This window comes from Telopea speciosissima, chromosome 1, assembly GCF_018873765.1.
Source record: "Telopea speciosissima isolate NSW1024214 ecotype Mountain lineage chromosome 1, Tspe_v1, whole genome shotgun sequence".
Lineage (NCBI taxonomy): Eukaryota > Viridiplantae > Streptophyta > Magnoliopsida > Proteales > Proteaceae > Telopea > Telopea speciosissima.
This window is the reverse complement of record NC_057916.1, coordinates 5,413,400-5,660,485: the sequence shown is the minus strand read 5'-3', so window position 1 is coordinate 5,660,485 and position 247,086 is coordinate 5,413,400. Positions and strand designations below refer to the sequence as shown.

The 247,086-nt window shown below is 37.9% G+C and overlaps 14 protein-coding genes, 3 long non-coding RNA genes, 1 other non-coding gene and 2 pseudogenes across 24 annotated transcripts; 10 read left to right on the top strand and 10 right to left on the bottom strand.

Moving 5' to 3' along the window:
• The first annotated feature begins 586 nt into the window (after nucleotides 1-586).
• LOC122657792 (tubulin-folding cofactor C-like) lies at nucleotides 587-1,861 on the top strand. The gene has a single exon (XM_043852590.1). It carries the CDS (start codon nucleotides 650-652, stop codon nucleotides 1,730-1,732), a length of 1,083 nt encoding a protein of 360 aa, XP_043708525.1. The 5' UTR covers nucleotides 587-649; the 3' UTR covers nucleotides 1,733-1,861.
• Nucleotides 1,862-20,251: 18,390 nt separating this feature from the next.
• Nucleotides 20,252-21,461, top strand: LOC122643887 (transcription factor MYB93). The gene is made up of 3 exons (XM_043837461.1): nucleotides 20,252-20,414; nucleotides 20,496-20,625; nucleotides 20,725-21,461. Exons 1-3 carry the CDS (start codon nucleotides 20,282-20,284, stop codon nucleotides 21,443-21,445), a joined length of 984 nt encoding a protein of 327 aa, XP_043693396.1. The 5' UTR covers nucleotides 20,252-20,281; the 3' UTR covers nucleotides 21,446-21,461.
• Nucleotides 21,462-28,656: 7,195 nt separating this feature from the next.
• Nucleotides 28,657-32,838, bottom strand: LOC122644408 (probable folate-biopterin transporter 7). The gene is made up of 2 exons (XM_043837924.1): nucleotides 32,518-32,838; nucleotides 28,657-29,789 (listed from the first exon to the last, which is right to left on the bottom strand). The coding sequence occupies exons 1-2, from the start codon at nucleotides 32,765-32,767 to the stop codon at nucleotides 28,726-28,728; spliced, it is 1,314 nt and encodes a 437-aa protein (XP_043693859.1). The 5' UTR covers nucleotides 32,768-32,838; the 3' UTR covers nucleotides 28,657-28,725.
• Nucleotides 32,839-43,383: 10,545 nt separating this feature from the next.
• On the top strand, nucleotides 43,384-50,139 carry LOC122660691 (cryptochrome-1-like). Of its 3 annotated transcripts, none has more exons than XM_043855990.1 (5): nucleotides 43,384-43,912; nucleotides 44,475-44,693; nucleotides 46,606-47,312; nucleotides 48,743-49,542; nucleotides 49,821-50,139. In XM_043855990.1, exons 1-4 carry the CDS (start codon nucleotides 43,588-43,590, stop codon nucleotides 49,526-49,528), a joined length of 2,037 nt encoding a protein of 678 aa, XP_043711925.1. In that variant the 5' UTR covers nucleotides 43,384-43,587; the 3' UTR covers nucleotides 49,529-49,542; nucleotides 49,821-50,139. The 3 variants fall into 3 exon arrangements, with proteins under 3 accessions (XP_043711925.1, XP_043711926.1, XP_043711924.1); XM_043855991.1 differs by having other exon boundaries at nucleotides 49,816-50,139; XM_043855989.1 differs by having other exon boundaries at nucleotides 49,791-50,139.
• A 6,566-nt stretch (nucleotides 50,140-56,705) lies between these two features.
• LOC122647995 (F-box protein At3g56470-like) lies at nucleotides 56,706-57,802 on the bottom strand. Its single transcript, XM_043841278.1, has 2 exons — nucleotides 56,945-57,802; nucleotides 56,706-56,771 (listed from the first exon to the last, which is right to left on the bottom strand). Exons 1-2 carry the CDS (start codon nucleotides 57,800-57,802, stop codon nucleotides 56,706-56,708), a joined length of 924 nt encoding a protein of 307 aa, XP_043697213.1.
• Nucleotides 57,803-62,287: 4,485 nt separating this feature from the next.
• On the bottom strand, nucleotides 62,288-72,996 carry LOC122643231 (tobamovirus multiplication protein 1-like). Its single transcript, XM_043836877.1, has 11 exons — nucleotides 72,647-72,996; nucleotides 69,684-69,774; nucleotides 69,536-69,588; nucleotides 66,066-66,158; nucleotides 65,903-65,974; nucleotides 65,245-65,317; nucleotides 64,885-64,930; nucleotides 64,690-64,753; nucleotides 63,127-63,180; nucleotides 62,972-63,049; nucleotides 62,288-62,515 (listed from the first exon to the last, which is right to left on the bottom strand). Exons 1-11 carry the CDS (start codon nucleotides 72,830-72,832, stop codon nucleotides 62,423-62,425), a joined length of 903 nt encoding a protein of 300 aa, XP_043692812.1. The 5' UTR covers nucleotides 72,833-72,996; the 3' UTR covers nucleotides 62,288-62,422.
• Nucleotides 72,997-78,376: 5,380 nt separating this feature from the next.
• On the top strand, nucleotides 78,377-99,439 carry LOC122648526 (probable protein phosphatase 2C 9). 2 transcript variants are annotated; one of them, XM_043841736.1, is made up of 6 exons: nucleotides 78,377-78,758; nucleotides 78,942-79,092; nucleotides 79,851-80,090; nucleotides 80,193-80,469; nucleotides 98,645-98,799; nucleotides 98,896-99,439. In XM_043841736.1, exons 2-6 carry the CDS (start codon nucleotides 79,054-79,056, stop codon nucleotides 99,034-99,036), a joined length of 852 nt encoding a protein of 283 aa, XP_043697671.1. In that variant the 5' UTR covers nucleotides 78,377-78,758; nucleotides 78,942-79,053; the 3' UTR covers nucleotides 99,037-99,439. The 2 variants fall into 2 exon arrangements, with proteins under 2 accessions (XP_043697671.1, XP_043697673.1); XM_043841738.1 differs by having other exon boundaries at nucleotides 78,687-78,737.
• Nucleotides 99,440-100,784: 1,345 nt separating this feature from the next.
• Nucleotides 100,785-100,857, bottom strand: TRNAA-UGC. The gene has a single exon. It is a non-coding gene; the product is annotated as a tRNA-Ala (tRNA).
• Nucleotides 100,858-107,816: 6,959 nt separating this feature from the next.
• On the top strand, nucleotides 107,817-161,342 carry LOC122665082 (annotated as a pseudogene).
• Nucleotides 129,389-146,343, top strand: LOC122665104. The gene is made up of 3 exons (XR_006333433.1): nucleotides 129,389-129,399; nucleotides 144,203-144,206; nucleotides 146,190-146,343. It is a non-coding gene; the product is annotated as an uncharacterized LOC122665104 (long non-coding RNA).
• LOC122665100 lies at nucleotides 140,697-146,128 on the bottom strand. Its single transcript, XR_006333432.1, has 3 exons — nucleotides 146,118-146,128; nucleotides 144,170-144,171; nucleotides 140,697-140,919 (listed from the first exon to the last, which is right to left on the bottom strand). It is a non-coding gene; the product is annotated as an uncharacterized LOC122665100 (long non-coding RNA).
• Nucleotides 156,114-157,814, top strand: LOC122665092. Its single transcript, XR_006333431.1, has 3 exons — nucleotides 156,114-156,200; nucleotides 156,971-157,393; nucleotides 157,707-157,814. It is a non-coding gene; the product is annotated as an uncharacterized LOC122665092 (long non-coding RNA).
• A 1,226-nt stretch (nucleotides 161,343-162,568) lies between the features above and the next one.
• On the bottom strand, nucleotides 162,569-167,687 carry LOC122647925 (receptor-like protein 15). Its single transcript, XM_043841220.1, has 7 exons — nucleotides 167,581-167,687; nucleotides 167,238-167,382; nucleotides 167,170-167,186; nucleotides 166,808-166,891; nucleotides 166,098-166,253; nucleotides 165,729-165,812; nucleotides 162,569-164,832 (listed from the first exon to the last, which is right to left on the bottom strand). Exons 5-7 carry the CDS (start codon nucleotides 166,102-166,104, stop codon nucleotides 162,569-162,571), a joined length of 2,355 nt encoding a protein of 784 aa, XP_043697155.1. The 5' UTR covers nucleotides 166,105-166,253; nucleotides 166,808-166,891; nucleotides 167,170-167,186; nucleotides 167,238-167,382; nucleotides 167,581-167,687.
• A 21,383-nt stretch (nucleotides 167,688-189,070) lies between these two features.
• On the bottom strand, nucleotides 189,071-200,718 carry LOC122656628 (probable LRR receptor-like serine/threonine-protein kinase At5g10290). 2 transcript variants are annotated; one of them, XM_043851238.1, is made up of 11 exons: nucleotides 200,482-200,717; nucleotides 199,340-199,475; nucleotides 199,082-199,153; nucleotides 196,944-197,087; nucleotides 196,758-196,829; nucleotides 196,494-196,559; nucleotides 196,274-196,344; nucleotides 195,968-196,111; nucleotides 194,795-195,136; nucleotides 189,753-190,144; nucleotides 189,071-189,453 (listed from the first exon to the last, which is right to left on the bottom strand). In XM_043851238.1, the coding sequence occupies exons 1-11, from the start codon at nucleotides 200,546-200,548 to the stop codon at nucleotides 189,139-189,141; spliced, it is 1,821 nt and encodes a 606-aa protein (XP_043707173.1). In that variant the 5' UTR covers nucleotides 200,549-200,717; the 3' UTR covers nucleotides 189,071-189,138. The 2 variants fall into 2 exon arrangements, with proteins under 2 accessions (XP_043707173.1, XP_043707181.1); XM_043851246.1 differs by lacking the exon at nucleotides 195,968-196,111 and having other exon boundaries at nucleotides 200,482-200,718.
• A 4,958-nt stretch (nucleotides 200,719-205,676) lies between these two features.
• On the top strand, nucleotides 205,677-207,365 carry LOC122656655 (annotated as a pseudogene).
• A 1,441-nt stretch (nucleotides 207,366-208,806) lies between these two features.
• Nucleotides 208,807-211,271, top strand: LOC122656644. Its single transcript, XM_043851258.1, has 2 exons — nucleotides 208,807-209,676; nucleotides 210,814-211,271. The coding sequence occupies exons 1-2, from the start codon at nucleotides 208,845-208,847 to the stop codon at nucleotides 211,164-211,166; spliced, it is 1,185 nt and encodes a 394-aa protein (XP_043707193.1). The 5' UTR covers nucleotides 208,807-208,844; the 3' UTR covers nucleotides 211,167-211,271.
• Nucleotides 211,272-211,781: 510 nt separating this feature from the next.
• LOC122656663 (14-3-3 protein 7) lies at nucleotides 211,782-218,939 on the bottom strand. 2 transcript variants are annotated; one of them, XM_043851285.1, is made up of 7 exons: nucleotides 218,779-218,939; nucleotides 216,697-217,003; nucleotides 215,335-215,422; nucleotides 215,072-215,181; nucleotides 214,683-214,831; nucleotides 212,905-212,939; nucleotides 211,782-212,075 (listed from the first exon to the last, which is right to left on the bottom strand). In XM_043851285.1, the coding sequence occupies exons 1-7, from the start codon at nucleotides 218,849-218,851 to the stop codon at nucleotides 212,070-212,072; spliced, it is 768 nt and encodes a 255-aa protein (XP_043707220.1). In that variant the 5' UTR covers nucleotides 218,852-218,939; the 3' UTR covers nucleotides 211,782-212,069. The 2 variants fall into 2 exon arrangements, with proteins under 2 accessions (XP_043707220.1, XP_043707214.1); XM_043851279.1 differs by having other exon boundaries at nucleotides 218,737-218,931.
• A 7,104-nt stretch (nucleotides 218,940-226,043) lies between these two features.
• On the bottom strand, nucleotides 226,044-227,215 carry LOC122647673. Its single transcript, XM_043841028.1, has 2 exons — nucleotides 226,309-227,215; nucleotides 226,044-226,168 (listed from the first exon to the last, which is right to left on the bottom strand). The coding sequence occupies exons 1-2, from the start codon at nucleotides 227,213-227,215 to the stop codon at nucleotides 226,044-226,046; spliced, it is 1,032 nt and encodes a 343-aa protein (XP_043696963.1).
• Nucleotides 227,216-229,265: 2,050 nt separating this feature from the next.
• Nucleotides 229,266-238,874, top strand: LOC122654973 (non-structural maintenance of chromosomes element 3 homolog). The gene is made up of 8 exons (XM_043849231.1): nucleotides 229,266-229,308; nucleotides 235,478-235,526; nucleotides 235,614-235,857; nucleotides 236,285-236,437; nucleotides 236,834-236,939; nucleotides 237,071-237,185; nucleotides 238,634-238,693; nucleotides 238,781-238,874. The coding sequence occupies exons 2-7, from the start codon at nucleotides 235,479-235,481 to the stop codon at nucleotides 238,670-238,672; spliced, it is 705 nt and encodes a 234-aa protein (XP_043705166.1). The 5' UTR covers nucleotides 229,266-229,308; nucleotide 235,478; the 3' UTR covers nucleotides 238,673-238,693; nucleotides 238,781-238,874.
• Nucleotides 238,875-240,371: 1,497 nt separating this feature from the next.
• On the bottom strand, nucleotides 240,372-246,367 carry LOC122654956 (5'-adenylylsulfate reductase-like 4). 2 transcript variants are annotated; one of them, XM_043849220.1, is made up of 5 exons: nucleotides 245,785-246,367; nucleotides 242,226-242,413; nucleotides 242,013-242,137; nucleotides 240,666-241,120; nucleotides 240,372-240,628 (listed from the first exon to the last, which is right to left on the bottom strand). In XM_043849220.1, the coding sequence occupies exons 1-4, from the start codon at nucleotides 246,001-246,003 to the stop codon at nucleotides 240,675-240,677; spliced, it is 978 nt and encodes a 325-aa protein (XP_043705155.1). In that variant the 5' UTR covers nucleotides 246,004-246,367; the 3' UTR covers nucleotides 240,372-240,628; nucleotides 240,666-240,674. The 2 variants fall into 2 exon arrangements, with proteins under 2 accessions (XP_043705155.1, XP_043705148.1); XM_043849213.1 differs by having other exon boundaries at nucleotides 240,372-240,634; nucleotides 240,672-241,120.
• Nucleotides 246,368-247,086: the final 719 nt, after the last annotated feature.

Below are 247,086 nucleotides of genomic sequence, written 5' to 3'. Positions count from 1 at the left end.
GTCTCTCTCTTCCTCCCTTTGAGGTGGTAAGGGAGTCATTTCGAAGGGGGGAGTAGAGAGAGACACATAAGAGCTTACGGTATACCACTAGTATATTGTAAACCCATCTCTCTTTCTTTATTTATTTATTTGTTTATTTTTGCTCCAAAATCAGGTAGAATTGCCAAATTTATGCAGTTCCAGCCACCCTGATTTGTGGCAGGTCAATGGGACCCAATCTGAAGTATTAGAACAAGATGAGGATGTTCTCAAATTTGGGGCCCTGTTTTAATTGCATAGCTATGCTAAAACATTTGATTTTGTTCTTTTTGTGTGGTCAACACTTCTCCAAAAATCTATTTGTGGTAGCATCAGACTGGACTAAAATTTTTTTTGTTGTTAGAGATTGGACTCAAATTTGACAAATAGGAGAGAGGCCTTCCCTAGAATTTAAATGGTAAATTTCTAATTCCATTTTTTGCATTTTATGTTGAAATAAACAAATAAAGTCTTGGCGAAGCGAGAATGGGTGAAGAGGCAACCCGACCCAGCAGCGATCTCTTATCGTTGAACATTTTAGATTTACACTGTGAGACTCTTTTCACTCTTTTTACGGCTCTGCTTTGGTTCCGAATCAGACTATCAGAGTAACCGTTCAGACGCAACGGAAATGGAAATGGAAGAAGATCAATCAATATCAAAGCCTAAAGAGATCTCCGATGAATCTCTGAATCCAATCTCTCAGAAACACGCAGCAATGCTCGAGCGTCTCTCCAATCTCCATCAATCTCGCCTCCAGGAGTCCATTTCTCGCAAGACCGATAACTCTTCTCCTCTTGAATCCACTAAATCCTTCTTAGATCGCTTCTCAGAAGCCAAACGATCAATCCAGAACGATCTGGATCGTTGTCGTCTCGTTTCCGACCCAGAGTCCAAGTCTCGCCTGAAATCGGATCTGGAGAAGGTGTCCATGTCCATTGCCGAGATTGAGAAACTTGTCTCTGAGAACTCCTATTTCTTGCCTTCTTATGAGATTCGTTCGTCTCTTAAAACCATTTCTGAGCTGAAAGAAAGTCTAGAAAATGCGAATTCTAAGTTGTTGCCTAAAAAGAAGTTTGCTTTCAAGAATAAGGCGGCAAAGAGAGATCAGAACAGCGCGACTTCCACAGCTGAAGATAGGGCTTCTGAGACGATTTTACCAGAAAAACTGAATATTCAAATTCGGGATTCTCCTGGTTTTAAGAACAGGGAAAATGCGGTTTTAGTCAAGCACTTTAGGAGTTCGGAAGAAGGAGACTTCACTCTTTCTGATCTTAATTGCTGTGAAGTTCGTCTCACGGGCAGCTCGAGAGCGTTCTTCATTCATCGACTGAGGAGTTGTCGCATTTTTGTTGGACCTGTTCTGGGTTCGATTCTCATTGAGGAAGTTGAGGGTTGCTTATTTATGCTGGCTTCTCATCAGATAAGGATCCACCATGCCAGGGATACGGACTTTTATCTTCGTGTTCGTAGTAGGCCGATAATCGAGGATAGTAGCAGTGTGAGATTTGCGCCATACCATCTGTCTTATGAAGGGCTTGATAAGAACCTTCAAGATTCTGGTCTTGATGGAGAATCCGGTAATTGGGCGAATGTGGATGACTTCAGATGGTTGCGAGCTGTGCAGTCCCCAAATTGGTCCATTTTACCGGATGATGAGCGAGTTAGCATTGTAAATATATCGAATGCAGAGACCTGTAGTGAAGATAGTTAGGATATTATTCGTTTGGTTTTATCCAACAAATGCTGAACTGCATGGTGTAATGACAAGGTGGAGAAGAACAAGTACTCAACTACAGTGTAATGACAAAGTGGAGAAGCCCAGACTGGGTTTTAGGTAATTGTCTGCCTTTTATTGGAACATTTAATGAACCAAACAGAAAACCATGTTACAGTCTTCAGGGTTTGATATTTTGGTTTAACTGCCTATTATTATGGTCCCTGAGTTTTTGATCATTACATCTTTCTTTCATATGTAATTATTTATTAGATTTTTAAGAATAGTTCATGGACCTGTAATGTGCACGGTGAAGCCGGGTTTTTCGTCCAGCTGTATTGAAAAAGGGGAACCTTCAGTTTTGAAGCTTGAAGTTCTTAAGTATTTATAGTTGCGTAGGAGCTGTCTCTCTCTCTCTCTCTCTCTCTCTACACACACACACACACATACACACACGTAACTCTCTCCCAGAGAGAGAGAGAGAGAGAGAGCTTACCTCGGTCATTGGTGTGAATTTCAATGATCTCAATGTGCATGTACCAGAGCTTATCAACCCTAAGCAGGCGGGTCATAAGAACATATTTAATTGAGTTTATCCATTACTTATCTTTTATGGAATTAATTCTTAAAAAGTGACGCTTTGGTGGTACTGTTGTTGCATTAGGATAGACCTGGATTTATTAAACCTCTGATATATGCTTCTTTAACCACAAGAATTTAATGCAACAACTCTTAATGTTTTCTCCTCTCTGCTAAGAGTTCTAGGATTAAAAACGTTGCTACTAATCTCATGTTTGATAAGATATATGAATATAGTGAGGTGATCATTTTTTGTCAAGTTTCAAGCAGCTGCCTACCAAACAACAGGAGGAGCTTCATTAACCACCAATGGTTGTCCATGACCATGATTCTTCATCACTGCAAAACAAGGCTGAAGGTTCCATATATATATATATATATATATATGACCTCTGATCTATAAGGTAACAGAGTTGAGGTAAGATGCAAGATCTTATTGTTACATCCCCTCCCCCCCCGGTTTGGGTGTTTCTGGGTTTGATTTTTAACTTAGGATGCCTTCTCATTGCTGGTTTATCAGTTTTTGTTGCTTGTTTACAATTTAGGCTCTGTTTAGTTGATGGTTTCTGGTGGACGTAAACATATATTAGTAGCTTGTTTGTGACATATATAGGTTGGCATATAGGATTTTGTTGTTCCAATTCCTCTAGAATTCTGGTCTATAATTCTTCATGCTTTAATAATCTGTGATTTACAGATATAGTTTTGGGGTTTCAGGAAGCAGGCTAAATTTCAAACTAATCTGGCATTACATTGCCCAACCAGACAACTTGACCTCTCCGATTGAACATGAGCTCAGGTAGGATTAGAGAATGTGACCATTGGGTTGGGCAAGGCGGATGAATGTCTACACTTGGGTGTGAGGTTAACTAGGCTAATTAGACAAGGACTAGAGAACCAGTTAGAAAACCAGAACCGCAGTGAACCATAACTGAGAAAATAAGGCAGAATATGGTTAGTATGATATCTCACAATCCACTTAACCAATGGGGCTGAAACTAGGGTTGAAACTTGAAAGAAGGTCCTAATAGATGGATAATATGTCTAGAATATCAAGGCAAACTAATGGTTAGATTGGGAGAAACAAGTGTGGAAAGAAAATAGAAACTTAAGAAACTAGAAAGCAGTAACTCAAAGAAGAAACAATAGATGATTAAGTACAAAAATGTTTAGAAATCACCCATTGATGGCCACGGTAGAATTAGTAGTGCTTGCTGGAATCATTAGAACAGTGAAGTGAAAAGAAGAAGATGAGAAGGAAACAGATATGACTTTCTATTACCACCAAGCCTATGGGCATCTTCACCACCAACCAACCCAGGTTTCACCACCTAGGATCTGCAACTGAGTCACCACAACAGCTCATTCTCACAAGAGTAATGGTTTAATCATAAAAAATCGTGGGCTGTAGTCAGGGTTTTAAGTATCGGTGTGTATCATATCGTATCGGCCGATATGTATTGGTATTGGTGGATATTGGTACGATACTTATTTTTCAAAAAAAAAAATGTATTGACCAATACAGTCCAATATGGATTGATACAGGCAAGATACACTTGATACGCCACTTTTAAACCTGCAAAACAGAAATTGAGAGCAACCAAAGGCCTTGGAAACTTGTTTTTCTCTTTGATCTGAATTGTGGGAAATCATGTAACATAAAAAATGACCCAATTCTTCACCAACAAGTTTTAGAGATTTACAATGCTCAAACCACGGATTGAAACAGTTTTGGGCAAAAAAGAGGTAAAGCTGCAGATCTCTTTTTTGTGTGCTCAAGTCTCTCTTCTTTTTTTTTGGTTATGTATCCCTAGATTAGGTAAAAATGATTCAAATCCTTGCATCAAGTTGATATATATTTAAATATTGCATAAGAAGGTGTTTCATGTTTCAAAACTATATTTTATAGGTATCATAAGCACATCCATGTATTTCTCGACCCTACCCATGCATATCTCTAGCGTATCTTGCATCTCTCTGATATGTTACAATATGTCTCTTAAAATCACCCTTCTGATACGATACTTTGTACCGATACTTAAATCCTTGGCTGTAGTAGCCCTCCTCTTGTATCTATAAAATAAGAAATATGTGTTACAAAATAGAAATTTATCATTACTAAGTGGCTTTCAACTTAAAATAGGAACTTCCTATAAGATTTTAGTTGCCAAAACATCGAAACTTCTATATTGCTAATGGCTTAGAAACTAAAACTAGCACAAAGAAATACAAACTAAGTCAGAATGGTAACTAAGTATCCTTCATGTGTGGCAGCAACATGGGCCCACACAATCTGCCACAATATCTCCTCCAAGGCTGCTAGTCGGTGGCTATACATGGGGCAGAATAGGGACCTAATTATGGGCTTAAGTATAACCAACAGATGGGCAAAGTATGGGCCTGACTCCAACTTAAGTTGATGGCGTAATGTAGGCTGGTTATAAGTTATAACTTAAATCATTGGGCCTAATTAGGGGCCAGATTGGTCTTTCTTACTTCGTGTGTACACCCTTAGCTCTGCATCAGTTTGGGTTAGGCAGGTTGGGAGACCAGCCCCAGCTCAACCATACTGGTGTAGAAGGGCCAAGCTGAACTTGCCCCAATCTGACATTGGGATTGTGCTTATCAAACCTCAACTCCATTTCTCAAACCAATGCTTGCTTTGTGGTTGGGTCAGGTCTAAGTTAACTTCCGCATGTTGAAGCGGTGAACCACAACTCTTTCGTGTAAGGCCAATTAAAGAGAAGCAGAGAACGCCATTCACTAATATTATACTAATACAGGGAATTCCTTCTTCTTTACGATATGAAGTTATACCTGTACTAATTCATGCATAGGAATTACATTTCAAGATGTGCAGGGGGGGGGGGGGGGTATCCTAGGCCTGAGCACAAACTCATGACTGATCTGAGCAGTCTTGTGCTCACATTAGATTGTCTATTAGACCGTCGTATAGGTGAGGCAGAATGTACAGTGAGTTGTAACAGAAGATGAGGAGGTTGCAGGGGTGGTGGGAGCTTAGGTAATTCAGACTGAGGAGATAACTGGTTGTGAGAATATGGGGTTGTATTGTGCACCAGGGTATGAGGATCCTCCTTTTACACATTATGATTGAGAGCCAAGTTCCAGGAAAGAGGAAAGAAAAGAAAAGAAGTGATGATTCGAGTTCAAAATGTGAAAATGTAATTGATCAAACGATAGTAGAACTTCTGCCTTTTATTCTGGAGTAGGCTATTATTTTAAAGTATTAGTGATATGCAGAGGACATAGACAACCCGAGGCAAGTTGCTGAGTTAAGTAATGAGCACTCAAAGAAGAAACATAATGAGAATTTGCTCAAGAGAAGTCCACTCTAAGTGTCAAACTGATCTAATGCTGATTCCTTGTCATTGCATCATTCTGGATTGGGCTTTAAGACAAATTTATTGAAACAACCCAGGGCAAGTGACTGAATGAAGTAATGGGCACTCATAGAAGAAAGTAAGAAACAGACTGAGCATTTGCCCTCTACAATGTATGGGTCCAAAATGTTACACAAAGAGTTTACATGTTACCTGAAGCTTACAGAAAAGAATATCTAGTTACTTCCAGTTCTTGAACTTTGTGTTCTATAAGTTCTTTGCAAAGAAACTTCCGTAGATTCATCTTTTGCCCTTCTAGCCACTGGAAATATGGCCATGCTAGCTCATGCCAATTTTCAAAGGTTCTTCCACTTTTTTCTAGCTTTATACTCCAAATAGTAGCTAGGAATAAAGGTTCCATAATTTCCTACCCATTCCATTTAAGCTTGGATCCTACAACACCACATGAGTGCTGAGTGAGAGGAGGGCATGGTGAAGTTCGTGCCCACCTCCAGTAATAGGTAAAATTAAACCTCGAAAATGAGTGGGGGACTTGATCAAAAGATGAGGTACAATTTCAGCATATCAAAGGAAGAAAAGACAGCACTGGAATAGAGAAATATCTTGAAATTAAGCAGTTGATAGTTAATGCTCTCTCTGGCAGCGATCAACTTATGGAACTCCTTTCAAATGGGGACTTAGGCCTCAAGCAGAGATTTGACAGTGAAGGAGCTTGTTTTTCCCTGACCCAGATTTTCTTGTCCTCTTGAGAATGTTCGGTTCTGTGGTTAGATAGCTGGTGCAATAGTTACTGAAGTTGATCTGTCTGTCAATAATTGACATTTCCATAAATAATGGGGACACATTCTGTATTCAGGCCTTGAGGTAGAGCATAGTCAGGAGGGATATCTATACACAATTTTTTCAGAATTTAGTATTTCAGCCGTTTCTCACTTCTATTCTGAGATTCTCGTTAATGGTTTCATTTACTGCCACAATACCTTTCCAAAAAGACATACCATAAGTACCTCGCATTGGGGCTCTTCCCATTTATTTACTTGGCCATATTTTGCAGCAATACTCCTTCTCCATTGACCACAGTTTCCTCTCCTAAGCCATTTGGTAAGTAAGGTTGATTCTTTCACTTAGCAAAAAATATGTTAGGTGGGTTGATCAGATTTCAGTTTCACCACCATTTCAAAGAAATGAAGGGAGGCTGTTATGCAGATGGTGCCGTTTGCTATTATTTGGTGCAGAATTTGATGGAACCTGAGGGTTTTTGATGATAGAAGAAAATCCACTCTAGAGATTTCTGTAGACATGTTAGTCCCCTCATCTATGATTTGGTCATGGCTCAGGAAGAGTTCAAAAATGTGCATTTGAACTATACTTGTGCAGTCTTGGTGTGTGCTTTATGGAGAGGTCATATGCTCTCACAACTGTATGGTCATAATCAGGTTGTACAGGTTTTCATTATCATATTAATATAAACAAAGAAAAAGAAAATATAAACATTTGAAAGAAATTGAATTCTTCATAGATTTCAGTGCTCATGAAATTCTTAAACTGCTTTGGAATGGAGTAAATTGGTTTAACTTGATAAATCCACACAAAGCTGGGAAATTTGTTCAATTTAGGGATTTTTTCTTAAAATAAAGATCCCCCTTGTAGAGCTATTCAATGAGCTATGAGGATGATTCTATTGATTGTAAAGTAATATATGATGCACCTTTCTCTTTATTCTCTTCTTTGAGCTTATGATCTGCCTCCTGCTAATGAAAACCTTTCAGCTTGAAGATCTATCTCAAGGAGAAATTTGGGGGGAAAAATCTAGAAAGTGAGATTATTGTCTTTCTGACAAAATCATAATACAAGGTTTCGACGGAATTTCACAAAATCGACTGAAATGTTTCGGTTTCATAGGCTGTTGAAAAATTGTTAAAACTAGAAAACAAGTTGAATTTCTTATTAAATTTTTTACTTTACATTTTAAATACTTTATTAGCAGAAAATCCTGCGAATGCTTTTAGTGGCATAACTAAACTTTGGGTAATTTCTTAATGAAATGTGGGTTTACCAAACTTGATTCTATCCGAGATCTGTTTACTTTTGTCCACTCCCATAAGAGAACCCTAATAAACAAAACAAATGAACAAAATCAATGCACATAGCAATTTTATATAGGATAACTCAATTTTATAATTGTATGTTCAGTTCCTTAAGAATCCAAACTGAGATGAAATATCTGCTGTACATTACATTAGGTGTTATAATCCATCTGATAGTGCCAAATACTCATGCTAAAACTCTTCTTAACTCATTAAGTAATTTGATGTGTCCTAAACTGGCAGGAATTTGAACTCCCACTGTCCAAGCTCACACTAACTAAGGAAAGGGGAAATAATTTTAGAAGAGACAACATTCAATTAGAAAATAATGTAGAAGCAGCCATGTACTGCAGTAGAAGCAAAAGAAAAAAACTTAACAACTGCTTTGACTGAAAGAACCACACTGCTCCATGACGAGAGGTGCTCCAAGATTATTGATTCTTGAATAGAACCCCAGTGGTGGAAAATAAATTAGCAATAGATTTGGTTTTAAAATTGATACCAATATTTGCTAAGTTCTAAAATGAACTTTTTTTTCAGAAGAACAAGAAGGTTGGTTATGTGGCAGAACTGTTGTTTATAATTGGTTTTGCACCCTGCAATTGCATTTGCCAACTGAATAGTTTCCAATTTTGATCTTTCCCACTTTTCTCTTAACACTATGTTCTGGTTCATTTCTGTTCTTCTCAAAATGACAGCTATAAATAGTTATATCTTGGTATACAATGATGTTTCTAACTAATTCACACTAAAGCAAAATAATTTGAGAATTCCAAAAGTTGAACATAAAATTTCGACTAGGTAGAAGGCCAGTGCACTGCTTGATGGAAAGAAAAAGTTACAACTAATTAATTCTTGATTTAAGTTTAAAATATTATAATGGATGTTAAAATTAAGACCATAACTCACATCATTGGTGAAAGTTCCTCACAAAGATGATGCAGTAGTATGGACCTCTCCATCCACGACGAAGATAGAATCACTTCATCTACTCCATTTGACCCTCTTGTTAGACTGGAGGAGGGTATTTCAGACCATAAACAATGGGGTATAGAATTATTAATGAAATCAGAGTCCAATCATTGCGGCACATCGCCATTGGTGAAGGAAACTTAATCCTCGTAGTATATTTGATGTACAAACGAAGTCATGAACACATCAGAGAAGTTGAACTGAACTTAACTAGGTCCTAAAATTTTAAGGTGGTTGATGTTTCTAACTGATTCACACAAAAGCAAAATAGTCGAAACATCTATAGTTGAACATAACTTAAATTCCAAGTGGGAAATAGCAATTGCACTGGATTTTATAAAAAAAGGTTATAACTACTGAATTCTTTGATTTAAGTTAAAATATTTTGCAGGATGTGAAAATTAAAACTACAACTCTTTTTGGTAAAATTAAAACTACAAGTTACATCCCACAATGTTGTAACTTCCTCACAAAGCGGATGCAATAGTATGTTAGATGTACAAAACAATTCACAAACATAGCAGAGAAGTACTTGATTAGGTCAAAAAACTTTAAGGTGGTTGAAGTTTAGATGCAAAGCAAGAAATTCTGTATTGAGATTTACCTGACCCTTATTTGTAGGGTCGTCAGGGCAAAAGTTTAGTGATCTTTTATCAGTGAGGGGTTGGAAAATGGTATTGTCCATATGGGATTCATATGCGATTTACATAGTTAAAACAGGAAAGAGAAAGTATTAACGTGGACCCCACTGTTTATCATGTGAGAAGGATATAAAAGAATCTATACAAAGATAGCATAACAATCTTTTCCTAAAAGGTTTATACCGTTTCAAGTAGGTGGGTAAGTAGTTTATTCCGATCTTCCTTACCCGCTTATATGCTTAAAACAAACAATAAATAAATAGATATTACATATAAAGAAGCAAGATTTGTGGGTTGACACACCTATACATTACATTTAAGGGAAAATCTTGTAAAATTATTTTGTAGAACAGAAAAAGAATGGTGGCTTTGACCAACTAGTGAAGGGTATTTAGATATAGATATTATAGGATGGAATATTCCTCAAATGATCAATCAGAAACAGTTTTATATCCATTGAAGGGTAGTGTTCTTCCAATGAAAATCAGAAGTTGGTAACATGTTTGGTGGTCTACAATCTTCTTGTTAGACTGTAGAACTGACTTAAGTGTGGATAGTGACTAAAGAAATAAATTTGGTATAATTTTAATTTAATTTAATTTGTCTTCTGCATTCGTCTAGTTTGTGGTAATTAAACCATCATTCTCCCTAGCTGTCGCTTTTGAAAGCCTCTTTGTTTGTGATATCATTGACAATGGAAATGATCAAATGAGCCACCAAATTAGACGAAGTGGTTGATGGCTGAAACAATGAGTTAGTAACATGCAAAATTAGAATCATTCCCTTTATTAATAAGTGCATCAGAAATATTGGCTCCACAAATTAGTACTATAAGATGCATATTAGAAAAATGTTATTAAGTCAGGGTCAGTTTAGAGATTTTTTTTTCTTCGGGCACCAACATTTGTCACGTGGCTAAGATTTTATGGACAAGTACACCTCAAAGGCCTTGGTCCACGTGTCACATTTTAATCAAAACAGAGTTGGCTAAGTGGAGAAAAGAACAATCGAAAATCCATGGGAATATGTGTATACTTAGAAGGGTGTATAATTAAATTTGAATTTAAAATCTGGCATGCATGTGACACGAGGCTCCCGCCACTGCAACGTCTCGAGAGGGTCGATCATAATGTACACCAGTTTTACCCTCGTTTTGTAGAGAGGCTATTTTTTGACTTGAATCCACGGTCACTAAGTCGTAATGGAACAACCTTATCATTGTGCGTGCCGAAACATCTATGAAACCTCTAGTCTTGCCAGTTAGAAATATTTTTTTTTCTTGCATAGTAATCATATTAAACAAAACATGTAGTGATCCAATGATATTGGGCATCATGGCCTGGAAAATCCAGCACTTGGGTAAGTCTTGTATTTGCAAAAATTATTGAGAAGATGTAGACGTACTAGTATCTCATATTTCTTAATTGAATGGATTAGGGCGTTTAACTGTCAGGATTTCATTGCTTTCTTTTTCTGTTTTAGCTGAAAAGTGTAAAATCTACTTTAATGACTGCATTAAAAAATCATTTACATTGTTTTGAATTCATTTTATTAGTAGATGAGATCAATCATTATAGATATTTAGGCAAAAATGGATCTTCACAGCAATTAATCCCGTGGGGGCTTGCGATACTTTTCTTGAGTTGGTGAAATTAGCATAGATTTTCATGTTACATCAATTTTAATAAATACAATTCGAGTTCCAGTTAGTATATTTGTTTAATGCTTTAATTAATCCCTTAATAATACAGATATGGGGAAATTAGCATAGATTTTTAAATGAGCTTCGAAAGCGAGACTTAAGAGAATATTGGTCTTTGTTAAGGACAATGTTCTAAACTTTTTTATTTTTTAGATAGTTTTTATTTGTATAAAACAATCCTATCATTTCACATGCCCCCTTTAAAAATATGCTACTTTAAATAATGAATTAATGACAAGTCATTTTCATTTTTTATTTATACATTAAAATAAGGTAAGAGGCAATCAAAAGAAGATCACAATTTCTCATTTCACCATTTTGATGACAACAAGATCTTTGTTCAAACTACACTCTAGTTACCTTGGATTAGAGATCTCTTTAACATATCCAGGTACCCCAAGGAATGCCCCAAAAAAAAAAAAAAAAAAAGATTCCCTGTGCTAAGTTTTGTAACCATTAAACTATAATCCAATTAAATGGCATTGAGTCCCTTACATTGGCGGATCAATGGTATTAATTTTGGGGCAAAAAAACACTGTCCAATTCCCTTGTGCGGGCACACAGGAGCAGGAGAGTGAAATGACCACCCTAACACTCCTATTGGTTTCCCCTACATGTTTCCTCACTAGTCCCCGCTGGTGCAGGGGCCATACAACTAGGCAGCAAATTCTTCCCCATTAATTTTTGAAAGTTTCACTACATTATAGTTATTACATATATCATTTTGTGATATAATGAAATATATGTAATAGTATATGACTACTTAATACATATAATATTAACAAAGCTTATTTATTTTTTTATTTTGGTAATAATTGACAAAGCTTATTAACACAACATGGCAACGTACTCTTCTACTTTTAAAATACACTTCCTAACTTTTTAATTTTTTGGTAGAGTCCTAACTACTACAATGATTATTTTAATCGCTCAAACAATATATTATTATTTTAAGCTTACATTCATTCCTTCAACACTCAATGTTTCTAAGATTTCTTATTTTTGCATACTCCAATAATTTTGGAGACAAATCCACGATATGCTCTAATCCACAATCACTTTAATAGGGTTTGGATCATGTCATTAAATATAAATTTGGGTCAATCTACGTTGGATATTTGCAACGAATGCTACTAAATCAGCTGAATTATTATTATCATTATTATTATTATTATTATTTTGGAAAAAAGAACATTGTCCGATTGCGTTTCCCTATATCGAGATATAAAGGGAGAAATGATCGCCCCGTCTCTCCTGTTGGATGCCCCTTCATGCTTCCTCATTTGCCTCCACGCTGGTGCAAGGACCACGTGACCAGGTAGCAGACCACCCCCCCTGGAAAATTATCTTCTCCAGTTCCCCAGTTCCTCTAATACGAAGGTAGTAAACCCCACCCGGGCAGAGTGTTCGGATAGGGGTAGGGTGATTATTCCAACCCCCTTGTTAGAGGAATTGGGCCGGGCAAAAAACTGGAGGAGATAAAGATCCTTCCCCTCCCCCTCCCCCTCCCCCTCCCCCTCCTCTTTTGGGAGGGGTAACAACTATCTAAGAATTGTTTTCTCCTTTGTACTGCATCAAAAACAAAATCGGAATATTCGAACAAAAAACAGGCATTATATTGAATCAAATTAGTTAAAAATCATGAGTCCATAAATTCGTCTTATGCCCTTATAAAAAAGATTAGGTTCTTTTGAATTTTTAACTGTTTGCATCACAAAGTTCAATTATTTGAACTGTCGACCACAAGGTCCAAATTGTCCTACCTCCGGACCCTTTATGGCTTTATAAAAGTGTTGACATGTAGTACAATAGTGTCCTTGCAACCAATAATCGTAGTAGAAAGATATTACAATAGTTTGCTGTCAGGCTATGTGGCTCCTGCACTACGTTCACAAGAGATCTAACAAGAGGGGTGAGGTGGTCATTTCACCCCCTTATGTGTGGGTATGGGAGAACATAGTGTCCAACCCAAAAGGCAAAAACTCAAACTTTTGGGTAAAAAGGGTATTCCCAGAGTTATAAACCTAGCAATCGCACACTGCACAATCGATGTGGGATTAAAACCCATCATTCATTTTTTACCATAAAGTTGCACTTAATGTTTTAATTCCCGCAGCTAGCTTTGGGCCATGAGTCCTTACATGATAAGTAGATATATTATTAAAATAATTTAATCATAAAGGGACATTACTGTGAAAGATAAGGGCTAGGTCTGGTATGGAGTGGGCTGCACTACAGGTTGGCCATTGTAGAGATTTACTTGTCCTTGTCTCCTCCTCCAAGCATGGTTCTAAGTATCGGTATCGTATCACCTTGTACCAGTTTTACTAGTCACCAATACCGTATCGGTAGGATGGTACGGATAGGGGGTAAAATGGTCAGCAAACTTGTTTTTTTAAGGAAATTAAGGAGTAATTTTGTCCAATACAGCCGATTTAGACTAATACTGTATCAATATCATATCGTTTTTGTGTGTTGCCGTTACCCGTTTCGATACCGTGCACTAAAACCATGCCTCCAAGTGACTTAGAAGAGGGCGTTTGTCATTAGACCCCTTCCTATTTGTTATACGCTACGAGATAAGAGGGTGTTAGAAGCGAGTACTTTATAACAGATACTTTATGAGGAACATTTGCGTTGGAATTCCTAGTTTCAAAGATATATCTTTCCTTCCATCAGCCCATCACCCCAAATGCCATTGTCCAACTGGAGTCATTGAACTTGCATTGGAGGATAGGTTTTTCCATCCTCCCATTTTCGAATTTATGATAAGTTCACTTTACGGTTAGATTTGTAATTTTACTTTTTGCAAAGTTATTTCATACACTATTTAATGCATCATTTAATATAGTTTTTAGCTTTCTATGTGAAATGACAAATTTATCTCATTAAAAAATTACATTAACTAAATATTTTTGAGCATAAAACAACGGGCAATTAAATAGAAATGTCAAATTCTAAATATACCTAGAGGTTTCGTATTAAAAATAACATCTTAATTCTTCCCTACAAATATTTTCTCCTTATTTTGGGAAAAAAAAGATCTAATAAAAAATGCCCATTTACACAAGGCATTGCAACATTCATATGTGTATGTTAAAAGCTTATATAAGTTGAGAACTATAGATTTAAACAAGGAGAAGATGATCATACAAGCGAGGCATATATTAATTAAGACTTAAAAGTCTACTGTTTAGATGCATTGGGTGGAACCCTCTTGATCGAGCAAGGAAATTAGTTGTTTAGCTGACTTTAAATCAATGATTAAATATAATCTATAGTGTATTATTTTCATCTCAAGTGACATCAGACAGCCCTGCATTTATATCATTTACTTCTTCTCTTTGATGCTGGCTAGTAGATGGTCCAGCAGACAAGGAACCTTGGTTGAAGAAGCAATCTTATATTATCATAAATTAACTTTCGTGAAAGGGGAAAAGTAGAGAGTTGGGTTTGCCAAAATCTTAAAAATCTTTTGGTTTGTGTTTGTAGGAAAACTTGTGTAAACAGCAAATGAGGCAACAAAAGGGAGAAAAAGAAGGGAAGAAGGTGAAGAAATTGTTTCTCACCTCTCGTCCTTGTTACTGTGACCCTATGTGGCTCCTGATGTGACACTTCCATTGGAAGATTTAGGTTTGAAACTTGAAGCATCAGAGCTAACAAACAAGAAAGAATATTACACCTATTCTTGGACCAAAATGACCCTCATTCTTATGTCAAATTACAAAATTGCTAGGCAACCCTATAGAGATGAAATTGAAACTTAAGAGAATAGGGTTACAACCATTTGTCCTCACGCGTTTTTTCAGATTATAAAGAATAAATCATTTGCTACAAATTTCTAGCAAAACCTATAAAAATACAAAGGCGTTGTTCTCTGTGCCACAACACATTCTACGCCCAGGCACATGAGGGTGGGCGCAATGATCACCCTGCCCCCTCACAGACTGTCCATGTGTCTGGGCGTAGGCTGCGCTACGGCACGGAGAACATTCTCCCAAACACAAATTACAGAAATAGACATTGTACCCCCAATAAAGGTTTGTAACCTTTCTAATAAGCTGTGAAGCTTTGAAGCTATCGACAATGGTCGGACCCATAGGAGCATTGGAATTGGTGGTTCAGAAGGTATCAAATGAATAGGTAATCAGTTTAAACTTGAAGTAAAGGATAATATAATGCCTTTAGTAGTTGAATGAGTAACAAGACTTTTTTTCTCTTAATTGATATCTAATAATTAAAGGAAATCTGTAACTAGACAAGAACGAGAGGACACAAGGCACAAACAAATACCATTGACGCATTCACTGAGTGAAAAGGGAAGAAAGAAATGCCTACTTGGGTTGGGTTTTAAAGAAGGTAGAGATTTAGGGCGTCGGCTACACCAACTTCCCCTCTAACCATCCTCCATGGTCAAATGAGTCACATCCCTTCAGGTCTCTTTCCAATTGGTTTGAAAGATTTTCTTTCTTCTTAGAGTTCCTAGATTATTTTATCTATTATTTATGGACTCACTTAAGAGCATGACTTAACCCCATGTCCCCATCCTACTTAAACGACTTTCTAAAGGGATTGAGTCACAAACACACGGTTAAGCCCACCGGTTCGATCGCAAATAAGCCCAAATCGGTCGTTTGCCTCGGATCACTAGTTGAATCAGGAATGGTTCGACCATCCAATGACTCTGCATTTTACACATACAAGAACATCCACGGTCCAACGATAAATCAGAGCTTCTGCTATTCTATTGAAGAAAATTACAAAACCCTCACACACCTCTCCTCGCGATATAACTCCCTATTTATAACATCTTGTGCATTACAATATAGAAAAACCTTAATTCTCGAAAGTACAAAACTACCCCCAACGAACAAGTTTTTCCTTGATCAGAGAAAAATCAAGCTTCACCAACAAGAAGTTTTAGGGAGAGAGTTCTCTGAGTAAGCATCATATGGATCACGGATCACATCAATAAGTAAATATAAAACGGTTTTATATATAGAGAGAGAGGCAAAGACGACATTTCATATGAGAAAGAGAGAGATAGAAATAGTGTCAATGTACCCTCTATGGCTGGTTTAGAGAACCTTTTTTCATAATTTTATTACAAAATCTGTGTAGGGATAGGGTGTTCACCTGTCCATTATTAAAGACTATCAATGAAAACTTCTCCCCAGCCAATGAAGGCAGTAGTTGGTTTGAGATGCGCAACCCCGTTATTCATGCTTGGAAAGAGACTTTCCTTTTTAAAACCCAACAGAGATTCTTATTTACTATTTTGCGATTTTCTTTATTGGAATTGATAGAATACACTTAGGCCTTACATTGTGGTTAATTATATATATACATACCGAGAAAGATCGGGGAAAGAATATACCATTTTTTATGCCGAGTGTGGTCTCCATCCTATATTCCTATTAGTTTCCATCAATTGAGATTCTAAAGTAGTGGCTTTTGATAAGGGTTTAAGGTCTTACTTAGCTTGCGTACAATGGGCCTACTCTATCACTGCCTCCATGTTACCGGACCCGGATCCTCTATGGCGTGGCAGGGCGTCCAGTGCACATCTGATGGTTGAGAGCACCTGGGTGTTAAGAAAATAACGCCCAGAATGGCGATTTGCAGAAGAAAACAAGAAACAGAGAAAGCACACAACACACAACATCAGAGATTTACGTGGTTCACCCCAAGATGGGAAACTACGTCCACGGACAAGCTATAAAATAGATTTTACTATCTTTTCGAAATGTTACAAAATCTCTCATCCAGCCCTCTCAGAGATAAAAACATTATGGGAAAAAATTCTCTGTCTGGGAGTGTGGCCTACGCCAGCACTCCCATGTGTCTATCTCTCTCCTCCTTAAAACAAGGGGGCAGAGGTGTCTTTTCCAAATGGGGAAGAGAGAGATAGACTCATGGGAGTGTTGGCATAGGCCACACTCCCAGACAGAAAACTTTCTCCCAAACATTATATAGAGAAGCCCTAACCCAAGGAAATAAAAAAATTCCCCTCAACCCAGAAATTGCCAAATCAAATAGGATTGGATCAAAACATAACGTATATTTCAAAATATATCGTTTCGAAGATCTCGACGAACCCAACACAACTCTCAACCTATGATAGGAATGCACGTCATTTTTCAGTAATCCAAACGTGTTTCGAGGCCAAAATGGCCCTCCAAAGATCCCAACTGCACATCTGAATCGAAAAGTGAGGCTTCACCAATAACACTGGGCACACAGCCCAGCACACGAAAACTTAGCCCAAGATCCTCTCAGCCGTCGGATGTGTCTTGGACGCCCTGCCGCCACACAGGAGCCATATCCCCATGTTTCCAGCGAACTTTCTATGGTCCAACGTTTCACACTTCCCAATAATAGCATCTGCAGTCACTGTTGTTGAGGAAAGGTACCAACTTCTCTTCAAAATCATATATTGTGTACGTCATATGATTAAAAGATCGTTGGAAGGGGCTACCATGCACAACTGCCCTTCAAAATCACTATATCGTTATTTAATTACCATGCACAACAATTGCCTTTCAAAATCACTATATCACTATTAAATAAACAAAATTGAGAGAGAGAGAGAGAGAGATCCCTAATATTTTGAGATAAAGGAAGGTTTGAATCTTTGTGAGGTTAGGAATAGAAAGTCATAACATACGTCATCATCGATAGTGAAATATTTTCCCTCTCGTTAAATTTTATGTAGAGAGAGGTTCCCACCATCAACTGCCTTTTCTTACTTATTTACAATGATGTCACATGCTATACCATATATATATAGAGAGAGAGAGGATTAAAAATTTATTTAATATAAAGATAAAAAGATAAAATTATTTGAAAGTAATTTATCATTATGTTATTATATTATATTTAAAAAAAGGAGATAAAATTTTGAATTTTTTTTTCCCATCCTTGATTACAACAAGATTTTTCCTTTCATATATGTATGTACTTTTGTATTTTGTTATTTTGGTTATGTGAGATGAGATGGTTGTCTGGCTATGTAGGAGCCTGCACGAGACCAATGAGAGTGTTTGCAAAGACATCAACATAGATGTGATTTTTTATTTCATGAAAATATGACAGTATTTTTGCATATATATAGACATAGGAACCACGCAACCAAGTATTATCCCTTTGATTATTTAGAAGGGGTCAGCTTTTTTTTTTCTATTTTATCAATAGTGATTGAAGATTCAATCAAAACAATTCCATGCAATACCACCACCCAGATTAAAATGAAACATGTAGTGGAGTCCACACTTACTCAAGTCTGACTCCAATAAGGTTTTGCATCACATAAAACGGATCTCATGGAATGAATGAGGTCTTAAAGCAATTGGAGGAAAAGTTATTGGTCAGATTGAAACGCATATTTGATTGGGTGCTCAAATTTTAGGAAAATGTTTATTTATTTTTAGTTATGTGTCAATTTTTAATTCAATTCAACATTATAAAATTTCAGGATAATATTTATATAGAGTTAGTTAAATTGGGTCATATGATTGAGATAGATGACTAATTTTAACATGTATCTTTGGCAAAGGATTTACCATAATTCATACAACCATAAGAATGACTAAACTATCCGTCCGTATAGCAATTAAGCCAATGGTGTACAAATGGACTATGGTTAAAAGTACTCTTTTTCCTACTTTATCGAGTTAAAATAAAGCGTAAATATCCATATAACTAAGAGCGGTGGCAATAAATAGTCATCATCCTATGTGGCACACAAGAGACAAAATTCATTCCCAAATAAAACAAAATTTATTAATAAGGGTAATTTTCGTTACTCAAAATACTCCCTATAATATGAGGTTTCGAGCTAACAACTTCCAACAGTGGTTACACCAAGCAAGACCCTAAAATTAAAAGGGGAAAATAATTGTGATAGTAGTTGCCCTTGTTGAGTGTTAGAGGGTTACAACTTACAATTAAATTGAAGTTATGGAAATAGTGAAGTTTTAATTTGTAGTTTTGTAGGTAATTTTCCTTCACCCACGGGCAAGGAGGTATTCTTTTACCATGGGCATTAATAGAAAGTGAGATGAGGATCATAATTTTCCACGGTGGTGGAAAACTTTCTCATGTAATTTTTAAGACCCAATTGTCATGTATGGATGTATACATACACGATTAACCGTTGGACGGGGGTTAGGCAGAAATTTAATAAAACTCCCTCCCCTTCTCCCCATCCAACGATTATGGCCGTGCATAAAACCTTTTGCCTAATTTTTATATGAAACTTAGTTTATATTAAGGGTGTCAAAATTAAACTGAAACCATTTATCGAAACCGAACCAAACAGTATAAACCATAATCGGCAGACCGTTTAGTTAAATGATCCGATTTTTTTATAAACAAAAAGTCAAAACCTAACAAGTAACAATTACTAAGCAGTCATGTTTCTTCATTAATGATTTCCTTTTTTCAAAAAAAAAAAAAAAAACACTAATAACTTAGTAAATAATAAGTAATAACTAGTATTAATAAATAGAGTAGAAAATGCGTACAGAACCGTCTAATCAAAACGTGTAAAACTGTATAGAACCATTTAATCGAAACCGTTTAAAAATCGTTTAACTGAAACCATTTACCAAACGGTCTAGGTTTTGATTATGAGACTACTTACTTAAACGGTCTGATTACAATTTTTACCCTCAAGTAGTCAAAACCGAATTAAACCAGACCGTTTAACACCCTTAGTTTATATAAAACGTAGACCAAAAGAGAGTAGTACGTAACTTTGGCTCCCATGCGATCACTGACGAAATTCTGTCCCCATATTGCGTGCATGCATGGGAAAGATTCCACTGACCATGTGTCACCTTCCGCGTGTTGTTAATTAATACTGAACTTGTCAAAAAAAAAAAACTTAGATAGAGTACTTAAGTTCCTCCTCTGATTTTCAAAAGAACTGAAAATTAATTAAGTATTAAGAAGGGAAAGAAAAAAAAAATGGGTTGCGGACTATTACATGTGGGAGTGGGAGTGAATGGTCATTTGAAGAAACAAAGGGCGACGGCAGTAGTGTTTGAAAATGGGAGGACACAGAACAATCGTTTTCGATTGAATTAAAATAAGAAGCAAAACTGTATATATATAGATAGATAGAGAGAGTAAGGTAATGATCCTTTGTTCTGGTAAGCATCAGAGGGAGGCAAACCCAAACCCAAACCCCAAAAGATATAATGGGTAGGTCACCTTGTTGCGACGAGAATGGCCTCAAGAAAGGCCCTTGGACACCAGAAGAAGATCAGATGCTTGTTGATTACATTCAAAGACATGGCCATGGAAGCTGGAGAGCTCTACCCAAACTTGCTGGTATTCATAATCTCTCTCTCTCTCTCTCTCTTTATATGAATTATTTGAAGATAAGTTCTCAAATTTCTTTGTTTTTTGCAGGTCTTAACAGATGTGGGAAGAGCTGTAGATTAAGATGGACAAATTACTTAAGGCCTGACATTAAGAGGGGAAAATTTTCCCAAGAAGAAGAGCAGACAATTCTGAATCTCCATTCCATACTTGGGAACAAGTAATCTTAATTTCTGATAATATTTGCTTAAAAGTTCCATTATTGTATATACGTGTAAATAATTAAACTAATTATTTTATGTTATTTTGTTTCTTAAAGGTGGTCAGCCATAGCAACTCATCTCCCTGGCCGGACTGATAATGAAATCAAGAATTTCTGGAATACCCACTTGAAGAAGAAGCTGATTCAGATGGGTTTTGATCCAATGACCCATCGGCCTCGAACCGATCTTTTCTCGAGTTTACCCCAATTGATAGCTTTGGCTAATCTTCGAGAGCTTATTGAACATCATCCATGGGAAGAACAAGCTGTGAGATTACAAGCAGAAGCAGCTCAATTGGCTAAGCTTCAATATTTACAATACTTCCTTCAAACAACCTCTCCTTCCATTTCCAACAATAACTCACCAAACATCCTAAACAGTACTGTTACAGACATGGAATCTCTCAATCTACTGAACTCAATTTCTTCAATCCATGATCCATCTTCTCTTGGAATTGCTAACACTACTCAAACAGTCCAAGATTACCTAAAACTGCCTTGTAATTTTCAAACATCTTTGAATAGTGAGATGGGTCAAAGTTGTAGCTTTACAATGGCTAGTCAAGGAGAAGATACACCTCAATCTCCATGGCTTCCTTCATCATCTCCATCTCCGCCGCCTCCTCTTCCTCCTGTGGCTCCGCCTGTAACGGTAATTACTGAGACATCAATCAGTAATCCAGGGGATGCATGTAGTACTTCAAGCTATGGAGGAGCTTCTGCTTCATTTTGGCCTGAATTACTTCTTGAAGAGCCTTTTTTCCATGAGATTGCTTAGTTTTTAGAGATGTGTGAGAATCATATATGCTTGTTATATGTATGTTTACACAATGCATCATATATATATATATACACATCCACACACCTTACACATGTATATACCAATACTTATACATTCTAGAATTGGTTTTGAAATTTTGCTCTATTTATATATATATATGCTGTGTTGGCTTTCTCTAATTTTACATCTCCTTCTCTGAGAGAGAGTGAGAGAGAGAGAGAGAGATTCAACCACTCTCATGGTGTGGTGGGAATGGATATGAAGGGAAGAAGAAAGGGGAAAATGAAAGATAGGAACAGATCATCTTGATTGCTGAGAAGAGATTAATAAAGGGCTTAAATCCATCCTTCTGTTCCGCACTTCGCTTACTTTAGCTATAGAATGGTAGTTTTTATTATAATTGGACCTTTTTTTTCGTGGTTAGGGTAAGATTGAAATCCTAGTATGGTCTCAGCTTTTCAACCTGTACCACTAAAGAACTGAATACTTTAAAGGTTCCATTCTTATAATAATAATGCTTTACTTTTGAACAAAGTGGAAAGTAGAAACTCAATGATTTAGATCCTCAAAGTCGCATGAGAGAGAGAGAAAAAAAGTTGCCCCTATTATTATATCAAATATATTTTCTCAACGATGCAGGACGTGGCTCTCTTCCAGTCCTAGCGGGAGCTGGTGGATCCAGCCCAGCAAAACAAGGGGTGTTTGGATCATTTTTCATGTGGATCCCAGGTTGGTCGGATCCACCAGCTCCCACCACGGCTGGAGGAGAGCCGAATTGCGATGCAACACCACTTTCTACTTGGGGCAGGAGCTGGAGGATTCAGTCCCACAAAATCAGGGATGTTTGGGTCATTTTGCAGGCGGCCCCCTATGAAATGAGCAACCCCCCTCTAATTTTGCTGGATTAGATCTTCCAACTCTCATCACGGTTGGAAGAGAGCCAGGTCCGAAAAAACATTTTTTTTCTTTCCTTTCTTCTTTAGCTGAATCCAGCATTGTTTCGAACTGACTTAAGAGGACCCACTAGACTACGAAATGACTTTGGAGTTAGGACAGGAGAAACAAAGGAAGATCACCACTGTCTTATACGATGACATGAGTTCATTAATTAGGCCATGCAAACAACAAAATTAAACTTGAAAATTTTCCACATTGGTGGATGATTGAATCCGAATATGATAATTTCTGCTTTGACCATCTGTTCTCATTCCCCAGAGAAAAGACGATCCCGCATGCAACCAAGGGAGGGAGTTAGTATTTGAATCTTTTACATTGTTGTTCCTTGGGAATGCGGCCTGGGTTGAGGAATTGGCCACCTCAGAGAGCCCAAAAGTCAATTCATAAGCGTGCAAAACTGACTCTGGTAACCATTCTTGAGTCTATAAATTAAAAACATCTTTGGCGTATGAGTTTGGTTCCAACCTCCCCAAAATCCCTCTCCCTCTCCATTTAGGTCTGTATTGAGTGGGGCCATGGGGATTTGGGGTTGGGTTGTTGGCTCCTTCCTCCCTGCGGGCCTTGGTTTAACCTAACCCAGCCTTGAGTCTATAATTAAAAACTTTTTTGAATTTGGAGAATAATAGTAAGGGGGAAAGAACGTTAACTGGGTGGGTGCATTCCTCGAGACGTTTTGAAAAATAACAGACCTATAATAGTTTTGGGATCAAATTTCACAAATGTTTGATGAAAAGCTCACCACTTGCCACGTGGTGAATGAGAGTTTTTAGTTCAATGGAGGTTGAGAGATAATTTTGTGTAGTTCGGTGTTTAGGCACAGGAACCATACGATGACCTGGTAGCATTCTTTTTCCCTTACAAATATTATTTTAAAATTTAAATTTAATTCCTTCATGTGACAACTTTGTATTTTTCTATAAACTTATTGAACTTTAAATCACTTTCAATATATTTAGATAAATTTTATCAATGAAATGGGTAAGACCTCAGCGATGACGAGATAGCGAGTGGTGAAACCTTGAACTTCACCAATGCTGGTGAAATGTAGGACCAAGGGCTCTCTACACACCCCTAGAGATACTTTCCCATAATAATAATATCATGGAGTATTTAAGCTCAATTTAGATTGTAAGGCAAATAATTCCGAATCCAGATCCTCTACTGTCGAGCTACCTGGTAGGATCATGATGCCCAGACACGGTGCTGCGCGCAAAGACCGCCTTACCCCCATTCGGACAAGGTGTTTGGGCAGGGATAAGACGAACATTGCGCGCAACACCATGTCTGGGAAGCATGGTCCTACCGAGCTGCGGGCAGCTCGGCAGTAGAGAATCCAAATTGAATAATTTCACAGCTTAATGAAAATCAAGTACAAAAGTCAATGATACAGTTCCGTATTTGCTCAAATATTTCCACTTGATCTAATTAATGCATATAAAGACAAATCCTTTTTATTTAACTCTCATAAACCATACCAAGCCTCTCAACATAAGCAATTCTGAGAATTATAGATAGCCTATCCAAAGTCCAAACCTAACCAAGTTTCATAATCGGATCAGTTGGGTGTGTAGCATGGTTTGAGGAATCAATATCGCGTATTGGCAGATTGGTGGAGACCTATATCGATTCCTGATCGATCTATTATCGATGAATCGGTATAGACAGGGGTAAAAATGTAAAAAAACTTCAATTAAAAAAAATAGGTGTAAACTTGTTTGATACGGATCGATCCGGATTGGTATCATATCAGTATCTGCAGAGATTGATTACTAAAACCTTGGTGTGTAGGGCAAAAATCCGGACGGAAATCATCTTACCGATTGTTAAAACCTTGGTGTGTAAGGCGGATATCTAGACGGGGATCGTCTTACCGGTAGGGTCGATCATTCAAAAATTTTATCCATAGTCTTCCTTTCACTCACTGATGTGGGACTCTATCTTAGTCGCCCCTGAGGCTAGTATTTTTATCCCACAAACCTTGCCAATGAAGAAAGAGCTTAGGGAATATGTTTCATGATATTGTTTGCTTTGAGCTATCCGTCAAAGCTAGTTTAATATCACTCTTATGGTTTTAAAAAGTCACATGAGGGAGTGAGGACTTCAATCCTTTATATGGACCATAATCTTCCCTTTACTCACTGATGTAATTGTTTTTTAGGCTAGTTTTTATCCATAATAGACCAGATTATTCAAATGTTCATAAGCACAAATCCTTCACGTGATCTTAACCCTTCTGCAATCAATTCTTTCCATTACTGTAGTTTTTCATTAATGTTAAGGGATGAAGACTAGTTACCCTCGGGCTAGGCTGGAGTTGAACCCAGCCCAGCCTGCCTTGTCATCATGGGTTTCACTTTGCTCTTGGCGTCGTCTATAGTCAAAGGGTCGAAGCAAGGCATGGCAGATATATTGGCAGTTAGGACTTAAGAGTGTTGACGCACCAATCATGCCTAAAGCCTACATATGCTCGGCCTTTTTGGTTCAGATATAACGTCAAACAGGTGACGTACGTACGACGAATCAAAATGAATTAGGCCCAATCAGGTAAGAAAACAAGAAGGCCCCTTATTTCTTTCTAAGCTTCCATGATTAAATTTCACTATCTTTTACCAAAAAAAATTTCACTATCTGAAATTAAAAAAATAATATTAATGTTGAAAACCTTAACACCAACACTGTCATTCTAGATAAACAGAAATAGAATGATTCTTGTCCTCTCTAAATAGAATAAATTAACACAATTAGTCAGTAAATTTTACTTAACCATATATGAAGGAAGTTAAAGAACCTGGTCCTCTCATTTCCTGCTTGATTAGGTGGACTTAAGTGTTTCTTTTCTAACAAGGAATTGACTGTAACACTCTTCCTCTCTTCTAATTATCAAACCCATTAACCTCAATAAACTAAGTCTTCATTCTAAACTAACTTTGGGATGCGTGTCAACGACCCGGGCTCAAAATTTGTTAAATTTTTGTTTCATTTTTTTGATAAATCTTTCAATTAATTGGTTAATTAATTAGGTGTTTGAGTGTAAGAAAATTATGGAATTATAACTTGATTAAAAAGTCAAATTGGTCATGCTTGTCAAATAAATGTTGAAAACATGATATGGGCAGGTAATAGGTATCCTCTCTTCTCCTCTAACCCAAATGGAGAATAGAGGGGAAGTATATAAAGAAAATTTCACTACCTAATCCTGCCCCATTTGATGGATACTACACAAGGTTTCCTATGTCATGGCATTTTTGTTAATTATATAATAATAATAATAATAACTTATACTTGTATGAGATCATGTAGTGACTGATAGAGTTTCTCAATACGGTGATCATAACAAAATATAAATATGGGAGAGTGTTCTCTGTGTCGCAGCGGGCAGCCTGTGCAAGGGGCAGGGTGATTATTGCACCCACCCCCATGTGCCTAGGCGCAAGCTGCGCTGCGGCACAGAGAACAGCGCCCCTATAAAAATTTATGTAGTTGGTGGGAACATGGTGTAAGCGATGGCCTACAAGTGACAACATCATGACAGGGATGTTCTGCCGAATTGACTACTCTAAATTCTGATTAGTTAGAACATCAAAACATAGAGTGATACTTGTTGCATGGATCATTGATGCTCCCCAATTAGATTGGATGTCTATATTTTAATTCATAATATGCATAATTATAAGAAGGGAGAGGGTTTCCCACCATGCCACTATACATAATAGACACTAGATTTTGTCACCTTGCGAAGTGTGGCAACAGTGATGGAATAGGTCTCATGAAATCTCATCAGAAAAAAATCTCATCAAAAATGTCAATGTCAGATAATTAAAATTTTCATTTAGAAAATGACCAAAATGCCCCTAGGGTGGGGGCTCGATCAATGATTCTCCCACCCAAGACACTTCAATCCTGCAAACGTAGGCTTTCAAGCAACAAACGGAGGTGGAGTGATCGTAGACCACCCTCCGTCTCCGTTTGCTGGTGCAGAATTTATCAAACCAGGCACGAGGAGCCTGTTTGAGACCATAGAGAGCCTTCTGAAGCTGGCAGGGTACAACTTTCAAATCTCTTTAAAATTGACCAAAATTAGTAGGGCAGATTTGTTTTACCATATTTATCCTAAATATAAAATTTGGTGCGAAGGCGATGCCGTTTGGCCATTATTTCATGTAAATCACTATTTTGCGGTCACAAAACCGTGCATTTGCATTAAAAAAAAAGCGTGCATTGAAATCTTGTGAGTGCCATTTGACGAATTTTTATCACCTGCGGTTCCCCTACCTGGTATAGTTCCCTAGTGCCTCTAAAAAAAGGGGATGAGAGGAACCGCACAACTGTACTAGTCAGTGAACCTCAGGGGACCCTCAAATCTTCTTCGAATAATCTAAAACTTAGCACACTATTGCCCTATACTGAATCTTGAACTTCAAGCCATCTTTTTAAACCCGATTCTTGTATGATTGGATAGTTCGTCTTGATAGCTTCAAACAAAGTTTCACAAAATCTGTGATGAAAGAGAAGCACAATGGATTTCTATTATAAACACCTATTTGAGTCTTGTAATATGGTACAAAGCAGATCACAAAATGTGCACAGAGATCGAGTCTAAACGAAGACCATCTAGTGGCCTTTTAGCCCAGCCCAAATAATTTTAGTGGATCCAAGTTTGGCCAATATGGGCCTCTGCTTAGATGCAGTTCAGGCCCATTACTACGACCATTGATCCCCTGGCTACATGGAAACAACGGTCCCATAATATATCATTGTCGGATGAATGTCCACGTAAGGGGGTCCCATCAACATCCACATAAAGCCACGTGTACTTTGATGTCACATAACATCACAATATAGACCCCACATTGAAGAAGTTCTCAAACATTCCATCTTTGTACCTATATGATGGAATTAAAAGGTGCACTGTAATGTATTGGATACAGTGGTGGTGACAATTTTTCAACCTGGAAATTTTCTTGTTTGGGTTACAAGAGGTATCCGGCTGATTAAATTCCCCAGGGCTCGTGTATGACTCCACAACACACATGAATTGGAAGATACTAGGGCCCCATGTTCACCAGGGAGTTTCCTCTCAGGTGGGTGGCCCCAAGGGGGAGGCAGAGTCGAACTCAAGACCTTCAACTTACTTAGATCTCGTCCCTTGCCAACTATGTTGCTCCTTGGGATTAACCTGGAATATTCTCTAGAGCCTTAGTCATGCCTTTTAGTAATTCTTTCAGTTGCAGTGGAATGGAGGTTTTGCGTTATATATGGTCCACAATATAATTTTTTTTTTTTTTTTGGGTAGTGCAAGACCAGACTACATTCAGAACTAAGGATGTTGATTGGCTGCTTCGGCCGCTCCAAAATCCAAATGTATTCCAGTCGATTTCGATTTCGATTCCGATTCCGATTCCGATTCTGATTCGATCTGATACGAATCGGAATCGGAATCGGAATCGGCAGTAACCGATTGTTTCCCCGATTCTGCTTTTTAAAACGCTGCTCCCATCCGATCCTGTTTCTGCGTTTTAAAACCCTGTACCTATTCTACTCCTTCAGATCTTCTTCCGTCTTCACCTTCTGGTCACTTAACTCTGCTCCTAGGAACTGTTTGCGCATTTGGCACTCTTGCTCACCTCATCCTTGCTTCCCGTAGATTCGTGAGTGCTCACTCTTCCATTTTCTTTCTCTTCTGATCCTTTACCACATTCGAACCCTAACCTAGGGTTTCTGTGTTCCTTGCTTCGAGTTTCCGCCATGACTTCCTGCAATAAGGGGAATCGTGTCGCATCCATTGGAGATAAGAACACTCCGAGGTACCACCCAATATGGGAGCCCCCAGAGCCAGCAGAGCAACCCATGGCATCCCGGTAATCTCCTACGCAACACAACCACACGTAATTGCAATCAAGCATGGAACGGAGAGGTAAGACACTATTCCTTCGCTCTTTGCTCTCGTTTTTGCTTACCCATAGAATGTTAACCGTTATGCACCTTATTTGCTCGATATTATGCTTGAATGTGTATGTGTTTGGCTACATGTTTTTTGTGCATTTTGTGTTAGATATGCCATGTGTATATTCTCTCAATTCTGTAAGGCTAAATTCCAGGTTAGGGTTCGAATGGGGCAACAAGGTAGCTCACATGCCTCATTCAGTACACGGTCCTCTTGCAGGAAATCTGTATGCTTTATTTATTTACTTTATTTTAGAATACAAAAAATAAAAATAAAAATAAAAAAAGGAAAAAGAAATTCCCTTTCGAAGCCAAAAAAATATCCACTTTAATCTATGCATACCTTGTAGCTCAATTACACACCCTATTAGTACTGCTTAATTATCCTTTTTGTGTTTCTTCTTTTGGGGCTTAACATCACTTGGGATCCATGAAGACCAAAAGAGTGGCATCAATGTGCATGCAGCTTGTATAAGAATACAATATGGTAGCCCTTCGAAGTTATCCCCAGATACACCAACATATGATGCAAGTACAACACCAAGGTAACCACTCACAATGGTGGATAAGGCAATAGCAGACATGAGAAAAGCCATTAGAGACCCCTCACAACCTGGTGGGCAGAGTTGTGCCATGAGAACACTAAATGGCAGCACTTTAAATTGGAACAAAACTTCTAACAAACCTGAGAAGACCACAACATATACTGAATCTGGAACACCCAAGTTCCGATAAATTTCCTTCACAAACAAGACATCTGACAACATAAACACAGCCATTGTTGCTTGGACAGCTGAAATCAATTTCCTTGGTGGGATGAGCTTCAAGCGCTTGTTATATATAATGCTCCAGAGAAGCATTGCTGCCTGTCCAAATACCTTGGACAGTCCCAACACCGATGAATCAAGTCCCAAATGCTCTGTTTGGTAGAAGAACATTGTGCCTGTCAATACTGGGATTATAGCATAAGATGATGCAAACCATACCAATGAGTAAGCAATCTTAGGATTCCGTAATGCGAGTGAGAGCTCTTTGAACTGTTTGCGGATACCAGAATTTGAAGAATTCGTAGGGAGGTTGAGTGAGTTCTCATGGACTGATACAGTTGTGAAGAATTGGATGATTAGTAGTAGACCAAATGCAAGGAACATTGCTTGAGCAGAGAAGCGTTCAACAGCAATTCCCCCTAGGAGGTTACCAAGGACACCACCTATAGAAGCAGCCATCCAAACGAAAGACTGAAGCTCACCCATTGAAGATGATTGTGAATTCTTGGAAGAGGATCCTTGTTTTCCTGTCTCAGCAACTAGAGCATCATTTGCAACCTCAACAATTGAAGCACCAAAGTTGCCAAGGAGGAGAAAGATACTAATGGTGATGATCGAAACATTTGGTAAGGGAAGAAGGGCTATTGCTAACCATGACACTGCCTGCAAAAAAACTGCATCGGATGGCTGGTGTTAAAATTGGGGATTCAGATCCTCAATTTACAAATAAGGTCATTAGATTCCTTTTTTGGGTGTTAAAATTGGGAATTCAGATCCTCTCCAGCAGGCATCAGATGGCTGATGTTGTCGAATGGGCTGTAACGCATCCCAAGAACAACACCAGCCGTCTGATGCACGTTGGAGAGGGTTCGGTTCCTAAAATTGAAGGTTGGATCAGCCTTCTGTACTTACATGAATGGTTTCATGATAACTCATGTCTTTTTTTTTTCTTTCACAAATATCGATTTTAATATTTTGATGACAGTCCAAAGGAACATTTATGAAAACAAAAGTACACATGTCATCACGAAATCACGAAACCATATATCAATACATGACCTAAAATTTACCTAAATTTATTTGTGATGAAAGAGAAGCACAATGGATTTCTATCATAAGTACCTATTTGGGTCTTGTAATACGTTACATAGCAGATCAAATCAATGTGCACAGAGATCGAGTCTAAACGAAGCCATCTTGTGAACTTTTAGCCCAGCCCAAATAATTTTAGTGGATCCAAGTTTGGCCAATGTGAACCTCTGCGTAGATGCAGTTAAGGCTCATTACTACGACCATTGATCGCCTGGCCACATGGAAACAACGGTCCCACAATATTAAATCATTGTCGGATGAATGTCCACGTAAGGGGGTCGCATCAACATCCATATAAATCCACGTGTGGCATAGCATCACAAAATGGACCTCACATTGAAGAAATTCTCTAAATAAATGTAACACCAAACTTACTTCCACGAGTAATCCCAGCGACTTAATAAAAGACGAAGAATAAAAAATAAAGGGGAAATGTTTTGTACACGTTCGTGTAAACCATCTACTGGAGAGAATCTCTCACAAAGTTGGAAAAGACATAAATACCCACGCAGTAATTAATGCCTTGAAACTCCCACACTCTTATTGCCCAAGAGCACCATCCCCCATTGCACGTCCAGTGCGCTTAAAATCTGGACATGTGGACAATTTTTAATCCAACAGTCATTTTTTTTATTCGAGAGATTTACCCCCAAGCCCTGACCCGATCGGGTATCCATCTCCTCTCAAGCTTCCCCTTTCTGGCTTCCCACGACTCTCTCAGTATTCCAGGCGACAACTGGCGCACCGTCACCTGTCCTCTCCTCTCTCACTAGACCTTCCCAAATCGATTCATAGCAACTCCTCTCTCTTTGTCAAACTATTTCTCTCATCCCTACTGTTCTTCCAATTTCTCTTGAAGGCAAGACTCACCAACGATAGGGCAAAGATGAGAGAACGAGAGAAAAAGGAACAATCGAAGCGAGACCGAGAGATTCTCTCTCTGTTTGATTTTTTTATTTGCTCACTCGCTCGCGCATTGTATCGAGCTTTTCTCCTTTAATTTAATGGAGATTTTAGCTTGATTCAGGAGTGGAAGAACTTGGGTAGATGTGATTTGTGTTTCAAAGGTAGATGTGACGTTTCTTTGATTTATATTTGTATTTTTATGTTTTCTTTCTTTCAATCACTCCCAGTCTTCCACCTTTAAGGTTGATTCAAAAGCCTGTCACGGACATGAAGATTCATCATCTTCATCGCCAAAGTGGACTGCCTCTGGTTTCCTGATTCTTATTTCTATACTCAGATTTTGAAGATCTTAGCTGATACCCTAACTTTTTCTTCAGAGTACTAGTAGAGCTCATCACTGCAAGTTAAACTCTCTCATTTGGAACTATTAATTTGAATCGTTAATCACGGATTCACGATTTGAGTTTTTTATAAATCTCAGGTTTTGAGCCCAATCAATCAAGGATTTAATATGTGAATATATTTTTTCTTGCATTTTCCCTCCAAAATGGGGAAAGCTGGGAGAGATTGGACACAGATCTACGCGATCTATGGATTGGATGAATGGCAGACCGTAATTTTCCTGCTAATCCTTGCTCTCCTATTTTCGTTCCTCGCCGTTCTTTTCCTCCTTTACTTCAATCCCGTCTGTTCAGTAGTCTAATCTCTCTTCCCTGCCCTTCCTGACGAGTAGTCGGCCTCGATTGCCAAAAACCTATGGTGGCGACGCTGCGGACGGCGGGGATGGAAGGCGTTGAAAGAGGATACCGTGCCGGTCGTCGCCTGGAATAATGAGCTAGTAGTGTTCGGAGTGAAAGAGGGAAAAGCCAGAGAAGGGAATCAGAGGAGGCTTGAGAGAGGATGGATACCCGATCGGGTTAGGGCTTGGGGGTAAATCTCTCAAATAAAAAAAAGTGACCGTTGTATTAAAAGTTGTCCACATGTCAAGATTTTAAGGCGCACTAGACGTGCAATGGGGGATGGTGCACTGGGGCGATAAAAATCCCTCACATATACAGTTTACACGACCATGTATGAAGCCTTTTTCAAATAAAAAAAAGAGAAAAGAAATGCTAATGCAGGAAAAGCTTAACTAACGCGTCCCTGTAGCTTCCGAGCCAAGTACTTAAAATATTCACCCGCCACCGGGCCAGGGAAATTTCCGTCAATAAATTAACAAAACACCTACTTACCTTACCCCTCCCCAAAGAAACAATACATGAACAAGCGGAAGGGCATTTGGTCATTTCCCATCAGCCAAGCGCATATTCAAGAATATACCCTGACCGGAGAGTAGTGACTAGTAATTAGTGAAGAATAAAATGACCGGAAAGCTGAAATACGGTTTTGGTGTAGTAAGCTTACCTCCTGTGGCGATGTATGGAATCCTATGCTGGCCTCTGAAGTAAATCACATCAGAAACAATTCCGTAAAACGGTTTTCCGACCATCGGAAGATTTGCCGAGCTTTGCAGAAGCTGAAGCGTGGGAGAATCGACGTTGAGACCATCTTTGAGGAAGAAATTTACACCCATCCATGGAAATCCTCGGAAACCTTGGATGAAGGACCCGAACCCTAGCAGTGGCCGGAGCGGATTTCCGGCGGAAGACACCATTTTACCGGTGACCTTGAAAACCAGTCCAGGATCTGCGAACGGTAAAGTCGTAAACCTCTTCTTCTCTTGGTTCTGTTCGGTGTTTTGTTCGTATTAAATTGAAGTCTATTTTTCTGGGATCCGTTGCTTTTAAAGAAGATGTGGTGGTCGGTGGACTCGAGTCCGGACGGGGAGAGGAAAGGAATTACACTCCAGTTATCCTACTTGACCGCCACGCGTCCCACCCTGGACGGAGAACTTCCTCGGTTTACTACTTTCTAATCCTATCTCCCTCTATTAATTCAATCCTTCTGTCACCGGACCCAAAGTTATAAAATCGGGATTAGATTGGGTCGGAATCAGCCAGAGTCGATCCCAAAATATCTTTTAGAGCCGACACTCAGATATTATATCTCAATGATTCAACAGTCCTGGTCCATGAATCGCTCATATCGTCAAGAATTGAGATTATTGATCGTGGATTCCGATCCGAATTGGGTGATTCATTATTTTGATTTTTTATTCTTAAAACCTTGATCTGTCCAAGCCATGGTTTAGAATATCAGTATCGGTACTAGTATTGGTCTCAGCCGATATTGATACAATATCTATAAAGTTTGATCTGAATAGACCGGAATTAGACGGTTTTATATTCACTTTTGGTAAAATAAATTGACAGATTTACCCTTCAATCAGATCTTTACATTGATACGGAATCATGCATGTACGGCTGATACCGAATCTTAAAAATGGTCCAAGCTGTTCATCCGAAGAAAGAATCTAACCGCTATTTTCCTACCTCGAAGGAAGGTAGATTCTAGACTTCCAGCGGAAGAAGCTCTGTTTGGATCGTGATCCTCTACTGCCGCTGCCCGTGCAGCCTCACACCGCCTGCACGGGCAGCGGCGGCAGAGGATCCAAATTGCGTTTACATCCTCTTTTTGCCGTAAATAATAGCCAAATGGTTAAAGCTGCGAAGGAAGAAAAGTTATGGTGGGGGCAAGGGCAAAAACATAAGTACAAATGGTGGAGGTCCGTTTAAGCCCCCAAAAAAAATTTTTGGTAGAGGTCCCGAGGTTATTTATTTATACTATAGGGCCAAGGTGTTGGGCATAGCCGGATGTTTTAAATTTTGGGTGTAGGTCTCTTGTAATTCTCTATTCGCTTTTAATAAAATTTCATTGCTTGAAAAATAGTCTTTTTAAATTATGGGTTAGGGTGCTCGAGAAGTGGGTGGAGTGGTCATTTCTCTCTTGCTTGTGTGAGGTCGCACTATAGACGTTTGACTGCCCATAGAGGATCACGATCCCGCTCTATCTCACTTTTCTCATTCAACTCATCACAAGTTCACAACCCGTGAACGACCCACATGAGTTTTTAAAATTTTTTTTTATTTTTTATCTTGCTCCCTCACAGCCCGATACCATAACCAATATCGATCAGTATTGGCCAATTGAAGAAAAAAAAATCGGTATCAGGTTGTTATCATCCCTAGTCGAATCGCCATATTGTCATGATGGTATAGCGTTAAATCGTTATATTGTCAAATCGTCATATCGTCGAATCTCCACCATGGCATCATATTGCTGAAGCACCATCATGACGCCATATTGTCGAATCACTGCCATGGCATTATGACAATCACCATATCGCTATGGTGTCGTAATGATATTGGTATCATGTCAATGTCTCGTATTGGATTGGTATTGGTATTGGTATCAGTATCATGTTGATGTTTTATATTAGACTGGTATTGATATCGATGTTGACCGAGAGTGATACCGTATCCCTATTGCATCGGTATCGACCAAGAGAGAGTGTTTGGATTGGTATTGGTATTGGTATCAGTATCATGTTGATGTTCTATATTAGACTAGTATTGATATCGATGTTGGCCGAGAGTGATACCGTATCCCTATCGCATCGGTATCGACCAAGAGAGAGTGTTGAATAAAAAAAATCCGAGAAGTAGAAGGGAAGAATAAAAAATAAGAGGGAGGGAGTGAGAGAAAAAAAAAAAAAGAGGGATATGAACGAGGAAGCGGTTACAGATCATTGGGTTTCCACGCGTCGAATTCAAAGCGTGAAAGGAGTGAGATTTCACACGTAGTCGGATTCTTTTTCCGACATCTGGACCAATTATAATGGAGGAAGGGAAAATAAAATTTTCCATCACCACTCCATCAATGGTCGAACATACCACTTATGTAGCCATCTTCTAACCATGAACACCAATCAAAAGCCTCGGTCAATAGATGCCCATTGACCGTGCGTGGCTGAAGGAAAACTTTCAAAAGGATTCTGTCCAGTACCTTGCTCGGGTTGCATGTGCAGTGTCAGACATAAGGACATGCGAAAAGATCGCTTCACCCCTACTCAGGCAAGGCGCTCAGACAGGGATGAGGCGATCTTTTCACACCTCACTATGTCCAGCGTTGCACATGCAGCCCGGGCAGGCTGGTGGACAGAAGCCGAGTCTAGAAAACTTGGCCCTTCCCATGTATATGCTACAAAATCTGCATAACTTCCCTTCAATTTGCGAAATGAGAGCACAACAGCTTAATAATCCTTGCTAGGTTGACAAAGATGTTTAGGTATATTTCTAAGATTCCTATCGTTGTTGATTTTATGTGATGAAACTTAAGATGTACACCTAAACAATCAAAGGACATTCAATGGCACCAGAAATGGTATGAAAGAATGTTTGCGGGCCATCCCAACGCCCAAACTGAGGCACAATGATACTCTACTCAGCCCCGAACCCAAGCCCAAACTGAAGCCTCTATGTTGCTCTACTAAGCCCAGAACCCAAGGCCTAGAGCCCAAAAACACTAGCAAACTGGGGTAGGGCCTACCTCTTTCTGGCCCATAGAATCAGGTATTGGATTAGATTGATCGGCCATATATGCTGAGTTGTATCAAAATCACCCAGTTCCAATTACAGCTGGCTCGGGTGATCCCACCCCAGGAATCAATTTTCAGTGTTGGATATGACCTAATTGTTCCAAGTTTGGGCCAATTCATTCCTGGAGTCCAAGCCCTAAATCCTTACATCCCAATCCAAGTAGCCAGGGTGAATTTCACTTCTTCCTAATTGAAAATGACTTCTACCAAAAAAAAAAATTTTAATTAAATTAAAAATTACTTGCATTCGACAGCGAGGGAGCATTTTACTAAAAGGACAAAATAGTATATAAAAATATAGGGAAAGGTTTTGTACACGGTCGTGTAAATCGTGTACGAAACTTCCCCCCCTCTTTCCTCTCCGTTTCCTTCTACCATTCTTCTCCGTCACCGGCTCCCATCCCTCTCCTCCTCCGGCTCCAGCTCCCTCTTCCCTTCCCTCCCTCTCTCTCTCTTCCACATACGGCTGCTACCCTCCCGCCCCCTCATCTTCCACACCCCTCCATGCCAGCTTCCCCCATCACCTCCTGCCCTCCTGCTCCCTCTTTTCCCCTGCAACTTGAGTTTTGAATTTTAACATAAGAATTACACAAAACACATAAATTCAATCATCCATACAGCAAACAGACCCAAAACCTCTTCAATTACAATACAGCAACTAAAAGAGATGATAAGAATAAAGATGAAAACTAAGAGATGGGAGAATGATAATTTAACTGACTAACCTACGTAGTCGCCCATGAAGAGGCAACGGGCCACTTCACTGGTTGTACGTTCCATTCCTCGACGAGAATCGCTCGAGCCTGCTCGCACAAATTTCACCTCTGCCTCAGGCAAAGGCTTACATTCCATCAAATGCTCGATCTGCCGGTCAAGATCCGAGTGCGACGGTATCCTTTCTTTCCCCTCACGATCTGCAACGTACATTGATCAGAAAAACCATGACACCCAAATCCAACCGGAAACGCGACCGTAGATCGAAATCTACCTATCGAGAGACTGCGGATCAATTCCATAGCATCGGCAACAGCGATCGGCGATAGATTGATGTTAGGGTTAGGGTTGGGGATTGAGAGAACGAAGGACGAGAAAACCAGAGAAGAGAAAATTTTGGCTTCGATCCTCCTTCGTTCATTCCTCGCAACCAAGCATGATCTTCGATTTTTGGTTTTTGAGGTTCGCCTTTCGTCTAAAGAGAAAAAGAAGACCCTCTCTCTCTCTCTCTCTCTCTCTCTCTCTCTCTCTCTCTCGAGTAATTTTGAGTTTTGACATTCGGGAGGGTAAGACGATTGACAAGGAGGAGGAGGAGAAGCTTTAAAATTTCAAAACTGTAAGTTGCAGGGGAAAAGAGGGAGCAGGAGGGCAGGAGGTGATGGGGAATGCTAGCATGGAGGGTTGTGGAAGATGAGGGGGCGGGAGGGTAGGAGCCATATGTGGAAGAGAGAGAGAGAGAGAGAGGGAGGGAAGGGAAGAGGGAGCTGGAACCGTAGGAGGAGGGTGATGGGGGCCGGTGACGGAGAAGAATGGTAGAAGGAAACGGAGAGGAAAAAGGAGGGGGGTTTTCATAAAAAAAAATAAAGGGGGGGAGTTTCGTACACGGTTTACACGATCGTGTACAAAACCTTCCCCCATAAATTATTTAACATCTTAAGGGTGTCATTGTGTCAATGAGAAAATTCTTTTAAATAAAAAGCATCAAATCAAATATTAAATTTATTTTAAATAACAAACAACAAATCAAATATTAAATATCCACATTCATTCTCTCTCTCTCTCTCTCTCTCTCTCTCTTAACATGGCCTCTTCATTCTCCTCTTTATTTCCTACATATTCTAGTTAATGCATCTATTTCCTCCAATTTTCTTTTTCTTGTTAATGGTTATTGTGTCGTGGCAAAATCTCGTATAGCTTATTGGGTTTCCTACTTTTGGTTTCGTGATTTGAAAAAAAATGATGATAAGTTGCATATGTCATGTAATTGAAATTAGTGTTTTATTATAATATCATAAAATATATGTAGTATGTATTACAATTTTTTCTTTTAATTTTGGACTGCAGAGGAATCAGGACCGATCCACCCATTAATTAATGGTCCTGAATCCTAAGTTTGGAATCGATTAACTTATTGGTCCGATTCTGATCCAGACTCCTTAGGGCCACAATCATTAAAGAACCGGATCAATAACCGAAAACCAGATCAATTGACAACCTTAGCCTGCACCACTGAATTAACTATCATCTCCTCCTCCGTCTTCAATCCTCATAAATTTTCTATTCCTACCTATGTTCCAGCTTTATGTGTTCGCTTTGGACCAGGATTCTCTAAAGTTTCGGTGGGACGACGGTGCACATCCGACGACACAGTAGAGGCCAGGTGGCACACATGACACACACAGCCTCAGCTATGCTGCCAGTTATGCACCGCCACCCCGTCGGTTCTACAGAGGATTTTAATACGTCCGCTTTCCGTGTTTGGATAGGATCTTTTTTTTTTCAGATAGGATTTGAGTTTTTTCAAAAACCAAGAGATGATCTGAGTTTCGTTTGAAAACCAGAAATTGACGTGTAATTTACCCAATAGCTTGTATTTATTTGATACCTTGAAATTCTCCATTGATTTTCCACTCAGATGGGGACAAAAAAAATCCCATCAAATTGTGTCATATACGAATTGATCTCTCTCCCCACATTGTGTTGGGGCACGGCAGACAAGCAGGTCGGACACCCCTTCAAGCAAGGAAAGGTCTCTCTCTCATGTTGTACTGCTGGGGCGCCGCGGCGGACAAACGGATCGATTACCCTTTCAAGCAAAGCGGGGGCCTCAATTAAGAGCGCCCTTCGGAGCGCTCTCCCTGTCGTCTATTAAGCAGTCCTCATATGTTGCCCGCTACCTTGGACATATGTGGCTGGAGAACACAAATCATACATGCAACCTACATTAAATTATTACTTGGTTATTCATGCCTGTTGCATGGATGTCGACATAATTGGTTCCGATGATACTTAATTTAGTAAATAATATATTTTTCATATCATAATCTAATCATGTATTAAAATTTACAATAACATGTTTTTTAAAATTTACTATAAAAAAATATTTTAAAAATCATTTAAAATAACAAATTGTTCAACGAATGAGGACCCGAAGAATAAAGCTCTACATACATGGACTTCTTTATGTGTCACAAGTGAGAATATTGGATTCTCAACTTATCCAACAATCCACTTTTTCTCATGAATTTTGAGAGGGATAGCGCACCCTAAGGTGAAAGAGCAGAGTACCTTAAGAACTCGGTGGTCCATCAAATCATCACCCAAGCATATGGGGGTGCAATTGAAATTTCATCCGATCAGGTCCAGGGTGTCAAGTATTAGTTTCGGATTGGCTGTTATCTATAAGCTAAAAAGATGATCGTTTTTGAATATTTGGTTGACTCTGGCCAATACATATCAGTATTGTATCAATATCGATCATGACTAATACTGGATCCAATACCATGAATTAAGACCCTGATCAGGCCGCGAGATGAACCACTCGAAACTTTATCATCAACTTCCCAAAACCTAGCCTCAAGTTGCACCACTAGCAGTCAGGTATGATACCGGCCCTTGCTGGTAGCTTTATGGACCCTTGACCTTCATTTGCAAGTATGGCATTTAGATCTTTTGATTACGTAGCTGCTGATGTTAACACTAAATTGTCCAAAATAACAAAAATAGTGAGTCTCATCGAACATTCATATCAAAATCCAATTTGTTAGTAATCTCAAATATGGATTGATTACTATCGTAAATGTCAACAAGAGAATCCATGGAAAGCCAAGGTCATTGCAAATCAATTGACTTGTGGCCCAAGAAAGTCTTGAGCAAAAAATCCCAATAAAATTGGTGATCCACAAACCTTAGCTCAAAATCATGAGGTTCTATGTGTTATTTAAGGAAAACGCACCTAAAAATACCTTTCGTGGCCACATATCTCTCCTTAATTAGGAAAATAATCCTCTTCAATTCCCTAAAAGTGTGCAGTGCGGCGGTGCTAGGTGGAGATGTTGACACCTGGCAGTTCGAACATCCAACGGTCCAACCTCATTGAATTCTGTTGAGCTCGGATCGTTGGATGTCCGAGCTGCCAGGTATCAAAATGTCCACCTAGCACTGCTGCACTGTACACTTCCCCCCCCCCCCCCCCACCCCACCCCACCCCACCCCACCCCACCCCAAATTAAGTATCAATTTGGCCCTACTATTTTTGCATACCACAACTTACTTTAATGCAAACCTTCACACATATGAGTAGGGCTAGATATGACTTACAAGTTTGTTAGTTTGCTTGGCTTCTTCAACTTCTAATGGGGTGGATTTTTCATTTATAAAATATTTTTCATAGGTTAAACAAACCATTGAGTGGCTTCTTGTGTAAATAAATGTAATCTAGATTTGAACTTGTTATTTAAATTCTAAATTGAGAGTTAATAAGAAATTAAGCATGCATGGTTGCTACCCATGTAGTTTTAGGTTACTTTACGATAGATACAAAACCATAAAAGTAAATTGTTACACTCTTGAGTCTCACATCGGTTGCCTTGGTGACTTGATGTGTGCTTATAAGACTTTGGGTTCTCCCTCCTCTCAAGCTATCTTTTGGGCCAGGCCCTCTTGAAGTCTGGTAATATTGGTGCTTTCATTGACCCCATCTTCTAAGGTTGACTACTCAGGAGGGCGACCTAGTGGGGAGTAAAAGGGCTACTTGACAAGAAAGTCAAAGTAGAGCCGCCTTTCTGCTTAGGTGGATTGACGAAGACATCGTCATCTAAGCGTGTGTACTTGTAAGACTTTGAGCTCTCCCTCCTCTCAAGCTAGCTTTTGGGTTGGGTTCTCCTAAAGTCTTGTAATATAAATCCCCCATGGAGAAGCAAGGGAAATGTATCCTTAAATTTCCATTGAAGATACATTTGTCACAGTGAAAAGTATAGCCTCAAAGTCAATCATTCACCATCTCATGTACATCAATGCATCTCTCGATCGTCCAAGTATTCGGGTACATCAAAAATATATATAATTTTTAGTTTGTGATGTAGTTAAACCATTTTATGCTGAAACTTGATATATGAGCAGAAGACTTGAAGTTCTATAAATATCCACAAATTTCAGTAACATCAATCCTACCACATCGTAGAAAATAAATACTCATCTGTAGGTACACATCAAGAGAAATTCAACTAATTTCCTCTTTACAATTACAATCAACAAATTAAAGTGCTATAACATGCACGTTCTATTGTCAAGATGCATGCCGTGTAGGGTACCCTATAGGCATGCAGGGTCCATCTTAAAGAGAAATCCAAACTATTTAGAGCCAAGACTGTAGATGGAGAGAGAGTGTGTGTGTGTGTATTGGGGTCACATGACAGAATAGGTATATCAACCACCATTTTGTTGGTGGGTTAGCCACCACAAAAACTCTTACCCAATAATGATTTTGTTTTGGTAAACTTAGGGGTGTAAATGAATAGTTGAAATTCGTTTCCGTATTCATGTTCGTATCCGTTTAGCACTATCTGTATCCGTTCGAAAGCTAAACGGATGCGAATACGAATAGATTATAGCTATCCGAAAAACTATATTTACATGTAAACGGATAAAATATCCAATCCGTATCCGTTTAGCATTATCCAAATCCGTCCGATACCTAATCGGATGCGGATGCGGATATAACACTATCCGAGTCTAATCCGATCCGTTTACAACCCTAGGTAAACTTACCCAATAATGATTGAGATTCAAAATATGAACTTTCACCAAAAGACTAAAAAAAGCTTTATTGAGTTAATTAGTTGTATCCAGTGGCTGTTTGCTGCATCTAGTACCGGAACTGTGGCAAGAGCATTCAATTATTTAGTTGTTTTCATTCAATCATCAATGGTAGTCTTGCAAAATTGCACGTGTACGTCATACCATATATCTTAGAGATGTCAACAAGACTGTCACTTGTACTGTCTTACTTGTACTGTATTTAAATTGTTTTTTAAGTGAAAATTAAAAAGATGGAAAGTGAATTTTTTTTCAAATTTTAAATAAATGAAATTTTTGTAATCATTATCAAACATGGTATAACTTCAAATCATGTTATATTTTGGCTCTTAAATACCATTTTACTTTGCATTCAAATTTCCGTGCATCTTTACCTTGGATTAGAAAAGTAAAATAAAGATGGATTACATAAATAAATAAATAAAAAATTTGAAGTAATTTATACAATCATATTTACTAAAGAATACAAAATTTTCATTTTTTTAGGTTAAATATTTTTCACGTACCTTCCCTTTAATTTCTCTTGCAACCAAACATAACCGAGAAGAAAACTTTGTTAATCATTATCCAGCATGACTTTATAAATTAATTAAAGTTATTATCATATTTAGTAATGTTGTTTTTTGAAATGTAATTTTTATTTTATAGATGGAAAGTAAAATTGAATTTTTATAACTAAATATAGAATGATTTAAAATTAATAATATAATTAATTAATCATGTGGGGTGATGATTACAACTGTTTCATTTTAGGTTTGAAAATTTCATTTTCCTTCACTTTAATTAGTAATATAAACGGGGATAGTCAAAAATCTAAGTTCGATATGCATTTGTTTAGAGGTATCCGTATCTAGTCAAAGGGTATCCACATCTGGAAAAAAAATCTATTCGATTCAAACAAATATCAAAAAATATTAAAAAAATTAATAACTAATGATTTTAAGGGTTCTGGAAGATTTGACAAGTTCTAGAGAACGTAGAAAACAGCTAAGACAAGTAGAAGACATGGATTAAGAACAAATCATATCCATGAGAGGGGAGAGGGGAGAGGGGAGAGAGAGAAGGTCTAGATTACACAAATTAGGGATGTATATGGATAGTCAAAAGTTTAAATTTGATTCACATCCGTTTGTAGATAATATCAGGTCAAAGAATATCTAGATCTGATCACATCCAATCTGTATTTGATCCAAGTACATCTTTACTTTAACTTCCCTTACAAACGCTGAACTGATGTGAACTTAATAACCCGTAATAAACACCTCTTCAACTTTTTCTAATAATATATAGGAAGATTTTTGAAGAGTTGTCAAGAGATTGTAGTACCAGGGAGAAAACAGTAGTTTTCAGAGAGAGTATAATTACCAATATACTCTTACATTTAAACAAGGATAAATGATATACAGTGGTGGAACTGCGTGTCACAACAAGTAGTGACACAAAGATAAACCTATTTTCAACCTCAATTCAAGTTGCCCAACAAGGGTGTCTTTTCTTGAACTTGGGAACCAGATTGGCATCACTTAAGACTCATACAACACCTAGAATTATCATTGATTGTCTTCTCTCTCTCTCTCTCTCTCCTTCCGTCTGACATGGAATTGGAGTAGTAGCTGTCCAGTAGGATAAGAAAAGAAAAACACCAAATGAAAGTTGTGGCTGCAAGTTGCCCAATAACTTTGTATGGCTCTCCTTCTTGCCCAATTGACCATTACATTTCATCTCTTTCAAGACAACGAGAAAGGGACTTTTCGCTTGCTTATACAGTTATACCCGCCTATTTTCATGAGAGTCGATGAGAATTTTAGAGAAAAATATTGAAAAATTAAAGGGTAAATGTAAGTTTTGGGTTAGAAAGGGAAAATTATCCTAATTGCCATGGACTCACTGGATAGTTGAAATGGGGAAGAGAACATGGAGAGAGAAGAATAAAAGTAGAGGATAAGGCCGTAAGAGAAATACCAATCTTCAAGGATACCCACTTAGCCTTTCTCTAAGTATATGATTTCAATGATGTGATGTAATTTGTCTTCATTTTTCATTAAAAATTTTTTTTTGGGGAGAGAGAATCTGTATTTCATATAGAGATAGTGTTGTGTTTAGGCTTGGGTTGGGTTGTTGGAGGGATGTCAGGAGGTGGAGGTGGTGGTGGTTGCAGCATAGTTTGGTTCAGGAGGGATCTAAGGATTGAAGACAACCCTGCACTTGCTGCTGGTGTGAGGGCAGGAGCTGTGATAGCAATCTTCATATGGGCACCGGAAGAAGAGGGGCCTTACTACCCTGGCCGGGTCTCAAGATGGTGGCTGAAGCAGAGCTTGGTTCACCTTGACGCCTCTCTGAGGAGTCTGGGTACTTCTCTCATCACCAAAAGGTCAAATGATAGTGTCTTATCTCTTGTCGAGGTTGTCAAATCTACCGGTGCCACTCATCTCTTCTTCAACCACTTGTATGGTCAGTTGCTTCCTTCTTTTCTGTTTATTTATCTTTGGGGTCTTTACATATTTCATTCCTTTTGGTTTATGGTTTATTTTCGATTTTCTGTTAAGATTTGATGCTGAGATTTGTGTTTCTTAGATGTTTGTAGATTTTCTTTTCCCCAATCCATGTGAACAGTAGTTAGAAAGTGTTATTTTGCTTACTAAAAATAGTTATCTGATGAGGTCCCATATTATTTTAAAGACTCTATAGAGAGTTCACTGACTGGTTTCCAAAAGTAAAGAAGTTCTCAACGACTGTTTCAAGTTATGAAATTGGATATCTGGAATTTGATCTTCTAAGTTTTCAATTTCAAGATTTCCTATTTCCTCTGTTCTTGTTTTGACTACAATTGCTTCCCCACCCCCCTGTCACTACATATTATGTAGATGCCTAAAGTCTCACTGCAAAGGTTGATGTTCAATCATGTAGTTCCCAAAAAAAATGAAGGAAAAAAAAACTGATACTTGAGGGAATGAGTGAATTAACTTAGCATATTATTTGTTTGGCTGTTCTGATTTCTGAATAACTTATGCAGATCCCATATCACTTGTGAGGGATCACAGGGCAAAGGAGCTTCTTACTGCTCAAGGCATAGTTGTGCATTCTTTTAATGCTGATTTGCTCTATGAACCATGGGAAATTAATGATGCACATGGTCGCCCCTTCACAACCTTCTCAGCCTTCTGGAACAGGTGCCTCAGCATGCCTTATGATCCAGCAGCTCCACTACTTCCACCAAAGAGGATAACCTCAGGTCTAACTTTTGCCAAGTCTTTCTTTCTTTGTATTCCTTTTGTTTTATATACTCTTTTTTTTTTTTTTTTGGTTGGGGGTGTGGGTTGGTGGGAAGATTTAGTTTTGTAGCTCCTTAAGAATTGCTCCATTGTGACCAAGTGGTCACGGGTTCGAGTCTGGAAACAGCCTCTCTGTGAAAGCAGGGGTAAGGCTGCGTACATATGACCCTCCCCAGACCCCGCAGTGGCGGGAGCCTCGTGCACTGGGTACGTCCTTTTTAGCTCCTTAAGAATCCCTAGGTTAGGTTTATGCAGTGGCAATATAATTAATTTTAGATATATACTACCTGTATTCTGGGAAGTGAAAATCATTAACCTGTGCCAAATAGTTTCATATATTAGGCAATGGGTGAGATGGATCAAATTCTAAAATGAACAATCAGCAGGAAATATCAAAGATTACTTATAATCATGGAGAACATAACAGTGTATTGTAATAATATGTATAAAACCTGCGCTGAGAGGATTCTTGGTTGTAAACTTTATCTCTGCTTTGATACCACCAATGCATAAAGTAATGAGCATAATGGCCTTATTGCTCTAATGGAGAGAACCTATGATTATCTTTTCGGGAAATTTTCAAGCAAACAATTTCAACCAAATCTTTCAGTTTCTTATTTTCTATGTTCAACTCTATGTATTCTTCTGTCCGTGGAGTGCACTGAATGTACAGAAATGGCTATAAAAGAATTTCTGTTATTTGTATCAATAGCTATCCTAGGAGGAATGTTTTTATGTGGTGCTAACAATTTAATAACTATGTTTATAGCTAGTGGTCAGGTGCCTCATGCACCGAGTACGCCCTTTTAATAATTTAATAACTGTTTTTATAGCTCTAGAATGTTTCAGTTTATGCTCCTACCTATCATCTAGATAAGGTCTAATGAGGCTAATCCATCATGCATTCTGTCATTTTCATCCATATTCTTGCATACAGTGATAATCGAATTAGATATGTTCTCTTTTGATGAGAATCTTCTGCTTCTTCTTGAAATTAATGTTTAGCTTACTCATTGTAAGAACTTTCAAACCAGCATTTATAGCTTTCGTGAACCTGTATTAACATTAGCTCTGAAGTAGGCAAAATACATTGCTTTTTGCTACCAACAAGAAAAAACAGAAATTTCAAGAGGAATTACATGGTGGTTACTCAATGGTTGTATGGTCTTCTTAGACCCACGGTAAAAAAAAAAAGAGCAAAGGGCAGGCAATATGGACTTCTGGTCCCAAAGAATGAAAGATCGTACAGATACAAGATTACTCTTCCAAAGACCCTTTGAGAATTGAGGTTCAAAATCCATGATCAGTCAGATTAATTAACAAGAAGCTCTCTCTGCAGAAGCCTTTACACTTCTCCAAAAAGTACCACCATGTTCTTTCTGACCCAAAAAAAAAATGAACTGGTGTTGCTACCTGTCTTGAAGTCAAATGTGCAGTAAATTATGTGCTAATTTGCATAGACCTTGTTGATGACACTTAATTCCTGCTTGCTTCCTCTTCCCATTTAGCAAGGGCTATGTCTGGTGTTTCCAATATCATAATTTGGTGTGTTTTTTTTCATTAAGATTTTTCTCTAACTAGAACTAACATCCACTTAATCTACCTTTTGGTCTTCTCAGTGGAATAAAAAGACCTTAAACTCCATGGATTATAAATGGTTTTTCCTATTAAGATTTATTTGGTACAGAATGGCTTTCACAATTAACAGTGTTTAATGTACTTCCTATGTTTTATCAAGTTGTACACAATCAAGGCCAAGATTACTGTTGCGATGTAATTTTTCTAAGTTATTTTATTTTTGCCACAATTTCTTCTAGCAACCACTGTTTTATGGATGCAGTTTACATTCAATAGTTGTTTCTGCTCTTTCAGGTGATGTATTAAGGTGTCCTTCTGATTCATTGATATTTGAAGATGAATCAGAGAAGGGAAGCAATGCACTTCTTGCACGTGCATGGTCACCAGGCTGGAGTAGTGCTGGTAAGGCTCTAACAGCCTTCATTAATGGACCTTTGATTGAGTACTCTGTGAACCGTAAAAAGGCCGATAGCGCTACAACCTCACTTCTGTCACCCCATTTGCATTTTGGGGAGGTAAGTGTGCGCAAAGTCTTCCATCTAGTCCGAATCAAGCAGGTTCTGTGGGCAAACGAGGGAAACACAGAAGGTGAAGAAAGTGTGAACTTGTTCCTCAAGTCCATTGGTCTTAGAGAGTATTCAAGATATATGAGCTTTAACCACCCTTACAGTCATGAAAGACCTCTCCTTGGGCACCTAAAGTTCTTTCCCTGGATTGTTAATGAGGGTTATTTCAAGGCATGGAGGCAAGGTCGAACTGGTTATCCTTTGGTTGATGCTGGGATGAGAGAGCTCTGGGCCACTGGTTGGCTACATGACCGGATACGAGTTGTGGTGTCCAGTTTCTTTGTGAAGGTTCTGCAGCTGCCATGGAGATGGGGAATGAAGTATTTCTGGGATACCCTATTGGATGCAGATTTGGAAAGTGATGCTCTGGGTTGGCAATATATATCTGGGACTCTCCCTGATGGTCGTGAACTTGACCGCATAGATAATCCACAGGTATCACTGATTCTCAAATATGGGTGCAAGAGCATACACACATATCTGTAACTTGTGAACTCCATAAAATGTATGTTTTCTGTTACTGTTGAGATGTTGGGAGTTATAGAGTACCACATCAGTTAACTGGGACCTTGGATGTGTCTTAATATACTCTTCGGCCATCTCCACTTAATACCTTAAGGTTTTAGGTTGGACCCCCAAGTGGTATTGCATGGGTTATCTTACTTTATTTAACATGGTATCAGAGCCAGGTCGGTTTGTTATCCTCCATAAAATCTATATCCACGTGTATGCCAAATTTACACTTGAGGGGACCTTGGATGCATCTTAGAATACCCTTGGACCATCTCTACCTAATGCCTTAAGGTTTTGGGACCCCCCTCCTCAGTGGTATTTAGTGGGCTACCCCAGTTTCTTTAACAGCTACTCATCTTTGTGACAAGTATATGTCACCTGAATAAAAGAAATAGAATGAGAAATGAATATCATAAACAAAATCCTCCCCCCCCCCCCAAAAGAAAGAAAGAGAGAGAGAACTGTAGCTAGATATGAGGCCTTGTTGGAGACTGACACCTGAATATCTTTTCTTTTTTCATGTAAAATGATTTTTATTGGTAAAATATGTGCTCGATCTGGGACTTAGGTGCCATTCTGCCCAGTGGATCTAACTTGTTTGCTGTAGACATGACTCACCTACTGATTGAACCCAACTCTTCAATTATCGGTCTCCCACGTGATTGGGTTACTGCTCAAACCGTCTGTGTTAAAGTTTCTCCTTTTATCTGTTCCCTATTGTAATTTTGCCTAGCTATCAGATTTTTAGTTCTCTGCATGTCCGTTATCCTTGATCCTGTATTTTTTTTTATTGGGCTCTGCTCCTTTCTATTGGTAGATTGTTGACTGAAACATTCATCATTGATGCTCCTGAACAGAATGTTGATGATAGCCATCTGTATATTTCCCTTCTGTGTGTAGTATCATTGGCATGCATGATGCATCCAGCTACATGCTTTTGCTATTATGTTGCTAGAGGAAAGTACCCTTACACGAAGAAAGGAAATTATCCTCAATAGCCACACTGTACACATGAATTAACTCACAATATGGTCGACTACAGAAAGCTTGGATGCTTATAAAACAATAAATTGAAAAACTCTTTTCTGGGCCATTACTTGTTATTCCTCACAATTCCCAAGGAATGCAATTTGATTGGTTTCTTCAAGTAGAATAAGATATTAACTCGTTGTTAGAATCATGAGCTCTTCATTCACCCAAAAAAAAAAAAAAACAATCATGAGCTCTTCCTCCAATGTGGCATTCTTAGCCTGTTTGTTTTTTGGAAGATATCCCATATTTAAGGTGTCCTAATTTTGCTAGTTTCTGAAATTATATTTCTTAATCTTTGTTTTAATTTTTGGTCATGACAGATTGAAGGTTACAAATTTGACCCAAATGGAGAATATGTACGGCGGTGGCTGCCCGAACTTGCTAGGCTACCTACTGAATGGATTCACCACCCATGGGATGCACCAGAGTCAGTGCTCCAAGCTGCTGGGGTTGAATTGGGATCAAACTATACTCTTCCCATCGTAGGAATTGATGCAGCAAAAGTCAGGTTGCAGGAAGCTCTTTCAGAGATGTGGCAGCAAGAAGCAGCTTCAAGAGCTGAATTTGAGAATGGAACAGAGGAAGGGCTTGGGGACTCCTCTGAATCAGCCCCATTTGCTTTCCCTGAAGACATACAAATGGAGGTAGAGCATGAACCAGTCAGGAACAACCCAGCTCCTGCAGTCCGGCCATATGAGGATCAGATGGTGCCTAGCATTACTTCTTCGCTGCAAAGGGTTGAAGAGGAAGAACCTTCTGTCGATCTCAGACGTTCAACTGATAATAACAGACCAGAAGTACCAACAAGCATAAATGTGAGTCCAGAACTTCAGAGAGAAGCACCAAACCAGGGAGGCTTGCAAACAATTAGAAACAATAATAATCTGCCACAGTTGAACATTTTACAGTTGCAAAATGCAGAAGAGTCTACAGCAGAATCTTCGAGTAGTGGTAGAAGAGAGAGAGATGGGGGTATTGTGCCAGTTTGGTCTCCCTCATCTTCTAGCTACTCAGACCAGTTTGTGGGTGAACAAAATGGTCTAGGAAGCAGTTCATCTTATTTGCAGAGACATCCCCAGTCTCACCAACTGATAAATTGGACGTAGCTTTCAAAAGCTGGGTAAGAAGACTAACTCTTAGACACACAGCAGGCGTAGATTTTAAATTATATTTCGTATCTCTCGAATTATTTGATTAATTATTCCAAAAATTCTTTTCAATTGGCATCTTGTCCATATCTGATATCTTCAGAGAAAAAGAATTTCTTACAGAATATTTTGCCAGTTTTATTAGAAAAAAATGGCATGTTATACCTATTTCCAGTTATTTATCAATTTATATTGTGAAATGAGTATTATCTTTTGCTAGGCTAAAGGATAAATGTTCTCTACATGACAGGACAAGAATCTGGGAAGTGGACAATTACAATGCCATGCCATTTAATGTGGCTGGCTAGTGTGATGATGGCGCAGCCCCTATTTATATTGTTCTCCATCCCTCTTTTCACCCTCTGGCCTGATTGGCAGCCTCGCTTCAAAGCTTCTGAAAGCAGAATTGGAGTAGGCAATCTTAAGTCATCTTCCACCCTTGTTCTTAATTTTCCTTTTGTACCATATGTAGCCTTGTTGTATAGTAGTTAATATCTTCATAAGGAGGGGAAGAGTGTTATGAAATAGATGTGTTCTATAATAAATGCAGGAAGTTGTTTTACTCCTTTTACTGAGAATGTATATATTCTATCCATCTGTCCATGCAAATGGGTTTCCTATTTGGATCGTTAATGGCCCTAGATACTCCCAAGACTCCAAACCAAAGCTCAAACTATTCTTGGGGCGTGTAATATCATTTATGCCCCCTAGTGGACGAAGTGCCGAAGCATCAAACATGAACATATACATGATCCTTGTGCGATAATTGTCTCCATAAGTTTATAAGAAATAAGTATAGATAATAGTAGGAGAATAATATAGACACATTAATCTTTGTACATGTTCTAAATTTGAAAGCAAAATAGAGTCCCACATAATTTTTTAGAAAAAAATGTCCTTAATGGGCACATCTAGTTTTTCCATATGTGGAGTGATGTGGCAAATCTGACCATTGGAATTCTAAGGAATTGTTTAAATAAGGCTACTGTTGGCATATTGTATTCTTTCATATGTTTTGGTGATTATCTAAACATGGTTGTAATGGTCTTTTTGGAAATAATTACTTTGTTTATTAAATGTGCTTTAAATGTTTACTATTCCCCCATACTCAAATTAGACTAGTTTGGATTCAAGCAATCATCTATCAAGAGTAGGATTGAACCCTTGATCTACTCTATGAAGCTTCACCAAATCATGAGCAAGTCAGAGTTGAAGATACAAGTCTTGAAAGAAGCATGAGGTTCATGAAGATCGAGACAAACTTAAAGCCATAGGAATTAGTTTCATTCTTATAAAATTATTTGAAAATCTTATTTAATGGTTCCAATAGCCGAGGAGCCCTTTAAAAATGTTAAATTAAGTCACCCAAACAGCTAAGGGAGTCGAACCAATCTCAATAGTGAGAACTCAAACTTGAGTTCAAAAGTAGATGATTTAAACTCTTATTTGGAAATGCTTAAAAAGGAAAACAAATACTTGACTTCCTAAGTAGATGACTTAAACCCTCCTCTTGAAAATTTTCCCTAGGAATCAAGAACCTGGATTTGTTAAATGGCCAAGGCAATGTCATGTCTATAAGAGTTGGAATTTGCCATATAGATAGACCAAACGTTTCCTTGATACATGAGGATAATAAGCATAAATCAATTTCACCCCCGCGTTGCATGGGCATGGCCCCTGCGTCGCACGCAGAGAACTTTTCTCCATACAATTATGATACCTAAATATACCGAAGGCCTAACAACATAAAGGTGTAGAAAAGATACAGTACCAAGTCAATGCTTCCAAGTTACAACCAACAAAATTTAGAACTGATGATGGAGTCATCTTTAAAAGCAGCGGTGTCAAGCAGACCATTTCAGTTGCGTCTGAGGCCCAAAGTCGACGTAGCCAAGACCGTTTAACAATCAATCAGACCATTATCGGTCTTTAATCTTCTTTGGCTAATCAATCCTTAATTTGTTGGTTAAACCCTTTTTTGAAAAAGGCATAATGATAGGTTAATCAATCCTTACTAGTGATTCTTAAAAAGCATTAAACGGTAAACTTTCAAGCAGATTTGAACACCCAGCCCTAAACAATCGGTCTATTGGGTTAATAGGGTTGGACCAGACCGACCCATTAATAAAAAAACTACATATCCTAAAAATTAAACCAGAAATTTTAATAAACAATCTATTCTGTTTCAGTTTTACTTTGGGCAGTCTGAGTCAGGTGCAGGCCTGAATATGACACCCTCATTTAAAAGTGGTGAGCCTTTTAAACCATCACCTGTTTTTATCGCCCAAGAATGCAAAATCCACTTGGAATGCATTCCAAGATGCATACCAAACACTGATTTAATCTTGTAACAAATGTAGAAGCAAAGAGTCTCAAGGTAATTAAAAACCACCATTGCTACTTACTTATATACACCAGGTGTCCGTACAGCCAGTGGTGGCATATCCAACCATTGAGTGATACATTGTAGATCATTAGAGAACTATTATATACATGTTTACCAAAAGGATGAAACATCAAAAGATTTCCTACATCAGAGTCTACAGTTCCCAAAACAAACCTCCTACGGCCATCTTAAGTGAGTAAAAACCTTCTCAAGGAACCACAGTGACTTTGTAAAAAAACTAGATGAAGGCCTTTGGCATTGCATTCCAGCTGCCTATGTATCATTTCTGCATTCCACCTTCACGACCTGTGATTATTGGAACAACATAGTAGCATTTGTAACAGTGGAAAAGGAGATGTTTTTTCCATTACTAAAAACATGAATAAATGATCATATAGTACATCAGCTAGAACATGAATCCAACTTTTCAACTCCCTCTCTGCAATTTGCTCAATCTGTACATTAAGTATGATTAAGAATGCCAGCATTGCACCCAATCTCTTCTCATTACTATGGATAAGTTAAACAAGATCACTTGTGCATACTCAAAGTATTTAAGCTGTTATTCGATGGAATCCACTTGTCAGTTTTTATTAAACCATAGATTCTCTCACTAAACTTCTCTAAAACAAGAATAGAAGAGTTGGTATCTGAATGATTCTATCAGATAAAAATGCACCCCGCAATGGGGGGAAATTTAATTTTCCCAAAAAGGGATTCAGTTCTACTAGAAAGTGCTGTAAAAAATATCTTACAAGGCATATTTGTATTCATTGAACAAAAATCAGAGGCAGATTTAATAGTTACAGATGTAGAATAAAATTGCATTCCTATTTAAGTGTTTCAATAGGTTCCCTAATATTTAATTGAAAAATTAAAAAAAACCAAACACCTGTTTCATCCCCTAGCATCGTTTTGTATTGTTTGCTAGGGTAGTAAACCATCAAAGCCTAGCCTCTTATGTGGGCAAATCTAGTAAAAGATTTGTTATACAATCTTTTGGTGGAATTCAAAGAAGGTGAGATTTATCCTCAGAAATTGATAGGATCTCTACCAGTTCAAAGCTTGAATTCAGCTCATGCTACTTGATAAGATCCTGCCATATTGATTTATTCCACAATTTCATCTCTTTCCCTTGACCATTCATTAACAACTATTTGTTAACCACTCAATAGTGTTTTTCTTTCTATAGTTCACACTGACTTGACGGAAAATTCGGAACTTTTCACCTCCCTTCAACCATGTTTCCCTAGATTTCCCACACCATAATTCAAAATATTACCAACATAAAAAATTGAAAAGACTCCTTAGTAACTCGAAAACATCCAATGAAGCCACGCATAAATAGCTATCCAATCACCTTGTCCTAGAATGAGACAGCTAGTGAAAGGGTGGTTGCAAGTTGTAATAGTACTAGGTTTGGTTCTTATTCAAAAGTTTTACACTACTAATTATTAAAAAGAATTGACACAGAATATTACCGAAAGCTTATCATGAATTGAAAGTTTGAAAATAACTTTTTTAGATTCCATAATTGTAAATTCTTCAATGCCATGTCAGATTCTTACATGCATAAAGCATGAATTATTTTCTCATCAACAGATGAAGGGAGGGTGCCAATAAATCTCACCTTTATTGAATCCCTAAAATTCCTTGCTCAAACCAATTCCAGGAATCAAGTTCACATTATCAGCCAATTTGCATAAAAAATTGGTAGATTTATCAATTTCCAGATTCAAAAGCAACCCTGATTCCGTTGCCAACACATTGCCCTAATCCTCAGCCAAAGAAAATAATGGATAGTAAGACCACAAGGAACAGGCATATTGTTGTTTCATGGGGTTTAGATACCAATATTTTGAGAACCCGTTAGCTGGCTCTCTTCCCCCCCCCTCTCTCCCCTTTGTATATTCCCCCTCCCTCTTTCCTTTTCTTCTCGTTGGTAATATAATTTTTATTCACCCAAAAAAATAAAATAATGGATAGTAAGACCACAAATGAGCATAAAAACACATTAACTACATTAACAAAGTAATCTGGCACATGCAACACTAGTTAGAATCATGGTTCAAAATCTAGCGATATTTCGCCGAAATATCGCTTAATTTCGTATATCTCGAGCTTACCGAGATGCGAAATCAGGTCGAAATGAAAAAATACCATATTTCGTCGATATCGACGAAATATGGTATTTTGGCTTAAAGTGTCACGTGAAGGGGGGCTTTAATACAATATTTCGCAGATTTCGGTCCATATTTCGACCGAGAGCTGCATTTGCTAAGGAATTTCAGTCTTTTGCCTATTCTTCCACTCTTCCAAGCTCTCATCCAACACTCTAGCCATTGTTCAAGCACATTGTTGTCGGATTTTCGCCGGTAAACTCATCGGAGGGTCATCTAAGCTCATCATCCAAGCATTTTTCCACTATTTAAGGTAAATTCTATTCCTCTAAAACTATTTTTTTGAAAAGACTATGTACAAATTTTGTTGGATGGTTATGATATTAATATATGTTAGACACCGGAGGCCGATCTATAGCCTCACGGTGTCGAAATTTTTTTTCCATATGTATTTTTTTTTTTTTTTTTCTGGTTTTTTTCCATATGTATTTCTGAAACTGCAACACATATGCATGAGACATGAGGGACAGAGGGGCACCATTGATCTAGCTGACATCTTTCAAGTTGACTCAGACGATGAGGACCCTATTGTGGATTGGGTGAGGGATAGAGGTGAGCCAGTGTTGGATGAGGAGGGAAGTAGGCCCGACCCCATGATAGCTTCTGAGATTGGTGCTGATGTGGACGAGTATATGGCTGACGAGGGTCAGATACATGCAAGGGAAGCCTCACCCATACCATTCCAGCCCACTGGTGGCAATGTTGCTGATGATGAAGACTGGTCTAAGTCCTCAAATGATGATGATGATGATGGTGATGATGATGGTGATGATGGTGATGATGGTGGTGGTGATGGTGATGCTGGTGGTGGTAATGCTAGTGGTGGTGATGTTGGTGGTGGTGATGCTGGTGAAGAATTTGACGGCATGCGAGAGCGTTATGTGGTAGGCCAGGAGGCCCAGGATACGGCACCTGTAGAACCACTCCGATTCACTGGAGAGACACAGTTTGATCATGTCACACAAGATACGGACCACGGAGCACGTGCCCCCGCACCCCCACCCTCGAGAGGCCCCCTACATACATACAACAGGAATCGTAGGGGTCGACAAACACAGTTGCAACCTGATCACATGGACATTGATAACCTATCTAGCTCTGTTGGTGGTTTGAGTATGGGTGATAGGGAGGGAGGACCGACTGGACATTGGCGTGCCCCATCTTTTGACGCACATACCACTCCATGGGCATCGGATTATGGTGCATTACAACCTTACGGTGGATATGGATATGGATCATCATCATATGGGCAGTTTAGTGGGGTAGGGAACTATGACTACCAGTCCCAATCCCAAGGACATACTGGATCATCTTTTGTAGATAACATCTTTGCATACCCTAGCGGACCTAGCTACCAACCTCACCACCATACATGCGGCCAATGCCATCGCCTCTTGCGCGGCGCCAACATCATATCACAATGGATCATCTTCTTCACGGATGGATCGATTGGTAACCCTAGTTTATATCCTAGGATAGGTTACCTACAATATGTTGATGATTCCATTTACGTGACACTTGTGGATGACTACACTCGTTTCTTCTCCGATTCTATACCGTGGTCCACATATGTCCTTCAAACAGAGAAGCAATGGACGTCGACTCCGCGAGGCATGAGTGGGATTGATCCAGGGAGGCACAGCAACTACTATTAGCAGTTTAGCACTTGTAATTTGTAACTTAAGTTGTGATTTCATTGATCTATGAACTTGTGAGTTGTGACTTGCGAGTTGCGAGTCTTGTGACTTACTAACTTTGACACTTAGTGTATTGCCTTTAAGGCTTTAAGCGAGTTATTGAATATTATGGAGTTTATGAGAATTATGGTACTCATCAATGTGTATTGGCTTTAACTTGATATGTGATGAAGTTAAATACTATTATTAAATATTAACTGCCTAATCTATGTGTATTTAACTATTTATACATTAGGGTCGGCGACCGTATGTCAATCAAGGGTGCAAGCCCAAAACACCAATTTGAATTCACATTTTTACAATTTTATGGTTTAAATGTGTTTATTAAGCTTAAATAAGGCTGTCCATGAAGTTTCAGGCCTAGATATGGCCAAATACCCCCCAAGATGGACCCCCGAAATATTGCAGAAAAAATGCAATATTTCGGTCATATTTCGCGATATTTCGGGTATCTCGGATATCTCGGTAGGCCCGAGATACCGAGATATCGCGAAATATTAAACCTTGGTTAGAATAAAGTGGAAGAGGAAAAGTAAAAAGCATAAATATTAAAGAAGGAATAGAAAATTACCTTTCATATCGAGGGTATGATCCAGAAAGGCAAAACATTGAACTGAGAGGAATCAAATGGAAGTAAGGGCTCAATTTGTCCATCATCAAGATGGTAGATTCCCATGTCCCTTTGCTGAGGTGGATTGAGCACTAGCTTACCATCATCTGTGAAATAAATGGTGTTTCCTTTCAAACCCGAGCAATCAACAGTGGAGAGAGATTGGCAGAAACTTCTCCCCAAGAACAGAACTTGATCATCACCCAATCTTGTTTGTTTGACCCAATTGTATCTATAATTAGAATCACCACTCGATTCTGGATTATACTCCACCAGCTTGTATACAAGAAATCTGATAGTTTGAAGACGTCTTCCAGGAAATACCTTTCTACCACATCCACAGCGTGTAAAAAAGTAAGAATCACCAAGTCTCCCTGTGGCATGGCTATAGATCCTAGAAACCAGCAATAAATTCCCTTGGGATTGCACAAGGTAATTGTGATAAAAAGAGGCATCCTCAAAAAGAGGTTCCTGATCAACTATTTCCATAAATGGACATACATTGATGACTTCTTTTCTTGGATATAGAGCAGAAACTTCATCTTGACTTCCATATAAATCAAAATCTCCATCGCCTGAAAGAACTGGATCTTCCATTTCCAATATCATAAGCTGATGACCAGTCTCTGAAAGCGCATAAACTTGCCCATTGTAAAACACAACATCCTCTCCAAAGTCCTCCTCTTCAATATCCTTCAATAACACCCATTTGTTATCTCCAAGTTTACAGTATGCTAACCCACATGAATCCATAATGGCTAAAACAAGGCAGCCAGGATCAGTAGGACAGGAAGACAAAATCACCTTGCGAAAGAAATTCTGACTGTGCCAACAATAAATAGGTTTTCCAGTCCAAATCTTCAAATAAGGAAGCTCAACGATTGGGGCTTCTCTTGAGAACGGATTGAAGAGAAAACAATGCTTCGGATTGGGGTTAGAAGCCAAAACCCAACGCTGGCAAGAACCAAGACATTGTCTCGCTTCGATCCAAGGTATGTTGACATGATAAACCCTACTCTCTGAGAAACTGAAAAAACTAAGAATTTTAGTTTGGCGAGTGTAGGAGAACATCACCCAGGGATATTTGCGCATTTGGTTTCTTTCCATAGTAACCCTTTTCCATGGCACACAAACTGCTGCGAATCGCATATTAACAGCAAACGCTAGTCGTTCCAAAATCATCCCTATCATCTCTTTTGGAAGTTCCCAAGACCACTTATCAGTTTCCTTCCTTTCAAACTCTGTTTTATTCTCCTCCCTTTCTTTCTTTAATTCAAGGTCAGACAAATCAAGAACTATAGCTGCTGATGCCGATGAACCACTACTGCATTCCTCAGAGAGTCTTCTTCCTTTCTCCATTTCGTTATTGATCATATATTCTATATCTCTATACCAAGAAAAGAAAAAAATAGAAAAAAAGTTAACTAGAAACCTTAGCTGCATTCGTCAGCTTAATCCAGCCCTGTGTTAACTAAAAGATTGAATGGAGGTCAAGTTTTACTCTCAAACAAAACTTATGAACAATAAAAGTTGCAGAAGCAAAGGATAAAGGAAAACTAGAATCAAGGAAAACTAAAGCATATATACACGACAAGAAAGAGAGAGAAGCGCGAACCTTTATATCGTCTTCGCAGCGTCCCCACCCCACACTGCCCTTACTCCTCTTCCTTTTAAATGCGGCCTCTCAATGCCGAAAGATAATACGTCGAGACGTGGATGGAGTGATGGACACAAGAACAACACAGGGTTTTAGGGTTTTAGTAATCAGAATCGTGGGAATCGAGCCGATCCGTCTCGATCAGGAAAAATAATTAAAAAATAAAAGAAAATCTAAAATATGTGGAATCATATACCCACATTCAATATAATGTCGGGTCACCTACGTCAGCACTCCAATATATAATCCAGTAATATGTGTCTATCACGGATCCAGATCCTCTACGTCACACTTTCTGTAGCAGCCTGAGCAGCATAGACTGAGCCACACGCATAAAATTGCCTTATCCCTGCTCAAACGTCTTGTCCAAACGGGGGTAAGGTGGTCATTGCACGTGTGGCCCAGCCTACTCCACACAAGCCGCTATGGATAGTTGCGCCATAGACGATTTGAATTGCATCTTCACTCCTCAAAATCAGATGGCAGAGGTTTCTTTTAATATAGAGAGCAGAAAGATAGACTCATGAGAGTGCTGGAGTAGATCACACTCCTCTCCAATTCCCTAAAAGTGCAATTTAGTGCTTAAAGCTTGACACGTAGAAGATGTTAAACTCAACAGTGCCGAACTTCATTGACCCAATTTTTTTTTCTTTCTTCTCAAGCTAGACACAGTTGGATTTAATATTTTCCAGGCTTCAAACTCTTAACCCCGCACTACACTTTTTTTGGAATTGGACAGGATTTTTTCCCATTTTATTTAACATGTAATCATTAGCAAAAACTAAGAATTACAACTTTAATCATCCTTGGAGGGTAATAAAGTCATTATATATATTTGGTAGAAAAAATCATTAGATTAGAAACTGTTAGGATTAGGGTTTAAGCACAAGGTTGCTTAAAGCATTACACCCTGAGTATCTAGTTTGGAATACCCAGACTGCTGCCTCCAGCTAGTATATATAAGGAAACTAGGGTTTAGGTCATATGGACTAATTACTAGATTGCCCCTCACAGCCTGGGCATTAATACAAGTAGGATTATATTAGAACATATGAAGGGATATGACATAAATACCTTTACAGAAACATGGTATTTTCAGAGGTCATTGCAGATGGTCTAGCAAAGCTTCCTAGAGATCCTGAACCTGCAACTCTCTCCCCTTCTCAAAGCATTCACGGCATCATGGTTTGAGGTTTCGATATCATATCGCCCATATTGGGCAATATATATCGATTTTGCTAGTCACCGTTACCAATACCGTGCCGATACCATATTGATAGCACAGTACAGACACCATTGTCCTTGTAAGTTTCTCAAGGTAATTAAAAACCACCATTGCTACTACTTACATACACCAGGTGTCCTTACAGCAGGTACTGGGATATCCAACCATCGAGTGATACATTGCAGATCATTAGAGTACTATTATATACATGTTTACCAAAAGGATCGATGAAATATCAAAAGATTTGTAAAACCCTTCTCAAGGAACCACAGTGACTTTCTAAAAAAAACTAGATGAAAAATCCTTTGACATTGCATTCCAGCTGCCTTTGTATCATTTCTGCATTCCACCTCCTTCACAGCCTGTGATTATTGGAACAAGAAGAGAAAAGGCCAAATGTTTTCTATGCTAGGGGTGTAAGCTGTGCCCGTAAATATAAGACAGGCAAAATGACCATCCTACCCCTCTAATGGTAGGCCCATGTGTTTGGGTGTAGGCTACGCTACTGGCACAGAAAACATAAGCCCCCAAAAAACATAATTAAAAAATAAAAAATTATAAAAAATATACTCTACAATATGTGTAACCAACATTGGAAAAACTCTTAAAAATTATGTGGTTATTAAAAGATAAACAAATGGAAGTTCATTCTGTTCATCCTAAAAAAGCAAATGGAAGTTCAGTCATTCATTAACTTATTAGAATATTAAAAATTAAAGAGAAAATTACACCCTCCTCTCCTGTGTTTTCAAAAATCACATGAACCTCCCTTACTGATTAAAATGTATTACAAATAGCCTCAGTCCGCAAGGCAAGTGTGTCTATGTTAAGTAGTGACGCCACCCTCATACAAGCTACCATTGGCGCTTTGAGTAAAGAATTTGCCATTCGTGATTTAGAAAACTTGCACTACTTTCTTGGTGTTGAGGTGATTCCTCATGCCAATGGCACGTTAGTATCCCAACAAAAATATATCATGGATCATTTAAGACAAACCGGCATGGATGGGGTCAAACCGGTTCAAACACCAATGGCAACCTCAACTCAATTTTCTCAATCCATCGGCAAACTGCTACAGGATGCTATTCTCTACAGAAGTACTGTTGGCGCATTACAATATGCTACACTAACCCGGCCGGACATCTCCTTTTCAGTTAATAAAATCTACCAATTTCTTAAAGCTCCAACAGATGACCATTGGCAAGTGTTAAGCGAATTCTAAGGTATCTCAAGGCCACTCTGTCACATGGTTTGCTATTCTCTCGTAATTCCTTACAATGCCTTCTAACCTATAGTGATGCTGATTGGACCAGATGTATTGATGATCGAAAATCAACAGTCACTAAGTACGACCGCTCAATGCCAAAGCCCAAAGGTAATACAATAAGGTGGATGTACACAAGCACAACAAGGTTTTAGTAGTCGGAATCGGTGGGAATCAGCCGATCCGACACAATCAGAAAAAAATAATTAAAAAATATATGTAAATATATATGCTCTACAATATGTGTTCATGTGTGTATCCAACATTTGAAAAACTCTTAAAAATTATGTGTTTAGTAGGATAAAGAAATGGAAGTTCATTCATTCATTCATTAACTTATTAGAATATTAAAAATTAAATATGCATTTTAAGGTTAATTAACATTATCTATTCACATTCAATTGATAGGGGAGTGTTCTTTATGGGAGAGTGTAGGGGGGCTATGCACAAGTGGCAGCCAATGAGAGCATGTGTTGTGGCATCTCAAGGGAGTGGGATTTCTACCTTTCATGGGGCAGGTCGGTCATTTCATTCCTCACGATGTCTGGGTGTGACCATGTGTCCCTCACTGAGAACTTTTCTCTACTTAAAAATAGCCTAAAATTATTAAAAAAATTCCTATGAGGAGGAATGCAATCATGTACCTTCCCATTGTTCTCTTAATTCCTAATTTTTGTTGCTTGCCTGCACCTGAATTTATATTTTATTGTCATTTAAATTGAAGTCGACTCCATCCTATCATATGCCATTTATTCCACAATTCCATCCCTTGACCATTTATTAACATCTATTTCCTACTCCACAATTCAACAACATATTACCCACGTTGCAAATTGCGACTTCTTAGTTAATTGAAAACGCCCACTTAAGCCGCACATAAATAGCTATCCAATCACCTCGTCCTAGAATGACAAAGCTAGTGAAAGGGAGATGCAAGTTGTTTTCAGATTGATAAAAAACCTGATTCTTATTTAAAATTTGGGAAGTAGTTTTTCTGTCCAAGAGTGTGGCTTACAGCAACACTCCCATGTATCTCTCTCTCTTCAACTGTTTCTAATTTGAAGTCTCATTAAGTTGCATATTCACAATCATTTTCAACCTTTAGGCTCCGTTTAATTGTAAGGGAAATGCAAATATTTACCAAGGAAGTGAAATATATTTTATAGAAAAAGACATTTTTGGTGTTTGGTTGCAAGGAAAATGCAAAATTCATTAGAATTGAAAATATATTCTATGAAAAATGTAAATATTTCCATTCACTTCCCTTTCTTGCCTATGTTTGTGACTATGCTCAAAAGGGGGAACAAAATTTTAAGAGGCATTGAGTTTGCATTTACTAATAAAATCAGTCCAAGACCACTTCTGTGAAACTACTAGTCAATATCAAAGCCAAAACCATCTGATCCAGATATCACTAAATTTTTATTAGAAAACAAACCTCGAAACTGTCTTTTGTAAGATAGGATTTAATAGACAAAGCAACAAAGGTCAAAATTAAACTTGTTAAAAGACTTCTGTGGGTACAAAATTGCATTTCATGCCTTGAACAGATGATGGAACAGATTAGCCCTTGAATAGCAAGAACTAGTATTAAAATGTCACAATGCTCTGCTGCTTTAAAGATTGGGGAAAAAAAATTAATCCAACAGAATTGAATGTAAAATATATACACAATCGGATCATATGAGTATAGGGGCAAAAGAAGAGAAGAAAGCCCGGGAGAATTTAATACAATGTCCAGTAACCACATCAAACACTAAAAAACAGCTCAAGAAGCTAATAGAAGTTCCAAGACATCAACCTGTCTGACCAGCTATAGATAAGGATACTTCTTCACTTGATAGGATGATAGTGATTAGAGACACGCTTAGGGGGCAGCTTCCGAAGAATGAATAGTACCAGAGATGATGGAATAATCTCTGCTATCTGATAATAGAAATGTATAGAAGTAGGGAATCATGAAAACAGTATTAAAGAGAAGAAAATCACTGAAAACAATGTGAAATGCTAGTGGCATGAAGACAGAAGAAACCCAGGCTCCTTCTTGTACTACAAATATTGCACGTAAAAGAGAAGGGACCCCCTTTTGACAGATCCCACCATGGAGTTATTGGTTAGACACCTACATGCTTTGTTGGTTATGAATTATGAAAATCACATGTATAGGACTTAACAAGTTTACATTTCCTTGGAGTGGGGTCAAATCAATTATTTCTTGGCAAACGAGATTAAGTGGGACCATATCAAAGAGGATGTCCAAACGCCTTCAATGTGCAACAAATATCTACATAACAGATGAGGAACATTTGTTTCTCCCACCCTCCCATTCTTATGCAAATATTACTTCTGAATAACACCAAACCAGAAGAGAATACAGATTACCATGTAATAAATAAAACTCAGAATAGGATGGTTTAGAACATCAAGGTCAGCACCGTCGTTGATGGCAGATATAGTAACCTGCAGTAGAAGCATAAAGATGTTTGGTCCAGAGATACAGAAGTTAGTACGTGGGCAGAGAAAGAACACCAACTTACCGCAAAGCACCTTATCAAGAAACCTGCGCAGCATATCCCAGTGACATACCCAACCTAGCAAAAGACAGGTCTGAGTATCACAATTGGGCATTACCAAGAGGAATAAAATACTCCATAAGTATAGTTCCTGCTCATCCAACAATATATATCAATTTATTGATGAAACCAGATGCACAAAAAGAGAAACTGGCCCACGCATGACATCAAAATATGGACTACCCTCCTCAGGAGCTTGTACTTTCTACACATTGACAAGAAAAATGTAACAGGTAGAAGAAGTAAAGAGGACAATAGGACATCATCAATGGTCAAATTCATAGTTGTCAAGGCGTTGCCTAGGCACTGCCTAAGGGTCCGGGTGGGTTTCCAAGGGCTGGGCGGTCGCCTGCCTTATTCTAACTTTTGGTACACCTAGGCGTCACCTAGGGCGCCTTGGGATGCTAAGGTCCCTGGGTGGTCTTTTTTTTTTTCTAATAATAAAAACATCTAAATAATGTTGTTTCTTAACATTTTTATTAGCTATAAATTAAAAAGAAATCGAACTTCACTAAATTAAGAAAGAAACTTGGGACATTTCAAAGGATCTTACAGTGCATCTCAGCCCTAGTTAAGTGTCCTTAGCTAGGATATGTAAAAGAGTTCAGGAAGGAAAGTTGATTGTTAGAAAGCACCCTCCTTAGATTCCATGAGATTTGTGCATGGACATTTAACGTAACTAGGCTGCTTACTGGGAGAAGAGCATATTTCCAGTCCCAAATTGTAGGATCTCTATATTGATATAATCTTCCACTAAATTTCATGCTTTGCAAATACAATTGAATGATAGATAGCAGATGCACAAAACTGCTAAAAGTTTGTAATACAACAAAGCTAAAACTCTAATTGAGAGAAAATCATGTGAAAAGAATTAAAAAAAAAATCTTGGTAAATAAATAAATACCCTCAAATAAAAAGAGCTGTAACTACATATCTTACTTTGATGCAGTTATTACCAGCTCTTTCACAAACAACTGGACCAGTAATTAACACCAGGCCGAATGGTCATACTAACCCCCACCCACCCCCCCCCCCCCCCCCAAAAAAAAAAAAAAATCTGTCCATATTATCATTTCTTAAAAGTTAATTGAGTTGATCATTGAAGCATCCAATTGGATTGTTGGATTGTTCAGACCATCAAACCAGACAGCCCAACTTCCAGAACATGGACTGTAATTAACTAATTACTAACTTCAAAATTTTATTTACATAAGTTCAAGTAGCATGTGAGACTTGAACCCAAGACATTTATAAGAACCTACAAGGGTATCTACCACCATGCTATACATCTGTCTAAAATATCACTTTATATGCTACATTCTACTTTGGCATTAGGACAGTCCAGATTATTCAGACTGCTAATTGCTAGACCATGGTAGTTATGTGACTCTTCCATTTTTATAGATAATAGCTACCACATTCACAAAAATCAGCATATGAGTAAAAGAGATATTTGGAATCTTTTCATTATCTGTATTTTTCATAGAAAAAGCTATGCAGTTTAAAATAAATATCATGGGTCCAGACCTCATTCAGCTTTTTCTGGCGTCCCCTTGATTCAATTGGGAAGCGTCTCAACAGGATGAACAACCTAAAAAGGTACACAAACTGAATTAGGGAATCTAAAAAAGGAGGAATAAGAAAGGTACAAGACAGTAAGACACCTTGTGATGTGGAAAATGAGCATTGCAAAAATTTTTTTGGTTAAGAATCAACTATTACCTCCCGCCATATATCATGAATCCAATAGCAGCAATCAATGAAATTACTGCAAAAATGAGAAACCCAATTACCAATGAAAACTCCACACATTCCATATATTCCTTGTAAATAGTTTGAATGCATGAGTTTATTGTCCATTCTTGTTTGAAAAGTGAAACAATATAAATAATCATATAAATCAAGCTAAAGATGGTGGTGGCCAAAAAACATGATTACCAATCTGCTACAAGGAAAAAAGTGTGATCATATTCATCATGTCTAAACCCATCTAAACCACTCTTATCAGAGACCAAAAAAGTATTAATAATAGTCAACTGAAAAAAAAAATATATATATATATATATATAAAAGAAATATAACCTGAGAAGTAGAATTTGGCAACTTCCACTGCAACAAGATTTTCACTTAATCTTATAGATATCCAGATGCATACCTGTCAATGTAACATGATGTCAGTGTAAATATCCAACCCGAAGGCTCGAACTATTGGGTGGGGGGACTCATAGGTATATGAGGGAACAGGAGGTCTTAGGGGTAAGGATGTGTGACTATTATCCCAAAACTTCCCCTCACGTGTAGGTAGGATGGAACTATGTATGCGTGCACTGATAAATATAGGCAGGTCTGGAGACATTTGTAATTGGACTGGAAAAAATCCACTCTGATACCATGTAACTCCATCTCAAAAGACCCATCTAATGACAGGAGGGTGCTCACAGGTGTATTAGGTAAGGGATTAACACTCCTCATCGCATGTAGGTGGGTCGGAACCACTGTACATGTGGACGTAAACAGGAAGAGGAGGATAGAGCCAAACGGAAGGGAGGCAGGATGTAACCTGTTCTGATACCATGTAAATATCCACAACCCAAAAGCTTGAACCATTGGGTGGAGGGACTCACAAGTAGATGAGGGGATGGGAGGTCTTACGGGTAACTAATATTGGACTATTCTCACAGTAGTTAGAAGTATCCAAGAGAAGTAACAGATTAAAGGTTAATACTGTTAGTCCCATCACCTGTATAAAGTACACAGATCCATTGATAATCAAATATGTTGGCCGAAGCTTATTAAAGGGAAGGCTTCTTGCCTGAAACCAATAGCACAAATCAAACAAACCAAGATCATCTTTGGCACAGTTGTATTCTCAAGCAGAGATTATGGCAAGAAAAGACAGGTACCTGATGATATATCTCTGCCCAGAATAACACAAGTAATGTGTATGTTGAGAAAAAGAGAAGGCCAGGAAGATCCAAAATAACTATTTCAAGAACCTGTACCACATGAAATCCTCATATAGTGCACTCACAACAAAAGAAAGATAATATGTAATATCTCCTTGTAAGGTATCCAGTTCATGATGGAAAGCCCTAGCATAGGAGAAAAAGAAACCTTCTTCATAATGATGCACAACAAAGAAGGTGATATAGATGATGATGTTTCACAAAGAATTAAAGTGGGATGGATGATGTGGAGAGGTGTGACCGACACATTTATTTAAAGCTTAAGGAAAGTTTTACAGGACTGTGGTCCGACCTGCTATGATGTATGGGGCAGAATGTTGGGCAGTTAAGAAGCGCCATATAGCGAAGCTATGTGTTGCGGAGATGAGGATGTTAAGATGGATGTGCGGCAAAACTAGGAAGGATTATTAGAGCTGACGTAGGAGTTGCCCCGATCAGCGACAAGCTCCGAGAATAACGTCTGAGGTGGTTTGGCCATGTGCAACGGAGGCTTGGGGACACCCCAGTAAGGAGGAGTGATCTGATTCAGATTGAGAGAGCTACAAGAGCTAGGGGCAGGTCTAAAATGACCATAGGTGAGGTTGTGAATAATGACATGCATAGTTTGGGTCTTGTACCAAGTATGACCTCAAATAGAGCCTATTGGAGGGCAAGGAGGATCCACGTTGTCGACACCAGGTAGTTGAGATTTTCCTGATTTCCTAGGCTTGCCTCTTTCCTCTTACTCTCAATTTTTCATTTTCCATTTATCACTTTTCTTATCTAATTTCTTCATTCCTCTTACTTTACTTTCACTTTGTGAGGACCTCAGTTTTCCCTACTTTGTTTTTGAAAGGATCCATTAAGCCGACCCATTTAGTTGGGATAAGGTTGAGTTGTTGTATGTTTACTACCAGTAAAGGAAAAACTGGATCAGCAGAATACAGCTTGTTGTGCACTTCTGCAGTCATGAAGAAGTTGATTGCCAGTAGACCTCCTAAGCATATTGCCGTTTGCTGATTTCCCTCCCTTCTTTTTTCTTCTTTGTCATAGAAAGAAAATGAAGGGAAGACAGAGAGAGGGATTACTAGGAGTGGAAATGGGTCATTTCAAAACTGCCTCAAGCCAAACATGATCAATTCACTAATTGTGTCAGAGTATCCTATCCTAACAGTACATGTTAAAAGATGGTTCATGTTCTGGTAAACATACAGCGTATTGCAGCCTGCAGGCTTTGATTGACCCACCTAGTATCTCATAACAAAAGTACAGATTATTTAGTTGAAAATGATTGTAAAGAAAAGAGAAAACCGTACAATTATACTGAGAGGTGAGAGCCATAAACAATAACTGTTTCTGAGCTGTTATCAAAGCTTAGAATATCTACATATATCCTCTAATAAATATCTGTTTTCAGCCTACCAATGATACCAACGGTGATGGTTCTTTTGCTATTAAATGGCATCGGAAGTATCAGTCATCCCAGTATCAACATGTTATGGTATGAAAGACACCATTTGATAAAATAAAAAAATAAAAAAGTACAGTACAGTACATAATAATCAGATGTTTTTCCACAAAATACTTTTCAAATAAGGGATAGTTGTCCTACATGGTCCATTGAGGAAGCTTTTCCTAAACGGCCCTAAAATCTACCACATGGGAAATCAGATGCGGCCCAGACTTTGTGGACAGGTAGACCTCTAGGTCCCCTGCTCACATGCCAAGTTTCAGCCCAAATGGAATTTTCCAATGGAAAAATAGAGCTGTTAGAAATTCCGGCCTATAGGAGATTGTAATGTTATGGTCAGAGTCCTGTAGGCATGCATGGCTACAGAGGGATGCATGGACATACATTGGAAGTTGATTGAATTTGAGCATGAACTTCAACACATGGTTAATCCATATCATATCCTCTCTATCCAGTGGTCAGAATTACCACATCATCTGTCCATATGGGTCAAAATGGTGGACTGCTTAGGAAGGCGTTCCTAACAGGGCTGTGCAAAACAGTTTTCCTCATTCCGGATATAGAAATTTTATTTATAGGCTTTGGATCCATGCAATCATACATATGTTAAAAATAATATTCCACAAGATTTTATAAAATTTGTATTGGTTTGAAATCAGATTTACACAAATATCGTTAATAATCCAGCATTCCCAAGTCTTTTGCATGCATATCCAAAATACATCCCTGAAAATTGACTTACTGATACTCCAACTTTAGATAGATGTCAACAGGAAAGTGATAAAAGTAACAGCAAGTGATTAATTTGGTAGTTCCTTATCTAAAATTGTCAACTTTGAATACTGCAAATTTATACCTCGCTTGTTACTATACCAAAATTGCAATCTAAGGAGATCATATGATGGCCCTGTACCATACAAAAACAGCGAATTTAAGGGCTTTGGTATCCTTTAGAATGGAGAACTAACAGAAAGCCGATATCAAGTTCTATCCATTTCCTTCCTGAGTATATACTCACAATATATGTCATCCAAAAACCAAGAGTTTCTTGTTTCCCAAAGGACCATCACACTGTAAAGATAGTCAAGTAATTACTACCGTACTAAAAGGTGTCGCAGAGAAATCAATAGTTTTAGACATAGGAACCTAATCTGATAAATCTAATTCAACTGTAATCAAAATCTATATGATATTCATTTTCATTCTTATGATATAAAATAGTATTTAATACAGTGTATAACATTTATATTATCGTACTATAAAGTTCCTCTGATAAGGATTATGCCTTTCTATCATTTCTAATGTGATGCCATTAAACAGAGCTATTAAGATAGCGAACCAGGTTAGTTCTTCCTCTTTAAGAGATGAACATTTCATAAATCCAAATACCACTTGGGTAAGTGAAAAAAGAAACACAAGAAACATAAAACCCATATACTTAAATTCTATCTTCAATTTCAAGCCTTTGTTTAAGGGAGGTGATAATGTGAACTAATTACAATTCCCAACTAATGTGACACCAACATGGGGTTCAAAAAGATTAAATTGCTACATTGGATTACCTAAAGTACTAAGGATCCTAAATTTGGGAAAATAGCACACTTCCGCATCAAACATCTCTACTATATTGCTTATTGGGATCATCTTATTATCTCTCAACTCACCTACTCTGGATACGCTTTATTTGTTGCCCATCAGATTGAAAATCTAAATGTAGCATCTCCTAGAGGCCTCTGATATTGTTGTAACTCCACCATAATTACTTCTCTAGCCAATTATATACAAACATGTGTACGTAAAGTTATAACTCTACATGGCAGGTTGTTCTTAAGAAATTTATATTTCAGAAAATTCAAAAGCTGCAAAATAGTATAAGCCAGTACCATTCTTTCGAATGAAGAATGCAAAGAAGAAAGTTGAAGTCCAGCTATCCCAGATAAGAAAGGAGGGAACTTACTTTTGGGTTGAGGATAAATAGATTTCTGTACAGTCCAAAGACAATAGCACGCACTGCCAACATGCAATTAAGACTCAGACAGCAAGGAAGCAAGTAAGGAAAAAAAAAATCCTGCAGTAATTGCAATTGAGAAAAGAATAGCCCTTACATCCATTAACAACAAAATTCATCAAATGGAAAACCTTCTGTGTTGTCCAACCATATTCTGGCACTCTCAGTTGAATCCGGACGAGTTGCACCTGGATCATAAAAACTTATAATAGACCATTCAGAAGTCATCTCATATCAATTAGGCAGGGCAAAATGGGAAAAATTAATTAAAAAGATTATCACTGGCTATAGAAATACATGGATGAACATTTTTGGCCATATTATAATCCTACCAACACCCAAGAAGAAATCACTTCAAACAAACAACTCAAATCAAAAGGAGCAGTAAGACTCAAACTATGGCCATCCACTGTTTACAGTAGTCTACAAACAAATGCTCACAATTACCACATATGATACTAATAGAATCAATGTTGAGGATATTGGCAAACTAAATACCATAATTGACATTTAGCCAAGGAAAAAAATATGAGATGAAGACTGGAATAGTTTAAGAACTAGCTCCCCTCCCCTTCCCCCCCCAAAAAAAAAATAAATAAAGGTTCAGAACCATATTCAGAGTATTAGCAACAACTGAGGTTGAATAAAGGAGTAATGATGACTGTTGCAAGGAGAAAGTCCCAAACAAAAAGGGGAGTAAAAGGATAGTACAGATGTTTGGGTTCTTCCAAACATCTTTCACTTTGCCAGCCTTTTCATACTATTAGCCTAGACCAAGAGATAATTATGTGCACCAAATATCAAAATCTTTAATGTTCTGATATTTAAAAATCATCATCATAGTAAAAAGGAAAGAAAAGATGCATGAAAGATTTAAACCTGTATTTTTCCCTTAGTTGCCAACCGACAAGAAACACTAAAACACAGTAGCTTTCCTATATCAGGATCAGAGATCGGGAAACAAGAAGAAAGGTAAATGTAAGGAGAACATTTAGCATTTGACATGTAAAATCACCGAGAAGTGTGCTAGAACAGAAATACTTTCTTGGAACTTCTGTTTTATCCAAGAAATGTTTTTGCAATTGGAAGTGTTGACCACAACCAGTGGAGCTTTTTCTTAAAACTTGATTTATTCTTATGCTACAAATGGGTAGTTAAGTAACCCACTATTAATGTGACTCAGGACATTCTGAAGAAGACAAAATCAGGCAAGACTAGGGAAGAGGCCAATACCAGTTATGTGCTACCCATAGAAAAATTAATTTTTTCCCTTCACCCCTCCCCCTTTTAACTATACATTTTAAGAGAGGCCTCATTTGGTCCTTTACCGGATAAGCCAATACAAGACTCTAGACTTAAATGTGTAATTATCCAGTATAATTTCAGTAATCCTAATCTCCTTCTGCGGGATATTAATTTGAATTATTAGGTTAGAAATCAGGTCTTTCAATAACCACATAATAAAATCCATCATAAGATTATCAGGGATATGCTGATGGAGGAGGATATGCAAATTAAGCCACTTAATGCAATGAAGATCAAGAAGGAATAGGAAATCTTAACCATCAAGCCTTTACTTTATCGGAAAATTTCAATTCCCATTTTATCTCAAGAGAGTTCTCTGGATTTTTAGGTACCAATTTCTAGTATAAGCCTAATTTTCTAGAAACTACTATAACGCAATCTAAAAACTCTAATTTTTTTTTGGATAGAATGAAAACACATATTAGATTCTGCCCCTTATTGGTTTTCCTTGATACCATGCCTCAACAACTTACTACATCATTCCCCAACAAATGGAAGAAAACCAGCTCCTAGTAGAATGAAACCTATCGTCATTCCCCTAAATATCACTTCCTCCTATGCCTTCCCAACTGCCGGAAAGTTCTAAAACAACTCTGGGTCACCAAGTGAGGCCAAACCACTGTTGGACATAAAATGGACCAAATGAGTCACCATGGGAACTCAATCACAGATATAAATTTGCAAACCCCTCCAGTGCTCTCAACAAATCAGACAGCCATACTAACAACCTTACATGAGGAACTACTCAGAAATATGGTTTACATCCTCTTCAAAAGTAATTCAGGCACAGCAGGCCTCTTCAAATTCCCCCCTTTTTCATCCCAATCTTTGGTTTCTACACTGCTCAATAGACTGCCAAAGAATATAGAACACATTAAACATGACCACCTGCAAAGTCATTCCAAATTCAGTCATGCAACTTACAACACCTTGGCTATGATGTACCATTATCTTTACGAAAATGACCCAAAATAAGTAGAGTTTGCTGTAAAAAAGAATTCAGTTAGATCTAAAAAGCACATACAAGTGATGATACCCTATTAAAAAAAAAAGCGTACCCAGTGCATGAGGCTCCCACCACTGTGGGGTTTGGGGAGGATCATAATGTATGCAGCTTTACCCCCGTTTTACGGAGTGGCTGTTTCTCGACTCAAAACCACGACCTCTAGGTCGCAATGGAGCAACCTTACTGTTGCACCGAGGTCCGCCCTCTAAATGATGATACTCTATTCCATCAACAATAATCAACAGGTCAGCTTCTTCCCCTTATTTTATTTATACAAACCACCCAGTCGGCCACGAGTGCCTGTTCCTGAATGGAAAGTAAGCATAGTCACTCTGTTCTACATTTCTTGATTCAAGATATCTATGCCATTGTCACATGTCAAATCTAATGCAAGTTCTAACTCCCCATACAGAACGTTCTCAAGATATAGAGAGTATGTGCAAGGATTGGTACTTGTACCTCCAACTTAAACAGAACTAGAGAGAAAACAATCCCACCCTAACAAACCTTTTTTATACAGATAAATTCAAGGAGGACCTTGATGGCTGATCTGAAGTAAACTGGAAACTAAGTGTCCACCTTATTCATGTCTTCTCAACCAATAGCAGTTAATGTAAAACCCAAAAACATTTAAGAACACGCAACAAATCAAGCAACATTGGAGAAATCAACGAAAAGAATCGTGAACCATTAAGCAACGAAAAGAAGATATTAAATAATGTGGGAGAAAGGAGAGAAGGATTATTTACAAGGGCGGTGAGGGAGATGAGTGAGTAAATGGCGCAGAGAGTATAGAAGATGCCTTCCTGCCATTCTTCGGAGTTGTTGATCTCATCCCACGAGTTGCTCAATGCGCCTCCTTCGCCTTGTCCAAGGCTGTAATTCCTCAATTCTTCATGGAAAACAATTCTCTGCATCCGAATCAGCGACGCCATTATGGAGAAACGAAAATGAGAAAATGAAAACAAACAAACGTAGAAAGCTTTTCCAGCTCTGTAACAGAGGAAAGGAACACATGAAACAGAGTTCGTTAGGGTGGGAACGGCGAGGCGGAGGAGGAGGAGAAGTTGGAGATGTACGTGGCGGCACCGGATACGGACAGGTCGGCGGAGAAAACTGCTAAGTGACGTACTGTAACGGTCGCGAGTCGCCTCGACCTCGTGGCAATATTCGCTGATTGCTCCATTGCATTGGTTCAGCCCTTTCCTTCTTGCGGAGATTTTTTTAACTTTGACTAGAGAGTTTTTTTTTGTTTGTTTTTCTATTTGTTTTGCAAGGAAGCTGCTTGATTGTGTAGCTCTTGCTCTTGCACCAGCACGAAGCCCACGGAACTTATGGAAGCAAGGATCAATGGAAAATTATCTCCTTCAGTTCCCTACTAGCCCAGATCCTCAGTTTCTCTAATAGGGGGTGGTGAACCCCAACCAGCAGAGTGTGAGGGCAGGGGTAGAGTGGTCATTTTTAGACCCCTTGTTAGAGGAATTGGGGAACTGGGCCGGATAGGGAACTGGAGGAGATAAAGATCCCGGGATCTATATGGATAGGTTCAAGGCACTAGATACCATATGCACATGTTCGTTTGCCGAACTGGTACTCAATTTGAACTCATGCATAGGTTCAAGGCACCAAAGACATACCATGCGTCACACACTTGAAAGTTTAGATGGTATATGTTAACACCGACACCAAGAAACACAAAAGAAAACAAAATAAAGTAAGGAGAACACAACAAAGATTTAACGTGGCTCATACAACAACGTGATGTACTACATCTACATGAGAATTTGAAGATGATTCATTATGTATCAAAAGAAAATACAACTTAGATCTCTCGTGAACACCAAAAGGAAAGGCACAGCAAAAACTTTCTTCTCAAAACCCTAACACGAAAACCCCTAAAATCTCCCCGCTTTCTCTTGTTTACACAACAAGACACGAAAACAAGGTATTAATCCTCCAAGTCAAGTCGATCCATCGGGTCGGTTGAACCGTATAACCTATTTTCATTTTATTTTTAAATGAAGTTAATATGCATGATTATTGACGGGCTAAGAATGTCCTTAGGTATTCACCAAAATTTGCACTCAACTAGAGATAAGACTAGACATCTTTTTCATATGGTCTTCACACTATGTTCTTTGGAAAGACGATTCCAAGACAGAAGTGTGACTACACATACAATATGTGCATGGTACAGGATCATACGAGAGTCTCTCATGTGTCATTATGACCAGTTGATGAGAAACAAGATTCTTGTTAGTAGAATTCAATCCGCACCTTAATTTAAGTCGTCCTTGTCATTTATGTTACATATCATAGATTTTGACGCAGTAATGGTTGATGTCTCCTTGACTATATATGAGTGCACTGGATTCATGGTGCTTATAAAGCATTATGATAGAATGTAGAGAGACACATGGAGAGGGAGGTACGCAAGGAATTTCGTTATTCATATAAGACACCACTCAACAATCTACAAATCCTATCAAGCAACATGCTTCCTAGGTGTACACGGGGGAACAATTATCGCCTCCAATTCGCGGGCACCTCCAATTCCTCCAATTCTTCTAATAGGGGGGAGTGGATCCCACCTTGGGGCAGTGTTTTCAGGCAGGGGGTAGGGTGGTTATTTCCACCTCCATGTGAGGAATTGGAGGAATTGGAGGGGATAACGATTCGTACACGGGGACATTCAAAAATTTATATGGAAGGATCTATGGTGATTGGTGGATCTTAACTCATCATGCACTGGTTATACAATCAGGGCTGTCCCTGATTTGCACTTGGACCAGCCCAGGATCAGACCCTGCTTGGTCCACCATGTGATCACTCACTGCCTATACCCATCGCAGATCAATGATGGGCCCTAAATTTATGGCAATTCTTAATTTTGCAATGTTAGATTAGAAGCCTAATGCTCTTTCCTGCATTTCCAGCCAACATCTTTTCCTGTCTTATGTTGGGCTAGTCTGTTTAATGGGATATTGGGCTTTAGAAAACTAAGTCCCATCGCCATGTTAACTTGTCCAGAAAACTTCTGGTCCAGGCCCAAGTCCAATCAGCCTTCGAAGCTAGGCCAACCAAGGACCGAAAGAGCAGCTGTCCAGCCCACTTAAAATGGATGTTCTCGACTAGACATCTTTTTCATATGGTCTTCACACTTCTATTGGGTTAGAAGTGGGAGTAAAAGGAAGGGAACAGTAAGGGTGTCAAATTGGAACCGGAATGAAAAACCGAAACCGGATCCAAACTTAATAATCAGAACCGAATTGAACCGATTATAATTTGATTACAATCCAGAACTGGGAACAGAGCCAAGGTGGAATTTGGTTACCTTCCGGATCCAGCATAGGAATCGATAGTTAGAATCGAATTTGTACTTTTTTTTTTTGGTGAGAACCAAATTTGAGTTCCAATATATTATAGTTTATTAGTATAATATATTACTAATATATTATAGTATATAGTGTTAGATTTTATAATGATATTATATCCTAATATAATATATTATACTATATATATAGTATAAATAGAGTATGGGAACCAGAACCGAACTGTACAGGAATCGAATTTCGGAACTGGACAGGTTCGGTACGAGTACCAATTTTAAAAACCGAGACAAGACTTGGTCTAGATCTGGATCACACCAACACTCCCTAAACTTAACCAAAACTGAACTGAATACCTAGTTCCAGACTGATATACACCCTTTGGAAAAGGTAGTGATGTTGAATTAAATTTCCATGGTGAAGTGAAATGCAAAGACTCCATTTGATTGCAAGGGAGGGGAAGAGAAAGAAAGTGGAGAGAAATATTTACTTTATTGAATACATATATTCACTTTTTAGAGAAATACGTGCATTTCTTTTCAACCAACATTAAAGTGACTTTTCCTATAAAATGTATGTCACTTTTCAAATAAATATTGTAATTCCCTTGCAATCAAACGGAGTCAAAAAGGAGGAAAAGAATTTTCCAGCCAGATTTTTGGTTGTAAATAAAGTAACAATTAATAAAAAATAAAAAAAAAATCACTTTGCTTCTAACCAAACACACACTTAACCTTTTAAGTGCATACACGTGCCTTATGATAGCATTTGTGGTCCATTAGGTTGTAAACTGTCACTAATCTTCAATGCCAATAGATAATGTAACTTTCAAAATGAAATATTAAAAAATTAATCTGTTATTCCAATGCGTGTTAATTAAATGACCCGTATCATTACATTAATTAATCAAAAAATTTAAGAAAAGGCAAAAGAAGAAAGGCCAGTATCACTAGGTTATGGACCACTATGGCCAAATAGGATCTGTGATTGTTGGGGGATCATGATCAATAATTCTATACACAAGGAACCTATATTTTAGTTCTTAACGTGCGTTTAGGCTTAGCTTAGGAACCATTAATTAGTTTAAAAACGAGCATAAATTGCAGAAGATATGGTTTTGTATCTCAATAAACACATTCTAGCTTAGCAATGCTAATTCTTCAACTTGAAATGCTAATTGGTTTACTTAAAAGCTAACTTTGAATGATTTCTTAAACAATGATATTAAATTTGTGGTGTACACACAGCTGTACCAGGTCAATTAAATTGACTGGGATGATTAAGACAACTAAGTACTCTTTGATGACAATATACAAAAAAGAATAGGTAATTTGGGAAGCCTCTCTATGTGGAATTGCATTTCAAGTTAGAGAAAACTCAAATGCACTTAACAATTTGCCTGCCCATGGCTCAATTCGAGGCTCTGTTTTGTAGCAAGGACAATGGAAATTTTTTTTATGTAAAATAAATTTCAGTTGTGTTAATATTTCCACTTTTATTTTGCCAATGTTGAGTTTGAAATTCTAAACAGATTGTCAATGATAAGCCAGAAGAAAGTGAGGATAACGTCAAGTCATCATGCCCTAGGCGACACACATTCTACCAACCTTGGGATTGTAGTTCATTCGGTTAAAACATCGACCTGTCAAGGCGGAAGTTGTAGGTTGAATCCTGTCACTTAATATCCGATGAATCCATCAATTTCTCTTTGTATTTTCTATAAAAAAAAAGATGGGAGAAAACATACCGTAGAGTTATGTAGTGTTCATAACAATGAAAATTGGGGAAATTGGATACATGTTGAGTGTTTGTGAAGAAAACATACAGCAATGCTGCTAACAGTTTGTTTAGTAAAACAAGGGTGAAAGATCTCTGCTTGGTGGCACCCCTTACACTCTCTCACAAGACATTATAAAATGATGCCCCTATCCCTGAGTGGATATCCAGGCACACTCTACCATTGGCCCAAATGATGGTGTAGAGTCCATGCGACTAATTAGCGATCTCATGTCTGTAAACAATTATGAAGATGACTAGACATTGTGATTACTTGGTGTAGGATGCTTATTAAAGGTCTACTAAGAGAACAGTCAATGACATTAATTCCAACTTTCGAGCTGTACTATGACCATGAATAAGCAAAAGTTGGAAAAGTGTCGTAGTCTAAGCCTTCTCACATAAATTTTGTTTTTTTTTGTGAAAAATCTTCTTTGTTTGGGAGCATGGCTCCTACACCTACGTGTGACCCAATCAACACCCCCCCTTTGGTTCAATTTACGCAGAGGTAAGGAAGTTATTTTATAGAGGGGAGAGAAACAGACACGAGGGAGCCATGCTGCTGGACATGAAGTTTTCTTCTAGTTTTTATAGAAAAAAAGTTCCCTGAACCATGAGAAGAGGATATACAAATGTTCTCTCTATCTTTCTTCTTCTCACATAAAATGACTTTGCTGCCCTCTTATGTGTGAAACCATTTTGCTGTAATGAACACCTCATTATTGTACTCTTTATACTGTTTGCTAAGACAGCCTTTTTCTTTTTCTATTAATTTTAAGGGAGAAAGGACACTAACCATTGCTGCAGCGCAGCATATGCCTATGCCTACGCACAGCCACATGAGAAATGTCTGGTACAACCCTTCGAAACACGGAAAGGATCAGGGTTATATCGATCATTTCATGTGAGGTACACGCCACACTGCAGCACCGGTGCGTTCCTTTTCCCTAATTTGAAAAATTAAATTAAAAATAAATTCTGTGAAGAGCCGTACCCTACTTGCTATAAGATAACCCTCTCCCATTTAAATCAAATGGAGAATCAAGACAAACAGAACAGGTGACAATTAAGTAATTAACATATTAAAGTAACCACAATGATGAGGCATGAAAAAGTATGGGTCAATGAGTCAACAAAAAGTCAACTCCGTGGAAGGTTTTTTTTTTAAAATTAAAAAATTAAAGTAGCAGGAGAACAATGAAATGGGCAAATTGGGTATATTAGGATTTACAGGGTCAACCTCAAAATTATGGCAGAAATCAGGGGCTTTTGGGTATTTTCTTCTTTTAAGGAAAGAGAAATGCAAATCCCCTTTGCTCTTTGCTTGCCAGTTGAATGGAAACACAAGAGAAAGAGTTAAGAAGTACGAAATAATCGACAAACACTGACAACAAAGTCAACAGGAAACAAGTCTTCAATTGTAGGCTTTGTAACAGCTTTTTTGCATTTGCGAATACCCTCAAAACGGTTACAGAGTTGGGGAAAACACAACAATTGCCGATTCCTCTCATTACCATTTCTTTATTACATCTATTATTTTGTCAGAGTGGAAAGGTGTTTGTACATGTTCTCACCTTCTCAATTTTCCTTGTTTCTATATTTCCATTTCTCATAATAATACTTGTGCGAACGAAGAAAAAGAAGAAAAAGAAGAAAAAGAAGAAAAGAAGAACTTCTTCAGCAGCTTCAACAACCCAGCTTGTCTCTGGCTTTTCTTTTGCCTTTGTATTCTAAAGTAAAGGAGATTGGTGGATCGGTAAGAGAATTTCTAAAATACCTAGCCTAATTTTTTCTGTTCTTTTTCATCTTCTTCTCTCTCCACCCACTCATCTTTCCTCTCTGGGGAAGGAATGGGGAGTTTATTATTTTGGGGTTTTGGACTTGCTTTTGATGGTGGGTTGTTGTTTTTAAGATCGGATTGCTGGTTTTTGTGATGCAGTTTGTGAAATTCGGGGAGAAACAGTGGTTTGGAGCAAATTTCGATTTGAGGTTTTGCAGAATTGGTAGATGTTGAGAATTTAGTGGAAGAGGTAGAGGTGGTGGAGGTTTTTATGGATAAATTATGTTGCTTTAATGCTGCCTATTCTCAGGTGAGCAAATTTACCCTGTTCTGGTTCTTACATAGTGATTCTTTGTCTTATATATATATAATTCGTAGTAAATTATATGCCATGGAAGTTAGGTTAGACTCTAAAAGAGCATAGGACTAAGTTGAGTGGTTTTATTTTTTGGCCGTTTCGATATTATTTTGGAGGTGGAATCTATTCTCGCTCCACTTTTTTTCCGCCAGGTTCTCTGTACTTCATTTAGGGTTGAAACTGAATTCTGGGGGTTTTAACGAGAGTTGATTTTATTGAGGGGAAATTTTTATAGAGGTTGCTTTCCATTTAAATGGGCTGGTTCTGTCCCTATACGCAAAGCTTTCTGCTTGGCTGATTCTATAATAGTGTAATATTGTATGTCAGGATGATGGTATTAACTGTGTAAAAATTTCCCTTTTTTTTTTTTTTTTGGTGCAATGTAAAAATTTTCCTACTTGTTTGAAGTTCAATTTCCACTTTTGGAGTAGAATACTGTTTTTGCCTCGGGAATTTTTTTTTTCCTGGTTTCAGCACTGAGCCCAATTTTGAGATAAGTAATGCCACAACTTGAAAACAATTCTCTCCCTCTCGTGGCTTCTTTTCAATGGGATTGCTTTGTTGGTTTGTTTGTTATAGTTAAGATTTTTAGCTCTATTTAGTGTATACCTGTACCTTTCTACAAAAATTTGGAAATCACCCCTCTTCGGAGCTTTTCCTTTCATGTTTAACTCATTCTCTCGAAGTTAAATTAAGAATTCTGTCTTTAGTTAATAGGAGGACGCTCGACAAGTGGCTCTGGTAAGGGGAGAAGCAATCAGGGACCAATCAAGTATGGATTTAGCCTCGTGAAAGGAAAAGCAAATCATCCCATGGAAGATTTTCATGTTGCTAAGTTTGTTCAGAACAAAGGACATGAACTTGGGCTGTTTGCTATTTATGATGGTCATTTGGGGGATAGTGTACCGGCGTACTTACAAAAGCATTTGTTTTCCAATATCCTAAAGGAGGTAGGTTGTTTGTTTGAACTCTAAGGTTTGAGTATATATGTTTGGGCTACTTATATCAATTTCAGAGGTTCTAATTGTATATTATGTGTTTTATCAATGTAGGAAGAGTTTTGGACTGATCCCAATAGATCGATTTCAAAAGCATATGAGAGGACTGACCAATCAATTCTTTCCCATAGTCCTGACCTTGGACGTGGTGGATCTACTGCTGTTACTGCAATTGTCATAAATGGTCGAAAGTTATGGATAGCTAATGTTGGAGACTCACGGGCAGTTCTTTCAAGAGGGGGACAGGCAATACAGATGTCTACAGACCATGAGCCCAACACTGAAAGAGGCAGCATTGAGAACAGAGGTGGCTTTGTGTCAAACATGCCAGGTTCCTCAAAACAACTATTCTAACTTTAAGTCTATTACTTGTTCTTGTGATTGAGAAGAATATATGTTTATGCATGAATTAATTATTTGGAAAAAGATAGACAGGGTTTTTGCTTTTCTAAACCACTAAGTGGGATATTATTCTATGCATCTCTCTTTCTCTCTCCCTATCCTTGCCTTCTCTTTTGCTACTCTTTTATCTTTTACTGCTATAAGTATTTGACGAACTAAATGCAATTTTTGGAATTCCTTTTCCTCATTTCAATTTGCTTGACGTGCATATGTTTTGGTCTTTTTCAACTTGTACATAACTATACACCAAAATGACATTTGGTATCTGTCATGAGCTATGTTTTATGCAAGAAAGGTTCATTAGTAGAATTATAGCATTGACCAAAATGACCTATTATTTTATTAAATTTTCAATCATGGCTTGCTAGGTGAAAAAGACACTGATATCGGTTGCAGCATGGATACAAGGTGTCTCACACTGTCCCTGCTGTGAAATATTTTGGCTTATATGAAAAACTGAATTAGTTGTATGGAAGCTGAAATGCTATAAATTTATGCATGCTAACATGAGGGCAGTCATCCCTTTGCATGAGGTTACTGAAGTTACAAGATGGTGTCAAAAATATGTATTAATCTTCCAATAGGGTGGACTACCAATTTGTGTCAAACTTATCAGTTGATACCATTGAACTCCTCCAATGCAGAAGCCAGTCAAGCGAGGAGAGAGTGCTCATAGATCAGCTTGACCGCTTTATGGTTGTAAATCAGGAGTGGTTTTAGACCAGCTTACTCTTCATTGGGCTTATCCCTTGCTGCTCGTTCTGGCGCGCGCCTTACTAATAATTAGGCAAAAGCGAGCTTTTGGCTTGCCTTGTTCTGGCAAGCGCTTTTATTGATGGGTAAGGCTTTTCTTCGCTTGGTTGACCTTGTCAGAAGATTATGACACCACCAAGAATCCTTGCACCACTCTAGCTCTGTCCTAAAAAATCCTCCTAAATTCCACAACATAGCAAATGATGTTACCCCTCAGGCCAGGCCAGTTAATCTTTGTTTTAACCTAAATGAAGACCATGAAGTAAGACACAATATAAAATACTCAATCGTAAGACTGAATTTCTTGTGAGAGGTGTGGGCCAGTATGCATTCTTGTGGTATTTACTGTAGAACCATTTCCAACTTACTTTGTTCGTAAAGAAAGTTACCTAAATAAGGAGATTTAAGTATCTTTTCCTTATAAAATGTATATTGACCTCTCCTGCCCTTCCAGAAATAAAGAAATAATTTAACAACATACATCTGCAAGCACCAAAACTTGGATATCTCTCAATTCCACCCTTGACTGCAATATATCTCAATACTAAACCCCTCAAAATGGGACTCGTGTTCTATTTGTTTCATGGATCCTTGGGTGTATGCTGAATTGATGATGGTTTGACCTTGGAATCTGCATATAAGAGTTTATGCAACTTGTTCGTTGGATGTTAGCGTTACCTGACCTCTGTAAGCTTCTTTCTGATTCCATAATTTATATGTGAGGTTGACACTCATTTCATTTGTATTTGGAGTTATTATTAAGTGACATGTTTTTGAAGATCTTTATAACAATTTGAACACCAAGGAAGGGGGGAAAGCTATCTATAAAATATCTAAAATGAGGGAAAGGAAGAGTAGAGATCTCGACAATGTTAGATGTATTAAAAGTGAAGATGGTAAAGTACTAGTAAGGGATGAGGACATTAAGAAGAGATGGGAAGGTTATTTCTGCAGCCTACTAAATGAACACACTTCGAGTAATAGTATTTCGGAAGATTGCAATATCCATGAAGACACTACATGTCGTAGATATAGATGAAGAATTAGGATGTTTGAAGCAAAAGAAGCTTTAAGGAGGATGAAAGTTGGCAAGGCACAAGGCCCAAATGAGATCCCAATAGAAGTGTGGAAGAGCTTAGGAATATGTGATTTATCTTGGCTAACCAAGCTGTTTAATAAGATTATGAGCTCAAGGAAATTACCAGATGAATGCAGGAAAAGCATCGTGGTTCCGATTTACAAAAATAAAGGTGATATTCAGAGTTGCAATAACTATCAAGGTTTAATATTTCGCGATATATCGGTATCTCGGGCCTACCGAGATATCCAAAATATCACGAAATATTCCCGAAATATTGCATTTTTTCTGCAATATTTCAGGAGTCCATCTCGGGGGGTATTTGGCCATATTTAGGACTGAAACTTCATGGGCACCCTTATTTAAGCTAAATAAACACATTTAAACCATAAAATTGCAAAAACATGAATTCAAATTGGTGTTTTGGGTTTGCACCCTTGATTGACATACGATCGCCGACCCTAATGTATAAATAGTTAAATACACATTGATTAGGCAGTTAAAGACATAAAAGAAATGTAAACAAACTAATTAAAACTCATAAGACATAATTCATAATCATATTCTCATAAACTCCATAATAGATTAATAGTCAATAACTCAAAAGTCAAAACTCAATAGCTCAAATGCTTAAAGCCTTAAAGGCAATACACAAAGTATCAAAGTCACAACTCACAAGTTCACAAATCAGTGAAATCACAAATTCACAACTTACAATTTATAACTTACAAGTGCTAATAATAGTTGTTGTGCCTCCCTGGATCAATCCCACTCATGCCCCGCTAGAGTCGACATCCATTGTTCTCTGTTTGAAGGACATATGTGGACCACGGTATAGAATCGGAGAAGAAACGAATGTAGTCATCCACAAGTGTCATGTAAATGGAGTCATCAACATACTGTAGGTATCCAATCCTAGGATATATGCTAGGGTAACCAATCGATCCAGTCTGTGAAGAAGATGATCCAATGTGATATGATGTCGGCGACGGCGCAAGAGGCGTTGGCATTGGCTGCATGTATGGCTGGTGAGGTTGGTAGCTAGGCCCGCTAGGGTATGCAAAGATGTCATCTTCAAAAGATGATTCAATATGTCCCTGGGACTGGGATTGGTAGTCATAGTCCCCTACCCCACTAAACTGCCCATATGATGATGATCCATATCCATATCCACCGTAAGGTTGTGATGCACCATAATCCAATGCCAATGGAGTGGTATGTGCGTCAAAAGATGGGGCACGCCAATGTCCAGTCGGTCCTCCCTCCCTATCACCCATACTCAAACCACCAACAGAGCTAGATAGGTCATCAATGTCCATGTGATCAGGTTGCAATTGTGTTTGTCAACCCATACGCTTCCTACTGTATGGTTGTAGGGGGCGTCCTGAGGGTGGGGGTGCGGGGGCACGTGCTCCGTGGTCCGTATCTTGTGTGGCATGATCATACTGTGTCTCTCCAGTGAATCGGAGTGGCTCTACAGGCGCCATATCCTGGCCTACCACATAACGCTTTCGCATGCCGTCAAAATCTTCACCACCATCACCTCCACCACCACCATCACCACCACCCCCACCACCATCACCACCACCCCCACCACCATCACCATCACCATCACCACCACCAGCATCACCATCACCACCATCATCATCATCTGAGGACTTAGACTAGTCTTCATCATCAGCAACATTGCCACCAGTGGGCTGGAATGGTATGGGTGAGGCTTCCCGTGCATGTATCTGACCCTCGTCAGCCATATAATCATCCACATCAGCACCAATCTCGGAAGCTATCACGGGGTCGGGCCTACCTCCCTCCTGATCCAACACTGGCTCACCTCTATCTCTCACCCAATCCACAATAGGGTCCTCATCGTCTGAGTCAACTTGAAAGATGTCAGCGAGATCAATAGTGCCCCTCTGTCCCTCATGTCCCATGCGTATGTGTTGCAGTTTCAGCCTCAAGTTGTAATGCACATACACCATGTCAGATAAACGTTGAGACCCCAATCTGTTGCGCCTCTTGGAGTGGATGAGTGCAAAGGTATTCCAGTTCCTCTCACAGCCAGATGCGGAACATGTTTGGGCAAGGACTTTGATTACTATTCTTCTTAAGTTCTCAGCCGATTCCCCATACAACACCCACCATTCAGCTGCATTACAAGTTTACAAATTACAACAAAAAGGACATGTGTCAAATGTTGTTTCACCTTTCAACTTTCAAATTTCAATACATATGTAATTTAAAACTTAAAAGAATTACCAGCATCACCGCGTGCTCTGCCTTGTATCGTAGCATCAGTTCCAAAACTTCCCAATGCATCCCTAAATATCTTGATCTACACCCATGTGGAAAATTAGTAAGTACTTCTTCACTGCTTGTTTGAAAGCATCAATAAGTTGAGTTTCCAAATGAATTGTAAGATTCACCTCATTGTTGCAAATTGCTTGTAGTACACCATCTGGCTTCAACTTCTTCACTATTTGTTTCACAGCATCAATAAGTTGTGTTTCCAACCCAAACCTATTGTTATATTGATAGTTAGGGTTCAAGTAGTATGTTGAAATTTGACATATAGAATAGAGATATTGTTAAATGCATAGGTAATTAGTAAATAATAATACTATAAATTAGTTAAATAAAACAAATTTACTCACCAGCCTTATGCAGTGGATGCATAAGTTGATTCTTCCAACGAGTGTTGATGATATCCAAGAAGTGTTTGCTATTGCGAAGAGCCACACTGTAGATACTATCTTTCATTAAGTCCATTGCAGCATATAGGACTGGCATGGTTGGGCCCTTGAGAGCGGAGTTAGCAATATGTAGAACTTTAACTACTGGCTCCAACACTTTCACCACTTTGCTTAGTTTTGACCAGAAGTCCTCAGATGACATGGTTGCTTGTGCTTCTCTCCCAGTTGCAGTCTTAGAACCCTTCCACCCAAACCACTCCTCAGAAGCAAACATACTTCTCAGCCTCGCCTTCTTTGTCTCAATGCTTTTTAGGGCAATGTAGTTGGTGGTAAATCTTGTGATGCCAGGCCTAATCAAGTTACCCCCACATTTTTCCCTCAGTAGATTGAGTGCATAGGAGTGGTTGTATATAAAGTTGGTGACTTGTCTTGCACTTTCAACCACAGTCTTCACCAACTTTAACTTTCCCATATCCTTTAGCATTAAGTCAATGCAATGGACTGCACAAGGAGTCCAGAAGAGTCGGTACTTATTGTTGTTTATCATCTTCTCACCGGCCAGCTTGAAGTTGCTTCCATTGTCCGTTACAATCTGGACAACATTCTCAATGCCCACATCTTTTTCCACTACTTTCTTTAACAATCTATAAATGTATTTCGCATCCTTGATATCTTTGGATGCATCCACAGATTTGAGGAACACTGTCCTCCCATCACTATAAACTATGAAATTGATGATGGACTTTCTTGTAGGCCTAGTTCATCCATCTGCCATTATAGTCACCCCATATGTCTCCCACATACTCCTCATCTCGCTAATGTACTCATCAATCTCAGACTTTTGTTGAGGTAGATAAACATTCATTACCTCATATGGGGTGGGGCCCTTGAATCCTGGGCCAGCCTCTGTAATGGTATCTATCATGGTATCATAATGGGGGTCTTGTGCAGTGTTTGCTGGGATGGTATGGTATAGCATCCACTTAGCTATTGATTCTTTAACCAATCCCTTCATCCCCTTCCATGCTCCTTTGATTCTTGGTTGACTGCTTCCTTTCTTCTTATGCCATTTAGGATCTAATACTGATGGTGGTACTGGTATTGGTAGAGGTGTTGGGGCTGCCCTCACACTTTGTGATCTTCTAAAAGGATTGAAAAATCTAGAACCTCTAGAACTGCCAGCTCCTCCACTACCCCCTACTCTCTGTCTCTGCTGATCATCTTGAAAACTTACTCTACTCCTTGAAACAGTTCGCCTAAAATCCCTAGCCTCCTCTGCTGTTTGTATGTCATCATCATCATCATCGGCTTCCTCCTCCCATTGAACTCCTCAATGTATCCTCAAGTTGTTCTCTTATCCTTTGCTTGTCAGCCTTCCTCTCCTTCTTTCCCCCCAAACTGTCACCAATTTCTCTAGCTACTTGAGTAGGCAACATCTTTAGATCCTCCAGTCAGATGTTGTTTAAGTCTACTGGACCCACCTCCCAAAAACTGCATGTGACAATAGTTACATTGGGATTTTCTCTTATCCCCATCAATGGGAGTGCCATGCAACCATGCAATGTCACCCCTATGCTGGCTGGCTGGTCTCTTTTGTTCCCTCTGTTCTCTTTGCTCCCTCTGCCCCCTCTGTTGACTACTTTCCCCCACTTTTTGCTTGCCCTTCGCACGTTGTCTATCATGATCCGCCATAATAATACTTTTTTACTGCAATGTAAGTAACACAAATAATTAAAAAACTTAATGTAGATGCACTTCAATTGACACTTTTAGATTACTAATACACTTGTATAGTTATTTAATATTTTTCCCCTAACCCTTATATTTTTCATATAGTTAAAAACAATTTTTTATATATAATGTTAATATAAATATTGACCTAACACAACAAAACCGAAATTAGTAAACATAATATATATGTAATGCATTTCAAAACATGTAGAAATTACTTTCATATTTTTTCATTAATTTTCAAACTTAAAACTTATATTTTTCCTTATTTATTTCTTTTTTAAAAATTTTTTTTAATATATTTTTCTTAATTTTTGAAAATTAAAATAATTATTTATGGGTAGAAAAATAAATTCGACATCGTGAAGCCGTAGATCAGCCATTGGTGTCTAACATATATTTAATTTATTACCATCTAAGTCATATTACCCCTAATTATTTCCTATTTTAGTTGTAGGAAAATGAATTTTTAAAACTAGTAAATTTAAAAAAAAAATACATATGGAAAAAAAATTTCGACACCGTGAGGCTGTAGATCGGCCTCCGGTGTCTAACATATATTAATATCATCACTATACAACATGTATTGAACATACTATTTTCAAAAAAATTTGTTTTAGAGATATAGGATTTACCTTAAATAGTGAAAAAAGGCTTGGAGGATGAGCTTAGATGAGCCTCCGACGTGTTCCCGGCGACAAGGAGCTTGAACAATGCTTGGATGATGCTTGGAAGGAAGGAAGAAGAGCAAAAAATGAGGAAGAAAGGCTTAAAATGGCCTCTGGAATGAGTTTCTGCAAGTCTCGGTCGATATATCGACTGAGACTTTCGAATTTTGGAATATATGCATGGGCTCACGTGACTTTTTTTTTTTTTTTTTTATTATCTAAAACAGTGTATTTCGTCGATATTTCGTGACTCACGAAATATCGTCGATATCTCACGAGATTTCGACCGAAATCTTGTATTTTTTCATTTTGGAATGGTATCGCGTCTCGGACAGCTCGAAATCCACGAAATATCACGATATATCGCCAATATTTCGCGAGATTTTGAACCATGATAACTATAGAGTCATAAAACTAATGTCATGCTATGAAATTATGGGAAAGGGTTATTGAAACCCACTTGAAACAAGAAAATATTATTATGGAGAAACAATTTGGTTTTAGGCCAGAAAGATCCACGACGGAAGCTATTTACCTAATTAGGAGACTTATGGAAATGTTTAGAGATTGCAAGAAGGATCTCCATATGATCTTTAGAAAAATCCTATGACAGAGTCCCTAGAGAGTTAATCTGGCAAGTACTAGAGAAGAGATGTTTCAAGTAAATACTAAATATGTGGACATAATTAAAGACATGTATGATGGTGCGGTGACAAGTGTAAGAACGGTGGGGGGGCCAAAGTAGTGAATTCTCAATTACAATTGGGTTACATTAAGGATCACCTTTAAGCTCTTATTTGTTTGCGCTTATTATGGTGAGGTTCCTTGGTGTATGTTTTTTGCTGATGTTTTTGTAGATGAGACAAAAGCAGGGATTAATGCCAAGTTAGAGTTATGGAATGTGACTTTGGTTACACTAAGACGGATAATGAGGTGGTGAAACTTGACGAGAGGGAGATTCCGCAAAGTGATTATTTTAGGTATCTTAGGAGTTGCCCCAAAATGACAAACTCCGAAAGAGTCGCTTTAGGTGGTATGGTCACATTCAAAGGAGACCTAGGGACGCCCCAATAAGGAGGAGTGATATGATTCCGATTGAAGGAGCTAAAAGAGCTAGGGGAAGACCTAAAATGACTATAGGAGTAGTGGTGAGGAAGGACATGCGTAGTCTAGGTCTGGTCCCAAGTATGACCTCGGACAGAGCCTATTAGAGGGCAAGGATCCATGTCGCAGACCCCATTTAGCTGAGATTATTTTGACGTGTTGGGCTGTGCCTTTTGCCTCTTACTATCTTTCATCTTTCTATTTATTTCCAATCTTCTATTTGTCATTTTCCTTTTCTTTTCTCGGCTCTTGCCCCATCCCTCCTCTCCAATCTTTTCTTCCCTTTTTTGAGTATATATATGTCTTCTCTACTCTGTTTGTTTGGATCCATGTAGCCGACCCCATTAAGTTGGGATAAGGCTGTGTTGTTGTTTACCTCAATCATAAATATCGAAGTTGATATAGATGTTTCACAGAGAATTAAAATAGGATGGATGAAGTGGAGAGGTGAGTCCAGAGTTTTGTGTGATCAACATATTCCTTTAAAACTTATAGGAAATTTCATAGGACAGTCATTCGACCGGCTATGATGTATGGTGTGGAATGTTGGGCAGCTAAGAAGCATCATATAAATAAACTCTGTGTAGCGGAGATGAGGATGTTGAGATGGATGAGTGGCAAAACTAGGAAGGATAAAGTAAGGAATGATCATATTAGAGCAGGTTTAGGAGTAGCTCTGATACATGATAAGCTACAAGAAAGTCGTTTGAGGTGGCCATAAAAGTGGTGAGAAAAGAGATGCATAACTTAGGCCTTGAATCATGTATGACCTCGAATAGAACTGATTGGAGGGCAAGGATCCATGTCTCCGACCCCATTTAGTTGGGATAAGCTGAGGTTTTGTTGTTGTTGTATTAAGTGACATGTTTTGATGGAAAACTGTTCAACTTCTTTTCAATCCTGTCAATCAATCAATTCCTTATGTAGAGCTACGGAGGTTGAGGATGGACTCTCCCCTCAATCCGGGTTAAATGGTATCACTGATTCTTGCAGGTGTTATTTTGAATGAGAAAACATCAGAGGAAGGCTTGATTAGAATTTTTATCCTTATATGAGATATTATTCTGCTCTATACTCACTCAACTCAACCCAATGAAGCCTTATCCCAACTACTTGGGATCAGTTGCAAAAATATTATTCTGCTCTATCTAGGGCCGTATCTCCCAGAACTCATTTTTTTACTTCTCTCTGCTTCAGCACGAGTTATTTTGACTTTAACTTTCTCTGTTTCTTTTATTTGTGGCCATCAGTCTACACGAAGCTTTTTAGCTGCGACATTTTTTTAGGGGAGAGGGGAGGGAGTCAAATTAATGAACAAAAGTGACATAAGTAGGATCTCATGTCACCTCATGTACAGGATATTGGTATACAGGTCAAAGAATGTATGAATAGTATAAACATACCAAGATAGCAACCAAGATTTGTCTTGAGTAAGAGACAATCTACCAGCCAAATATTCATCGCATTTGATCCCTTGGCAAAGGTTGCCAATGGAGCTGATGACAGTCAATATTGTTTATGAGGCTTTTTGCACTAAAGTTTGGGAATTATTTGGAGCACCTAAAGAGTCTTGTATTCCTACATATTCCAACTGATCCATACTGAATATAGCTTCCTTACTTCGTTTCCTCTTCAGTTTAGCCAGATGCAGGATAGAGAGTAACTCTGATTATGTTCGTTATGGGGCCTATAAAGAAAATCCAAAAGTAGCTAGGGTTGCTTGGGAATCAAGAGGATGTGAAACACTAAGATAAATGGTAAAGTGGTTCAAGTATGATGTATAGTGCTGAGAGAATAATGGAGGACTGGTAAATGTTATAAATTAGGGTAGAACCAGTGCATGCCCGCTACTGCAGGGTCTGGGAGGGGCAAATGTACGCAGCCTTACCCCGTGCTTCGCAGGAGAGGCTGTTTCCAAATTTTGAAGCCACAATCAACAGGTTGCAATAGCACACCTTAACCATTGCGCCAAGGCTTGCCCACTTATAAATTAGGATAGAAGAGGGAGTAAATAATGAGGGATATTTAAGTCAATCCCGTAGTGGGCGAGCCTTGGCACAACGGTTAAGTTATGAAATTACAACCATCAGGTTGCCGGTTACGGGTTCAAAACTTGGAAATAGCCTCTCTGCAAAGCGGGCTAAGGCTGCGTACATTTGCCCATCCCAGACCCTGCAGTAGCGGGAGCCTTGTGCACTGGGACACACTTTTTTATTCAAATCAACCCCAAATTGGGCCAAACTTAGAACATAAGAAAATTGGATAATCAATTCTCCATGTCATGAGTTATAGTCGTGGAGTTGAGTTTGAATCTACTTCAGTCATAGAGTCTGAATAGGTTTAGTTTCTGTTTACAAGTCTTAAAATATGCATGTAATCCATCAATTATGATTTAGATTGAAATTTGAGTTGAGTAGAGAGAAGGGAACCTTGTAAATACGTGAACATAATTAAAGATATGTATGATGGCATGGTGGATAGCGTAATATCTATGGGGGGTCAGGGTAGTGAGTTCCCAATTATGCTTGGGCTTCATCAAGGATCAACCTTAAGCCCTTATTGGTTTGTACTTATCATGGATGATTTAACTAGAGACATACAAGATGAGATTCCTTGGTGTATGCTTTTCGCTGGTGATATTGTGTTGGTGGATGAAACAAAAGCAGGGATTAAAGCCAAGTTGGAGTTATGGAGATCTATCTTGGAATAAAAGGTCTTAAGATAAATAGAACAAAGATGGAGTACATGGTGTGTAATTAAGGTTTAAAGTATCGGTAAAGGGTATCGTATTGGTCGGGTGATTTTAAGAGATGTATCATATCATATCAAAGATATGTATCAAATGCTATAGATACACATGGAAATACACTTTTGGAACAAAAAACAATATAAATAAGCAGCATATAACATGTATTGAAATTGTTATAAAGATGAGCTTTCTTACATGTTGTTATAGTCTATAGCCATGAAGAGTGTCGAGGTGTTTTAAACTCATATCTGGAAGGATCTTTAGGAATAGGAGCGACAAGGATGCTGTTGTGCACTGACCGAACATAAGCACAATATTAACCCTAGTCGAAATATTGATGGTAATGTCTCCTACGCAAAGTAGAATCGTGTGTACTGCTTTGGAGTGGCCAATGCCGGTAAAGCAGTGAGTTGTGGTTGTGCCTTACCGTTTCTATTACTTCCATATCCTGAAGAAGCCCCATGCCCATAGCCCGAAGAAGCATCTGAAGCATACTGTTCATGGCCTGATGAAGCACCAGCATGATTTGAACTCATGTTCAGTGACCCCATTCCCCTCGTAAGCACATCACTATCATGTGGATCGACGAAACGCTTACCCTTCCGATGTAAGCTTGTGTCTGTTGGCGAGTAGCCGAGTACCATGATCATCATCTTGGGTTGCATGTGTGTATCCTCCCTCACATGTGAACTGCATCTGCATCTGCATCTCAACATAAGACTGTGAAGCCCCACCACCACCATCATCATCAGCAGCAGCAGCAACAACAGCAACACCACCACCATCACCATCACCATCACCACCTTCATCAGCATCACTATCATGTTGGGTTCCTTCCTACTGAGCACCTGACCTCGTCCTCCTAATTAAACCTTCATCAGAGCTACTATCATCCTCTTCTAGGTCTTGTGCTTGTGTTTCATCATCATCATCCATTTGTCTAATGATGTTCTCTATGACTAGATTAGGTGCAGTTGTTTGCTGATCCTCACTCAACCTATCCATCACCAATACCTAGTCGGTGTCTTCTATCCATGCTCTAACTAGATCTTCTTCAAGTATGTGGTTTATTTCAATTGGGTTGACATCTACTTCCTCTCCTTCTCTCTCCAACTCTAAATAATCATCTTCAACTTCATATTATAATGTACATACACTAACTTCTCCAGTTTTACATAACTAAAATGAGTGCAGGGTTTGGTGTGTATCAACCTAAATGTACTCCAGTTACAGTCGCAGCCATTAGAGGATGCCATTTGGGATAACCTGAATTGCAATCGTCATTAAGTGTGGAGCACTAGTACCCCCATAATTGAACCTCCAATCAGCTGCACAATGCTAATTCTAATATTAAATGTTCGTTGTGGTCGAATAGGTTGACTTCCTCTCAACTGCTCATTTCCACTCTTTCTCCCTTGTTTCATGTCACGACTAACGCATCACCCACACCAAATCTAGATCCTCCTCTGCTTCCATATCTGAATCTTCATAATCCTCAATATCCTCCATCAAATTAAAATGTTGCACATTGTATGCAGTTAGTTGTTGCCTACTTTCGTACAATAAGCCCACCCAATATCTAGTTGTCATGGCATCTTCTTAAACACAAAGCTAAATATATAAAAATCATAACAAAATAGATCAAGTAAAGCATATGCTGCATTTCATGCATTGCAAGTATTTTTCAAAGTATATTAAACCAATTTGAATCAATTTTTAATTTTCTAAAATTATTTTCAAAATACTTTTTATTTTTCAGAAAATAAAATATGAAATAATATAGTAACTTTTGACCCCAAAAAAAAATCAATCCAAGGGTTTATCATGCATTTCAGCCATTCCATGATTTTGCCAAACTACATTAAAGGAGTAAAGATGAAAAAATCCTTTTTTTTTTCTTTATTTATTTAATATTTTTTAATTCCAGAAATATATATATATATTAATAAATAATAATCACTGCAACATTGCAGTTCATAAATATAATGTATATCTGCTACATATATTTTTCCCACTAGTATAGGACTTGGTTTTGGAAGAAATATAAAAAAGCTCCCTATTGAAGAAATTCCATTTTTCTGTAAAAATTCATGGATTTGAGTACAAATCCTTGCAAATGATCAAGTTTGATGCATTTACTTAGTTTTATCTAAATCCATGGATTTATAGCAAAAAATTAGAATTAAAAACCATGATTTGAACAAAAAGAAAGTTTTTTTTTTTTAAGAACCTACCTTTTCCTATGAAATCTCTTTCAACCTTTGATCTCAGCTCGTTGGATGATACAAAGGATTATGTTTTTGCACTCCTTGATTCATTTTTGAATGTTGATTGGAAGCCCCAACCCCAAAAGTGTGAAAAAACAAGATTAGAAGCAAGATTCAGAGTTTCAAATGAGGGTTTTGCATCATTTTCCACTAGAACAGGTTTTTTTTTTTGGGGTCAAGGCTAGAACAGGTTATGTCTCGGGTTTATGAGTGAAAAAGGGGTTTTAATGGGAATGTATCGATATGTATCGATCGATACATATCGATGCGTACAAAGGCCCCATGAACCCATTTGTTGATGGTATTAATACAATATATTTATTAAAAAAAGAAGAAGAGATGTATCGGTTAGTATCATATCGATACAGACCGATATGTATCAGGTAGTATCGTATCGATACAGACCGATACGTTTCAGTAACGGCTGATACTGTAAACTGCGTGTGTAACTTTAGCCACACTACAATGGTTAATGAGGTGGTTGATATCGATGATAAAGAGTTCAAAGTGATTATTTTAGATACCTGGGTTCTATCGTAAGTAAAGAAGGCGATATAGAGGATGATGTTTCCCAAAGCATTAAGAGAGGATGGATGAAGTGGAGAGGTGCAACCGGTGTACTGTGTGATCGGCATATTTCCTTAAAACTCGATGGAAATTTTTATAGGACTTGCCATACGACCGTCTATGATGTATGGTGTGGAATGTTAGGCAGTTAAGAAGCGACACGTAGATATAATAAGTGTGGCGGAGATGAGGATGTTGAGATGGATGTGTGGCAAGACAGGAAGGATAAAGTAAGGAATGTCCATATTAGAGCTGAGTTGGGAGTAGCCCCTATACATGAGAAGCTACAAGAGAGCCGTTTGAGGTGGCATGTTCATGTTCAGTGGAGGCCTTGGGATGCACCAGTATGGAGGAGTAATTTGATTCAGATTGGAGGATATAAATGAGCTAGGAGCAAGCCTAAAATGACCCTAGAAGTAGTGAGGAAAGGCATGCATAGATTGAGGCTTGTCTCAAGTATGGCCTCGAATAGAGCTGATTGGAGGGCAATGATCCATGTTGCTGACCCCATTTAGGTGGGATATTCCTGAGTTTTTGTCGATATTGTTGTGCTCTTTTCTTTTTACTAGTTTGTTTAATTGTTTTTTGTCTTTGCTGGATCCATGTAGCCCACATAAGTTGGGATAAGATTGATTTGTTGTTGTTGTATTGAGATTTGAGTTGAATACTTAGTTTGTATGAGATGCCTGGTGCATTGTATGGACTGATTGCAGCTTGATGGTCGATTGCTTTTCTTTATCCTCTCTCTCTCTCTCCCTGCGAGATTCATCCCTGGCTTCTCTTTATCAGGTTTGATTATCTCTTTTTCCCTCTTCTCCCTCTCCATTATTATTCCTTCTCTATTCTTTGTTTCCTTCTTGTTTATTCTTGTTACACTACTTTCCTGCACTTGCATTACTGCTTGGGTTGGGAAGAAGTTGTTAGATCACCCTGGTTACGAACCCATTCAACCTCAGATTTTGGGTGTTAGTGCTCCTCCCTAGGGCAATCTAATCCTGGGTTTTTATCCCCAACAAGCCTCCCTATAGTGATGACCACACCTGCAACCAGGTCTGGTTCAGAGCTTACCACCTTATCTATTTTCAGAAATTTATTTCCAACTTATGAGATGATGATTTGGCCTGCGATTGGGTGCAAGTATGTGAGGATCCTGAGTTATGAGCTCACCCTGAAATTTCAGTCCAAACGGATTTAACTTTTGAAAAGTTCCTTTTCTTGAAATCAAACCCTATTCTAATGTGGGTACTTTGTATTCGATAGGAAGAAGAAGACAAATCTTCTTATTTATAATAAGGACTCCTTTCTGTTTAGTTACACTAAAGCCCTTGCATTCTGAGTTTGTTTTGTATTATTCCCCATTTTTAAAAAAAATTCCAAATTAGCCTTTTTATTCACTTTTGCATCCCTGGTCCTGTTTCTTGCCGAAAGAGGTCCTGAACTGTTACAGAAAATTACGAAATTGCCACTGTTTCTTCATACTTGAATTTAATCTCTCTGTGGGGCCCGTAGTGACCCAAATTTTAAGAGTTTTATAACTTGGGGTTGCATTACATCACTTCAACTAATAGATAACAGACCATATTACTGAATGGTATGTATGGCTATGGGTTTCATATGGACTCTGGTCCTGTACGTTTTCCTTGTTTTGGTAGCCTGTAAGGTACACTTATCCCCAAAAAGAAAATATCGTCTTTCAAATGTCTAGTATTTGGTTACCTGTTATTGTAAGGAGCATCTTCCTGAGCATACCCAAAAAAAAACGTCCCAGTGCACGAGGCTTCCGCTACTGCAGGGTCTGGGAGGGGCAAATGTTCACAGCCCTACCCCATGCTTCGCAGGAGAGTCTGTTTCCTGAGAAAAAAAAAATACACAAATGAGAGAAAAAACCAGTTTGAACATCCCTTTTTATTTGTACAACAACAACTCAGCCTTATCCCAACTAACTGGGTTCGGCTACATGGATTCTTGTCCTCCAATGAGCTCTATTTGAGGTCATACTTGATACAAGACCTAAGTTATGCATTGCTTTCCCACCACTTCTCCTAGAGTCATTTTAGGTCTTCCCCTGGCTCTCTTAGTTCCTTCAATCTGAATCAAATCACTCCTCTGTACTAGAGCATCCAAAGGCCTCCGTTGAACATGGCAATGCCACCTCAAACGACTTTCTCGTAGCTTATCATGTGTCAGAGCTACACCCAAATCAGCTCTAATATGATCATTCTTTACTTTATCCATCCTAATTTTCCCACAAACCTTAGAGTCAAAACCAGCGAAACCAACGAAATTGGTCAAAATTTCGACCGATTTCGTTTGACATTGTGCATTTTATATAAAAGGATTATATCGTTTTGGTCAAATGTTACTGAAATTATACAATTGTGGAAATTTTACCGAAACAGCAAAATTTCGACTGAAACCTGGAACTTTTACATATCACTTAACATTCCGTTCAACATCTTGCGAAACCGAAATATTTCACAAATTTCGCGAAACCTGGAACCTTGCTTCTAAATGGCTCTTGGGGTTCGGATCTAACACAAATAGTTTATGTAGACTATTAGTAGTATAGAAATATTTCTGCAGCAACAATTGGGACACGTCAAGTATATACCAGTCATGGGTGGGGATATTGTATGCTATTATGGCAATTCAGCGGGCTTCTGTTTATCAGTTGTACTGTCATGTGATGGTAGAGTGATACCTTGGGAGGAACTTTGTACAAAAGACCCACTTTTTAAGCTTAAATTTCCCGATTCTTGCATTTTAGCCTCTGATAAATGCTCAAAGGTGGCAGAGGCCATCACATTCCAGGGCCCAAATAGAGTTTAATACCCAGGTTAAGGAGGGCTGGAAACAAGTGGGAACTGGCACCAGTCCTTGCCCTAGTTTCTGCCAGGAAGAGCTCACTACAGCCATTTGGACCAAAGAATATTGAAACTAAGGCTGGAGGATCGGTTTCTTTGACTCACAGTTTCATGCTCTCACCCCTTCATGCCCCTTGAAGGTGCAATCGGTAATTTTGGATGGCAACTCTCTTCCATCTTCTGACTGTTAATCTTTTGACAAGCGGAGAATGGTTCTCTTAAATATCTGTACAATGTGACTGAGACTATCAAAACTAGTTATCATTTTCTAATCTCTAGTTCTGTTCCAAATGAGGTCTGGTCTTGTTCCCCTGAACTCTGAGATTTTGGGCATATCTTGGTATTCAGTCTTTGGCACAGCAGATTCAAGATTGATCCTAACCAGTCCAGTATCCCCAAACCAGAAAAATTTGGTCACACACTTCAGCTGCCTGTTCAGTGTGAAAGGAGCAACATAAGGGCATCTATAACCAGATTATGTATTTGTATAAACCAGTAAGTTGGCATGTCATTGGAGCTCAGCATGTGAAGACCTTTTAGGCATCTCAGCTGCAGAAACTAGATCTAGCTGGAACTTCTTGTTTCACGAACCTTCTGTTTATTGTATTGCCTACACATATGATCCTAGTCTTTTGTTTTTTTAATTGACTGATTACATATATTTTTTTTGGGTGAATAAAGAATATAATTACTAAAGAAAAAGAAAGGGGCCCCCAAAGGGGAAATACAAGAGCCCACGGCTAGGAGAGCATTAGCTAACAGGAGCTAGAAGAGAGAGAAACATTAGAGAGACCCCAGGAGACAACAATAAGCCTGTTCCTGGGGGTGTCCTTACAAAAAGAGGGAGGGCCAGACAGCAGCTTTGAGGAGATTTCAAAGGAAATGGAATCCCAAATCTGCTGAAAGGTACGCGATTTGGAGAAGAAATTGGAGCTTCTTCAAATTAAATTCATTTGACTTGCGAAGGGGGAAATAGAGCTTCAGTTCTAGTTATACGTTTCAGGAGACATCTCATTTCCATTTCAGGCCCATGTAATCCTCGAAGTTGTTTCTGCAGAAGTCACACACTTTTTTTGTGTTGCCCATTTATAAACTTTGTATACTGGGGCTTCTTTTGACTTATCAAGGTGAGAAAGAAAAGAAACTATTCAAAATCTTAAAACCATTGGGAAGCTTGTGAGCTTCAGGTCTAGTTTTAGGGTTCCGGTGACGAGCCAAATCCATTTCTGGGTGCATATAATACTCAAAGTTATCTGGTCCATCTGTGTTTAGAAGACTCCACCCGAGGGTTGATATTTATGTGGAGGATTAAGTCTTTACCATTCAGGAAACAGCCTCTCTGCAAAGCAAGGGTAAGGCTGCGTACATTATGAGCCTCCCCAGACCCCATAGTGGCGGGAGCCTCGTGCACTGGAGACACCCTTTTTTTATTAAGTCTTTACCATTCAGATAATTATTGTGGTTAAATGCCCAATGCTTTGAGCTTGTTCATTTTCAGCTTAACTACTTGGTGTAATGTGAACTGATAGGGGCTTTGGTTTTGCCATTGTCCCTGTCAACAGAATTTATGAAGAGTTTGTTGGTTGTTTGATGTCCATATAATCTTAAATTCATTTTTTTTAAAAATCAGGGGATGTCCCTAGAGTAAATGGCCAGTTGGCTGTTTCGCGTGCGTTTGGAGATAAGAGCCTAAAATCACACTTGCGGTCAGATCCCGACATACAAAATGCAGATATTGATAGCAATACTGATCTTCTCATCCTTGCAAGTGATGGACTCTGGAAGGTGACACATCTTGTCCCAGAAGTACCCATTTTAACATATACTTGTGTACATACTTACGCATAAATTGTATATATTTGTTGATTCTTGTTGATCCAGGTAATGAGTAATCAGGAGGCAGTTGATATTGCAAGAAAGATCAAGGACCCACAGAGGGCGGCTAAGCAGCTGACAGCCGAAGCAGTAAATAGGGACAGTAAAGATGACATATCTTGTGTTGTTGTTCGGTTTAGGGGGTAAAGCATGAGAGAGTTATTAAACCCTGGCTGCGATATATACCTTAGGAATTGTTTCCGTGGATACCAATCTATAGATCAACCGCAATTATGGAATCGTTCTGAATAGGGTGGTCACCATGAAAACCCAGCATAAGTGTGGAATTACTCCACAGGAAGGTGTTATTACTCTCCTTCCCATTTCCTTTCCTCCGTCTCTTGTATATTTTTATTCTCCTAGGTTGTGTGGCTTGATAGTGTTTGATTTCTTCTGAGATATGTTAGTAATCTGGTGTATACCATCAGTTCCCCCCCCCCTCCCTCTCTTTGGGTAAATTTTTTAATCTGCAAAGGACTGCAGAACTGTGTGTAGTGGACACGCAGGATTCTTTTCAATTAATGAATGAAAAGTATGGTTTCGTTGTTCATAATGAGAATCTTAGACTCCGTTTGGTTGCATGGGAAATTAAAGCAAAGGAAAATAAAATTTTCAAATAAAAAGAAACTTTTGTAATCATTATCCTGCATGATTGTATAAACTTTAAATTATTTATTATAATATGTATTTTATTTTTCAAATCCAAGGGATTTAGATGTAAAGTAAGATGAATTTTTAAAATCAAATATAGAATGATTTGGGGTTGGTAATATAATCATATTGAGTAATTATTACCAAACTTTTCTTTTTAGGTTTAAAGATTTACTTCCATTCCTTTTAATTTCCCTTGCAATCAAACAGAGCCCTATAAAATATGCTCTGATGGAAAATTCTGGGGCCATACATTTCAATAGATTTCATTGCTTTGGGTTGAGATGATTTGGCTCAAATTCTACAGATCAGCTCTTGTAATATGACATAATCGAGTAGAGCAAAATCTGTCTTTACCCTTTAATTGGTTCGTGGGCTCTACATTAGTCATTCTAATGATGATAACAAATTAATGAATATTGAGGAAAATGCGGATATTTGAAGTTCCTATAACTTTGTGGAAGGGAAAATTTCTTTGAGTCTCTTATATTTGTCGTGTTAAGTACTGAACTTTCCCAAGAGAGATTCTTTTATTATGGTTCCATAAAAAATAACCATTTCTCTACCTCCCCTAATGTGCTTTAAAATCCTCAGATTACCCCTCTATTTATTGGTTCAACCTATTAATCCCATACTAAAAAATTTTACCCAATGAAAGCGGAGTTGCACGGTGGAGTGGCGATGTAATGTACCTCTGCATAGATTTGAAGGAGCTGTGAGAATTCTCTCCAGCACCAACGGGCCACTGTACTATATCGAATCGTTATCGTTTACGGTTAAGATGCGGTTTCCTAGTGCCTCTTATAAGAGGGGGATGAGACCCATCCAAGGCACCTGACCGAACAGTACCGAGGTCAGGAACCTAATACAATAAAAATTCGTACTACCCCCCCCCTCTCTCTCTCTCTCTCTCTCTGTTTCTCCTGGAGTTTCTGATTCCTAATCCATCGAAAAAGTAAGCTCATATAAGGGCATTGTTGACCTCATCTTTGTGAGATGATGGTGGAAACCCGAGATCCACTGAATGCAAAGTGAGATGATGGTGGAAACCCGAGGTCCACCGAATGAATTCAATCATAGCTCACCTAATACCCCTCTCTCTCTCTCTCTCCTAGAGTTTCTGATTCCAAATCCATCGAAAAAGTAAGCTCATATAAAGGCATTGTTGACCTCATCTTTGTGAGATGATGGTGGAAACCCTAGGTCCACCGAATGCATTCAATCATAGCTCACATAATATGCAATGGAGATGCAGGGTATCGAACCCTGTACCTCTCGCATGCAAAGCGAGCGCTCTACCATTTGAGCTACATCCCCATTGTTGAAAGTTTGAGGTGTTTTTCATTATTTATATATAAATTTTCGGCTTTTTTTAAAAAAAAAAACTATACAAACCACCAGAGTCGGATCCAAATATAACCTTGTTCTTTAGATATCATATGCATACAACCCTGTTCTTTAAGAGCATGGTTCTAGTGCATGGTATCGGATCTGATATCGGTTACTTGATAAATCGATACGGTATTAGAATGGATCGGTCGCATCAGACAAAATTACCCCTGAATCAAATAGATTTTCTAACCATTTTACCCCTTATTTGTACTGTATTATCAATACGGTATTAGCACAGTATCGAGATCGCCTCCATGCAGAATCGATATGTATCGCCTGCAATACGTAGAACCATGTTTAATGGTATCAATTTAAAACAACCCGAAAATCGAAAACGCCATTTAAAACTGAACTTAATCAAAACAGTGCGGTTTAAATTTTGGTTTTAAAGATTAAATTTTATATGGGTATGGTTTTGGTTTTGGTTTCGAGCTTAATCTAAGAACTATTGGTTTAAGCCGAATCAAATTGACCCTAAATCATACTAAAGCCTTTTAAGCATGTATTTTTGTTTGGCTGTGTGAAATTACCTATAATGGATTTTTTTATTTTGTTGTGTAAAGCCGATTGAAAGGTAGATTTCCTTTTCAACTTTATTTGTTTTGACAAATTATTTTCGCTTCAACAAAATTTATAGATGAAGTATCGAAATGATATACAAATAAGGGTGTCAAAACCAAACCGAAATCAAACCGAACCGAATTAATTCGGTTTGGTTTCGGTTCAAATATAGGATAAGTTAATTTGGTTCGGTTCGGTTCAGTTTGGTTTCATGTCCAAACCCGTCGGCTTGAACCGAAATCGAAACCAAATACCCATTTAATTCCCAAACCCTATATCTTTTAATTGGGTAAATGATATTTAATAAAGTAATTAAGTAATTAAAGTAACCAAAACCGTATGTATCCAAATAAAAAATCATATTTATCTTCTTTGTTTTTTTGGTAATTATTTAAGATTATAACTCTAATTCTCTAATTGAATGGCTGTTCAAATTCCCTTTTCTATTTTATTGTTTTTATTTTAGTTTTAGATTTTTAATTTTATTCTTTTACTTCAAGTCTTACAATTCTTTCAAATTCAAACGTGCAACCTCCATTTTCTCCTATAAAAAAATGGAAACGTATTAAAAAACCGAATTATATTGCATTAAAAATCGAATTAGACCTGAATTATAACCGTTTTGTGAAATCGAATTAGAACTAAGACCGAACCAAACCGAGGGGGTTCGGATTTGGTTGTAAGTACCAGAACCGAGTCGCGTATCGGTTCGATTTTGGGTCACACCCACAATGCATGGAACCGAACCAAATATCCGAAATCGAACCGGCTGACACCCTTATATACAAATCGAATGAAACCAAATACAAAAACCAGATTGGAATTGAATAAAATTAAACTAATTCGATTTATAGATATTGTCTCTTGAACCAAATCGAAACCGAAACAAAACTGAAACCGAACCAAACCAATTGATACCCTTGTGCTCTTTCATCTTACCGGCCAAACAGAGTAATAGAAACTGGTTTCGTTTCCCTACTATTTTTCAGCTCCTTACATTTCATCTGATATTTGTATCTGATGATACTTAGCAGTGGGTGGTGATTATCATGGTTCGTTATCTCTAATACTGATCCACTAGTATGATACTATGATCCAATGGTAAAAAGTAATAAGAACTGAATTTTATTAATGTCTATATCCTTAAAAAATCAAGACATGATATTCACTGGGAATTACATGTGCAATTTCACTGGGAAGAAGGAGCATGGAGGTATAGACATACTCTTTAGACTTGGTTCATTGGTTAGAGAACCATCCATACAAGGGCATTATAGTCATCTTATGAATTCAGATGATGGTGAGAACCCTAGGTCCACCTAAATGCGTCAAATCACTACTGAAGGGTATCGAACCGCAAACCTGCAGCATGCAAAGCTACCGCTCTGTCGTTGGAGCTACAATCAAGTTATTGTACAATGCTATTGTTATTAATAAAGTGAACAGTAATTCAAGAATATTAATGTCTTGTAGGATTCTGAGAACCGTCGGATTCTAATCCAAATATAAAACTCGATATCGAATGTATACGACACCTGCTCTTTCTTCCTTTATAAATCACTAACGAGGTTAATATCAGCCAAACCCTAACAGCTCTACCAGTTGAGGATTTCTCATCTCTCCCTCTTTCTTATTTCTGCTGAAATCAGAATTTCTTCTCACATTCTTCATCGATTTAAATAGTTTTAAGGCTTATTATTATTTAGGTATCTTCATTCCATTTTCATGTTAATTCTGGAATGTTTTCTCTTTTTTTTTTTTTTTTTACTTGGGCTTTCATTTAATTGACTCCGATCAAATTATTTTTCTGCGATAAATTTTTATTTTTTCTGGTGATGTACATAAAATCAAATAAGATGTTGGGCGCCTCTTCTTTCAGCTGCAAGAGCTGAGATCTGTGTTTGATCGATTTCTTGATGGCTTTGTTCTGGAGGCGTAAAACGATTCTTTTCTGGCCAGAACTTCGGGGATCTTTTAACTGGAGGAGGTGACTAATATCTCCTCTTGGTTTCCCTTCTCTGGTAAATTCCATTATTCAAGTTTGCCCTTTCCATTAAATTTACCAATAAAAAAACCAAGATCCCTTCGCTCGTATTCTGAGATTTTGGTGTTCGCTACTGAGAATGAGAATGAATGCTGGAGAATGATCCCGCCTTGCTGAACAACCTACAAAGACGTGGATATTCGTCCCCTCCAGTTCCCTGCCCGGCCCAATTCCGCCGATCGGGAATTCATGGATTAAGGTATCGGTGTCCGATCGATATGATCGATACTGGATCGGTTATCGGCAGAGATTGATACGATATCCCAATCTCTTATCGGAATTCGGGATTCGGGATTCGGGAATCGGGAGGGGCGATTGTGAAACACTGATGGGGAATGTGTCCGGGATTCTTGCACCACCCAAATAGAACTTTAGTCAGCCTCAAGTCCAGAGTTTTAAAGCCCGGAAGCGGGATTGGTCACGGCAGATTGAATCGGCCGATACCAATTCCCGATTCCTTAACCGTGCTCAATTCTTTTTATAAATCGGAATAGGATAAGGACCATTTGTTGAATCCTGCCGTGAGTTATTCTGGTTTGGAATGCTTTGGAGGGGTCGATTTTAAAGTTTTCGAGATCGAATCACTGGGTTTTAAAAATTCTAGGGTTTTTGGAATTAATTATGGCCATTGGATCGGAATAGGTTGTAAGGCCTTATCATTGAATGTTTTCCTTATTTTTAAGTGGATCCAAATTAATCAATGTTTATATTATATCAATATATCTTTTATAATATAATTTTTTTTAAAAAAATCTAACATCAGTACCGTTGGTTCTTTAAAGCATGAATTATTTGGAGTTCGGTTCCTTGCACGTACCAACAGGGAACGTAAATATGAGAGCCAATCACATTGTAAATGGCTAAAATAGGACAGATGGTTGGCTCTCACATGTACGTTCAAATGATCCATTCTCATTATTTGCCACTTTCCTTAAATATAAACAAATGAACAAAAATTTATTTGTACGTAATATCAAGAGCTTGAAAATTCATGAAACTCTTAAAGAAATGGTTGGGTGATTAAGACCATAAAGATGCCCCTAGAGCAAATCGAGAGTAATCCGAATTGGCCTCTATGATAAAACAATCTTATGCCATCCATTAATAGTCGTGCATTCATCTATTACGTTTATGAGTCTTTCAAAATTGTGCTCAATAGAAAAACAACAAAACCATGAATAGAAAAATACCAAGGGAAAGAAATAGAGGTTGATATTTTCTTAAAAACAAATATAGAACAATAAGTTGAAACCTCTCTCTATTTATAGGATAAAAAAAGATATTAGCAAAGATTGTATCCAAAAGACATACCTAAAAATCATGTTTTTTTTCTCCATAAGAAATGTTTATTGATCATTTAGACATGCCTTTCAAAAGTCACATTTATTGATCACTGAGTTGCCTAATGTGAAAAGACATAACACTACAAGATGTACCTTTTAAAAACTAAAAAAAATATTTTGAATATTTATTTTTTAAAATATTAAAAATTCAATACATAGGTTAGTGAATTTTATAAATTCATCAATTTTTAATTGTATCAACGATCAAACATTGAGTTGGTCCATGTTATAAAAATGTACTTGCTATTTTCTTGGTAGAAATAATAATGTACTTGTCAATGGGTTTCTATAATTTAGATGTTCCTTGTGAGTGTCAATGTGTCATTATTCATAGCCATCATTTATTTATTTTTAATTTCTTCTAAGTTCCTTGGGGGCTCATTGAGGAAACACATGATGCAAAGATTATCTCTTTTCCTTTCACAATTTTTAGGTTCCTACGTTTCTTTCTACTCTGGATTAAAAGCAATATCATTATTGATGATATGTTTGCTTCACATAGCTCATAACTAGGACATAAAACAGGTCCGATGATTTATATTGATTTGAATCCGAATCCTATACCGTAGAAGATTCAAAAATGAGATTTTATTATACACCCCTTAAGGTCAAATAATTTGTAATTTTAATATTTTTTGTTTTTTTTAGAATAATTTTCTTTTTAATGAGGGTAAATTTTGTCATTTCATGTGTATTCGAAAAATTTGCAAGACAATGACACTTTTGATAATGATATAATGATATGTCTCTTTCAAATAATTTTTGAAAACCTATTTTTACCTTTGATTTTTTAAGTTTTTTGGAATAAAACAAGAAACAATTAGAAGGTGTCACACTCTTAATACACCTATAGAGACCTGAAACATAGTTGGATCTATAATTGTGAACCAAATTTTATTCAAACCTAAAAATTGTATAAATGGATCTGATGTAGGTTGAATCTAGAAATTTGAGCTTAATCTTTTTGTTTACTTTTTATACTATAAGGATATATAGAAGTTTGAACTAAGTTCTCTCCACCACCCGCAAATAGATTCCTAACATTCTAGGTTTTAGTGTTTTCTCCAAAATATCCTCTGATACCTCCTACTTGCATCTGAACCCGCCTACGACCGAAGGGAATTCGATCCAAGTTTGGACTAAGTTTCACTCCACCACCTGTGAATAAATTTCCACCGTCCTAGGGTTGGCAAACCCCTCTTAAATTTTAGTATTAGAGAAGTTTTCTCGAAATATGAATCAAACCTAGATCCAAAATCAACTAATACTTGTCTTGCCTAACCCTAATCCGATCCTATTATAACTCGGATAAGATATTAATTAAAACGGATTTGAATTGAATGGACTTTTCAAGGTTTTAGAACCCTCTCTATCCAAGTGAACCCTAGTTATACCTTTGCATCTAAGCTCTTAGACTCCTCGAGGAACTGAAACTTCTTGTCTTGTTGATACTTGCATCATTATTTCGAGTCTCATGTTATCAATTATATGATCAAGATCTAGGGACTAGGATCCTTTGCAGTACTGGCGGGGCGGCAGTGCACATCCGATGGCATAGCAGAGGCCAGGTGGCACACATGGCACACATGGCCTCTGCTGTGCCGTCAGATGTGCACTGCCGCCCCGCCGGTACTGCAGAGGGTTTTAATACAAGATCCAGCTCTCTATCACATTGACTAACTAATGTATTGTCAAGTAATAAATAGTGAAGTTTTATATTTCACTAGACATAGGGACACATGAAAAAGCCAAAAATTTTAATACACGTAACTCGTTGTACAATTAAAAGTAGCATGTGGGGATGTGTGTAGGGTGTGCCTAGCCGTCGGATGCGCGCTGGAAGGGCTGGCACACTAGAGAGGATCTAGGTCCATCTTCCCCTACCTCGTCCCTGGAACTCCTTGGGTTCTTTCGATCGGATCTCGCTGGTCATAGCAAATCCGATCACACTCTGGTCCGGCGTTTAAATGCATAGTTCATACAGGTTCCACCCATAATAATTTGGGCTCGATTTGGTCCATAGAGATCGGTCCAATTCTAAAACTGGACAAGCCCAACCCAAGTTATATCCCTGGTGCTGGACCTGGTACCTGCAAGGGCAAGACAAGGTGGCATTTGATATGCCTGTATCCTTACCTGTTCCTTGCTTTGATTTGTCTTATTCTGACTGTCCTGTTCTGATCTGTGCAGGATTCAGTTCACGAGAACTGAACCGGACAAGCTGGGCGTATCTTATTTTGGTTCAGGACAGGTTCTGATTTTTTGATGCAAGGAACTTGCTTTGTACAACACAAATAGATACTTATGTTATGGCTATCCAACAAGATTTTACTCGTGCTGCGTGCATAGGGTTGCAGATAAAGGAAATTTTGTGTGTTGATACTTCTTGGATCGCTACAACCCTTCCATCTCCATCCACTTGCACTTGGCCTTGGCACTTAGTGCCTCCGATGTTAATATTTTCGGATCTAACTCGAGGTATTTCTTTTTCTCCTTTCAGCTGTAAATTTAACAGGGCAGTTGTAACTACCTTAGCCCGACAAGCTTGTATAGATTCTGGTGTTTAGTGGTCTGTGTTTTGTTAGTGGTTTTTTCTTTTAAAAAAAAAAAGAAAAGAAAAAAAAAGACAAGGTGGCATTTTCGTTATTCTATAAAATTTGAAGCCCTAAACCAGAGGTGCATAAGTGCATAAAACTTGTTGAGAAAGTAACTGCTGAACTGTTTTATCAAAAAAAAAAGTAACTGCTGAACTGCGGCAAATTTTTGCGGCCTGTCCCGTTCCCAAACTTTATATTTCTTTACTCCTCCCATTTTCCGCCTCTGTATCCGAAGGTTCTCTTCTCTGCGTTGCTGCGAAGGTCGTTCTCACTATTAGAACAGAGCACAAGCATGAATGCACACTCCGCGAATTGGAGATGGTGAGAATGTGGTAGTGGTATCAGATTTCTTGACGTCTGTCCTGACGACCTGAACGATCTCAAAACTCTGCTGTAAATTTTCTAGAGAGTGGAATAAGAAGAAACAAAAACAAAAGATCCCAATTGGAGGTCAATGATGGAGACTTCAAAATCATTGAGGCTGGGGAGGATCAAAGTCTCCAGCACAAAGTTTTGGATCGTTATCGGCATCAGCGTCGCTGGAATTATCATTCTCAGCGAGACTAGGAGGAGGAGAAGAGCTAAAACCGAAACCAGAGAAGATTTCGGCGCTTTTATCTAGCGGTTCGAGCTTCTTCCCTCTCCTCAACCGCCTCCTCCTGCTGCTCGTCAATTGCTTTCCGGCCTCACTTTTGCTATTAGTGACAAGTTCGTACTCCTTCGTTTTTGTTCAGGTCTGTCTTTCCGTTCCTGTAGTTTTTTCGTTTTTCTAGTTTTGATTCTGACACTTACATTTTAGGGGGATGCAGTTTTGATGTCGAGGGTTATGTAAGCGGTTTTGGGAATTTGGATTGGAAGCGGTCGCACGAGCCTTCTGCTCAGACTGCGGTTGCCGTGTCTTGCCTTCTGAAAAATGGAGCTACTTGTGTCGGGAGGGCTGTCATGGATGAATTGGCTTTTGGGTGCGTAAAGGATTCCGTTTATATGCTCTCGTATATTTTTTTGGTTTTTGGCTTTTCCGTTTCTATTTTCCATGGAGATGCAGTTGGAACTTGTGATTTTTCAAAACCAGGGGCAGAAAGGACTCATGCTGGTAATCACTGAGCTACTTTCTTCAGTTGGAAAACTACAAATGTGCCCTAGTATTTGTTTGTTGCATCTTGATTTTCTTTGTTTCCCTTTTCAGGGAGTTGTGTTTTACTTGAATTTTTTTTTGGGTTCAATTAATCTGACAGAATGAAATAAAATGTCGGCAGAAAAGGATTATTATTGATGAAGCCATGTCTTTGTAATGTGTTCAAGACTTCATCCATCATCTTTACTCTTCAATAAATTGAGTTTATGATATGACGTATCAGTGTCATGCATACCTTTTTGTATGGGTAAACAGTTGTAGAGAATTGTTTTTCTCATTTTCCTAATATTGCAGGATCACGGAAGAGAACATGCACTATGGAACACCAGCCAACCCGGAAGTGCCATCGCAAGTCCCCGGAGGATCATCAAGTGGTTCTGCAGTGGTTGTTGCGGTTGGACTTGTTGACTTTGCTATTGGTATGGAATGCTAGTATGTATCATTTTGAGTGACAATTGGAGAAATGTATTTTCTGGTCAAAAGTCTAAACTATGCATATTTCATTTCCTTAATTAACTAACCATGTGGGTCTTATTTATTTTAAGAATTCTAATGAAGTGAAAGATATCATGTGAGTGGAAAAGTTTGATTGTTTTTCCACTCAAACTCTTTTGGTGCGTCTTTGTGAAGACAGCTATCAAATGTGCACGTCCAGAGGTGCAAAAGTTTTTGGAGATGCTTGTATATGTTGAATCATTTACTGGGGTTATCCCTTGGTCTCAGCATATATTTCTATCTTCCCTCGAGGAGTGGGAGTGATGTGTCATAGAATATCATTCCTTTAACATTTATCTGGACTTCTTGGTGGAAATGCAAAACCAAAGCGGAAATTGGCTATTGCATTTTTAATTGGAGAATGCATTATTTGCTCAAAACTAGTCTCAGATGTGATGTCTCCTGTTTTTAGATGCCTATGTAATGTAGGCTTGTACCATGTTAACACGGATTATGTACTTGACCTGGCGTGATACTATAGGTTATCAACTCAATTCAACTTAATTAAGCAGTATCCCAGGTCCCAAGCCCCATCTACTTTTGGTTTTAACTACACCAATCCTCCTCTACTATTGCCATTGTTTAGGGCCATTTGTTCAACAAAATCATAAGTGGTCTTGTCTTTTATGGCACTTCCTGGTTGGCTGGTGTTCAACACATCAGAAGTCATTTTTGGTTTTCCCGTGACCTCTAACACCTCCAAGTTGCACTTTATCATTCGTTCTCATGGAAAAACCAAATTTATCGGCTTTCCTCATCTTAATTACCTATTAGTGCCACCCAAAATTTCTACTTATCACCTAGTGGTACTGCAGCTCCTGGGCTCCCTCAAAAGGACTAATTTCTGATTACATTCTTTCCATTCTTGCCAGTCATCCAAACAAGACTCATTCCATGTAGCTGTCCTTTACGTTCTGAATGGCAGATGCTCCAGTTCTGTTTTGGAAACTTGTCAATCCCTTACAAACTGAAGAAGGAAATCTGACAATTTCTTTCTAGGTTCTACTTCTTAGAATGTCCATTTCTGTTTTGGAAAGTTGTCAATCTCTTACAGACTTGAAGGAGATATTTCTTTCTAGATTCTACTTTGTAGAACATCCATCACATAAGCCTATGATTGCAAAATTGATCCATTGACATTTATCTTAAAGTGAAGAAGGTGTTTGGCTTGGGTTGCATGAGTCAACTGCTAGAAAAGATCTTGAAGGAATTTGGAAGGTGCAACTTTGTGAACATTTGGACATTATTAATCTGATTTTTTTGCTTTTGATAGTTGGAATTTTGATTTCGTATTGGCAAAACTTAAGGGCAGGCTCCATAATACTAAAGATTGTTGGGATCTCTGTTGGTATGTGAGTATATATCCTGTTGCTTTTGTAGTATTATACAGCTAGATGTTTAATTATTCTGGCCTTCTATGGTCTGATGGCTTAGTTACTCTATTTTAATTTGCATTGATAACCTCTGAAGACAAAAATTTTTATTCTAGTTTTGTGTGAGTATAATTAGCTTTATTGATATACCTAGCACCCTTGGTACGATCACTTTATATTGCTTTTAACTGGAAAATCCATAAAATGATTACTGATTGCACTCATCTTGAGTAGAAAGATGCCCTCAATGACTGTATCTTTGTTGATCCATGTTACCTTAGATATTTTAGAGTTTCTTACTTATATCTATTGACATTATTAGTTTACAGAGTATTTTCCACCTCTTCCCCCCCATCATAACATTGTTACACTTGTCTTCTTTTAATTCTGTAGGTACTGACACGATTGGATGTGTAAGAACCCCTGCATCATTTTGTGGTGTCCTTGGATTTCGACCTTCTCATGGAGCTGTGTCTACCATTGGAGTACTACTTAACTCTCAGAGTTTAGACACTGTTGGTAAAGTACTTACTGCTTACTTCTGCATAATAGTGGCTAAACCTCTCAATAACGTAGATGTCTGTACCACCTTTATTCCATTGATTCTTATAAATTGATGATGGATGAATAGTTCGAACACTTCATGGATTCTATTTGGGTTTTTTTTTCCGTATATTTTGTCAGCATGATTGCCATCTACTACATATCATATATTATACGAGAAATAACCTTGGTTCTACGTTGTAGTTTCCATATGAACTTCGGTCCTGTTAGCAAAAAAATTTCGTAGAAGTTGATGGAAGTCTATGGAAATTCAAGGATATGATGGAAGTTTTAGATGGTAAACTAAGAAATGCTGGAATAATCGCTGGTACATACTAGCCAGTCAAGTTGGTGAGTCATTCTCCTTTACCAAATCATCTCTAGTAATCTACTATTGGAGGCTAGCTCTGCACATTTAGTTGGAAGAAGATTGTATATTCTCTTAGATGTGTAAATTTTTCTGGTTTGAAATATAGAGGTAAATAGGTTTTCTGATGTAAACATACATGGAAATGTGTTCTAGGTTGAAAAAACCTTAGATTTTAAGAAATAGGAAGAGTTTAAATACTAGTGGGTGAAGAGAATTGTATATAGGAAATATTGCTGAGAAAATAAGGGCTTAATATGAAGGTCGGTTTACAGACAGAGAATTAAATGTTCTGTACTGTAATTCGATGAAAAAGATGTAGTGTTGATGGTGAAGGGGAGAAAAAAGGGAGAATTGCATGAGGGTGGTTTCTGCTTTATTTGGCAACACCTATAAAACAAATGACAAAAATATAAAAAATAAAAACTAAACTACTAGACTAAATGCAACAATATGTATAATCTGTATCTCGGATAAATCGATTAAGTGTAACATGAATATTTGAGAACATTCTCGATCACAATTCACAAGACTTGAGAACATCCTCCCATATCCAAGCCAAGGTTTAAAAGATTGGTATCATAGTCTGAATTTTCCTGGGCTGTCCAGGTGATCCAGACCACCGGATCCCCTGATCTAGAGAGAAAAATTATTAAAATAATGGGTCAATGTGCTCTGTAGTGGAGCGCGGCCCGTGTGTGCGTGGGAGCCAATGAGAGCACATGCGTTGGCATCATGGGGGTGGGATTTCTGCCTTTCATGAGGGAGGGGGGCGGTCATTTCACCCTCCTCTGTGTATGGGTGTTGGCAGTACACTCCCCACAGAGAGCTTTCTTCCTAAAATAATATAGATCAATGATCCACAACGGATTGTTTTCTGGAAGGACACCAATCCAGATAGGGGGATCTAGAAGATCTGTGCTGATCTTTAAAACTTTGCTCAAATCACATTTGGATGTGAGATTTTTAAGTCATTACATGGGCAACTGGGACATTCTTGACAAATCGTGAGTGAAATAGGAATTGAATTACCTTAATCAGGAAAGAAGCGGTGAAAATCACAAAATATTCCTCAATTGCTTCGGGTCTCAGCTTTCCACCACCACCACCACAACAACAAACTCAGCCTTATCTCAACTTAATGGGGTCGGTTACATGGATCAAAACAACACAAAGTAGGGAAAGATGGGGAAAAGAGTGATGGGGAAATAGATGAGAAAAAAAAATGGACAATGACAAATGAAAGAAGGAGAATATAAGAAAAATGAAAGATGAAAGAGGCACAACCCAGCAAGTCAGGACAATCTCAGCTAAATGGGGTCTGATACATGGATCCTTGCCCTCTAGTAGGCTCCTTTCCAAGGTCATACTTGGTATAAGACCTAGACAATGCATGTCCTTCCTCACAACTTCTCCTGTGGTCATTTTAGGCCTGCCCCTAGCTCTTTTAGCTCCTTCAATCGAGATCATATTCCTCCTCCTTACTGGGGCGTCCTAATGTAGTCCTAGATAGGTAGGAAACCTACTAGGAGCCAAGCAAATAGGATCTAAAGAGGGGCTGTTGGCTCAAATGGGCAGAATTAGAGTTTTTAGGTTAAATTCTAGGGTTAGGTATGGGGGAATGGGGTAATTTATATCTGATTTTAATAGGCAGGCTTAGGGGAAGCTATTAAGACAGATTTGACACAGATTTGAATCAAAATTCAGATTCCAGAATTTAGGGTTAGGGTTTTGGGTTTTAGGGAAATAGCAAAGTAGTCAAAACTAGGGTTTATAATGGGAATCTGAACCAGGGGTTAGGGTCGAGTGTTCAGATGTGTAGGAGGGAGGTTCGAGTGAAAGGGGCTTGGATTTGAATGGCTGGAAATATGAGATCAGGATTCTAGGGTTTGGGGTTTTAATAGGGTTTTATAGAACTAGGGTTTTGAGTGAGAATTTGGGACAACAGTTCAGTTCGAGTGTAGGATTGATGGAGGGGAAGCTGTGATCAGAATTTGGTAAGATTCTGATAAGGGGTTGTTGCTGGATAGGGCTTAGATGATCTAGGATTTTAAAAATTCAAACAGAAAATAAATGGGATCGAATGGGGGGAAGAAGAATGGATGGAACAGAAAATTAAACTTCAAACTTACAGCAGATCTCCGCCGGCAGCAAGTCTGACAAGGGTCGAAGGATAGAGTCACCTTCAGTGAGAGAACCTCCCAGCCGTCACGCGTAAGGAGTCACAGGAGATCCACCTGTCCTTCTTCCTTGATAGATCCACAATGCAACACTCCAAAGGAGCAGCAGCAGCAGCAATCGACAGCCAACAAATCAGTCTTTTTCAAAAATTCAATTGTGTGGGAGCCTCCACGATTTACTTTATTTATAATATGGCTTTATGCCAAATCCTAATACAACTTAATGACTTCTCCTCCACAAAATTGTGGAAGGGAGAGGTTTAAATCAAAACTAATTAATTAAAACAGAAAATGACCAAGATACCCCTACTAACTTAAGTTAGGAACTAACTAGCTAAATAACTTAAATTGGACCACTTGAACCAATTGGATACAACCAATTCTAAACCGGTTCAATCTAAAAACAGAAATTAAACTAAGTATGGAGAATACTAGCAAATAAACCTAATCTATGGCTCCCTAATTAAGCCCTAAGTTCAGGACTTCTTCTTCTTCTTCCTACTTGGAGCTGCATCACGTCCCTAGGCCTCCATTGAACATGACCATACCACCTCAAGAGACTCTCTCGGAATTTGTCATTGATCGAGGCAACTCCCAAGTTAGCTCTAAAACGTTCATTCGTTACTTTATCCTTCCTAGTTTTTTCGTACATTCATCTTAACATCCTCATCTCCGCTACACATAGCTTCTCAATATGATATTTCTTAGCTGCCCAACATTTTGCCCAATACATCATAGCCGGTCGTACAACAGTCCTATAGAACTTTCCTTTAAACTTTAAAGGAATACGTCGGTCTCACAGAACTCCGGACGCACCACTCCACTTCATCCATCCCACTTTAATTCTTTGTGAAACATCAGCCTCTATGTCACGTTCTTTATTTATGATTGTCCCCAGATATCTAAAATAGTCACTTTGTGGTATCTCTCTGTCCTCAATTTGCACCATGTCATTATCCATCATAGTGTGACTGAAATTACACATCATATACTCTGTCTGTGTTCTACTAATCTTAAAGCCTTTTGTTTCCAAGGTAGATCTCCATAGCTCTAACTTAGCGTTAATCCCTATTTTTGTCTTATCCACCAAAATTATATCATTGGCTAAGCAGGACCTTGTCTTGAGTACTCTTGGTTAGGTCGTCCATGATAAGTGCAAATAGGTGAGGGCTTGAGGTTGATCCCTGATGTAACCCAATGGTGATTGGGAATTCCCTGCCCTGACCTCCTACAGATCTCACACTAGTCACAACGCCTTCATAAATATCTTTAATAACATCCACATATTTACTCGACACCCCTCTCTTCACTAGAACATGCTGGATTATATCTCTAGGGACTCGGTTATAGGCTTTTTCTAGGTCAATAAAGACCATATAGAGATCCTTCTTGCTATCTCTATATCTTTCCATGAGCCTCCTCAAATAGGTAGATAGCTTCTGTCGTGGATCTACCTGTCATACAACCAAATTGGTTTACCGAGTTCTGAGAGTCTCTCTTCTCAAACGGGCTTCAATAACCTTCTCCCAAAGTTTCATAGTGTGGCTCATTAGCTTTATGCTTCTATAGTTATTGCAGTTTTGGATATCACCTTTATTTTTGCAGATTAAGACTGCAATGCTTCTCCTCCATTCATCTGGCATCTTCCTTGTGTTTATAATCCTGTTAAACAAATTAGTTAGCCAATATACCCCACAACCTCCAAGGGTTTTCCACACTTCTATTGGAATCTCATCGGGACCTGGTGTCTTGCCTGCTTTTAGCTTTCTTAAGACTTCTTTAACTTTTTCCACACTAACCTTTCGTACATACCTCTACTCGACCTATCTCCATTTAGTAGGTCACAAATATACTCATCCCATCTCTTCACCATGTCCTCATCCCTTACCAACACTCTTCCGTCCTCACCTGATCGAAATCTCTACTTTTCCTTTCTCTCATCTTAGCTATCTTATATATAGCTTTTCCCCCTTCTTTTACGTTTAGATTGGTATAGAGGTCCTCATATTTCTTCGCCCTAGCCATCCCCACAGTTTTCCTAGCTCTTTTTTTGGTATCATTATACCTCTTTTTATCCCCTATTTCTTTAGTCCTTTGCCATGTCTTAAAACAATATTTCTTGGTCTTAATAGCCGCTTGGACCTCATCGTTCCACCACTAAGTCTCCATAGGGCTTGACAACTACCCTTCGCTTTCCCTAGCACATCTTTGGCAACCCTCTTAATACAAATCATCATCTCGTTCCACATCGCATTGGTGTCTCCCTCAAAGTTCCACTGTCCTTGTTTGACCACGTTATCATAAACGTCCTTAGGGACTCCCCTTATAGTCTCCATCATCTTATCTTAGGGTACATAGGTTCCCTCGTCCTACGCTTTTGTGCATTCCTACACTTCTGTGCACTGAGGCACATATCTTCGGGTCTCAGCTTTCCACATGGCTCAAAATTTTGGACATTTCCTTTTGGACTGAAAAAATGTCCAAAAGTGGCATTTGATTCGTTTGTCCAGAAAACAATCTGTTTATGAACCATGAAAGTTTATTGTAGGCAGTTTCTTATGTCTGGGGCCAATAACTTAGCTGCTTGTTCCATTATTAGATATTGTAGACGAACTTGATAAATTTCCTGTGCCAAACTGTTATAACTCTCCTTGTCCCAAAAGTTTGAGCTGTTAGGAAGGGCACACAAAAATGTGTATAAGTACCCCGGCTCATGCTCCCCTAGGGCCTACACACGAGTCTGCATGTGACACCAACACGTGACACCAGCACGCAGGGACACTCCTTCTTAACCTACCAAGGATTGAACACCTGGCCTCCTGGCTCTGGTACCACATTACAACTGCTTATCCCAAAATCTCGAGCTGTTAGTAAGGGCACACATTAACATATATCAAGTTATCAACACAAACAATGATTTTTAACCATGTGGACTAAGCATCAAAATTTGGATATTTTAGGATCTTCAATTTTTATGTTAATTTTCACTTTTTCAATCCTCATAGTTAAAATAAATACAGGATAATTCCTCATGGTTATCGTCTCTCAAGCTGACTGTTCAAGCTATCTCTTGGGTGAGATCCATATGTGATATGTTGACAACTTGACATGTGGCAAGTCACAGTAACCCAAGATTGTTTGTACCAGTCCTGTAGGCCCAGATGCAAGATGCCATGTTTATTATGAATTTGTAGTAACGTTCATGCAATCATGCGGTATCCATTAACTTATCCAGCATTCTGGTATTTCAATGAGTATGTTGGATCATTATGAATATAGCCACTCACTAGCTTTTTCGAAAACCTTGATTTGAGGTAGCTTGCTATTCTTGTTTATTAACTCTCTATTCATTCCAAGATTTGGACCATTTCAGGATGGTTTGCACGTGATCCGTCTACTTTACGGCATGTTGGGCATGTTCTACTGCCAATGTCTGCAGTGGAGTTTAGAAAGGCTAGACGCTTTATATTTGCTGATGATTGCTTTCAACTTTCTTACGTTCCAAAGCAGAAGTCGATTTATGTTCTTAACAAAGCAACAGAAAACCTATCTGGGTGTAAGTATGCATTCTTGTCATATGTATCTGGTTGTGTTGGGTTTTAACTTAGGAGATGGATTTGATTAAAATTTGTTAGAAAGGGTTTTTCTCTTTATAGATGGGCTGATTTGAAGTTCTTGTGAATATAATTTGCTTTTTGGTTGAGCAGATCAAACACCCCGGCATGTGAATATTGGCCAACACATTGCTTCAAATGTTCCTAGTTTAAAAGGATTTTATGAACTATATCCAAACATGCAACATGGAACATCTAGTTTGAAGGCTCTTGCTAGTGTGATGGTGCTGCTCCAGCGGTAGTCTAGAATAAAATTTTTAATTTCTCTTCAATGTGAATATCTGTTAAAAGTGTCTACTTTTTGAGTTCTCTTATTATTATTATTAGTAGTAGTAGTTTGCAGTCCTATGATGTGTAGGATACTTAGTTCCTTCTTGTATATCTTCTAGTATGTTTATAGATGTTGTGTTGGACACTTCTGTTTGGCATCGCTACATTTTAGTTGCTTTGACATTTATTGTTTGTTTTTAATAGTTTCTGAGCAGGGGATCGCATGCCAGCGGTGTGGCATGGAATCCCCATGCCCAGCCAGTGAGAGAGAGAGATTTTCCCATTGGTTCTAGATTGTTTCCTTTGCTTGCTTTACTTACATCGAGGGAGGGAGGAGTACAAGGAATGGATGAAGACTCAAGCATCAAAACGATCTTACGTTGAAGATCTCATGTCTCAGTTAGAGACTTAGAGGAGAGGGATCAAGTCCTAAAGTGTTAGCATAAAATGTAGCATCTCCTCGCAACTCTCGGGCTAACCGCCCGACCTGCTTAAGGCAATAAGGTCACGCCTTCACTACCACCAACTGGTTTTAGCGCAGCGGTAAGTTGTTAAGCGCTTGAGCCTCGGATGGACCAACAATTGGTATTAGAGCCAAGGTCTCAGGTTCGAGTTACTCGACAAACGGTGAGGGGGAGATTGTTAGCATAAAATGCAGTGTCTCCTCGTGACTTTCAGAACTAACCACCTTTGTCACAATTGCAATGTTACAACCGCTTATCCTAAAAGCTTGATTTGTTAAGTGCAACGAAAATGTACATAAACAACCCCCCGCACGTGCAGGCTTGTATATACACGGCCTTGCAAAAAAACACCATCAAAATGGCACTGAAGGGGGATACTGTTAGGGAACCTCGGGGTATTTTGGTTTCACAAGAAACCGAGACGAAACCCAAGTGCAATACGCCTTTGTACCTGGTTTCTATCAGGTCTTGACATGTTTTGACTTAATTTCGGACAATTGTAAGTTTTGACCTAAACTTCGTTGAACCACCTATATAAATTCACTTATTCCCATCGAAACTTGATGAAACTTGGGCTTGAAATTGCATCGAACTAGGCTTGGCACTTATTTATGCCAAATATCATTTAAAATATTATTCATAAATTAGCAAATACCCTCCTATTTGAATCCATAAAAATAGTTAGAAAATCAAATTCAAAAAGGATAAAAAGTCAATCCCCTAGTTCAAGAACTAAAAATTGGATTTTCCGCGGGAAGGTGAAAATTTTGAATTTTCAAATGTTCGGGTTTTTTTTTTTTCAAATCTAAAAATTCCATAAACTTTAATATGATAAAACATTGCTAAAAACCACAAGAGCGGCAAAGTTTTCATTTGTTTTGATATCTAAAAATTTATATTCATTCAGGGCGATTTAAACAGCAGTTGCATACACCAAATAAGGTTTGACCGAAACATAATTTTTTCAATATAAATCAGATTTAAGTAATCTTGGATTTGTTTGGGTAGAGCACAACACTAGGTTTGCAACATATAAAAATATGTTGAGTGCCAAGCCTGGTTCCTTATTTATGAATAATATCTTAAGTAAATGAAATAAAAAATTTAAAAACATTTATTTAAATGATATTTGGCATAAATAAGTGCCAAACCTGGTTCAATATCATTTCCAAGAACATTATACAGTAGGAAACTTAGGTCAAAACTACAAGCACCATTTTGAGTGTTCTTTTTGTGAAACTAATTCATGGATTGGATTTAAAATGTAAAAAATAGGCAGCATAGAAAAAATCAGGGCCAAAAACCTCTTTTTGGGCCTCGAAACGGAAGTTTCTAGTTGGGTTGGAAAAATACTAGGTTTTGACCGAGTTTCGGTTGAAACCTATAATATCTTGGTCAAAACCTACCATATCTCGGTTTCGGGGCTGACTGAAACCGCCCTCGAAACCGATTTTTGAAAACTTGGTGAGGGCAACAACAATGTATATCAACATGTAAAACTAGTCATTTTGCTTTTGTTCTAATTTTACTTCATTTTACTGTTAACCAAACAGGGCTTTAGAGCGAGAGAAAATATCAATTCCAATGATTGTTTCTGTTTTAGGAATTAGGCTACTCTTTGTCCTTTCATTGTAAGAGGTGGGCAGGTATTTTATGCGACTAGTAGCAATTAAGTAATATCCGGTTGATTGGAGGATTAGTGGCTCTCAAATTGCCTAGGGAGAAAGTGGTCATGTCCAAAGGAAATTCGTTAGACAATCTGGAATAGTGCACAGAACCTTTGAGATCTGTGCGAAATTTGCTTATTGAATAGCTGATAGGATGAAGAGTCTAATTAGTTTGGTATGTTGTCTTAAAGATTTGAATATCCATTCAGAGTTCAGAGAGAGATGGCTCTTCGTAGGGGCTAGTGTCCTCTGTCTCAGTATAGGAAGGCGGTTTTCTACCTCCACCCCACCCCCCCCCCCCCCCTTAAAAAAAAAAAATGAAGGCAAAAATAAAAAAGAAATCTTTCTTTTCACCAAAGAAAGAGGATGGAGATGTTGGACAAGTTCCCAGGCTTGTGTTTGTTGCATCATTAATCTACTATTTTTTTTAGAAGTTTTAAAAATTAAGTGCTTAATCTGTTTTTTTTCATCCTTTCTTCTGTTGTACCAGTTAGAAGTTCACAATTCATGGTGGTTAAAGTGATTTAGCTGTTCCTTTCTGACCAATTTCCCTTATTTCTATATCACTTTTTTTTAGATATGAGTTCAAGACAAATCACGAAGAATGGGTTAAAACAGTGAAGCCCGAGTTAGGACGTGATGTATCTGCTCAGGTTCTTGCAGCAGTTAACACTACACATGACAACATTAAAACTTTCTATAAAGTCAGGACTGAAATGCGAGCTGCACTCAGCAGTCTCTTGAAGGTATCGTCCCCTTGTTCATGCTGTTCTTCTCAAATTGCTTTTAGTTTTTGTTATTGTGAATCCTTAATCTATAACAGTTTGATTTATGTACTTTATTTCTTGATCACCAATGTAGTGACTACACTTTCTACTGCATGCTGGACCTATTTTTTTTCACAACTGTTCTGCACTTTTGGTCCACTACTTTGCACATTGAAGTTGATGGAAAATGATGGGTCCTTCTTGGTACAATTTTAATGTCTTTCTTCTTATATTTTTCTGTTGACTCAGGAAACTCGTTAATACTATAATTCATTGTTTAGTGAGTCCTTAGCCAAGATAGGGGATGCATCTACTTTCATTGACAATTGGATTTTCAATTTCCCAGCTGTGGTTCAAGATGATGACACCAATCCTGAAACTATGAATTTAACTCACAAATCTCAACATCATAGTAGGGACTTCGTTGTCTGTACTTCTTGGCTTCCATTGGAACAAGAATTTCATCTGGGAGACGAGCTGGCAGATGGGCAAATGTGTCTGATAAAATGGGGCACAACACCATTACTGTAGTAATTTTTAGGCTCATTAATAAACAGTAGTTCCTTGCTTCCCTTTCTTTCATTGGTATTCGGAACGAGTTTATCAAATTTTTAAAGCTTCAATTCGATTGCTTTTAGTTCCATCATTCTCAGGTTTGCATCTATAGCTTGCTTCTGTTTGGTCCTTTTTCTTTCCTTATATTTCCCCATACCTTGCATCATTATTTCTTTTATGGTTCTTTGTCTCAGGAAGATGGAATATTAGTAATTCCAACTATTTCAGATTCTACGGGAAAGCTCAATTCAAACAAAACCCTATCCACCGAGTTCCATGATAGAGCATTTGCATTACTGAGCATTGCAAGCATGTCTGGTTGTTGCCAGGTAGTTTGCTTTGATATCTATCTGTTCCATTATTGGGTTTATAATCTAGTGGGATTATATAGAAGTACTATTTCTTCTGGTTGCCAGGTTACTGTTCCATTAGGAAAGCATGATGGTAGTCCATTCTCTGTATCATTTATTGCGTCCCATGGAGCAGATAAATTCCTCCTTCGTAGTGTTTTGGATATTTACACTTCTCTTCAAGAACAAGTCAGTTTAGTGTCAAACTCATTGCCAGTACCAGATTCTGATGGTAGCATCGATACTTCAGAACTTTTGAAAGAAAAGGTTTGTTTTCTCACCTTATCATTGTTGATTTCTATGTGAACATGTAAAATAAGAAATAAATATCTAAATTTATCAAGTACTTACAGAACCAATTTAGTCGGTTTTGACGTCAAGTACATGTTTATGAGATAGGTTTGTGTAGCATGCTAAAAGTAGGTTTACAACTTGCTGAGTTCTTCTTTAGTATTACGAAATGGAATATGATTCTCTCTTGTCTGTATGACTAGAAGAACATATGACATGGCACTGTTATTCACGATTACCATTTCTCCTTGTCATGCTTTCTTATCTCACTCCTTTTAACCTCTATGCAGGGAAATGCTGCTTTTAAGGGAAGGCAGTGGAATAAAGCTGTTAGTTACTACAGTGAAGCCATCAAGTTGAATGGAAATAATGCAACCTATTACTGCAACAGAGCAGCATCATATTTAGAATTAGGGTGGTATGTTACATTTTGGTTTTTCAGAATTATCCTTTTAGCATTTCTTACCATATCAAAATGTCAATTAATGAAATTCCCATTTCTCAATTTGTGCAGCTTTCAGCAAGCTGAAGCTGACTGCACTCAGGCAATATTACTAGACAAGAAGGTAATAAATAAATAAATAGTGTTACACATATTTCTGTTTTTGAGCATGGTTACTTTTAAATATATTTTCTCAGAAATTAAGATTCTGCTGTTACTCCTAATGATGCTACTGTTCAATTATGTTCAATACTCTTTTTGGCTAAAATTTGGCCAAAACCCCTTTTGTGTGTACTGGTAAAGAATTTCTAGGGAGGGTAGTTCTAAATTGCAAAATGTTCTGCAAAATTTGATCATCACCACCACCATGGAATCACCATGTCACCATTATATTAATCTTTTTAGGTTACACCTATGCATAGTTGTCAAGGTTTAGCATAGGCTTCCATCACCACCACCCAGGAATCACCATGTCACCATTATATTAATCTTTTTAGATTACACCTATGCATAGTTGTCAAGGTGTTGCATAGGCTTCCAGATTACACCTATGCATAGTTGTCAAGGTTTAGCATAGGCGTCCATCATCACCACCCAGGAATCACCATGTCACCATTATATTAATCTTTTTAGATTACACCAATGCATAGTTGTCAAGGTGTTGCATAGGCTTCCAGGCACCCTTTGCTGGAAGGGTATATAGGCACCTTCGCTGGAAGGGTATCAAGGCACCCTTTGCTGGAAGGGTATTGAGGCGCCCTTCGCTGGAAGGGTGCCTTGGTCACTTTAGGCGACGCCTTGATTTTTCCCCCTCCTCCAACACCTAGGGACGCCGTGGCAACTATGCAGCTAAGAGCTGAATACTAAGGGTTTTTATGGTGTGGAGAATGGAGATGGAATTCATGAATTTGGGGGCAAGTGATTTATTACTGATTGAATCTTGCTGCTTTTGTTCAAAATGTAGTATAGTAAGAGTACTGTTTTCCTGTTGATTCAGCACTATACCTACCGTTAATGGGATTGGTCCTATGCGTTATTTGATGATTTGCAGTTTTATTTTCTAGTCCTTCCAATGATTATGAATGCCAGTACCATTAAAGAAAAGAATGTGACTCACACAACATATAAGACCTGGACTAGTGCTGTAGAGGAGGCCGATTGAATACAGAATGCCAAAGGTTTGCACCTAAATAATTTGTGTACATAAGCTTGGGTACCAAAGAAGAAAATGGGTATTGAAATGTTTGCTGCAATAGCCTTGTGAATGTCTCAAAAGGATCACTGAAGCTCTTAAGAAGTGGATAATCGTCTTTCTTCTTTTGGATTGGATCAAGTAATTTTTGTCCTTTATAATAATATGTTATTGAATTGCCTTAATAATTTTTAGTCGAATTCATCAGGGTCAAATGATTTCTGCTTTACATATTTTGAAGATATTCCTTAAAGCATATGATTAAGATAAAATTATCATACAGATTGATCTAGAACATGGGTGTTTGACTAGAGTTTATGCTAAAAATTTCTTATACAAAGCAACTCAACTTCAGTTGGTAAAATGAATAAACCAACCACCATAGTTGTCATGGCGTCGCCTAGGCGTCCAGGCGCCTTGGTCACCTTGCATCCCAGCCCTCTCCAACGCCTTGGGTCGCTTAGGTCCCTAGATGCCGTGACAACTATGCCATCTACTATAATGCAACATCATAGCGGCCAATCCATAGTTGTCAAAGCGTCACCTAGGCTCCAAAGGAGTTATCCTGAACCTAGGCTACTGCCCACAAGTTGTCTAAGCACCTAGGTCCCAAAATCCATTGGAAATGGGGACAAGAAAGAGGGGGGGGGGTTATAAAAGGTTATGGTAAAAGGATTGGGGAGATGTAATATATATAGATTTAATTAGAATTATGTATCTTCTTGCACAGAATGTGAAAGCATACTTAAGACGAGGCACAGCGAGGGAGAAGCTCTTCTGTTATAAAGAAGCTGCTCAAGGTGAGAATACTGGTCTTAAAATACTATATGAAGTAGTTAAATATTGATATGCCAAGTAACAATTATGTTTCATAATTTAATGAGTTAGAATCTCTCTCTCTGGGCGTCTCTTAAGGTAGGGAACACATAAAGAACTATTATTAAGAGGGTTGATAAGGCGGTCCTTGTGTACATGATAAATCTCTACCAACCACAGAACGATACAAGAAATTGATCTGAAAATCTATCATTGTTTTAGCAATGAATACACTGTATGATCATTTCAAGGCTATGGCAAAATGGGAATCTTCCAATAGTGACGACTGAAAAAAATCATTATTACTACTGCAGAACACTACTTTAGAGTTGTAAACTAGGTTTTGTGGAAGTTAACATAAACAAATCAAAGGGTTTACAAGGAGAAACATAGTGGTCAAGAGTTCTACATGAACATGTATGGTTTTTAATGTTACCAAATTAAATGCAGTATGACAAAACCACTGGTGTTGTCAATTCTCAACTATATGACTATAAAGTATTGGCAACAATGGATCTGCCGTGCAGCTGTAAGAACCATGGATTCCAAAAAATCCAAATTCCCCCGACAAGGGGTTGCTTCTCGATGCGAACCGGATCTCGCCGTTGAAACTTAAGGCAAACACCCTAATTCCTCCTAAGAGGGCAAATGGGTAAAATTGAAGCCGCCACCTAGAAAGGGTCTAGGACCCATAAATATTCCCCACTGGGGAATGATTAATGACTAATTACTGCATTAGGTTTTGGCTTACATCTGCCCTTATCTTCCATTCCCTGAGCAAGCTAATGGCCCTTCCAGTGTTCCCAGCTTTGCAGAGCCCATCAATTATTGTTCCATATGTGAGTTCAGAAGATGGGTAATCTGAAACATGTGGATTTCAGATTTTCTATCTTTTTCAGTTTCTTGTTATATGTTCTTTTGAAGGATGCCTGCGGTTTTACATTTACCTCAGTTTTCCTAGAGGTTTGGTTTTATTTCTGTAATGTCAGTTAGTAAGAAATGAACAAGAAAAATTGATTCGATTTGGAGCAAAGAGCAAAAATCTGTATCTCCAATATAGGCTTGCAGGGGTTAATAGTTAATAGGTGAAGACGAAGTAGCAGCATAAGAATTGAAATTTTGTTTGCCTAATCATTTGATAATTGCCTGAGCTAGTCTCTTTCTGGTTCAACAACTGATCTGCTTTGAAAACCATTATTCTATGTTAGAATATCCATCTTGCAGTTTATAATCTATTTGTACGACAAATTTGGGTGAGCATCAGGTAAGTAAACCTTAATTTCTCAAAAATCTGATGTAGTAACTGAACTTCTAATTCTTTGAGTACTTGTTTACATGCGTCATATTTGTCTGAATGCCAATGATCTACTTCTGCACATGGTACCCTAACAGAGCCAAAATTGCTTCTTGAATGAATGATCGGTTTTTACCATAAACTATACAAGAATTTGCTTCTCTTTGGGCTTCAATCATTCCAAGTCAACCAGCCACAAGAAACTAAACCCCCATGTCAATCAGAAAACCTGTCCCAGAAGAGCCTTGTGTTTCTCTTCCAGCACACTCTATGAGGGAGCAAAAGAGAACAACCAGCCACAAGAAACTAATTAAACCCCCATGTCAATCAGTACCAGATGCCAAAACTAACATAACTCTCTCATCCTTGAGACATGCATAAGATATCAGAAACAATGACATGAAATTACTCGAACATTTTCAAGAAAGAAACAAAACAGGAAAAGATGGTCAACAAATTTTCTATCCTTTTGCACATTATAGACAAGAAAGGAGAAACCACAGGGCATTTCCTTTGAAACAAGTCACATGTTAGCAATTCGTTATGTGCTCTTTTGCCCCCCAATTCCCTAGATTTTGAGTGGTATACAGTATACTCAACTTCCAAAGCACCTTGTGAAGGAGGGGGGCCTAGGATTATCTGAATCATGAGCAAAGAAAATATTAGGAGTTAGGACTGCAACTCAGACCAGCCAATGAGAAATTTGAGCTCGAATTTGAGCTATACCGGACCCAACCTCAGCTGAGCTGTACTCGTAACTCATCAATTGTCCAATGCAGCACAGATTGAGTTGCATCCCTAGGCAAGTTTTCACACTTCAATAGAAAATGATTTGGAAGATGAACGTGGCTATGCAAATCTGAATTATGTTCCTACATAATCACATTTTCCTATCATATTTCTGTTAAAATCTTAAATTGTCAAAATCGTATAATCCTCACAATATTGACTCCCTCATGTCAACCATAAATTAAACTCCTAACTAAAAGATTGAATAGGCTAAAAAAGAACATTGACCACTCACGTTTAAATGGGTCTAGATTTGTCTCACCAACTGCCTTCCTCAAAAGATAGTAATTTTAATCTATTATGCATATCAAATAACCTATGGATTAATTTTTTGGCACATGTAATCTGGATAGTCTCTTCACTACTAAAAAAAAAAATCTGGATAGTCTCTTTTAGTTCAGAATATGGAACTACCACTGAACTTGCCCCACCCCAAACTTTGCCCAGACTAAGAACCAGTATGACCAGTTGATCTTCGAGCATCTAATATTTTTTCTTTTCAATTACACTTTAACTTACTCCTCTGACTTCAAAATAAATTTAGTAAAAATACATGTCTGGGATTATTCATGTGACACATTAGTCCCAAAAAGTGTTTCAAGTGGCCATATGAGTCCTCATGCAGAGGTAGCTGACAATTCTGGCTTTATTATTAATTATATGACAATTTTGGTATGTGTGTGGGTTTTTTTTTTTTGGAGGGGGCGGGGGTGAGGGGGGGTGGGGATGGGGTAGGGGGGGCAGTTGACTCTTTAGTTATGGTTGTTACTTTTTAACCAGCATTAGTGTTGTTTGTCATTGTTACGTGCAACCAAATAGTATGATCCAACTATGGTGTTCGATCAGAAGCAAGTAATTAACTTGCTGTTAAGTGCTGTACTCCTTTCTACCCAAGAAAAAAAAAATGTTATACTTCTGGTGGTAAAGTAATGACTTGAAGAGACTTCAGGCCCTTCCTTACGTTTGAAATTTTAGTTGCACCATCAGAGTTGCTTTGTGGTGCATTGCGAGTTTGCTACTGTTTCATGTGGAGCCAGAAAAAGCAATAGATCAGTGCATTGCAAGTTTGCTACTGTTTCATGTGTCATGACTGGTGTTTTGTTTGCAGGGAAGGATGGTACTGATGATTTTGGGGATGTTGGCCATAGTACCAGTGCAAGAGTGATGATGGATGAATACTATGTTGGGGAGATTGATGATTTTGGGGATGTTGGCCACAGAAGAAGGAAAAAGCATGTTTTTTGCGTGGTTTTGTTTGTGTGTGTTGTAAATAAACACAATGAGTGAAGAGATAAACTTTTGAATGGAGGAGTTGGCATTGGGCAGCATTCCCATTTAATTAGTGGGCTCCTTGATAATATTCTTCATTTCCTTAGTTGTTCTTCCCATCACTGTTCCAGGATGACCCCATTTTAGATTGTTGAGGTTGCCCATGTGGATCTTATCTGTATTTTGGCTGTTTTTTACACCTGAACAATCTAAAACTTGATGCATCTGTAGCTGTAAGATGAACCTGGTTATACGTGACTCATTTTGTTAGCGTTGAACATCGTAAGATGTCAATCACTACGAACATGCCTTAATCAGTAGAATTGAATCATCTGGCTGGATCCTGTACGTACATTTGTTTGCTTATATCTGTCTGAGGTGTTTGAAGGATGTAAATGCCTTTCCAAGTATGCCTGGAGCCCCAGACCCCGTTCTTATGAATCTTACTCTGCAGCACATAAATGGAAAGAAAATGTTACATCTTGTGCAATAAAAGAATTATACACCATAGGTGTACATTGTGATTGAACCATAATTGCTCAGTCAGCAGCTGCAAAATTAATCCAGTGTTGTATGCATATGCTTTTCATTTTAGAGGTGTGATCTTTGAGGTGCTACTGCATTTTCTGTGTGCTGTATTGGATTTCCTTGGTGGAGTTTGGAGGCCATGATGTTCGTAGTCTGAGTCTCTCAGAAATGAACCAATTCTATAGAATCCTTTGGCTGAGATTTCTGTCTTTGAAGGTCTCATTGGCATATATGATTCCTCCTTATTAGTAATGAGATCTTGAAGTGCCCCTAACTTTTTAAGGCACAATAAGCTTATCAAGTAGATTTTCCTCTCTATTTTATGATCTTGGAGACCTATTCCTCTATTTTTTAAGAGGTTCCCCTCATGTGTGTCTGCAATTTGGATTGAACATTCACCATAGTCTGATGTTATATTTAATAGGTAGAATCATGGTCTGATGAAGCCAACTGTATGCATTGGAACCACTAAATTGTAGGAAAGAAATGCTAGAGATAAGAATAATGATACTTCAAGAGTGAAAATCGCCGAAACATGAGTAACTGAACTTATATGGGTAAGTTAAAATTAAGGTTCCTCAGGTATGAGGTATCTATAGCTATGATTCCTAATGCTTAAAACTGACCTTAGCCCTCCCTATCTTGTAATATTCATTGACAGCATTTTTTTCGTCTTTCTTCTCTTCTAAATTCTAAGCCCACCCTATACCCACTTTCTTCCTTCTCTTTTCTGAGTATCTTTAGACTCGACTTTACTGTTATCAGTAGCAGTATACAGTAATGGTTTGTGGGTTAGGTCTTAGTGGGAAGACCCTTAACCATTAATGGCATTAATGGCGTACAATAATGGCGTACAATATCTAAGGTCATTGATCGTCTTCTCCAACTCAATCAGCTCGTTGACCATTACATCTAACATAGATTAAAGAGTACCAACCAAAGATAACGGAATCAAGGCTACCATTGGTCATGTACTCATAGAGCACTTTCATGCCGAAAAACTAAGATAATAACATAAGAATGTCCTCCATTTTATTAGTTAACAAGAAGAAAAAACGCAGACGATTCTTAGTAGATTGGAGGAGTTAACGCGTCGCCCTCCTGTTTCTTCAATGGAGGAGTACGTGCGACTTCCATCTTCTTCTTCGTTCCTTTCTTCACTCCACGTCCCTTCTTAGGAGTCTCAAGAACTTTCTCGTCGGCATGAAGTTCCATTGACTTTTCATTGTAACCTTCATTTTCCTCATCAGTTATAAGGATTGGATTGCATTGATCACCCAATTTAGGAGGCACGGATGACCACACAAGTTGCACATGCAAGTGCACATTCTCCTTTTCTTTTTCTTATTCTTAAGACCAGAAGAAGAGGCTGGGCGAGATTTTGGTTTGCAATAATGCATAGGGTGTTGCTCGGCTCCATTTTTTGATCCATTGAATGAAGTATTGAGAAAGCTTCTTCAAACCAATTTATAGAAGAAGTTGACTTTCTCTTTTGAGTTGGATATCATTCTTGGTAAGAGAGTGATATCCTCTATTGAGGTATTTCTTTCCATCTCCCTTGTTTTATCCAACGTTTAGTCGTTTACTACCCAACTACCTCTTATTATTCCCTTTTTTTTTTTTTCTCTCTCTCTCTCTCTTTTATAGGAATCAACATGATTGCATTCAAATAGGTAACTAAGATGATCTCTTGGGATTGGTCTTGAGATTTTCCATTTGAATGAAGCCAAGGTTGTGTCATTCTTATCTCATATAAATTGAAGCCAAAGTGAGAAAAAATACCATGGTTCAAAATACCGTACCGGTTTTGTACCTTGCCGATACAATATCCCGATATCGTATCAGTGACACGATATGGACAAGGGGTAAATCTATCAAAAAATCTATTTTTAAAGGAAGATCAGGGGCAAATTTATCCAATATGTTCGACCCTTAGATCCTAGAGACTTTCTTGATACAGGGTTATTTATATGACAAAATCAAATTAGATTATGGAGCACAGCTTGTACAGGACATATATAAAACCACCTACCATAGTCCCTTTTTGTATGATCCATTTTCAATATCATTCGACCTTAGCAACATGAACACATGGGCGGCGTGTGTAGGTCAGTCATGGTTTGCATGTTATAATGGATAATCAATATTACTTTAAGATGAGCAAATTCCCTAAAATATTAGTCAATGACAAGTGGTAAAAATCCACCATATTCATGTCAATAATCAGAGTAATTTACTGCTTGATGGCCCTGTCATCGAGTATGATTTAGAAGTATACAAATATAGGTGCAAATGCAGCCTACTCTGTTGCATTTCAGAGTGTGGGATGAAATGGGCAAAGTAATTTGTAGCTCTAGATGTACTCAAGGGAATGACTAGTGTTTTATTGGTGGGAACACTTGGCCAGGCACGCTATACTACTCACATTGCAAGGGCTCACATGATCCCACCATGGTTTTCTCTTGTCCACCCATCAATGCTACACGCTTGATCACCCTTTCAAGTGTTTGTATTGCTTTGTTCTTAGCTAGATGTCCTGTCAAGCTTGATATCCATCAGCACCCTCAAGAAACCTCTTGAAACTGGTAGACTTTCTGTTATGCTTCCTCAATGGGAATTTAGCTTTTTGGGCCTAGGACCAAATGTTGGTTTGGTTACACCATAACTTTATTCTAGATTTTTGGGACAATGAGGCTTTCATTGCTTTAGCCACAGTAGTAGACTCCCAAACTTTGGGGAGTTCCTCTTATTCCTGGCTGCCATCCTTATCGATAGCAACAAACTTGTTCTTGATGGGTTCTATTGGCTTCCAGGCTTTTGTGAGGTTTGGTATCTGTACCATCATAATGCTGGTTTACTATGTTTTTGTTGGTGTCCATGCAACTTATGACATGGTCCATCAAATGGCAAGTTCAGATTCAGCTTAGGTTGCAGAAAAGAAGAATATATATAGGAAATTCGGAAGATTAATACCAAAAGAATCTTGAAATTTCATCCACCCACCTTCCTCTAATATGCCTTACTGCAATGATTTCAACTAGCATATTGGAAGATGATACAAAAAGTTGAAAATATGTACCAAATCAGAAATTCTCTTGTAGTTTTGATGATAGGATAAACAATTTCTACAAAATTAACTTTATTGTTTGGAAGGACTCAAGAACTAAAGAGGTCATATTCATCTAAAACAATAGGTTGGTGATATATTTGAAATGAATAAAGGTGAGCATGCATCATAGATCTTTCAACTGATTTAGATGATCAAATTCCTGGCTTCAATGCCACAAATAGAGGCCAAGTCCATGTAAAAGTAAAGAAATTTTGAAAAATCATCTCTTTGTGCCATTTGTGAGGTCCCTGAAAATTGTGGAACAATCATATCTTGATTCTTGATAGGGGTTGTCATTACAAAGTCCCATAACCTTGCCTTCTTAAGGAGTTGCATGGTGAAAGCTTAATATCATCCTAGAAACCAGAAAATGATTGGGGATACATACTCATTTAACCAAAGATGAACACCAAAAATAAGGGTAATGGGTGTTCAAAATTCAGTTGTGCCTCACTATGGCACATCTCTTTGACATAGAACAATATAAAGCCAAAATAATCATTTTGAGACAGAGAACAATGAGTCAAATTCCTTTTTCCTCAAATGAATCTTGTACTCTACAACTCTACTGTACAGCTATAAACAATTTAAAGGATCAAACACTAGGAACAGAAAGATACAAGAATCAATGAATTGAACTAGCATTAGAACTACATTAATAAACTACATTAATATGGAGAACCTATACACTCTCTCATCAGATGCTTAAACAAAAAATTAAAAAAAAAGCAAATTCGCTTATTTATTTAGGATTAAAGCAACTCTCAATTTTTTGACATTCTCAGCCGAGAAGCTTGGAGATTATCCATTCAAATATATAGCATACCATCATCTAACTAAAGATAAGCCCTCCTATTTGCATAATAGGCGTGAAAAATCATAGCGAAAATTCAGATCAGAAGACAACAAAAAACAAATTTAGGGAGTTTGAGATTAAATAAAATAAAATAAAATAAAAAGTACAGAGGGAAAATGGAAAATCGAGAACTGGTGACAAAGAAGGGAAGGGAAAATAGGTAGAGATTACCTGCGACCAACGACCATTGATGGCTCGTGGACAGAAACGGTGACAGAAAAAACCTCATCTGGTTCCTTTGCTTCTCCGTCTCTCTTTCAGTCCCGGTCTCTCTCTTTCTGCTCGCTTAGTGACTCAATCCCTAAGTTTCAAGTATCAAGGAAAGAGATGATTTGCCAGTCAATGACCTAGAATGCTGTTGTGGCGTTTTTTGCAGAATTTGCCCGGTAACTTGAAGCTCTGCCGGAAACAAGAGAAAGAGGTTGTGTTGGTTCATGGTTGGAGATGAGAGAGATTTTGGGGAGCATGGGAAGATTTTTTTTTTGATAAAAATATTTCATTAACTAGGGAACAACGTTCTCGGAGCATGGGAAGGTGGGTTGTGTTGAATTACATTTTAACCCTTTCTTAAAAATTCTAGTTAAAACTTCTTGGTTTTCTTTAATTTTTTTTTAATTTCTAATATTGTATGTGAATTTACATAATTATCCTTGTAAATTTATGTTCAATCATGTTCCTAACTGTTGTTTCAAGAGGGCAGTTGAAGTCTTGTTATGTTTGGATAAATAACAGACCCTTGTTACATTAATAATTCTCCTAATAATTACAAAATAAATAGTTATTGGCTTCCTAAGTTAGAGATGGATGGATTTGACATATTAATAGGGAGGTTGGGGTTTACTTGTCACTGAAATTTTGGCCCTGAAACAAATATCTCAATATGTTTGGAATTTTTGGTGAAAATTTTATAAAAAAAATATAAAATACATAAATTTTGGTTTTCTTGATAATGCAGATTTTGCCGATTGACATGCCATTGGAAAAAATGTTAATATGTTTCGTGTTTTTTTTTTTTTTTAATTTTATAAAAACAAAAACGCAATGTTTACTTTTTTTTTAAATAATCACATATTTTAAATATTCCTCTCTATTTCATCTGATTTTATGGCAATAAATAATGAAATGGAGGATGGCCAGGGTATAAATGGGTAATATATATCCATATGAGTCCCACCCCCATTGATAAAGTCAATCAACGCACATCTCTATTGCAGATCTCCTTTTCCTTTTTTTTTAATGTGGTGGGGCTTCGATCGTCCTTTAAATGTGTTGACTCCAACGTTAATGAAATTTTCTACGATGATGTTTTAAGACCTTGCATCTTTGCCGGACCAAATGGTTGGACAAGAAGATGTTCAGTCACTCTAAAAGTGATAAATTCCAAGAAGACATGAATTACGTGAATTACATGATGGTTTGCTTGCTTGATATACATGAATAACGTGATGGTTTTTGCAGTTGTAACTTTATTCATCATGTTAGGGAGATTAATAGGTGTGCTGACTATTTAGCAGGGTTTGTTCGAAGTGTTTATGTTCTAGATTTTAATATTACTTGTCTGCCTGAGGCTCTTTCCAACTTAATAAGGAATGATGCCTCTGGTATGACATACTACAGGATGTAATCTCTATATTTCTACTAATTAAAGGCTCCTTTTAACCACAAAAATAAAAAAACCCTCCAAAACGACGTTATAGTTTTTCTTTACTAGTGTGGAAAAAAAAAGAAAGGAAGAGAACAGGTGATTTGATTTTTTGTGATTGACTTCTTGTGTCATGATAAATTCCAATTCAACAATGATAATAGAGAAGAGATTCATTCTCCATCACTTTCACTGTGGGTAAACGAAGACCGAGTCTTCCGAGTCTTCGTTTAAATTTAATATCTAAAGCATTTTTTAGCCATAACTAATAAAGCTACTGTTACTTCATGTCTAATTTACGACGGATATTTATGGTATAGGCAACTAAATATGTTTGGCCACAAGTGACTATTGAGCGTGTAAAAATTGGAATAGAACGTAGGAAAAATGAAGTAAATAGTCAATATCTACAAAATAATTTATGATTATTCAAAGAATAAAGGCTTAAAGGCCTACGGTTTCTACCAAAAAAAAAAAAAACATTGGATGAGAATTGCAATGCAATAAGAGCTTTTATTTTTTCTTTTTATTTTTTATTTTTTTGGATACGTAATTGAATTTTTATATTGTAATCCGGTAAATTTTCCCCTTTCTATCTCCTACTGCGTTTTTTTTTTCTCTGTATTTCAAATTTCAATAGCACGACATGTAATAATATTATATTAGGAGGGGGTTCAATCCTCGACTGCAGGGCCACTAGACCAGCAAAGGGACCAATAAGAGCAGGGAGGAAATCCAACAGGGATAAGAGCTTTCATTTCATGGAAGGGTAGGGTGGTAATTATGCTCTTCCTGTGTCTGGTGACTCATGTCATGTAGGCTGAAAACTTTCTTTTTTCTATTACAATTAATAAATTTAATGCCACTCATAAAGTTTTAGTACATATATTTTGGCCAAATGTTCTGTGTCGGGGCGTAGGCTATGCCAGACACATAGTGATGGGCGAAATTATAGGGGTGTCAATTCCAGGCCCGACCCAGCAGCCCCGATCGAGCCCACTCGGTTAAAGTCGGACCCGACCCGGGCCGATTACTAAACGTGTCGGGCCTTGAATAATTGGGCGGTCCTGGTGTGAGGTCCTATCTCGTTGGGCGTCCGATCGAACCGGCCGATTCCAGGCCCGACCTAGACCGACTGGTTACAGCCCGACCCAACCCAACCCTTTAACTTATAAACTTTCCCTCCCCTTCACTCCAAATTTCCTGTTTTTGTTTGTTTCTTTGTTGGTCTTTGACATTTATTGGTTAGATACAATAACGTAGGTGAAATGAGGCTTAGTTTTTAGTTTTTAGATCTTACTTTGTTAGATGTGCTTCTATTTGGTGTTGTGCTGCAATTTTTTTTTTCCTCTACTTACTTTGTTAGATGTGCCTTCTATTCGGTGTTGTGTTGCTATTTTTCCCCCCTCTACTTACTTTGTTAGATGTGTTTCTATTCGGTTTTGTGCTACTATTTTAGTTGGGATACGCTTTATTTGACTTTGAGTTGAGGTGTACCGTGACTGCCCAACGGTGTGATGGTTTGAACTTAAAATTCTGGTTGCATATCAATTAGTAAACCCACACCGTTTAGAGACCGTTTAGAGTTAAATGGCTCATTAGCCCGTTTTGAGTCCGATTTAGGCCCGTTTAGTCCGAATAAGGCTGTCCTGATTAAAGACCGAACACCGACCGACCAAAATGAAACCGTACCATGTCCGCCCAAGGCAAGCCCAAATGCCTAAGCGATCGGACACGGTGCAACCTATAAAATTGGTGAGGCCCCGCTAGGCCCGATCAAGACCGACAGAGCCCGACCGATTGACACCCCTAGGCGAAAATGACCACCCCACCACCCTGCGTGGCAGGAAAACCTAGCCCATGTGTCTGGGCGTAGGCTGCGCTGCGGCACAGAGAACATCAGCCCGTATATATTTTCATGGATATATTTTGATATAAATCAGGGGAAAAAGTTTGGTACGATGTCAACTCAAAATTGAAATTGCACTCCCTCACGTATAGTAGTTCATGCGAAGGGGTGATATATCATAAATGCTTCTCCCCTTTTGTCAGATTCCATTAGAAAATGTATCTTAGTGTAAAACGGAAATTTCAAGAAATTTTAAATGGGTCGGGATAGGTCGGGTTGTAATCGGGTGGGCTAGGTCGGGCTTGGAATCGGTCAGTTCGATCGGACACTCAATGGGCTACTAGGACCGCCCGAGTCAGGCTGTAACCGGACAAACTTGACGGGGCCTGTTGGGCTAGGCCTGGAATTGACACATCTACCTCTATGCATATCCTTAATTTGAAGTATAACTAAACCAACAATGCACCCCACATCCTTTTTGAAAGAATGAGTGGCAACCATGCCTTCATCAATATTGTAATTGCTGCCATAGAGGAGGTGACATCTTTAACCCATGATAGCAACCATGCCTTCATCTCTCCATCATCTTTGACTTTATCCACATCTGCACTAACCCGATTTTTATAACTATCACATTCTTCTTCTTCTTCTTCTTCTTCTTCAATACTTCCATCATGTACCAGTAGATATGGTAGTGGTGATGTTTGATCCATCTCTTGTTCCAACTCAATTCCGCATTTCAAGTAATCAGCACCCGCCATAGCTAGAGCTTCGATCGACATGTCAATCTCTCTCTCTCTCTCTCTCTCTCTCTCTCTCATCAAACCTCTTCTCCTTAAAAACAATGACGGATACAGCTTATGTTACCCATACTTATAGCTCTTTAAAAAGAGTCCAAGTTACTCTTCTCTTCTCTTCTCTTCTCTTCTCTTCAAAAAGTTAAAAGTTGATGGGAGTTAGTATTGTAAACTCGTTTTTATTTCTAATTTGACTAGGATTTCCTTTTCCTAATTTGTTTCTAAATTAATTAATCCGGTTTATCATATAATTGTTGAACTCTGAAATATATGCCTTAGTTAGGCCTACCGTGTGGGCTGGAAAAGCCCAACATAGGCCCTGAAATTTTCAGGTGGTCCTTGTACAAGGGAAAGAGAACGCTAACCTCTATCTCCCAAATACTTATTTATTACGATATTTCAAAGAATAGAAAAATTGTAGAAGGTTACTGAAAATAAAAATCGATGTGAATGCATAATAAGCCCTATTATTGATATTGAAAAAGAAAACCACATCCACATGTTGAGCTCACAAGGCCATAACAAACTTAACAGCCATATCAGATCGGTGCACTCGAGAGGATTTTAAGAAAACCATTATTAGACAATTGTAATAAATTATTATTCTCACAAAGATAGATTATTGTTCCAGTCGTCACAAGACATATAGTCTGCCACATACCACATAGAAAGATGATGTGTCCATTTTCCAACACTTGAATAAAGAGAATATGATATAGATTGACCATGTACATATCAAAGTTCGTAATTCAATTCAATCAAATACCCATCTTTGTATTGACATGCGTCCTATCAATCATTTAGACATTATTGTGCATTCTGCCATATACCTCCTCTGATTCTCTATCAAAGATTCAACCATTGCACATAAGAGAGAGAGAGAGAGAGAGAGAGAGAGAGAGACGGTCGTAGGTTACGCCGGACCTCTGAGAAGCTATCCAATCGAAGCTACCCAACAGTGTCCACACCTAAATATTGTTCTGGTAGCAATATTGATTCATTATGTTTTTGAGAACATAGTTGGAAAACCATGTTTTGTGACTCGACTCGTCTTTAAAAAAAAACCTGGAGAATCGGCCTTGTCAAACCTGATCAAGGCAAGTCACTTTTTTTTTTAATTTTTAATGCAATAAATATATATAAATTAGTAAAAATACAAAAAAAAATACAAAAAAAATATGGGAAAACCATAAGAAGAAAAAAAAAATCAAGGAATCACATATCAATGCATATTGAGTTTATATTATTGAATAAGAGAAGGGAGACGAGGAGTTGATTAGAGTACAGATTTTACTATATTACGCAACTCAGATTCTATAAGTGAATCAGATAGATTTATGATTAAAAAAAAAACAAAAAACTCTCCAAATCTGTCATGACTCGGATAAAAATACTGAGTCTTATTTGACTTGGACGAATTATGATCCAGTCTGATAATTTTTTCCCCCTGACTCGACTCGGACGTCTTGGCCCAATCAAAACCTGGTTTTCCAAACTATGCGTGAGAATTCTACAAATCAGGAATAATTTAAGTAGAACAACAACTCAGGAGCAGAATTGAATTGAGGCCAAGGAAGGATTCGCTAAAAAAGGGCGCTCCGAGGAAAAAAGCCAGCATGAATGCATGAATCTATTTTAGAACTTTAGACATCAATGTAATTGATGATGCTATAGAGGAGGCAACGTCTTTAGCCCATGATCGCAAGCATGCCTTCATCTCTCCATCATCTTTGACCTTATCATCATCATCATCATCATCATCATCATTATCTGCCCCATCACCGTTTCTATAACTATCACATTCTTCTTCTTCTTCTTCTTCATTACTTCCATCATGTACCAGTAGATATGGTGGCGGTGTCTGATCCATCTCTCTGGGTTCCAACTCGATACCGCTTTTCATGTAATCAACACCCGCCATGGCTAGAGCTTCGATCGACATCTCTCTCTCTCTCTCTCTCGATTAATTCACTCAACTAACTAAACTTCTTCTCCTTGTAAACCATGACGCATAAATCCTATGTTACCAATAGTTATAGCTCTCATGGCAGACAAATCTATTAGTCTGAAGCTCACGGGTGCAACGTTTAGAAAGAGACCAACTTGCTCTCCTCTTCTATCTCTTTAAAAAAGTCAAAACTTGATGGGATTTAGTATTATTGTGAATTTGTGAGCTCGTTTTTATTTCAAATTTGACTGGGATTTCCTTTTCCTAATTTGTTTCTAAATTAATTAATCCGGTTTTAATGAAGTGAGAGGAGAAAGATTTGGATACAAATTTCAATTAAAGAAGATTTGGAACTTGAAGCGTACGTAGAATTTCCCTACACCCTCTGCAACTTCTTCGACCACTCACTCACATGTGTGGGTTAACGACTAGACACCATTGAAGCTTAGTTAGAATTTTGAGTTGTTTTTGGTCCAACCCTCCAATCTGAAACGACATTCAAATTTCAATTTCATTCCGTGTTGCATAATCTTCTGTTAAACATTCATGTAGAGAGTAAAGGAGCACGGGAAAATTCTGGGTTTTTATTTAATTTTTTTTTTAAAAGCATTATGGAGGGAAGGAACGAATTTCTCATGTATGTGATGCTTGGCTGATGCAACTGTATAGCTAATCATGCATGCAGTTGAAATAGAAATCAATAATTGTCCACTGGATTACCCAAAAGTTAGTGGACGTGGGAATATATGTAGCACTTGCATGTGGAATTTTTATCCTCTCAATTACACTGTCCGTAGCTGACTGTTAAGTACATCTAATAGAAGGAGGTGGATCCCACCTCGGGTAGTGTGTTCAGGTAGGGATAGGATAGTAGTGTAATTGAGAGGATAAAGATCCATGTATGTGTCCCTCGATGACTATGAGATCATGTCAAAGTCTTGAATTATTAGGTGCATAGGTCGAACTGGTAAATGAAGTAATCTTAAAAAAAGTGTACCTGGTGCCCGAGGCTCTCTTCACCACCACTGTAGGGTCTAGTGAGGGTCATAATGTACGTGGTAGTCTTATCTTTGTTTTTTGTAGAGAGGCTTTCATATGAAGTCAACTAAGGTTCAAAAATTAACCAATGTTTGATTATTCCCAACATGAAAAATGATCAAAGAGTATGTTTGTTTTTTATGTTTAAAATGTTATTAATCAAAACAAAGTTTTTCACAATTTTAGATGCCATAATTAATTTAATAAGGGAAGTTTTTTGTTGATGGTCTACCTAGGAAAGCCTTTCTAGATAGCATTAACATTTGCCACATGCCAAGTTGGACCGGGATGTATTACGTCGGCATGCTTTGAAAATCCAATGAGAATTAAAAACATAATTTGAACGAATGAGCAGCTAAAATATAGGGGAAATGTCAATACATGGGAGGATATATGATTGGATTTGAATCCAATATTTGATTTGTGACCAATCCATACTACTCATTAGATATCAAATGATTGGGATCACCACATATCACATCTACGTGGCAAAACTAGGTGGGTTACCTATCCGATTACCGTTACAGCCGCACCCCCCACTTCCCTTTTTTTTTTTTTGGGCAAATTTCACAGACACCCCCTATATTTATTCAATAAGGCAAATACACCCTAAATTTTGTCAAAATGGCACAGACTACCCTTATTTTATATTTTTATTTCAACTTAGTCCACTCCATTAGGTCTACACAGCTAAGTGGGTGTTAACTCTTTTATAATGGTGAAATTACCCTTACCATAGGGTGAACTTCCTATTATACCCTTAAGGGTAAAACCCTAAATCTCATTCTCTCTAGTCATCGTTTTCACCGGGTGGCATAAGAAACAAGAGCAGCGTCGTCGTCCCAAGTCCAAAACCATGACCGATAACCTAGTGGAGGTGGAGGGTATGGGTACGCCCCTTGGGGTGGATACCCATACCTTGCCACCGGCTGAGGATATCCCGTTGGCGGTAGATACGCTCCTTGCAGCGGCGGCGGATACGGTGGATAACCAGCGGCCCCTTAAAAATTAAAAAAAAAAAATGCGGTAACGAACAGATGGAAATGCAGAAAAGGGATGTCGAACAATTGGATTAACCTTGATCTGTATCTACAATATTCAAATTGAAGCACATGCTGACAGCCACATGTAGATTCCCTATTCATTGTAGAAGAAGAGCTTTATGGGGTTGGGTCAGACTAGGAATCCCAATTCAGATCTATCCCTACCTTTACGGCCGACTGGACAGAATTGCAATAGAACAGGAAGAAGAAAGAAGGAAATAAGAGAAATAGGAAACCCAGAAGGAATATGAAACAATAACCCAATTCAAAGTACTCAAAACTGCATCACCACATCAAGATTATTGAAAATCAAAATTTATATAGTAGACAATTACTTTATAATTACTCACGAAAAATCTAAACCCATATGAAACAATACCAAAGAGATTTTAAACAAAAGACCCAGAATTTTTCCTCGCCGGACTAAGTAGTTCAGAGGAACAATAAGTTTGGTAATCGGAACTCAGTTTAAAGGATGCATAATTAAGCCAACCAATCAAAACCACAAGCAAACCCTAGGAACCCCCCCCCCCCCATTAAAGATATAAAACAGGTGGGAACTCAAGAAGAAGAAACCTCAAATGGCGAAATACCTGCTAGTGAAGAGCATTCCAACAAAAAAGCTGCCGACACAAAACAATAAGGTCCATCTCCTAGACACTACGCTCTTAGAAGGCGGCTCTGCTAACTTGTTCTTGAAAGACATTTCGTTCGTCCTTTCTGTCACTCAACTCACAGACTTTCCAAAAAAAACCCCATCTTTTACAATTTCAAAAAGGGCTCAAAATCTGCCTCAAATTCGAATAACCATGTCCTTAGAATTCAGAACAAAGATCAGAATCACATGAAGCTCTGGAAATGAAAATCTGAAGCTGAGGGAGGGGAACTGAAATCTGAACAAAGACAGAATAACAGAGATACAGAGAGAGAAAGGATCGATTCTACTTCACTTCTTTACTCTGGTACATGAGCTCTCTGGTGACTGAGAGGAGGAAAGAGGCCATTGCGAGCATGTGTGATGAGCGGTCGAGAATGCTTCAGGAGCAGTTCAATGTGCGCAAGCTCGTTGATTTGCTATGGCGGTTGAGAAGAGGGGAAGAAATGAAATGAGAGTTTATTGTGACCAGAATTTATTCTCTCCGATCACAGAGAGCGTCGCCGGCGGTGCTACTGCTCACCGTGTCGTACTTTCCTGTTTATGGGCTTTTGTGTGAAATCAGTGGCCGTCGGAGAGACAACGGTGGTGATGAGGAAGTTCGATTTGAGAAGATGATGGAATCTCAGTAATTTTTATTTAAATTATTAAGAAGGTAAAATTGTCATTTTATTTATAGGGGTAACTTTGCTTAACGTGAAGAGGAAAGTTGCCATTTTGACAAAATTTAGGATGTACTTGCCATTTCAAATAATTACAGGGTGTGTCGGTGAAATTTGCCCTCTATTTTTTTAACCCAAAAACACACTGTTGTAGTAGTAGACTCGGATGTCACAATATTCAACACTTCTTCAGCTCTTTTTTTTTTCTTTTGCTGGTGAAGCTTCAGGCTCAATTGGCTTATGACTGTTTTAAAAGTTATTATCCATGCTTTTAAACTCTTCCTTATATCGAATTCAGAATGCAAATGGATTTCGTGAATTATTATTCGCATGAAAACTCCAAGAATGTCATTGCATTAGAAGACATCGAAATCCTGCTGGTTCGATGACTTATTAAAATATCTTGCAAATCATCCCATATGAATTCCAATTGGTTTGTATCAATTTAGTTCACAAATTATGTCATCTTTTTATAGTTGGGGGGGGGGGGGGGAGAGTAAAGTAAATAGTATGTTATCCAACAACTCAAGATCTCAATTGTACAAATGACTTGTGATCGACCAAAAAAACTTATGTAGGTATCTCCTTGGAATCAAGTTTCTTAAGAATTATTCATGAAGCTACACAAATCAAACATTTTGTGAGGAGCCATATCAATTGAAGTTCTTGCAGTGGCAGGCTCTGATCAATTGAATGTGGTATCGACCTTGAAAAGTTAGAGCACTCTAACCTGGAGCTATCACCACAGTACTATTTTCTCTATCTTGCTCTGATCGTGTGTGTCATGTGGATGATACCGTTCCTGCATCACCATTCGTGTGGGGTGCAGACGACCACCACCACCCCCAACTGTCGCAATGGCAATTGTTTTCCCTGAAAAATGAAGATTGATCCACTCCCTCATCTTCCGCCAGATAATTCAATTGCATCCTGGTTGTGTATCGAGTCTTCTCCCCAGTCATATATCCTCTGTAACCTCCCGTTCTCTTGTCTACGAGTAACTTCAACGTGCAGCCACTCTTCCCACCTCTCAGTTAAACCTTCCCCTTCCAGCATCCTTACCACCTCTGACATTGTTGGCCGATCCTCAGGTGATGCTTGAGTACAAAGTAAGGCAACTTGAATCATCATCTCCACCTCTTGGCTATCAGAGTTCCTGTTTAGGTTGCGGTCTACAATAGCATCTAACTGTTTCTCCCGTTCCAGCTTCTTAACCTTCACCAGCAGTAAACGCAAAAACTAAACAATCAGAGAATAAATGATTTATAATGTTTTGTCTGCATGCATGTCTTGATAGAGGAAGCAAACTGTGAGCTCTAAATCAGGCAAAACACATGGTAAGGCTGTTTTGCCTGGTTTTCCCTCGTCAAAATAATGAAACTTCAGCATCCAAATTCCTACTTATGCACACCAACATATATAATACCTATTCAGACCATACTCCTAATCCTAGCTGAAGAAATTATTAATGCGTATAACATAATGAAGAAGCTTGTCAGGTCAAGTAATCTCACATAGTCAAGCAGTAAGACATCATCTTCTTCCAATCGGGAAAAATCAATTGCACGCTGTCCTGTTACAAGTTCTAGAAGCATAATCCCATAACCAAAAACATCGGTCCTCTCAGATGACCTTCCAGTAGATAAGTATTCAGGTGCTATGTGGCCCATGGTCCCACGAACTTGAGTTGTCACATTAGTCTTCCTTACATCCACCAACTTTGCCAGGCCAAAGTCCCCAACCACGGCTTCAAAATCTTCATCTAGTAATACATTAGCAGCCTTAACGTCACGATGAATAATCTTGGGATTGCAATGTTCATGGAGGTACTCTAACCCACGAGCTGTGCCTAAAGCCACTTTCTTTCTAGTGGGCCAATCTAACACTGGCTCTCCAGGCTTAAGCTCTGCATTTGCTTCAGCTAAGTTAGTGCTACTAGAAATAAGCTAAAACACAGCTGAAACTCATAAGCAAAAAAGAAATTATTCCAATAACTATTTAAGAGCTTGCTAATAATCAATCAAGGGGATTGAGACAAACTTTTGAAAAGGTCAATATGATCCATGCCACAACTCAAAATAAAATGTCCCCATGGTTGCTCTTATTGGAACAATCAAAGTGCTCAGATTTCAGACCTATTCAACTTGACATGGTTTGTAAGTAACCGTTCTCAAGTCGTTTCTTAACTGAGATCACAAATCACATCTGGAAGCTAATTAAGCCCATCAACACAAACACAAAAGCAGTGACACATATACAGACCCCCCAGTATATATATATGTGAGAGACACTAAGTTCTACTAGTTGAGACTATATACTAAGACTATTGTGAACCTGTTGGAGATCATCATGATCAGCTGGCAATACTGTATATTGCCATATCAGTTTTATTTCTAGTTTACTTTGTGGAGCAGATAAGCAGATGTAGATGTGGCCAAAGGGACTTTTTTTTCCTGGGTTTCTGCATAGTATGACATGAAACATGCCTACCATCCATAATAGCCAAAGGATGTACCCCTGCATGCATATGTGATTTGAGTGAAAATATATTGTTTGTTATTTTAAGCATGGTTAGGACAAAGTCTAAGTTCACAGAATCTGAGCTTGGACTGATAAGAAATATACCTTGATGTAATTGGAGGGAGACAATAGTGAATGACTTTTTGGAGAAAAGAGAAAAGAGGCAATTCACCACTTTCATTTTTTCAATTTCTTAGCCAAAAAGCTTTGTTAGGGAAAACCATCCAAAGGAAATTATTCCATCAAAACCTTGAGATCACAAGTTCACAGCAACCAGTGTGTGGAACTGGGTGCAGCATAATTTTTTGGACCTGCACTTTCCAAACCTCTGCAAAAAGCGCTCTATCAATTGTCAAGGCCATAAAAAGAGAAAGATGAATCCCATTTTTCATGCCAATAAATAATCAAAATGGAGGATAACCATGATTTTCCATTCAATTGATGAGGGTATAAATGGGTAGTAGGCATATGAGCGGGTCCCGCTGGTTGGTCAAGTCAATCAATGCTACATCTATTGTAGGTCTCCGATGGAAAATTATCCCCTCCAATTCCCTACCCTGTCAGTTCCCCTAGTACCTCTAATAAAGGGGGGTGGACCCCACCCAGGCAGAGTGTTTAGACAGGGTTAGGGTGGTCATTGCTGCCCCCCAACCACCACCATCATTAGAGGCACTTGGGAACTAGGCCGGGCTGGATGCTGAACAGAATCCTTTTGGGACAAAGATCTGGTCTCCTCTGCCTATTCCATGTGGGATTCTTGCTTTAGAAAGACAAAATTAAGTGGAATATCCAGTCACACAGCAAAAACAGCATTTTCTTGTGGGGGGTGGGGGGAGGGGGGTAAGAAGCAAATACAGCACTTGCCGTGTGTTGACTGGCACATTAATTGACTTTTCTATAATTTTTTAAGACCTAATTACGTCCGGTCCTTAGTCTTTAGTCCTTATCCGACCAAATGGTTGGACATGGCTAAGCTACTGTGATTTCATCTCTAATTTGCAATGGAGATTTATGTTATAGGCAACTAAATATGTTTGGTCACAAGTGAGAAGGATAAGAATTGAAAGAACGTAGCCAAAATGACATCAATAGTCAATATCTATAAAAGGTTGAACAGTTATTCAAAAAATAACTGTACAATGCAGTAAAGACTTTTACATTTTATTTTTTTTGGGGGTACAAAAATAAATTTTCATATTGTAATGCAATAAATTTTCCCCTTTTAATCCCCTACTGCGTTTGTTTACCATGAGATGTAGTGGAGAACTTCATTTGGTATGAAATTTGATACTTGAGCTGGAGAGGCTACGGCCTACTTGTTTGCAAAATTTGGGCCTCACCAGATTTACAATTGTCACTTATGGAGACCTGATAATTACTGATGTAGGTCTAAGGTCGAACTCAGACCAGGCTTTGAGGAATCAGTATCGGGGATACGAGATTGATCTCGCCTATACTAATTAGATACCAATTAGTTTCAGCTCAGTCAGTTTTGATTTCTTCAGCTTGACTCAGATGGTCTTTTCTGTTTGGCCTCCATTTTGATAATCAACACTCACAGAATTTCAGAATTTCAGAATTTCAAATTTAAGATACATGAAAAGAAAGAAAAAAAAATTTAAAATTAAAAAAGATAACTATGAAAACTTTCACAATATAATTTCCCAAGTTTTTCTATGCTAGAAGGCTCACAACTCAGAAACATGAAAAATAACCAATTATTTAAAATTCAAAAAAAAAAAAAAAAAAAAAGAAGCAAATTTATAAAATGAGCAAGTATTGAATCCATTATTTTATATTTAAATGGAATGTCCTCAACATGACTCATATATAGAGAGCCTATTTTACAACATTAATTCACTTATTAAGTAATTAAGATTTTCCAAAGAAACAAATTAACGTAGATATCTACGTACAACATAGAAGTATAGGTTATAGTACATATCAGAGAGAAAATCATGAAAGGAGTATAAGCATGCTCCGATGAAATCAAACCACATTCTTCGCCAATAAGGGTTGATGTAGAGAACAGTTGCAATTCCCAAGAAACACACCACATACGAAGCCATAAAACTAATTGCGAATACAATGGTGTCAATGTCATGCTCTTTGTTCTCCACATTATTTGAAGCTCTTTTTGCTGCAGGTGTGTTGGTTGATGATGCAGAAGAGCAGAAAGCAGAGGACATTAGTGGTAAAGGAAGACCACAAAGGTAGGGATTTCCCTCATAACTGGTGTTGCCGAACGTTGCAAATTGTCCCTTCATCTCTGGCGTCTTACCAGATAAGTTGTTGTGTGCCACGGTGAAGACCGCCAAGAAGTTGAGTGTAGTAGTCAATTCTGAAGGGATTCCCCCAGTCAATCTGTTGTAGGATAGGTCAAGGCTTTCTATTTGCTTCAGGTTGGAGAAGGTTTTTGGAATGGATCCTGTGAGATGGTTGTGTGACAAGTTTAATGCATGGATTCCAATTAAATCTCCTAATTCATGTGGGATATCACTTGTGAGATTATTACATGATAAATCTATCCCAGACATAAAATTAAGGATACCACCTTTGTATAAACTAGAAAGACCTTTTGTCATGAATTCTATTTCTTCTGGTGCCCCGTATACAATATAACCCATACCAGAAGGGTCTGAAGGCAAAATCCATCTGTTAAGATCAGTTTCAGATATAGATTTCAAGTCTGTCCTCCTCCCAAATGAAATGTTATTGAAACATCTGGGTATTGATCCAGACAAGCTATTATGGGAAAGATCCATTAAGCGTATCATTTCCAATTGGCACAAATGATTTGGAATTGTACCACTTAACTGATTTCTTTGCAACAGAAGAACCCTCAGACCAGACAGGGCACCTATCCAATCAGGAATACCACCACATAATTCATTCTTTCTAATGTCCAAGGTCACCAAATTTGAGTTTTCGACGACGAGAGCAGCTGATGATGGCGATCCTACGACGAATCGATTTCCTTGCAGATGTAGATGCTCTAAATTTGTTAAATTCAATAATGATACCATGGACCCTGAAAGTTGGTTTTGAGAAAGGTCTAGAAATGCCAATTCTTCAAGCATTTGAAATTCCCGAACTGGAATGTTTCCTTGTAAAAGATTACCCCTCATGTTAACTACACTCAAAGATGTAAGATTACCTAACCAACTAGGGATTCTACCTGTTAACTGGTTATTATTAATATCTAATATAGATAAGCCATTGCATTTGGATAATCCACTCAAGATATTTCCTGAAAATGAGTTGTTATCCAAATGTAAAATACTTAACTGAGTAAAATTAAAATGTGGAGGAAAAACTTGGCCTTGAAACCTATTATTTGAACATCCTAAGAAGAACAATTCGGTGCAACCTATGGATATCTGCTTTGGAATTTCACCTATAAAATTATTATTGGACAAATCTAAATAAGTTAAATGGCTCATATAACCAATTGATGAAGGGATGCCACCCTCAAAATTATTATTTGATAAATTCAAATACCTAATGTTGGGGAAAATGTTACCAATGTTCTCTTGAACCAATCCATCGAAGAAATTATTCGAAATTTCTATGCCAATTGCAGCATTGTGTACCTTGGATGGTAAGAGAAAATGGCCTCTCAGTGAGTTCTCTCTGAGGTTTAGAAATCTCAACATTGTATTGTTCTCCAGTAACCAAGTTGGGAACATACTAGTTAAGTTGCAATGGGAAAGATCAACTTCTCTTAAGTTGTACTGGCTAGACAGAAAACTGGGAAAAGAATTAGTTTGGTTTTTGTTAAGATTGGAATTTGAGAGTAGCAGTTCCTTCAATTGGAACAGAGGAGCCCAAGGAGGATGTTCAGTTTCTAACTCTAATATGTTTCCACCACTTCTAAGGTCAATTACCTCAAGTTTGGAATTATTAGCAAAGGTTTTGAATGTAAATGTTCCCTCAAAGTCATTGTATCCCAGAAAAATGTGTGAAAGGGATGATGAGAGGCTGGTTATGAGAGAAGATGGAATGTTTCCTTTGAATTGGTTATGGGACAAATCTAAAATTCTGAGGGATTTCAGATTTTCGAGACAGAGAGGAAGGTTCCCTTCAAAATTATTCCCACTGAGATTCAACTCTTGAAGCCTCTTCATTCCACACAAAGCTGCAAAAGTAAATGAAGTTAGTAATCTCTAGCTAGCTAGCTAGCTACCATGGTTTTGTTCTCTGCTATATGTTGATGTTCTTCTACTACTACTATTACTATCAATATGTCAAAAATTTCAGCCCTAACTACCTGGGTTAGATCAGCCCCGCTAGTTTGGGTAGGACAATCTTTGGGGCCGGGTATTTAGATAATTATATATGAGGTTCCTCTGCACGTACCAATAGGTGAACGTACATGTGAGAGCCAACCACTTGTCCTATTTTTGGCATTTACAAGGGGAGGAGGGGTTTTTATGAAAACAAAATTAAAATGTGATTGGCTCTGAGATGTACGTTCACCTGTTGGTACATGAAGATGATCCAATCTCATTATATATATCAACTTCTAATTAAATGCCATTTTACACCTTATGATTAGAACTGAATTTCGCTTATTGTTACCTTGGATTGCTTGGGAGGAGCAATTGAAGTTATTGGAACTCAAATCCAATGACTGCAAGTCACGAAGAGTAGCTAATTCTGCACCAACAACAAGAAAGGAAAACACAAGATTAATCATCATCATATTGGGTGATGTAATCATCAACATAACTACTCATCATGGATCATTTTTTTTTTACCTTGGATTGCTTGGGACGACCAATTTAAGTAATTGTGACTCAAATCCAACGATTGCAAATTATGGAGATTGGTTAATTCTGCATGCACCAAGAAAGGAAAACATGAGAATCCTCAAATTATTAAGCAGGCCAATAAAGGTGAGGAGAAGAGTCTCAACTTACAAGTATCCTTCAGCTACATAATTAAATGTAAGTAGTAGTATTCTTTTATTATTTCATGAGCAAATTATGAATGAATTACCATCTAGACAACATATATATACCTTCCATATGAAGCAATCCTTCCAAATTGTTGTCACCGAGGGACAGGGTCCTAAGGGATGTCAGGGCACCCAAAAATGAAAGTATACTGTTGTTCAAATTGTTTCCATTTAGGTATAAAGCCTCCAGCTTTGCCAATTCAACCATACTTGTGGAGCCTACACGTACAAAAGCATATATATATATATATATATATATATATATATGTGGGTAAATGAGTCAATAGATTAAGTAGCAAAGTAATTTTTCTGTCTTTAAGAAGGTATTAAAATTTATTTTTTAAGTAATGTGTTTTTAAGGGGACAAAAAAATCATTTTGCAGCCTTGGGTCCAAACCCATATGTGGTTGTATGTGAAGACAAAAGACTGGATTGTCCATCAGATTTTCTTTGCTTGAAGATTATCTTACCAAATTAATTTATGGCCAAATAAAGAAGAACTGAAAAGCAAACATTAGCTACAGTACAAATCTTAGCACGATGCAGAAAAAAATAAAAATCACAAACAACAATCACAAATCAAGCGACGAAATACAAGACATCATACCCCCAACACAACGACTCTTACCTTGTTTTGTTTGCGAAGAGGCCTCAAGATAATTACTACTCAAATCCAATGATTTCAAGTTATGCAGAGTAGATATATATTCTGCACACCATAATAATACATCAGGAATGGTTTGATATAAACTATAAAGACAGAGGGAGGAAATTTAAGAGGCCGGGTTGGGGATAATAAAGCAGCAAGAATTATATATATTCCAAGTGTGAGCATGCAGTATTAATGTATAACTTATAAGGATATGTACCTTCCAAATCATTAATTGATCCTTGAATGCCATTTCGTCGAAGAGACAAAATCTGAAGGGACTGGAGTTCACCCAAGGATGGAAGGATACCATTGTTGAAGTTATTATTTGATACGTCTAAGACCTCTAGCTTTCTCAACCCACCCAATCTTTCATTACCTGCATATGAGATTATTGAAGTAAAATAAAATGAAGAAGTACTCAAATTATGGAAGCATAAAGAGTGATAGATAAATATACCTTTCTTACTGATCCAACCATTAATTGCATTATAAGATAAGTTGAGGTGTTGCAGTTCTTTGAAGGCAGAAAATAAGGTGATATTTATATAGCAACTACTCTCCCCTAGATGTGCACCAAATTGTTCAAGTTCTCCAGCTATATCAGCAAGGGAGAGTTGGATGACTCGACCAGTAGTAGTATTACACTTTACTCTCTCCCAACAACAACAATCACTCCCTCTCTCACCATCAACGCCCTGCTGCCATGATGGTAAGTACTCCTCATCAATAGAAAAAATGTCCCAAATGCAAGAAGCCTTGAATTCCAAGAGAGCATTCTTCTCCTCTTCCAAGCACCCCAAACAACACCAGTGAAGTTCAAATAGTACTAATAAAACTAACGGAACCCATAATAAACACTTCACCAAACACAAGCACTTCATTTTTTTTATTCTTTATTTTTTTGTTTTTAACACGGAAAAGAGATCGATGAAAAACTTCAGAAAGATCGATCGAGTATTATAAATCTTCCAACTCCAAACTCTTACCTCCTCCTCGTAATGCTGATACTGAAACAAATGGAGGCCGGTATAAATAAGTAAGGAAGCCCCCTTGCATTGCATCCATACCAACAATGAATGAAGTTGGATGGAAAATTCGTTGTTTGGTGGTGGAATTTATGTTTCACACCCGAAAACCCCATCTGGACTTGACTTGACTTGACTTGTTTGCATATCTACTGTACCGTACTTAATTTAAGACGCGTAAAACGTAAAACCTGAAATGCTAAACAATAATAATGTAAGAGGCAATAATTACTATCATCATGTCCCTACGCTCACCCTATACTTATTCCTCCTCTACTTTTGAACTTATTTTTCTATTTCCCCCAAAAAGGCAAATTCCACCGCTCCTTCCTGGAATTTGTGTTGTGCACCCGAAACTCTATCTTTAGGGACCATACAGGCGTTGTCTTAAGGGCGCGCTCCATCCCCATTATGCTTAGTTCGGTGATTCATGGAGAGATCATGGCTATTCGTAGTGCCCTATTGCTGGCTCTAGATCCGGGCTACAACAACTTGGTGGTAGTTTCGGATAGTAGGGATGCCATCCTATTTATCGAAGCGTATATCTCCTAGTTGGGAGATGGAGGGTTTAGTAGATGATGTTGTTAACTTGAAATCCTCTTTCTCATCTATTTCTTTCTCTTTTGTTCCTAGGGCTATGAATATTGTTTCGGATGCCCTAGCCAGAAAACCCTGTCACTTGGGTGCGTGGCCATTGGCCAAATTCTATTCGGTGGCTTCAGGACCTCGTGGGAATGAAGTCACCTGGTTGTACTCCCCTTTTCCATCAATAAACTTCCCTTTACCAAAAAAAAGTAAGATGCGTAAACGTTATACAAGGAGAGGCAATAATCGAATCAAATTTTGCTGCAACAAGGCTGGCAGCCGAGGAAATGGAATCTTAAAGGGTATTTTAGAAAATATTAAAATCTAAATAGACGAATGATAAGCTATAATGTATGTAATATAATATCAATTTTGTCTCCTCTAATGGACAAATTAAGAACCAAAGTGCACAAAGCCGGATCCATATATAAGTGTTTTAATTTATTTTTTTCGTAATAAGAAATTTATTCATGAAAATGTGATCAGCACATAGCTTCTGAATTACAAGCTTCAAGAATCCATGAAGTAGATACAAGTTATTCAGTCTTACACGTTAAAGATTGGTCTTTCCTAACAAGGGAATCAGTCCAACTATTTCCTTCTCTTAAAATAAAGGGTTTTTGACAAATACCCCCTAAAAATGTTCATTTATCCAAATATTCCCTTGTAACTTTTTTAATTGCAAATTTCTTCTACGTTCAAAACAGTGTAGCACTTTGGTCTAGCCCGTTAATTTGGAATGTTAAACGTTAGTTTTAGGAAATCTAATAACCAAAATAACCGTCTAATAAAAATCCATCAAAATTAATGAATAAAATGAAGAATTTTCAGATCTACTCACCAGAGGAGTCTTGGATCCCAATGCTGCGTGATCTTCGCCAAGAAAAAGAAAAGCTTCCATCAATAACAGATGACACCCCCCCCTCCTAGTCTCCCTATTCCTCTCCATTCCTATTTGAATCTTCACCAAATCTTCTCCAGAATCTCTAGTATTTCATCGAAAACCTTTGAACTAGTCTTCTTCTAATTCTAATCGCAAGTTCTCAAAAATTTCCAAGATTTTGAATCCAAACAAACAACGAAAGCGGAAATATTTCCTTTGCTACTTGTCGTGTGTTGATTGGCATATTAAACACCAGCACTCTCCCAAAATTTTACTGTCAGACTTTTCCACACTTACGTCCTTACCACACCAAATGGCACTTGGACATCGCCTCCAGATCCTTGCCCGGCTCAGTTCTTCCTTCCTCTAACAAGGGGATTAGAATGATCACATTACCTCTGTCCAAATACTCTGTCCGGGTAAGATCCACCTCCCCTCTATAAGAGGAACTGGGAAACTGGGCCGTGGGAGATAATTTTCCAGCAGTTCAGTGACTTCAGTCACTATACTAGGATCTCTTGTCAATCAATATACCATGCAACACATGGAAATTGCCGTATTTGTCCTGCTTGCAGGATTTTATTTTGGGAAAATTACATGATTAGCTACTTTTGGGTTTTCATTTACAAAACTGTCCACCCTATGTTTGAGTTAACAAAAAAATAAACAAAAACAAGTTAAAGTTTACAAAACTGGACAAAATAGTGCCTCTCCCTCCTAAAATTACTTTTTTAGACATTCTTACCCCTGCCATTGCCTTCTCGCCCAGGCATCCTCCTTTCCCTGCAAACCACCCCTGTCCCCGCCACTGCCATTATCTGTTACCCAAACCCGCCCCTCCCTTCCCTTCCCTTCCCTGTGATTACCCAGGGTGCCTGGGCGAGAAGGCAATGGTAGGGGTAAAAATGTTTAAAAAAGTAAGTGAGGGAGGGAGAGATACTATTTTGTCCAATTTTGTAAACCTTAACTTGTTTTTGTCTATTTTTGTTAATTCAAACATAGAGTGGATAGTTTTATAAATAAAAATCCAAAAGTAACTAATCATGTTATTTTCCCTTTTATTTTCTACATGGGACTTTTAAAAGCAAGGGGATGTTTTGATTGACTAAATCAACTAGCGAGCCCTACACAAGGCACATCAATCATCTATGGCCCATAGTTCTCTTTTTTTTTTTGGGTTAATTTCAGGGGCATCCCTTGTAAGTATTTTTTTTTTTTGGTGCGACCTGTAAGTATATAATATATCACGGACATACCATATTTTGGAAAAATATCCCAGAGTGCCGTTAAATTGCTGTTAATTTTTTCATAATGACGAAGTTATCCTTATCATAGGGTGAACTTTCCATAATACCCTTAAGAGTAAAACCCCAAATTACAAAACACTCTCTTCATCGTCTTCGTTGGTTTGAAGGCGGAAGAATCAATAACAGGGAAAAGGGGCTTTCTGTGTTACCCTGTGAAGGAAACGAGTGGCCGAGTCAAGGATTATCTCTTTCTCTCAGTTCGAACAAGTCTTCTAGTATTGGATTACAGTCGTTTGAGCTCAAAGAAACGACGAGTCATCAACATCAATATATGCCGGAAGATGGGTTTTTGGGAAAAGTTGTTGCAAATGATCTTCATCAAACACAGACTCATCACTTCGAGCTCAAGAACTCAAAGTACTTGGTTCCTACTCAGGAGCTCCTGAATGATTTCTGTAAACTCAGAATATAACAGACAAATCAACTAAAGCAGAAGCCCTAGAAAACCAATCAATGGGAAGACGAAGATAGTTCTTGTAAGCAATCTCTTTACACCCCAGGCCTTCTTGAATAGCATAAACGAAAAGCTAAATTGATTTCCATGCTTGAAGAGGTATTCTATTTGATTCCTTTTCATCTTATTTTTACTCCCAATATCTCTATTAGATGTTCTTTTCTTCTCTGTGGAAAGTTGGGAACTTGACCCTACTTTTACATGGTTGGTTGATTGATTGGGTCTCAAGACTTGATTCTTGAACTAATTGAGCGACTGCGGGCCTTCACATTAATGCTCACATCACGACAATTTGAGCATTTCATTAATTTTTTGAAATTTCTATTATTTTTCTTTGGGAAAAGGTTTTATACACGATCGTGTAAACCGTATAGAGGAGAGAGTCTCTCACAAAAAGTTAGAAAATGCATAAATACCCACCCATTAATTATTGCTTTGAAACTCCCACCCTCTCACATACACGATTTACACGACCGTGTACAAAAACTTTCTCCTTTTTCTTTTCATGGAATCTCACTATAATATTGTATGTTTTCTTCCTCCAAATTCTGTTGCTTATGTGGATAGAAGATACAAGCAATACTGTGACTGGATGAAGGTTGTGATGTCATCTTTTGAAGCAGACCGGTGCCAGAGCTGCAACGATGTATTCCGCATCGGCTTCTAGGTTTCTGAGAGTTGGGATTGTGGGACAAATAAAGGCAACCAAGAAAGCAATAGGGGAGAAAGACCCAGTTGCACTAGGAACAATATGGTCAAAATGAACATTTCAACTTTCGGTGGTAACTGTGCTTAATGTCAAGGGAAAGGTTGATATTTTGACAAGGTTTAATATATCCAAGCTATATTGTATATTTATAAGGGGTGTCCGTGAAATTAATCCTTTTTTTTTTTTTTAAAAATGAGAAGCGACAGGTCTCCTTTGCCTTTTCTATGCGGGACTTCTTGCATTAGAAAGACAAAGTGGAAAATCCTACCACTGCCAAGCGTATACAGCACTTACCGTGTCTTGACTCTTGACTGGCTCAATAATTGAGCCGCTGCACTTTCCTAGTGAAATTAATCCCTTTTTTTTTTTTTAAATGAGAAGCGACAGGTCTCCTTTGCCTTTTTCTATGCGGGACTTCTTGCATTAGAAAGACAAAGTGGAAAATCCTACCACTGCCAAGCGTATACAGCGCACTTTCCTACTTTCTTCTGACAAGGCTATAAAATGGATTTTTCTACGGAGTTTTAAGGCCTTACGTCCTTATAGCGGACCAAATGGGTGGACATGAAGCTGGTTCAGTCACAGTCACGCACTATAAATGGATGGACCCATTGTTTTAAAACGAAAGGTTTTCTTGACGACTTGACCTATATTAGGGAAAATAAAGGTCATTTGATTTGACCTTTTGTGAATTGATTGTTATGTCACTATAAATTCCGATTGTTTGTTCTAATTTTACTTCACTTTACTGTTAACCAAACAGGGCCTTAGAGCGAGAGAAAATAACAATTTCAATGGTTGTTTATGATTTAGGAATTAGGCTACTCTTTGTCCTTTCATTGTAAGAGGTGGGAAGGCATTTTATGCAACTGGTAGCAATTAAGTAATATCTGGTTGATTGGAGGATTAGTGGCTCTCAAATTGCCTAGCGAGAAAGTGGTCATGTCCAATGGAAATTTGCTAGACAGGAATAGTGCACAGAACCTTTGTGATCTGTGCGAAATTTGCTTATTGAATAGCTGATAAGATGAAGAGTCTAATTAGTTTGGTATTTTGTATTAAAGATTTGAATATCCATTCAGAGTTCAGAGAGAGATGGATCTTCGTAGGGGCTAGTATCCTCTGTCTCAGTATAGGAAGGCTGTTTTCTACCTCCAACACCCCCCCCACCCCCACCCCCTAAAAAACAAAAGAATTTAGGCCAAAAATATAAAAGAAATCTTCATTTTCACCAAAGAAAGAGGGATGGAGATGTTGGACAAGTTCCCTGGCTTGTGTTTGTTGCATCATTAATCAACTTTTTTTTAGAAGTTTTAAAAAGTAAGTGCTTAATCGGTTTCTTTTTCATCCTTTCTTTCTTCTGTTGTACCAGTTAGAAGTTCACAATTCATGGTGGTTAAAGTGATTTAGCTGTTCCTTTCTGACCAATTTCCCTTATTTGTATATCACTTTTTTTTAGATATGAGTTCAAGACAAATCACGAAGAATGGGTTAAAACAGTGAAGCCCGAGTTAGGACGTGATGTATCTGCTCAGGTTCTTGCAGCAGTTAACACTACACAAGACAACAGTAAAACTTTCTATAAAGTCAGGACTGAAATGCGAGCTGCACTCAGCAGTCTCTTGAAGGTATCGTGCCCTTGTTCATGCTGTTCTTCTCAAATTGCTTTTAGTTTTTGTTATTGTGAATCCCTAATCTATAACAGTTTGATTTATGTACTTTATTTCTTGATCATCAATGTAGTGACTACACTTTCTACTGCATGCTGGACCTAGTTTTTTTCACAACTGTTCTGCACTTTTGGTCTACTACTTTGCACATTGAAGTTGATGGAAAATGATGGGTCCTTCTTGGTACAATTTTAATGTCTTTCTTCTTATATTTTTCTGTTGACTCAGGAAACTCGTTAATACTATAATTCATTGTTTAGATAGTCCTTAGCCAAGATAGGGGATGCATCTACTTTCATTGACAATTGGATTTTCAATTTCCCAGCTGTGGTTCAAGATGATAACACCGATCCTGAAACTATGAATTTAACTCACAAATCTCAACATCATAGTAGGGACTTCGTTGTCTGTACTTCTTGGCTTCCATTGGAACAAGAATTTCATCTGGGAGACGAGATGGCAGATGGGCAAATGCGTCTGATAAAATGGGGCACAACACCAGTACCATAGTAATTTTTAGGCTCATTAATAAACAGTAGTTCCTTGCTTCCCTTTCTTTCATTGGTATTCGGAACGAGTTTATCAAAATTTTAAAATTTCAATTTGATTGCTTTTAGTTCCATCATTCTCAGGTTTGCATCTATAGCTTGCTTCTGTTTGGTCCTTTTTCTTTCCTTATATTTCCCCATACCTTGCATCATTATTTCTTTTATGGTTCTTTGTCTCAGGAAGATGGAATATTAGTAATTCCAACTATTTCAGATTCTACGGGAAAGCTCAATTCAAACAAAACCCTATCCACCGAGTTCCATGATAGAGCATTTGCATTACTGAGCATTGCAAGCATGTCTGGTTGTTGCTAGGTAGTTTACTTTGATATCTATCTGTTCCATTATTGGGTTTATAATCTAGTGGGCTTATATAGAAGTACTATTTCTTCTGGTTGCCAGGTTACTGTTCCATTAGGAAAGCATGATGGTACTCCTTTCTCTGTATCATTTATTGCGTCCCATGGAGCAGATAAATTCCTCCTTCGTAGTGTTTTGGATATTTACACTTCTCTTCAAGAACAAGTCAGTTTAGTGTCAAACTCATTGCCAGTACCAGATTCTGACGGTAGCATCGATACTTCAGAACTTTTGAAAGAAAAGGTTTGTTTTCTCACCTTATCATTGTTGATTTCTATGTGAACATGTAAAAGAAGAGATAAATATCTAAATTTATCAAGTACTTCAGAACCAATTAAGTCGGTTTTGACGTCAAGTACATGTTTATGAGATAGGTTTGTGTAGCATGCTAAAAGTAGGCTTACAACTTGCTGAGTTCTTCTTTAGTATTACGAAATGGAATATGATTCTCTCTTGTCTGTATGACTAGAAGAACATATGACATGGCACTGTTATTCACGATTACCATTTCTCCTTGTCATGCTTTCTTATCTCACTCCTTTTAACCTCTATGCAGGGAAATGCTGCTTTTAAGGGAAGGCAGTGGAATAAAGCTGTTAGTTACTACAGTGAAGCCATCAAGTTGAATGGAAATAATGCAACCTAATACTGCAACAGAGCAGCATCATATTTAGAATTAGGGTGGTATGTTACATTTTGGTTTTTCAGAATTATCCTTTTAGCATTTCTTTCCATATCAAAATGTCAATTAATGAAATTCCCATTTCTCAATTTGTGCAGCTTTCAGCAAGCTGAAGCTGACTGCACTCACGCAATATTACTAGACAAGAAGGTAATAAATAAATAAATAGTGTTACACATATTTCTTTTTTTGAGCATGGTTACTTTTAAATATATTTTCTCAGAAATTAAGATTCTGCTGTTACTCCAAATGACGCTACTGTTCAATTATGTTCAATGCTCTTTTTGGCTAAACTTTGGCCAAAACCCCTTTTGTGTGTACTGATAAAGAATTTCTAGGGAGGGTAGTTCTAAATTGCAAAATGTTCTGCAAAATTTGATCATCACCACCACCATGGAATCACCATGTCACCATTATATTAATCTTTTTAGGTTACACCTATGCATAGTTGTCAAGGTTTAGCATAGGCTTCCATCACCACCACCCAGGAATCACCATGTCACCATTATATTAATCTTTTTAGATTACACCTATGCATAGTTGTCAAGGTGTTGCATAGGCTTCCAGATTACACCTATGCATAGTTGTCAAGGTTTAGCATAGGCGTCCGTCATCACCACCCAGGAATCACCATGTCACCATTATATTAATCTTTTTAGATTACACTAATGCATAGTTGTCAAGGTGTTGCATAGGCTTCCAGACACCCTTTGCTGGAAGGGTATATAGGCACCTTCGCTGGAAGGGTATCAAGGCACCCTTGGCTGGAAGGGTATCGAGGCGCCCTTCGCTGGAAGGGTGCCTTGGTCACTTTAGGCGACGCCTTGATTTTTCCCCCTCCTCCAACACCTAGGGATGCCGTGGCAACTATGCAGCTAAGAGCTGAATACTAAAGGGTTTTTATGGTGTGGAGAATGGAGATGGAATTCATGAATTTGGGGGCAAGTGATTTATTACTGATTGAATCTTGCTGCTTTTGTTCAAAATGTAGTGTAGAAAGAGTACTGTTTTCCTGTTGATTCAGCACTATACCTACCGTTAATGGGATTGGTCCTATGCGTTATTTGATGATTTGCAGATTTATTTTCTCGTCCTTCCAATGATTATGAATGCCAGTACCATTAAAGAAAAGAATGTGAATCACACAACATATAAGACCTGGACTAGTGCTGTAGAGGAGGCCGATTGAATACAGAATGCCAAAGGTTTGCACCTAAATAATTTGTGTACATAAGCTTGGGTACCAAAGAAGAAAATGGGTATTGAAATGTTTGCTGCAATAGCCTTGTGAATGTCGCAAAAGGATCACTGAAGCTCTTAAGAAGTGGATAATCTTCATTCTTCTTTTGGATTGGATCAAGTAATTTTTGTCCTTTATAATAATATGTTATTGAATTGCCTTAATAATTTTTAGTCGAATTCATCAGGGTCAAATGATTTCTGCTTTACATATTTTGAAGATATTCCTTAAAGCATATGATTAAGATAAAATTATCATACAAATTGATCTAGAACATGGGTGTTTGACTAGAGTTTATGCTAAAAATTTCTTATACAAAGCAACTCAACTTCAGTTGGTAAAATGAATAAACCAACCACCATAGTTGTCATGGCGTCGTCTAGGCGTCCAGGCGCCTTGGTCACCTTGCATCCCAGCCCTCTCCAACGCCTTGGGTCGCCTAGGTCCCTAGATACCGTGACAACTATGCCATCTACTATAATGCAACATCATAGAGGCCAGTCCATAGTTGTCAAGGCGTCACCTAGGCTCCAAAGGAGTTATCCTGAACCTAGGCTACTGCCCACCAAGTTGTCTAAGCACCTAGGTCCCAAAATCCATTGGAAATGGGGACAAGAAAGAGGGGGGGGGGGGTTATAAAAGGTTATGGTAAAAGGATTGGGGAGATGTAATATATATGCTGCATATGCATATCTATTCTTTCTTTTCCTTCCCCAATGAATGTAGTGGTCAACACTATTGCAGACTTGTAAATTGTAATAAATAGCTTGAGAGGGTATATTGTTGCTTTTAACCCCTGACGCTGTATTCTTGGACCAAAATTGTACTGAACTTGCATTCTCACACTATTTCCATTTTTCTTATTATACCATGTTTAGTTTACAACTTTACATTGGGATCGATACACATGCTGTTGGCTCTAGAAGCCCTGCATGTTAAGCCTACGTTCTGTAGTATTCAACAAATGATGCTTTTGGGGCAGAAATTTGAGGGTGACATGAATGTGTGCAGCCTCTTAACCTATTTGTTAAGTTGCTGATCATCTTGAATGCTTTACCTTGTAAACTTAGTTGTTTACGTTTCAAGTTTGAATTGAGAAAATAACGAAACAAGCTTAGAAAGGAAGATATCTTTTGCCATTTGTCGGAGGCTTTGGACATTTTTCAGCTGAAACTTTTATATGGATTGTGGGTAATTTGGTGAACTTGTGGAGCTCCTCGAGTCCACAAGTTAAATTTTTTTTTTTTGGGGGTTTTAAGTTTCCTTGTTCATTTATATTCCTTTTCTGCATAGGGTTTTCTGGTAAACCGTCTGCATACACCCATATTGTTCATATATATATATAGATTTAATTAGAATTATGTATCTTCTTGCACAGAATGTGAAGGCATACTTAAGACGAGGCACAGCGAGGGAGATGCTGTTCTGTTATAAAGAAGCTGCTCAAGGTGAGAATACTGGTCTTAAAATACTATATGACGTAGTTAAATATTGATATGCCAAGTAACAATTATGTTTCATAACTTAATGAGTTAGAATCTCTCTCTGTGGGCGTCTCTTAAGGTAGGGAACACATAAAGAACTATTCTTAAGAGGGTTGGGAAGGCGGTCCTTGTGTACATGATAAATCTCTACCAAGCGATACAAGAAATTGATCTGACAATCTATCATTGTTTTAGCAATGAATGCACTGTATGATCATTTCAAGGCCATGGTAAAATGGGAATTTTCCAACAGTGGAAGGCATTTCTTTGGACGACTGAAAAAAATCATTATTACTACTGTAGAACACCACTTTAGACTTGTAAACTAGGTTTTGTGCAAGTTGACATAAACAAATCACAGGGTTTACAAGGAGAAACATAGTGGTCAAGAGTTCGACATGAACATGTATGGTTTTGAATGCTACCAAATTAAATGCAGTATGACAAAACCACTGGTGTTCTCAATTCTCAACTACATGACTATAAAGTATTGGCACCAATGGATCTGCCGTGCAGCAAATGAAAGACACCCAAGGGTGTCTTGTGTAGGAATATCCCTTAGAACTTTCTGATATGGAAAACTTTTCCCTTCTTTCATAGACTTTAAAAACTTCTTAAAACTTTTCTTCTCTTGATATTTGCAGATTTCAAGCATGCCCTAATTCTTGAACCACAAAACAAAGTTGCTAAACTTGCAGAGAAAAGATATAAGAAACTTGCAGGCTGATGTTTTTAGATGAAGAAGATGATGAGTTGGCTAAACGATTTTTTGAGTTGCCTTGTTTTGTTACCAGCTACTGATGCTGGATGACTTTGGAAGGCTGCTGTCAAGCATTAGCAATTGCAATTTTCCCCTTGATTGGTAATAAGCATCCACAATTGTTCCTATTATTCTGTATAGTGAAATTTTAGGTCTCTAGTCATTCATATGGCTTACCTTTTATAACTTTCTTTTCTCTTCATTTCCAATAGTACAAAATTGAGTTTATTTTCAACAAAATTTCCAGTCTTTACCATGAGATATAGTAGAGAGCTTCATTTGGTATGAAATTTGACGCTCGAGTTAGGGGAGGCTAACGCCTACTCGTTTGCAAAATTTGGGTCTCACCTGACTTCCAAGTGTCACTTACGGAGACTTGATAAAGAATGATATAGGAGGGTCTGGGAGATACACAGAGGATCTGAACGGTTGAAGATGCAAATCAGGACATAACTGACTCAATGAGTAAGTGGTGGAAAATTTTCCTCCACCAAAGAATTAGTGAGGCCTATACATGAACACAAGCCTATAAATCCCTAAATAAAAGGATTGCATCTGGGTTGACAGTTTATACCATTTTACATCTGACATTATTAGATGTTCCACAAGGATCAACAAAGACCTAGTGCCAGCCACCCATGTGGCATCTATCGTTCATAAACCTCTTAATCTAAGGGTGTTAAACGGTTTTAGTCTTTTATCAGCTTCGGTTCCGGTCCCCCTTATTGGTTTAGTATGGGTTCAATCTCAGTTTTTCTTCTATTAAAAAAAATAAAAAAATACATCGATTTTTATAGTTTTTTATTAGTTTTTCCGATTTGAATCCGTTCGATTAGTCTCATCAGTCGGTCAGGTCTATTTTGATTTCGAAGCGGTCCAAAAAATAAGAAGATGCCAAAAAATGATAATGAATTAGGTTCAGCTCTGTCAGTTTTTATTTTTTTCCAGCTTGACTCAGTTGGTCTTTTATTTCTGACCTCCATTTTGATAACCAACCCTCACAAAATTGAGAATTTCGGATACATGAAAAAGAAAAAGATAACCATGAAAGCTTTCTATGCTAGAAGGTTCATAACTCAAACATATATAACTAACTATTTAATTTTTATTTTTTTTTTAAAAAAAAAGCAAATTTATAAAATGAGCAATTCCATTCATTATTTATGGGATGTCCTCAACATGACTCATATTTAAATAGCCTACCTATTTTACAACATTCACTTAAGTAATTAAGATTTTCCAAAGAAACAAATTAACGGAATCTACGTACAATATAGAAGTATAGCTTATAGTAAATATCAGAGAGAAAATCATGAAAGGAGTATAGGCATGCTCCGATGAAATCAAACCACATTCTCCGCCAATAAGGGTTGATGTAGAGAACAGTTGCAATTCCCAAAAAACACACCACATATGAAGCCACAAAACTAGTTGCGAATACAATGGTGTCAATGTCATCATGCTCCTTGTTCTCCACATTATTTGAAGCTCCTGTTGCCGAAGGTGTGTTGGTTGATGATGTGGAAGAGCAGAAAGAGGAGGACATTAGTGGTAAAGGGAAACCACAAAGGTAGGGATTTCCCTCATAACTGGTGCTGTCGAACGTTCCAAATTGTCCCTTCATCTCTGGTGTCTTGCCAGATAAGTTGTTGTGTGCCACTGTGAAGACTGCCAAAAAGTTGAGTGTAGTAGTCAATTCTGAAGGGATTCCCCCAGTCAGTCTGTTGTAGGACAGGTCAAGGCTTTCTATTTGTTTCAGTTTGGAGAAGGTTTTTGGGATGGATCCGGTGAGCTGATTGTGTGACAAGTTTAATGCATGAAGTCCATCTAAACTTCCTATTTCATGTGGGATATGACCAATGAGATTGTTACATGATAAATCCATCCCGGACATGTAATTGAGGATGCCACCTCTGTATAAATTAGACATACCTTTTGTCCTGAATTCTATTTCTTCTGTTGCCCCAAAAAGACCACTATCTGAAACCTCAACAACAGAAACCCAGCCATTAGCATAGGTTTCAGACATAGATTCCATCTTTGACATCCTCCCAAATGAAATGTTACTGAAACATCGGGGTATTGATCCAGACAAGCTATTATAGGAAAGATCCATTAACTGTATCAATTCCAATTGGCACAAATGATTTGGAATTGTACCACTAAATTGATTTCTTTGCAACAAAAGAACCCTCAAACGAGAAAGGGAACCAATCCAATCAGGAATACCCCCATAGAAACTGTTATTTCTTATATCCAATGTCAACAAATTTGAGTTGTTGTTGTTGTTGACAACAAGAAGAAGAGAAGCTGCTGCATGAGATGGTGATGATCCTGTGATTAATCCATTTCCTTGCAAATGTAGATGCATTAAACTTGTTGAATTCAATAATGAAACCATGGATCCTGAAAGATGGTTTTGAGAAAGGTCTAGAAATTCCAACCCCTCAAGTAATTGAAATTCATGAACTGGAATGTTTCCTTGTAAAAGATTACCCCGCATCTTAAGCACTCTCAAATTTGTAAGGTTACTACGTATCCAACTAGGAATTTTACCTGTTAGCTGGTTGTTACTGATATCTAATATCATTAGGCCATTGCACTTGGATAATCCACTCAAGATATTTCCTGAAAATGAGTTGTTATCCAAATATAAAATATATAACTGAGTTAAATTAAAATGTGGAGGAAAAACTTGGCCTCGCAATCTATTATTTGAAAGTCCTAAGAAGTGTAACTGGCTGCAACCTATGGCCATGTGCTTAGGAATTTCGCCCATAAAATTATTGTTAGACAAATCCAAAGTATACAAAGAGCTCATATTACCAATTGATGAAGGAATGCCACCCTCAAAATTATTCTTTGATAAATTCAGATGATCGACGTTTGGGAAAATGTCACCAATATTCTCTTGAAGCAGTCCATCAATGCAATTATTCGAAATGTCTATAGAACTTACAGCATTGTGGACATAGGATGGTAAGAGGAAATGACCGCTCAGTGAGTTATCTCTCAGGTTTAGAAATCCCAACATTTTATTGTTCTCCAGTAACCAAGATGGGAACAGATCGTTTAAGTTGCAATGGGAAAGATCAACACCTTCTAAGTTGTACTGGGTGGAGAGAAATCTGGGAAAAGCAGCATTTGACATTTGCTTGTTAAGACTGCAATTTGACAAGTACAGTTCCTTCAATTGGAAAAGAGGAGCCCAATTATCATCATCATCAGTTTCTATCTCTAATTTGTTTCCAGCATTGGTAAGGTCAAGTACCTCAAGTTTTGAATTGTTAGCAAAGGATTTGAATGTGAATGTGCCCTCAAACTCATTGTAGCCCAAAACAAGATGTGAAAGTGACAGACTGGTGATGAGAGATGATGGGATGTTTCCTTTGAATTGGTTATGGGACAAATCTAATATTCTAAGGGATGTCAGATTTTGGAGACATGGAGGAAGGATCCCTTCAAAATTGTTCGAACTGAGATCCAACTCTTGAAGCCTATTCATTCCACAGAAAGCTGCATAAAAAGTAAATGAAGTTAGTGATCAGTAGGAATATTTGATACTCGATCGTGTATATACCACCAAGTATAAATGTCAAGAATTTCATCCCTAGCTAAGTGGGCCAATTAATTAAGACAAGTCTCAGCTATTACGTACTACTTATGAATTTGGCTTATTATTTGTTTTACCTTGTATTGCCTGGGAGGAGCAATTGATGTTACTGTATCCCAAACGCAACGACTGCAAGTCACGGAGATTACCTAATTCTGCACCATGCATGCACCGAGAGATCAAAAAAAATGGAAAACAACACATACAAATTAAGGGTACTGATCGATCAATCACTACTCATAATTTGGATTATTATTATTTTTGTTTAATTTTATCTTGTAATATTGCTTGGGACGAGCAATTTAAATCATTGAAACTCAAATCCAACGATCGCAAGTTGTGCAGATTTGTTAATTCTGCATATATATATATATATATATAGCACCAAGAGATCGATTAAGGAAATTAAAACACAAAGAAAGAATATTCAATATCATCATATTGGGTGATGATCATGTAATCACTACTGCACCAGCTGCTTTAACAAGCAATGATACTGATGATCACTAGCTAGGCATGCATTTTGGGTAATCCTATTTTTACGTTGTAACATTGGTTGGGACAAGCAATTGAAATTATTTCCACTCAAATCCAACGATTGAAAGTTTTGGAGATGAGCTAATTCTGTAGCACCGAGAGAGAGAGGAAAACACAAGAATCATCCATCCATCATAATATATATACATATATATTGGTTGCATGATGTAATCAGTAGTACTACTGCACCTACTTTTAACAATGGTGTACGTACTACTGATCATGATCACTACTCATAATTAATTTGGGATTATATTTATACCTTGTAATATTGCTTGGAATGACGAGGAATTGAAATTATTCCAACTCAAATCCAACGATCGCAAGTTATGTAGATTAGTTAATTCTGCATGGAAGCACCAACCAAGAAATTAAGGAAAACACAAATTAGTAAGTACTCAGCGCGATCTTCAAATTATAAATGTAGGTGGTGTCAGTAATAATAAAGGTGAGGGACGAATGAGTCTCCTCCTCCCCTCGATCCATCCATCGAGACTTGAATGAATTGAAGTATCCTTGAATTGAATTGATTGATCAGGTAGCTACATGAATCTGTATATAGCTACGTATTATTCTTTTATATATTATTTCATGATCAGCAAAATATCTAGACATATATATTTATATTTACTTTCCATATGAAGCAATCCTTCCAAATTATTGTCTTGGAGGGACAGAGTCCTAAGGGATGTCAGTGAACCCAAAAATGGAAGTATACTGTTGTTAAAACGATTCTCAGTAAGGTCTAGAGCCTCCAGCTTTCCCAATCTAACCAAACTTGTGGAGCCTGCAAATTAAAAGCATAGAAATATATGGGTTGGTTATAAAGAGGTACTACTTAGGTCAATTCTGAATTAGGTAGCTAGTCATGTCAAGTACTACTGATTTGTTAATATTTAACATAATTAACCATTTATATTTTGCTTTCTTTTGAAGACAGGATTAATGAACATATATATATATTATATTTGAAACCAACTAAGTGGAGAAACTTGAGTAAAAGGTAGGTAGGGAGATTAGAGAAGCAAACTCTTCTTATTCCCCACGACATTTGTGATTAATATATGGGTTTTGCGATATGATGGCTTTTACAGCAACAATTGTCATCAAGCCGTCTCGCCCCAACCAGTTTGGACGACTGTGACCACAACAACATTTACATTTAAAATTTTTTTTTTTTTTAAATTTCTTATGATCGAATTTATTCTTTTAAGTAAGGGTGTTGGAATTTCAATTCCTGGCTGGAAGAATATTAATTACCATACCATACCAAATTAATTTATTAGCTAAAGCAGGGAATGATGGAAGAAGGATATGGTCCAAGAAGCCACTCTTAATTACCTTGTTTTGTTTGCGAAGAGGCCTCAAGGAGATAATTAAAACTCAGATCCAATGACTTCAAGTTATGGAGATTAGATATAAATTCTGCACACAATAATAATAATAATAATAATAATAAGGATCGAAATTAAGAAATAATACCATGCATGCATGTTTTTGACTGGTATGTAATAATAGCTCACACAGATCATCAATATTCCTTTATGTCAATTACTCTCTTCGATCATGCATGCTCAATATTTGTCAGCTGGTAATATTTGTCTTGTGAAGGAAATTCTAAATTTGAGCTTCGATGCGGGAAGGGAGCAATGCCTACCTAATATGACATTGAGCGCAAGTCCTAGCTAGCTATATGTATTTACCTTCCTAATCAATTGATCTTTCCGGCCGAAAATCAATTGATCTGTCCAACGGATTAAAGTAAGGGGACCCTCCCATGAAATAATTACTTCCAAGGGACAAAGTCGTAAGGGACTTGAGTTCACCCAAGGATGTGAAGATACTGGTGTTGTTGAAGTTATTAAGTGATAGGTCAAGGACCTCTAGCTTTCTCAACCCACCCAATCTTTCAAAACCTGCAGGCAAGATTATATAATAACAAGTTAAATGTAAATAATATGTCATCATTTGGGTCAAGCCATGGTATTGATGATCGAGTACTGTAATAATTGATGACAAAAGAAATCAAGGGGAGAGAGAGAGGGTGGCGGGGGGGACAAAGAAGATTTGACAAGAGAAAATAAAGAGTGATCATGAATAAACTATATAAATACCTTCATTGTTGATCCAACCATTAATTCCATTATAAGATAAATCGAGGTGTTGCAGTTCTTTGAAGGTAGAAAATAAAGTGACATTTATATAGCATTCATCTCTCATCATTGATATTAGACCATAAAAATCAGGTGTACCAGCAAGGGAGAGTTGGATGACTCTTCCAGTAGTAGCATTACACTCTACTCCCTCCCAAGAACAACAGTCACTCCTACTACTCCCTCTCTCATCATCAGCAACCCATGATGGTAAGTAGTGAACACCCTCAAAATAAATGTTCCAAATGCAAGAATCCTTGAATTCCAAGAGAGAAATCCTCTCTTCTTCCAAGCACCCCAAACAACACCACTGAACTCGGAGTAGTAATAGTAAAACTAAAGGAACCCCCCATAAGAAACTCTTCTTCAAACTACACAACTTCATCTTTTACAAATTCTACGGAAAACAAAACCTTCAGACTTCGGAGCAGAGATAATTCATTCTATGGGTGCATGGAGGACAACTTTGTTATATAAATAAATCTTCTCCAATGTCCCAACTCTGGCCTACTTCCCAATCCATCGCAACACCTGTCGATGGGATGGACTTGCGTTGATTGACTTAATCAACCAGTGGGGTCCACGCCCAGCTCATATTATTTTACGGAATTACCCATTTATACCCGGCCACCAGGACAATAATCATTAATTTTTAAAAAAAAAAAACCATAACGATACATCCAATATTTCATCATTAATTGGCATGAAAACTCGTGAAACTCAGAGAAATTTAGATAAATTTTTTTTTTATTTATTCTTACATGTGAATTAAATATTTTGGGAGTGGTATTTCTTTTCTGTTACTTCTCATGTTACCCTTCGTTACTTGTGGATTACCAACCTTACATGGATTCTTCTTTTTCTTCTTTGATTTTTGTTTCATTTTGTTATAAAAATTCTTTTTTAAGGTGGTGCAAATTTTCTGAATTTTTTTTCGTGAAGAATTGAAATGGAGATTTTTGGTGTGTTTTAACTACTTGACAACTATTGATTTAAGAAATCAGAAGATTTCTCTTTCTCTTCCTATCGTCTCACTTAGTTTTTAAATTGGGTTCGTCTTACCTAATGCTTGAATTGTTAAACAAATTCATTGAATTCTAGAAGGTTGATCGACATAAGATGTTGCTCTTTTTTGGAATAATCATACCTGGAGGATAATGGTTGTTGATGGTAAGGACGAACCATCGTGTGACTTAAACATGAGGTGGTTTCTTCTTATGGACAAAATTGAAAATTTTGAAAAATTTTAAACTCATATGACTAAAATTAGATCAGCTAACTAGCATTAAACATGTTTAATTAAATACCCCAAACATCCATTTTCAAACACAAGGTACGTTTGGGGTATTTTTTGCAAACAAAATGGGCACCTCAAATGTAATTTACTATTATTTAAAAAAAAAAAAATCACATATCTTCATTGAAATTCAATTTTTTTTTTTTTTAAAATTAAAATTATGGAAAAAGACTAGACACCTATTCTCCTGTGTCCGACCCTATGATTGATGTATACCGTTAACTTACCCAAAGCGCTGATTCATTCTCAACCATCTCCCAATAATTATTTATATAAACTCGAGGACAAAGTTTTCCTTATATCTGAACTTTATATTTCATGATTTTCATCTGATTTCATGCTCATAAATAATGAAATGGAGGATAGCCATGATTTTCTATTCAATTGATGAGGGTATAAATGGGTAATAACCATATGAGCGGACCCACTGGTTTGTCAAGTCAATCAACGAATATCTATGGTGGTCTTCTTGGCGTGTGTTGACTGCCCTATTAATTAATTGACACCTGGACTTTCCCAAATTTTCACTGTCGGGACTTTTCCACAATGTTTTTAAGACCTTACGTCCTTTTTAATAGCAAGTGCCAAGTGGTGTATTGATTGACTAAATCAACTAGCGGGCCCCACTCAAATGGTTATTATTGTCTTTTTATACCTTGGACATTTGAAAAGATAAACAAACCACAACCTATCATTTCAAATAACGAGCGGGCCCCAGTCAAGGCAGATCTATCATCTATGGCTGGCAGGTCTCCGTTGCCTTTTCTATGTGGGGCTTCTTGCCTCAGAAAGACCAAGTGGAAAATCCTACTACAGCCAGCGTATAATTGACACCTGCACTTTCCTACTTTCTTCTGACGACAAGGTCACAAAATGGATTTTTCTACGGAGTTTTTTAAGGCCTTACGTCCTTTTACGGGACCAATTCAATGGTTGGACATGAATGAAGCCGGTTCAGTCACGCACTATAAATGGATGGACCCATTGTTTTAAAACGAAAGGTTTTGTTGACGACTTGACCTATATTAGGGAAATTAAAAGTCTTTTGGTTTGTCCTTTTGTGAATTGATTGATTGTTATAAGTCACGATAAATTCCAATCCGATCAGACCAGGACCAATGGCAATATAGAAGGGATTCATTTCTCACCTTCACCGTTTTTTTTAATTTGCCTTTTCGGTCTCCCTTTTATACTTTAGAGACAATTTCTTATATCTACTTAGATTAAAATAAATAATTACAAAAAGAAGTAGGAAGTACTAGGCATAATAATAGGGTGGTTGGGGTTTACTTGTCCTTGAAATTTTGGCATTAATTAGAAACAAATATCTCACATATGCTTCGTTTTTTTTCTTGAAAATTTATAAAAAAATAAATTGATCGATAATGCAGATTTTGCACATTGGCATGCCATATCAAGAAAATTTGGGTGTTAAAATTGCATTCCACACCTATACTAATGAGCCTACATCATTTTTGCAAAATTTAAATATGCATGCATGCACGTGATTATTCTTTGATACCAACTTAAGCCTTATGTATTTCATTCCCGAAATTGAAGTTAGATTTTCTTTCTAATTTATATATTCTGAGATTATTTTTCTACAATTAATCTTAAATTATTTTGTTCTTTCTTTTGTTATATATATCCATATATGCAATAAAAAAACAAAAAAAAAAAACCAATGATTTTTCTTCCTTTTTCCCTTGTTAGAATCAATTCTCTATCTATACATACATGTGCATTCTTTAGATTTTCCTTTAGTTCTTTTAAATTCACAATGTTTAATTTTTTAAAACTAATCACATATCTTAATTCTTATGGATTTCTTCTGATTTTATGACAATAAATAATGAAATGGAGGAAGAACAGGGTATAAATGGGTACCCCCCCCCCCTTCCATTGATAAAGTCAATCAATGCACATATCTATTACAGATCTCCTTTTCCTTATCTATGTGGTGGGGCTTCTTCCTTTTAATTTGTTGATTCCAACATTAATGCGGCGGCGGTTACATGTAAACGCCATGATTCCTACTTATTATCCTTTATACACCGACGTTTGATGGTAAACGCCGGTGAATATTCATATATACCTGCGTTTATAGATAAACGCCGCCAAGGCCCGTAAAAAAATGCCGCGAAAGACCCTTTTTCTTGTAGTGTTTCTTACCATTTCAAAATGTCAATTAATGAAATTCCCATTTCTCAATTGGTGCAACTTTCAGCAAGCTGAAGCTGACTACACTCAGGCAATATTACTAGACAAGAAGGTAATAAATAAATAAATAAATAAATAGTGTTACACATATTTCTGTTTTTGAGCATGGTTACTTTTAAATATATTTTCTAAGAAATTAAGATTCTGCTGTTGTTACTCCTAATGACGCTACTGTTCAATTATGTTCAATGCTCTTTCTGGCTAAAATTTGGCCAAAACCCCTTTTGTGTGTACTGGTAAAGAATTTCTAGGGAGGGTAGTTCTAATTTGCAAAATGTTCTGCGAAATTTGATCATCACCACCACCACGGAATCACCATTATATTAATCTTTTTAGATTACACCTATGCATAGTTGTCAATGTGTTGCATAGGCTTCCAGGCACCCTTTGCTGGAAGGGTATCAAGGCGCCCTTTGCTGGAAGGGTGCCTTGGTCACCCTAGGCGACGCCTTGATTTTTCCCCCTCCAATGCCTAGGGACGCCGTGGCAACTATGCAGCTAAGAGCTGAACACTAAGGGTTTTTATGGTGTGGAGAATGGAGATGGAATTCATGAATGTGGGGAATCTGCAAGTGATTTATTATTGATTGAATCTTGCTGCTTTTGTTCAAAATGCAGTATAGAAAGAGCACTGTTTTCCTGTTGATTCAGCACTATACCTACTGTTAATGGGATTGGTTCTATGCGTTATTTGATGATTTGCAGTTTTATTTTCTAGTCCTTCCAATGATTATGAATGCCAGTACCATTAGAGAAAAGAATGTGAATCACACAACATATAAGACCTGGACTGGTGCTGTAGAGGAGGCCGATTGAATACAGAATGCCAAAGGTTTGCACCTAAATAATTTGTGTACATAAGCTTGGGTACCAAAGAAGAAAATGGGTATTAAAATGTTTGCTGCAATAGCCTTGTGAATGTCTCAAAAGGATCACTGTAGCTCTTAAGAAGTGGATAATCTTCATTCTTCTTTTGGATTGGATCATGTAATTTTTGTCCTTTATAATAATATGTTATTGAGTTGTCTTGTAATAATTTTTAGTCGAATTCATCAGGGTCAAATGATTTCTGCTTTACATATTTTGAAGATATTCCTTAAAGCATATGATTAAGATAAAAATATCATACAAATTGATCTAGAACATGGGTGTTTGACTAGAGTTTATGCTAAAAATTTCTTATACAAAGCAACTCAACTTCAGTTGGTAAAATGAATAAACCATCCACCATAGTTGTCATGGCGTCGCCTAGCCGTCCAGGCGCCTTGGTCGCCTTGCAACCCAGCCCTCTCCAGCTCCTTGGGTGCCTAGGCTCCTAGATGCCGTGACAACTATGCCATTTACTATAATGCAACATTGTAGCGGCCAATCCATAGTTGTCAAGGCGTCACCTAGGCTCCAGAGGAGTTATCCTGAACCTAGGTTATTGCCCACCTAGTTGTCTAAGCTCTTAGGTCCCAAAATCCATTGGACAAGGGGACAAGAAAGGGGGGGGGGGGTTATAAAAGGTTATGGTAAAAGGATTGGGGAGATGTAATATATATAGATTTAATTAGAATTATGTATCTCCTTGCACAGAATGTGAAAGCATACTTAAGACGAGGCACAGCGAGGGAGAAGCTCTTCTGTTATAAAGAAGCTGCTCAAGGTGAGAATACTGGTCTTAAAATACTATATGAAGTAGTTAAATATTGATATGCCAAGTAACAATTATGTTTCATAATTTAATGAGTTAGAATCTCTCTCTCTGGGCGTCTCTTAAGGTAGGGAACACATAGAGAACTATTATTAAGAGGGTTGATAAGGCGGTCCTTGTGTACATGATAAATCTCTACCAACCACAGAACGATACAAGAAATTGATCTGAAAATCTATCATTGAAATTGATCTGAAAATCTATCATTGTTTTAGCAATGAATACACTGTATGATCATTTCAAGGCTATGGCAAAATGGGAATCGTCCAATAGTGACGACTGAAAAAAATCATTATTACTACTGCAGAACACTACTTTAGAGTTGTAAACTAGGTTTTGTGGAAGTTAACATAAACAAATCAAAGGGTTTACAAGGAGAAACATAGTGGTCAAGAGTTCTACATGAACATGTATGGTTTTGAATATTACCAAATTAAATGCAGTATGACAAAACCACTGGTGTTGTTAATTCTCAACTATATGACTATAAAGTATTGGCAACAATGGATCTGCCGTGCAGCTGTAAGAACCATGGATTCCAAAAAATCCAAATTCCCCCGACAAGGGGTTGCTTCTCGATGCGAACCGGATCTCGCCGGTGAAACTTAAGGCAAACACCCTAATTCTTCCTAAGAGGGCAAATGGGTAAAATTAAAGCCGCCACCTAGAAAGGGTCTAGGACCCATAAATATTCCCCACTGGGGAATGACTAATGACTAATTACTGCATTAGGTTTTGGCTTACATCTGCCCTTATCTTCCATTCCCTGAGCAAGCTAATGGCCCTTCCAGTGTTCCCAGCTTTGCAGAGCCCATCAATTATTGTTCCATATGTGAGTTCAGAAGATGGGTAATCTGAAACATGTGGATTTCAGATTTTCTATCTTTTTCAGTTTCTTGTTATATGTTCTTTTGAAGGATGCCTGCGGTTTTACATTTACCTCAGTTTTCCTAGAGGTTTGGTTTTATTTCTGTAATGTCAATTAGTAAGAAATGAACAAGAAAAATTGATTCGATTTGGAGCAAAGAGCAAAAATCTGTATCTCCAATATAGGCTTGCAGGGGTTAATAGTTAATAGGTGAAAACGAAGTAGCAGCATAAGAACTGAAATTTTTTTTGCCTAATCATTTGATAATTGCCTGAGCTAGTCTCTTTCTGGTTCAACAACTGATCTGCTTTGAAAACCATTATTCTATGTTAGAATATCCATCTTGCAGTTCATAATCTATTTGTACAACAAATTTGGGTGAGCATCAGGTAAGTAAACCTTAATTTCTCAAAAATCTGATGTAGTAACTGAACTTCTAATTCTTCGAGTACTTGTTTACATGCGTCATATTTGTCTGAATGCCAATGATCTACTTCTGCACATGGTACCCTAACAGAGCCAAAATTGCTTCTTGAATGAATGATCGGTTTTTACCATAAACTATACAAGAATTTGCTTCTCTTTGGGCTTCAATCATTCCAAGTCAACCAGCCACAAGAAACTAAACCCCCATGTCAATCAGAAAACCTGTCCCAGAAGAGCCTTGTGTTGCTCTTCCAGCACACTCTATGAGGGAGCAAAAGAGAACAACCAGCCACAAGAAACTAATTAAACCCCCATGTCAATCAGTACCAGATGCCAAAACTAACATAATTCTCTCATCCTTGAGACATGCCCAAGATATCAGCAACAATGACATGAAATTACTCGAACATTTTCAAGAAAGAAACAAAACAGGAAAAGATGGTCAACAAATTCTCTATCCTTTTGCACATTATAGACAAAAAAGGAGAAACCACAGGGCATTTCCTTTGAAACAAGTCACATGTTAGCAATTCGTTATGTGCTCTTTTGCCCCCCAATTCCCTAGATTTTGAGTGGTATACAGTATACTCAACTTCCAAAGCACCTTGTGAAGGAGGGGGGCCTAGGATTATCTGAATCATGAGCAAAGAAAATATTAGGAGTTAGGACTGCAACTCAGACCAGCCAATGAGAAATTTGAGCTCGAATTTGAACTATACCGGACCCAACCTCAGCTGAGCTGTACTCGTAACTCATCAATTGTCCAATGCAGCACAGATTGAGTTGCATCCCAAGGCAAGTTTTCACACTTCAATAGAAAATGATTTGGAAGATGAACGTGGCTATGCAAATCTGAATTATGTTCCTACATAATCACATTTTCCTATCATATTTCTGATAAAATCTTAAATTGTCAAAATCATATAATCCTCACAATATTGACTCCCTCATGTCAACCATAAATTAAACTCCTAACTAAAAGATTGAATAGGCTAGAAAAGAACATTGACCACTCACACGTTTAAATGGGTCTAGATTTGTCTCACCAACTGCCTTCCTCAAAAGATAGTAATTTTAATCTATTATGCATATCAAATAACCTATGGATTAGTTTTTTGGCACATGTAATCTGGATAGTCTCTTTTAGTTCAGAATATGGAACTACCACTGAACTTGCCCCACCCCAAACTTTGCCCAGACTAAGATCTTCGAGCATCTAATATTTTTTCTTTTCAATTACACTTTAACTTACTCCTCTGACTTCAAAATAAATTTATTAAAATTACATGTCTGGGATTATTCATGTGAGACATTAGTCCCAAAAAGTGTTTCAAGTGGCCATATGAGTCCTCATGCAGAGGTAGCTGACAATTCTGGCTTTATTATTAATTATATGACAATTTTGGAATGTGTGTGGTTTTTTTTTTTTTTGGAGGGGGGGGGTGGGGGCGGGGGATGGGGTAGGGGGGCTGTTGACTCTTTATTTATGGTTGTTACTTTTTAACCTGCATTAGTTGTTTGTCATTGTTACGTGCAACCAAATAGTATGATCCAACTATGGTGTTCGATCAGAAGCAAGTAATTAACTCGCTGTTAAGTGCTGTACTCCTTTCTACCCAAGAAAAAAAAAATGTTATACTTCTGGTGGTAAAGTAATGACTTGAAGAGACTTCAGGCCCTTCCTTACGTTTGAAATTTTAGTTGCACCATCAGAGTTGCTTTGTGGTGCATTGCGAGTTTGCTACTGTTTCATGTGTCATGACTGGTGTTTTGTTTGCAGGGAAGGATGGTACTGATGATTTTGGGGATGTTGGCCACGGTACCAGTGCAAGAGTGATGATGGATGAATACTATGTTGGGGAGATTGATGATTTTGGGGATGTTGGCCACAGAAGAAGGAAAAAGCATGTTTTTTGCGTGGTTTTGTTTGTGTGTGTGTTTGTAAATAAACACAATGAGTGAAGAGATAACTTTTGAATGGAGGAGTTGGCATTGGGCAGCATTCCCATTTAATTAGAGGGCTCCTTGATAATATTCTTCATTTCCTTAGTTGATCTTCCCATCACTGTTCCAGGACGACCCCATTTTAGATTGTTGAGGTTGCCCATGTGGATCTTATCTGTATTTTGGCTGTTTTTTACACCTGAACAATCTAAAACTTGAGGCATCTGTAGCTGTAAGATGAACCTGGTTATACGTGTCTCATTTTGTTAGCATGGAATATTGTAAGATGTCAATCATTACTAACATGCCTTAATCAGTAGATTTGAATCATCTGGCTGGATCCTGTAAGTACATTTGTTTGCTTATATCTGTCTGAGGTGTTTGAAGGATGTAAATGCCTTTCCAAGTATGCCTGGAGCCCCAGACCCCGTTCTTATGAATCTTACTCTGCAGCACATAAATGGAAAGAAAATGTTACATCTTGTGCAATAAAAGAATTATACACCATAGGTGTACATTGTGATTGAACCATAATTGCTCAGTCAGCAGCTGCAAAATTAATGCAGTGTTATATGCATATGCTCTTCATTTTAGAGGTGTGATCTTTGAGGTGCTACTGCATTTTCTGTGTGCTGTATTGGATTTCCTTGGTGGTGTTTGGAGGCCATGATGTTCGTAGTCTGAGTCTCTCAGAAATGAACCAATTCTATAGAATCCTTCGGCTGAGATTTCTGTCTTTGAAGGTCTCATTGGCATATATGATTCCTCCTTATTAGTAATGAGATCTTGAAGTGCCCCTAACTTTTTAAGGCACAATAAGCTTATCAAGGGGATTTTCCTCTCTATTTTATGATCTTGGAGACCTATTCCTCTATTTTTTTTAGAGGTTCCCCTCATGTGTGTCTGCAATTTGGATTGAACATTCACCATAGTCTGATGTTATATTTAATAGGTAGAATCATGGTCTGATGAAGCCAACTGTATGCATTGGAACCACTAACTAGTAGGAAAGAAATGCTAGAGATTAGAATAATGATACTTCAAGAGTGAAAATCGCCGAAACATGAGTAACTGAACTTATATGGGTAAGTTAAAATTAAGGTTCCTCAGGTATGAGGTATCTATAGCTATGATGCCTAATGCTTAAAACTGACCTTAGCCCTCCCTATCTTGTAATCATTGACAGCATTTTTTTCATCTTTCTTCTCTTCTAAATTCTAAGCCCACCCTATACCCACTTTCTTCCTTCTCTTTTCTGAGTATCTTTAGACTCGACTTTACTGTTATCAGTAGCAGTATACAGTAATGGTTTGTGGGTTAGGTCTTAGTGGGAAGACCCTTAACCATTAATGGCATTAATGGCGTACAATAATGGCGTACAATAACAGTAAGTTCCAGATCTAAGGTCATTGATCGTCGTCTCCAACTCAATCAGCTCGTTGACCATTACATCTAACATAGATTAAAGAGTACCAACCGAAGATAACGGAATCAAGGCTACCATTGGTCATGTACTCATAGAGCACTTTCATGCCGAAAAACTAAGATAATAACATAAGAATGTCCTCCATTTTATTAGTTAACAAGAAGAAAAAAAGAAAAAAAAAAAAAACGCAGACGATTCTTAGTAGATTGGAGGAGTTAACGCGTCGACCTCCTGTTTCTTCAATGGAGGAGTACGTGCGACTTCCATCTTCTTCTTCGTCCCTTTCTTCACTCCACGTCCCTTCTTAGGAGTCTCAAGAACTTTCTCGTCGGCATGAAGTTCCATTGACTTTTCATTGTAATTAACCTTCATTTTCCTCATCAGTTATAAGGATTGGATTGCATTGATCACCCAATTTAGGTGGCACGGATGACCCTCTTTGATTGAACAGAGTTAACTTAAGGCGACCACACAAGTTGCACATGCAAGTGCACATTCTCCTTTTCTTTTTCTTATTCTTAAGACCAGAAGAAGAGGCTGGGCGAGATTTTGGTTTGCAATAATGCATAGGGTGTTGCTCGGCTCCATTTTTTGATCCATTGAATGAAGTATTGAGAAAGCTTCTTCAAACCAATTTATAGAAGAAGTTGACTTTCTTTTTTCAGTTGGCCTTGTTTTATCCAACGTTTAGTCGTTTACTACCCAACTACCTCTTATTTTCCCCTTTTTTCCTCTCTCTCTCTCTCTCTTTTATAGGAATCAACATGATTGCATTCAAATAGGTAACTAAGATGATCTCTTGGGATTGGTCTTGAGATTTTCCATTTGAATGAAGCCAAGGTTGTGTCATTCTTATCTCATATAAATTGAACCCAAAGTGAGAAAAAAACCATGGTTCAAAGTATTGTACCAGTTTTGTACCTTGTTGATACAATATCCCGATATCGTATCAGTGACATGGTATGGACAAGGGGTAAATCTGTCAAAAAATATATTTTTAAAGGAAGATCAGGGGCAAATTTGTCCAATATGTTCGACCCTTAGATCCTAGAGACATCTTGATACAGGGTTATTTATATGACAATATAAAATTAGATTATGGAGCACAGCTTGTACAGGACATATGTAAAACCACCTACCATAGTCCCTTTTTGTATGATCCATTTTCAATATCATTCGACCTTAGCCACATGAACACATGGGCGGAGTGTGTAGGTCAGTCATGGTTCTGCATGTTATAATGGATAATCAATATTACTTTAAGATAAGCAAATTCCCTAAAATATTAGTCAATGACAAGTGGTAAAAATTCACCATATTCATGTCAATAATCAGAGTAATTTACTGCTTGATGGCCCTGTCATCGAGTATGATTCAGAAGTATACAAATATAGACGCAAATGCAGCCTACTCTGTTGCATTTCAGAGTGTGGGATGAAATGGGCAAAGTAGTTTGTAGCTCTAGATGTACTCAAGGGAATGACTAGTGTTTTATTGGTGGGAACACTTGGCCAGGCACGCTATACTACTCACATTGCAAGGGCTCACATGATCCCACCATGGTTTTCTCTTGTCCACCCAACAACAAGTACACCCATCAATGCTACACGCTTGATCACCCTTTCAAGTGTTTGTATTGCTTTGTTCTTAGCTAGATGTCCTGTCAAGCTTGATATCCATCAGCACCCTCAAGAAACCTATTGAAACTGGTAGACTTTCTGTTATGCTTCCTCAATGGGAATTTAGCTTTTTGGGCCTAGGACCAAATGTTGGTTTGGTTACACCATAACTTTATTCTAGATTTTTGGGACAATGAGGCTTTCATTACTTTAGCCACAGTAGTAGACTCCCAAACTTTGGGGAGTTCCTCTTATTCCTAGCTGCCATCCTTATCGATAGCAACAAACTTGTTCTTGATGGGTTCTATTGGCTTCCAGGCTTTTGTGAGGTTTGGTATATGTACCATCATAATGCTGGTTTACTATGTTTTTGTTGGTGTCCATGCAACTTATGACATGGTCCATCAAATGGCTAGTTCAGATTCAGCTTAGGTTGCAGAAAAGAAGAGTATAGGAAATTCGGAAGATTAATACCAAAAGAATCTTGAAATTTCATCCACCCACCTTCCTCCAATATGCCTTACTGCAATGATTTCAACTAGCATATTGGAAGATGATACAAAAAGTTGAAAATATGTACCAAATCAGAAATTCTCTTGTAGTTTTGATGATAGGATAAACAATTTCTACAAAATTAACTTTATTGTTTGGAAGGACTCAAGAACTAAGGAGGTCATATTCATCTAAAACAAAAGGTTGGTGATATATTTGAAATGAATAAAGGTGAGCATGCATCATAGATCTTTCAATTGATTTAGATGATCAAATTCCTGGCTTCAATGCCACAAATAGAGGCCAAGTCCATGTAAAAGTAAAGAAATTTTGAAAAATCATCTCTTTGTGCCATTTGTGAGGTGCTTGAAAATTGTGGAACAATCATATCTTGATAGGGGTTGTCATTACAAAGTCCCATAACCTTGCCTTCTTAAGGAGTTGCATGGTGAAAGCTTAATATCATCCTAGAAACCAGAAAATGATTGGGGATACATACTCATTTAACCAAAGATGAACACCAAAAATAAGGGTAATGGGTGTTCAAAATTCAGTTGTGCCTCACTATGGCACATCTCTTTGACATAGAACAATATAAAGCCAAAATAATCATTTTGAGACAGAGAACAATGAGTCAAATTCCTTTTTCCTCAAATGAATCTTGTACTCTACAACTCTACTGTACAGCTATAAACAATTTAGAGGATCAAACACTAGGAACAGAAAGATACAAGAATCAATGAATTGAACTAGCATTAGAACTACATTAATAAACTACATTAATATGGAGAACCTATACACTCTCTCATCAGATGCTTAAACAAAAAATTAAAAAATAAGCAAATCCGTTTATTTTTTTAGGATTAAAGCAACTCTCAATTTTTTGACATTCTCAGCCGAGAAGCTTGGAGATTATCCATTCAAATATATAGCATACCATCAAATAACCATACATCTAACTAAAGAAAAGCCCTCCTATTTGCATAATAGGCGTGAACAATCATACCGAAAATTCAGATCAGAAGACAACAAAAAACAAATTTAGGGAGTTTGAGATTAAATAAAATAAAATAAAATAAAAAGTATAGAGGGAAAATGGAAAATCGAGAGAACTGGTGGCAAAGAAGGGAAGGGAAAATAGGTAGAGATTACCTAGGACCAACGACCATTGATGGCTCGTGGACAGAAATGGTGACAGAAAAAACCTCATCTGGTTCCTTTGCTTCTCCGTCTCTCTTTCAGTCCCGGTCTCTCTCTTTCTGCTCGCTCAGTGACTCAGTCCCCAAGTTTCAAGTATCAAGGAAAGAGATGATTTGCCAGTCAATGACCTAGAATGCTGTTGTGGCATTTTTTGCAGAATTCGCCCGGTAACTTGAAGCTCTGTCGGATAGAAAGAGGCTGTGTTGGTTCATGGTTGGAGATGAGAGAGATTTTGGGGAGCATGGGAAGATTTTTTTTTTGATAAAAATATTTCATTAACTAGGGAACAACGTTCTCGGAGCATGGGAAGATGGGTTGTGTTGAATTACATTTTAACCCTTTCTTAAAAGATCTAGTTAAAACTTCTTGGTTTTCTTTAATTTTTTTTAATTTCTAATATTGTATGTGAATTTACATAATTATCCTTATAAATTTATGTTCAATCATGTCCCTACTGTTGTTTTAGGAGGGCAGTTGATGTCTTGTTATGTTTGGATAAATAACAGACCTTTGTTACATTAATAATTCCCCTAATAATTACAAAATAAATGGTTATTGGCTTCCTAAGTTAGAGATGGATGGATTTGACATATTAATAGGGAGGTTGGGGTTTGCTTGTCACAGAAATTTTGGCCCTGAAACAAATATCTCAATATGTTTCGTATTTTTTCATGAAAATTTTATAAAAAAAATATAAAATACATAAATTTTGGTTTTCTTGATAATGCAGATTTTGCCGATTGACATGCCATAGGAAAAAATCTTAATATGTTTCGTGTTTTTTTTTTTTTTTTTTTTTTTTTTTTTTTTTTTTTGTTTTTTTATAAAAACAAAAACGCAATGTATACTCTCTTTTTTTTAAATAATCACATATCTTCATTGAAACTAATCACATATCTTAAATATTCCTCTCTATTTCATCTGATTTTATGGCAATAAATAATGAAATGGAGGATGGCCAGGGTCTAAATGGGTAATATATATCCATATGAGCCCCACCCCCATTGATAAAGTCAATCAACGCACATCTATATTGCAGATCTCCTTTTCCTTTTTTTTATGTGGTGGGGCTTCGATCTTCCTTTAAATGTGTTGACTCCAACGTTAATGAAATTTTCTACTATGATGTTTTAAGATCTTGCGTCTTTGCCGGACCAAATGGTTGGACAAGAAGATGTTCAGTCACTCTAAAAGTGATAAATTCCAAGAAGACGAGAATTACATGATGGTTTGCTTGCTTGAGATACGTGAATAACGTGATGGTCTTTGCAGTTGTAGCTTTATTCACCATGTTAGGGAGATCAATAGTTGTGCTGACTATTTAGTAGGATTTGTTCGAAATGTTTATGTTTTAGATTTTAATATTACTTGTCTGCCTAAGGCTCTTTCCAACTTAATAAGGAATGATGCCTCTGGAATGACATACTACAGGATTTATTCTCTATATTTCTACTAATTAAAGGCTCCTTTTAACCCCCCAAAAAAAAAATTCCAAAAAGACGTTATAGTCTTTTCTTTACTAGTGTGGAAAAAAAGAAGAAGGGAAAAGAACAGGTAATTTGATTTTTTGTGATTGGATTCATGTGTCATGATAAATTCCAATTCGACAATGACAATAGAGAAGAGATTCCTTCTCCATCACTTTCACTATGGGTAAACGAAGACCGAGTCTTCCGAGTCTTCGTTTAAATTTAATATCTAAGGCATTTCTTAGCCATAACTAGTAAAGCTACTGTTACTTCATGTCTAATTAACGATAGAGATTTATGGTATAGGCAACTAAATATGTTTGGCCACAAGTGACTATTGAGTGTGTAAAAATTGGAATAGAACGTAGGAAAAATGAAGTAAATAGTCAATATCTATAAAATAATTTATGACTATTCAAAGAATAAAGTTAAGGCTTAAAGGTCTACGGTTTCTACCCAAAAAAAAAAAAAGGCCTACGGTAAAAAAAAAAAAAACCATTGGATGAGAATTGCAATGCAATAAGAGGCTTTTATTTTTTCATTTTTTCTTTATTTTTTTGGGTACGTAATTGAATTTTTATATTGTAATTCGGTAAATTTTCCCCTTTCTATCTCCTACTGCGTTTTTTTTCTCTGTATTTCAAATTTCAATAGCACGACATGTAATAATATTATATTAGGAGGGGGTTCAATCCTTGACTGCAGGGCCACTAGACCAGCAAAGGGACCAATAAGAGCAGGGAGGAAATCCAACAGGGATAAGAGCTTTCATTTCATGGAAGGGTAGGGTGGTAATTATGCTCTTCCTGTGTCTGGTGACTCGTGTCATGTAGACTGAAAAGTTTCTTTTTTCTATTACAATTAATAAATTTAATGCCACTCATAAAGTTTTAGTACATATATTTTGGCCAAATGTTCTCTGTGTCAGGGGCGTAGGCTATGCCCAGACACATAGTGATGGGCGAAATTATAAGGGTGTCAATTCCAGGCCCGGCCCAGCAGCCCCGATCGAGCCCGCCCGGTTAAAGCCGGACCCGACCCGAGCCGATTACTAAATGTGTCGGGCCTAGGCCCGACACGTTGAATAATTGGGCGGTCCCGGTGTGAGATCCTAGCTCGTCCGAGAGTCCGACCGGACCGACCGATTCCAGGCCCGACCTAGACTGACTGGTTATAGCCCGACCTAGCCCGACCCTTTAACTTATAAACTTCCCCTCCCCTTCCCTCCAAATTTCCTATTTTTGTTTGTTTCTTTGTTGGTCTTTGACATTTATTGATTAGATACAATAACGTAGGTGAAATGAGGCTTAGTTTTTTGTTTTTAGATTTTACTTTGTTAGATGTGCTTCTATTTGGTGTTGTACTGCAAATTTTTTTCCTCTTTACTTACTTTGTTAGATGTGCCTTCTATTCGGTGTTATGCTGCTATTTTTCCCCCCTCTACTTACTTTGTTAGATGTGCTTCTATTTGGTGTGATGGTTTGAACTTAAAATTCTGGTTGCATGTCAATTAGTAAACCCACACCGTTTAGAGACCGTTTAGAGTTAAATGGCTCATTAGCCCGTTTTGAGCCCGATTTAGACCCGTTTAGCCCGAATAAGCCTGCCCTGATTAAAGACCGAACATCGACCGACCGAAATGAAACCGTACCATGTCCGCCCAAGGCAAGCCCGAATGCCTAAATGGTCGGACACGGTGCAGCCTGTAAAATTGGTGAGGCCCGGCTAGGCCCGATCAAGACCGACAGAGCCCAACCGGTTGACACCCCTAGGCGAAAATGACCACCCCACCACCCTGCGTGGCAGGAAAACCCAGCTCATGTGTCTGGGCGTAGGCTGTGCTACGGCACAGAGAACATCAGCCCATATATATTTTCATGGATATATTTTGATATAAATCAGGGGAAAAAGTTTGGTACGATGCCAACTCAAAATTGAAATTGCACTCCCTCATGTATAGTAGTTCATGCGAAGGGGTGATATATCATAAATGATCCTCCCCTTTTGTCAGATTCCATTAGAAAATGTATCTTAGTGTAAAATGGAAATTTCAAGAAATTTTAAATGGGTCGGGATAGGTCGGGTTGTAATCGAGTGGGTTAGGTTGGGCTTAGAATCGGTCAGTTCGATTGGACGCTCAATGGGCTACTAGGACCGCCCGAGTCAGGCTGTAACTGGACAAACTTGACGGGGTCTGTTGGGCTAGGCCTGGAATTGACACATCTACCTCTATGCATATTCTTAATTTGAAGTATAACTAAACCAATAATGCACCCCACATCCTTTTTGAAAGAATGAGTGGCAACCATGCCTTCATCTCTCCATCATCTTTGACCTTATCCACATCTGCACTAACCGGATTTTTATAACTATCACATTCTTCTTCTTCTTCTTCTTCAATACTTCCATCATGTACCAGTAGATATGGTAGTGGTGATGTTTGATCCATCTCTTGTTCCAACTCAATTCCGCATTTCAAGTAATCAGCACCCGCCATAGCTAGAGCTTCGATCGACATGTCACTCTCTCTCTCTCTCTCTCTCTCTCTCTCATCAAACCTCTTCTCCTTAAAAACAATGACGGATACAGCTTATGTTACCGATACTTATAGCTCTTTAAAAAGAGTCCAAGTTACTCTTCTCTTCTCTTCTCTTCAAAAAGTTAAAAGTTGATGGGAGTTAGTATTGTAAACTCGTTTTTATTTCTAATTTGACTAGGATTTCCTTTTCCTAATTTGTTTCTAAATTAATTAATCCGGTTTATCATATAATTGTTGAACTCTGAAATATATGCCTTAGTTAGGCCTACCGTGTGGGCTGGAAAAGCCCAACATAGGTCCTGAAATTTTCAGGTGGGCCTTGTACAAGGGAAAGAGAACGCTAACCTCTATCTCCCAAATACTTATTTATTACGATATTTCAAAGAATAGAAAAATTGTAGAAGGTTACTGAAAATAAAAATCGATGTGAATGCATAATAAGCCCTATTATTGATATTGAAAAAGAAAACCACATCCACATGTTGAGCTCACAAGGCCATAACAAGCTTAACAGCCATATCAGATCAGTGCACTCGAGAGGATTTTAAGAAAGCCATTATTAGACAATTGTAATAAATTATTATTCTCACAAAGATAGATTATTGTTCCAGTCGTCACAAGACATATAGTCTGCCACATACCACATAGAAAGATGATGTGTCCATTTTCCAACACTTGAATAAAGAGAATATGATATAGATTGACCATGTACATATCAAAGTTCATAATTCAATTCAATCAAATACCCATCTTTGTATTGACATGCATCCTATCAATCATTTAGACATTATTGTGCATTCTGCCATATACCTCCTCTGATTCTCTATCAAAGATTCAACCATTGCACATGAGAGAGAGAGAGAGAGAGAGAGAGAGAGAGAGAGAGAGAGAGAGAGAGAGATGGTCGCAGGTTACGCCGGACCTCTGAGAAGCTATCCAATCGAAGCTACCCAACAGTGTCCACACCTAAATATTGTTCTGGTAGCAATATTGATTCATTATGTTTTTGAGAACATAGTTGGAAAACCATGTTTTGTGACTTGACTCATCTTTCAAAAAAAACCTGGAGACTCAGCATTGTCAAACCCGATCAAGGCGAGTCACGTTTTTTTTTAATTTTTAATGCAATAAATATATATAAATTAGTAAAAATATAAAAAAAATACAAAAAAAATATGGGAAAACCAGAAGAAGAAAAAAAAAAATCAAGGAATCACATATCAATGCATATTGAGTTTATATTATTGAATAAGAGAAGGGAGACGAGGAGTTGATTAGAGTATAGATTTTACTATATTACGCAACTCAGATTCTATAAGTGAATCAGATAGATTTATGATAAAAAAAAAAAAACAAAAAACTCTCCAAATCTGTCATGACTCGGATAAAAATACTGAGTCTTATTTGACTTGGACGAATTATGATCCAGTCTGATAATTTTTTCCCCCTGACTCGACTCGGACGTCTTGGCCCAATCAAAACCTGGTTTTCCAAACTATGCGTGAGAATTCTACAAATCAGGAATAATTTAAGTAGAACAACAACTCAGGAGCAGAATTGAATTGAGGCCAAGGAAGGATTCGCTAAAAAAGGGCGCTCCGAGGAAAAAAGCCAGCATGAATGCATGAATCTATTTTAGAACTTTAGACATCAATGTAATTGATGATGCTATAGAGGAGGCGACGTCTTTAGCCCATGATCGCAAGCATGCCTTCATCTCTCCATCATCTTTGACCTTATCATCATCATCATCATCATCATCATTATCTGCCCCATCACCGTTTCTATAACTATCACATTCTTCTTCTTCTTCTTCTTCTTCTTCTTCTTCATTACTTCCATCATGTACCAGTAGATATGGTGGCGGTGTCTGATCCATCTCTCTGGGTTCCAACTCGATACCGCTTTTCATGTAATCAACACCCGCCATGGCTAGAGCTTCGATCGACATCTCTCTCTCTCTCTCTCTCGATTAATTCACTCAACTAACTAAACCTCTTCTCCTTGTAAACCATGACGCATAAATCTTATGTTACCAATATTTATAGCTCTCATGGCAGACGAATCTATTAGTCTGAAGCTCACGGGTGCAACGTTTAGAAAGAGACCAACTTGCTCTCCTCTTCTATCTCTTTAAAAAAGTCAAAACTTGACGGGATTTAGTATTATTGTGAATTTGTGAGCTCGTTTTTATTTCAAATTTGACTGGGATTTCCTTTTCCTAATTTGTTTCTAAATTAATTAATCCGGTTTTAATGAAGTGAGAGGAGAAAGATTTGGATACAAATTTCAATTAAAGAAGATTTGGAACTTGAAGCGTACGTAGAATTTCCCTACACCCTCTGCAACTTCTTCGACCACTCACTCACATGTGTGGGTTAACGACTAGACACCATTGAAGCTTAGTTAGAATTTTGAGTTGTTTTTGGTCCAACCCTCCAATCTGAAACGACATTCAAATTTCAATTTCAGTCCGTGTTGCATAATCTTCTGTTAAACATTCATGTAGAGAGTAAAGGAGCACGGGAAAATTCTGGGGTTTTTTTTTTTTTTTTTTTTTAAAAAGCATTGTGGAGGGAAGGAACGAATTTCTCATGTATGTGATGCTTGGCTGATGCAACTGTATAGCTAATCATGCATGCAGTTGAAATAGAAATCAATAATTGTCCAATGGATTATCCAAAAGTTAGTGGACGTGGGAATATATGTAGCACTTGCATGTGGAATTTTTATCCTCTCAATTACACTGTCCGTACCTAACTGTTAAGTACATCTAATAGAGGGAGGTGGACCTCAAGTGGATCCTACCTCGGGTAGTGTGTTTAGGCAGGGGTAGGATAGTAGTGTAATTGAGAGGATAAAGATCCATGTGTGTGTCCCTCAATGACTATGAGATCATGTCAAAGTCTTGAATTATTTGGTGCATAGGTCGAACTGTTATATGACGTAATCTTAAAAAAGGTGTACCTGGTGCCCAAGGCTCCTTTCACCGCCACTGTAGGGTCTGGTGAGGGTCATAATGTACGTGGTAGTCTTATCTTTGTTTTTGTAGAGAGGCTTTCATATGAAGTCAACTAAGGTTCCAAAATTAACCAATGTTTAATTATTCCCAACATGAAAGATGATCAAAGAGTATGTTTGTTTATGATGTTTAAAATGTTATTAATCAAAACAAAGTTTTTCACAATTTTAGATGCCATAATTAATTTAATAAGGGAAGTTTTTTGTTGATGGTCTACCTAGGAAAGCCTTTCTAGATAGCATTACATTTGCCACATGCCAAGTTGGACCGGGATGTATTACGTGGCATGCTTTGAAAATCCAATGAGAATTAAAAACATAATTTGAACGAATGAGCAGCGAAAATATAAGGGAAATGTCAATACATGGGAGGATATATGAATGGATTTGAATCCAATATTTGATTTGTGACCAATCCATACTACTCATTAGATATCAAATGGTTGGGATCACCACATATCACCTCTACGTGGCACAACTAGGTGGGCTACCTATCCGATTACCGTTACAGCCGCACGCCCCACCTCCCTTTTTTTTTTTTTTTTAACCCAAGAACACTGTTGTAGTAGTAGAGTCAGATGTCACAATATTCAACACTTCTTCAGCTCTTTTTTCTTTTCTGCGGGTGAAGCTTCAGGCTCAATTGGCTTATGACTGCTTTAAAAGTTATTATCCATGCCTTTAAACTCTTCCTTCTATCGAATTCAGAATGCAAATGGATTTCATGAATTATTATTCGCATGAAAACTCCAAGAATGTCATTGCATTAGAAGACATCGAAATCCTGCTGGTTCGATGACTTATTAAAATATCTTGCAAATCATCCCATATGAATTCCAATTGGTTTGTATCAATTTAGTTCACAAATTATGTTATTGTTGGGGGGGGGGGGGGGGAGTAAAGTAAATAGTATGTTATCCAACAACTCAAGATCTCAATTGTACAAATGACTTGTGATCGACCAAAAAAACTTATGCAGGTATCTCCTTGGAATCAAGTTTCTTAAGAATTATTCATGAAGCTACACAAATCAAACATTTGGTGAGGAGCCATATCAATTGAAGTTCTTGCAGTGGCAGGCTCTGATAAATTGAATGTGGTATCGACCTTGAAAAGTTAGAGCACTCTAACCTGGAGCTATCACCACAGTACTATTTTCTCTATCTTGCTCTGATCGTGTGTGTCATGTGGATGATACCGTTCCCTGCATCACCATTCGTGTGGGGTGCAGACGACCACCACCACCCCCAACTGTCGCAATGGCAATTGTTTTCCCTGAAAAATGAAGATTGATCCACTCCCTCATCTTCCGCCAGATAATTCAATTGCATCCTGGTTGTGTATCGAGTCTTCTCCCCAGTCATATATCCTCTGTAATCTCCCGTTCTCTTGTCTACGAGTAACTTCAACGTGCAGCCACTCTTCCCACCTCTCAGTTAAACCTTCCCCTTCCAGCATCCTTACCACCTCTGCCATTGTTGGCCGATCCTCAGGTGATGCTTGAGTACAAAGTAAGGCAACTTGAATCATCATCTCCACCTCTTGGCTATCAGAGTTCCTGTTTAGGTTGCGGTCTACAATAGCATCTAACTGTTTCTCCCGTTCCAGCTTCTTAACCTTCACCAGCAGTAAACGCAAAAACTAAACAATCAGAGAATAAATGATTTATAATGTTTTGTCTGCATGCATGTCTTGATAGAGGAAGCAAACTGTGAGCTCTAAATCAGGCAAAACACATGGTAAGGCTGTTTTGCCTGGTTTTCCCTCGTCAAAATAATGAAACTTCAGCACCCAAATTCCTACTTATGCACACCTACATATATAATACCTATTCAGACCATACTCCTAATCCAAGCTGAAGAAATTATTAATGCATATAACATAATGAAGAAGCTTGTCAGGTCAAGTAATCTCACATAGTCAAGCAGTAAGACATCATCTTCTTCCAATCGGGAAAAATCAATTGCACGCTGTCCTGTTACAAGTTCTAGAAGCATAATCCCATAACCAAAAACATCGGTCCTCTCAGATGACCTTCCAGTAGATAAGTATTCAGGTGCTATGTGGCCCATGGTCCCACGAACTTGAGTTGTCACATTAGTCTTCCTTACATCCACCAACTTTGCCAGGCCAAAGTCCCCAACCACGGCTTCAAAACCTTCATCTAGTAATACATTAGCAGCCTTAACGTCACGATGAATAATCTTGGGATTGCAATGTTCATGGAGGTACTCTAACCCACGAGCTGTGCCTAAAGCCACTTTCTTTCTAGTGGGCCAATCTAACACTGGCTCTCCAGGCTTAAGCTCTGCATTAGCTTCAGCTAAGTTAGTGCTACTAGAAATAAGCTAAAACACAGCTGAAACTCATAAGCAAAAAAAAAAATTATTCCAATAACTATTTAAGAGCTTGCTAATAATCAATCAAGGGGATTGAGACAAACTTTTGAAAAGGTCAATATGATCCATGCCACAACTCAAAATAAAATGTCTCCATGGTTACTCTTATTGGAACAATCAAAGTGCTCAGATTTCAGACCTATTCAATTTGACATGGTTTGTAAGTAACCGTTCTCAAGTCGTTTCTTAACTGAGATCACAAATCACATCTGGAAGCTAATTAAGCCCATCAACACAAACACAAAAGCAGCGACATATATACAGACCCCCCAGTATATATATATATATGTGTGAGAGACACTAAGTTCTACTAGTTGAGACTATATACTAAGACTATTGTGAACCTGTTGGAGATCATCATGATCAGCTGGCAATACTGTATATTGCCATATCAGTTTTATTTCTAGTTTACTTTGTTGAGCAGATAAGCAGATGTAAAAGCAAATTATATGTAGGCAATATTATCTCTATGCAATACCATCTCCCACAAAGTTGAAGAAGAGCTTCAAATTGTCTCACACCCCTGCCTCTTAAGACAGGCACCATTGTCTTGCACTACAACTGCATGACAGTAACCCAACACCAAAATACAACTGATCTACATGTTGAAAAGAGATGTGGCCAAAGGGACTTTTTTTTCCTGGGTTTCTGCATAGTATGACGTGAAATATGCCTACCATCCATAATAGCCAAAGGATGTACCCCTGCACGCATATGTGATTTGAGTGAAAATATATTGTTTGTTATTTTAAGCATGGTTAGGACAAAGTCTAAGTTCACAGAATCTGAGCTTGGACTGGTAAGAAATACACCTTGATTAATTGGAGGGAGACAATAGTGAATGACTTTTTGCAGAAAAGAGAAAAGAGGCAATTCACCATTTTCATTTTTTCATTTTCTTAGCCAAAAAACTTTGTTAGGGAAAACCATCCAAAGGAAATTCTTCCATCAAAACCTTGAGATCACAAGTTCACAGCAACCAGAGTGTGGAACAGGGTGCAGCATAACTTTTTGGCCTGACCTGCACATTCCAAACCTCAGCAAAAACGCTCTGTCAATTGTCAAGGCCATAAAAAGAGAAAGATGAATCTCATTTAATTGAGATTCCTCGTTCAATATCTTGAGATCACAAGTTCACAATAACCAGAGTGGATGAGAGTGGAGCATAATGAAAGCATTGAATTCCAAAAACACAAAAGCTAAAGAACTGTGTGTAGCTAAGTGGGTGGGTGTGGGTGGGTGTGCACATGCAACTATGCATGTGAAAGATAGGGAGAGGGAGGATGATGAAAAGGATTTCTACGTGTCCAATATCCTCTATTGATTCCAATGTGTAGCCTTTATAAAGAGAGTAGGAGAAGAGAGGGTTTGTGAGAAGAGAATAGGTGAGATATATTTTGTGCAAGGCTGAAAGTATCCACTGTGTACACTGCGTCCCAAAAACTGGAATAGGTTTAATTTAACAGTTTTTAGCAAGTTTCGGTGTTTTGTATCACAGCCTAAGGCTGAACCTATATAAGGAGGGGAAATTTCTATTACTCCCCTACACTTGGCCTATATTTACTCTCTCAGTGTGCCTAAGAATCATTGATGTCCTTATCCAGCTCGTTAATGGGTACCTCCTCCATCTCCAACCCCAACCAGGCCAACTCTGAATAGCCTCAAAAAGAAAAGCTTATGGCAATAAAGCAGTAGACCCTCTTCCCCCTCTGAATAAGCAATCAACTCATATCAGAAATATTCCTGCATTGAATGACTAATATTGTTGTGGTCACCCAAGGAAAACACAAATAAGAAAAGAAGCGACATCACTGACAATTTCAGTTTCTTCTCTTCAGGGGCTCTACGATATTTCAGGGGTGTTACGGGAAGGATGGAAGGGGAAGGAATAAGGGGTAATTTAGGGATTTTATATTATCAGGGGAGAAAGAGAGGAAGAAGTCTGCTTTTCTTAGGGAATCAAAAAAGAAGTTCTGGGTAAGGGAGTTTGAGAAATTATAAGGCAAGTATAGTGTTGTGATAGTAATTAGCCCATATAAGGATCGATCAATGTTGTAAAAACAATGTCAGATCAATACCAGTTGTTGTCTGCATTCATTGGCTGTCTGGATTTACAGGGTGCCAATTGAGGGGGATTCCCAACTCAAATCGTGAGTGGATTGCCACTGGTTTTTCCTTCTAGTTTCTTTAATTTCTTCTAGTTTTGTTTTGGAAAGACTACAGTTCTGGTCTCCATTCAAATGAGTTCATCACTCTAATACTGCCCTGCCGATGCTCTATTTTCTAGGCTAGGTTCTGTGAGTTCATCATTTTACTCGTATCTCCATATTTATGCTCAGTTTACCTCAAATTTCATATTCCATACCCTGTTATCTTAGCCTTTTCAGTTCAGTCACTGAACCCTAGTTTAATTCCTGTTGTTACTTACTTTTCATTACCCTGCTCTGTTTCTGGTAATACATATCAGATTCTATCACACCCAGTAATTGGGCTGAGAAATCTGACATCTTTTTACTACAGTTAAGTCTGGTTATAAGGGTGACTCAACCCAAGTTTCGGATCCATCAATCCAGTAGATTTTGGTGTTTTAATAACAACATGACTGAAAGTGGGGTGGTGAAAATTGATGATAGGGAGATAGCACTAACTAAAAACTTTAGGTAGCTAGGTTCAATCATAAATGAAGGAGGACAAATAAAGGATGATGTTGCACAAAGAATTAGACTAGGGTGCATCCAGAGTGTTGTGTGATCGATGTATTCCTTTAAACTCAAGGAAAATTTTGTAGGACAGTTATAAGACCAGCAATGATGTATGGAGCTGAATGTTGGACGGTAAGAAACAGTATATAAACAAACTTGGTATAGCTGAAATGAGGATGCTGAGATGGATGAGTGGTAAAAATAGAAAAGATAAAATAAGAAATGAACAAATTAGAGCTAATATAGGAGTAGCTCCAATACATGATAAGTTGCCAGAAAATTGTTTGAGGTGGCATAGACATATGCAACGGAGGTCTTCAAATGCTACTGTACAGAGGGGTGATTTGATTTAGATTGAAGGAGCTACAAGAGCCAAGGATAGGCCTAAAATGACTCTAGAAGATTGAAGGAACTGCAAGAGCTAAAGCCAGGTATAACATAGGATTAGTAACAATTTTCACCAAAAAAAAACTCAAGATTAGGAACAAGTATGGCTTTGAATATAGCTGATTGGAGAAAAAGGATCCATATAGCCGACCCCATTTAGTTGGGATAAAACTGAGTTGAGTTGTGTAACAAAGTCAAAGAGAAAAACAAACCAGAATCTATAGAGGAAGAAGAAGAGAAGATGGGAAGAGAGCTGGACAATAGATAGTTCTATCGTACCAGCAGTATATATATAGAGGGAGCACAGGGGCCACGTGCGTACGGCAGCCAATGAGAGCGTGTGAGCTGGCTTCTCAGGGGGCAGGACTTTCGCTTTCATGGGGGCAGGGCGGTCATCCCCCCCCCCCCCCCCCAAGACACAGAAATCAGATACAATGTATCAAATGTTCAATAGGTTGAAGTCTGAATTCTGAAAGTGTTTTCAAACTTTTTTAGTCTATTTGCTGTTTTGCAATTTGCATTCTCACTGGCATAAACTTGTTATATAGTATATGTTCATGCTGAGAGTGCTGGAATGATCTTGATTACCCTTTTCATTCTTGAATTCAACTTAAGAAACTATTAGTATTTGTTAGCATATATTGATTGAGTTTGCTATTTCTGCAATAGACTGTTAATTTATTCATATATGTGTAGCTTAATAGCTTTTGAGAAAGGGGAGGGGGGGGGGGGGGGGAACAAAATCTGCACTCTGTTCTGTTACTTATCCAGACTATTATCAGTGTTTCTACTTCCTAATTAGCTTTATCTGTCTTGCAGACCCTTCGCAATCTGCCCTAATTTCTTAACATAGGGTTAGGATTTCCAGATTGCACCAATTTTGTGATCCCTAAGAAAAAGAAGCAAGTGAATGTAACAAACTAGATAATTTTTATAGCTTAAATTTGCGATTTGAGTAATTTAGGGTATGTAATGCAGGGTTGGAGACACCAAAAAAATAACAAATGCCAAGAAGCAAAAGGCGCCAATCAGATAAAAGGTTAAAGCTAAAGACTAAGAGGCTAAGAGACAAAATCATCAAGTTTTTTTTTTTCATCTACCATTGAAAATTTTGTTTTCTTCAACAATATTATTTAGTCTGTTATTAAAATAATTGAAAACCCAGATCCCCCTAGAAAATTTTATACATAATGGGTGAACCATCATATCATTCTTCCATATGATGTTGCACAGAAAATTTTATACTGTTCACAAGGTACTGTTTGCGTGGTACTGTTCATAAAGATCTTTTGTGGGCCCCATATGGACAGTCAGCATGGAAGAGAGGAAGCTTCCAATAGCTGTCAATATCTTTGAGATTTTATATCTTTAGTTACTATTTTTAGTAATTGCCATTTCCTTGTATTGTTATTGAATCAACAGCTCAAACATCAATAGAGAGTGTTCAAACAATTAACAGAGAGCCTATACCTCGCAAACGATAGGCAACACTTAGGTTCTGCATAAATGGATAAACTAAGAGCCGTTCTGATGGGGTTGTACAGAACCCAATAAGCCGTAACAGATTCCTGTGAACAGCTACACTTATCATCTCAACTTCACATAGAAAAGCTGCCTCTCCCCCCGGACTTGCACAATCAATCAGCCGCTTCACAGCAATCTTTGTATTATCAGCAAGTACCCCTTTATATACTTTTCCAAAGCCACCTTGTCCAAGAACATTTCTCTCACTGAAATTGTCTGTAGCCAGTTGAAGTTCTCTCCATGCAAACCTTCTCAATTGACCAAATTCAATTCGTCGGTCATCTTCCCCTGAGCATCCCACAAGAAAAATGACTGAATCAGCACTTTTCATACAACAGTAAAAGTTAAGAGAAGATTTTATATGCTTTAAGGATCATTTAGTGATCCTCAAACCACCAGCAATATACGGATCATAGTTGTCAAGGTGACTAGGCGACCCAAGGCATTGGAGGGGGACTGGACACCTAGGTGGCGCCTAGGCAACACCTTGACAACTATGATACAGATTTCTTTGCAGATAATTTATTGAGAATAAGATGTTTAATATTTTAACAATGACTATGACTCATCTGTAATAACCAAGACTGGAAACAATTCCTTGATTATATATCCATACCTCCAAACAACCTATAGTTACTAGGTTCTCTTTTCCCTTCAGTTGCACAAAAGAAGGGCTCAATCATGAGACAAACCATCATCCAACAGACATGTTGGCATGTAGATTAAATGTACACTGTCATATTATCAGGTTTGAAAATGCAAGATACTATACATAAATTTAGCAAGAAGAAAGGAAGTTTATCATGGATAAAAGTCTTAATGCATAATGCATGAAGTATATCAACAGATATTAGCCAGAACATTGGTTCTCTTTTCCCTTCAGTTGCACAAAAGAATGGCTCAATCATGAGACAAACCATAATCCAACAGACATGTTGGCATGTAGATTAAATATACACTGTCATATTATCAGGTTTGAAAATGCAAGATACTATACATAAATTTAGCAAGAAGAAAGGAAGTTTAGAATGGATAAAAGTCTTCAATGCATAATGCATGAAGTGTATCAACAGATATTAGCCAGAACATTGGCTCATCAAACTAAAAATAAAAACAAACCTGAAACATCGATAAAGACATCGCGTCTGTACCCCTTGTGCCTACTCTTCCACACAAGAAACAGAAAGCCTCCAAGGAGGAGAAGACCTATTACTGCTCCAATAATTCCAAAAGTAATTCCAAGCTTTGACTTCTTGGAGGCATCTATAAAGAAAGAAAAATATGTGGGCACAATCTACCAAAGGACGAAAAGGAGGGGCAAAAAGACTATAACTGGTAAAAATCATATTTTAAAAACCATTATTTTAATTTTATTTTTTTTAAAACATTTTAAAAATACATTTATAAAATAACTAATCTCATTACCCGTATCATCACTGTCAGATTCACATGGATGTGAGATATTTACACCACAATTCAAGTGGTTTCCTGTAAAACTAAAAAATAAAATCAAACAAGTTGTTAATATGCATGAAAACAAAAGAAAAAAGAATCAACGTTACAGTATGAGATAAGTGACATTAATCACGTGTGATGTGCTTACTGCCTGCATTATGAGTTATCTCATAAAAGATATTGTTCATACTTGTATGTTTGAACTTCGAATAACTGCTCAGGAACCTGACCGCTAAGATCATTGGAATCCAGCTGACTGTCAACAGGTTTCCATTTCATACTGTCAAATACTTCATAAAGATGTCTAACAAACAACTAATAAGTTCCACGAATTCAAACTTGAGCACACAACTTAACATGCAATAAGTGCCCCCCCCCCCCCCCCTTAAATTCATGTCATAGATGCAAGATTCTTCATATAAAGGAGAAGAAAAAGAAAAGTAAGATCACTTACAGGCTGATTGTTTTTGGAAGACCCACAATTGACTCAGGGATACTTCCATTGAGATTGTTTTGGCTCAAAATCCTACAACATAATCCAGAACATGGCAATTTTTACATCAGAAAAAGCCTCATATAGATATTAAAAGGTTCCAGGAAAGAAACTTAAAGAAAAAGAAATGCAGAAACTGTGACATACAAGAACTGAAGCTTTTTAAGATTGCCAAGGGTAGATGGAATTTGTCCAGTCAAACGGTTGTTTTCCAATTTCAAGCTTGTCAAACTTGATAAATTTCCAAATTCCTCTGGTATCCCACCAGTTATGCCATTACCTTGCAATGAACTGCACAATTAATTCATCTGATAAGTATAAGATAATGTATAACTAGTCACTCAGAGAGAGAGTGAGAGAGAGAGAGAGAGATAAAATTCTCTTATGAATACAAATTTACCATGTTGCAATTACTACTCCAGGACCATACATTTATGCAATTATCACAGATTTAGTTTTTTATTGTCGCAACTCACAACGACACCAATAACTGCTCATGTAAACTTAGAAGTGGGCCATAGGGACATTTTACTCAACCCGCCAAATCCCAACCCAAAGATATTGCATGCACACATACACACAGGTGCCCTGGATTTGTGATGGGCTCAGGTTGAGATATCAAAAGCCAAGATCACTTTGGATGGGCTCGAGTTGAGGTCTTGGGTATCCTGAACTCACCTTGAAACATACCCATGCGTATGGAGAAAATATTAATTTTGACCATGCAGGTGAACTTAAACAGTTTACCCAACTGTCAACCCTCCAGACGTGGGAGACAGAGTTATATGTGTGAGATGGGTGTGACTTGAGAGAGAATGCAGCACCCAACTCACTGGTCAAGTTTCAGCCCTAATGAGTAGGGAAATGGATCAAACATCAGCGTAAAACTTCATAAAATTATGAAATATACAGTAGAATATAATGGCATTTCCGTAGCTCTTTATCAACTTTCTTGGAGTCAAAATTTCAAGAGTGATATGGGTGTCACGTCCACAGTCACAAGCATTCTTCTAAAATCTCGGAAAACTCGAGAATCTTGAGCTTCTCGAGACGAGTTAACATACGAGACACAAAATATGCACAAACTCGAATATGTCGACCGAAATTTCGGCGAGATTTCGGTACTTTGTACTGTCTTGCCGAAATTTCGGAAAACTGCTACATTCTATATTATAAAAAAGCACCAACTTGAAAGCACACATCAAAATTTCGAAGTAACCCAACAGAGAAGGGGAAAAACCTTGTTTCTTGACTTTTTGGCCACATCATCACTCAATACAATTGAGACACACTACTAGGGGTTGCCACAATGCCACATCCTACAAAGAGATCGATTGTATTGTTGGGAGTTGGGACATGGAAGACTAGTGAAGTAGGGTGTCCATGACTACTATATTGTTCATTGTTGGGTGCCTATGTAATATGCATTGTGAACACTTCACGTGGAGGAGTTTGTAGTAGAAACTTTAAGTCTTTAACTATTTTTTAAATACTTATTCAATAATATGTGTCTTCATTCATTATTGCATAAATTACTTGTTTTACTTGCCAATTATGTCTCATAGTACTCAAACAATTTGTAGAATAGGCAATTTTACATTAAGGGTTTGACGATTACTGCCAACCAAGGGTGCGAATCTAAAACACCAAATTGGGTGTTTTTTTTTACCATTTGAAGATTTAAATATGTTTATTAAGCCTAAAACAAGCTTTCTTTAAAGGAGCCAACTGGGGCCATTTGTGCACCGAAACATCATACCAAAACCAAAAAAAAAAGGCATAAACTCGCCGAGAGTTTGGCGAGATTTTGAGATCTCGGTTGTCTCGACCGAGTCGAGACATTGAGTCAAGACGAGTTTTTGAACTATGGTCACAAGGGCCCACCTCCATCTACCCATATATAAATATAATATGTATTCTAGCCTAAAATCAAACCCAAAAAACCTCTTCAAGATTGACCCAACCCCAGAAAACCTGAGCTTAGGTGCAGACTAGAAATATTTTGCCTGGTTGTGTTCAGTCCTGGAAACCTAAAACCAAAAGTCACGTTTCATTTTGCTTGGCCGTTGCCATCCTTCACCTTCAGTTGGGCTCAAGGTACACCCAGCCTGCCCAACCTAGCAATGCCCATCGCAACTTGAAAAGAAGCAAATCAAGTTGCAATATGGTAGTTAAAAATAAATGCTTAAGAGATTGGGATTCTTATGCCTTGATACATTTCCCTTATTTTTTCACTATTCTTTTCTCATGGAAAAAATGAAAATTATATCATCCTTCATACATACAGGGTACTGAGACTCTTCAAAACCCCAATTTTTGGAGACAAGGTTCCAGAAAATCCCATGGATGTCAATGTTCTGCAAACAAGTAGAAAAGCAAAAATAAAAAACATATTAGACACAAGATAAAAATATTCAGGTTAAATACTTGAATACGTAAAATGTTAGTATCGCAGATAGTAATGTATGCAAATGATCAACAAGAAGGGGAGAAGATACATCAAACTATAAATTTCCTTGAAGAAACATCAATGGATGACTTACACAGAAATGACATTGACATTAATAGAGTCACACTTAACATTGGACCAAGCACATGGACTAACTTGATTTTGGTTCCAATCAGAGAGCTGAGAAGGCAAAGCATTCAGTGAAGTCCTCAAAGCATAAAGCGCATCTCCTGAATCAAAATTTAGGATCAATCAGTGAAGTCCTCAAAGCACAAAGTACATCTCCTGAATCAAAATTTAGGATCAATCACTTTCGATCTGAGCTATGGATCTAATAAGAAACATAAAAGAACTTGAGTGATGTTCGAGAGAGACCATTCCATTTTTTGAAGAACACGCATAAATAGTTGTGCTGTCAGAAAGATTCACAGAATGATGGATGCTTCTACCAATCCACTTTTTAGTTACATTGTAACAATGACCTTTGTGAATTTCCCTTTACTTGTAGATTTTAGAAGTATAAATCTGTAAAATGTCACAGCATAAAGGCACAGACTGAATGCTTCTCTTTTTCTTGCATAATGAAATTATCAGGTTGACAAATAGTAGGAGAACAAGTAGCAGATGGCAAGTCCAAGATATTAGAAAAAAAAACAAGACACTTTAATTAAGGCCGTTTCAAGCCCTTTGGTTGAGGATGTTTTCTGCAAGAATTATGTCTTCCAAAATGTTGTTATGAAAATAGTACCATGCTTGACTTGCCACTTTTGCAAGTTCTCAAACTAAAGACAAGAATTGTTTCAATTTTCCAACTTATGTTTGCGAAACTACAAACCTAAGATCGGTATCCATGGTTTCCAGGCACCTATTCTTATTCAAACCAACAGTAATGAAAATTTTGTTCTCAAGGACCCATGCTCTAGCAATGGTGTGTTGTTGGATTCTACTTAGGCTTGATTTCTTGGTGTGATAAACTGAGATTTTATGTGTCTTGACCTTTGAAAAATCATTATACATTCATTTAAAAGGGAGAAAGTCCATGTTGGCTCAGCTGTGGATGCTCAATGAACCTACAAGGAGGACACGCCAACGAGAACATTAAGAATCATTAGAAGGCGTCATCGAAGATGAGCTTACTGTAGAAGTAAAACATTTCATAAAGAGGAAGAATTTCTACCCCTGATTATTATAGTTTTCATTACACAGTAATATGTCCAGCAGAGCACCTCCTTGTACCTTGATAATCGGAGGCAACAAAAGAATGCAGAGAAATAAACATAAGAACAGCATATATCAACCCCATCTTTAAAGATATCACTTCCAAGGATCATCGCAAAGAATTACTGGAACTCTAGTGCACTCCTGATTAAGTCCCATTCTGTAAAAACAAGCTAATATCAGATGATAAACCTACCATCTAAAACAATTCCACAGCAAAAAATATAGACTTAGCCAACAAAGTCCTCATATAGAATGTCTCAAATTCAACTGCATAACATAGTCATGGAAAACAGCAGGACAATGAGCAAGTTGCCAAAGAAATGTCGGAGAAATTAACTTGTTTAGTATTTACTTTCACGCTGGGTATGCTGATTCGAATATCTCAAGTTGAAGACAATAGTCTTTTATAGGTCCACCTAGTGGCCCAAATATACTGCCTACTATTTTGTATCTAGTTTCTACATCAATAGCTACAAACACACAATCAACTACCACTAATAGGGGCAAGCATAAAAACTGTAAAGGTTAAAAGGAATAAGAGTAACCAGCACAATGGAATATATTTTTGTACAACTGTAGCCTACCAAATAAAAATGGAGGACATCAATCTAGAAGAAACATATCCACAGAAATGATTCATAAGTCTACCATATTACACAAGAGTACTGATTCCATAACATAATGTAAAGCAAAGTAACACCAAACACCCTCCCCCCAAAATAAAAGAGAGAAGACGAAGAAGAAAGCACAGGCAGAGAAAATTCGTTCAAAACGTTTCTGCTTCAACAGGCACTCAGATTTTCTGGGTTCATTCAATAAAAGGGGGCTCCGCCATCACCCACTTTGTCCACAATCCAGAAAGGGGGAAAAGGAAAAAAGAACTCTAAAGATTTGCAGAAATACTCTCCTAGCTGGATTGGACATGTAGAGCATCTAAGACAAGCATACACAAAAAATTCGATCACTGTAAAATCAAAATCCTGAATAACACGAATACGATCCGTTGAAATAAACTGCTAATCAAACAAGAAAACGAAAAGGGACAAAAAAAACGGAGCAAGAACATAAAGAGCAGAAGCAAAAGGAATGAAATAGAAAAAGGAAAGATACCACGGAGGACAGATGGTAAGAATATGTGGAAAAAGAGAAGCTTTCTCTCACAGTGAAGAGTCAGATTTTCTCACTGAATTTACTACATTCATGTGCACCAATCCAGCCAGATACACACAGTAGATAGAGGAAGCCATTTCTTCCTCTTCTGTTTCTGCAACTACACCACTACTATGAATTATAAAGAAAATAACTCTACTCGCTATAATGGATAGAGAGTAGAGACTAGAGAGAGAGAGATAAAAATAGGTACCAGGAGAAAGTGAAAATAACGCTTATGCTGCTGGCAGTCAATCAGACATCAGTGATGGCCTAGCAAATCTACCGGATCCCGTTATTAAATAAATAAAGGAAAAAACACTGCCTGACGTCTCCCACTTATGCTTTTAATTACAGATATGCCCTTTATGCCCTTTGACCAGAGTTTTGTGAAAAAATTGAGGATCGGTTGGGTTTTTTTGTTTTTTTTTTTTTTTGTTAATTTATATATACTATCCTGAGGTTTGATGAAAGGATAATTTTACCCCTCAACTGTGAAAAATTCTACGTATCCTGAGATTTACAAACAGTAAGAAATAAGCTTATTCCGTCACTTCATGACAGTATTAAAAATATAATATAAAATAACAAAATTATCTTTACAAAAAAAAAAACCCCTGCAACTCATCTTCCCCAAATCTTCCCCTAACGAGTTGGGGAAGATGAGTTCTGAAAATCCTTGAACACTTGGAATGTTCTTAATTTAGACAGAGTATAGATTTATGAAAGCTGCGAAACTAAACTAAACGCCGAGAATCAGAAAAGTTGCATCAGAATTTAAAGAATTAAAAAAAGTAGTTAGCACTAAGAACATTTGTCAAAAGGAAGGAGACTCGGTGCAGTGATGTTTACCTGAAACTTTTGAGCTTGTCAACGGATTGAGTAAAAATAAAAGGTACTTCAAAGCATTCAAAGATGGGATCTCTGAGCTCAAGATCGGGTACTAAATACTAACTAGGGTTTCTTCTATGGAGTGGGAGTTTGCTGGAATTACGACTGCTTTTTCACTTTTCAGTTTTGTCTATTGGAATAGCGCACAATCAGTCCCGTTTTCGTAACCCCCATCCACCCACCCTAGCGTTGAATGGTTGGGGAGCCTTAAGGTTCTTTCTAGTCATAAATATGGCATATGGGCGGGAAAAATATCCCATTCCAAGTTTATGTTTCAATGTAGTATAATTCGATTTCTCTGTTGTTCTTAGTTTTCGGTTCGAATTAGTGTTTTTTATTGTAATTCCGGTCTTCTGATTCTTCGTTTTCACTTTTCTTGCCCACCTCCCTTCGTATGTATAGTTGCTTGATAATCCATTTGGGGAAAATCTTCATTAACAAGCTCTTTTGGGGTTTGTCAGATTCATTTCTACCTCATAGAGAAATCTCCAAATGGTATGTTTATAATTTATCATTCTTATTACGGTTTTCTTTTTTCTAATGGATTCTCAACGCCATGTAACCTTTAAATTTGTGTTCATTGCAGGCTATGTATATCCATATTAAGCGTGAGAAGACAACCTACTTTCTGCAACCAATGCAACCAGACAAGTTCTCTGGCTAGTGGATATGTCGGTTGTGCTCCGAAGCTGTGAAGAAGGAGGTGGAGAAGAATGGTGGGAGAGGAGAAGAAGCTTTGAATTCTCACTTGCAACTCATCTTCCCCCAATCGATTTGGGGGAGATGAGTTGCAGGTTTTTTTTTTTGTTTTTTTTTTAAGGGTAATTTTGTCATTTTATATTATATTTTTAACATGATTAGTCATCAACTGACGAAATGGGCTTATTTGTTATTGTTTGTAAACCTCAGGGGCACACAGAATTTTTCAAAATTAGAGAATAAAATTATCTTTTTATCAAATCTCAAAGATGATATATGTAAATTATCCTTTTTTTTTAATTATGATTGACGAAGAAAGAGAGGGGGAAAGAGGTTGTGTAACATGTGCTAATACAAGTCTAAAACAGTGGAAGAGAACTGTTAGCAAAACGTCAATGGGCTCAACTCTCCTCTGAATTAAAAAAAATGTGTCATTGTTCTGATACTTGGAAAAGTCATATTGGACTGAAATGTATATAGGTTAAGCAGGAACTTAAGCTATGTTTGGATGTTAAAAAAAAAAAAACATAATGAGACGAAAATCATGATGACACAATGATTATTTTATTTGTCTATCTTTTTTCTCAAATTCATTTTTTTCTTTTTTATCTTAAAAACTGATAAAAAAAAATGGAGAAGAAAAATATTTTATAATTTGTGAGAGAGAGACTCATCGAGAAGGTTGGTGTTGTATCGTCTATGGTGGCAATGGTGGATAGAAAGAACAAGAAGGCCCTGAAGATTGTGATCCAATGGCAAACCTGGAGGTAAAGGTGGAGAAAGCTCTCTCTCTCTCTCTTCTCTCTATCTCTCTCTCTCTCTCTCCATTATATGTCTCAAATAGAGATGAATATAAAATGCAAAATGGCATCTTTTTGTACTTCTACCTACTTCATTCATGTACTCATTTTAAGCTAAAGCATTCATGTACTCATTTTAAGCTAAATCTGTACCAATGAAATGTCTTCTTTGTCCTCTATCACATGGACTAGCCCATTTACTGCAATACAGCAAATAGTGAAGTGTGTAGTGCTCACATTATAAATCACCTTGCATGCACAATATCTCTTAAGAAATGGGCTGACATAAGCATTGAAATTTGAGACAATAAATCATATGCAATAAACGATGTTCCTTTTTTTTGTTCTGCATCCTTGTGCCATAAAATATATGGGGAAAAAACACTATATGGATATGTGGCCCCTTCGCATTGACACAAAAGCGGGTGAATTTACTGCTCCATCTTCCATGAAATTAAAAATCCCACCCATGTTGATGTTGTTGTGTGTGTTCTTACTGACCCTTGCGTTGGTATAGGGATTACGCGTCTAGACATCAACCTCTTGCCCTATATATATTGAAATTTCTTTAAAAAAACTTTGGATCAAGGCTAGGGCTCTTGAGTCATTCTATTGTGCCATTCTATTAAAAAAAAAAAAAAAAGAATGAGAAAATAAAATAAGAGAAAAAATAACTATATCCAAGAGTGTATATCCTGCACCTAGATACATGAAATGTGAAAATATAAAAATGATGACCCACTTGATGCTCTGTGTGTTCTCCCATTGGCCCTGCATATGTGCAAGAACCACACTCCTAGATAGAGAACACTTTCCCTTAACATAAAAAACGACTAACAGAAAATATACCCCAGTGTTACTTTAAGAAACAAGGATCCCCAGACTGGCGGTGATCAATTATGTGAGAACTTGTTCTTTATCAGATCTTTCAACTGTAGAATTTGAGAATTTATAGTTCTAGTTTTATTTTTATATTGGATGTCTCCACTGTTACAGCCAATTAAGACAAGCAACTTCTACATTACATGAAATTCAACTACAACATTCATATGGTTCAATTCTAGAACTTGGCCTACTAGATTGAAATAAAATACTTAATTAACAAAGGGGAAAAGTTCTTGGAAGTATTTATTCAACTTTTCCCAGATATGGGCATATAGCTTGGTAGTATTTATTTTGCTTTCCTTTCTTTCTTCTGGTTTGATGCCGAAATTTCCGGTTAGTTAATAAGGTTGGTCTGGTGCACGGTGCACCGTTCATTGGTGACCTTCCAATCTACCTCCCTAGGTCCTCCACATATAACAGAACAAACTCAAAAAATTACAGAGTAAAGTAAACCAATAATAAAATGGGAAATTTGATCTAAAAGGAAAAACTGAAAATAAAAAATTCAAAATCACTGGCTTTTACTGGAAGACATGGGATTTAATCTCTAATTTTTATTTTTATTCTCTATATGCCCATCGATTCTGAAGAGATCCCCCACCCATACAAAAAGGCGAGAAGTTCCAGGTGTTTTCAGTTAACTCTTCCAACTCTCTGATTCCTTCTGTTTATGTATCTATTAGATTTTATTACTATTTTCTTTTTCCTCTCAGATCATCGGATTCCATGGTGAATTCCCAGAATCTCCCATCCAATGCCATCAAGGGTTTTACCAAACAAAATTGATCATTGAAATGGGAAGAGCAGAATTGTTATTATCTTATCTATATTGGATTCTTCATTGTATTAATTGTTTGATTCAATCTCTGTTCTCTCTCACTCTGTCACTCATGGCCAAGTGTTTCAGTTTCACCGCCTCGAGGAACTGGTTTTACCGCTACATCTTCACGAAGGCTGGCCTGAGATCGACAATGACGGACCTGGGTGACGGCACCATCATGCATTGTTGGGTACCCAAAACGCACAAACAGAACAAACCCACTCTGCTTCTGATCCATGGCTTCGGATCGAACGCAATGTGGCAGTGAAGCGATGTCCTCCGACCCTTCAAAACCCACTTCAACATCTACGTTCCAGACCTTCTCTTCTTCGGTGACTCGTTCACTACTCGTCCTGAACGCACCGAGTCGTTCCAGGCTCAATGCGTGATGAAAGTGATGGAAGCGCACGGGTTGTGCAAGTTAAGCCTTGTTGGGATCAGCTACGGTGGATTTGTTGGGTACAGCATGGCGGCTCAGTTCCCTGATGCGGTGGAGAGGGTGGTGCTATGCTGTGCCGGGGTGTGCTTGGAGGAGAAGGACTTGAAGGAAGGTCTGTTTGTGGTGTCCAGCTTAGATGAAGCTGCGAGCATTTTGTTGCCTCAGACGCCTGAGAAGCTGAGACAGCTCTTGAGGTTCTCCTTCGTCAAGCCTGCTAAGACCATGCCCTCTTGCTTCCTTCGTGACTTCATCCATGTTGGTACCCTTCAAATGAGCTCTTTCAATCTCTGAAAGATGATCTAATTAGATACCTGAGGTTGGTCTTTTTGAGATAACAATTGGTTACTGTAATGTCATGGCTTGCAGGTTATGTGTACAAAACATGTTAAGGAGAAGAGCCAGTTGATTCAAGCCCTTATCAAAGATAGAAAATTTTCTGATCTTCCAAAGATCATTCAGGTCCACCTTACTCTCATTAATGCTTAGATTTCTTCTTTCTTCTTCTTGTGATCCTTCTTTCTCTTCTGATTAAATGGTTGGTTTTGTTAATGGGTTCAGCCAACTCTAATAGCATGGGGAGAGCAAGATCAAATATTCCCATTGGAATTGGGGCACAGGCTTAAAAGGTAATAATAAAGTTGATCATCTACTTGTAGTTATTGTTTCTTATATTTCATTTACTACTTATTGGTTCCATTTGATCTTATTGAAATGTTGTTTGTGTAGTCACATAGGGGAGAATGCTCAACTGCTAGTGATAAATAATGCTGGTCATGCTTTGAATATGGAGAAGCCTAAGGAATTCTACAACCACTTGAAATCCTTCCTTGCTGATTCTCTTCTTCCCCCTCCTCAAATTAATGGAAACAAGGAGGACTAAAGTCTTCTTTTGGTTAGAGAGAAAGCTGGACCCAAGAAGAAATGGTGATTTTGGAGCTTCTTTAGGATTGGAAGCTGTTTAAAGCTAAAAAAATTCAGGACAAAGTAAAGTAAGGATTGTTTTGCTAAACTGCTTTAGTATGTCTATATGCAGTGCAGTAGAAGCCATGGAAGGACAATGCTGCACCTACTACTCAGATAAATTAATAAACACCAATTGGGGGAAGTATTGCCCTTTACCTGCAGAGGCATTAGAAGGGACTTGGAAGATGGGCACAAAGTGGGGATTGTGCAATCTAGAATGTAAATTGAGGATAATGGACAGATCAAAACTCGAAAGTTAGATAAACTATCATTAGGAAAGAAATAAGTGAGACATACATTTAATATTTTACTAGTTACTATTTGTGCTTATTAATTTCATCCTGTATCTAATACATTTTGGTGTCTTTCTTCCATTACTAAGTTCCAGAAATACAAGAAATTATTGCAACCATTTTTTTATGACAATTTTAATAGAATCTGAACATACCAAAGGGAAGGCCCCACACAAGGTGGGTGTATGTTTTAGATGATGACACAAAAATTGATACGTGGCCTATAGAGTCCGGATCCTCTACTTCCATCTACCCTTATTTTCGTCTGCACCCTACACACAATGGGACGCGCAAAGACCGCCTTACCCCTGTCCGAGCAGGGTTAAGGCGGTCTTTGCATGCCTCATTGTGTGTAGGACACACACAGAAGTAGGGACAGGCGGAAGTAGAGGATATCAATTCGTGGCGTTTAAGGAGGTTCTCTATCTATCCAATAGTTAGTATATATGCCAATGATATAATCACATGACATAAAATGAGCCATGAAACTTGAACCCCTTAGCTTAACCAACAAAAAAAAATTATAAACTCTTCTAAGCTCCCTTCACTTGTTTCCTTAAAATGTTTCCTTCATGCTTAATCTTCTTTTTTAATTTTCTATTATTATGTGAATTGGTGACTTAGTAATCTGATTTTTTGATAGACTTTGGACATTTTTTTTCGATTTTTAAAACATTCTTATTGAGTCCACATTTTGTTCACTGATCAAAATATTTTTAGACTTTATAACAGCACATGTGTATATCATATTGATCTTAAAGTTTGACTTTGAATAAATAATAATATAGACAACGTTCACAAAATCAGGAGAATAATCAAATTGATGGCTTAACTCTTCGAATTGGAATCCAATTGCCTGGCTTCCGTGCTTTGGTTGCTAACCTAGGATTGGCCAGGTTAAACTCAATCTTTGTCAACTTTAATGGACCCTCAAAAGTAAAGCCCAGGCACGTGTGTGGTGTGTCCCGAGTTTCTACCATTAATAATTGGAATCAAATCAAGATGTCAGATTGGAATTGGCAACAGAATCCGATTCTATGGATTTCGATTCGGGATCCAACTGGAATCAACCACAACCAAAATAAGCTTCAACCCGTTTTTTTTTTTTTTTTTACTGGGCATTCCTAATTCCTCAAAGTCTCTATTGAATGACACTTTGACTTTGTCTCCCCAAAATTTTTTTGACCATACTGCTTAGAACTTGGAAGCTACCAAAAAGCAATTTTTGAAAATTGCATCTGGGACTTTCCCTTCTCTCTTCAAAAAGGCCAAAAAGACCAAAAAGGTTCTTCTCGTTACGGTTTTATAAAAAAAAACCATTCTTCTCGTTACGGTTCCCCCAAAACAAATATTTGGTAGCTTCTTATTTCTCTCATCTTCTGTGTGTGCGCGCGTGAGAGAGAGAGAGAGAGAGAGAGAGGGATTTTGATGAATCAAAGATGATGGAGAAGGAAAGCTGGATCACAACTATGGCACCGTTGCTATTACGGAAGCTAGTAACCTCTGTGTTTGTCTTTGCAGATCAATCACTTCACAACTTATCGGAAAGATCCAGAATCCTCCGGATCATTCGTGATCTCCTTGTCTACACCTTCTTGTTCTTCCTTCGTTTCCTCCCCTCTTTCTTCCCTTCCCTCCTCACCACTGTATCATCGTTCGAATACTCCTCTCTCAAATCCTCCGCTGCTCTCGCAACATCTACTACACCTCGAGTTTTCTCTCCCAATAAGGGGGCCGGAGACTCCGGCATCGCTAGAGCTCTCTCGCAGCTCCTATCGCTCATGAACGAAATCCCCGTCACCTCTCGGAAGTACGAAGTCGTGAGGGGTCTGGCGGAGAAGCTCATCGATGAGAACCTCCGTCAAGGTTCCGAGATTCTGAGGGAAGTCAACCGTGCGGCCCTCTGTTGCATGTTTTCCAAGACTCTTCGTCAGCTTGAAGCAGCCATGTCGAAGCGGCAAGAGCACCGGCCTGTCGTGTATGGTGATGGTGAGGTCGTCGGGTCCGGGAAACTTGGTCGCCGGAGGAGCAGGGTCTTGGGAGCTATTAGGTCATTCCGGGAAGGTGCAAGGAACGTGTTCTTCGCTGACGGTGGTGATGGCGGTGGTTCGGCTGAGAAGTGGGCGGCGGAGCTGCTTTGGTTGGCTCGGAAGATGGGGGATTGTGGATTTATGGAGGAGGCGGTGTGGAGGTGGGGGACGGCAACGAGCTTGGCTAGGCTGGCTCTTACAGCGGAGCCGCGCCTTCAAGGGGCGCTCGTCAAGGTCTCAGGTAATTTTGTAATTTTGTTCATCTTCGAGTTTGAAATTTGAACGCAATCCGCTTTTTCCTGTGTTTGATTTATCGCAAGTGGGCATAACTGCATAAGAGACTCAGGAATGGAATCTTCTTTACTTCTTCTGGATCCCTCCATCGGTCCCAATCGGGAGAAAATTCACCCACGCCCTAAGCACCCAAAGAGACTCGAACCCCAGACCTCCTCTACCAAAGGCTCCATTCAACTGCCCTACCAGTTGTTTCCAAGTTCCAACCTAGGATTTTGGGAATCGATATCTGATATGTGATCGGTCTCACCCATGTTTGAGGAATTGGTATCAGATCGGTTGATTTGTATTGGTATTGATAGAGATTGATATTGATTCCTGACCGTTCCTGTATCGGTGGATTGCTTAGGATGGGTAAAATGTTTTCGAAAAATCAAATTTTCAAAAGAAACAAGGGTAAACCTGTCCGAACCAGACTGATCCAGACTAATTCGGATCAGTATCAGCCGAAATCAATATCGATACTAATTAGTAGAATCCTAATCTCATCGCATTAGTCTAGATTGGATAGATTTACCCCCGATTTTCATTTAAAAAATATGTTTTTTTTACCTTGTAATGATCCATCGATATGGGATCACCCCAGAATCATTGTCGCCTTCCATTGATGCTGATTATATCAGGAGGAATAATTATATCAGGATGATTCCTCCGATCCCTAAAACCATGCTCCAAAACCTGAGGACCCTCTTTTAAAATGATATTTGTTAGTAGAAAATCATTATCTGTACCATTTCCCAAGTGCCTCTAATAGTGTAGAAATGACCACCCTACCCCCTACCCGGACAAGAAATGGAGCGGATAATTTTTCATGGAAGTGCATCATGATCTCACCTTATTTCATTACACTCTGTTCAAACTACAATGTGGACCAGATTTGGATGTATTAGCTGAAAATTTACAATTTCCATGTTAAAATCACACTCAATCCAACTTAGCTTCAAGTTTTTAACTATACATTCTAAATTTTATGCTTGCTTCTCTCTCTCTCTCTCTCTCTCACACACACACACACACACACATTTAGCCTGGTTTAGCTGTATGTGTTTGTTATGTTGAACTCATTTTCCTTTACCCATGGCAGCTTTCTTGTTCAAGCAAGTCAAAGTAATTGGAGAGGAAACTGAAGATGAAGGCAAAACAGACCAACAAAGAGAAATCAAGATGAAGCTGCTAATGGCATGGCTGCCATTGCTGTGTCGTGCAAGCAATGGCATTGATGCACCTGTGTTAAGCACCAGAGAAAGAGAGGAGCTGGAAAGAGTACTGGAGGAGATGATACAGAGGTTGAGGCAAGAAGAAGAACAGGAGAAGGTGTTGGCTCTATGGCTTCATCACTTCACTTCCTGCTCCTCCACCGACTGGCCCAACCTCCAAGCCTGTTACATTCGCTGGTGTGATGCGTCCCGCAACCTCTTGCTCCTTCAGGGAGCCTAGCAAAGTTGGACCCCTCACCCATCCATCCAACTTCATTACCTATATTTCCAGTTGCATTAAATTTTTATTTTCTGTAAATATGATCCATAAAGCTATTATGGCCAACATATACCCTACTTTATAGTCCCTTTCATGTCTCTCTCTCTCTTGCTGGGGATACTCCCGCATTCCATATGTTTCAACAGGGAAAAAAAAGGATCCAAAATTGTTTTTGAATTCAAGAGAGACAATAACAACTAAGTTTTATCCCAATTAAATAGGATCGAATACATAGGTCCATTCAAAATAAAGTAGAGAAAACTCCTCACAAAAGGGAAGGAAAGTAAGAGGGATGAAGAGTAAAACTAAAGAAATTGGATAAGAAAAGTAAATAATGGAAAATGAAAAATGAAAGTAAGAGAGAAAAAGATAACCCACAAAATCAAGAGAATCTCAACTACATGGTGTCGATAACGTGGATCTTTGCCCTCCAATGTGATTTATTTCAGGTCATACTTGACACAAGACCAAGACTAGAGAATTACATAAAAATGGAACAGCACAACTTACAGTACTGGAATCATATATAAAATTTGAAAAAATAGTTAAGAAACTCATGGGAAAATAATTATAATTGAAGGTTCCAGTTTTCCATTGATAGTCACCATCATCCAGGGAATAAAAATTAAACAAGTAATGCTGATCCAACAAAAAACAATTCACTATGAAAACATAAAATCACCTGATGTGCCTAAATGGGAAAAAAAAGAAGAAAAACACAATAATCCTAAAGCACACTGTTACACATAATACAAGCCAGGAGTCAACCAGTTGGTGCTGGAACTAAGGGGTTCTCAATGCTCTCAGCCTCATTCATTCTCACCTGACACAGTCCCAGGACAATCACTCACCCTTCTGACCCAACTATTTCTGCAAGAAAGGTTGATATATGATACATCAAGAAAAGGCATATCTATCCAAAAGAATAAATAAATAAAGACATAAATGAAAACCATGCTGCAAGGACAAGAAAGAAAGTTATGGATTCTAATAAAATATAAGAGCCACAAAAAACTGAGGTGAGATCTGAGAACCACCATTTATCAGACTGCCACAAATTAGACTGCCACAAATTCATTACCCAAGAATAATGCACGCTCATACTACTGTTCAATCAATCTAATGATTTCTTCTGAACCGTCTTCAATAAATTATTCTAACAGTTGCATCAAATGGTAACAATCGAGCAGTAGGAATGATTTTAGCCTGAGCAATCTAGGTTCTTTTTTTTTTTTTTTTGGGGGGGGGGGGGCGCTAACGAGGGTGTCTGGACCTTCAGCCCAACTAGTCCACTGGGCACACACACCGGGTCAGCACTTGATTCCATAGAACCATGGAGGCCGTGGAGCTGGCCCCGAGGGGGTAAGGGGAGTCGAACTCAGGACAAATATTGATTTCGGACCATCAAATGGCGCAGGCAACCTCTGCATGTGCCTCATGCCACCATTTTACGTTCTTATTCAGAATATAACACAAACAACCACATCTTCCATTTCCTAAAAACAGAGGAAGTTGCCACAATTTTAGAATGAGACCAACTGGAAACAGTTATCAAGGCATCCAACCTCTCCCCCTTACTATTGTAGAAAGACTAGAAACAATGTCAAAACTTGATAGATTCCAAAAATTATAGTTCACTAGTGGAAAAAAATAATAACCGCCATTAATGGTGACTGGTGAGTGTTGAGTAAACACTTACCTCTTCCTCAAGTTCATCAACCTTGGATTGGTCACCTGACAGTCCCAAACAACAAAATTGCAAAACAAAGGCATAATCAGTCAACTGTTAACCTCTGGGCCAGAGAGCTTCCCACTCTTAAATGACCGCAAAATAATAACAGTAGAGAAATGAAACAACAGGGAATTTACATAACACAGCTTAATGAGAGAAGGAGACAAGGGGGGGGGGGGGTTTGTTCCGGTAGGCGTTGTCATCAAAATCTGTTAAGAGGCTTGCAAAATTTGTCAAATTGTATTCCCTTATACAAAATTTTCAAGATCAAGATACAGGCTCAGTTCAGTTTCCATCAATCTTGATCCTGATCAATTAAATTCAAGGCAATAAAAGGCATGCCCAGTGCACGAGGCTCCTGCCACTGCGGGGTCTGGGGAGGGTCATAATGTACACAGCTTTACCCCTGCTTTTACAGAGAGGCTGTTTCCAGACTCGAACACATGACCACTTGATCACATGGTCAAAATGGAGCAACCTTAGCGTTGCACCAAGACCCGCCCTCTCCGAACCACTCTTCATGTGAACCAGAATAAACTCTAAATGTTCCATTGAAAATAAAACAGATGAATTGCCAGGGAAATAGATTTCAACAGTATTTGGAATGTGAAAGAGATTTGAAAGACGAGTTTAGCTCAAAAGATCCACAACAAAAGCTGCATTCTCACTAGCCTCCAGTACTGGAAGCACATCATTCACTTTGGAGATGAAAATATCTAGTCCCCAATAATTTGCATTTCAGCTCAAGCTCCATCAATAACCAAAAAGATGCCGATTCTAAGGAAAACCAGACCAAGATTCAGAGAGGTATATGGATTGTGATAATTACATACACATTAAGGCAAAATTTCATGTTATAGTAAGTTCAAGGATGTCATACATGAAAATGGTCATCCAACTCCAGATCTTACTGCAATATGCTAAGTCCTATCGACTTAAGGAGCAATGAGATACCCAAGCACTTCGTTGACTGGAAAGAAATTAGCAGATATGGTGCATAGGTGTAGTATAACCATGCATACCAGAAGCCACAGCTTTAGGCACCATTGTTTAGTCAACCCTCAAAATAAGTGTGTCATGACCCAAGCAGAGCAAGTTTTGGGGTCACAAGAACCCAACTATGTAGCAAGTAGCTCTCTAGTGATTTTTGCAATTTTCCACACAGTGCAACACTCGTACTAAATCAGTCAGCTCCTCACTCCAAATTGAATATATTTCACATAACAAATAATATGTAGACATCTCAAATTTAGAATGAAAAGCAATCGAAGATGTTTTTAATTTTGACTCCTCTTACTGGTTACTCAAATGATAGAACTAGGACCGGCGATTTCTTTCTTGGGGTTCAAATTTACTTCAAAGGCAGCTCCAAAATCCAGCATAACTGAAAAGGCTTACGTTAACTCTTCCTTCTCCATGCTGACTACTCTACTCCTATGTTACCTGGAGAGTGGAGACTAGCAAAAGGTACAAGTGTACAACTTGGGAACATCAAAGATTCAATACTTAGCAATACCATTGACTTTCACAAAGTTTCAGAGACAGGGACAGCTCATAATTTGAAATGTCCAGGTAACATAGCTTTACTCTATGGTAGTCATCTAACCATCAAGAAACCCCTCAAATAAAATCAAAATCAGTTCTTAATGTAGAAAGACTAGGAAATTGCAAAAGAAATAAGAGACGGAAAGGAGAAAATAAAGGAATTATTCAGATGACAATAAAAAGGATTTATTATCATTTACCACCCTCATCTGGCAAATCTGAGGTCCACAACGTGAGATTATCCCTAAGAAGCTGCATTATAAGGGTGCTGTCCTTGTAGGATTCTTCATTAAGGGTATCAAGTTCTGCAATTGCTTCGTCAAAAGCTTGTTTAGCCAGATGGCATGCCCTGTGTAACACAGAATTGGCATCAACATTAAAGTTCAGAAAACATACATTGTTCCACATTAAATGAAACATTATAATCATAAAATAATCAAAGGGAGCTTCATAAAAACAACTTGATGAATGAGAATAAAGATGAGAACTAAGAAAAATACAACGAAATAAAAACCTACATTTTCAAAGAGAGAAAGAAGACTCAAAAGTTAAAGCAAAGAAAAACTGAGAACAAAATATTCACACAAACCTTTCAGGGGAGTTTAATATCTCATAATAAAATACTGAGAAGTTGAGGGCCAGGCCAAGTCTGATAGGATGAGTTGGTGGCAGATCTGTCGTAGCAGTATTAGTAGAAGCCTGCATCATTACCAATAAATCCATTACAACCAGAATTATAAATTCTAGATGGTCAAAGTGAGCAAAAGAGAAATATAAAAAATAAAATCCCCCCGGGGGAGGGGGGAAAGTGGTGCCAGCAGGCCCAGCACATGAAAGAAGATTTGAAAAGACCTGATAGGCCTTGAGCGACTGATCAGCAGCCTCTTTACGACCACTCCCTGATTTAAATTCAGACAAATATCGATAGTAGTCTCCCTTCCTGGTAAGAAAAAAGGATCACAATGTTAGATCCATATTAGCGTTAAAAAAAAGAGAAAGAAATAGGCTAAAACGGGAAAAAGTAATTGGGTTCTATACATGTTGGGCCTTTGGTCCAAAGAGTTTTCTTTGTAATGGACCAATTTAATAGGCCTAAAATATGGGTAGAAGCTAGGATTATGAGATTCATCAAGTAATATTGGTTTAGAGTCTTTTTATGTTAGAAGTTAGCTAAGTCAAATCCTAGAATCATTAGGAATTTGAGTCCATATCATATTCTAGGTCTATGTTCTGTTTTTAGAGTCCGAGTTTGAGTAGGCGTGTCAAATAATAGTCTAGTTTGATTATTCCGAGCAGCAATTTAAATTCCAAATCAGATTAGGAGTGTTAAAGAGTCAATTTATGAAATCTATAAATAGCGGTAGTGGCCTATGGCCTCAGACACAAATTTATGAAATATAGCTTTCAGTTTTCTGAAACTTGTGCTACTGTGGATACAGTTTTGTAGTGGGTGGATTCTAAATGGGGCTTAGGTGGATTCCTATCCTAGTTATCTTCCTTTCTATCTTTCTCTCAATCACTGGTCAAAATTTCCGTTCTCTATACCCTGCAACATGTTTGATTTTGTTCAAGGTTCAAACCTGTTCTGTTGCAAATAGCTTACAAGCTACTGTTCTGCTTTGGCTCTAAACTGAATTTGAAATTCTGTTACAGTGCTTCTGAGTTTCTATTAATAGTTCTTTCTAAGATTTCTGGTTGATTAGTACTGGTTCTAGTTATGCTAATCTCTCTCCTAGTGGCACTAGGGTTCTTCTAGATTTCTCTATCCTGTTATTAGACTTGGCCCAAATTCTGCAGGCTGATTTTGTTAGTAGAATAAACTATTCGCCTGAAGTTTTGGTCTGTTCTGAGATTCCTGAATTCTGTTATTAAATTTCTCCAAATTCTGGTTTTGCTTCTACCCACCCATCCATGAAGCGAGTTTCTATTTTGGAAACTTGTTTGCATTAGGATGTCGTAGGTTAAAAGTTAAATCAACTTTGATGATCTCACTGGTAGGACACATGAAAAGTGAAACCTAATCCTCCTCCATGTGTGACAAGGACAAAACATGCAAGCCAATGGCTTCTTCTTCTTCTCTTACCCAAAAAGTTGGCAATCCTCATTTCAAGTAACTTGATATACATCATAAAAAACACAAATAATCTTTAGCATATCCAATAAACATACTCAACGAGTCAAAGAAAGAAAATAATTAAATATAAGGCTTCTTACATCTTATAGTAGAAAACCGTTGATTCTCCAGTTGATGAGGATGGGAGGAGGTGTTCATCAATAACAGACAAGATGTCATTGCAAATCTTTGAAAGCTCATCCTCAACCTTCTGCCCGTAATCCCTTATCCTCTTAACATATATCTCATTTCCTTTTGCCTCCTCCTTTTGCTCAATGGAAGATAATATCCTCCATGAAGCCCTTCTCGCTCCAATCACATTCTTATACCCAACAGACACCAGATTCCTCTCCTCCACTGTCAGCTCCACATCTAATCTAGCAACCTTCTTCATTGAGTCAACCATCTCTGCCGAAGGAAAGCAAACAGAACTAAAAACACCATCTTTGACATTATTTATCAAAAAAGAAGAAGAAAAATCATCTTCCAAAAAGAAAGAAAGTCTTCTTTTTCTTTTCCCCTTACAAGATATAGATAATTTCTTTAATTATATTACACAGTACATGGTAAGAATAGTTATTTCACTACTAGTCTATTACAGATGGCTACTATAATTTCCAGGTTAAAAACAATGTTGAATCTCATAGATTCCAGTCCAAACTACTTCCTAAGAAAACTAAAGGCTCAAAGCAGAAATAGGAGGGGGTGAGGAGACATAAAAATTGAAAGAAGAATATGAAATTCAAGGAAAAAAAAATACATCATGCACAATGCAGTCAAAAGCAGTAAACAATCAGGGCCTACCTTCCTGGAGGAACTTTGTAAATTGGTTAAGGGAGATGCTGATTTCTGTATCTACTATAAGTTGTAACTTCCTTGTTTTTGACACTTTGGTTGATGCGGGGGCCTGTCCCGTTTTAGTTAGGGGCCTCCTATTTCCCTCTTTAAGCCTATTCTAAAGGGGTTCTAGGTGGCTTCCTTTTTTTGTATATTTATTTTGTACTTTTTATTTATTTTTTTAATATAATTGACTTATCCCCCCAAAAAAAAAAAAATCAGGGCCTACCTACTGAAGTATATAAGAAGCACTGACCTTAATATTCTTCAACTGGATGAAAACTAAATACACCCCATAATAATTTTTTAGGATGTTTTGGGAGGTGAGGATCAGGCCAGCTGGCAGCCAGAAGGCAATCCTGAAGCCTGGAATTTTCCACCATACAAGGTATCTGGTGCCTTCTAAAATTTGTTAACATATAGTCCACATCCCATCTAATCATGTGTTGATTTTTAACTCAATCTGACATTGCCACATATAAGAATAAGGTGTTGACAATTGGTTAAATCAATTTTATTTGAGAAATAGGGGCTGTTGAAAAAACAATGGAACACCGCGCTCATGCACAGTGGACCAAACATTGCGTTGACCACCAAATTTGACATGTGGCCTATCTACGGAGTTTCTGGAAAAATAACCAAATGACTAGCCACATGGCAAGAAGTTAGCCAGATCCCTTTTTCCTTATTCTTTCGTAGAGCAAAAGATAATTCTACGCCTCCTACCTGATGTTCATTATTAAGATTCATTCGTTTTAATGTAAGATATTGAAAACAGAACATAACCAAACTCGTAATTCTATGCAGCACAATGTATATAGAATCAAATCAAACACCTATCGGCTGAAAGGCAGCATAAGAATATTCTTAAGAACATCCAGAAAAAAATCCAAATAGAAAGAAATCAAAGCAAAAGATATATTAGCATCAGATACCCTAGTGGGAAAACAGAAAAACTTGGGTACTACTTCTATCAAGCCATTCCCCACTGGGTAGAACAAAAGTAGTCGTTGGGTATAATCAAACAAGGAAACAGAAAAAGGGGGAAAATATATTTATCTTTTTTCGTACTGATCAAACCACAGTTAATAATCTGAATCGTTTAAAGTAAATTGAGGAGGGGGGGGGGGGGGGAGTGGAGGACACAAAGCAAAGCTGAAAAGCAACATCAGCTGCATAAAACTAATCAAGGAAGAGAGGATATATTCATGCATGCTACTGTTTTCATCTAATATTCAGGACCAGCAGATGGAGAAGAAGAAGAAGAAGCAGCAGCAGCAGCAAATTCAAATAGAAGATTTTACTCAAAGCTTGGTATGGCGAATAAAGAGAAAAAGAGCAGTCACCGTCATATCTCTCCGCTTGTTCTGCAAGCCTCGCCATGTAAGCATATCTTTCCCTCTCCTTCTCCATCTCCATCTCCTCCTCCTCCTCCTCCTCCTCCACTCCCAAAGTCCAAACCCTCTCTGGTCTCAGGCGTCTCTGCTACTCTTTGGCTCGCTCTCTCTCTCTCTCTCTAAAGTCTCTGTCGGGACTCCCCGAGAATGATTAGCAGTTAGAAGTAACTGCTTTGAGATACACGGTTCCAAAACAAGGGCCACTAGATTGGGACTTTGGGGATTAGTATGATTGAGATCGACGGATAGGAATGGCTAACGTGGGAGGAGCTTCATCGATCCATGGAAGAAAAATAGCCGTTGATGAAGTTTGTTCAGTGACGAATCTGGATCGTCAGATGATCAATTTCAGGAGGGGTGAGGGCGCATTGGACTTTTTGTACTAACCCACAACTGTTTCTGATTGGAGTGATGATTTGAATCTTAACGATGGAAACGGCACCACACCACTCCACGCCGCCGGTTTTCCCTTCACAATACTCGCTTCACTTATTTTAGAATTAAGACAGTAAGTGAACAACAATGTAGATCGTCTATGGCGCAGCTGCCCGTAGCAGCATGTGCGGGTACAGACTGAGTTGTGCGTGCAAAGATCGTCTTACCCCTACCTAAACCCCTTGTTCAAGCAAGGGTAAGGCAGCCATTGCACATGCGCAGTCTATGCCTCACCTTAGTTAGTAAGTTCGGAGGCAATTGAACGGGAACGGATACGTGCGGCAATTAAACGGACTAGACGGTAATAATACTTTTAAAAATTCGCTTCATAAACGATACGGTAATAATACGATACGCATTTAATACGTGTATAATACGGCATAGACGACAATAATACTTTTAAAAAACGGGCATATATTCATTATATAACATGCATTCACCACCTAATAAACAAAATAATATCATGATTTTATAAACTAAAATAAACACAATAATATAATATCTTATATTACATCTCTAAGATTAGCACTTAAAATATCAAAATATCAATAAAGTAATCTCTAAACGAGAGAGACCCACACCCCATAGTGGAGAAGGTTTTTTTTTTTTGTTGAACCATAGTGGAAAATGTGAGAATTTTCAACCAAAAGTGAAGTTGAGGTTAGATTTCCACAAAATTCCAATTTCAGACAATGATAATAAGAATAAAACAGAAATAAGGAGACCTGCAAGGCATCTTAAAACGAGAACACAACAACTGAAGCTAAAAAAAAAAAGGAAAAATTATGTGATTAACTACAAATGAGAATAGGGAAAAAATAGGAAACTTGCTGTTTACCAAATTAATTAATCCTTGTAGATAAGAGTGAAACAGAGGATAGGTGAACGTGGATTGTGGTGAGAACGAAAATAAAAAAGGTTTCCCGTTTCTATTTTCCATGGAGATGCAGTTGGAACTTGTGATTTTTCGTTTGATTAGCAAACAATACGAAATAGAGAAAGGGATACTAACCACGAGTGGAAGAAGTTCTTCCGAAGAACAACGATGGAAGAAGAAATAAACAAGGAGAAACGCGCCGCCGCAGCCGCCGCCATCTTGCCATCGCCTCTCGCTGTCGCCGCCGCGCATGCCGCTTGTCGCCGATGTTGTTGCCGTCGAAGCTTTGACGATAGCGGTGTTGAACGGAGATGGAGGGTGCCGTTGCCTTCTAGGGTTGGACTTTGGAGTGAAAACGCAAATCACAAAAGAAGAGAAAGTGAAATCGTGAAAAAATTCTAATCTTTGGGGGTTTTTTTTTTTTAAAACATTAGAGTAAAATTTAAAAGTATAAACGTATAATACCCGAATTATATGAGTATAATACGCGATCGATTAAAAACGCGCTTTTTTATAAAAATACGGGAAAGTGCGGGGACGGGAGTATTATGCGTTTAAAAATTCGGTACACGATAATACGCATATTATACGCGTGCTTACTAACTAAGTGCCTCACGAGCCGCTACGGGCAGCTCACTGTTGAGGATCTGGATCCTACAAGATGGACATATACGTTACGTAATTACAAAAAAAGGAATTGGTTCGGTGGTATGTACATGTAACAATACAAAATAAAGTCCGGACTTGGTCAACAGGACTGGATTGACACTTGGTTATATTTGGAAGCCAATGATGGATTTAAAAAAAAAAGATAGTTTTCAGTCATTATTTTTAGGGAAAATTACATTGTCACCCCTTGAGGTTTGTGTTAAATACAGAACGAATCTTTGTGTTTTTAAATTATATAATCATACCTCTTGAGTTTTGGTTCATTTCAGTTAAGTGGTGTAATGTTGATAATTTATGATTTAAAATGACTAATATACCCCTATTTCGTATCATATCTTCATTTGGTAATAACAAAGTTTAATCGCTTAAGATTCTGGCCACATCATTCGGCTAGAAAGAAAGATCCAAAAGATCTCATTTTTGTACCATATTTTCATGGTCAACAAAGTCGGCTACCCTGCAAAAAGAATTGGAGAGAAAAGCATGGAGTTTGGGGGGTTTGCAGATTTTTTAGCAACGAAGACCACATGTTAGGTCGAGCTTCAAAGGATAGAAGAACAAAACATGGGGGGTTGCAGAGAAAAGAAAACCCAGACCTTAATGAAGCGATTTTGCCCTAGAGTTCTTAGTAAAAGTGAGACCAAAACAAGATTGCATTGGTGAAAGGATAGAAGAACAAAATACGATCTAACATCATATCTCGCCTGACTAATGCATTAGCTTGAAGTAGACTAAGAAGCAGACAATTTATTCCCAATTATGCATCATACATGGACTTCTTACTGAAAAAGCAATTCCATTTCTTTGTAATTTCTCCCCCAATGGGCATCAGTATATGGATTGACAATCTAGTCATAGGGCAGTTCCATGCTTCTGCTGAAATAAAATTTTTTGGAAGACTTCAATCCACTACGCGAGAATTTTATGCAATGTACTATGAGCAACAAAACGATCAAATATATCTCAAATTAGATTAATTCCAGTTCCGTTGTTCAATTTGTTAGATTGCTATCCCTCCTAAATTCATAGTTCAGAGGCTGCTGTAAAATTCTAAAATCAGGCAAGGCTTCCACACAACAACCTATATATCATAGCTTGTTCCTGTTCAAATGAACAAACAGATAAAAATAACAGTCCGAGTCAATGAGCCGGAATTTTTCTTTCCCTTTTTTTTTTTTCAAGCACACTGTAAGTTTTAACCCAGATACATCTAACCTAAATAGCAACTTCCACTTTGCAATTTTAGGGTTAATATCGAATGAATGAGAGCAGGGGAGAAAAAATCCGGGAGAGAATAGAGGGAGAGAAGAGATAGATGTATAAATGAATACCTATGCGGTGGAGTTGCAAGTCAGCGATGAAGGCAACTTCAAATTTGGGGAAGAAGACAACGGTAAAAAGGGTATGTCTTGCCTAGGTTTTGGTTTACAATCTTAGAAGAGGGCAAAGTTGGAATTTCTCACTGAGTATTAACAGGATATTAGAAGAGGGCAAAGTTGGTATTTAAAATATATTATTTAACACCATCCACTCAGGGGGTGTGGCTGTATAATTTAGAAACACAAGGGGTCGCTCTGTATTTAATACAAATCTCAGGGGGTGGCAGTGTAATTTTCCCTTATTTTTAGGATGGTAGGTGATGTTTCAAAAAATCACAAGTTATATTTGAGATTTTTTTATGATTTTTTAAACTAAACAATCTATCCTACTCAGCATTGACAGAGTGCATAATAATGTTTGTAGTATTGTTACGCATGCATGAATATACAGTTGATATATGTTAATATAAAAAATGTTTATTTGATTGAAGTAGACTCGAAAATTTGACATGTGGCTAATCTAGATCATGTCTTCTCTATCCTATGATCGGAATGGACATATCCATCCATGCGACTAATTTAAATCATGTCTTCTCTATCTAACGGTTGGAATAGAGATATCATATCCCCATGTGGGTGCCATGAACCGGGTCACGATTCATAGTATGGAGTATGGACGTTAGATTGGACCAACCTTGTATGATTTAAATTAAAGAGGCTTAATTTAATGTGTTCCATTGCCTCTGAAGCTTTTAGCATACCGATCAAGTACCTCACACATCTCATCTGTGAAAAAGTGAAAATACTTGAGAAAAACTGGAGGAAAAATTATTCAAAACTCAGTTCTTATTGTTGAGTTCATTGGACTTCACTGTTATAATAAAAGATCTTGTCATTGTCAAGACCCATATGGAAATATTATGCCCACTTAATTTGTCTGCTTTGATTATGATGTTATAATGTAAAAATTTCTCATATCAGCCTTGACTATAATGTTTTCATGTAAAAGTTTCTCATATCAGCCTTATCATGATTATCATGAGACTAATATGTTAGGGAACATGATTTACAGAAATTGGATCGTAATCAGAATATATTGGTCAACCCCAATTTTGATTACCCCTCATTCTTTCAATTCTCATGAAAATTGTTCTTAGATTTTTATATTAGGCCATTTTTTCTTCTTTCTTCTAGTCAGTAAAAAAGCAAAAAATTATAGGAATATCTATTAGTCTTTTAAATAAAAATAACTAACTCTAAAACATTACTAATTTTGGAAATAAGATTGCTGCCTATTCATGTGGTCCTTGTGCCCGGACACAGCCCCTTGAAATGTCCATCCTGTTCTACAAAATAAAAAATCCCTTCTGATCAATGCCCCTATGCTTTCCCTCATTGGCCCCCGCACCAACATAGGGGCTACATGACTGGGTAGCATTCTTGTTCCCTTAAATTTTACTTTACTTTGCAATCAAATTTTGTATAGCTCTATTTGGTTGCTAGAGAAATTAGAGGAAGAGAAGTGAAAATTCTCAAACCTAAAAGGAAACTTATAATAATTACCTTAACATAATTATGCAAATTGCTTAAATTTCTTATCATATTTAGTAATAGTACTTTTTAGATGTAATTTATTATTTTACATTTCAAATTCAAGGGTTTAGAAGCATAGTAAAGTAAAATGTTATAACCAAATATGGAATGATTTGGAGGTAGTGATATAATCATATAGGGTAATAATTTACAACAAAAAAAAGTTTCATTTTCAGGTTTCAAATTTTCATTTCTCTTCCCTTTAATCTACCTTGTAATCAAACGGACTCTATACTTTGATTTGAAAAGTAAAATAATTTTTATATTGAAAAAGTATATTTGTTAATCGTGATTAGAATTTTAGGTAGGATACACAACTATATTTACAAAACTTTCTTTTTTCTTTTCAAAAGTGGTTTCACTTCCCTTTCCTTGCAACCAAAGGGAACCTATGTGGCTTCTGTTAGTAGCTTTTTTTGACTAGGTAGCCCTCATCCCACCTTAGATACCTACCATAAAAAGACTACTAGTAAGTTGAATTCAAGACGTTATCTTTGCCAACTAATATCTATATTGCCCACTTGATTATCTTTAAATGGTAGTGGGTGCTTAACAAGGGAATATAGAAAGGTTCCACCTCCATCCCCATTTAGATCCCCATAAAAAAAAAAGAGAGAAAGAAAATTTTACGGCTCCGTTTGGTTGCATGGAGAATTAAAGGAGAGGGAAGTGAAGTTTTTCAAACCTTAAAAGGAGGCTTTTGTAACCATTATCTAACATAATTTTATAAACTATTTAAATTTCTTACTATAGTTAGTAATGATACTATGTATATATGATTTTGATTTTATTTTTCAAATTCAAGGGATTCTGACACACAATAAAGTGAAATTTAATAACCAAATAAAGAATGGCTTGGAGACATTAATCTAGATCAATTACTCTAACTTATTATAAACCAAAGAGTTAGAGGGCTGGCCTGAGTTTAACCCAAGGTCTAAGCCAAGCCCAACTTAATCAAAATATTATAGGTTTGCAATCAAGCCCAATTTAAAAAATTCAATTGTGCTGGTGGGTTTTTCGAGTTTGAAGAACATATTGCGGTTATGGCAATAAAAATAGAACATCGAAGGCGATTTATATTGATATTCAAACCAATCATCCAATACTAATATATATATATATATATATATATTGTATATATGTATATATATAAATGGGCATCACTTGGTAGTACATAGGTTAGTCCATGTGATAGAGGACCCTACAGATTTCAATGCCAAATTGTTATCCAAAGTAAGCAAGGAAAATTGTCTAAACTCCGAAAAAAACATCAAATGGAGATGAATATAAACTGGCATCTTTTGTAATTGTATCTACTTCCTCTACACATTTTAATTTGAAATTATACAAATGAGATGCTTGTCTAGCTAGTCCTCTATCACACGGACTAACTCATGTACTACCATGTGGTAAATAGTGAAGCATTATACTTTACTAGGCATAGTGAAGTGTAAATGGAGATAATTATATTGGCATGTAGTAAATAGTGAACTAGTGAAGCGAAAATCACCAACAGTTGCCTAGTGTAGTTGATGAGTTATGGTTCGCTTCATCCCCATGCTCACTTGGCTGGTACCTTCCTCCCTCGTGGACCAAACCACCATTAGGGGTGAGGTGAGAAAGGGCATGATTTACCAATCAGCTTTTTATTGAATTGGCATTACTTTGCCTCTCCTAAAACATACTCGAATTGAGTTATTAGAAGAGTAATATAATACCCATTTTAGTGCATTTGCGGAAAACTGATGAAAAGGCTAAATGACATAGATGAAAGGAACTTCAGTTACTGTAAAAAAAACAGATGGGCGTGGAAGGAATTGGTCAGTCTAATACTGTAATTGGACTAGTAAACCACTCTAATCCCCCTTCCCCTTTATTAACTTAACGTGTAAAAGCATGGAGAAGTGGAGAACCATATTCTTTGTTGCACCATGTAGAAAGGTTTAGAGAACCATATTCGCAATCTTTTAATTGGTTGGTTTTTCTTTTGTTTTGAGTGGTCAAGTCTTCAACTTAGAGGGGATTTTCTTTACATGCAGAACAAGAAAGACATAAACCCAAATGTAAAAGTTGTAGAAAAGTGAATTTATTCTTGGTTTTGGAAGTCCAATATTCTATCATCCATGAAATGCAAGAACTTGTCACAAACGACTCTCCCGTTCACTATATTGAATTGATCGACAAATTATGAAAATTTGAACTTGAACTTCGAACAACATGGTGAAGTAATCTTTCACAAAAATCAACTTTTTTTTTTTTTTTTTTTTGCCCTTTTGTTTCTTCTCTTTCTATTAGGCACTATCTAAAGGTGGGCATAATCAGGGCATGGCATGGAACCCTTTTCTCCCCACTTCTTTCCATGTCGATAGGAACAAAGCTTTATCAAAAAGATCCTCCATAACGAAGAAACTTAAAGCAACGAACCACCCCAAAATAACTTTTCCTGCAAAATTAATTAAATTCCGTTTGAGAATATATATCATCAAGAACAAAACTTAACGACTATTCAAATATAATGACCAACAATAGAGCTTAATTTGTAGCATAAAAATGCTTCTTCTATTAATTAAGAAGAAAACGTACTTGTTCTGGTAATGAAGGAAGCAGAGTTCGAAAGGCCCATCTGATTGTAGCAATCCGTAGTGGTATTAACACCATTGTTGCAAACACACAAGAAGTAATTCCTGGGTGGCTCATACCCGCAAACTCCACCGCTCCTCTCACACGCCTCGCAATTGGTGGCGACATAACTGTCAAGGGAGCCCACGTCATCGTTATACTTGAGAGCTACACCGTAGTCCCACTTGTTCGGGTCCGTTGGGTAATCACCAAGAGACAGGACAGAGGCGTAGCTAGCGCAGCCCAGGGCCTTGAGGTCCAGATCCCCCTTGGGGTCGAGATTGGCCGGAGAATAGACGCAACAGGTGTTGGTGGGTGCGAAGAGGGAGAGACCCAGTGAGGCTATGGCGGGACAGGTGTGGATGGAGGCGCAGAGGTATGCGTTGGTGGAGTCGCAGATGGGAAAGCCCTTGACGGTGAGGGTGGAGGAGGTAGGGGGTGGGCAGGAGAGGAGGATGAAGACGGATGGGCCGAGCTGGAATGGGCTGGGCCAGTCGAGGCCCAGGTTCGGTGTGGGTTGCATGGATGAGCAGGTGGACATGTTTTGAGGGGTGATGGTGAGGGTTGAGGTGGCGTAAGAGACGGAGGTGATTGGGTATGAGCCTGTGTGAGTGGTGAGGAGGAGCTCGTCGTGGTCATGGTCGTTTTGGTCACCGTCCGGTGACGCTGACGCCGATGACGATGATGAAGAGGAGCAGGTGACGTAAGGGTTGAAGCGTGGGGAGCCACAGCCAAAGCCGGTTCCCAGAGGGTATTTCACTGCGAGGGGACCGCACTTGTCCTGGCAGCTGCCGGACGCTAACGTGCACCAGGGGTGTAGGAGGAGGAAGATGAGGAGAGGCCGAGAGGAGGAACAAAGACGGTAACCCATTCGAATTCAATTTCTGTCGCAGTCGTAGTTGCAGTCGTAGCCGTTGTGGAAATTGACTTGAGGGATTCTCTCGTGTGTTTGTGTTGGACTTTGGAGAAGAAAGAAGAGAAGGGAATGATGCTTATCATCGTCAAGAAGGGGTGGGAGAGGCTGACGATGGCTATGCTTTTGCCTGATTTTTATTTTTCTTTCTCCTTTAATCAATCCTTTTGCTTTTGGAGTTTGCCACCCCTCCCTCCTTTTTCATGTAATTGACCTTTTATGCTTTGCTTTTCCAACAAGTGGAAATTCAATCCGACTCCAGTTCCTTGCATGTTTGAGGCAACCATTTGTCCCATTTTTTTTATTTACAAGGAGAAGAGGGGTATTAATGAAAATAAAAAGGACAAGTGGTTATCTCTTACATGTACAGTCACCTACACATACGAGTAGATGAGCCATTCTTGTCCAATTTTAATGATAGAAATTTAGTTCATCATGTTGGTACTCATGTCTTTGATACGGATATGTCATATCGGGTCGATTACCCTTCAAAGTATAAATACTTAGGGTTTTTTAACATTTATATCTTCTCATGTTCTAATACTATTGATATGGTATCGATTAGGTATTGATATCCATCAAAACCGATACAACTAATCCAATAACGATATCTGAAACCATTGGTAGGAGGAGGTATTTATCTGTATCTAAGGCTATCCCCCTGTTTAAACGAAATACCTAAGATATAGATAAAACTTAGGTTTCAAACTCCACCCTTGTTCATATCATGTCAACCCACGGTATCAGCCAAGTATTGGTATCGATCATCTTCAAAACCGTGCAATATCGGGCGATCCTGATATTGATACCTCAAACCATGGTTATAAAGTAGAGATAATTTTGGACCCAGTTTTTCCCACACCCATTGTAAGGGTTTGGATGGGGTTTAGAGGATATTGCACAATAATGGGGGTAGTATCGATCATTTGTAAATAAAGGGTAGACATTACTTCTAACATTTTTACGCTAACCAGTCATGCAACGCAACGTGTACCTACACCCAGACATAGTCGCATACGAAATGATTGACACACCCCCTAGAAAGGCGAAAAGGTCCAGGGGTGTTTTGGTCATTTTGCACGTGGTTGTATCAAGACGTAGGTACATGCCGTGCTGCATGATAGGTTAGCGTTCTTTTTCCTAATTTTTTATTAGGAAAAAAGAACATTGCTTGGTTGCATGGTTCCTGAGCCGTAACACAAGCACATGATGTTATTGTTTCACCCCGCAAGAAATCAAAATTAGAACTTAAATCTATTATTGGAAAAGAGGATTTGATTTGGAGAGCATTGGATGAGTCGCTATCTTGGTCGCGTGGTTGATAGAATCTTTCAACTGAAGAAGAGGGCATTATCATTATTCAAAACTTGGGGGTGAGATTTGATATTATGGATACTTGGAAGGGAGGGGGATGATATTTTCCCCTTTAGTTTTTTCGTGTGCAATTGTAACAATTAGGTAGGGATGTAAACGGATCGGATTCGACTCGGATAGTGCTACATCCGCATCTGTATCCGCATTCGATTAGTTTTCGGACGGATTTGGATAGTGTTAAACGGATACGAACACGAATATGGATCGGATATTTTATCCGTTTACATGTAAAAATAGCTCTTCGCCTATCCATATCCGTTTCTGTTTAGCTTTCGGATAGAACTAAACGGATACGGAAACGGATTTCGGCTATTCATTCACATCATTACAACTAGGTTGGGTAAGAAGGGCCGATGGACACATCAACTTCAACATAAAATACTGTGGGCGTGTGGCAGCTGCTCTGAAGTAGCGTTTCCCTCCAAAACCAATTTACCCTCCAAGCGCAATGGCGCGCTATCATTTTTATTTTTCTGTTTCCTCTCTGGATTGTGGAGTTTGAAAGACGTTGCAGAGCTTTAGGGTTCTCTGGAAATCGGAAGTTTGGTACGGTAACTCCTTCTATTTCAATATCCCTCTCTCCTTTTTGTTCTGTATTTTTTTTAGCCGGTTATTTCTCTTACTGTAATCGGTTTGGGTGAGAAGCGAGAGCGGCAGTTTCTGCAATTGCTGATCAGTTCAGTTGCAGATGTTTTTTTTTTTTTTTAAACCCTAATGGTTTGCCTAGTCGTACTTGTCTCATTGTTAACAACTGGATCCTTTTGAACTGTTGGCTGGGTAGGCTTTACTTTTTGGGCTATATATAGGGAAGTTCTCCTGAGCTTGTCCCTGTGAATTTTGCTTACTTCTGATTTTTTTTTAGTACAAAATTGGATGGTTTCAGTGTACTGGGAGTTCTTGAGAAGGTCGTGACAGTTGAAACTTGAAACGACTTACAGGTTGAGTCCTCCGATCAACCAATCGTATCAATTTCCTTTAATTTTATTAGACCTTTTTTTCTTCTTTTTTTTTCCCCGTTAATGGGATAGGTAAATGTCAGCAAGAGTTTTCATCTTTGTTGAAGGACTTGATTTTTCTTTGGCCTTCATTGTATTTTAACTTCATTCTGTCGTATTGTTTTATCATTTTTCAGTTGGTGAGATACCTTTGAGCGATATTCTTCAAATTCTGAATTTTTGAGGTTTGGTTCTGGATTTGTCATTTTTATTCTTTGAAAGTTTATGCATCTACTATGGCTTGATTTCATTTGATTTTATCCATCACTGCCTTCAAATGTTGTAGGAAGAACCCACGACCTAGAGACTCGTCTTCTCCTCTCTTCGATTGAATGCTCCTCTCTCACCCGAAGCAACCTCACCCCACTCGTGCAACTCGTCTATGCCATTGTTGAAGGTACGAACTAGAAGAATGCTCGTCTCTCACCCGAAGCAACCTCACCCCACTCCTGCAATTCACCTCCATCGCCATTGTTGAAGGTACGAATTCCTCTCTCTCTCTCTCTCGCGCTGTGTGTGTGTGTGTGCGCGCGCTTGAGTAACCCTTGCCTGCTACTCCCAATTTTAGGGTCTTCAGTTATCCTCCTCCCAGCAGCCTCTTGCTGGCCCTCTCCCTCTCCATCCCCCTCCCAATTTTGTAAACCTGAGGTCCCCATCCCTATTTTGCAGGGTTCAGGAACTATAACCGATTCTAAACCTTAATAATAACACTATTTTGCAGGGTTTAGTAACTGAAATCGATTCCTAATCTGTGTCTAGCTCTCTTTTGGGATTCCAGCCATCTGCTTCAGGTAAAGCTCTCTTGCACCCGAAGCTTGCCAATAGTCTTGGTATTTGGTGAGTGAATGATGTTTATTTCGTTCATGGATGCTTGTTAAATCAATTCTTTTTTGGGTGCAACTTGTTAAATCATTTGAAAACCATGAAGTTGTGTAAAAGATTAAAACCTGCAATGGTCTCTTGTATTTCGTTCCTTTCATGCTTATGACATTTGTTGTTACCCTGGTTAGGAAATATTTACATTTGGCTTATGTGGATGGAGTCAAATTCTAATCCTGTTTGGATGATATTTCACAATTTTATACATTCAAAGATCACTAGAAAAAGAAAGAATAAGAAACAACAGAATTAGAGTTTCAAAGAAGAAAATTGGGAAGACTTGCTGGCTGTGGTTAAATTTGGGTATAACGACAGCTAGAAACAGGAACTCATGATGATAAATTTGTAATTTTTTTTCTTCCAATTTTTTATTTGCATTTAAATATCTCAGAATTTTAATGAGAATTAAAACACCATGGGTCCTGCAGTGTATAAATTGGGGCTTCCAGTAGGAAATGGCAGACACTCTTGAATTCTGCCAATTTCTGATGTTAGTTTTAGTGGAATGCCTTTTGAGGGAGACTGTAGGAAAGATCTCTGAAAAATTACAAGGATCATTAGTGATGCTGACTCTGGTTTTTGAAAGAGGAATTTGAGATCTTTGCAGGCTTTTCTTAAACATGAGGTGAAGATACCTATTCAAGATGTCATAGATAATACAAGGACAAACAGACTCTAATGTTTAAGCTATATGCAGGGTTTTCAAGGATTTGACCGTCAAAATTTGCTGAATAGCTTATTTATTTGACTGTACAATGAATTTCCAATCATTGAGTTTGCAAAGGGGATTCCTTCCTTTAGAATAGAAAAGATTGTACATCTATTATTCCAACTCCCTCCTCCAGCAGAACTTTTCAGTGGGTCACTGTAGTTGAGTATTGTGAAGTGTGCCTTTTGCTCAATGTTGTTGAGTAGAAGGTCTTATATTGTTTCCTTCACTCTTTAATTTTCCTTATGAACTTTTTTTCCCCTTCCAGTTATTGAGTAAAGTTAGGTAGGTTCTCTGTGTATGAGGACCCAATCTGTTGGATTGGAAGTTCATTTCTGCTGACTATAGTGGAAGGAGAATTAGGAAGAGGATTTCGAAAGATTGAAAGCATATAATGAAGTTTTCTTGAAAACAGATTCAAGAAGATGATCAATCAAGGCATGTGCAGGTTCTTGGTTTAGGAAACTACTGCTATTTTATCAGAGATAAAGAGTAATTGGGAAGGATTAACAGAATGGCAATATGGTCCGGAAGAACAGTGAAACAGACCAACTAGTTGAACATATTATGACCTGGAATAGTTCTTCATGTATGAATCATCAACAAGTAGATTGAGAAAGCAGCAGAACTGGAACCAAAGACCATCTTCAAACAATTCAATTTATAAAAACCCACCAGAATAGAACCTTATGTCCACATTTAAACCTTTTCATATAGACCACTTTTGTAACTGATAGAAATCATAATCAAACTAGGTCTGATTGACTCCCACTTTGACTCAACAACCTACAATTAAAGAAATATGACAAAAGAACATTACATATGTGTGTACTACTTAACCCCATTAGTGGGATTTATGAACCAGAACACTAAAACTTTACCCGTTAAAATACTAAGCCCAATCTATACCTCTGGCCTCAGTGAACTTTATTAAATTTGTCACTATCATCAAAGTATGAGCATGAATGAGATGAATGGTAATCTGAGTTTGAATTTGCACCTTTGGAGTGGTACTTGGAATCGTATATAATACCTGCATATAGCTTTTACTTATACATTTCAGAAACATTTGAATGGTTCAGTCAGTACATATTCTTTGAGGTCTTTGCCTTTTGTTTGAGATCTTATAGCAAATTGATTGCTTTTGTAGTAGGTGCAGCCAAGTATCACCCCTGTGTTTGTATACATTATTAGAATTTAGAGATTATGAAGTTATCCACTAGAAAAGTAGGAAATGGTGTTAGTTCTTGTTATTGATATTCACTAGTTTCTTCTTGATTAACCATCTGTTCCAATTGCTTACAGATATGTTATCAAAATGACATCTAGCTCAAACCCTACTCCAACCACTTTTAATGCCGTTTTTTTATTTCTATTAACTAAAGTAAATTCTTAAAAACAAATGCAGTATTAAATTTAAAAATATTGATTGTAATATCAAAAATATGATTTTGGTTTAAATAGTAGTAGGGCGATTCTGTAATATTGGTAACAGTATAAGAACCTGTTTCCGGAAACAGATTTTATCAAACACCATTGGTATTCCAATTGTGTTCTGGAAACGTTTCTAGAACAGGTTTACCAAACGCTACAAAGACTGTTTCTCAGCACAGAAATGGAAAAAAACTGTTTTTTCTGTTTCTCAGCACAGAAACAGCAGAAAGGTTACTAAACTGGCCCTTTAGTATAGAATTAAATGTAGTTAATTGTCTCTAAGCAATTTTCTTCAGGTGTATGCAGCTTTTTGTTCTATCAATTCATTGGTTTTTTCTTGCCTGGACTACCAACAGATTCAGTTTTATTGCAAAAGGTTGTACTTCATCTTTTTGTTACATATATGTGAGTGATATTTTCATGGGGAAGCCTTCTGTACTTCATATTTTTGTTTCTATATACGTGAGTGATATTGTCATGGGGGAGCCTTCACTACCATATTTGGTAAATATATTCTTCAATGTAAAATTTATTTTAGTTTTGAAAACAAAGGAATATGATTGTAAAGTGAAATTTCAAAACAAAACAACTCAGCCTTATCCCAACTAGATGGGGTAGGCGAAGGGTGTGGAGGGTCATAATGTATGCAGCCTTACCCCTGCTTGGCAGAGAGACTGTTTCCAGACTTGAACCTGCGACCAATTCCACCGGCAGCAAGTTAAGGGATGAAGGATGAAATCACCTTCGAAGAGAGACCCTCCCAGCCGTCACGGCGTAAGGAGTCGCAGGATTCCACCCACCCTTCCACCTTGATAACCCACAAGGATGCACACACTCTTGAAGAGCAAGGAGCAGCAGCAAGACAGCCACGAATTCTGTATTTTAATTTCAAATCTCAATGCGGGGGAGCCTCCCACGGTTGCTTTATTTATAATGAAAGGCCAAAGGCCAAGTCCTAATACAATCTAACTTCCTCTTCACTTAAAATCGTGGAAGAGATCTAATTACAATCAAATTACTAATTTAAAATAGTAAAATATCCTAACTACCCCTACTAACTTAAAATAAGAGAATCTAACTTAAAACCAACTAATTTAAAGTAGATCCCATGTTAGCCAATAGGATATAAGGACCTATTGACCAATAGGAACACTTCACTTAAATTGGACCAATTGAACCAATTGGATGCAACCAATTCTAAACCGGTTCAATTTAAAAAATAGGAAAATAAACTAAGTATTGGGCTAATCCCGTATGCAACCTATATGCCCCTAGTTTAGGCTCATTAAAGTGGCCTAATACATAAAAAACCCTTGGGAACAAAGGCCCAACATGTATATAACCCAACCCTAGGCCTATTTCTAAAGAAATAAGCCCTATTTGGTGATCATTCTGCATCACTAGGTCACAATGGAGGAGCCTTACTGTTGCACCGAGGTCCGAACACTTACTTTTCAGCCACTGATATCACATAATGAAGAAAATGTGCCACATATTCTTATCATTTGATTGATAAAATATGTAAGTGAAAACATGTTGCTATTGTATATTATACTTTGAACTTCAAGTGGTATTCTCCTTGATGCCCATGAACCCATGAAACTGAATTGGGTGCAAGTATTCTTGCAGAGCTAGGAAGCAACAGTTAACCCGACATTCTAATTTGCAAAATGATTTATAGTCTGCAAACTAATCATACAATTGCTATCTTGCCTCAAACAAAGTAGGTATGTTTTGGAGTTAGTTACACCATCATCTAAGGTAATGATTACAAAACTTCCGCTTTAGTGTTTATTTGATTTAACTTACCTTCCCTTATGGCTATGTTTGGTGGCACATAAAGAAAAGTGAAATTGAATTTAAAAAGAAAATGAAGACTTTAATAGTCATGATTATTAGCCAAAAAGAAATCTTATAAAAAATAGTAAACTTCTCAAATGAAATATATATATATATACATATAAACTTTTCAAATCCAAGGAATTTGGTTGACAAGTATTGTAAAACTTCATTATTGAATTTAAAAAGTTATTGAGTTTGTTAGACCATCATTGCCAATAATGATTACATTTCTTTTTAAAAATAATTTCTTTTCCCTTTCCTTCTCCTCCAACTAGATGGATCCATAACAATGTATGACAATGCATGCAAAGTAAGGCTTATCAAACTATATAGGCAAGGCATAGGAAGGAAAGGAAGAAGCTATACTTTCTCTTTTGGAATGAATGGACTATTCTCATTGTCCACCTTTTGAACCGAAAAGATTGACCAATTCATCATAACTATATGATCTGTTGCATTCTTTAGAAAAGTATAACTGATAGTGACCTGGTCTTATCCTATGAGTACCAACCTTGTGAATATGCATAACTTCTGAATTAAAAGTTTAATGTATCAGAACATTATGGTTTCTTCTTATGTTGACTTTGATGAACTTATTATGATGCATGTGGTATTGTGGTTTTTCCTTTAGCAATGCTGTGCTCTTGTCATGGTAGTCTCATTATTGTAGAGATTAGAGAAACGTTGTTTTCAAAAGCATTTAGGCCACACTATAGATCTTTTTTCTTGTTTGCTTCAAGGGGGGAAAAAAAGGGCCCCATGAGGTGTAAATGCCTACCAATTAAGGTGTTGGTGTGAGCCTATGGCATCATTAGCATTTCATATCCAGCTGTTGTTGCTTTCATTTAATGGGTGTCCTGGTGTACTGATATTTCTTTATCAGACTTGGAAAGAGCCCCCTTCATTTAGCCCCTCTGTATTATCTTTTTCATGGAGATATTGTGTACCACTATGAAAAATATTGCTAATATACATCTATTGCATCAGGATGGCAAATTCGCTTGAGGATTTCTCTCAATTTGATATCTCCAAAGAGGTTTTTACTGTAACTCATTTCCATTCATTGATTTGCTGTGCATGAAGATTTCATTTGTTTGTGATCTCTGAAATATCCATGCTACAGGAAAAAGATAAGCTTGTTGCAGAAGTGATCCGCTATGTCCTCTACAAAACTTATCAGAGCTCAGGATGCCCAATTAAAAGGGAAGAACTTACTCAACTTATAACTAAAAACTATCGGCAGCGGGGTCTTCCTTCCCTGGTTATAAACGAGGCAAGAGAGAAGCTCTCAAGCATCTTTGGTTATGAAATGAAGGAACTCCAACGTGTTCGTTCGTCCACAAATCAGGGCCAGTCTTCTCAACACAGTGAGAAACTATTGCCTCTTTTTATTCCAGAAAATATACTGTAGCTTGTGCTTCCACCTACGAAAGTGGTACTTTGTCTTAATCATCCAAATCGCCAAGTTTATAAGTTACCTCTTGTTTAATTGTGAACTTACGACCCATCTGACCTGACTGTTCATAATTAAAAACTTGTAAAATGCAGTTTAACAAATTTGTGCTCCAGGAAACAATTTTTTAGTGGTTGCTTTACTATCAATATGATTTTTTTTTGAGCTACTGCCAATGACTGGCTAAATGTGGTTGATGTCAAACAAAGGCTCTTTCATTTGTGAACATGCTAGAGATTGCACGCATCATCGTAATGATGTCTCATACTAGGATATTTTTTGAATTATTACTTAAAACGTTCATTGATTCTTATTATAGTTCTGACAATGAATGCATTCAGGTCTTGTCGATGCAAAATCATATGTTATCATAAGCAAGATACCTCCTGAGGTGTACAGAAAACACGTTGAGAATACAAAGACTTTTTCATCTTCTGGTTTTACTTTTGCTGTCATCGGTATTGTACATCTTGCTGGGGGCAAAATCTCTGAGGGTACGTTTCCTGAAAGGAGAATTCTAATTTCTGTGGTTATGGACAAGGTGAAAAGTATAAATCATAGTGAAGATCACATCCCATATGTCCAGTGGACCTTTTCACTGGTAACTTTACACGGTTGCATGAGAATAGATGATTGCCATCCCTTTTATGGGTATTCTGTAACACTCACCTAGCTGGCTCTTCAGATATCCTGCATGTTCACCATCTTTCCTGATACTCGGTATACATGTAATAATCTTGGCATCAATAAAAAATTATCATTGCCAATAAAATTCAGCTAAGTTTTCCCTTTTTAATTTAAGTTTTTTAGCTATACTTATTTCCCTTGAAACTTAATGGAGCTACCTCTTTCTTTACTTGGGGCTGTCCATATTTGGGAAAACATTGCAGAAGATCTATGGGATCAGTTGAAGCGCATGGGATTACATGATAGTGATGAAGGGCATCCAGTCTTTGGGAACATTAAGCAACAATTGGAGTCTCTTGTCCAGCAAAGGTTAGAGCAATTTCCCTCTTGTTTTATGGTAAATGGATGATATTTGCAATTCAAGAAGCATTCTCACAGTATGGACCGTGGTTTTGTGTCTCAGCTCTGTATCTTATTTTCTTCTTTGTTCTTTTTGGTAGATATCTGCAGAAGGATAAAGTCAATAATGTGGATGGAAGTAGTATAGTTTTTGAGCTTGCGGAGAGAGCATTGGATGATTCAGTTATTGGGAGAGTGAAAGAATACATAGGACAGGTATACTTGGAAATAACAATGTCTGGGATTTTGTGCTTTTCATTTCTCCATTGAAACTCTTAAGTTATCCATTAATTTGTGTCGTGAGTTGATGTACATTCTTGTGGTTCTTACTTAACTCGAGTTTTAGGATAAACAGTTGTAATATGGCATCAAAGCCAGGAGGTTGGGTTTTCGATCCTTGGTAAGTGCAAGGGGATTGTGTTATGTGTTGTTGTGTTCCTGCATGTTGTGCCCCCTTGGTGCCACGTGATGGTGTCATATGGAGAGCCCTGTGTGCGTGTGTGTGAGCCACACATGTGGGGAAGGGGATGTTGTATGTTGATATACATTTTTGTGGCACTTATTTTTCAGCTCGAGCTTTTGGGATAAACAGTTGGAACAATTTTTCTTTAAATGGAATTTAAACCTTTCATCTCATATTCCATATTAGTCTTCCATCAAAGGTATTTCAATACCAGTGGCACAAATACCTGCTGGGGTTGGATGAGCCAGTTGGATTTTCCCATGCAATTCAATATATTTGAGTACTAGGTAATTGTAAATGCTATGGGATTTCTATTGGATCTATATATTTTCAAAGATGCATCAGGGTCTCACGGATGGCTTTTTTTATCCAGTTGAGTTGGCTATTTGCATAGGAGATCTAGGCATGATCAGTAAAAGTATTGAGTCCTGCAACATCTGTCTTTGTGCTATTCTACATTAGTGTCATTGGTATACAGTAGCTGCATCCTGTAATATAGTGAAGTTAGATTTCCGGCATTCTAGTCAATGAACAGTGTCATAAATGCTCCTTGTCATAGCTAAGCCTCTTTTTTCAGAATTCTTGTTGCTGTGTATTGGGGATGAAATTCTAACAAGCCAATTATTTCTCATACTCATAAGAAAGTGTCAGTTATTCAGGACCAGAACAGAAAACTGATTACATCATTGTGAAGATCTAATTGGTATACAGAATGGCCTTAATCTCGGTGAAATCTAATGCCTAAAATTATAAATGTTTTTTCATTCACTTGGACCGAAGATGCTTTGCTGTTCCTTGTTTTAATGGGTTGGACAATGAGCTTACAATCAAATTATTAGCTCTAGTATACCCTTAAGCTTTAATTGTTTTTGAAATGGTAACACGTTAGTACAGGTAATTCTTGGACTAGATTCAAGGTACCAGATCATCCAGGCAGTAGGTCCCATGCCAGGATTGATTGTCAAAAACTTGACATACTTTGTTCATTAAAAAGAAAAGAAAAGAATACAGAACTGCGTATTTGTCATTTTTGTATTTTCGGGGTAGGGGGAACAAGTGCAAGGACTAGTTTTATTTCTGAAATACTAATGATGTGAAGATAATTGATATGATGAGGTTATTAGACTCCTTTATTATTTTCATTAGCTTCATATTATGTTTTAATTGTAACCAGAAATAATGTTCAAAAATTTGATAGCAGATCATGAAGAAAGATGATGCCTCTGAGGAAATTGACTGATGCACCATCTTTTACTTAAATGTAAGTTATAAAATTCTATCAACCTTGATCACTAGAAAATATAGTTTTCCTAACGGTCCTGTTTTTTGAAGTTTGCATTCTGTTCAGGTCATTCAGAACTGTTCATGATCAATTTTCCAGATGGTGAGAATCCTCTTTTGTGTTTTGACTAGACCTAGTAGGAATTTCTTCATCATGGAGAACCTTAGGGCCTTTTGTTTTCTTGGTTGTATTTGAAACATAATATGGGCAAGATTGTTATTGGCCCTAATCATAGTTGCATCAACTGCCAGTTTCCATGATTGAAGATTCTTGCAACCCTTCAGTTTATTTGGTTATAGTTTGAAACATGTGACCCTGTATGCAGTAAGGATATAATATTGTAGATCTGATTCATTAATGGAACGAAATAAAATTAAGGTTCACTGAATTCAATTACATGACTTAACAACAGTCACCTTAAATGAGCTGTGGATGTGTTTTTATGCCAACCAAGCAAAGCATATCCTTGTCTTAGTTTTCCATATCTCAGCCTTTTGTCTGGTCCTACTGTGAAGAACACTTGACTAGCAAAGCAATTCAGAGAGGAAGGGACGGTTACTGCACTAATGGATCCATCTACATCAATTGGACTAGCTCTGAACATTTCTTGAACTCAGGCTTCTCACTTGAAGTGATGTAGTGTGGGACTTGAGAATCAAATCTGACTCTTAACAGTATTAATGGGCCCACTTCTGCAGCATCGACAGCTTCATCGAAAGGCCCCTGCTATTGGATTGGATCCCACATCAAGGATTTTTGAATTATGTTCATGCAGAAACCTATCCTTCACTGGCTAAGGTCCCTCAATCAATCGATTGTTGAAAAAAGTAAACTCCTTTCTTAAAGAAGAAATAGACTAGCATAAAAAAGAAGACGGAAAACCTACTCTTTTGAAGGTCCCCCTTCCTAAGAGAAACATATCTAATTCTCAATTGTTGCTGCAAAAAAAAAAGTATATCTGTCTCTTTCCAAATTTGTGATTTATAAGAGATCTTGAGCATTCCAAAACCTAAGAAAGCAACAAGGAAAGAACATTCAGTTGAACCTTGCGAAACAATTACATTGGTCTCTAGGCGAGTCTTGAGGGATTATATTACCTCCACTGTTATGTTTTGTGGGAACTTAACAGCTACTTCCGTGGTCGCCTCAACAACAGGTTGTCATAAATGAATTTGTTTCTAGGCTTAATTAGAAATTCAAGTGTGAATATGATTAAGCAGGATCCTTGAAAGTCTTTGATGACTCAAGAAATTAATTCAATTTATTTCTTAGAAATTTTATGGCCACCACCATTGAATTTAACTTTGCTTGGTCATTCTTGATCAACCTATGGTACCCAATTTACTTGCCGGGCTGCACCTGATAATGTTAGCCGGCTTGCTGGCAATGCATCTCTCTTTGACCTACGAAGAGAATCAGAACCATGTAGAGCATCTATAATTTGAGGATATTTCAAAAAATACTACACTAGCAAGCATCGGAGTTGCTTGGTTCTCTTGTTCCAGAGCTCGTGGAATATTTTTTTCCGGTCACCACAGCTAATGCAATTTGAAGTTCTTAATATTCATTGAGCCACAAGCAATAGACAGGGAAAACAGATTTCTGTATAGTTAATTTGAAAGAAGAGAAAGGATAGTGCTTACATATATCCTACTCATAAATGTAGCGAGAATTATATTAACAGTTGTTAGAAACTGAGTTACTAAAACCGCTACAGATACAGGACATTTTCCAAGACAAGGAGGATATAGATACAAACCAAGGACCAACCCCAATTTAAATTTAAACCCAAAAAGGGTCTCTAAATTTTCAGCCTGGAGCAAGAGAACCTCAGCAACATTGCAAATGTGGAGGCCAAACCCATCTGTATGAACCTTAACCATTTTGTTCTACTGCCAGAAGCCAGGAGATCCTTGTCACCTTTCATTTCCAAAGTAAGCCAGGGGATCGTCATCACCTTTCATTTCCAGAGTAACCCCCTGCTAGAGCTTGCATCACCAATGGAAACTGAGGCTAGCGACTTGGAAGCCCATACCCTGGCATTCATTGCTCCTCCCTGCAAATTGCTTCTCTTGCAAGGTTCCTTCAGCATATTAAATACCTGCACTGCTTGATTAAGGTAAGCAAGAGGAAGCTTCCATAAGCTAACCAAGTTTGTGTCATGGATGTGGCTTCTCCAGATGTATTGAGCACATGCCAACAGTGTAGGATAAATGAAATGAAGAAACCTCAATAGCACAAACATCGTAGCCAAAGCCAAATAACTTTCCTGCCTAAGCATGTTTTCCGGGGATCTAGCCCATGAGAATGGGCAGCTTTCCTGCTCCAAATATTCTACTTCAGCTTTATTAGATGGGCTCCCACTTTTCTCCATGGACATTTTATGTACTAATACAGGCTTGATGCCTACACAACCACATCAACAGTGAGAACTGGCACTAAAATATAAAAATGCGTGTGAAAGCAGCCGAGCATTCTTAAAATTTGGCAAATATTAAAAGGAAAAGAGTGCTATGAAATCACTTTCAAACATGAAGAGCATTTCCGCTACAAAAGATGGTCAATTAATGCAAATTAGTAAAGGAGGACCAACTTCTGCCTGCAATCTAAACGATGCAAACTGGGAAAGGTTACGCTAGAAAAAGGGTGAACCTAGGCCTAATCTACGAATCAAACAGCCTGTCAAAACACAAGCCCATCTTGGCTAAGTTCTCAAACCCTAGCTGAGACTAGGTTTGGAAATCTGTCATTAGACCAATGTTTGCAGTGGTACGGTTTACGTAGTCCCTTTCCCCTCTAATGCTAGCCAGGCCTTATGCACAAACATACCTGCCCACCAAGATGTTAAGCTTGGGAGTTTGGGTTCAGGCCATAGAGCAATAAGAAAAAAGAAAAAAGAAAAAAAGAAATACCATTTATAATCCAGCAGTGTTGAACATCAGAAGCACCATATCATAAACAAGAAAATAGAAACAGATGGGTACATATAGAGAAAGCATCTCTCTTCAATCAGTGAAAGGTTGTGTCCTAATTTAATTTATCCTAAATCGATTTTCATGATATTGACGAAATCTCAACTGCAGACAGAAGTGCACCACAGAATCCAATTTTAATTTCAACAGCCGACTGATGCTGGGAGAATGTCAAGCATTTTTTTTTAATCTAAATCAAGAATAGTTTGCCACTTGACCATAGAGATTAGAGAATCGGGAAAAAAATTACTTTAACTTATGAAAAGGAAGAAGATATTCCACCCAAAAAAAAAAAAAGAGACAAAATTTCCAAGAGAAAGGCCAACCTGTAACATCAGTGTAGAAAGCAACAAGAGAACTGAGGGTCCTTGAGCCATGGTAACGCACCCACATAGTGGAATTAAGGAGGAAAAGAGTTGGGAATCCATGAACTCCATACCTTGATAGGATGCTGCAATAGTTCCATTATGTTAACTTCAAGGTTCAAAATTTTCGAAAGTAAAAAATAAGGGTTAATTTTTTTTTTTTTTTTTTCAAACCTAGGTCTGATTGCAGATTCTTCCACGGCAAAGTGGTGGATAGAAGGATACAAGGAAGACAGAACATTGAAGGTTGGCCTACAAGTTCTTGAGAATGGGCACCAAGATGCATAGAATAGCACAGACACATACTCGTGACTATTTCTGTGAACAAGATTCAGTGCCTTCTGTAATGAAATCTCATCCCCCTTCACAAAAGAAAAATTAAATGCACATCAGCCCAATTAAAATGTAAATGACAAAGAAGTAGAAGGTTCCAACAATATGCCATAAATTAAGAACTCGCCATTTGTAAATGTTAGCTAACACTAAGGATGACAGAATCAGCATTGTATATTGAAACAGATTGCTCAATATCAACAAGGTTGTTGCCCAAAATCTTGAAAAAAGTGTGCACTCATTTTTATAACCTTGATTACCAGAAATGTTGTACTCAAAGAAATCCTAAAGGAAAATTAAAGCAGAACTTTCTTGCATTCCCCCCTCCCCACACACACACAAATCAGCAACAACAAAATTTTCACAAGCATACCTGGTTCTTTACCCAAAAAATAAAGAAAAAGAATGAACAAAGTTTCACTGTAGACAAAAAAGTAATCCCCTTTCCAGAAAAAAAATCATTCTTCAAGCAAGGAAAACCAATGGGAATCAACAGATTCCCTTGAAACTTCTTTAGTGGCTAAAGAATTCTTCAGTAAGCAATCTACAAGCAAGCAGAAAATCATTATTAACAATGATCCCCCCCCCCTCTCTCTCTCAAGAGAGAGAGAGGAGAGAGAGAGGGAGAGGTTGAAGAAGCAACAAAACAGGTAAACCACAGGATAAAAATTTCAAACTTTCTTCATCCTCTAGAAAAGCTCCTGAAGAGCCCCAAAAGATTAAATGGTCATGCATGATAAGTATAAATGTTTGGAGGTTCGAGATTGAGAGAGAGAGATGAGCACACTGTTATCTTCAAATATAAGCAAATTTCATTCAGATTCCCTGATCCTCCCAGTGGAACCAAAAGTCAGGAAGTACATTCCCAGTTTGCCTGAAGCAAAGACTTTTCATGCTCTCCAAACTCAACCATGCTTTTTTAGTAACAAATTTCAACTCCCTACTTACCGAGGAAGTTCTGGCAAAGTCTCTTACAAAATATAGCATTTTAGCTTCTCTAGCCTCTTTACAATTTTCCTGGACTTCTCAACAGCGATTTCTTTCCCTCTTCTCAAATTGGTGATAAGCTTTAAAGAAGAAAAGAAAATAAAATACAAATGAAGGTGCATGGATAAACAAGGAAGTGCCAAATCCACAGAAAGAAAACTTGGAAAGATAAAAAATGCCGTCTAAACATGACATAACTTCAACTCTAGACCTCACAAAAAATCTGCTACTGAAACAAAGTATCTTTTTGTCATTATTATTATTTTTTTAGGGGGGGGGGATAAGTGACGATTTTATCATGAAGGATTAGGCTACATAAAAGACACAAATAGCAATGAAAAGCAAGGCCCAAATTATGCCAATATGGACTGTTATAGGATAAGACCACATATACTCTCTAACCACCTCAACTGAATTACTCTATCATGATTATTAGAGAAATAAAGTGTTCATATATTGTCCCTAGTTTATATCCCTAAAACTAATGAACTACACGTATCCATTATTAATCTGTTCACCCCAACTAATGGCATTTGAAGAGTCCAATTCAACTTCAATGCTGAACAGATTTCAATATTCTATTGGGGAGAGGGATGTCTGATCAATTGGAGCAGTCTTCACCAATTGGGCCAGAATATTCAAATGTAATATCCACTCCATTCTACATAAAACATACCATTCACCACAATGGAGAAGGATTCGTGATCATACTACCATTAAAATTTAGCTTGAGAATCTCAACAGAAGAACTCCAGTCAACAGTAATCTACAGAGAAAATAAAGTAGACTAACCTCAAATTAGAAAAATCCAGCTAGAAACTAGTACAAACAAGACCGTAGAACAGAAAATATAGGAAATGGAACTAACAGAACAGAATAAAAATAGATACAAAAAAAAATAGAAGAATTGATATAGCCGGCAGAAATCCTCCAAAACTGTGAAGAAAATCCACTCTTCCACTAAGCCTTCACTTGGAATCCACCAAGCACACTATTGAATCCACAACAACAAAATCCAGGAACTCTGAATTGATGTATTGCTTCAAATTGTTGGGGAGGCTTATGGCATTTACATCCATTTATAATGCGAGCCAACCCAAGTAAGATAACAACATAACTAATTACAGATAACCTTATCCAAAAGAAGATTATAAAAAACAGCAATCTATTTTACTAAAAGACTAACTCTAGAGAAAGTAAATAAGATAGAGATTAAAAAAAAAAAATCTGCATTGCTAACATCAGACCTTTTCCAGCTAAAAAAATATTAAATAATAAATAAAAAGTGAAATAGAAAACAACTACTAATACCCCAGGTCCCCAACTAATCCCTATTCCTACCTACTACCCAAATTCTAGGCACATTAAAGTGTCTTATTACAACAAAAACCCCTTGGACCAAAGGCACAACACATGTGTAACTCAACCCAAGGCTTATTTCCACTAAAATAAGCCCAAAACTGCGATTTATCTGCATCAAAAAAGGAGGAACAAGAGATAGAGACACAATTTCTAATTGTTTCGTTTTGACTCATACCTTATGGAAAAGAAGAAGTTGAACCAATGCCTAACAGATGACAACCACAACACCATCAATGCCATAATCATTTTAGTGTTCCCTTTCTGTTCAAATTGGGCATCTAGTAGCATCAAATTTGGCACTCAGAGAGGAAAGTTGCTTCTTGGAGAGCCAGCTTACATTTACTGAAACCCAGTCTCTGATTCCCAACACTTACATTAAAATTGTTTCTAAGGATTTTCATCACAGTCTTATATTGCTAGCGATTACTAGTAACATTAGGAATTAAAAAACGATATTTTACACCAGGCAGAAGTGCGGCCTTAAGAAGCTTTTAGAACTTAACAAGATTTAGGAGTCATCTTTACTGTTTTGCTCCCTGGGTTTTCCTTTGTCCTTTTTGGATTATAGCATTAAATAGAATAATTCAAAATCAATGATTCATGATTCCAGACAAAACTCCAGGTCAACTATAATTCAACTTCAAACCCAGTCCGTCCCTCACTCCTCCACCACATCCTCCCAAATAACAAAAAGGAGTTCAGAGTTGCCTACCTGCACTAATTACTCAATTTCATTAAGCATTCCAAAAATCATCTCAATAAAGAAATGTTTCACGGAAGCCGTTTCATGTAATCAAGAGAGACTCAGCAACAACCCCCTCACCACCCCCCCCCCCCGCCCCCCAAATTTCTTAACTTTGAAAAGTCAGGGAAATTATAACCGATGAAAAGGAATAGGAACAAACCAATCCTCACCAATTTTGTGTTTAGCAACAACGATCTCAATAACATAACACAAACAAACACACACACACACACACACACAGATAAGAACAACAATCAACTTCAAGAAAGACAAATTATAAAATACGGAAATAATCGGCAGTAATACCTCCATAACACCGACGGAATTCCCACCAAAAGCACCATTGGAGAGCCAATCAGGATCCCAACACAAATCTGAAAACTGCAAGATCGATTCCGTAACGGAAGCCAATGGACAAACGGCAGACGACGATGACGATGGAACCTCAAGAGGCTGAGCCTCAGCGCAAGTCACACACCGAAAAACCAGTAAAAGGATCCCCGTTCGCCAAAGCCTCGTCGCCATGGATTGGTTGGGACTCGGGAGGAAGAAAATCCAGAGAGAAACCCTAGACAAAGGAAGGAAAAAGAAGAGAAGGGAGGAAAGGAGGATAAAGGGAGAGACAAAGGATGGGAGGAGCACAGAGAGCCCAGCGCATTTTACCGTCGGTGCTCCGGTGTCTCATGACGATGATAATTGATTAAGCAGAAAGAGGGAAAGGGAGCGGAAGACTCATGGTCTCATACTCTCATGCTCTTGCGCCGGTGACGGACTTTCACGTATTATAATCCACCAACCAACACACACCTTTCGGAATTTGGATTTTAGAGAGAGAGAGAAGACGTCGTCGTCGTTGTTAGTGTTGGATTCGGTTCAGACTCGAGAGGCTATGAGGCTATGAGCCTATGAGTGACGAAATGACGATGGTGGAGTGGTGGCCTCATGCCGGCAAATGGGTGAACAATTAACACTGTTGCGCACTGTAGCATTCGACATTCGCTGAATGGCGTGGAGGAGCGGTGGAGCACAGTGACTATACAGGGAGTTAGGAACACTTTTAAAGTCGGATGACCAGAAATACCAAATCTGCACTGTCTTTTTTAACCGTTGGATTCGGATCTGAATGAGATCAGAGCCTGAATCAAGTACTTACATGTATTTACAAAAATATCCACGAGATGCCAATCCAGATCCATCTGTTCGTTACCGATTCCTATCCAGCTGTTGATTTGATCGCTAGCAGATCAGTACCCTTCATCGTGATTGAAACATTCACCAATTACTAGTCAGGATTTTGCACCATTCAGGTTTGCATCCAGGAAACCTCTACACGGTCCGGTCGGTTTCGGTTGGGCCTAATCGGTCCCAACCAATTGAAGGCCCCACATAATTTCGATTTGTTTAGGTAATCGATGCCTTTTATAGATTAGGACATGGACGCGTTTCTATTAGATCGGTTTGTAATCGGAATCGGGCTTTAAATGGGTTAATTGACTAATCGGCTATAAATGATCCTTATTTAATGGGCTATAATCAAGCTATAAATGGTCGATTATCAATCGATCCCGGTCAGGTAATCGTTGGACCAATAGCTTGTGCTGGGAATGT

Excerpts from the sequence above, each read along its gene's own strand:
- LOC122657792 (XM_043852590.1), top strand. The coding sequence starts at position 650 with ATGGAAATGGAAGAAGATCAATCAATATCAAAGCCTAAAGAGATCTCC.
- LOC122643887 (XM_043837461.1), top strand. The coding sequence starts at position 20,282 with ATGGGTAGGTCACCTTGTTGCGACGAGAATGGCCTCAAGAAAGGCCCT. Across the intron at positions 20,415-20,495 it reads AGCTCTACCCAAACTTGCTG|GTCTTAACAGATGTGGGAAG; the intron begins GTATTCATAATC and ends TGTTTTTTGCAG. Across the intron at positions 20,626-20,724 it reads CATTCCATACTTGGGAACAA|GTGGTCAGCCATAGCAACTC; the intron begins GTAATCTTAATT and ends TGTTTCTTAAAG.
- LOC122644408 (XM_043837924.1), bottom strand. The coding sequence starts at position 32,767 with ATGGTGTCTTCCGCCGGAAATCCGCTCCGGCCACTGCTAGGGTTCGGG. Across the intron at positions 29,790-32,517 it reads TCCATACATCGCCACAGGAG|TTTTTTTGCAGGCAGTGTCA; the intron begins GTAAGCTTACTA and ends CATCCGATGCAG.
- LOC122660691 (XM_043855990.1), top strand. The coding sequence starts at position 43,588 with ATGTCAGGAGGTGGAGGTGGTGGTGGTTGCAGCATAGTTTGGTTCAGG. Across the intron at positions 43,913-44,474 it reads CTTCTTCAACCACTTGTATG|ATCCCATATCACTTGTGAGG; the intron begins GTCAGTTGCTTC and ends TAACTTATGCAG. Across the intron at positions 44,694-46,605 it reads ACCAAAGAGGATAACCTCAG|GTGATGTATTAAGGTGTCCT; the intron begins GTCTAACTTTTG and ends CTGCTCTTTCAG.
- LOC122647995 (XM_043841278.1), bottom strand. The coding sequence starts at position 57,802 with ATGGAGAAAGGAAGAAGACTCTCTGAGGAATGCAGTAGTGGTTCATCG. Across the intron at positions 56,772-56,944 it reads CAAGAAAAGAAGTCATCAAT|AAAGGTATTTCCTGGAAGAC; the intron begins GTATGTCCATTT and ends TGGATGTGGTAG.
- LOC122643231 (XM_043836877.1), bottom strand. The coding sequence starts at position 72,832 with ATGGCGTCGCTGATTCGGATGCAGAGAATTGTTTTCCATGAAGAATTG. Across the intron at positions 69,775-72,646 it reads TCATCTCCCTCACCGCCCTT|GTGCAACTCGTCCGGATTCA; the intron begins GTAAATAATCCT and ends TTTATGATCCAG. Across the intron at positions 69,589-69,683 it reads GAATTTTGTTGTTAATGGAT|TGCGTGCTATTGTCTTTGGA; the intron begins GTAAGGGCTATT and ends GCATGTTGGCAG.
- LOC122648526 (XM_043841736.1), top strand. The coding sequence starts at position 79,054 with ATGGATAAATTATGTTGCTTTAATGCTGCCTATTCTCAG. Across the intron at positions 79,093-79,850 it reads TTAATGCTGCCTATTCTCAG|TTAATAGGAGGACGCTCGAC; the intron begins GTGAGCAAATTT and ends TTCTGTCTTTAG. Across the intron at positions 80,091-80,192 it reads TTTCCAATATCCTAAAGGAG|GAAGAGTTTTGGACTGATCC; the intron begins GTAGGTTGTTTG and ends TTATCAATGTAG.
- LOC122647925 (XM_043841220.1), bottom strand. Across the intron at positions 164,833-165,728 it reads ATTCCAAGCAATATTACAAG|CTTTCTGTGGAATGAATAGG; the intron begins GTATAAATATAA and ends CTTTTTATGCAG.
- LOC122656628 (XM_043851238.1), bottom strand. The coding sequence starts at position 200,548 with ATGGGGTTGATATATGCTGTTCTTATGTTTATTTCTCTGCATTCTTTT. Across the intron at positions 197,088-199,081 it reads TTGAAGAGTCTCAGTACCCT|TTCATTGCAAGGTAATGGCA; the intron begins GTATGTATGAAG and ends TTAATTGTGCAG. Across the intron at positions 196,112-196,273 it reads ATCTGACAGTGATGATACGG|ATGCCTCCAAGAAGTCAAAG; the intron begins GTAATGAGATTA and ends CTTTCTTTATAG.
- LOC122656644 (XM_043851258.1), top strand. The coding sequence starts at position 208,845 with ATGATGGAGAAGGAAAGCTGGATCACAACTATGGCACCGTTGCTATTA. Across the intron at positions 209,677-210,813 it reads GGCGCTCGTCAAGGTCTCAG|CTTTCTTGTTCAAGCAAGTC; the intron begins GTAATTTTGTAA and ends TACCCATGGCAG.
- LOC122656663 (XM_043851279.1), bottom strand. The coding sequence starts at position 218,851 with ATGGAGATGGAGAAGGAGAGGGAAAGATATGCTTACATGGCGAGGCTT. Across the intron at positions 215,182-215,334 it reads AGTCGCTCAAGGCCTATCAG|GCTTCTACTAATACTGCTAC; the intron begins GTCTTTTCAAAT and ends GTAATGATGCAG. Across the intron at positions 212,940-214,682 it reads AGATTTGCCAGATGAGGGTG|GTGACCAATCCAAGGTTGAT; the intron begins GTAAATGATAAT and ends TGGGACTGTCAG.
- LOC122647673 (XM_043841028.1), bottom strand. The coding sequence starts at position 227,215 with ATGGGTTACCGTCTTTGTTCCTCCTCTCGGCCTCTCCTCATCTTCCTC. Across the intron at positions 226,169-226,308 it reads TTCCTTCATTACCAGAACAA|GAAAAGTTATTTTGGGGTGG; the intron begins GTACGTTTTCTT and ends TTAATTTTGCAG.
- LOC122654973 (XM_043849231.1), top strand. The coding sequence starts at position 235,479 with ATGGCAAATTCGCTTGAGGATTTCTCTCAATTTGATATCTCCAAAGAG. Across the intron at positions 235,527-235,613 it reads AATTTGATATCTCCAAAGAG|GAAAAAGATAAGCTTGTTGC; the intron begins GTTTTTACTGTA and ends TCCATGCTACAG. Across the intron at positions 236,438-236,833 it reads TGGGGGCAAAATCTCTGAGG|AAGATCTATGGGATCAGTTG; the intron begins GTACGTTTCCTG and ends AAAACATTGCAG.
- LOC122654956 (XM_043849220.1), bottom strand. The coding sequence starts at position 246,003 with ATGGCGACGAGGCTTTGGCGAACGGGGATCCTTTTACTGGTTTTTCGG. Across the intron at positions 242,138-242,225 it reads GAATCTGCAATCAGACCTAG|CATCCTATCAAGGTATGGAG; the intron begins GTTTGAAAAAAA and ends GAACTATTGCAG. Across the intron at positions 241,121-242,012 it reads TTTCTACACTGATGTTACAG|GCATCAAGCCTGTATTAGTA; the intron begins GTTGGCCTTTCT and ends GTGGTTGTGTAG.